This window comes from Prionailurus bengalensis, chromosome D4 (genome assembly GCF_016509475.1).
Source record: "Prionailurus bengalensis isolate Pbe53 chromosome D4, Fcat_Pben_1.1_paternal_pri, whole genome shotgun sequence".
NCBI classification, from domain to species: Eukaryota; Metazoa; Chordata; class Mammalia; order Carnivora; family Felidae; genus Prionailurus; species Prionailurus bengalensis.
Genome location: NC_057359.1, coordinates 79,752,984 through 79,968,658, shown reverse-complemented (window position 1 = coordinate 79,968,658; position 215,675 = coordinate 79,752,984). Strand labels below are relative to the sequence as shown.

Sequence of the window (215,675 nt, the reverse complement as noted above, 5' to 3'; positions counted from 1 at the left end):
ATGGGATGCCATCTAGAGATCCTAGGGGCACTTTGAAAAAAGAAAAAGTAGGTCAGGCCTTTCTTTGTGCTGAGAGCTTTATTATGTTTTCAATTTTTTTTTTAAGTTTATTTATTTTTGAGAGAGAGAGAGGGAAAAAGGGAGACGGAGGATCCCACAGAGAATCCCTGATGCAGGGCTTGAACTCACAAACCCAGAGATCATGACCTGAGCTGAAATCAAGAGTTGGAAGCTTAAAGGACTGAGCCATCCAGGCACCCCTGTGCTGAGAGGTTTATAAACTTCAGTTGGTTTATTCACCTTCAGGTGGTTGCTATTTAAACTTTAAAACCCTGTTTTTCCTTTCTTTGCTGGTCATCCAAGAAAATAAGTTGTATTGCTCTATAATCCTACCTTATATGTTTCTATATGTGATTCTATACATGTAGTTCTATAATGTATACAATTTGGGTATTATTTTAAGGGAACAGAATAAGCATGGCAGAAATCTAAGTAAAATTTCAAGAGAAATATGTGTGCAATGCCAAAAAGATTACTTTTATAGTACTGTATTCATACCTTGGATGAAAGTGCATCAAAGATATTTACTAGGTTATCAAAACTGGCTGTATTCGTTTTCCATGGGAGTATAAGTTGCGTATGTTTTACAAAAATTCCACATGCTCCATTATGGTTAAACCAGGAACTTCCAAGTAACAATTATGTTTAGTTACATTTATAAAGTTAAGCTAAATTCAAAAAAACAAAATGTTTTTCATGAGGTGATTATATTAGAAGTGTTAACTGACAGGCTTAAAAGTGATATTTTAAGCGAATGTTAAAAAGACATCCTTTTTACATATAAATTAGCTTTTCAAGGCAATTTTATGAAAAGATTATTGTAGTACTTCTTGTACAGGCTTTCTAACACTTCCACTTACAAAATGAAAGCCATCACACAACGTTAAATGTGTTATTTGTATTAAAACGTAGGTTTTAAACCTTGTATGTCAAGCACTGAACTTTCAGACAGTTGCACAAAACACCGGCAAAATGTTTTCCTTTGTATTTAGTAAGAGCAGGTTTGGGGTAATAAAGGAAGTGTTTGGGAGGAAATCTTTTGTGGTTTCCTTTCTGTTGTCAGACCAACTGCTACAGTCTTATATGTCAATACTGGTTTTTTTTTTAAAGTTTATTTATTTTTGAGAGACAGACAGGGCATGAGTGGGGGAGGGGCAGAGAGAGAGGGAGACAGAATCTGAAGCAGGATCCAGGCTCCGAGCCGTCAGCGCGGAGCCCGGCACAGGGCTTGAACCCACGAACCGTGAGATCATGACCTGAACCAAAGTCAGACTCTTAACCAAGCCACCCAGGCACCTCTGTTAATACTGTTTTCTTAATCTTGCTCTCAAATAACGAAGAGTCTTAACCCTTCCTTACATTCATTAACCATTCTAACCCAACTCTATTTGACTCATGTATAACTTCCTATAGATGCCAGATTATATGATGCCTTCCTCCCTTTGCTGGCACTATGTTTTCTAACATCCTTGAGACTGTTCATTCATTCTCTGCAACCCCTTGGTAAACGACAGTTGATCAATCCTTAATTTGTATCTCTGTTTTGCCTAATGAATATCTCTCTTATTGCACATATATATATATTTTTGGAATACTAGTTATTTTATGTCTTCCCCATTAGACTCTATAATCCTTGAAGTCAGGAGCATTTATTCTCCTATCTCTGGAATCTGGCATAAGCGCTGACACATTGTGGGTGCTCAGTAAGTTGTGGTTTAAAACAAAAGGTACTTGACAGATACCGAAATATGTGAACTTACTTGGTGAAGTATTATAAGAAATGTGTGTGAACTTATTTGGTGAAGTATTATTAGAAATATGCAGTAGGTAACACAGTATATCTTTTTTTTTAATGTTTTTATTTATTTTTGAAACAGAGACAGAGCATGAGCAGAGGAGGGGCAGAGAGAGGGGGAGACACAGAATCTGAAGCAGGCTCCAGGCTCTAAGCTGTCAGCACAGAGCCCGACGCGGGGCTCGAACTCACCGACCGCGAGATCATGACCTGAGCCGAAGTCGGATGTTTAACCGACTGAACCACCCATGTGCCCCAACAGTATATCTTATTTAATAGAGGTATCAGCATAGGGGCTTCAGAGAGCCCGAGAAACTCTTGAAATTGCATTCTGCTTTGTGAATATAAATAATTTGTGTGTATGTGTGTGCTTGTGGGGGTGTGTGTGTGTGCGTGTGTTTCTGGAGGAAAGGTCCATACCCTTAATCACAGTCTCCAAAGGATCTATGATCCCAAAAGGATTAGCGACTATATGGATGGCAATTATTTTGTGTATTTCAGCAGTAAAAACCTTTCCACTGAATGGAAATCAGTACAGCCTTGATTCAAGAAATCCACTTCTGGGAATTCCTCATAAGAAAATGACCTAAAAAGCAGAGAGTTCTGTGCAAAAATGTTTTTTTTTTTCTCCAGGGTTGTGTATAAAGTTAAAAAAATGAGGACAAACCCTAGATGTTCAACAGTAGAGATATGGCTTAGTGCATGCACTTGTGGAGATAAAATACAATCATTAAAATGAAGGGAAGAATGATTAAAGACAGAATTAAGGTTTAGTGAAGAAAAACAGGGTATTTTGCAGATGTGTGTGCAATTCCACCTCTGGTATACAGTTTAGAAAAACTGTTACGTATGTGCACCACAACCCACATATCAAATTCTTCACCGCAGCATCATTTGTTATCACAAAATAATTGGAAATACCCCAATTGTCTGGCAGTATAAGAATTGCTTGGATTTGGATTGTGAAGTGGGATTGTGGTATATCCAAATACTTTGAACAGAATTTTATGCAGTAGTCAAAAATGAATGAGTTATAGCTATATATATCAATATGGATGAATCTCCAAAACATAATGTCAAGCAAAAAAGCCAGCCATAGAGAAAATATACAATATAATTTTTTTATATAATGGCCAAAAAGGGAAATAGAATATATTGTTTAAAAATACATACATATATGAAAAAACTATAAAGAAAAACAGAATGATTAATGCAAAAATAAAGATAACTATGTAAGAGAGAGGGGGATGCAGAGATGACCTCAAAGGTACTAGTAATGTTTAAGAAGCATGTGTGTATATGAGCTTTTTATTGTATTATTTTAAATTTTTTTTAATTTTTTTTTTTTATTTTGGAGAGAGAGTGTGAGTGGAGGAGGGGCAAGAGAGAGGGAAACACAGAATCCGAAACAGGCTCCAGGCTTTGAACTGTCAGCACAGAACCTGATGCGGGACTTGAACTCACGAACCGTGAGATCATGACCTGAGCCAAAGTCAGATGCTTAACCTACTGAGCCACTCAGGGTCCCATATTGTATTTTTTTTACACTATTTGCATATACCCACACAAGCATACACACATATTCTGGTATCCATGTAACATTTCATAGTGAAATTTTTCAATAGGATATAAACTGGTGGATACAACATGATTTAACTATGTTGAAAAAAATAATACAGAAAATGTTTGGAAGGAAATACCATAATTTGTGATATCTGTTCTAAAAAAAAAACTGTTACAACTGATACCACAGAAATACAAAAGATTCTAAGAGATTACTATGAATAATTATATGCCAACAAATTGGACAACCCAGAAGAAACAGGTAAATTCCTAGAAACATATAATCTACCAAGACAGAATCATGATGAAATAGGAAATCTGAATATCCCAGTTACTAGCAAGGAGATTGAATCAGTAATTGAAAACTTCCCAGCAAACAGAAGTCCAGGTGAATTCTGGCCAAGCATTCAAAGAAGAATTAATACCAATCCTTCTCAGACTCTTCCAAAAAATAGTAGAGGGAGGAGGAGCTCTTCCAAACACATGTTATGAGGCCAGTATTACCTTGATATCAAAACCAGACAAGGATGCCACAAGAAAAGAAAATTACAGGCCAATATCCCTGATGAAGATAGATACAAATATCCTCAACAAAATATTAGCAAACTGAATTCAACAATAGATTGAAAGAATCATACACCATGACTGAGTGGAATTCATTTCAGGGATGCAAGGATGGTTCAACAATTGTATATCAATGGAATAGACTATATTAACAAAATGAAGTATAAAAATCATATGGTCAATGGGATGCCTGGCTTGCTCATTTAGTAGAGCATACGACTCTTGATCTTAGCGTCATGAGTTTGAATCCCACATTGGTTGTAGAGATTACTTAAAAAAGAAAATTGAAAATCATATGATCATCTCAATAGATGCAAAGAAAGCATTTGACAAAATTCAACATCCATTTATGATAAAAACTCAACAAAGTGGGTATAGAGGGAACCTACCTCAACATAATTAGGGCCATGTATGACAGATCCACATTTAATAGCAAGTGGAAAGTTTTTTCTCCAAGATCAGGAACAAGACTAGGATGTCCACTCTCCTCTTTTATTTAACAGAGTATTGGAAATCCTGGCCAGTGCAATTAGGCAAGAAAAATAAATAAAAGGCATCTAAATTGGAAAGAAAGAAATAAAACAGTCACTATTTGCAGATGGCACAATATTATATATAGAAAACCCTAAAGACTCCATTAAAAAAAAACTGTTAGAATGAATAAACATATTTGGTAAAGCTGCAGGATACAAAATCAATACACAGAAATCTGTTGCATTTCTTTACACTAATAATGAACTATCAGATAAATTAAAACAAACTCATTTACAATTGCATCAAAAAGAATAAAATACTCAGGAATAAATTTAGTCAATGAGGTGAAAGACCTGTATATTGAAAACTATAAGACATTAATGAAAAAAATTGAAGACACAAATAAGTGGAAAAATATTTCATCCTCATGGATTGGAAGAATTAATATTATTAAAAAGTCCATATTACTCAAAGCAATGTACAGATTCAATGTCATCCTTATGGAAATTTCAATGGAATTTTTCATGGATATAGAACAAATAATCCTAAAATGTGTAAGAAGTAACAAAGACCTCAAATAGCTAAAGCAATCTTGAGAAGAATAAAAAGCTGAAGCCATCATGCTCCTCAACCTAGAACTATGTTACAAAGCTACAATAATAAAACAGTATGGCATTTACATAAAAACAGACACATAGATCACTATAAAGTCCTGAATAAACCCACACATACATTTTACAGCAATAAAGGAGCCAAGGATATACAGTGGGAAAAAGAATGTCTCTTCAATAAATGGTGTTGAGAAAACTGGCTACCATATATGCAAAAGAATGAAACTAGACCACTCTTAACACCATATACATAAGTCAACTCGAAATGATTTAAAGACTTGAATGTAAGACCTGAAAACACAAAACTGGAAGAAGAAAACATAGGAAGAAAGGTCTTGATGATGACTTTTTGAATCTGACATTAAAAGCAAAGACAACAAGGGCAAAAATAAACAGGTGGGACTACATCAAACTAAAAAGTTTCTGCACAGCAAAGGAAACCATCAACAAAAATGAAAGGGCGACCTATTGAATGGGAGAAAATAATTGCAAATCAATATATCTGATAAGGTACTAAAATCCAAAATATACCAAGAACTCATACAACTCAATAACAACAAAAAAAAGTGTCATTAAAAAATGGGAAGAAGATCTGAATCGACATTTTCCCAAAGATGTACAGATGGCCATCAGATATATGAAAAGACGCACAGTATCATTAGTTAGCAGGGAAATGCAAATCAAAAGCACAATGAGGTATCACCTCACACCTGTCAGAATGGCTAGTGTCAAAAAGACAAGAAATAACAACTGTTGACATGGATGTGGAGAAAAGGGAACCCTTGTGTACTGTGGGTGGGAAGGTAAATTGGTGCAGTCACTATGGAAAATGGTACAGAGGTTCCTGAAAAAATGAAAATTAGAATTACCATATGATCCAACAACTCCACTTCTGGTTATTTATCTGAAGAAAATGTAAACACTCACTCAGAAAGATACCTGCACTCTCATGTTCATTGCAGCATTATCTACAGTAGCCAAGGTATGGAAACAACCTAAGTATCCATCGATGGATAAATGGACAAAGAAATTGTGGCAGATATATGCAAAAATGGAATATTATTAAGCTCGAAAAAACAAAATCTCGCCATTTGCCACAATATGGATGGACCTCAAGGGCATTGTGCTAAGTGAAATAAGTCAGACAAAGAAAGACAAGCATCGTATGATCTGTTTTATACACGGAATCTAAAAATAAAATACCCAAGCTCATAGAAACAGAGCACAGACCGGTGGTTGTTCCCACCGGGGTGGGAGAAACGGGCGAACTTTTTTTTTATTGAAAACGTTACACGAAACAAAACCAAGTGTTAGAGACCTGGAAGTGTATAAATAGCCCAATGATTAGGACAAACAAATCAAAGAGATAAAGGTTACAAAACAAATCCACTACATTTTATTTCTTAATGGTAAAAGACCAAATCGTCAGGTCCTCCTAAATGTTTATGCACTTAATACCAGAACTTCAGAACACATGAAGCAAAAGCTGATAGTGCTGAAAGGAGAAATAGTCAAAACCACAGTTACAGTTGGAGATTGCAACCACTTTATCAATGTGTAGAACAAGTAGACAGAAAACTAGTAAGGATATAGAATACTATCACCAGCCTGACCTGAACTGACACAGACTCATTCAACATAGCACAATATATATTCTTTTCCACTGCACATGGGACATTTACCGAGACACCCTATGCTGAGCCATAAAATAAGTCTTACAAATCTTTTAAAAGTTTTTTTTAGTTAAAAAAACAATTTTAAAGTAGGCTCCACACCCAATATGGTGCTTGAACCCATGACCCTGAGATCAAGTCACATACTCCACTGACTGAGCCAGCCAGGCATCCTCCCATAAGCCTTACAAATTAAAAAAAAAAAAAAAAAAAAAAAATCAAATCATACAAAATATGTTCTCTGACCTCAATGGAATTAAATTAGAAATTAGTAACCGAAATATAGCTGGAAAATTCTGGAGTCTTTTAAAACTAACATCTCTCTCTCTCTTGTTTTAAGTAAGCTTCGTGCTCAGTGCAGAGCCCAATGTGGGACTTGAACTCACAGCCCTGTGATGCTTGACCCACTGAGCCACCCAGGGACCCCAAAACTAACATACTTCTAAATAACCCATAAGTCAAAGAAAAAAATGAAAAAATAAAGTATTTTAAACTGAATTAAAATGAAAACACAACATTTCAAATTTGCCGGATGCAATTGAAGCAGGGCTTGGAGGGAAATTAGGAGCACTGAATGTTTACATTAGAAAAAAGAAAAGATCTCAAATCAATAATCCAAGCTTCTAGCCTTAAAAAAAAAAAAAAACACTAGAAAAGGAAGAGCAAAATAAACCCCAAAGAAGCAGAAGATATAATAAAGATACGGGCAAAAATAAATATGAAAGGAAACAATAGGAAATCAATGGAACTAAAATTTGTTCTTTAAGAAATTCAATCCGATTGATAAACTTTCAGTCAGAATGGTCAGGTTTTCAAAAAGAGAAAGAAGACACACACACAATGAGTATCAGGAATGAGAGAGGGAATATCACTACAGATCCTACAGACATTAAAAGGATAATAAGGGACGTTTACTGTTGTAAGCATGCTCTGAAGGTGCACACATAAATTGTGTCTTTCCTCGGCGTCTGCTTTATTCAGTCGTAAAGTGAACATAATTATAAAGCAGGTTGAGGATTCCAAACTCAGTGACATTTCACTCTGTGTTTAGCTCCACCTCTCTTACCTGTCACACAACAAACAAGATAGAACAGGGGGTAGGAAGTCGAGCGAACCAAAGGCAAAAGTCACTCTGCGCGTGTGCAGTTGAGATAAGGCCTCTGGTCCCATCAGGGTCCGCTCTCCGCACTTACTGCTTATTATGTTCAAGCAGTGAAGGATCTCAGTTCTTCTGGGGGATAAGTCAGGCAGAACCTTCGGTGGCAGCTGCTTTTTGAAGCGGTCAGACGTAGAAGGGTCAGTGTCTGAGGAGTCTTGACAGTGTGCTGCAAAGATCCCCTCTTTTTAAAGGGATTTAATGAGACTTGGGCTTTTGCAGACCTCCTCTGTTTCTGCTGCTTGTCACTTCTGAGCGTGTCATCAGCAGGTGCCGGTCTCCACGATACCTGGTCTTAGCGGCAACACCCTTAGCTGTTGGCGTCATTGCCTGACACAGGCTCCTGTTTGACAAGTGACTCCATCTTGCTCTTCACATACCCCAATACGTTTGATGATTTAGGTGAAACGTACAGATTCCTTGCAAGACACAGACTATCAAAGCTCTCTCAAAAAGTGATAGATAACAGCTCAATCTTTTAATAGCCCTCTATCTATTAAAGGAATAGAATTTGTACTTACCAACTTCCTACCAACAAAACAAAACAAAACAGAACAAAAACCTTCCAAGTTCAGAGAGCTTCACTGCTGAATTCTAGGAAACATTTAAAGAAGAAAGAATACTTAATCCCACACAAACTCTTCCAGAAAAATTAAAAAGGAGATAACCCAACTCATTCTATGAGACTAGCGTTACCCTGATACTAAAACCAAAGACATCACAAGAAAACTACAGACCAATATCCCTCATGAGCACAGGCATAAATACTTCCAAGAAGATGTAAGCAAATTAAATACAACAGTACACTAAAAAGATAGAACTTCATGACTACCTGGGATCTATCCCATGGATTAAAAGCTTGTTCGTAAATCAACCAATGTAATTCACACAGACTGAAAAAAAAAGCACATGATGATCATCCCAAGAGATACAGAAAAAGCATTTGACCAAGTCCGACACTGATTTGTGATAAAGATGATGAAGAAGAAGATGCTGATGATACTTCTCTGCTATCGAGTTACCGGTTCAGTTTGACGGCTGGACTGTCTTTATCTATTTAATCCCACTGCCAGGCACAGGCCCTGCCCACCCCTTCCCACCCCCCAAAAGCTCAATAAAAGCAGTAAATGAATGAGTGAATCAGCTGTATTGCAGTTTTTACACTGGTAAACACGGTGGAGACACAGGAGTATACTTCGGTTGGGAGGCTTCGAATTAATGTAAGCCTGAACCCAAACCCAAACTGTTATCTTGGGCAGCCCCAAGCCACTTTCAAGGAGAAATGTTTTTCTGGAGGGTGACCCTGGAAATAAACAGCACAAGGTATCCTTCTGTGGGATGGTGCTGATCAAGCTCATTCCTTCAGGGCAGAGATCTCGCCCACAGACTGGACTGCAGATTCTCAAGCATTTGGGCATGTGCTGACTGTGTGGGAAGCAAACTCAGTCTGATATATGGATGCTTTGGGGGCCCTCCCCTTCCTGCCTTTATTCTTAGTAGCTTGCAGAACCAACAGGCTATCGCTCAGCTTTTTAATTTCCTCCAAACATTTTCTAAACGAGCCATTGTTATCTTTAATCACCATGCTAGGGGATTATCCCGTTTCATTTGAAGAAGCTATTTTTGCCAAGAGATGAGATTCTGCCAGACAAGGATAAAGACATTAATGGTTGTCTATTGAGGGTCTGTTTTAGTTGAGATAATAATTTTGGGGTAATTAAGCAAATTGTATGGGCTCCAACGGTCCATTAATCTCCAAAGGAATTGTCTGAAACGGAGAGGGCCTTTGTCCTCTGGAGCAAGAATCAGAGTTTGGTGACAGTTATATTTCGAATTTCCTTAATTAAAATGAAAAGGTAGCGATGTTGACAGGTGTGGCACCGGGGTAAAGAATTCACTTTATTTCCTCATAATATGTACCTCACCTTTTTTGTCTGAAAAGACAGAGATCATTACGACGCCAGCAAACCCAGGGCAAAGGTTACATTAGCAGTTGACGCCCAAATTTCGCTGAGCTCCTCAGCAACTGGCAACATCTCTTACTTAGGTATTACTACCTAATTAAAGGATGCATGCTGGAACATCAACCGAAAAATCTCTTCCGCGGAATTCTAAAAAACAGTCAGTAGCAGTAAGCAGAGCGATATGGCCCCCGGGGCAGGTTTCACAACCGGAGGACCTCAGGGGGAAGTGAGTAATGGCACTTAGTCCTACTTACTGTAAAAGTCCTACTCTGTAAAAGGAATGATACTGACCTTAGGGTTGCATTGACCTTGAAGTAAACCTTAAATGGGAAGCACCCCGACACGTGCTATAGCTATGATGAATGATGGTTTCTCCCTCCGTCCCTTTTGTTTTAAGAGATCTTCAACACAAGCCTTATCCCCTCTCCCCCCACCCAAACCAGGGCTGTTCTTTCTCCAATGGTGGGGAACTGGATCTGGGACCAGGTGCCCCGTTTTCTGGGTAGAAAACCAACCCACGTCCCAGTATTGGAGTAAGGCCACTCCTAGGTTTTAGGTATATTTGGAACGAAACAAAATACTTCTCTAACTTGAGTTGCTGCTGTTTCTTAGTTTTCAGCGGGGGGATCTCCGGGCCAGGGTGGCATCCCCAGGAGGCTGAAGCGGGCGTTGGGGCCTGTTGTCTGCATCCCTGTGGTCCCCCAGGGATTCACAAGAGTTGCCACGTTGGCCCACGGGAATGGATGGGAAGTGAACACTGCCGAAGGAGGAGGGTACGGGCTTTGGAGGCTGCATGGTTAGTTTGGAATCCGGGCTCTGCTATAAATTTACAGGGTGAACTGAAGCAGGCCACTGACCCCATCTGGGGCTCAGTTTATCCATCGGTACATCCAAGGGATTTAGTTAAATGTTCTCTGTGAGCGCCCTTCTCACTTTTGTATTCTCTCGGGGGAGGAGAAAAGTTTTGGGGATAAGATCGTTAATTCCAATTAGGATTTATTCATTCTCTCACCTATTATCTGCCGGACACTATAATAGACCCTACAATACAGAATTAAAAGTCTCTGCTATCAAGAAAAGCCAGAGCCCATATTGTATGGTCCTAGGTATATCAAAGTCTAGAAAGGCAAATCTTTAATGACAGAAAAGTAGATCAGTGGTTTTTCCTGAGGTAGAAGGGAGATTGACTGCATCACAGGGGAATTTTGGGGGACGATGGAAGTGTTTTGTATCTATGTGAATATAGTAGCCACCAGCCTCAAGTGGCTGTTTAAATTTAAGTAAGGTAAAGTTTTTAAAAATTCAGTTCCTCAGGGCGCCTGGGTGGCTCAGTCAGTTGAGCGTCGGACTTCAGCTCAGGTCATGATCTCGCGGTTCGTGGGTTCGAGCCCTGCGTCGGGCTCTGTGCTGACAGCTCAGAGCCCGGAGCCTGCTTCGGATTCTCTGTCTCCCTCTCTCTCTGCCCCTCCCCTGCTCACTCTCCATCTCTCTTCCTCTCGCTCTCACACACAAAAATAAATAATAAACATTAAAAAAATTTTTTAAATAAATAAAAATTCAGTTCCCCATTCACATTCCAGGGTTCGATAGCCACATGGACAATGAGTTCCTCTGGGCAAGTCAGAAACGGATGCCCCTTCTTTGGAATGGGTTCCTCTTGGGGAACAGAACCCACAATTCGGCAAGCAGAGCAGGGGCTAGATTTCAGCGTCCACTTGTCCTTTAGGTATCCTCAAGCAGGGCACAATCTACGTGGCTTACCTGGTGGCCTGCTGGACAGGCGGGAAGGCGTTTGCAAAAGCCAAGGGCCTTACATCCATCCCTTCGAGGAAGTAAGTGCAGTGGCCACCTACTTGTGGCCCTCCGTCCCTGGTCCTGACCAGCTCTCTCAATAGAAAGTCACTTCATTTAAGGGAGAAGCTGCAGTTTACAACCACATCCTGCAAATTACAATTAAGACATTAAGTGCATCTTCTATTTATTTATTTTTGAAAAATGTTTGTTTGTTTGTTTATTTACTTATTTAGAAAACGAGCAGGGGAGGGGCAAAGAGAGAGAATCCCAAGCAGGCTCCACGCTGTCGGTGCAGAGCCGACACGGAGCTCGAACTCATGAACCGTGAGACAACGACCTGAGCAGAAATCCAGAGTCACAAGCTTAACCGACTGAGCCACCCAGGAGCCTCTTAAGTGCATCTTTTAACCTGCAGAATGTCCAGACAACTGATTAATTCAATTACCTGTTTTTTGCCTATGGCTATTGCTGTTTTGCATATTCAGATGTGCAGCTGGGAAGGGTGCTGGATAATTTTCCCATAGCCTTTGACTCTCTGATAGCCAGCCTCTGGGTTTAAATTTTTTTTTTCTTAACATTTATTTATTATTGAGAGACAGAGAGAGATAGAGCTTGAGCATGGGAGGGGCAGAGAGAGGAGGAGACACAGAATCTGAAGCAGGCTCCAGGCTCTGAGCTGTCAGCACAGAGCCCGACGCGGGGCTCAAACTCACGGACTGTGAGATCATGGCCTGAGCTGAAGTCGGACGCTTAACCGACTGAGCCACCCAGCCTCCCCCAAAATAAAATCTTTAAAAAAATAACAGAAGGAGAGGTAACTGGGTGGCTCTCTTGATTGAGCATCCGACTCTTGATTTCAGCTTGGATCATGATCCCAGGGTGGTGGGATGGAGCGCTTGCCTCAGGCTCTGTGCTGAGTGTGGAGCCTGCTTGGGATTCTCTCTCTGTCTCTCTCTCTGCCCCTCCCCCTCACTCATGCTCTCTCTCTCTCTCTCTCTTTCTCTAAAATAAAATTTAAAAAATTAAAAAAATATAGAAGGAACGATGGAAATAGCAGATCACCAATTGGCAAGTACCACTGTTATAATTGTTTTAGGAAGGAATTATTAATGGGTGCTAAAATTAGTGGCTGAAAGTTTGCTGAAACACAGGATATTTGCATAGTCTCAAATATCACCTCACGAGATTCTTATTAATTACAAAAAGAAAAGAAAAGAGAAAGAATAATTTTACCATGGAGAATCTTAGCAGATACCACCTTAGCAAGGATCTGAGTCAATATCACCAGTTAGCGAGACATATGTCAACATCATCTGCCTCCTGATACCCCGAGAAAGGTACAACATCACTTTTGGGGGCATTCTTCCCCAAAGCGCATCACCTCTCCATTTAATCCTGACGAAACACCACATGAACCCAAAGTGCGGGACGTTCTATTAAGTAACTGACAAGAACTTCGTGCGGGTGTCAATGTCATGAAATCCAAAGACAGAGGAACTATCACAGACTGGAGGAGAGTAAGTAATGAGTAAATGCAGTGTGGAATCCTGGATTGGATCCTGGGCCAGGAGAAGGGCATTCATGGTAAAACTGATTACGTTTAAATAAGGTCTGCGGTAAATAGTGTTGTATCGATGTAATTTCTTATTTTTGACGACTATGCCATGGTTATGGAAGATGTTAATGGATTAGAAAGCCGGGTGACGCCTACGCGGGGCATGTTTTGTACTGTTTTTGAAGGTTTTTTTCTGAGTCAAATTATTTCTAAATGAAGAGCTAAGAAAAACGGAAAGAGAGGAAGAAAGAAAGAAAGAGCAAGTAAGTCTTTGGCAAGTCTCTTTCCTTCCCTGAGCCTTAGTTTCCTCGTCTGTAGAGGGGGGCACTCGCTCCAACGTGGATGCATTCATGCTACAAAGTTGTTTTTGCTGTGAGTAATGGCAGCTCACGTGTCTTGATGAGATGGTTGAACTGCTACAGCTTCAGGAGGGTTCTACCCTAATGAGAAACATCTGGCTGGAAGCGACTTCCTCCCAGCCATTCGCTGTGACCTGGCCCAAAGAATAATAATGCCAGCTTTGTGGCCGGGTGGCTGTTGTCAAGGAGAGGGCGCCAGATAGCACAAACAGCTGGTGGGAGTGACATCATCTCCAGGCCTGGCAGAAAGAAAGGGCAGGATGAGACACAGACGGGGCAAAGGGCTTCGTCCGTGACCGTGAACATGGGAAAAACAACTTCCCACATAGGCTATCCGTTGTCAATTGATGCTGTTTTCAGTTTCCAGGTTCACTGAAGGGTTTAGCACACACCATCCAGGAGCACGGTCATTTGCTAGACAGGGCGATGTATTCATCGGAAGGAGAGCTCCTCACAGGCTCTTTCTTTATAGTTTCCAAAGCATCCAATTAGAAAACGCAGCCATGTGAGCCCAGCACTGTCTGCCCCATTTTATGCATGGGAAAACCAAGGAGGAGCAAGGGGAAGGGACCCCAGTCACGGGATAAGTTGGAGGACATTCCAGAGTCAGAATCCGGCTGCCCTGACTTCCAGCCCTGCAGTCACACTGCCCACACTAACATACACCTCCTGGCCACCTGAAAGCAGTGGCCCGAGGAGAAGAGTCCGGTGAACACGTCACTGAAATGCTGTTTTCTGGGTGTAGACCTCACCTCTCCCTCCTAGATTCTCAAGCGGAGAAAAATAAATAGGAAAGACGGGCGACCGGAAATAATCAGGGCATCGGAGTTTAGAGGGACCTGGGCGCCAGTCCCAGCTCTGCAACTGACCAGCAGTGAGACTGGGACTGGGTTATTTTTACCTCTTTTGGTCTCAGTCTTCTTATCTGTGGGTAAAACGGTGATGACGGTCGCACCTGTTCCAGAGGACTCTGCCGCGGGATGTCAGCGAGGTGACGCCTTGTGACAGACGCTCGAAATGTGTGAGTCCCCTCTCTCGTTTCTTTCCTCAAGCGCTTTTCATCTGCTGGATGGAAAGCTAGTTCTTTCACTTGGGAAGTGATGATTAGTAACTCAACCTCCCTCCCCAGGAACAGAATGGGTGGTGTCTCTGTGGCTTTGAAATAAACACAAAGAGCAGTGAGGTCCTGAGACATCCCTGCAGTCCAACCTTCTGATCTTAGAGATGTACGTGCTGTAAGGCCCGGAAGAGTGGTCTGCAGAGATCACAGAGAGTCAGTGGGCAGAACCAGGGCAGGCATCCTGCCCCCTCCAGCTGCCCTGCTTTTGGACACACTCAACTCTTTGGTTGAACTTAGCACCGTCCCAGGCGTCGAAGACTGCCCATTCCCTGGGCCGGGGCATCTGAGGTGCCGACTGGTTCCTGCCCACTCTCTCTTTCAGGCTGTTGTTTCGGGGGTTGTTGATTTAGGGGTGGGTGCAGAGCTGGTTAAGGAAGAGGAAAGGGGCAGGACCATGGGTTTTGTAGACTTGACTGAAGGTCATAAAGGATTGGGATGAGCGACTGACGGGATTACCATCGACGGGGCTACTAAAGCCGTCTCAGATCATCCTCACAGCCTCACTACAACCTTGCAGGACAGGTATTAACCCCCTTTTCCATACTGATGGGAGCATTCATTCAACATCTGTTTTAAAACACCTTCTGGGTGGCAGGCATAGTGTTGGGGACATAGCAGTGAATAATTCAGGACACAGTTTCTGCCTCCTGGAGTTTCCAGGCTACAGCAAGAGGAAGAATTTTTTTTAAAGCTTGTTATTGATTTATTTTTAAGAAAGAGATAGAGAGCAAACGGGGGAGGGGCAGAGAGAGAGAAACTTAGAGTCAAACACTTAACTGACTGAGTCACCCAGGTGCCCCAAAAGGAAGACTTTTTTTTTTTTTTTTTTTAAACACAGAAATACATTATTGCAAACTGTGATTGCCACAAAAGAAAAATCTGAGTTGCTAAGAATACAAGAAAGGCCTTGATTTACGTTAGGGGGTTAGAGAAGGCCTCCTTTGGAAAGTACACTTCCACTCAGGCATGAGGAAACTGAGGCAGAAGGAGGACTTATACATGATTACAGGGAAAGTCACCATCTACCTGCTCACCCATCTTTTCGGGTCATTTTCATCCAGGATCCTTCTGACCGCCTGCAGAGGAAGGTAGCAATGCTGAGATGGGGAGAGAAAGGTTGACTTCACTGACCCAGCTCTGTCAAAATTATCTGTGTTTAGTGATTGATCTGTGCGTTAAGAACGGCAGCCAGCGTTGTGGAGAGCCCCGGTCTAGTTGGCAGGAGCCGTGAGTGTGGCTGCTGTCGATACGCTTACCGTGCACGGCTTTGGGAGAGTCATTTCCTCTCTCTGGGCCTCAGTTTACTGATCTCAGGTGCGCTTGAGCCCTAAAAGGAATAAGGGATCCCTGGTGAGAGATTGGAGGAATGTTTCCGACCACTGGCTCAAAAGGATGAGCTTATTTGCTTCAACCTAAGTGTGCAAATGACTGCTTGAGGTGGGATTCCGCAGGTAGGCTTCTTCTCAAGTGACGCAGCCCGGGAAGCCTTTGGAGTTTCAGCTCGAGGCGGAAGCCTTTTGGAGGCACAGACTCTAAGGTTAGGGGTCATTATTCTAGAGAAGCACATACTGGGTTAGGAACTTCGAGGGTCGGGTTCCCGTCTCCCGCTTAAATTAACGGACCGAGGCCTGCCTTTGCCCTCAATAAAGATGGCGCGTGCCCTGGCCTCGGCCTGAGTGCCCTCACAAAAAATGGCAGCCTGCCTTTCTTTCCTTAGGCTTGCTGGGCAAGTGCGAACGCTCTTGCCCTTAGTCAAGATGGCACCCGCCCGCGCTTCCCTGCCCTGCCTCTGGCCCCTGCTATTCGGCTTCACCGCGCGCGCCTCGATGACCCCGCCTCGTTTCCGTAGGAAGAAGCGCCGGGAAAGATGGCGGCGGCTGCGGTTTGAATTCCAGCGGCGCCGCCAGAGTCCGAACAAGAGCAGGATCGGAGGGGGCGGGGACCTGGGGAGTCTGCGGGTCGCGACAGCCGGGGGAACCAGTTGGCGCCGCCGCCACGGACACCAACGCCACCACCTTCTCTGTGTCCATGATGGAGTCGGTGTTGGAAGAGGACGTCACCCTCCCCGGGACGCTCGGCGGCTGCAGGTGCGGCCCGGGCTTTGCAGGGGCGCGGTGACGCGGCCGGGATTCCCGCTGATGGGGGTACACCCTAACGGAGACTTGGGGGTTTGCTCTTGAGGGTGATTGAGGGCTTCCGGACGGGGGCAGTGTGTGGGTTGGGGTCTTGGGGTAGGTGTCTCGAGCACCTATAGCAGCTGGTACTGAGTGTGGGGTCGAGGGTGCGGGGTAGGGGTCCTGACCCGCCTCACACCTCCGTGGGGTTATTTCGAGACGTGCTTTGAAGAGGGTGTGAGGGTCAAGTAAGGGGTTTCCTAAAAGAGGGTGGCGAGGGGGACCTCTGGGGGTGTACCATTAGTAGGGGCTGGTTGAGGGGCGGCGCCCTTGGGGGCACGTGAGGTTCATTCTGATTTGGGGGTTTGTTTTCATCGTGGGGAGGTAGTTGGTTTGTCCAGACTTTGCTCACCGGCTCACTTAGTGGCCACCAAGACGGAGGCAGTGACGTGCAGCGGTTAAGAACCTTGGCCGGAGTTGGCCAGAACTGGATTCAGATCCCACTCTTTAAACCGACTAGTTGGGTGACTTTGGTAAAATGATTTAGCCTGTTTTCCCGTCTGTAAAATGGGACTAGTAGTAATATCTACCCAACGGAGATGGGATGAGGATTAAAAGAGAAGATGCCTTCCCAGTGCTTGGCACAGAACCGGTGCTTGAAAATTGATCCTGTGTTATCATTACATCCTCCTCCTCCTCCTCCTCATCAGTACTACAGTTTGGGGAATAAGGGCTGAGAGTGGCCTCCCAATGCACCTGTCCCAAGAGGCTGTTGGAGTCCACATTGCCGGTGGGGCCCGGTGGCTTTCTTTTTGGCAGGAAGGCCTGACAGAGCCCTAGCCTGCTCCAGGGCTGGGGCCCTTTGGTTTTCTGGGCCTCCTGCTGGAGAATGGGAAGAAGGATGTGGGCGAGAGCCCTGACTGAGAATCTGCAGTGTTTATCCAGCTCTGCCAGGGAGGGGCTGCTGGTTTTCGTCAACAGACCCTCAGTGAAAGGGTTCCCTCGTTATCTCCTGTGCAGTCCGGGGCAATTTTAAGAGTGACGTGGGCACAATTAATATTTATGCCTAGACAGCAGGCATAATCTGGTCCTATCTTGGGCAAACCTGGAGAGGCGGTTACTCTGTTTGAGAACCTGTTATATATCAGGCGCAGAGCAAGGCCCTTGGCAGCTTCTGCCTGATTGGATCCTGTGGTATAGTTCAGGTCCCTTTCTCTTCATCTTACTACCACCGCCCCAGTCTTATTTGGGGACGACCTCTCACCAGCACTGTCCTTGATACTAGACTTTGAAAGCCTTTTTAAAATGTGAATCTGATAGTCTGCTGCATTGTGTGTTTAATGCTTCTCTGTGCCAGTAAGATAAAGTCCATTGTTCTTCTGTCATCTCTTCCTGTCTCAGAGCCATCTGACCCACACCCAGGTGGGTTTCCATCCCAGTTCTCTGTTTAACAGCCCTGTGGTCTTGGGCAAGTCTCTCGTTCTTCGCTCGCGAGCCTCAGTTTTCATCATCTGTGAGATGGGTGAATCTGAAGGGGCTTTGGCCCGTGTCTGACACGGAGCAGCAGCTCCACGAGGAGCAGATCCTCCCCCTTGTCTCTTCTCCCTGCCTTCGTGGGACCCTGACTAATCTCTTCCCTGCTTCAGACCCTCCCTGGCTCCCCACGCCCCTCAGGGTGAAGTACTTTAATGTTGCTCCCAAGGTCCTTCATTAGCCTGGCCCCATTGACCTCACTACCTCCTTTGTCCTTTCTGTCCCTCCCTGTCTCCTCCCCAAACACTACCCTCTGCCTGGTTGCCAAACCCTTTGTCACAAATGGCCTTGCCTTGTTCTTTCTTACTGTTGGGCCCGTGTACTCGCTCTTCCTGCCGCCCGGGGTGCCTTCCCTGCTCCCCTTTGCCTTATTAAAGCCTCTTATTTTTCAGGTCTCAGTTAGATTTCAATGCCACGCCTCCCCCTCCCCCCCCCGCCCCGCCCCGGCCCTCTGCACACTTCCAGCCCCCGCGACCATCACTGACCCCAGTCCCTGTCCTTATTGACCTCACTGAGTTTTATTGACTGACGCTGCTCAGTAGAAATCTATCGTGAGCCACGTATGTAATTTAAACTTTTCCAGCAGCCCCGATGAGAAAAGGTAAAAGAGAAACGAGTGAAATTACTTCTAGTAATATATTTTATTTAACCCAATATTTCCGTGTGTTATCATTCTAACTCGCAAACGATAACAAAATTATTAATGGAATATCTTACATTCCCTTTTATGTTACAAAGCCTTTGAAATCCGATATGCAGTGCGCACTTAACGGCACTTCTTGATGTGGGTTAACCACATTTCACGTGCTCAGCAGATACCTGTGGCTGGTGGCTCCTGCCCTGGGCGGTGCAGGTATGACTGCGACGTGTCTGTCCCCCTGGTTAGACTCTGGCCTGTTTGAGAGCAGGGGCTGTGTTCTGTTCATCTTCGTGACTCCACTTCCCCAGCTGGTACCCGGCACATAAATGGGAGGTGACAGTTTTATCCTCTTTTTACAGGTGGGCACACTGAGGCTCAGAGAGGTGAGGTGGATGGCCTGGGGTCCCGCAGAAAAGCACACGATCGAGAGACCATTTAAATCGAGGCTTACTGACTCCAGAGCCTGGCTCTCGCTGTCCGTCCTGCCTTCGAATTAGTTCTCTGAACCAGTTCTGAGAAGACCGGGGAGATTTTAGGGAGCTACTGGCACTTGGACCGGCCCTGAAAGAGCGGCCGAAGTGTCCTGAGACAGATAGCTTCTCCATTGGATGGTCACGGAGCAAGAGAAAAACCCTGGGATAAAATCTCCTCTTTTTGTTCTACTATGAGCACCCTTCTGCTTGGTAATTTCCAAGCCCCAGTTTTAGAGACTAAACCGAAGTCCAGTTTGTCCTCAGGCTTTTGTTGAATCAGGTCAGTGTGTGTCATTCTCTCCAAACCTGGTCACCTGTGGGTGCCCCAGAGAGCTCCAGCCCCTTGAGAGTCAGGCTCCCATCTCAGGCCCGGGAACCTTGCCCAAGCTAAGGCCCTCGATTAAGTCCTGCCCGGGTCGAAAGAAACCGGGCTTTGTACTCAGGATGACTGGTTCTGAGTCCTGCTTCCCCCGGTAACTAGCCGAGTTGCTTTCGTAGTTCACTTAACCCTTCTGAGACCGAGTTTCTCTTCAGTGATAGTATCTATTTATTGGGTGACCATGTGGATGGAGCCAGGTCGTATGGATTATGTGCCTGAGACCCACTGGGGGTGCATGAAATGTTAGCTGTTTTTGTTTGACTGTTACGGCATCGCACTGTTTCCTGGACAGAATCCTCGGTGCCCACGACCCTGGATTTGTCCCTTTGTTTTTATGCCCAGGGTTCTTCCTCTCTCTAACTGTGAGCTTCCTAAGGCCCGGGCCCAGGCTTGTTCATCTGTAGGTTCCTTCAGTGCATGACCATTAAGTGCTTGCTGTCTGGTTAGGGGCAGACCGAAAGGAAATGTTTTCCTGTAAGTTTGTGCACAGTTGTACTTCGTCAGGCAGAGAATGCCTTCATGGACTTCTGTGGCAGGAGGTGGAAAAGGAAGATGGTGGAATGAAATTGAGGTGAAGGTTTGAAGGCTTGATCCGAGGCTGATCTTGGATCGCGTTCCCAGTGTGAGGAACCTGTTCCCGGTCCCCAGTATAAGCTGAGTAAGGGCCGGGAGCATGTCTGGCTTGATCCCGACTGTGTCTTCAGACCTAGAACCGCGTCTGGCTCGTAGGAGAGGATCAACAAATGTTTGTTGACTGAGTCGGTTTTGTTCACTCTCCAAAAAGATAAATACCATGTAAATACAGGCTCCATGTTTAGTAGTGAAATGCTCCTTTGTAATAGCTGTGAAAGAGGTGCACACCAGTGCACACACTGGTAGACTTTCTGGAACACAATTTGGTGTCAAAGATGTGCCCATGTGTGTTTTTCAAAAACCACTGTATTGAAATACAGTTTGTATGCCATAAAGTTCACCCATTTAAAATACACCGTTCAGTGATTTTCAGTATATTTACGGAATTGTCCCATCATCACCCTGATCCCATTTCCGAATGGATTCCTCGTCTGAAAAAGAAACCCCGTGCCCGCCCATCAGCCGTCACTGCCCGTCTTAGCTTGGGCTGCTGTAACAAAAATGCCGTAGACTGGGCCATGTACGGACAACAGAATATTTCTCCAGTTTCTGAGACTGGAAGTCCCAGGGTCAGAGTGCCAGCATGGTTGAGTTCTGGTGAGAGCCCTCTTGCGGGTTGTAGACTGCTGACTTCTCACCGTCTCTCCACACGTGGCGGAGAGCAGAGAGAGGAAGAGGAACCCTTGTGAGGGCACGAATCCCATTCCTGCGGGCGCCACCCTCCTGCCTTCATCTAACCCCACCTCCTCACTCATTCATTGGTTGATGACATTTGGGTGGTTTCTGCTTTTTTGGCTGTTGTGAATATTGTTGCCACAGACGTTTGTGCACCGGTTTTTGTGTGGGCCGGTGTTGTTTCTCGTGGGCACATATCTGGGGATAGAATGGCTGGGTCATGTGTTAACTCCGCGTATGTTCGACATTTGGAGGAACTGTCCAACACTTTTCCAAAGGGGCTGCACCTTTTTATGCTCCCACCAGCAGTGTATGAAGGCTCTTATATCTTCACAGCCTTGTGGACACTTCTGGTCTGTCCTTTGATCGTGGCCATCCTTGGCGTGACACGATATCTCACTGTGGTATCGTTTTGCATTTCCCTAACGACTAATGATGCTGGACAGTTTCTCTTATGCTTTCTTTAGCCGCTTGTATACGGTTCACCCTTGAACAACGTGGGGGTTGGGGGTGCGATGTCCCACGTAGTGGCAAATCCACTTGTAACTTTTGACTCCCCCCAAAACTTAACTACGAATGGCCTATTGTTAACTGGAAGTCTTAGTCATAACTTATACAGTCGATTAACACATATTTTGTGTGTTATATGTATTATATACTGTATTCTTACAGTAAAGTAAGCTAGAGAAAAGAAAATGTTATTAAAACCACAATGAAGAGAAAATACATTTACGGTACTGTTCGGTATTTATTGAAAACGACCCCGTATACGTGGACCTGCGCAGTGCTACTGATGTTGTTCAAGGGTCCACTGTCTTTTCAAATCCTTTGCCCCTTCAAAATATGTGAATATATTTTGACCTAGCAATTCCACTCCTTTTTACCTTAGAGAAATTCTCATGCATGTGCACAGGGAGACCTGTATGAGGATATTCATAAAGCATTATTTGTAAAAGGAACAAGTAGGAAACAAATTGAATTACCGTCAGGGGATCGGGTAAACACACATCCTTTCCAAAGTGTATTTCAGACTGTGACCCATTGACAGCTCATGAAATTCAGTTTAGTAAGTTGCAGCCAGAATTAAAAAAACAGAACAGTACAGAATGGAAAGCACTTCAAGAATCAAGGCTAATATATTTCCGTCTATGGGTCATGGTCAGTAAAGTTTGAAAAACACTGCTGTTCGATGCTTTGTGGGAGTTAAAGCATGAAGGTAGATCTGTTTGTACGGTCATGAAAACATCTTCAGGACACATAAAGAAAAGATGCTGCAGAATAAGACACACAGTTTGATTGTATTCGTTTTGTTTTTAAGCCACACACACAAAACTATGTCCCTATGTTTGCAAGTGCATAGAAAAAAGCCTGGAAGGAAGCTTGTCTTGCTGACAACAGTGGTTACCTGTTAGGACGGGGCTATGATGGGGAGTCGTTACCTCTGAGGAGGGGGCTACTAAGAGGAATAGTCCAGAGCTTTAGGCTGGTCGGTATTTTTTTTTCCTTCCACTCCCTTCATCCATATGCCCCTTCCTCCTACCCCTTCTCCTCTGACAGCTACCGGATTGTTCTCTGTGTTTATGGGTCCGTTTCTGCTTTTTTGTTTGTTTTGTTTTTTAGCTTCTATATATAAGTGAAACGGTATGGTATCCGTCTTACTTTGACTTATTTCACAGAGCATGATACCCTCTAGGTCCATCCCTGTTCTTACGGTGTTGAGATCTCATTCTTTTATACAGCTGAGAATAGTCCATTGTATGTATAGACCTTATCTTCCTTATCCATCTTTCAAGGGGCACTTGGGCTGCTGCCATATCTTTGGCTATTGTAAATAATTCTGCGATAAACATAGGGGTGCATCTTCTCAAATTAGTGTTTTCGTTTTCTTTGGGTAAATGTCCAGTAGTGGGATTACTGGGTCATGTGGTAATTCTAATTTTAATTTAAAAAGTTTTTTAAAATGTTTATTTATTAAGAAAAAAAAATTTTTTAATGCTTATTTATTTTTGACTGAGAGGGAGACAGAGCATGAGCAGGGGAGGGCCAGAGAGAGAGGGAGACACAGAATCCGAAGCAGGCTCCAGGCTCCGAGCTGTCAGCACAGAGACCGATGCCGGGCTCGAACCCATGGACCGTGAGATCATGACCTGAGCCGAAGTCGGATGCTTAACCGACTGAGCCACCCAGGCACCCCTCTAGTTGTAATTTTTTGAGGAACCTCCATACTGTTTCCCACAGTGGCTGTACCGGTTTGCACTCCCACCAGCAGCGCATGAGGGTTCCTGTTCCTCCACGTCCTTGCCAACACTTAACTTCTTTTCTCTTTGATTGTAGCCATTCTGACAGGTGGGAGGTGAGACCTCATTGTGGTTTTGATTTGCACCTCCCCTGATGATGAGTGATGACGAGCATCTTTTCATGTGCCCGTCGGCCACCTGTATGTCTTCTTTTGTCTGTATTTTCTGTATTTATATATTTCTTCTCTAAGAATACATAACACGTAACGAGAAGTGGGTTGTCAAGAGGCAGACAGAGGTGCACCTGCTGTAATTGTTTTCTGAATGTGATGCCCGGTTCTATTCCCAGCTCTCCCAACGCCTTATCAACGAGACGCTTAGTCCTCTAGACCTTGTTGGGTCTTGTGGTGTGAATGGACGGTGCCTGCTGCCACATACAGCACAGAAAGTGACTGTGCCTTTTGGGTGGCGGTAGGACCAAGACGGGAGGGCGAGGTGGTGAAGCACAGGTGAGCGTCTCTTCATTTGCTCGACAGAGAGTCCATAAAAAGCAGCCTCAGCGACCGTGCCCTGTGCCGATCACTGGAAGTCCTCTGCCTGGGTTCGTTTGGAACTCGCCGTGTCTTCCCTGAGGAAGGTGTAAGGGGCGCCAGGGCGGTGTAGAGATTAAGGGCATGGGGTTCGAAATCAAGCCAGCTTCGGTCTTTTCAGCTGACTTTTCTGAGTTTCTGTTTTCCTCATTAAAAAAAATGGCAGCCTTCAAAACCGCCACCTGCTGTAGAAGGGCCATGGTGAGGCTTCAGTAGGAGGCTGCCCATCCTAGTGGGGTGCTCGTTCACTGTGGGTGCCCCTGCAGGGAAGGTTGTTAGATTATGCTCGTAGAGAAATGTTAGATAAAGCTCGTATGGGAGCTTTGGGCGGCCTGGGCACAGGTTAGCGGTGACACGGACACAAAGAAACCTGGATTTTGGTCTCTGCTTTGCTGATAACCCCTTGTGATTTTGAGCAAAGAGGTTCCTTCCCCTTTCTGCGCCTTAGTCTCCCCCCATCAATACCATGATAAGATTGTACCTCAGCCCTCTGCTTTCGCTTGCATAGTTCTGATTTCAACCTAGGCCTAAGGCTAAGAGTGAATGATCCGAGTGGGGAGAGGGAGCTACTTGAAGCCGGAGGGTGGCTAGAACTGACTGGAGATTGCAGATGACAGAGATTCATAGCATTTTAAAAGTGGGTATGTAAAACCCAAGTGGAAATTTGGCAGGAACCAGGCAGGAACTTCTGCATTAAATAGCGGTTTCTTTTAATAATTGGGATGTCAAATGTCATTTTTCAGACTTCATTGTTTGCCTCTTGGAAACTTGTCTGAGACCAAATTCTTTGGCTTTGCCTGCCGTGTAGTTTTCAACCGTGGTTGATCTTGGCTTGAGTAACTGATGGGCCATTTCAGCCAGTGGTGGTAAGTTAGTGGCTGTGGTGGAGAGAACCCAGACTGGGAATGTAAGACCAGACGTAGGCTAAACTTGACCGGTAAGCTGGTGTATGACTTAGGGCCCCTGGGCCACCATCTGCAAAGAAGGTGGGGGTCGAACTTGATTTTAACTTTTATTATTCAATTTAGAGAATGGAGTGTCTCCTTCTACTGATTCTTATTAGAGGGAATGGAGAATTATAGAAAATTAAAATGGAGGAAATCTCTCCCATTTTCCTACAAATGAGGATTTTTAATATTTTTCTTTGTCTTTTAATGGATGTATAGCCCACCTAGTTTCCAAGAAGGATTTGAGGTGACCCTAGTGTACATGTATTTAGTTTTTCATAGTTGAAGGCACATTCTACTGAAGTTTTTTCTCAGTTATCTTTACAGCAGACACATATTATGTAATCATTCCTGTGATGTTGGAATTTTGTGATCTCCAGTTTTTTGCTCGGTTCTGACCACAAAGATCTGTTGCCAGCTCCACAATTTGGTGATCAGGCAGAATTGTCCTAGGAACAGGATGGATTTGGATTTAGAAACATGGAGAGAACACTGCTGGGAAGGCAAGCTGAGTGTCCCTCAGTCTCTAGTTGATAGCTTGGGACGGGGAAGCATTATTGGGGGTTAGACAGAAAAGGCTTGGGTTCTTGACTTGGTTGCTGTGTGACTCTGGCCGGGCCACTGAAATTATCTACGCCGTGGTGCCCCCCTCTGAAAACGTGTGGCCTCTCGGGCAGCTCTCACGACGGTAAATCTTTTGTAAATTACAAAGCACTGTATGTTTCATGGTGACAGCAGTATTTTGCTCCCATTTAAGGAGTGCCCACAATATGCCAGGTACCTTGCTGAGCACTTTGTGTCTTGTTTGATTGCCAATTACTTACGATGTAGCTGCTGTTCTCCTTTTAGGGAGGAAGGAAGTGAGGCTTGGAGAGGTATATGGCAGAGCTTCGAATAGAATCCGGGGTAGTGTCTTTTGTGTCAAACCACGCCTCCTATTATGGCTTAGTTTTCTGTCAGTGTCTTCAGATCCTCACTTAACCTATTTTTATAATTCAACCGGTAAAATTTCTTGGATCAGTGAATTTTGCATTTTTATGTGACATTCTTAAGGCATCTGAATTGGTGCCTACGTCTTGGGAGCTTATTTTTGGTTGTGAAAAGCGTATTAATAGCGATAATACTAAGAATGACACAACCAGTAGGTAACCATTTATTGAGTATTGTGTGCTGAGTGTTATAAACATTAACTCATTTAGTGTTTACAGGTAGAGGGTTGGTATCCCCATGTAAAATACGCAGTGGGACTCAGAAACACGTTTATAGTTGACAAAGTGCTTCTGCACCGAGCACATGAATGGCTCACAGAACACTTGATATACAAATGAATGAATGAATGGATGAATGACCATCCTTACTGAAGGTCACTCAGCTATTAAGTGTTAGAGCCCCAGAGCCTGAGTTCTTAACCTCTGCGCTTCACGTCTCCCGGGTCACTCAGCTGTGTGTCCCTCATTGGCTGCGGCCTGATGATTGTCACGTGCAGTCCAGGCAGTCCTGACGGTCTGTTCAAACACTAACTCATCTCCTCCTGCACATGCTCTCTCCTAGTGGCCTTGTTCCCAACTTACCAGACGACGTGGATGGCATCAGCCCCATTGCTGGTTTGGGAAATGGTGGTAAGTATACAAAGCCGGTCAGTCTCTTGAGTAAGAGCGAGGGAAGTAGACACTAGACCATGAAGGCCTTGTGGCCTTGAGCCTAGGACTGGGCTTCGATGTCTCTGGGGCCCAGGGCCTCCCCTGGCATGGCCAGGTGCTCCCCGTGGGCGCTCGGTATTTTATATACCTACTGAGTTGCTGTTCACCTCCTCTCTTAAACACTGGCCTGGAGGAACTGATGTCCTCCAGGCCCTGTTTCGGGAGTTTTATTTGTCGCCACCAGACGCGAAGAGATTCAGCCGGTGTTTGCCGAGCCGAGCGCCTGCGCGGAGGCTGCGTGTCGAAGTGGTGACCTGGTCAGGTGTGGAGGGCCTGCTTCCCCCTGCTGCCGCGTGGCTGCAGGCCCTGAGCACTGCCCTCTGAGCGCGGTGTGCCAAGGCCTTCCCGGCAGGCCGCTGGCTTCCATCTGCTGGCCGAGGCCCAGCATTCCGACAGCAGCCTGCCCTTTGGAGACAAATAGTTGGTCAGACCACGGGACACGGTGCCGAGGAAATAAGCAGTCTGTTGTGCGGAAGCTGGGTTGCGAGGAGCGTCTCTGCTGGGCAGCTCGGCTTTTGCTAAGCATTCTTCCCAAGTTTTGTTTCTGAAAGAAGCGAATGCTATTATAAGTATCTTTGGGAAGTGCTAATAATTTGCCTTTTTAAAAATATCTGAAGAGATATTTTGACTTGTGGGTTGTTTTTTTTTTCTCTTTTCCAAAGCGAGGCGACGTGCAGAAGGAAGTTTTTAGAACAGACAGTGTAAGTGTCCTGAGGTTTATTTCTGGAGAACACTTAAAGGCCACCCTCAGGTTTTCCTTCAGAACCTGTTAACTTCTACCTTACACACAAAATCCAGCAACCTCTATCCTTCCTGCGGAGAATTGACGGGCCTGCTCCTTGCTTCGGTCCACAGTGTTTGTACATCGCTCTGTGCCCAGCCCGGGGCTGAGCACTGGGATCCAACCTTGAACGTGGTCACAGTCAAGCCTAGAAGATAGTTCAACAGAGAAGTGTCATGACAAATCATATAAAAAAAGGTGCTGGGAGGGAGGATGAGGGGGAGGCGGTCAGGCAAGAGTTTGTTAAGACATTGATACTGGAGCTGAGACTTGACGAACGAGTAGGACCTAGATGGGGACGCAGTCCTTGGTGGCAGAGCACGGGGTGTCTGAGAGCCAGGAAGACAGATCTGTGTGCCCTTGTCTGCTACGCAGGGTTCTTTACAGTGTGCCCCTGCCCACCTCCACCTCCGAGCCTCTTGTGCCCACTGGTTTCTGAACGCCATGCCTGCCTCTAGGCCTTTGCCTGTGAAGTTTCTTCTTCCTTTTGCCTTCATCTGCCTGCTGCCTCTTTAAGACTCACCTCAAAGCTCACCACCTTCTTTGGCTCTCCCCAGGTTCGCTTTGGTGTTCTTTCCTCTCTGGAACTTACACATTTCACTTACTTCATTTATTCCTGTTGATTGGTGACTTTAAAAACCTCCAGAATCAGACCCCTTCTTCCCTGTGTATCATCTTACTACCTGTGCTAAGCCACCGTGATCTCTGGCCTGGATTGTTCTAGTACTCTGGCGGTACCCTTGTCTCCCTCTAAGCTCCTTTCAGTCTGGTCTCGGCGAGGCAGCCCGAGGGAACCTGTCGAAACTCAAGTCCAGCCATGTTCCTCCGTAGCTTGGAGCCCTCTGGTGGCTCCCCAGTCCCGAGAAGAGCCTACAAATCCAGGCACAGCCTGCCCCCCAGCACCTCCCTTACATCCTCTCCTGCGGTCCCATTGTTTAGTGTCCTCCAGGCCCCTGCGGCTGGTTCTTACATCCACTGGGCACCCTCCCACCTCAGTATCTCCCTTTGCCCTTTTCTTCAGGTCTGCCCAGAGGACACCTTCTCAGCGAGACCTTCCTGATTTAGCCACCTTACTTAAAATAGCAATCCTCACCCCACCCTGGATATTTCCAATCCTTTGCCACTGAATTTTTCTCCATAGCATTTATCTCTTTTTAACATACTATCTAATTGCCCTCTCATTTTGTTCATTGTCTGTCTTCTCTCTTGAGACTGTCAGCTCTATTCGTTTCGTTTCCTGACGTGGCCACATCTAGAGTGGTGCCTAGCAGAGAGGAGGCCCTCAATGCATATTTGTTGGAAGAATGGATTCATTCATTTACTCAGTGCACGTTTCACCCAACACTTAAAAAGCACCAGGCACTTTCTACAGCATGGTACCAGTTTGTCTGCATCTCTGTCTTGCCTACTAGATCGAGAGCCTTTAGGCGGGATCAGTGTCTCTCTCACCATTGTTTCCCCAGCACTAGGATGGTGATTGGCACAGAGTAGGTGTGCGATGAATGTTTGTTGGAGTAGAGGAGCTGTGAAAAGCTTTGGGCGGTGGCAAAGTCTGTAATCGCCCTAAAGCAAGGATGGGGCAGTTTTCAACCTGTTGCCTGCTTTTGAAAACACTTCTTGGAACACAGCTTCCTTACTTATGAATTGTCTGTGGCTGTTGTGCTCCAGCAGAAGAGTTGACCAGTTATGACAGATTTTAGGCTCTGCTTATGGCCTACAGAGCCTAAAATATTGATTGTCTGGCGTTTTAAGAAAAAAATTTGCCAACCCCAGGCAGTTAGACATGCTTTAATTGCTGACACGGGAAGGTGGTATCCCGTTCAGTGAAATAACTTCCTGACGATCACAGAGGAAGCACCTATCGGGACAGTTGGGGTTGGCCACGTGCCCAGTGCGTTTTGTGGGTTCGTTCTCCGACAGGTTACACTGGGGCTCCTTGAAGTAATTTGTAAATACCTGAAATATAATGGTTTAGAGCTTTCCCTGGACTCAAGTCAGTAAATCACAATAGACAGAAAGTGCCAGCCGAATGTACTGTGGAAGCTGTTCATGTTTTTGTGTTTTTCTTTTCTGGGCTCTGTTCCCTAACAGGGATGCTGGGTGGTTTGCGTACCATGCCATTTTCCTGTGTCTGTTTTACCTTTTTATAGTGCTCCCAAATGTGTCCGAAGAAACAGTGTCTCCCACCAGAGCACGGAACATGAAGGACTTTGAAAATGTAAGTGGAGATACCAGATCATCATCCCTAACAAATCACGTCTGCTGCCGCGGTCCAGGCAGGCCCAGGCGGGAGCTGTATTTCTTGCGAGGTGTCGAAGCTGGATCACGCCAGAGTTGCGGGCGGTGCTGCCTCTTGGGGGCGCTCTCCGTACGGCTGTTCCCTACCTGTGCAGCCGGCCCTTCTGTCCCGGGCCAGATGCGGGTTCTGACAGGACCAGCAATTTCCAGCTTTGGGGAGTTTGACGTATTTCTGGGGTCCTGAACGTCAGGATATTACCATACTGCCCAGCGGAGAGGCGCTAATGTTTGCCAAGGGCTTCCCTGTAACGTGAGGCATGTTATTGATGGTCCCCACTTAATCCTTGCTATAACTCTTTGAGGTATTTTACATTTTGCAGATAAGTCGTAAGCCTAGGAGAGACTCGCTTACAGTCACGTAATACTTGAGTGGTGGGGCTGGGATTTGAATCCAGGTTTTTAAGGATTCCAAAACCTTTATTCCTGCCGCTGCTCTGTGCCACCTCCTTGCTTTTCATAGGCTTCGTCTTTGTTGCTGTGGAACAAAACGCGAGCAGCCTGCGCCCAGGGCGGTTGTGTATAGCGTCTGAGGACGCCTTACGTGGTGATGGATTTGGCCTCCATGCTTAGTGTCTTCCCGCATTGTGTCTTCCATTTGTTAACAGAGGGGGTTTGTTGTCAAGGAACAGGAAAATAAGGTTATTTTCCCAATTCCAATTCTCCTTAACAAGTTACCTGTTCAGCGCTCTCATTTGTCATGGGAAGAATTAGACCCTTCTTCATTTGCAGCCAAATGAAATCCATACTATGCAAGACACAGGAGATATTTATCAGGGAGAAGACGGAGGGCAGAGAGAAGGACGTTCCACAGTTAACGTCTCTCCCTCCCCAGTTGTCTTTACAGAACAGAGCGGTACTGTCTCTGGATTTAATTTAGAATACTCATTACTGCTAATAGTTATCTGCAAACCACCAGTGACCAATTGAAGAAATGACTTGTCAGATCTCTAATGGAAACAAGTAATTTCTGAGCTTTGAGTTGTTCTCATTTCAACTGTACAACTCCATCTATGCTGTGGGGTCTGGGGCCTCAATCAAATGAGATTTGATTATTCCACATCGTGTATAATTAAAACGTGCTCTGCTATTAAATGGCTGTTTCTGTTTTATCCTCAGAGTAAGAATAGCCACTGTTTATTGAGCTCTTGCTCTGAGCTGGGCACTTGAAAGATTTAGCTCTTCATGTATGTTACTTTAATATGGAAGGCGATCCGCAAGACACAGAGTTATTTAATTTTTGAAGGGCACGGCTTTGAATTTTATTCCTAGGTGGAAAAACTTAACAGAATCTTAGAATTTTCGTTTTGCATGTTATTGTCTGCCTTTTGAGCCGGAAGGAATCTTAGACTTGAGTCCAACCCTAGGAGAAGCTGAGGTGCAGGGATGTGACCTGGCAGACCGTGGCCCCTGGACCCAGGCTGCCTGCAGGTTCACTGCTCACGAGTGACCTCAGGCCAGTCGCGTAATCTGTCTGCACTGTCTTTAGACTGGGCGTGTTGACAGTTTCTGCTTCTTCAGGCTGCTGGCAGGATTAAGTGAGCACCTCTCGGCCCGACGCAGAGCTCCTCCTCCTCTTCACTGTTGTTAAATTCGTTATTAGTTTTTCTACTCTGCCGTGTGATTCAAGTGTCCCTTCTCCAGATGGGTTCTGGATGACCTAAATGCTGTTGTTCTGGAAGGCGAGAGGGAGTCTTCTATGCCGATACGTTTCAGGATTTATGCTTTTTCTTTATGGCTGTGGTCCTCCGGCTGCTGTTAGGTTTTTATGGCATTAATATTTTTTATTGTAGCATTTTCAAGAGCAAATTCTGCTGTTGAAATTGAAATGACCACAGTGTTCCCAGTGTCTCCCTTTCAAGTCTTTATGAGTTGCTGAAATGTTTCATTTGGCCTGAGCTACTACGCGCATGAGCTCTACGCAGAGGTGGTCCGAACTTTCTGTGGGATGCTTGTAGGCAATGCTGTTGGCGTCGAATGCTAATTTTAAAGTCAGCATGCATATTAAGGAGGGGCTGGAATACTTTTGATTTACAAGGAAGTTCATGATTCCTCTTACGCTAGTCTCAGCTGCTGGGTAACCGAACATCAGGGTCTATGAGCTAAGGTCTAGCAAGACCTCGGCCTTCTTCTGGTTTGCTCAGAGTTCATCCATTCATCAACAGATATTTTCAGATATATGCTCTGTGCCAGTCTGTGGTCTGAGGCTCGGGAGTCTGCAGTAGATTAAGACCAGGGAGGTTTCCCTCTCATGAGACTCACAGGCCGGTTGGGGAGATAGATGGGAAAATGGTGCAGTGACAGAGGGAAGTACAGAGCACGGTGGGGCACAGAGGAGGGCTCTGAATCTGGCTGGGGGGATTCAGGGAAGCCTCCCTGGAGGAAGTGTTCCTCGATCTGGGTCATCAGGGACAAGTAGGGATTAGCCAAGGTGAGAGGACTGGGAGAGCATCCCAGGCACAGGGACTCGACCTGGGCAAGCCCAGCGAGAGGTGTGCTGGGCGCAAGGAGTTTAGGGGATTGTAAGTTCCCGTTGGCTGGAAGGAGGCTGTGTCAGGGGGTCCTGAGAGCAGTGAGGCCACTGAAGAAGGCAGGGGTCAGGGGTCTCGTATGTTACCCTGCTTTGGTTGACCTTTGTCCTGAAGACGAAGCACGGCCGGTGGGGGATGCTTATCTGGGAGGGAAAAGACCAGAGCTGTACTCTCAAAAGCCCCCTGGGCTGGAGGCCTGGCGACAGGCTGTCACTGAAAGGCTGCTCCGTGGGGTGGTGCTGGAGCTACGTGGCTGTGGTCGGGAGAGGTCAAGAAGTGAGGCTGAGACTTGGATCTGGGGGAGACCATCCTGTCCCTTCGTTTGACACACGGGCGCTCCGAAGCCCAGAGAGGGCGCTGACTCTTCCAGCCTGGGAACCAGGTCTTCCACACAGGCGGCCTTTCCTGCTGTCCTCTGCTGTCCCCTCTGTGTGGAAGCCACTTGCCTCCTTGTGGGTCTTTGCATTGCCGATCCTTTGTCTATACCTGCATCAGGTGAGGTGGTAATCACCTGTAGGGCAGGCCTTAGGGGGAGGAGCTGGCAAGTCTGCCTGTCTTACTGGTCCTTTCCAGGTGACAGCGCAGTGGGGGCTCCCGGACCTCCACCGGAGGAGGCCTGGCAGAGGCAGCGTTTTGTAAGGCACTGTGCTGTGCAGTGTGGCCTGTTCTGGGTACTCAGGCAGTCAATTTCTCTTTCTCTTTCTCTCTCTGTCTCAACATTTTTTCGGTGAGTGGAGGAGACCCAGAATCTGGATCAGTATATCCAGTCCAGGTAGCTATCTTTATCTGTATATAGAAGAATTTAATTCTGGCTTTTTCTGTGACCTTCCGGACAGAGCATGGCATGGGTAGCTTTCTGCCTCTCTTAATACTGGTGGACAGCATTATTTCATGACTACTAGTTCAGAAAGACTTGTATTAAAAGGAAGGGCTTGAACCGTAATTTACATAATCTCTTAGTGTGGGACATTCCAGGTTGTTTTGAATTTTTCACTCTTACAAAGCTTTGATGAGTCTCCTCGTGTAGGTCATTTTACAGTTACGTGATTATGTCCTTAGGGTAAATTCTGCTGCTCTGGTCTCATACCCGCCTGCCCGAGGTGCTGGTGTTCTCGTGCCCAGGCCCCTGTTCCTTTGTGTTCAAAGTTCCTGGTCTCAGCTGAGGCAGGCGGAGACCCATCCCTGTGTAAGGGGCTGCTTCCGTGTTGCTGAGGTCAGCACATGCCTCCTTCCCTCACAGCCTGTGCTCTGGCCACACAGCCTGCTCTCACTAACCCACACGGGCAGGGCCTTCTCCGTGCTTCTCCCTCTGCCTAGAATCCTTTCTCCCTCTCCTTGAGTGGCAGGACCTTCGTGTCTCAGCTTGAAGTGTGACCTCGTTAGAGAGGCCGCCCCTAACTCCTTCCCCAGCTCTCTGGAGACCCCCATTATCTTGTCTGACAGCAGGCACTCAGCACCGGCCTTTTCCACCATGGATCTTTCGACTATTTGTACTTGGGTGTTTTATTTGTGTGCTTGCTCAACGTGCGTCTCCTTTATCCCTAGTACTCAGCGCCCGACAGGATGGTGGGCGCTTGATAAGTATTTGTTGAGTAAGTAAATAGACAGACGAGCTTGTAGAAGAAACTAGATCTGTACATTTTGGTTACCTTGTCTGTAAAATGGGAAAATAATTTTTGTCTCATTGGGTTGTGATAAGGATTGAATCGGGAATGCCAGGACCGTGTAGTGGGAGGGGGACAGAGCTTGTAGTTGGCGTGGGGGCACGCAGGGCCCGCCTTACAGGAGAGCAGGCAGCAACCAGGCAAGCCGAGGCTAGGGACGCAGCGTGAGGGGTGCGTTTAGAACAAGGCAGGAGACCAGGAACCGTGTGGATGCGAGTCCGTGGAAGGGGCTGAGGACTGTCTGTAGCTGGCAGAGTGCATGCCGCAGCCACTCTCCGTGGTGCTGGCTGTGTTCAGGATGGGGCTGGCCAGCACCGAGGGCCTTTGGATTCAAGTTTGGCTTGTGGCCGGTGGAATGTCTGGTCGGTGTTAAGTGCCGGGGTTCACCCGTGCTTCTGGTTCATCCTTGGCCTCCCGCTTACCATTGGAGGCTGTGTGTTCTCATACCTTTGCCCTCCAACAACCTGGCCAGATGGCAGGCTGGGCAGTGTAAATTTTTACAATCTTTTTGAAGGCCATTTGGAAAGAGATTTTTATGGTCATAAAAATAGTATTACTCTTGAGCCTCGTAATCTGTTTTGGGGGAAATTTGTCCTAGGGAAACAACCCAGTGGGTGGAAAATGCCGTGTGCGTGAAGCTGTTTGTTGCCACATTGTGTACGGTTGGGAAAAATTGGGAACGAGGGAATTACGTTTTACATTTGTTATCTCTTTGTCTTGCAACAAGTTCCTGAGGAAGGTGTTTCACAGATGAGGAAGCTGAGGTTGGAGAGATCAAATGACTTGCCTGTGAGCTTGGTGTGTTGAGAAACTGGAAGAAGGCTTTGATGGTACAGCCTGTCTGCTTTCCACGGGACATCCTGAAACCATAAATGCTCAGCAGAGAGACGGCTAAATCACTGACTGTGAATCAGTTCAGCGGTACCTAGCGCTGTCATTGACTTGATACTTACGTGCGGTTCTGCAGCAACGTGAAAAATACTGAGGATGTAATGCTAGGCTGGAAGGAATATAAAAGGAGTTGGTTTCATAATGTAGGTATATTCCAAGTGTTGCTTGGGGCTCAGTTTCTAAATTCTGTTACTGCTGCAGTATTGTTTGTTAATAAGCAGATGTTTGCCTAGTAACCGTTTTTATGATTTGAGGGCGCGAGGGAGAGTATTGGACTCAGAAACTGATTCCAAAGTGTCCTCCTCATTCTGTGCACCTCGTTGAGCTGTCGCTGGCAGAATTACCTCACGTGCGGTGTTGTCGACCAGAGGTGAACTTGGAGCGGCAAGAGGTCATGGTTTTTATGACATCTAGGTCAGTGGTCTAACAGTTTTTGGACTTTCAAGGAGCATAAAAAGAATTGACGGTGGCCCAAAAGATGTGTCCGTTGAGGGTTTGAGTGAGAAATGGCTGTCCTCCATTTCCCGCTTGCCAGGTGCCTTAGCTCATGGTGTTGTCACGACACTCCTGTGAGGTGACGGATTTTTATCCTTATTCATAGATGAGCCAACAGTGGCTCAGAGATGTTAAATAGTTTTTCCAAGGTCACATGGCTCACAGGTTGGTGGCCTTGGGAGTTCAGTCTGTTTCTGTTGACCCCATGGCCCCCTTGCTCTTAGCTCCGGCTGCCTCGGGTCCAAAGATGCCTTGGGGTGAGCCTCAGTTTTGGGGGCCCCGGCTCCAGCAAGCTGCTGAAAGCGATCACCAGAGTCAGGTGAATTGCTGCGATTTCAGCGGGGCCTGGTTGGAGTTGCCCTGATTCTTTCCCGCGTTGTTGGATTTTGTCTGTCTTCCCTTCCTGATGGAGCTCTAGGCCAGGCAAGGCTTTTGGCCAAGGGAGGCAGGCAGGGTGACAGCAGCTCCTTCAGAATCTGTCCTGCTGCGCGCTGGGGCCTCCCTCCAGCTTCGGAAAGCACCACCCCATAATCACGTTGGGACGTTTCCCGTCTCAGATGACTGCAGTTCCACAGTCGCCCTGCGGCTCCGGGGGCTGGGACGTGGCAAAGTACAGCTCACGCGTCAGCTTGCTTGTCAGCGTTAGGTTTCTAAGTCGTGTGTGGTGGGTTTTATCTCGGGGGTATTTATTCCTGGTGTATGGTAAGCTGTTTTCACTTTTTCCAGCTCGAGGTTTTTGTTTCTTTTTCCTCTTCTTGAGGTCGATTCTCTTAAAGGGGGAGATACAAATGAGAAAAATATTAATATATTTTACGTTCTTGTACTGTGCTAGGCACAGTACCAAACGTTCTAATTTCTTTCAATCCTGTAGTAGGTCTCTGAGATAGGTATTCCTTTAATCTGTACAAAGGAATCCAGGCACACAGAAGGATGAACTTGACTAAGGTCCTACAGCTAGTAAGGTGGTCTGGATTGTATTCATTCATTTGTTTGTGTGTGCGTTAACAGAGGTCGACTGAGCATCCCCTGTGCTCCAGACACTGTGCGAAAGCCTTAAGGGAAACAGCCATAAACGGATAATATCCCTGTCCCCAAGTGGATTATATTCATGTAATTGGCATGATAATAAATAAAGGAGTACAGATTGTGAAAAGTTCCAGCAAGAAGACCAAGAGTTCTGTGTTCAGGAGTGACTCAGGTGGCAGTCACAGTGGTGGGGACCGCTTGAGATTGTGTAGTCAGGAAGGGCCTCCGAGATGGTGCCATTGGAGCTGAGGCTCCGGGCACGTCCTGCGGGAAGAGCCGTGTGGGCAGACAGGGGCTTGGCTTATTTGAGGGCCAGAAAGGAGGCCGGTGGGGCTGGAACGTTGCGTGACAGGGTGATAATAGGACGAGGCTGGCGAGGAGAGCGGGGACCAGATCGTACACCTCTCTGTGCCCATGGCAGGGAGTTTAATTCTAAGAGTGATGGACAAAAAAAACAATGGGGTGATCTGTACTAGATCTGAATCTGAAGACCGTGGGACTCTCTTTGCATCACATTGCCTTCAAGAAATTCTTAAATGTGTCCAGCCACCTGGGCAGCCGTTGGGCACTTGGTAACTGTCTGTTTAAGATTCAGGCTGGAACGTACAAGACACAAGTGTGTGGTGCCCGACCTCTTAGAGATGGATTGATTAGAAAAAGCAAGTTATCAGCTGGTATAATGCAGTGTGACAGTTGCAATGATAAAGAAAGTAGAGGGTATATGGAAACATTTCGAAGGGTCTCCAGTCCAGCCCGATGGGGGTAGCCAGAGAAAACTTTATGAGGGAAGTGGTATTAAGTGGAGAACTAGGCTGGCATTGTTGTGGAAAATAGGGTGCCTGTACCTCATTGTATTCACCTGGGCCGGTCTGGTGTTTGCATTCACCTTCTGAAGGCTTATTTGCCTTTTTCTTATTTTTTAAAAACTTCTTTACCTATACGCAGAATACATATTCTTTCGAGTGTTGCTGAGAATTTTAGCAGTGTGTACAATGTGGGTATTTTAAGCAACCTCCATAAATATTTCATTGGTAGTTGAGTAATAGAACAAGGTTCCTCTTTATAGGAAGCATCTGGTGGGGTAGACTTTTTGTTTGCATGAACGTTTTAATGTGCTGTTTCCTTAAAACATTTAAAGCAAGGCTTTAATGAACTTACCAGTGGTTTCTTGTGCTGTCCTTGTTAGCCACAGAGTTGAAAACTTAAGTGCTAACAAGAGGGCCAAGGACAGTTTGATGTAGAGTGTGCATATCATTTTCTTTTATCCAGTTACAAAAATATGTTGGTTAAAAAGCATTATGTATTCTTACCAATTACTTTTTTTAAATGCTGAAAAAAAACCCAGTGGGGATCATATTATCATTCATTAGTACTGTATTATCAGTACTATTTTACTGTATTTCATTTTAATTATTTAAAAAAAATGTTTATTTATTTATTTTGAGAGAGAGAGAGAGAGAGAGAGCGAGCGAGCGAGCAGGGGAGGGGAGAGAGAGAGAATTGTAAGTAGGCTCTGTGTTGTCAGAGCAGAGCCCCATGCTGGGCTGGATCCTAGGAATCCTGAGGTCATGACCTGAGCTGAGCTGAGGTCAAGAGTCAGGTGCTCGACTGACTGAGCCACCCAGGTGCCCCCTCATTTTAGCAATTTTTAAAACAGCTTTATTGAGATATGTTACATGAAAAAATTCACCAATTTTAATGTTGGATGAGCTTTGACAGATGTGTACTGCCTTATAGCCTGTCATAAAGTATATATATGTGTGTATATACACACATACATATTTTTTTTTTTTAAGTTTTTTTTTCAACGTTTTTTATTTTATTTTTGCGACAGAGAGAGACAGAGCATGAATGGGGGAGGGTCAGAGAGAGAGGGAGACACAGAATCGGAAACAGGCTCCAGGCTCTGAGCCATCAGCCCAGAGCCTGACGCGGGGCTCGAACTCACGGACCGCGAGATCGTGACCTGGCTGAAGTCGGACGCTTAACCGACTGCGCCACCCAGGAGCCCCCACACATACATATTAATACACATATATATATTAAATGATTTTTTTTTTTTTGGTATATGTGTGTATATCCAGTTCTAGGCTCATGTAACCATCACCACAATTAGAATACAGAACATTCCATAATGCCAAAAAATTCCTATGTGCTGTCTCTTTGTGGTCAGACCTTTCTTCATCCCAGACCTCTGGCAGCTAATGCTCTGGTCTTAGTCCCTATAATTTTGCTTTTTCCAGATGTCTTATAAATGGCATCATACAGTAATATAATCTTTTGAGGCTGATTTCTTTCCCTTACCGTAAGGTCTGAAATTCATTCATGCTGTTGTGTGTATCATAGTTATTGATTATTAGTCCATCATATGGATGTACATTTTATTTATTCACCCTTTGAAGAACACTTAGGTTCTTTCCAGGTTTTGGTGGTTATTATTAAAGCTGTAGTAAACATTTGTGCACAGGTTTTTGGGTGAACATAGGTTTTTATTTCCCTAGGGTAAATCCCTAGGATGGGAATTGCTGAGTCATATGGTAAAGGTAGTGTTAGTGCTAGTGTGTGTGTGTGTGTGTGTGTGTGTGTGTGTGTGTGTGAGAGAGAGAGAGAGAGAGAGAGACTGCCAAATGGTTTTGCAAAGTGGTTGTGGCATTTTGCCTTCCTATCAGCAGAGTATGAGGTTTCCATTTGCTTCACATCCTCATCAGCATTAGGTATTCTCAATTCAAAAAAAATTTTTAGTCATTCTAATCGGTACTAAAACTCATTGTAGCTTTAATTTCCGTTTTCCTAATGGCTGAAGGTGTGGAAAATCTTTTCTTGTGATTATTTGCCGTCTGTATGTCTTTTGTGAAGTTCCTTTGAAAATCTTTGGCCTGTTCTTTAGTTTGTTTGTTTGTTTGTTTAATTGGGTGGTTTTCTTACAGTTACATTTTGGGAGTTATTTGGGATACAGTTCCTACGTTGGATTTGTGATTTGCACAAATCCCAGTAGGTAGCTTTTCTAATCATTCTCTTAACACTGTTTTTCAAAGCAAATGTTTTAAAATTCTGATGAAGCCCAATTTATTGATTAAAAATTTTTTTAAAATGGATCATGCCTTTGGGATTATAGGTAAGAACTGTATAGCACTAGGTCTCAAGGATTTCCCTCTGTCTATTCTAAAAGTTAGATAATTTTATGTTATACATTTAGGTCTATGATCTAATTTGAGTTAACTCCTGTTTAAAGTATGATAGGTTGAGGTTCATTTTTTTGGTAAATAGATGTCTAATTGTTGGGTCGAGGTTGATTATTTTGTAGCTGGATGTCCAGTTGTTCCAAAGCCATTTGTTGAAAATGAAAAAACTGCCCTTTCTCCATTGAATTGTATTTGTACTGTGAGAACTGATAAAAGAACTTTGCTTAGAATGCAGTTGGGTGCCAGCAGGGGGAGCTTTCAATCCGGTCTCTTGTCAGTGGCACAGCCAGCGGGAAGAGAGGGCGCCTTGCCTTGCCCTTAGATACTACTTTACTATCCTAGCAGGAGGAAGAAAGGTTTCTTACACCCGCAGCCCTTCACCCCCCTCCCCCACCCCCCGCAGCAGCCCAGCCATCCAATGAGAATCAACCATACTTCCAGCTCCCAGTTTACTCTAGTGGACTTTTAGTTTACAACAGCCCATCCCGTCCCCCCCCCCCCCCCCCCCCCCCCCCCCCCCCCCCCCCCCCCCCCCCCCCCCCCCGCCCTTTTCTCTGTAAAAGAGCACTTCTCGCCTTTATTCTCTGGGTTTGCCTGTGGGTCTGCAGCAGCTTGCTTGTCCTGGATTGCCATCTCTGCTATTCCTGAATGAACTCATCTTTTGCTGGTAGAATAAATGGCAGTTTTATTTTTAAGGTTAGCGGTTGCTTTGTCAAACACTAATTAGCTGGGGGCACCTGGGTGGCTCAGCCAGTTGAGCGTCCGACCCCTGATTTTGGCTCAGGTCATGATCTCACGGTTCATGGGTTTGAGCCCCGCATAGGGCTCTGTGCCGACAGCGCAGAGTCTGCTTGAGATTCTGTCTCTCTCTTTTTCTCTGCCCCTTCCCCATTCTCTCGTTCTCTCTCTCTCCCCCACCCCCTCAAAAATAAATAAATAAATGTTAAAAAAAACTAATTGGCTGTAATTGTGTGGGTCTGTTTGTATAGTCTGTTTCTTTGGATTCTTTTTCAAAATTGTTTTCACCCATCTAGCTCTTTTACTGTTCCATGTAAATTTTATAATCAGCTTGTTTCTAACTATAACAAATCCTGTGGGGATTTTGATTGGGATTGTGTTAAATCTATAGGTCAGTTTGGAGAGAATTGACATCTTTATTATATTGTCTTCCAGCTCATGAATTTGGTAAGCTTCTTCACTTATTTAAGTTCTTGATTTCTTCAGCATTTTGTGGTGTTAAGCATACTTCATGGTTTATTAGACTTATTTTTATGAATTTAAGTGTTTTGGAGGTATTGGAAAATGGTATTTAAAAAAGTTTCAGTTTCCAGTTATTTGTTGTTAGTGTATTGAAATAACGCTTGATGTTTGCATTTTGACTTTGCTAAACTCACTTATGAATTCTGGGATCTTTTTTGTAGATTCCTTGGGATTTTCTACATAAATGATCATACTATCTTCCGATAAGGATGATTTTAGCTCTTCCTTTCCAAATTGAATGCCTTTTATTTTTTCCCTTAACCTTATTACACTGGCTAGGACTTCAGATGCAATGTTAAATAGAAATTGTGAGAGTGGATATCCTTTTCCTTTTTTTTCTTTAAAAAAAATTTTTTTTTTTTTAACGTTTATTTATTTTTGAGACAGAGAGAGACAGAGCATGAACAGGGGAGGGTTAGAGAGAGGGAGACACAGAATCTGAAACAGGCTCCAGGCTCTGAGCTGTCAGCACAGAGCCCGACGCGGGGCTCGAACTCACAGACCGCGAGATCATGACCTGAGCCAAAGTCGGATGCTCAACCGACTGAGCCACCCAGGCGCCCCACCTTTTCCTTTTTCTTAGTGTTAGGGGAATAGCATTGTTTTTCATCTTTAATTAAATATGTAAATATAAATACAAATATAAATATATATATTTATAAATTTATAAATATATATATATATTTATAAATGTATTAGTTTTTTGTAAATACCCTGTAGCATAAAGGAAGTTTCCTTTAATTCCTGGTTTGCCAAGTATTTATCTTGAGTGGCTGTTCGGTTTTGTCAGATGTTTTTCTGCAGCTACTGATATCATATATTTTTTTTGTTCTTAGTTTTTTGGTCTGGTGGATTGCATGGATTGATTTTTGAATGTTGAATTAGAATTAGCTTTACATTCCTGGGATAAGTCCCACTCATGAAGTATTAATCTGTTTTTTCAGTTTGCTAAAATTTAGTTGAGGATTTTCCATTTATGTTCATGGGTGACTTAATCTAGTTTTCTCAGTCATAGTTTTCTTGTAATGTTTTTGTCTGGTTTTGGTATCAGGGTAACATTGCCCTCTGTAAAATGAAGTGGCAAAGTTCCCTCACCTTCTGATTTCTGGAAGATATTGTATAGAAGTGGCATTATTCCTTCTTCCAATATTTGGTAGAAATTGCGACTGAAATAATTTTGTTTTGGAGTTTTCTTTTCTGGAGGGGTTTGAATTACAAATTCAGTTTTTAAAATAGATAGATACAAGACTATTCTGTATATCTGTTTTTCTTTGGTGGATTTTGATAATTTGTACTTTTCTTGGAAATGTATTATTTCATCTGAGTTGTTCAATTTATATGCGTAGAGTTATATGCATTGTTCTCTTACTATCCCTTTAATTGCTATGGGATCTGTTGTGATGACCTCTCTTTCATTTTTTGATATTGGTAATTTATGTCTTTTTCTTTTCTCTTTTTATCTTTGCCAGTCTTCATCAATCATTTGAAAGAACCATCTTTTTAAATGATTTTTTTTCTGTTTTCCGGCTTTCCATTTTATTGTTTTCTGTTCTTATGTTTATTATATCTGTCATGTTGCTTGTGCAGGTTTATTTTGTTCTTATTATGGTTTCTTAAGGTGGAAGCTTAGATTGTTGATTTGAGACATTTCTTGTTTTCTAACACATTTTAAATAGTATAAATTTTCCCCAATCACTACTTTAACTGTACCCTACAAATTTTGATATACTTGTATTTCAAAATATATTGCATTTCAAAAGATAATTCAAAATATCTTCTGATTTCCCTTGAGACTTCCTCTCTGCCCCATGGATTGTTTAGAAATGTGTTAATTTCTAAGTATTTGGGTATTTTCCAATTTCTTTCAGTTACTGATTTCTACCTTAAGTTTATTATGGTCAGAGAACATGGTTTGATTTTCAGTTCTGTAAATTTGTTAAGGTTTGTTTTATGACCCAGGATATCCATGAGCATATCCATGAACAAGCAAAGTGAACCTGTAGAAAGTTGCAAAATAGCACAACAACTGGGGCGCCTGGGTGGCTCAGTCAGTTAAGCATCTGACTTCAGCTCCGGTCATGATCTTCCAGTTCTTGGGTCCGAGTTTCGCATCGGACTCTGTGCTGCCAGCTCAGAGCCTGGGGCCTGCTTCGGATTCTGTGTCTCCCTCTCTCTCTGCCCCTCCCCTGCTTGTGCTCTCTCTCTCAGAAATAAATAAACATCAAAACAAAATTTTAAGGGGTGCCTGGGTGGCTCAGTTGGTTAAGCGGCCGACTGGCTCAGGTCGTGGTCTCGCTGTCTGTGGGTTCAAGCCCTGCGTCAGGTTCTGTGCTGACAGCTCAGAGCCTGGAGCCTGCTTCGGATTCTGTGTCTCCCTCCTCTCTGCCCCTCCCCTGCTAGCTCTCTGTCTCTTTCTCTCTTAAAAATAATAAACACTAAAAAAAAAAAAAATTTTTTTAAAAACACAACAACCAATCATATATACTGCATCTAGATTCATCAGTTAGTATTTTGCTACGTTTGCTTTATTCTTTCTTTCTGTCTCTCCCCACTCATTAGAGAGTCAGTTGCAGACATCATGACAGCATCCCTATGTACTTGAGGATGTATCTCTCTTAGGACATTTTACAAAATTATAACACTATTACCTAATACAAAGTTGTTATTCAGATTCCCCACTTATCCTCATGGAGCTTTTTTCTTTTCTTTCTTTTTTTTTTTAAATTCAAGATTTACTATATGATTTCATTGCACTTAGTAATCATGCCTCCATCACTTCCATTTATTTAGAAGAGTTCCCCAACTACTTTTACCTTAAGATTGTCATTAAGACTTTTGAAGGGTTCAGGCCTGCTGTTCTGCAAACGTCCTTATATTTGGATTCGTCAGATGGACTGCTTCATTAGGTGCAGGCTAAAGGTTGTGGGCAGGAACATTTAAAATGAAGTCACTTGCTTTCAGTGCTTTGTTTCAGGAGACACTGTCACTTTGCCCCATCACTGGTGACATTTAATATATTATCTTGATTTAGGTGGTGTCTACTGGATTCCTAAATTGTAATGGACCTTTTCCTTTAGTAACTAATAAGCCATCTGTGGGGTAATAACTGGGTGAATGTCATGTTCTCCAGTGATCTTTTATCAAATGCTTTTAACATTGATGATTCCTTTTTTCTTTAAGGTGTATTTTTGAGAGAGAGAGAGAGACGGAGAGACAGAGTGTGAGTGGGGGAGGGGCAGAGAGAGAGGGAGACCCAGAATCCGAAGCAGGCTCCAGGCTCTGAGCTGTCAGCACAGAGCCCAACGCGGGGCTCGAACTCCCAGACCTCAAGATCATGACCTGGGTCGAAGTTGGAGACCTAGCCGACTGAGCCACCCAGGCGCCCCTAGCATTGATGATTCTTACCTGAATCAGTTATTACTGTAATGGTTGGATAATGGTGATTTCCTTTTTTTAAACTTGTTTTTATTTTTATTATTTTTTTTATAGTTTATTTATTTATTCTGGGAGAAAGAGAAAGTGCAAGTGGGGAAGGGGCAGAGAGAAGGAGAGACAGAATCCCAAGCAGGCTCTGTGCCGGCAGCCCAATGCGGAGCTTGAACTCAGATTCTAAGATCATGACCTGAGCTGAGATCAGGAGTTGAACGCTTAACCGACTGAGCCACCCAGGCACCCCATTGTTATTTTTTATATTTTATTTTTTTTAATTTATTTTTTTTATAATGGTAATTTTCTCTTTTATTCCTCTGCATTTACTAACTGGATTTCATTTGTGAAGAAGACATTTGCCTTTCCTTTCCTTTTGTTTTCTTTCTTTTCCTTTCTTCCTTCCTTTCTTTACTTACTTATCAGCAGTGTGGAGTCACGAAGTCTTTTCTTCAGTCATTATTCATTCAAGTGCTCAGATTGTCTTAAATTCGACTAGCGAGAACCACTTAATTCTGGGTTGGTACAATTGCAGCAAAGGTAAGTTTTCTCTAGTATTTAACATTTCAGTCCATTCGTAGCCTTAGGAGCTACAGGGATTAATGCAGGTACCGTCCTTCAGACCTTACTTTTGATAACCCTTCTGTGCTTATTTTCCAGCAAATCACTGAATTGAAGAAAGAAAACTTTAATTTAAAGCTCCGCATCTATTTCCTGGAGGAAAGAATGCAACAGGAATTTGATGGCCCCACCGAACACGTCTATAAAACTGTGAGGTCCCACTTCCCACGGCCACACCTGGTTTTTTTCTCAGAGTCATTCCCAGCAGAAATTTGATTAATATTTGTTCTCCGAGTTAGCCTGAACAGACAGAGCTGCTTTCATTTAATCTGAATGGATTACGGGGAGCATAAAACAATAGGATGACCTTAATCGTAAGCAAAGAGTTGCAAGATTAATTTTAAGGGATTCTGTCTCTCTTTTTCAAATCCTAATTCTGATTTACTCTTTCTATATCCTAATTATTCACGATTGAGACAAAGGTGGTGAAATGGTGGAGTGTCTTTGGAATTGCGGCCTGCTGTTACCCACTAACTCGTGTAGCTGTAGGCAAGGCCCTTCAGCTCCCTGGGCTTGCTTTCGGAGTTAAGTGATAGTCCCTCTGCCACAGGGTTATTTGTGTGGATTAAAACGGAATGGCAGAGGAAAAGCCCTAGCACACAGTCAGTGCTTGGCGATGATCCTCGCTGTCTGACAGAGGCTTCCCTTGGCAGCCCGCAGTGAGGACCGTCAGCTGTCTGTGCCCTGGCTCCTCTGTATTCCTTGCGTGCTTGCTTGTGACGGTCAGAAAAGCGTCTGTTCCCATCTGAAGTCTTGACCTGGGGGCCTCTGCCTGAAAACAGACCTTGGTGCTGAAAGTTGAAAACAGAACTTGGCTTTCCTGAAAAGACATAAGTACAAACAATATTTCAGTGCCCATTTTTTGGCTTTCTCCAGCAGATTAGCCCCTGGCCCGGGGAATGTCTCCGTCTTTTCTCTTCTGAAGTTTGCGCCACTGGAAACTTTTGAAGGGGGAAAAAGGACTCTCCTTGAGTTTCAGCAGATGGGACTTAAATGGGCTTGTCTTGTCTTGAAGAAGGATTGTACTGAACTTCTGAGCCTTTTCAAGAATTGAAAAGCTCTCTTGTCCCTTAAGGCAGTTTTTTTTTTTTTTTTTTTTTTTTTTTTTTCCCCTTCAGTGTGGGGGTGGAAAGGCAATGAGGATGTCACCTTTTCTGGAAGGGAGTGATGATGCAATCGTAGTTTGAAGGAAAAACCAATAGCCTAAAACATTTTCTGTGTAAGTGTGGTTATACACTTCTAGGGTGATAGGGAGCCAAAGCGTGTTAATTGCTTGCTCTTTGTCAGCCACGGTCTTGGGCATTTGGACATTTATCATCTTATTTTAACTCTCAAGACAGCCTCGTGCAGTGGAGATTATCCTCATTTTACAGAAGAGGAAACTGAAGTTCAGGGAGGATCAGTCACTTGCTGGATGTCACAAAGCTACTATGAGAGGTGTATTCTGAATACAGGCCTGCCTCATTTTATTCTGCTGTTTAGCTTTTTTTTTTTTTTTTTTTACACTGTCTGATTAGATGACTTGATTTAATTATACTTTTATTTCAAGTTGTTGGATAGGTAGGTGTACATGGCTCAGAATTCAAAAAGCATCAAAGGAATACACTAGAGAGACTTTCATCCACCCTTGTCTCCTGGTTCCCCAGATCTAACCGATATTATTAATTATTTATGCAGAGGAATTTTATGTATGTACAAGCAGGTGTGTGTGTGGGTATCAATCTCCTTTTTACATAAATGCAGGCACGTTCTGCTCTGTACCTTGCATTTTTCTTTAATAATAAGGATAAGGATATCTTTTCCTTAACAGTAGTGTAAGGGCGTCTTCATTCTCTTTTATAACGAAATTCCATTTTAAGCTTCTAAGGTGTCTTGACTTATGGTTTGGAGACTGATTCCCATGTATTGTAAGTTTATAACTTCAGGTATTGGGGCTTGAAAAATTGGTCTCGTGGACATTAGCTCTCCATCGTTTTAGGTCGGGGGTGCCAGTTAGTTCATCAGAAAGCAGTTTAGATTATCTGGTGTCAGTTCTTAAATGGAAACTCTCTGCCCTTCTTAGAGCTGAAAAGGTGTCCTCTGTTTGAAGGCTGTTGCTGTAGGGTCCTCACAAAACCAGCTGAAGACTGGTGAACTGTCATGCAGTGATCTTTATGCCAAGATCAGCTTCTCCTAACAAAGTTTGGTCTCGTAGATGACTTCTTTAGTGCCTGTTGTTGACCGGGAAGGAGATAACGCACTGGGAGCCCCGTCTGCTAGGCTCTTCTCATTTGTGAGCTCATTTGCTCCTGAAATCCCCTATGTCAGGTAGGGCTTGTGTGTTTCACTGGCGCTCGAGTGGCCCGAGAGAAGAAACTTTGCTCTCTCACCTCCTGGACTTGTGCTTCTGAGGACGACTACAGGCTTGCACTTCCAGTTTCATAGTTGATGCTAGTGTGCAGGCAGGGCCCGTGTCTGCCTTGTTTACCACACTGTCCTCAGCACTTAGCCCCATGCCTGTCCAGTCGCAGGTGATCGGTATATGTCTGCGACCAGCCCAGGTTAGCGGGTTGATTTCCATTCTGGCTGACTTCTCAGTCTCGGGTCCTCATTCCCCCAGGGCTGCTTGGCAGGAAGGTAGGAGGCGTGTCCCCTGAGATTATAAATTTTACCGGAAATGTGACTTTTATTTAAAATAACCCACATGGATTATGGATGTGAAATTGGCATGAATTATTAAAACAAAACAGGAGCAAGATTTCGGAGAAATCTTGGATTTATAGCAATCCTCCACCAGCTACGCACTCAGACCTCAGGCTCTACTTGCGGGAGTTCATCTGCTGTTCCACCTGGGATACATTCGTGGACAGGTTTGAGAAGCCCGCCACTGCCCCAGTGTCTCACACTGCGGTGTCTTTACCAGAGCTTCTGTCTTTGGGTTGTCACGTGAGTTAGAAGCCCGAGGCCATGTGTGACTCCCTTCGCTGCAGTCAGTTAAGAGGAGGACGTGTGGTTGGAGAACGCCGTGGTGGCCCTCATAGACAGCTTGCCCCACGCGGTTGTGGCTTTTTTGTAAGTGCCCCGAAATCTTACGCTGAAACGAGACAGGCAGTGGTGTGGCCTCCCACTTATCCATCCACGTGTTTTATTTACTTACTTATTTATTTATTTTGAGGCTGTAACACGTTCCCACTGCTACAGCCACCACATGCATGATTGTAAACAAGCAGAAGTAATTGCCTTGGAATGGGAAAAGCAAACTGCAGAATTGCTTGTAAATTTGCCTGGCGGAGGGCAAACCATTTTTAAATCAGCCTCACTTGTATGACATTTATGCCTCAGTGTTTGAGTGCTCTGGCTGTTAGAAGCTTGGAAAATTTACATAATTGTTCCAAGTCTTGAGGAATCCAGGGTTTCCTTTTGAGACCACCAGTGTTTAATAATTCCCTTCTCCCTGTGCCCTGAGGCTAATGAGGTTTTGAATCTAGCATCTGCCTATTATAAGCGTCCTGTAAGTTAGTCTGTGCGGAAAGCTGTTTCCCCACCGCGCACGTTCTGGGGTCCCGTATTTCACGTTGTTTCTTTTCTTTCCTAATCTTGACTGGAAGAACATCGAACTGAAGGTGGAAGTGGAGAGTCTGAAGCGGGAGCTCCAGGAGAGGGAGCAGCTTCTCATCAAAGCCTCGTGAGTACCTGTCACCCTGTCACAAGCTTGCAGGGTGCCCGGGGTTCCGGGGGGTGGAGGCTGGCTGGGTCCATAGAACACAGCCTTGTGTTTTCTGAGCCAGTTGTTTTCCCACTGGGCCCTGAGGACCCCAAGGAGGTGTCCGTTTTTGTTGAATTACTTTTCAACAAACTTTTGAAGTGTAATATACTTAACAGGGAAAACGACGTGATCTTAAGTGTGCAGATGGCGAATCTGCACTAAAAACACACCTGTGGGGCCACCATCCGGATCGAAAACCGGAACCTCACCCACCCCCCAGAAGTCCCCTTCTCCACCAAGATAACCACTGTGTGGAACACTGATGGCATCGGTGTTTAGTTCTGCCCACTTTTGAACTTGATAGGAATGGAGTCCCGTACCGTACACGCCCCCCTTTGTGTCTGGCCTCTTTCCTCAGCAGCGCGTTTGTGGGATCCACCCATGTCCTTAATTCTATCAGCAGCTCATTCATTTTCATTGCGGTAAAGGCCCTAGGGGCTTGCAGGAATCCTGAGGGACTCTGGTGAGTGAGGCTGGGACGCAGAGGGTAGGGCTTTAACCAGAGGAACTTGTTTTTGTATCTGTTTAATGCACTAGGGTCTCTTACAATATTTTGTTTAAAAGAGGTGCTCTGCTTAAAACACGTTTGAGAAGTATTATTTTAATTAATCAAATAGTTAAATATTCAGGGAATACAGTCGATGACTCGATTGGTTATTCATTCATTCGTAAACATTTATTATGTAGTTGTGCCGCGTAGCGAGGATTTGAAAAGAGACGTCCCCCCACTTCAGCCTTGTAGCACGCTTGTAGACAGAGTATAATGGGGGCACGGCGACAAGAGGGCGTTTGTGGGTCTGTTGGGGCACCGAGGTACACAGTTTTGCTTGGTGAGAGTGGAATGAGGCTTGCCGGGGGCTGGCCCACCTTCCCCCAAGGGTCTGGCTGAAGGCTTGGGTGGAGGCACACCATTTGTCTTGGTAGCCGAGCTCCTGCTGGATCCAGTGGGCCAGGAGCACGGACTCTTTGGCTTAGGGCACAGCTGCACCGCTCTGGGCCGGGCCATATCATTCCTTTCATTGTCACGCGGCCAGCAGCTGGAAGTTGGGCTGCTGCTGGCTTCGAGGAGACTAGGGGCTCCCCGGCCCAGACCTCCCTCGCTTATTGCCGATCTTGTACGTTTGGTGTTTTCTGAACGAGTGAGTGAATGAATGAAGGAATGAACGAGAAAACTCGACTGATAAGTTTTTGTTTTTGTTGGCTGCTGTTGCACATTTTTTGTTTGTTTTTGTTTTTTGGTTTTTGGTTTTTTTGAAGCACATCATTCTCTGGCACGAAGTCAAGTCAACTTTACCAAGTCTGGAGGTCAGTAGTAGAATTTGAATTTGGTCTGTTTCGTGCTCAGCGCCCTGCCTGCTGCAGGTCTTGGCTAGGACTTGCCGTTAGCGGGCGAGTACACGCGGAAACCCGAACTCACAAAGGCGGTGTGCGCTCCTCCATACCACACACGGGGCTGAATGTTTTCAGGGCTCGTGCACGCATTTGTGGGCGTAGATTCCCCAAGCTGCCCACGCAGACCTTTTTGGTCTGACTAGTTTTTTTTTTTTTTTTAACGTTTATTTTTTGAGACAGAGAGAGACAGAGCATGAATGGGGGAGGGTCAGAGAAAGAGGGAGACACAGAATCCGAAACAGGCTCCAGGCTCTGAGCTGTCAGCGCAGAGCCCGACGCGGGGCTCGAACTCACGGACCGCGAGATCATGACCTAAGCCGAAGTCGGACGCTTAACTGACTGAGCCACCCAGGCTCCCCTGGTCTGGCTAGTTTTATTACTTTATCCAGAAAAGATTTATTAAGCAGCTGTTCTGTGCTGCACTGGGCTAGGCTCCCCGGGATGCAGTGGTGATCCAGACAGGCTTGCATTCTAGAAGGGGCGATGGTGATAAAATACTCGGGATGGTAAGCGGATAAATACCAAGTGGGAAAAGAGCCGTGAGGAAGACAGAGGCAGCGGGGAGTGTTGACAGGGTAGGAACAGGTCTGTCAATAGAGAGGTATTGCAGGGAAGGGGCCCTGAGGGGGGAACACTTAGGTGAGGTCTGAGGAGCAAGTAGGAATTAGCTGGTGCACGTGCAGTCCGAGGGAATATGGGAAGTCTGGGGAGGTCTGTGTCTTGTCCTGCAGGGTCTTGAAGCCACAGCAGAGATTATCCCAGATAAACGGGAAGAAGTCACAGGTTTGAGCAGCTGACACAATCAGATTTAGATTTGTGGAGGTCACTGGATTTGGAGAGGAAGGCGCTTCGTAGACGGAGCGTGGGGCGGGGAGGCAGGGAGACCAGTCAGGAGGCTCGTCCGGTAGTTCAGGTGAGAGGCTAGCGATGGCGAGGGGTGGGCGGCCTGCAGAGGTGTCTGGTGAGCAAAATCAACAAGGCTGGGTCACGGATGGGGAGGGGGATGTCAAGGCTGACTCCTAGGTCAGGGGCTAAGATCGCGAGCTCTGTGAAGAGTGTTCGCGACGACGTAGCTGCTCCGGCGTTCTCCCTGCCAGTGCCTCGTCTGACACACGTTCCTCATCTGGCTCACGGATACTGAACACGTTCTGTTCCCGCTGCTCTGGCTTGGCCCTGGCGGCCCCTTCTGCTTTTCCGGTCGCCTAGCTGACACCGCGGCTCGGGGTGAGCCCCGCCTGGCTGCCTGTAGCCCACGTTTCCAGCCCTTCACAAGCTTCCCTGGCAGGGAATCACACTCCCGCGTGTGTGCCGGCACTTTATAGTTTATAAGACCCATTTGCATCCGTTTGGATGCCATCGTTCTCCTGGGAGCCAGGCAAATCTCGAGGAAAGCCTCCTTGTGGACAGGGGGGAGTTTAGGCCTGGAGAAGGGAAGGACTGTGACCAGCACCACTCAGGCGGGATGATTGGAGCCAGGATGAGAACGCAGGTCCCTGACTTTGGGTCCAGCCCTGATTTCCTATGCTTTTTTCTCTTTTTTTCCGTGAACCTTTTTTTTTTAAAAGTGTATTTATTTATGTATTTTGAGAGAGAGAGAGCGAGCATGAGCGGGGGAGGAACAGAGAGAGCATCCCAACAGGTTCCGCGCTGTCAGCCTGGGGCCCAATGTGGGGCTCAAACCATGCACCGTGAGATCATGACCTGAACTGAAACCAAGAGTCAGACCCTTAACTGAGTGAGCCACCCAGGCGCCCCTCGTACGCTCTTTTTCATTTTCACGTGTGTGATTCTTGTTTCTCCAACACGACTGCACCTCTTCTAAGGCCAAGAGCCTCTTCTCCTTCAGCGCAGCGTGGGGCACCTCCGCCGTTCCTACTCGGTGGGCCCCTTGTGCGTGCTGTGTGCTGTAGGACCCGCACGGTGTCTGTCGCATCCCTGCTAAGTGTGCCTTTCCCTGCCCCCAACTGCCCAGCACCTACAGGCGTGTGTAGGTACATTCTTGGTGACGGAAAAAATACCTTTGTTAATGCCCTCAACTCCCTTTTTCACTTTTACGGTGGTTTTTTTTTTTTTTTTTTTTTTTTTTTTTTTTGGTGGGGGTTGGGCAGGAGATAGGGGACCTGTCACAGGAAAAGCACCTGCTTTTTCTCCAGAACTATAATCAGAATGGAAAGAATCAAGAGGAAAGGGTGATGGTTAAAAAGGGTAGCAGGGGCGATATTTATAGAAGGTTCTCTTTTGTATCGGGTGGAATGCTGGTGTAGATCACTTTGTCCCCACCTTTCTTCGCCTTAGGTCTTGCTCTCCGTCTCGTCTGTTGGCCCAGATTCTATAAGGAGAGACAGGGTAGGGGGAGCGGACTGCCATTTATTCTACTTTGCCCCAGACCCTGTGTCTGGCACTTGACCTGCTTTATGGCTTTATCAGTTTCACAACAGTGATGTGAGGCGGCCGGCATTCTCATCTGAGTGCGGGGGAAACTGGGGCCCGGAGGAGTTGGGGGGCCGGCCCAGGTGGGTGACAGATCCTGGGCCCGTCTGGCTCTGGAGCCTGCTCTGCCTTGCTGGAGGGGGGGGTGGGGGGTGGGGAACACGTATGTGTGCTGGGTCTCCATTGTTGTACTTATCAGTTACAGTAAGGGGACATTAAAAACAAAGGTAGACATATTGTCGGGAGTAAATTTTATCTCTGTAGCTTTAAAGCACAAACAAAAATAATAATTCCATTAGTAGAGGAAAATTGCACCATACTGCCGAGTATAAATTTTATTGCTACAGTAACTGTAAAATACAAAGATGATAAATGAAAAGTTGGAACATTTATTATTGGGGATATATTTTATTGGTGTAACTAAAATGCAAACAAACTGAATAATACCAGCACTTGTTAGAAACTGTAGTCTGCCTCTTGCCAGTGTATACGATTCTGACTATAAAACACCGAGGTTCGTTGTGGGCGGATGGGAGGGAGACAACGTGTTTGCCCTCTCTGGGTGGGGGGGCAGGGGGGGGGGGACACCATTCCCTAGAGGGGGCTCTGTGAAGCCCAGGGCTAAAACACTGCTGGTGGTTAGTGGGAATTCAGGACTGGAAAAATCCCGTATCTGCGGCTCAGGAGGAAGAGCCTCTAGCCTTGCGTGTGGTATCAGCCGTGTGCCGTGCCTTCTGAGGAACGACAGAAACGACCGAATCGCGGGGAACTCCAGACGTCACTGATGGAGAAATGGGCCGAGGAAGCCGGGGCCGCACACATCATGGCATTGGAGGGGAAGTGGCAGTGGCGGCCCCGGTTCTGGCCAGAGAATGACCTGTCTCAGCTCAGAGGGGTAGACGGAGGCCTCTCCTGGCATCTCAGCAGGGGCGGCGCTGTGGTGGCCACAGGGCCAGCAGGTGGCGCTCAGATGCGGGGGGGGGGGGGAGGGGAAGGGCGCCGTGCCGCGGCCACCACACGTGTTAGCACGTTCGTTCTAAGAGGCAAGCGTGTCACTTTTCAAGTGAGGAACCTGAGGCGTAAGGGGCGATTTGCCCAGAGTCACATTGAGGACATGAGAGAATGTAAATTTGGAAGCAGATCTGTTCAGGCTTCAGAGTCCATGTTCGTTCTTGCAGTTGAACGTTGAATTCCATTAAAATGATGTCATGACACTGGGGCCTTCTGAAGGCCTGTTGGCGAAAGGAAGCAAGATATGAATAAAGTCTTTATTCACAGGCAGCTCCTGTTTGATGCTTGGACGGCAAGTATGGCCCTCTTGACTTTCCATTGTTCTCAGTCAAAAATTCACATGGCCCGTGCATGTGAGCGTCTGATCACATGGCACTTGGTTGGGAACATTTCATATGCCCCCTAAAGTAGGGCACGGGAGGCTGGCGGTGAATAAATTTGTTCTGTTGCAGTTTTTCTGAGAAGCCAGCTTTAGGTGGAGCCGTTTCCTTTATGATTCTGCCTTCTGCCAACCTGCAGTCGTTTAGAAATCTGCGGAGATGCGCTCCAAGTAAATGTCCCACAAGGTCGTATCTGACGGTTTTTCTTTTGAGGAGAACCCCGATGAGAGGCGTGAGGCGTTGGGGTCCTGTGTCAGGCTTTGGTGCGCCATCCCCACCGGTCCTGGCCCACTGGACGGCTAACATTCCGTGCTGCCCAGCAGCGTGAACTCCGCACTTGACGGAGCGTGGGCTGCCTGCGCAGCCTCCTGGCCTCACGCCCGGAGTGGTGGCTGGGGCTCACAGGTGGGGCACGCTGTGTTTAAAATGCTCTTCCCTCCAGTTGGCAAAAGACGCTGTAGAAAAGCCCTCGATCCCTCAGATTTCTTTCCGTCGTGTGCTGTTCCTTTGCGCGTTGGTTCGTCGGACCAGCTCTCCCCCTCTCCTACCGCTGGTGGAGGTGTACTTTGCCGGAAGTTTCCTGGTGGGAGAGTCGGCAGTGGCTGTCAAGAGTCTTACAAGTGTGCTTACCCTTTGACCCGGTAATTCCCTCTGTGGAAACAGACCCTGGGAGATCACCGGGTCGTATATATGCAAGGATGCTCTTATTATAATGTTGCTTTTAAGATGATAACAACACTAACATGTATTGGAGTACTTTGTACTCAAGATATGAATAAAGTCTTTATTTGCACTGTCCTCAGAGCTTTAGAAGTGTTTTCAGACAAATGTGTAAAATCAGAAATCATCTAAATATTTTTACATGAGGGGATTGATGTGTGTCGGCTCTACTTCGATAAAAAAATAGGGGATTGATTTAATACACTCTAGTATATTTCATCCAGTGAATTAATATGTAGCCTTTAACAATGGTAGAGATTTATGTTTATTGACACAGAAGGATGTTTATGGTGTAGTAAGTAGTAAAGTCAGATCATGGATATATATTGTATGGTTGGTTCTGTTTTTGTAGAAAGTGTCTGAAAGGCTACATGCTAAAATGTTAACTTAGTTTTTCTGGCTGATAAGATTATAGATGATTCTTACTTCTTTCTTAATTTGTGTTTATATGTATGTATTTTACATAGAGGTATGATTGACATATACCATGTAAGTTCAAGGTGTACATGTTGACTGATTTTGATACATTCATGTACTTCACTGTGTATTTGAATTACAAATATTAATTTAAAAAAAGGGGCACCAGGTGACTCAGTTGGTTGAGCATCTGACTCTTGGTTTCGGCTCAGGTCATGATCCCAGGGTCGTGGGATCAAGCCCCACGTCAGGCTCCACGCTAAGTGTGGAGTCTGCTTAAGATTCCTTCTCTCTCCCTCTGCCCCCTCTCCACTTGATTTCTCTCTCTCTCTCTCAAAAAATAAATAAAAATAAAAATTGAAAACAACAACCACAAAACTCCAGCACAGGTCTGTGGGAGAAATGACTAACAAATATTCCTTGTCTCTTTGGGGCCACTGAAACCACCCTTTGACTGTCCCCACATGGATTTTACACTTTTGCCTCTTTTTGCAGTAAAGCAGTTGAGAGCCTGGCTGAAGGGGGTGGCTCCGAAGTGCAGCGGGTGACAGAAGATGCCCAGAAGAAGGTGCGGCAGGTCGAAGAGCTCCTGAACGAGAGAATATTCCATCTAGAAGAGGCAAGTCTGGAGGCCCCGAGGAGGATGTGTTCTTGCAGTGGGTTAATAGTGGAGGGAGCAGAATTTTGTTCCCTCTTTCACAAACTTGCAGACTTGCAGCAGAAATGAGAGCCACCCTTATTCAGCATCTCACGGGTTCCAGCCCTGTCCCAGGCGCCTGGTACACCCTGCGTCCTGGTTGTCGTCTTGATGCTTACAGACGAGGACGCCGGAGTACAGAAAGACTAACGAGTCTAAGTTTGATCCTGGATTCCATTTTACGACTGCTGACTTCAAAGCCTGCATTCTTGATGCAACACCGCCCTTCTTACCTCGTTTAGTCTCTTTATTTTTCCAGAGGAGGAAACTGAGGCCCAGAGAGGGCAAGGACTCCCCTAACATGCGCTGAGCCTGGAAGCAGATTCCGATTCGCAGGCCCTCGGGTGCCCGGGCAGCCCTGTGTCTGGTCCCGGCCTCCACCCCCTGTCACCCCAGTGCTCACTGAGTGCCCTTTCCCGGGAGGCACTGAGTGTAGCTCCTCCTCCTGCTTGTTCCCAGGCGCTTGCTGTGCCCTTGATGGGAAGCAGCATGTGTCTCGGCTAAAAAATCCTGGCTCCTAGACGTTGAAAGTTTCCCTCCGTATTAAGCTAGTACGAAGTGACACTCGTCACTCAATTCTTGGTCTTTGAGGTCTGTCGTGTCATCTCACTTTCTCCCCCTGAAACCCTGACTCTTCTTGGATATGAGGAGGAACGCAGCACAAAGCCTGCTGGACACAGAAAGACGCACGGGTCACTATGCTTGCAGCTCGTAGTGGGCTTTCCGTTCCCAGTGTTCACAGTAGCCCCTGTGGACCGAAGGGCAGGGAAGAAGCAGCCAGTGCTTTTGTTTCGTTTCGTTTCGTTTTGTTTTCTTGAGCCTCCTGTGATGCAGCAGGCATTTGACAGTCACACAGCAACCCTTTGATGGGGTGGTGGTGGTCCCTGTTTCACAGATAAGCTGGGGCTCAGAGAGGCTAAGTGGCTACCCAGTGTCCCACAGCAAAGAAGTAGGAGAGCTGGGTTTTGAACCCAGTTTGATTTGACTTTTATCTTTGTGATGTAACCAGAGACGGTTGGCACTGGGAGATCCAGATGTCTCCCCAGGACACTTTGCTGAGCACCAGGGCCCTTTTCCCCAACACGGGCCCTGCCTCTGTGATTTAGATCCTTCCCCTGTTGGCCTCTCGGAGCTCTCAGGAAGAACGTAGTCCTTCAGCACCCACATCACCTTGGAGATTCAGAAAATGCATTTGAGAATCGTGTAGTCATTATCTTAAAAGAAATAGTGAGGGGGCGGTGGGGTGTGGGATGAATTTGTATGGAGATTCTGGGGACTCTGGAATTTATGTGTGTTTAGGTATTGAGAGGCACATTTCTCCTTGTTCTCACTGAAGCTGTAAATATTGATCCGATTCTTCAAACCCAAAAATACAGTTTTTGTAGACTTGAGTCTTTTCCATTGGAAATGCCTATTACTCTTCAGGATACAAGAGGGAGAAAATGGCTGGCAAATGTATTTATTACTGATTCTCCCCATGTATAGTACAATGCAGGGAGGGGAAATGTGCCGGAGAAAAAGTCATAAATATTTATATTTTAATCCAATTTCCTTTCAAAATGTTCCCAATTGTATTGAAAAATTGCATCAAATGCATTTCATTTAACTCTAGGATGTGAAAGCCGCCCAGGCAGAACTGGAAAAGGCCTTTGCGGGGACAGAGACAGAGAAGGCTCTTCGGTTGAGCCTGGAAAACAAGCTCTCGGAGATGAAGAAGAGGCACGAGGGGGCCTTGGACATGACTGTGGTCCTGGAGCAGAAAGACAGGTCTGGCTCTTGTCTCTGCCACGCACTGACATTCGTCTGTCGGGCAGCATGGCCAGAGGGTTGTTCCCTGCCTACCCTTTTATCCCCCCTTTCTCTCCTTGTTCCCCCACAGTGAAAAAACCTAGGGTAACCTCAGGGTGACAGGAAAATGGCGAGGGTAGTGCTGTGAGGACAGGGATAGAATGAGAGATAGAAACTCCTGCTGAAAAGTTCCCAGATACTACCTTTAGCATTCAGTTTTGGCTGTAAGCTTCCCGGTAGCCGAAGGAAGAAGAGAACAGCTTTCTTGATGGACCTAAGATTCACATTGCTCACAAGAGAAAATGAGTCAGCAACTCTGGAGGAGCCCAGTTTTACTTGACATTGTCAGGGAGAAATTTCTCTTGTGGATCTGCCCAGAGGGAACGGTAAGTGATTGTATCCCCACAATAGATGCTAGTGAGTGTTGTGTGACCCTGTTTATCATCGTGTCTTTTAATGCAGGCCGCGGGCCCAGATTCATACAGTGCAGGGGGCCGAAGCAGTGTAGACCAAGCACAGGGCCCTGTGACGGTCCAGGAATAAAATGAGTGCTACGTAGGCCAGAGAAACGGACAGACTGGAGGATCTGTAGGCAGTCTTTGATGCTCATACCTTGCAACCAGACTTTTGATCAAAACTAGTCAGGAGAGAGTTGAGGTTTTCTTCTTTATCACGAACCTTACATTTTACTCTTGCCTTGCTTTGGCGGTCACTAGGTGGAAAGTTGAGTAAAGTAAATACAGGTGAAACTTCTGGCTAACCTGTGATCTATCCATTGAAGAGCCAAGCTTGCCTGGAATTTGACAGAAATTGTTCTGAGGCAAATGATCTATTCGCCTACTTCCTTAAATAGAGGAAACTGACTATGGTTCCTTTTTTGGGGGGTGTGTTGCCCGATTGACCGGCCCCCCACGTTGTTGAGGTTCTGGTGCCTGGTTGCCGTGGTTCCCCGACTGCTGTTTGCTTCCCTTTCTGTCTCCATACCACCTTTTGAGATTTGGGTCTGCAACGTGTTTGCATGATGGGTTGGGAAATGAGATGAGCAAATGTTTTAGGATTTTCTGTGAAAGAGGAGTGAGTAGACTCTCAGGGGGAGCCCATGGCTTCCATTTAGTCCGTGCTTGGGGGAGCTAGCATTTATGTAACCTCTTCTTAGCTTTGATCTGGAAAACGGAAGTTTGGGATGAATCTCAGGATGAGCCAGGAAACAGAGTTCTCTAGGAGATGTAGGCCGTCAGGGCTGAGTGAATGAGTGTTTCTCTCGATTGCACGGCTAGGAGGAGAAGCTTCCTTGGACGGGTGGTGTTTTGCTGGGCTTCCCCTTCCCCTTCTTCCAGGCACCACCTGAGAGAGGTGGAGACTGGGGCCACCGTACTGTGACAGAGTCTGGAATCCTTTTCCATACAAGTTATTTATACGTTCCCTTGCATCTCTCCCAGCTGATGAGCAGTGAAGCCCTTAGAAGGTTTATAGGTTTGCCTTTCCTGGGGGACCTGCAGGTCTCCAACAGTTAAATTGGAAATAGGGGGCTCAGGGAAGAGACTAGAATGTGTGGGAGGCAGCCACCAAAGAAGAAAAGGCAGAATTCCTGGTGCGGGTGCAGGGGAAGAGGGGCGAGCTCTGGGGGTGGGTTTGAGGAGAGGTAGAGGGGGAGAGCTGGTTGGAGGGGTCCTGCCAGGGCCCCAGCAGAGGCTCAGCAGCCAGTTCGTTGGTCTGTTGGATCATCACGCCCTTTGTTCAAATACTTCCTGAGCATCTTGTGTTCAGTAAGTGGTGGGTCGAGTGTAGGGGTGAGTGGTACAGGCTGGGTGCCTGTCCCAAGGAACCTCGTCACCTAGCTGGGTGGGAGGGCTGGAGGGCAGGAACAGAGTGACCAGGGCCAGATGGATAAATGCTGGGTTAACATTACATCTTTCTAATTCTATTTAGAGGGATTAGGAAAGGCTTCCCAGAGGAAGTACAAGGATAAAGGAGGAATTACTTGGAGGAAGAAAGGGTGTTGCAGGTCCTGAGAACCACATGAGTGGAAGTTCAGAGGCCAAAGGGCACAGAGCTCGACCCAGGAACTGTCAGAAGTATAGCATGGCTGGACAGTTGTGTTCTGGAAGGGAGGTGGGAAGAGATGAGGAGAGGGAGGCTGGCCAGATCATGTGGGCTTTGTTGAACAGTTTGGGTTTTGTCCTCAGGGCACGTGACGAGCTGCTGATGAATTAAGATTGGGAGTAGGGTAGTGTCAGGGTCAGCCTGTAATATAACACGATCCTTCTGGCTGAACCTGGCGGATGAGTTGGTGGTGGGGCTGGGTGGGCAGATTCCTTCTCAGGATGATGCAGAAGTCCAGACACAAGATCACGGTCACCAGGATTGAGGTGAAAGAACTGGGTGGAGAAGAACGGGCAGAGATATTTCTTTCTTTCTTTGATTTCATTTTGAGAGAGAGAGAGAGAGAACACGCATGTGGGGGAGAGGGGCAGAGGGGGAGAGAGAGAATCCAAGCAGGCTCCACTCGGTGTGGAGCCTGATGCGGGGCTTGATCCCATGAACCTGGGATCATGACCTGAGCCAAAGGACGCTCAACTGACCCAGCCACCCAGGTGCCCCCAGGCAGAGATATTTAGATGGTAGAATTGGCACGATGGCTTGAAGGGCTTGATCATTGATGGGTTTGGGGATGAGGGACAAGGCTGCCAAGATACCTCCTCACCCAGGTTTTGAGCACGAACAACTGTGGGATGGTGGTGCGGTTTGCCGAGTTTGGGGAAAGAAAGGGAGAAAGAACAGATGTTTTTGGGTGGAGGGAGTGGGAAGATAAGCTTTCAGTTGGGACATGTTGGGTTGAGGGATTGTGGGCATCCAAGCAAGAGTAGAGTCTAGAAGGTGCTTGGCCAGATGGATTAAGGCGAGATTAAAGGAGATCTAGGTAAATTCACTGAGCAGCTACTAAACAGGGCCTTGGGTTAGGTGCCAGGAATGGAGACGGGAGCCCTGCCCTCCTTCTATGGTGCTCCTGGTGTGGGGGAGGGGACAGATGTCCAAAAAAAAAAAAAAAAAAAAGCGTCGTGATTGGCGTTAGAAGTAAGTTCAGGGTTCTGTGCTGTGACAGAAACAAAGCAGTGGTCAGCTGCGTTTGGACTCGGGGCAGAGAAGGCTTATCAGAGGAGGAGCGCGAGGAGGTGGGTGAGGCGGGCGGCCACTGAAGTAGACTCATGCGAGGCGTGGAGCCCGGCATGTGTCGAGCGAATCACAGAAGAAAGTGGTCTCTGGTGACATATGCCCAGAAGTGTGGCTACTCATCTTCTCGGAGCAAAAAGTTTGGGGAGGGTTGAGGCTCACTGAGTACTTAAAGCGGTGCGGATGGCGGGGGGGTCTCCACGTGTGGGTGGTCAGGTCAGGGCTTTGCCGAAGGCTGCGCCTCCTTGGGGTTTCCCGTAGGCCTGGCGTGGCAGGCACAGAACCCTGCTTTGTTGGTACTGCCAGAGCGGCTCTCTCTCAGGAGTGGATGTGCCCCAGCCACACTCCCCAAGGCCAGAGCAGCGACCAGATGCTGCCTACTTGGGGTGTGGCCCTCTCTGCGGTGCGTCTGTCCTGGGACCGGCATCACTATGTTCCTCCCTGAAGGCAGGAGGTCAGGAGGTGAGTTGCTAAGCACAGACCTGGGACAGGTGTCCTTGGGCCTGCCCTGGTGAGATGGATCTAGATGTGCCATCCAGGTGGCCCTGTGACAGGGCAGGGCCCTTGCTTGGATGGGCACTGCTGAGGTCTTTCTGGCTTCCTCCACCCTTTTGAAAGGTGCGTGCTTTAGCTACTCTATTTCCTGTGATCTGTGTCCGTAAGGCAGCTGACAGGGAGGTACCCTGCAGGTCAGATGTGGCCAACAGATATGTTTTGTTTGGCCTATGCAGTGCTTTTAGAAGTTTGACTTAAGGGGCGCCTGGGTGGCGCAGTCGGTTAAGCGTCCGACTTCAGCCAGGTCACGATCTCGCGGTCCGGGAGTTCGAGCCCCGCGTCGGGCTCTGGGCTGATGGCTCGGAGCCTGGAGCCTGTTTCCGATTCTGTGTCTCCCTCTCTCTCTGCCCCTCCCCCGCTCATGCTCTGTGTCTCTCTGTCCCAAAAATAAATAAACGTTGGAAAAAAAAAAAATTAAAAAAAAAAAAAAAAAAGAAGTTTGACTTAATTGCTAGAATTTAAAAAAAAATCTAGTTTCATGTAAAAGTCTGGATTTCCAGCTTCTTTGAAAACCTGGAAGGTGTGGTGAGCCTGGGCCTGGGTCTTGCTGGATCTAGGCCGCTTTCGGAGGTGGGCCTGGTGCTCTAGTTTGGCCACAGTCCCCACAGGCCTGCCTCACTCAGCCCCATGCCTTCTGGAACTTGCTTCAAGGTAACTGAAACAAATCAAGGCGATCTAAGTAGAAGTTACATACAACACAACACATCCAATTTCAAGTATGTAGTCAGTGACTTTTTACCTCTTCAATTGATTATATGGTGATTTCAGAGTAGAACCCCTAGAGGGCAGTCTTACTCCTCCATCCAAGATTTGGAGGCATCGCCCTGGTGCTGCCCCGGGACCCCCCCTCCCCCCCCCCCCCATACCTGATTGTCTTAGCCTGTTTGGGGCCCTATAACAAAGTACCGCAGATTGGGTAGCTTACAAACAACAGAAACTTATTTCTTACAGCTCTGGAGGCTGGAAGACCAGGTGCCCACATGGTCAGGTGACAGCCCTCTTCCAGCCTGCAGACTTCTCACTGCATCCCCATGAGGTGGGGGTCTGAGGCATCTTTCTGGAGCCTCATTTGTAAGACACTGGTCCAGTTCCTGAGTTCCACCCGCGTGGCCTGATCTCCAGCCAAAGCCCCACCTCCTAATACCGGCACAGTATAGGAATTTGGGGAGGCCTCGAGCATTCGGACCTCGGCCCCCGTGCCTCGCCAGCTGCTTTTAACTACTTTTAGCCAACTGACCCTTTACCTTCACCCCGAGAGCCAGGGAAGCTCTCTGACTCTTGTTTCTTTGTTTTTTGTTTTTTTTAAATGTGTATTTATTTATTTTTTGAGAGAGAGTGTGTGAAAGGGGGAAGGACAGAGAGAGGGAGACAGAGGATCAAAAGCGGGCTCTGTGCTGATAGCAGAGAGCCCGATGTGGGGTCCGAACCCATGAACCGTGAGATCACGACCTGAGCTGAAGTCGATGCTTAACTGACCGAGCCACCCCCCAGGCATCCCGCTCTCGGACTCTGACTAAAAACCTTGCTGTCTTCCTACCATTCACGTTCCTTTCGAGGCTCAGATATGGAAAGGCCCTTCTGAGGGTTTTCTGAGAGAATGCTAATTGTTGGATGTTAAAAAAAAAAAAAAAGTAATATAGCAACTGCCCTATGTTGAGTTGTGTTATCTGCCTGGAGGTATGTAGGGCTGTTTCAAATATTTTATCGCTTATCCACATGAGCAGGTGAAAGCCGTTTTGTAGCGAGGAAATGTGGACTCAGAGAGGTCGGATAACTTGGCCACGGTCAGGGAAGCGTAATGTGGTGGCCCCAAGCAGGTGTTCAGCTGTACCCGAGGGGGACACGGGGTGTGGTCGGCACGGGTTCCTTGGGGACAGGCACCGCCTGGAGTAACTGGCCGGGTGCTGGGTGTGTATTAGATGTGGATGGCACCGAGAGGGGCATTCCAGGTGGAGGGGCAGGTGTGAGTGGAGGTCTGGAGGCACAAAACAGCCTGGCCTCTGGAAAGAGCTGGAAGGGAGGCTGCTGGGCGGTGAGGCAGCAGGCAGCGGCCTCCTGCGAGGGATGAGACCGCAGCCGCCAGCGGGGCCTCTCAGCTTCTAGGCCCGAAGAGCTGGGGGCCTTGAATGCCTTGCTCACGAGCTTGGCCTTTATCTTGAACATCAGTGTATTTTAAACTTTGCCCCGAGAGGCCGAGGAGAGAGATTGTCTGTTTTTGCCGGCTCAGTTCTGCTTTATCGGTCGTGTCTGTTCAGGCTTCAGTGCCTGATTTCTTTGGTAGAGAGGATTGTTGGCCAAAAAAAACAAAAACAAAACAAACAAACAAAAAAACCATGAGCAGTCCGCTGCCATCGGTGGTGGGGGCTGTCGAAAGTCTGAGCACGGGTGTGGCTTGATCAGACCCTAGTCTGGTGGCTCAGAGGTTGGATCTGCCGGGGCCAGGCTGGAGGTGAGGGCACAGTTAATGTCACACGCGTTCTGGCCCTTACTCTCCCACCAGCAAAATGCGATTCCATTTCTGTTCAGTCATTGGACATGTCTACTTTGAAGATGTTTGGCCCCATTTCCTGCCTCCTCCTGCTCCACTGAGCTAGGAGAACAGCTTAGAATTAATATTTAAATTTTGTTCGCTTTTAGACTGATTGAGGAGTTGAAGCTGTCTTTGAAGAGCAAAGAAGCTTTAATTCAGTGCCTTAAAGAGGAGAAATCTCAGATGGCATGTCCTGATGAGAGTGTGTCATCTGGAGAGCTCCGAGGACTTTCTGCCGCTCCAAGGGGAGAAAAGGAGAGAGACGCTGAGGTGAGGCGATGGGGTGTGAAGGGGGACTTTAATTAGCAGACCAGACTCCTCTGTGGCAGATGGGACGCACATTCGGTCCCCACGGGTCACACGCAGACTGCTTCCAAATATTAGCTCCCCGGCAGCTGAGGAATTAGCAGGCACCTCCTTTGTCAGGGGCCCTGGCTTGTTTTTTCCTTCCAGCCTCATGTTTATATAGGGTTGGCTAACAGAACAGTCCATACTTGCTTGCCTCTGTTTTACTGTGTGTTGATTTCTCGTTGCCCGGAGACTTTATTTCCGTCCTTTGGGTTTTCTTGGGATAAAACTTAGTCCCTGTTTCACCTGTGCGGTTAGAGGCAGTGGGGGGAAGGGGACTCACTGGTGTTGGGCCTGGCAGCTGGCGAAGGGCTTCTGCGTGGAACCTCCTTGAGTCCTTCTGGCCGCTCTGCGAGGTCGAGGTCACTGTCCCCTCATGGAATTTAGAAACGGGCTCAGAGGAGTTGTTGTATTTTCCTAGGTGCTAAGAGGTGGGTGGGTAGTGGCAGCCCCCCGAGCCCCCCAGAGGCCATCCCTCCCCTAGGCAGTCTCCAGGGCAAGCTGCGGGAGCGGGGCCAGGCCTGGAGGTGCAGTGGGCCTCGATGACACCCTCCTGTTTTTGTTGGGCCAGGGATGGCTGCTGCATGTGGTACATTCCCGATACGGGATGTTCACGAAAAGTCTTGATTTTTTATGGAGCAGAGTCTTCTTTGTTCCTATTACAGCAGTGATTTCTGCAGTCTCACTGGTTAGTTTTCTGCTGGAAAACTAATCAGCCCTCGTCTCCTGCTCCTCTTTTTTTTTTTTTTTTTTTTTTTTGAGAGAGCGAGAACGAGCAGGGGAGGGGCAGAGAGAGAGGGAGACACAGAATCCAAAGCAGGCTCCAGGCTCTGAGCCGTCAGCCCAGAGCCTGATGTGGGGCTCCAACTCACGGACCGCAAGATCGTGACCTGAGCCGAAGTCGGACGCTCAACCGACTGAGCCACCCAGGCGCCCCTGCTGCTCCTCTTTTTAACCCTGGGCCCTTTCTTTAGCTGCCCTTTTCGTTGTCGGCGGCCCCGTGGCTGACTGTCTGTGGGGCTGGCGATCCACCCGTGTGGGTGGCTTGCTTTTCCGTTTCTCTTCACTCGGGTGGGACTCCAGGTGAGACAGAGAGGAATGGGCACTTGTTTCCGTGCCTTCCACGGCAGCGCGGAAAAGTCCGGAAATGAGATGCTCGTTCCAGTTGTTCTGGGGAAGCTGTTGTATTGGGAGTCCCTTCCAGGTGCCAATTAATGCCTTTTCTTAGGCTGTACAAATGGAGCTCCAGAAGGAGAGACAGCGCTTTGAAGAGAGGATCCAGGTATGTTGATAAAATTTTTAAAAACGTATTGAAGATTTATCCTTGCCTCTTTGCTTTATTCTGAGTGCAGTAGACAGTTGGGCGTGACAGCAGCTGTCACTCACGGGATGCCGGCGTGTGCCAGTCAGGCTTTCGGTACTTCAGAGAAGGTTTCTCCGTCTTGGCAGTGATTCTGTGAAGTAGGCATTCCCATTGTGCAGATGGGGCACGTGAGGCTCAGCGAGGGGAGGGCCCTGTCCCGAGATCGTGTAGCTTGGAAGAGGTCTCGCGGGGATCCGGACCTGCCAGTGTGGTTCCAAAACCATCGCTCTGGGTCCCCCGCTCACAGCGGCCGGCATTTATAAGGCGCCTGCCAGCTTAGAAAGTGCTCTCCGTCCATTATCTCATTTGATCCTCGCAATAGCCCGGGAGGGAGGCAGCGTGATTATCTTTAGAGATGAACTCAGACCGGAAATGTATATGTTCAGTCTCCATCAAACCAAATTCTCTGCTGGCTTTTGTAGCATTAAGGAATGAAATTAATGATCTGTTATTTCCCCCAAATAACCTGGTACGGTTTCAAAGCCTCTGATGTGACTGCATTCAAATTCCAGAAGGCATTGGAGTCCTTCCCACAGGAGTAGCTGTCATCGTCTTAACTGATCTGATCCCCTTCTTGTCGCCCGGCCCTGTTGCCGTGAGCGCTAACAGCGTAACTGGGAGCTGCCGCCACTGCGTTCAGCTCTACTTGGGAACATTAATCACAGGGTGACAGGAATAAGATAGAATAACTGCGTTTGAGTGTGCTCTCACAGATATATTTACAGTGCATTTTGGTTGGAACGCATCAACTTAGTGAATCTTTTTCTAATCTAATTTAGGCACTTCAGGAGGACCTGCGAGAGAAGGAAAGAGAGATTGCTACAGAAAAGAAAAATAGTTTAAAGAGGGACAAAGCCATTCAGGGTCTAACCATGGCATTAAAGTCAAAGGAAAAAGAGGTATGTGGTATGTCTGATACACTCAAAGCGAGATTTTTCTTTATTAGCTTCTGTGGCTGGCCTGTCGTGTCCCTGCACGTTTAGCTTTGGGGGAAAAGTTTATAAGAGAGCTGGGATGAGCATAGGAAGTGCGGAAAGGGTCGTTTAGTCCACTTGAAACTTTTTTGGAGTGTCCGATTTAGTGCTATCCAATAAACATACTGTGTGAGTCACGTGGGGACATTTGAATTTTCTAGGAGCTACGTTAAAAGAAGTGAAAAGAAACAAGTGAAATTAACTTCGATAATACATCCATCATTTCAGCATGTAATCAATAAAACATGGAGTAGTAATGAGCTATTAACGTCTTTTTGGTCTTAATGCCATCTCTGAAGCCCGTGTGTGCTTGTAGCACGTCTCGTTCCAGACTGACCAGATTTCAAGTGTCCAGCCACACAGGTAGGTGGCCCATGGCCACCCTGTTGGACAATGCCCAGTCGTTTAGGAAGATGGCAAGGTTGAGATGAAGGACTTGGGAGGCGAGGCCATGACCGTGAACAGTTAGCTCCCTGGGTCGTTGCCTTTGGGATCCAAGGTTGCGGCCAGTGATGGTTCCGTGCCATAATATTATTATTCCCTAATTATTGTTCGTATAGCAGTCTGCTGTTTCTCAGTAACTGAGCCAGGCACAGATACAGAGAAGAAAACCCAGCTCTGCTCTCAGGTCTGGTGAGGGCGAAACACAGGGCAAAGGTGTGGTGATTGAGGGCCGTGCGGGGGAGAGGGGGGGCCGTGCAAGTGGAGGGCAGGGGGCCTGGCCCCGATTCGGGTGTGTATGTGGGGAATGGTGCTTGGAGGAGAAGGTGTCTGAGTCATATCTCACAGGATGAATAGCAGTTGGGCTGGAAGGGAAGGCAGAGGGGAGAACGTTGGTTAAGGCGGTAGGTTAGGAAAGAGCCTGATGGGGGTTTGTGGAACCAAAGGCATTTCGAGGTGGTCAGCGCACCAGGTGCAGGACTGAAGTGAGGCCAAGGAGGAGCTGTGAGGTCGCGTGGGGCCAGCCGGTGGGGGCGCAAGTAGTCGTTTGGGGCTGCAGGCTCCTAAAAGGAGGGGGGTGGCCACGTTTGCACTTTGGCGGGATCTCAGCCTGTATCTGGAGGGAGAATTGCGGGAGGGAGAGGATGGAGGCAGGGAGGCCGGTGGCAGAGGCGAGAGCCCAGAAAGACTGAGCTAGAGCAGTGGCCACCGCTAAGTAGGAGTGGGAGGGCAGGGCTTATTTGGGAAATGAGACCAGAAATAGCCAGGAATAATTAGAGAGTAGAGGTGGATCTGGGGAAGTTTGCTGCAGAGATGTAGGACTTGAGAGAAGGGGCAGTGGAGGATGACTTCCGGGTGTCCGGGTGGCCTGAATTGGGTATGGAGGTGCCACCAATTCAGTGGACAGCAGAGAAAACGGACTGTGATGGCAAGGCGCGTGTGGCGATGGAGGTGACGCGTCTGTTCAGAGAGCGTTGACTTTGAGGAGCTCGTGGACTGTCAGGGTGGCGCGTCCAGGCGGCAGGCAGGCGTGCAGGTCTCAAGCTTGGAGAGAGCTCAGGTGTGAGTTCAGACTCTAAGAGCGGGCCTCCCTGTCCAGGGAGCGTGTGGCAGGCAGAGAACGAGGCTGAGGACGGGGCCACGGGGGACATCAGAGTTTCAGGGATGGGGAGAGAAATGCACGAAGGAGCCAGGAGTGGCCGCAGGAGGGTGGAGCTACCCAGGAAAGTGTAGCCCTGAGGAAGGTAACGGGGCAGAGTTTGAGGGATTGCCGGTGTGAGGCGTGGCGGAGCTTTGGCTCCTGATACCAGTAGTTCTAGCTTATGTCATTGTGTAACATGGGAGTTCGGGCCCCGCCGGAGTTGGAGACCTTCAGCGTGGAGTGGGACCGGCGGAGGGGCAGTTCTGGGTGCCGGTGAAGTCCGGCGCGTGGCCACGGGAGTCACTGCTGACCGGGGTACGGGAGAAGGTCACTAGAGGATGCGAGATCGTGGGAATGGCCAGGCCAGGTCGTTGGCTGGGTCATCTCTGTGGACGCCGATGAGAGTAGCGCTTCGCCTCAGCCGGGCGTGGTTTTAGCGCCAGAACCCGTCACTTCATTTAGCCCAACGATGCCAGAGGTGGGTGAGTCGTGGTGTCCTCATTTTCGAGCTGTGGGAGTTGAGTCTCAGAGAGATTAAGTACCTTGCCTGAGGTTATCCAGCTCTTCAGCGGCCAAAGTGGAAGTCGCCCCCTTTCTGACTTCACGTCTTCCCTAACTACGAAGCCCTTGATGAGAAGTTCAGCAGGGAGAGCGCTTGAGTTGTGCACCGAGAGGAGAGTCCGGGTGCACCCTCGGCTGTTGTTGTTCTTACCCAGGTGGGAGACCTTAACGCTGAAATCCAAGAGCTCAGTGCTGCCTTTGCCGAAGCCACAGAGGTGCCCCCGAAAGCGGAGACACAGAAATTGCAGGTAAGTGTTCGCTTTGGTTGAAGCAGCCGTCTGCCCGGTCCTTACTCCCGGGGAGGTCAGCACTTTGCAGCTGAAAGGAACCAGGGAGAACACACAGTGGCCTTTAGAAATGGAGTTCTCAGTCTAATCGAAGGGTGTCCTTTGCCAGCTCTGGAGGCCTCTCCGGCCCCCTCCTCAGTATGACAGCAGCCACCCCTGCAGCGAGGACTGCCGAGGTTACTGGTGCCAGTGGTAGACTGTGCCAGATGTGTGGTTACCTCAACTGACCTTCACAATCTTGCGGGGACGGCCGTCATCATCCCGCTGTATCTGTGGGGCTTTTGAAGCTCAGGGAGGATGTGCAGCTTATTCACTGTCACGCAGTTCGCAAGTGGCAGGGCCGGGATTTAAATGTAGTGATTGCTAATAGTAACAGCAGGGATTTACTGAACACATACTATGTGCTATGCGCTGTGCTAAGTGCTCTCTCTGGATTAGCTCAAGGGATCTGGACAGCAGATCGTGCAGTAGGCACTGTTAATATCCATGTTCAGAGAGTGAAGTACCCTGCATCGGGTCACAGAAGAGGGGACTGAGAGAGCTAGGATTTGCCCCAGAGCCAGGCTCACCCCCAAGCCTGTGCTTTACCACCGCCCGCCCCCAACCCCAGTCCCCTCACCTGGCTTCTTTAGTCCAACCGCTCTCTGCCAGGTATCACTTCCGTATCTTGATGACTTAACCTGCCTTTTCTCCTTTTTTTCTCCCAACATTGCACTCTAAGGACTCCTGCTGACCACCTCCTTGATGTTCCCTCTTTCTGGCTGATTTTAGTTCTGTGTTTTCCATTATTTTAATATTTTCTTCCCATGTTTCTAATTTCCCTCTACAGTGTATCCCTGTTACTAATAACGAGTCATTAGAGACCACACTGCCTAGAGCTCTCCCTGCCACCTCTCCCCCCACGTTAGTTTTGGTTATAATGTAGAAGTTAGAAGTCAAATCTAATTTAAGACTGTCTGATCCCTCAGATTCATATCCCACATTCTTATCTTTTGCAGAGTTCTGGTTCACAGGTAAGAATAATTGAGGTAATTTGGTTTAAATCATGGTGCATGAGAAGCATAGGCATATCTCTGCCTTTGGAATCTCAGATTTGCCTTCCCCCAACATTTGCTTCATGAGATGGAGCCAAGACTATACTTTACACTGAGGTCCCCCCAACCCCCCCAACTTTGGAAAATGACGAGTTTTAAAAGCTGAATTCTTAGAGAAAACAGTGATATTTCCCACTGCTTGAGAAAAAAAAAAAAAAAAAAAAAAAACTGTGTCGGCAGTTGACAAGCAGAGGGACCAGACAGACATCCTTATAATCATTGTGATATTTTACTTGTTATGTTGGGCCTTGAAGGAAAGAAAGTCATCTTATACATTTAAATGGTCCCCAGGTTGGGGTGCCTGAGTGGCTCAGTTGCTTAAGCAGTGGACTCTTGATTTCAGCTCAGGTCATGATCTTGCGGTTCGTGAGATCGAGCTCCACGCCGGGCTCCATGTGACAGTGCGCGGAGCCTGCTTCTGATTCTCTCCCTCCCTTTCTCTCTGCTCCTCCCCTGCTCATGCTCGCTCTGCCTCAAAATAATAAACTTAGTGAAAAAAAAATTAAAAACAAATGTTACCCAGATTTATCACATACATTTACTAGTTTCATAACTCTCTGTCCTAATTGAAGGACTCTCAATGATTTTGGGGGTCTTGTCACTTACCGTGTTGGCCGGGTTTCTTGTCTTGCAAGATACAGACGTCACACACTGTTGAAAGCGCTCTGATTCTCGGTGCCTGCTTGCTGTTCCTTGCATCCTTACCCATGGAGGGAGTAGGTTTACTGGCTTGGCAGGTTGTCAGGACTTGAACTCAAGTCTGGCTCCAAAATCTGTGTCCTTGCCGCTATTCTGATTGTGTGTGTGTGTGTGTGTGAGTAAAGGCGCGCAGTATGCTTATGTGGGCTGTTTCATTATGAGGTCGACAGAGTTTGAATGTTGCACAGACACTTGAAAATGCATTTTCTTTCACATATTGGGACCTTTTGGGGATGCCGTGTAATTAGAACTACTCATGATTTGCAGCGTGAGTAGAATAGCCCGGGTTCACAGGGTTGGCATTAGGTCCCACGTTGAAACGACAGCAGTGATATTCGAATTCTTCGAGTGGTTGCCACGATGCACAGACGTGGATTCTAATCACGGGTGTGACTCTGGCCAGGTTACGGTGTGGGCTGCGTGGTGCTACCTCCAGACCCACCAGAAACACATATTTTCGCATTTGGAATACAGGTTTCCCTGCTGTCGAAAAGTAGAGCTTTCCCGTGAAATCTCCGGAAACCAGCGTGGCATAAAACAAAGAAGCAATTACCAGTAATTTACATGGAAAAATTTTTGAGCATTCTCAGACACGAAAAACAACCATTTTTTAGGCTTTCCTGACATCCAAGGGCACATCTTGCTAACAGATATAAAGGATAGATCGAGATAAAGCACAGGTGCTCACAAGACGCTCTTCAGAGCTATGGTGGCCCGACATGCGCGGTGTAGTTCCCAGGGAAGGGGCTTGACGGGGCCGCGCTCACTGCTCTGGGCGCATGCTGCCGCTAGGATGGCTCGCTGCAAAACCAACGCCGAATGCCATTTTTATTAAAAATTTTTTTTCTTACTGAAGCCTAGTTGACGCGCAATATTAGTTTCAGGTGTAAAACAGAGCGATTCAATGTTGATATGTATTACGAAGTGATCACGATAAATCTAGCTACCATCTGTCACCACACAGGGTTGTTACAGCATTATTAACTGTATTCCCTGTGCTGTACATTACATCCTTGTGACCCATTTTATAACTTCAAGTTTGTACCTTTGGTTAATCCCATTCTCCTATTTTGCCCATCCCTCCACCCCTCTCTCTTCTGGCGGCCACCAGATTGCTCTCTGGATCTCTGACTTTGACTTGGTGCCTTTGGTCATAGAAGTGCAAATCCTCTTTGGATTTCTTTTAGTTAGCGAGAACAGGTTCCGTTGTAGGTCTTTTGTAAAAGCAAAGTGGTGTAATGCGAACGTTTGAGAAGTGGGGCCTACCTGTAGCATTATTTTCCCTCCCTGGCCCACTTAGCTAGAAAAGCAAAATTGCATATTGTAAAATACTTAAAAGAGTGGAAAGAGGTTAATAGATGTCACCAGTAAACTCATGTCCAAAGATGTTCAGTACTAATACCTTGACTCTTTCAATGTGTATTTATACATATATACATACATACAACCTTTGAAAAAGTGGACAGGATGATAATACATCTTTTGTTCTAGATTCTTTTTTCATTTAATATTCCTATCATACATTTGTATGTATTTTTATATATTATCATATATTTGTGTGTATATGTATATAAATCATTGTAGACTTATGTACAGTACATCTCTCTATACTCTATCTGGTTCTCCCAAAGGGGACGTCTTCCATAACTTTAGTAACAGTATCGAAGCCAGGACACTGACATCAGTGCAACGTATGGACCTTGTTCAGATGTCAGCAGTTTGACGTGCACTCGTGTGTTTATTCCTATGCTTTTTAAACTACCTTTTTAAACAGTTGCGTGTCGTCTGCTGTACGTTTGCACCGTATTATTTTTACTGGGGCGAACACGGGGTAGGACGTGAGTTTGAACCTTGTCTCTGTTCTTCACGACGTCCGTAGCCTCGGGTGAGATATTTGAGCTCTACCTGCCTGCTTACCCATCGTAAAATCCGGATAATCACACTTAGGTCACATAATCCTTACAAGGATTACACAAGAAAGCGTATCTGGGTGCAAGTAGTAACTCAGTAAATGTTAATGCATCCTTAAGGTGGGTGGTAGAATCTTCGGCACAAAAATATGGTAGTGACTTTGGTCAGTTCTTCAAATTCCGCTAACGGTATTCTGCAAATAGCTTTTCATTTGGAGGAAATTCTCCATATTATCTCTTGATTGGGAATGAAATACAGTGAGTAGGTGCTGGCAGAGGGGAACTGGATTTATTTATCTTGCACTCACGGAAGCAACACTTTATCGTATTTAACCCTCACAACAACCCTGTGAAATCGAGATTTCACAGATGAGGAAACTGAACTTCAGGAAACTTCTTCCAAGTCATAGAGCTAGAACTGGTCTTTGAACTCTGGGCTCCGTGACTGTCTCTTTATTAAACTCATCATGTTTCTGCCGGGCGGGGAAGTGTGATTTGTCTAATATGATACTTGGCCTCTAGTTTCTGACTATGTCTGTCTCATTGTGCCAAATGTTTGCCACCTGCATTAAGCACTTGACTGATGGCATTGAATTCAGAAAGCAGGGTGTCATGCAGAAAAAGCTAAAAAAAAACTCTTCAAAAGTGTCTCGAAGGGCCATTTAAGCAAAATTGAACATGAAAAGTATCTTTATTATGGGAGTATGGATTTGAATTTTTTAAAGAGGCTCTGTTATCATTTGGACACAGAATGTCCATCACTCTATAATAACTATTAATCTTTTTTTTTTTTTGAGAGAGAGAGCAAGAGAGCATTACTGGTGGGGGGAGAGGGAGGGAGGGAGGGAGGGAGGGAGGGAGGAAGAGAGAGAGAGAGAGAGAGAGAGAGAGAGAGAGAGAGAGAGAGAGAAAGAATCTTAAGCAGGTTCCACACTCAACGAGGAGCCTGACGCAGGGCTCAATCCCATTACCCTGAGATCATGACCTGAGCCAAAATCAAGAGCTGGACACTCAACCAACTGAGCTAGCCAGGTGCCCCTATAATAACTGTTACTTTAATCATCAACATTGCTGGCCTGTGTTTAACAAGCTTCTAATTAGCATTCCTGTCTCTAACCTTCCCCTCCTTCAATTCAGTCTTCTTGTTTTAATTCTTGCTAGTTTATCGGTATTAATTGGAATCTGGACTGGAATGGGCAGGGCAGTATAGTGCTGTGGAAAGAACACAGACCTAGGAATAATTTGAATCCCAGATGTAATCATTCTATGGTCTGATGACAGGTCTGATAACAGTTCTGAGCCTGAGTTACTTAGATGGGGACATTACTTAATATGTACTTTATAGGGTTGATATGAGAAATAGAGTATGATGTGTTCAAAAGTGCCTGGATTAGCTCCTCATGTGTAATCAGTGCTTAATAAAAGGTAACTGAAGATTGTTCACTTTGAATGTTTTTCCCATCATTATTTATCTTCTTTTGTTTTTTGTATTTATTTAAATAAGCATTATCCCCAATACTTTTTTTTTCTTTAAAGTTTATTTATTTTTGACAGGGAGAGAGAGAGAGAGAGAGAGAGAGCATGAGTGGGGGAAGGGCAGAGAGAGGGAGACACAGAATCTGAAGCAGACTCCAGGCTCCAAGCTGTCAGCACAGAGCCCAACGTGGGGCTCAAACTTACGGACCGTGAGATCATAACCTGAGCTGAAGTCAGACGCTCAGCTGACTGAGCCACCCAGGTGCCCCCCCCCCAATACTTTCTTTTAAAATTTATTTGTTTTGAGAGAGACAGAGACAGCACAAGTTGGGGAGGGGCAGAGAGAGAAGGAGAGAGAGAGAATACCAAGCATTCTCCGCACTGCCAACGCAGAGCCCGACTCGGAGCTTGAACTCATGAAATGGTGAGATCGTGACCTGAGCTGAAATCAAGAGTTGGATGCTTAACTGACTGAGCCACCCAGGCATCCCCCACTAATACTTTTTTTTGGGGGAGGGGGGTGTCTTGTGACCTAGGTTTCCCACTCTTTTTAAAAATTTTAACTTTAAAGGAAAGTGAAATAGAACCTTCTATAAAACCCACTTTGAAATGTGAATGGGGCTCCCCCTCAGTCTCTGTTGCTGGGTCCTGAATAGCAGCGGGGAAGCATTGGAGCAGATGGTTAGGCTGTGGGGGCCCAGGACCAGCACAGCCCCGCCTCTCCCTGATGAACTGTGGTTGCAGCCCACCCACCTCTCCTAACAACCAGGGCTTAACTAGCAGTGTTTCCTGGGAAGGCCAAGAAGCTGGGGCCACTACTTTTACTCCACAGTCTGCGTTGTGGCCTTGACAGCCCTTGACAGGTCGTCATCGTGAGCCCTAGTCTAATCCAAAGAGCAGATTAAAAAAATTAAAAGTTTATGGGGCGCCTGGCTGGCTCAGTCGGTTAAGCGTCTGACTTTGGCTCAGGTCATGATCTCATGGTTTGTGAGTTCGAGCCCCACATCGGGCTCTGTGCTGACAGCTCACAGCCTGGAGCCTGCTTGGGATTCTGTCTCCCTCTCTCTCTGCCCCTCCCCCCCCGCCTCTCTCTCTCAAAAAGAAATAAACAGTAAAAAAAATAAAAACCCTGAAAGTTTATTTTCTCCTGATTGTAAGTATTACATATGCTTCAAATTTTCCTTCAGGAGACCAGAAAGAAGGGAAAAAAAAAAAAAAAAAGGAATCAGGAAATCACCCAGCCACTATTAACATTTTGATGTTTTTCTTTTTCTGCTTTCTCCTCTGCATAGATTTTATTTTTTAAAGGACTCACAATTTAATCTTCTATTTTTTTTTATATTACATTATGACTTGGAATATTCCTGTGCTATCAATTTAGGTTCTTATTTTTTTCCTGTTAAAGTAAATCTGTGATGGATGACTTTGGGCATAAGGCTTTTCCTTACACTATATTTTGGACTCTTCCTGTGAGATTGAGTCCTGGGAATGGAATCATCGGGATGAGTGTGAACATGTTTATCCTGTACACACACACTTGTTATCTATAGTATGTCCATAGGGAGTCACATCAGTTTACATTCCTGCCAGTGTATTTCTTGGCTGCTGGATGCTCGGTCAGTTCTTGAAAAGTTAATATTAATTGTGTTGCTTCATAGTAAGTTTGCCAGCACTGGATATTCTCATTAAAACAGTCTTGTTAAATGAAACCTTGTTTTCATTTGCTCTGTTTGATTATTGGTGAGTTACAGTATGTTTTCAAATGCTTGATAACCCCATATGTATTTTCTTTCTTTTTTAAAAAAAAAATTTCTTTTTTAACGTTTATTTATTTTTGAGACAGAGAGAGACAGAGCATGATCGGGGGAGGGGCAGAGAGAGAGAGAGATACAGAATTGGAAGCAGGCTCCAGGCTCTGAGCCGTCAGCCCAGAGCCCGACGCGGGGCTTGAACTCATGGACCGCGAGATCGTGACCTGAGCCGAAGTTGGACGCTTAACCGACTGAGCCACCCAGGCGCCCCCCCTTTTTTTTTTTTTAAATGTTCATTTAAATTTTGAAAGAGAGCGACCTCAAGCAGGGGAGGGGCAGAGAGAGAGGGAGGCAGAGGACCTGAAAGAGGCTCCGCACTGACGGCAGAGAGCCCGACGCGGGGCTCGAACTCACAAACCGTGAGATCATGACCTGAGCCCAGAGCTGGACGCTCAACCGACTGAGCCACCCAGGCCCCCTATTTTCTTTTCTACTAACCTGTGTATTAATGATGTAAGGATGTTCTGGACACAGGTAGCCCTTGCACTCTGCTGAACTTAACAGCTTCTCGAGGTGGCCACTGGACTGGCCATGCTGACCACTTCTGTTTCTCCAGATGACTTTGGGTTTGAGCTGGGCTCAACTCCATGAGCATTGCCGGCTTGAATCTGTCTCTGCTTGTCACGTGGCACTCTTCATTTTCTACCTTGTAAAAACAAGCCGATGAAGTTGTTTTTCTTTTTTTAAACCATTATAACAGGAACATTCTCAGTAACCTCAGAACATTTGAAAAAAGCGAAGGAAAGAAATCAGCTCTATATGCCCACCCAGATCCAGATTTTGTTAACATTCTGTGCTTTTCCTTGCAGTCTTTTAAAAAAACCACAGCACTTTTACCTGGTTGTAGCCTTTCCCCTCTTAACATCAGCATCGTAACATAATCATTACTCTGTGTTATTTCAAAATATTCATGTTAGTTGTGCTTTGGGTCCTGGAGGTTATGTCCATCTTTTTCTTTTCCTTCCTCAACTCCTCTCCCCCCACCCCAAGGCAGTCTGTTTAGTGTGCTCCAGAAACCCGCTCACCTCCCCTCTTTCCTTCCTCTTGTAGGGGTCTGAGGACTGTGAGGCTGCTCTGCTAGACAAGGCCACCCTTTTGGTGCAGCTGCGCTCAGAAAACCTCAACAAGAGCGCGGAGAACCACCGACTGCGTAGGAGCGTGAGGAAGGTGACCCAGGAGCTGAGCCGCCTGCAGCAGGAGAGAGAGAGACTGGAGAAGGACTTGGAGGAGGCCCATCGCGAGAGGGGCAGAGGGGACCGCACCATCCACGTGAGCGGCAGCGGCGTGGGCGGGCCGGGCTCTTTGGCACTCGCTGGTTTCAGGGAGATCTTCTTTGCGGAAGACGTAGAAAAGTCTGAAAAACATAAAGAAGAAAATGTTTCACTCCTCATCTCATCACCTAGAAACTCTGCCTGTCTCTCTGTCTCTCTGTCTCTCTCTCTCTCTCTCACACACACACACACACACACACACACACACACACACTCACCCACTCACTCACTCACTCACTCAGTCACAGTCACATGCACACATGATTGGCATCAGGCTGAAAATGCAGTTTTGTATTTTGCTTTTTTCGGTGTTCTCTTTTTGGTGTGTTGCCATGTTATGAGTGCTCTTCAGAAACATGTTTTTGTTTGTTTTTCGGTACGAGGATAATATTTCATCACTTGGATGTGCTGCAGTTTATTTACTCCCTTATGTAGGACATTTAGGTTGTTACACTATTTTTTTCTTTTTTTTGCCTTATAACATGCAATAGCAAACATCCTTGTATCTAAATACTTTTCCATTGATTAGTTCCTGATAGAGGCATAATTATTGGGTCAAAGAGTATGAATATTTTTACCATTATTTTATAGATATATGCAAATTGTTTCCCAGAATGATTATGTCCGATTTCTGTGTATTAGAGTGATCCTTTTTTAAAGACTATGTATTTATTCAGCACTGGATGCTAGCATTTAAAAAATTCTCTCGGGGGGCACTTGGGTGGCTCAGTCGGTTAAGTGTCTGACTTTGGCTCAGGCTGTGATCTCACGGTTCACGAGTTTGAGCCCCGCGTTGGGCTCTGTGCTGACAGCTCAGAGCCTGGAGTCTGCTTCAGATTCTGTGTTTCCCTCTCTCTGCCCCTTCCCTGCTCACACTCTCTTTTTCAAAAAAATAAACATTAAAAAACATTAAAAATAAATAAAAATTTAAAATAAAAAATTCTGAATTTGGCAGGCATAAAGTAGTTTATCTTTGAAAATTTCTATCATATGTTTTTTAAAGTTTATTTATTTTTGAGAGAGAGAGCAAGCGGGGGAGGGGCAGAGAGAGAGAGAGAGAGAGAATCCAAAGCAGGCTCTGAGCTGTCAGCACAGAGCCCGATGCAGGGCTTGAACCCACAAACTGTGAGATCATGACGTGAGTCGAGATCAAGAGTCAGACGCTTAACCGACTGAGCCACCCAGGTGCCCGAAAATTTGTTACATTTCAACTTAAGTATTCAGCGTGTTGAGAGTCACATCCAGATGCGTCGCCTGGGTGCAGTTGGGTGGGATAGGGTCTGAGTCTGAGTGATCATTGACACTCTGGTCAAATGAATAACCTGCACAGGAACCCCGGGCAGGCACAGGACCTCGGGTGGGCAGTCATTAGAGTGGCGGTCTCACAGGGGAGCCCACAGGTGCTACAGTTGAGTTCTCCAGTGGCTGCTGTGGGCACGGACGTCCGGATCCCCTGCTTTGAAATCCTAACGTGAACACCGACAAGAGAATTGAAATACGAACGTTTGTGTATTTTAACACAAATATTAATGAACATCAAGGGAACAGTAATGGAAATTTAGAAAAAGAAAACGTCACCTACAGTTCCACCAGCCTGACACAGTAACTTTTTGGTTTTCAGTGTCACCCTTCAGACCTTGGTGCAGCTGGGTGCCGCTCTGGGTCCTTTGATCCCTTACTTTATCACGGGCACCTTCCCATACTGTGTGGGGCCCAGAGTGACCGTGTGGAATGATGCATACTCCTCACTGAACAGATTTCACATGCTCTACATAATCATTTCCTGTTCTGTCGCCATGTTCGTTGTTTAAATAATGCCACGATAACCGTCTTTGGGCATAAAGGTATTTTCCCTTAAAATTCCTAGGATTTGAGTGAGTTTACTAGGTCAGATGCTACAAACATTTTATGCTAGTTAATCATGTTGCCAAATCATTTGTCCAAAGGGCTGGCCCAGTTTATGCTGCCACCGGCGACCTTGGAGAATACCAGTTTACTGCATGTTGTTAAAAGAAGCGTTTCCCACGTGTTCTTGAACACCAGATGTCCCTGCTTTAGATGTTGATGGAAATATAAGCCATGGTCTCTGAAAGTTTCATCTTTTCCAAAGGGAGATGGAAATGTTATCTGTGATAAAATGCAAAATAGCTTAAAATCCAGGGCTCATTAATGCAGCTCAGGGAGTCGGTGCAGAAGATCCCCGTGGGATGGAGTAGTCGGGAAACCTTCTAGGAGGAGGTGACATGAGTTGAACGAGAAGAAGTAGGGTTTGAGTTGTGTGCGGTAAGGCAAAGACTGGCCAGGTAGAGGTGCGGTTTTCATGGTTCTTACTCCTTCACTGGATAACTTCCACTTAGTTTAAAGTAGCTCAGCCCCTCCACCCCTCACTGTCATTATAAAAGGTTCATTCAGTAGAATTTGGATTGGGGACATGCATACACATACACACATCTCTCTATAAAATAAGTAATTTTTTGATCTCATAACCCACTCTTGGTAAACATTTGAAAGGGCTGTGTGATATTACATCAGGTGGAGATGCTGTAATTTATTCACCTGTCCCTCTGCCGTCAGACCTTGGTGGTTCCGTAAAGCACTTACTCAGGTACACCTTGGTGCTCCTGAAAGAATTTTGGGCTGCTGTTGGTAAGCAGATGTATTCCTGTGTAGCACCTGCACATCTGTGTGAGGAGGCGGGGAGTGTTTGGTGACGAAAGGAAGGGGAGGGGGGCAGTGAGAGGAGGGATTGGGGTTGAGCATCCTGGGGGTGGGAGGGGTTTTTCTGCCGTGACTGAAATCCAGCTTGAGCTGACTTAGGCAAAAAGAGGGAATTCTTGCCTTGTGTAATAACTAAAGTGCTGGAGGGACAGAGACCCTGGCACACTGCGGGGACCTGATCTTGGTCCCTGAGAGCCGGCTTCTTCCTCTCACATCTGCATCCTCCAGTTCCAGGTGGTTGGACCATCATTGCCCTCCTGCTGGGGTCACATAGTCCCGGTTTATTACATAAGAGGGAGGAGGACTCTCCCACTCCGTCGCCCCCGCTGTCTCCCTGTCAGGATGGCCGGAGGGGTGAGGTATGGAGAGGCCCAGACCAGCGTGGGTCACGTGCCCGCTCTTTGTCACCGGTGTGTACGTGTGCATGCGCGTGTGCGTGTGAGTCCTGCCACGGACGGCCTCCTCAGAGGCACGTGCTTGGGAGGGCTGGGCAGTTACCCAGAGAAGCGGGCTGCTTTGCTTCAGACCTGAACAACCACAATGCACGCTAAACGCTTACCTCAGGCGAACGTGGCCGTGACCCCGAGCTTTCTAGCGTCTCGCCTTGACTCCTTTTCTGCATCAGGTCATATGTGTGTTTCCGGCGAGGTGATGTGGCCATGGATTCTTTCCTTTTGTGTATGTATTGCGTCACAGTGGTATCTCTGCTTACCTTCTGTTTATGACCGAAGAATTCGGCCGTGTCTGTCTCCTGTGAACGTTTTACACTGGACATCAGGGCGCTGGCTTGTTGAGAGTTCGGGGAGCTTGAAGGGGTGTTCAATGCAGACGTAGAGCAGGACCTGCTGGCCCGGCGTGTCTTGTCTGCTTGTTCTCTAACAGGCTCTTTAATGAACTAGATTCACTCACCAGCTGCTACTGCTGTTGCTTCCGGATTGAAACAAACCAACAAATAAGCAGACCTTGTAGGGGCCTCTGTTTCTGCCCTGGCAAAGGAGAGGAATCCATCCATGCGTTCGGCCACATTGAACACTGTGCAGACCCTCGGCTGGGCGTGGGGACACTTCCACGACAGTGGTATGAACAAAGTCCCGCGGGAGCACAGGGCAGGGAAGCGGCTCGCAGGATCAGAGAACGCTCTTGGGGAAAGCGACTTGTGAACCGGTTCTGAAGTTGGAGTTACACAAAGGCTGATAGTAGATAGGCAAGGGAGGGTTTTGTAGAGAGGGCCGAGGCACAGGGGTATGAGAGCGGATGGTGTCTTTGGGGACACAAACAGGAATGCCCCGTTTGAAGTATTCTGAAGTATTATTTGGAGCTTTAAAAATTGTGATTTATTCCCTTTGGTGTTTCAGAAACATTTCCAGAGGTTCACGGAGAGTCATAAAAATGAGATCAAAGATACAGATAAAGGCGTTAAGGTCAAGGAACGAAAAGGGGGAGTAGTAAAATGGAAGCAGAGTGAGGAGAAATGCACGTCGCGAGACCTGTGACGGTACCAAAGGTGGGGCTTAAAATTCAGCCGGCAGCTCCTGGCAGCGAAAGTAAAAAGGGAACTTCGGAAAAAAAAAAAAAAAAAAAAGGGAAATTCGGGTACAAGGTCTTCAGTGTCTGAAGATGAACACATTGAGATAAGAGCACGGCTTCTGCTGGGACCCAGGCCTGGGAGTGGTATTGCCTCTGGTGGGTTTCTGGAGTTCTCGAGCAGGATAGGGTCTTTGACACTGTGCCGTTCAGTGGAAGCAGTTCTGTGCAGGGCCACGTCAGTGTCACCCAAGTCGGTAAGCTCAGATGTGGTTTCCAGTCCCTGGGACGATGGTCCAGCTGTTTCCCGTTATTCTCGTTTCTTTTTTTCTTTTTTTTGATTTTTTAAATGTCTTTATCTCAGAGAGAGAGAGAGAGAGAGAGAGAGAGAGAGAGAGAGAGAGAGGGAGAGGGAGTGAACACAAGTGGGGAGGGGCAGAGAGAGAGGGAGACAGAACCTGAAACAGGCTCCAGGCTCTGAGCTGTCAGCACAGAGCCCGACGCGGGGCTAGAACTCACGAACCACGAGATCATGAGCTGATCTGAAGTCGGGCGCTTTACCGACTGAGCCACCCAGGCACCCCCCCATTATACTCGTTTCTTAGACAGGAACTCCAAGCTCAGTGAGAAATGCTGCAGCCCTTTTTATAGGCGAGTCCTGACTCAGAGCCTTTGCCGTGGTCCACGGTCAAGCATACTGGGTTTTGTTGTTGTTGTTTTCAGCATCCCCTGAATTCTTTCTGATGGAAAGCCGACCGGTTATCTTTTGGATGTGGGCAAACCATCCTTTGCACGTGAATTGCTGTCTCAGTGTGCTTGCTCTTCAGCTCTTCAGAGGGAGCCAATACCTGTCTGAACAGGCGGCTTGGGTCTGGGGCGTAGGAGTTCCCTGTGTCAGAAGGTGCCTGGGCCCTGCGAGCTTCGACCATGAGAGTCACTTTGTCACGTTTGTTTCAGTTGCCTGGGATTGCGGTGACCCAGTGCCGGTTGACTCGGCACACGTTATAATTTGCGTTTGTTTGTTTGTTTGTTTATTCAAGGGACGTGTAATGAGTCCCCGCGGTGGCACAGGCACTGTTGGTAGGCCCTGGTGAATGCAAGCTTTGGCTTTTCCTTCGAAATCTTTCCACAACCAGAAGGGTCCAAAGGTGCGTCTCCCAGAGAGAGCCCCTTCTTTGTATTATACCTCCTTGCCACCAGAGGGAGCCACATCCCTACCAGGAAGTTCAGGAGGTCTTGGCAAAATACACACCAACAAACCTGGTGTTCCCAAGTTGGTGTCTTAACTGCCATGTTGTAAGTGTGCTGGCTTCTGTGGTTTATAACGGGAATGCTGCTCGGATTGTTGCATCCTTGCCCTCACACCTTGACTTTGGTGTATCATTTGGCTCCAGAGGCTTAAGCCTCTCCTTTTAGTGTGTACGTGTGTGTGCATATGCATGCGTGCTTGTGTGTGTGTGTGTGTGTGTGTGTGTGTGTGTGTGTTTGGTGAAAAGTGATAGAGAGAGGTAAACCTTTATTTTAGATTTGCTTTTTCTGGGTCAGGTGTTCTGTATGCTACTCGGGGTGGGTGGGGGAAAGGAGTAAGTGCTAGTCTTTTTCTTCTCCTTTATAAGCAACGTGTATGAGACATTGGTTTAGCTGTATTCCCCAGACTGTCTCATAATGCTCTCATCTGTTACAAGACCTGTCATCCGCTACTCTGACAAGTGTGTGCTTCAGTGCCTGGGCACTTAGCTCTGTGGGGATGCATTTGCTGGCTAAAGCCCAAAAATCTAATTAAAGTTGTACCCGTCACCCAGCTGGCTAATCCCATGTGCTTTGACAGGAGCAGGTTTAATTTCAGGGTAGTTCATCCTGAACCCCTCTGGTTTCACATGCGTTTGTTGATGGATAGCTCCAGATGAGATTATGACAGTGTTCAGAGCGTCTCTTGTGATCCGTAGTCAAAACATGGCATTTGGAGACAGTGTCTGTAGGCTGGTTGGGTAGGGCTAGGACCACAGACCTGAAGTAGTGTGACTCAGGAATCAGAGTTCCCCTTGCCTCGTTTTTGTTGCCATCGGGTGGGAAGATTCTCAGTTGGAGTCCCTGGAGACCAGTATGCAGTTTAAATGGCCTTTGCTTGAGGAAGTCCTGTCTTTGCAAATTCCAGCCACTCTTAAGAAAGGCTGAGTGCACGGGGCGCCTCCGTCAGTTGGGCGTCCGACTTCGGCTCAGGTCATGATCTCACGGTTTGTGAGTTCGAGCCCCACATTGGGCTCTATGTTCACAGCTCAGAGCCTGGAGCCTGCTTCGGATCTGTGTCCCCTCTCTCTCTCTGTCCCTCTCCCCCACCCCCCCCCTCTCAAAAATAAATATTAAAAAATTAAAAAAAAAAAAAAAAGAAAAAGGCTGAGTGCATAGACTCGGGTCAAAACCGGGGTTGAGTTCTGGCTCCACCACTGGCTCGCTGTTGGACCGTGAGCCAGTAACTTTGCCTTTCCAAACTGTGGGGTCCATTTCTTCTTAGAAAAAGAGCTTGGTTGTAAGGATTGTCTGAGATCGGGGACAGCACTTACGAGCATAACACCTGGCACGTCACAAACGATCAATGAGTAGTAGCTGTTCTGATGGTGGAGATGATGCCACTCCCCTGGGAACGAGAAACTTGGCAGTTCGAGTCGGTATCTTGGGAGCAGTGGGCAACAGTGCTGGGCTTGGGTTCGAATCTTGGCTTTGGCAGGTGCTTAGCTCTAAGCCTCTAGGTCAGTTGCTTAACTTCTCTCAGCTGAGGTTCTCTCCCCTGAAATGGGGTTGGTTTTACCTATTTTAGGATTCAATGAATGGATGGTAACATTTAATGCATGAGAAAGCAGAGGTTCCTGGCACGCAGAGGCAGATGTGTCGGACTCCTCCTCGTTCCTCTTTTCCTGCTTTTAATTGTGTGGCAGGTGCTGGCTCAGGACTTCACATGACAAACCACTGCCCGCTAGAATCTAATGGACACTGTTGACTAATAAATGTGGTCTGCCCGGTTACCAGCCAAGTCAACAAAGCTGTAAATTTCTTCCTTGATCAACACTCCCCTCTCCTCTGAAGAAAGTGCTTGTCTGTTCCTTTCCAGCTGATTGATCCCTCTAGGAAGGGGGGCAGAACCCTTTTCGAGTGACGGATTCTGTAGTACCTCAGTGGCTTGTGCGCGGGGCTGCTGTGGAGGCTGGTGTAGAAGGCTGTTCCCATCAGTTTTCACGTAAATTGCTGTAGTCTCTCTGGGGGCACGGACAGAAAGGCTTTCCCTTATCTCTGGTTCTTACTTTATAATTTCTGTGCCAGGCTCTGTCCTGGGCACTGGGAGCACAGGACTGAATCAAATCAGACACAGTCTCCGAAGGAATCTGGCAGAGAACTAGAAACACAGACAGAGAGCTAATTAAAATATAGCGAGATAAGTGCGGGTAGGGGGATGGGCCAGACGCTTTGGGAGCACAGAGCCTGGATCTACACTAAGAGCAGGGGTGGGAGTGGGGAGGGCTTCACCGAGGAGGAGGTTTGGAGGGGAGACTTGAAGGCTGAGTAGCTGTTTGCTGGTCAAGGGAGAGCCTGTGTGGACACCTGGGGAGCATGCACGAGCCTGGCACAAAGAAGAACAGTGAGTGGCTGGCAGAGAGGAGAGGGCGGAACGTTCCATCACACCCCGGCTGGGGTTGGAGAGAGGGGTGGTGCCTGATGGCTGTTAAGTGACTCAGCTGGGCCTTGACCCCTGCCCGGTTTGAACTCTGACTCCTTCGTCCCTCCCCCGCCCAGCCAGCTTCCTGGTGAAAGCCACACTGAGTTCCTTGCTCAGAACTTTTGTAGTCCCCGCAGCCAGGACCACACAGCGCCACACGCGTGTGTCAGATCTCTGTGGTGAGCCCGGCTCCTTCCAGCAGTTTCCGTTTGTCCATTTATTCATTCATTGAAGCATATGAATTCTTTGTTCAAATGTAGCTCTTCTGGAGAGAAAACGTGAAGGCAGGGCTGCTCCGGGAGAAGTGAGGTGGGAGGCCGGGCACCCCCTCCCCCACCATGTCACCCTCCGCCGCCCCCAGGGGCGACAAGGCTTCGGAACATGGGCTGGACACCGCTCTCTCATGCTAATTCTGGAAATTCTTACATCACTGGGTTCCTATACCTCATTAAGATTTTGGAGAAGTTTCCTTTGTGTATTGAAAAAGGTAACCACTGAGCACTCTGACAAGCTTTCTCACAGCGAAACCCGAGAAGGTGGAAATTTGATGGATGAGAACCTTCTCATTCTCCATCTGGCCGGAGATAAAACAAACCAGCTGACTGCAGAAGGAAGTAAGAGGGCCTGGCTTTTCATTTCTAATGTGATTCTAAGATTATAGGGATATTTTATTTTTAAAATAATCCGCTTCTTTTTTCTGTCATTCTCCCTGTGATACGCAAAGGCGACGCTCAGCTCAGTGTTGGTCCAGAGCGCACCTGCGAATCTTAAGCAAAATTGCCCATTAGGTGAAAAGTGAGGCCACTCGGTTGATGTCACTGCACGCAGATCCTCCTGTGGCAGCTCTCTTCTGGAAAGCAAGGTGGTGGTCTGGTACGGGAGAGGGGTTTTCAGACTGTCTTCCCTGTCTCTTGGTCCAGAAGCAAGTAAGACAGATGCACCTGAGGGGGTTTGCAGGTTCCTCAGGGTAGTGGCTTCTTGCGCTAAAATCAAGTACAGATTTCCATGTTTGTCCCCAAGCCAACCGGGTCCGTTGTTGGAGGAAGGCCCAGGAGTGTGCAGTTAGAGGATGCGAGGGCCAGCCTTGGGTTTTGCTAATCCCCGGGCTTCCTGGGCTCCCTTTGAAAAGCCACTGGTGTGGGGGCACCTGGATGGCTCTGTCGGTTGACTGTCTGACTCTTGATTTTGGCTCAGGTCATGATCCCAGGGATGAGGGATCAAGGTCCTCATTGGGCTCTGCGCTCAGTGTAGAGCCTGCTTGGGATTCTCTTTCTCTCTCTCTCTCTCTTTCCCTCTCCCTCCCTCCTTCCACCCCTCCCCTACTTGTGTGCGCATGTGTGCATGCATGTGTGTGCGTGTGCTCTCTCTCCCTCTGTCTAAAAAAGAAAAAAAAAAAGAGAAAAACCACTGGTTTAGTGGTTTAGTGAAAAGAACGTGAATAGACCTGCTTTAAATCCTGATTCCGCCACCTTTTCCTTTGGGTAAGTTGCTGGTGTATTTGAACCTCTGTTTCCTGATTGGTAAAATGGGTGGGGTCAGAGCATCTGCCCACAGGGGTGTTGGGAGAGCTGCGTGAGGGGATGGTTGTAAAGGGCCCATCACTGTCCTAAACGCTGTAGAGGTTTGCAGAGAAAGGTGGTGGGTGGTGTTTTGGGAGGACGATCGCTGAGGGCCAGGGCAGTCTGGGAGGGCATCGTGGAAGAGATGGCACTGGGAATGGACCTTGCAGGGTGAGCATGCTGTCTCCAGGCAGAACTGGAGGGAGCTGTAGTGTCTATTTCCAGATGGAGAGGGACAGGTGGTCAGGCGAGGTAAGGCTACAAGGTAGGCTGGAGCCCGTGGCGGGAAGTAGGGGGCCTGGGACGAAGGCTTGTTAAGCAAGGTGGCTTCATTCCGCAGTTAGCACGAGGTCACTGCGGGGTCCTGGGTAGAGATGTAATGATCGGGGTGTGTGTGTGTGTGATTTGGTGGGTGAACGCAGAGATAGACCAGTTAGGAAGCTGTTGCACTTGAGCAGCTGAGAGCTGATTTCTGAAGAAGGCAGAGGCAGGGGGGCGGAGGGAGAGGAGGGCTGAGCAGGGAGGACATTTTTCTCCCCAGTACTTCCGGTTCTACCTGTCCCCTTAATACTTCCTCAAGGGAGGACGGGGGGACTGTCTGGGTACTCAGAGTCCCGGTTCACCGGGCCAGCCTTGCTGATGTGTGGGTTACTCTCCCTTAAGGCAAGAACCCAGGTTCCGGATTCCCTAGCTTTCTTGCTGCAGGCCTAACCAGGCCTGGCACTTGTTGGGCAGATGGCTCCCCTGAGCTGCATGTACCCTCCTCCTTCAAAAAGCAAAACCCAGAACAGCCCTGTTTTATCAGGAAGCCCTGCTTCGGGTAGGCCATTTTCACAGACTTGTACTTTGATTCCCAGTCTGTGGTTGGTTCAGCTCCTGTGAGAACTCCAGGGGGTTGGGGGTAGGGGTAGTTGGCAGGGCGGGATTTGGGCACTCGTGTCCACGTAAAATCGCCACATACTCACCCTTCCTCTCTCGTGTGCTCTGCGCGGAGGCTGGGCTCTCCCTTCAGGCCTGAGTCACCTGTCAAGGTGTGTGTGAGAGCCAGGGGGAGGAGCGGGATCTGGGGCCCGGTGGGTGGTGGTGCTGTGGCCACAGGAGGAAACCTGGGAGTAGAGGTCTGCCTGGAGGATATGCGTGCAGAGGGCGGGAGATGACGTAGTGTCGTTTCCTGTGCACCTGCTGTGCCGGGTGCCCATCGCACATTGTCTCATTTAACCCTCCGGGGACCCTAGGAGCCTGTACTGTTATCCCCATTTACTGGAAAGGAAACACTCAAAGATTTTTGTTACCTATCTGTGGTCACACGGCTAGTCAGCGGTAGAGCCCGGATTCGAGTCTACTTCTGCCTATCTTCACAGCCTGGGGATATTGAAAGAGGTTTGGGGAAACCACCCAAGATTATCAATTTTCGGTTCTGATTGTTTTGCTCAGGCGAGACATGCCGTCTCCATGCCTCCCCTAAACATTTATTATAACTCCACTGGTGCCGAGCACAGGAGCCTGTCGGCGCCTCTGTGTTGCCATGGCAGCTGCTCCTCCTCAAGGCCACCTCAGCACACACGTGCCCCCCTCCCTGCAGTGGGCCTTTTACTTCAAGCCTTCTCTGACTGCTCTTCGCGTGAGGTCCAGGGTCCTTGGTCCTGCCCCATTCATTAGCAGGAGGGCGTAGCTTTCAGGCTGGATGTTTTGTCAATCCCGAGTCCTTGAGAAACTGTGACATTAGCTTGGGGCGTTGGAATTATTGACCAGTGGCAGCCGGTGCCCCAGAGCGTTTTTCTATTTCTTTGGTCTTAACAGAGGTGCGGTTGGGTGAGAGAGAGCACAGAATTTGGGGTCTGACCGACCTGGGTTTGAATTTCAGCACTAGAACTTACTCGTTGTAAAGCTCTGTAAACAACTTGCAGCCTCCGTGAGCCTTGGTTTCCTTTCTATAAACACAGGACTCAATACTTATCATGTATGCAGTCATCAGGGCTCAGGATGTTTTATGTCCAAGGGCCTTGGCACATGCTTGGCTCAAGGCGGGTGCGGGGTGAATAGTAGTTTCTATTACAAATGGTTATAATAAGAGAAATGCTTTATCCTGTTTGGTGTCCTGACTTTCCCTGAGACTCTGATTTACGCTGAGGGCCTTCTACCACCAAAAATACACACACACGCACACACACACACACACATACACATACATTTGCATAGGCAACCCATTCAGTGGGACCTCATTCAGTGGACCTCAGATTAAGCACCTGTAATCTTGAGGAATGACCCAGTTACATGTCCTTTGTGGGATTTTGGAACAGGTCATTTTCATGTGGTCAACTCTGTTAGTTTGGGGAACATGTGGAAGAAATGTGGCATATTGGTCACCTTTCTCACTTAAAACATGCAAGTTCTTTTTTTTTTTTTTCTTTTTTTTAAAAAATTTTTTTTTTTCAACATTTATTTATTTTTGGGACAGAGAGAGACAGAGCATGAACGGGGGAGGGGCAGAGAGAGAGGGAGACACAGAATCGGAAGCAGGCTCCAGGCTCCGAGCCATCAGGCCAGAGCCTGACGCGGGGCTCGAACTCACGGACCGCGAGATCGTGACCTGGCTGAAGTCGGACGCTTAACCGACTGCGCCACCCAGGCGCCCCAAAACATGCAAGTTCTTAATCTAGGTACCCGCATTAAAATTGTATAAGCAAATGAAATGGGAGAGCGGTGTAAATTGCTGTACATGCACATAGAGACTAGAACTTGAACCAGACATTAAAATAATGCGTCTGATGGGTGTTTATGCGACGGAGAGAACGGAATCAAGGAAATGATGTAAGTGGACCAGTAATTACTATGCATGCAAATGGTGTACACTTTTGACTTAGCATATGATGCAGAAGTATTTTAAGATTAAAAAGGAGGCATGATCTTTTCAGGATGACCTTTCCAAGATGGCGGGCAAACTTATTGTGAATTTAAAGATGTACCTTTTGGCTTAACACAAGATTTTATGGTCCCTATGATCCAGTTTTTAGGAGGAGGTTTCTTTTTTTCTTTTTTCTTTTCTTTTTTTTTTTTTTTTTTAGCGTTTATTGATTTTTGAGACAGAGAGAGACAGAGCATGAACGGGGGAGGGTCAGAGAGAGAGGGAGACACAGAATCTGAAACAGGCTGCAGGCTCTGAGCCCTCAGCACAGAGCCCGATGTGGGGCTCGAACCCACGAACTGCGAGATCATGACCTGAGCCGAAGTCGGCCGCTTAACCTACTGAGCCACCCAGGCGCCCCTAGGAGGAGGTTTCTATGAGCAAGTGTCAGATGACTGTAGGTGGATGGGGATCATTTCAAAAGAAATCCAGACCCTGGTCATAGTGTGGAAGTGAGCTTGAGAGGCTGGTAATCAGAGGTGGCATCAGGCGGGTGCTGTCCCTTAGTGACCATGATTGTGGGTAAATAACTTTACCTGAGCCTGTTTCCCCATTCATAAAATGGGGAGCAATCCCATCTACCTGATCCGTCCGTCCATCGATCCATCCATCCGTCCGTCCTCCCAGCAGATATTTATTGAGTGCTATTCTGGTTGTTTACTGCATTTGCCATTCCTAGGTGTTGCTGCTGATGTTGTTCTAGGGGCTGTGTTCTGAGCACCCTGGTTCTTTTTGGTGGGAAATGGTATTTAAAGACTACAGTCTGGATGCCGGGGAGGATGCTGATTTTAGGCTTTCGCAGTGAAAGGAAGGAAATCGCAGAAAGTAGAAGTTCATCTTGATAGTTGGAATTCATATTTACAAAGACATGTTTGTACTTATTTTTGTATTTGTATTGGTTTTCACTTAGGCTTGTAGTCTTGGTTCTCATCACATTAATAATTACTTATTTAATAAGTGTATGTATACATGCACAGTTTCAGAATAACAATACAAATATTGCTTCCAGCACGATTACTCAAACAGTGTAAGATTTTCTGCAGTGGTTCCTTGTGTCCTTGGAGAAGTACCCCACTTAGGGGCATATAAATTACTCCGCTTTTAAGTTGCTGAAATAACTCCTCCCTGTTTGGCTAACCGGTCAACTTGATATACAGTTCGGTTCATTTGTTTGTTTGTGTGCTGTGCTTGTGGTTTTAGGGGATTTTTATGTCGTTTTTCAAACAGTTACCTAAACATGTAAACGGCTTCGAGTGTCACGTCTGTAAAATGAGTTCTTCTCCCTCCTTCTACCATGTTCTCGTTTATTTCCCTAAAGGCAACCATCTAATTGATTTTATCGTTAAATACATGACAGTACGCTATACGTTCTTTTTCTTTTTTTTTCCTCCTGGGGTCCTCCTGAGCCCCACCTGAGCAGTACATTCTGAAGATTACTGTAGGGCAGCGTATCGATAGAGTCCTCATTCTTTTTTCTTTACCGGTTCTGAGTGCTCCATCGTGACCCATAGTTTATTCCTTTACTGGTGGATATTTGGGTGTTTCCAGCTTTTCGCCCTTATGAATAGTACTTCAGTATTACAAGTCGTGTATATCCTGAGGTAGTTATAATCACGCTGTTTACTGTTGGTTTTGTGGGTTTTCTCCCTGACATTATAACACGAGCATTTTCCATGTTACTTGTGAATGTCATTATTGAAGATAATTTTTTTTTTTTTTTCCTGATCAGGAAAGTAGTATAGACTTATTTAGAGATTTTAGAAACTCAGAAAAATAAGAGAATCAGTTGAAAGTCACCCACATTCCCACTGTTTAGGTATACTATTTTGACGTGTTTCCTCATGGGCTTAACAATATTTTGTGTAAGCATTTAGGAAACAATCAGGATCATATTATATAGTATCCTGGTTTGGTGTTCCTCAGAATTGTGTGCTTTTTTTTTTTTTTTTTTTATACCATACTGTTTATAATTAATTCCCTATTGTTGGATATTTAATTTCTTTCTGGTTTTCGGTATTATAAATAATGTTGTGATGAATGTGCATAAAGCTTTTTCCAAATTTCAGCGTATTCCTTTTTTTTTTTTTTTAAGTTTATTACTTTTGAGAGAGAGAGAGCACACGTCGGGGAGAGGCGCAGAGAGAGAGGGAGAGTGAGAGAATCCCAAGCAGGCCTGGTACGGGGCTTGAACCCATGAACTGTGCGATCATGACCTGAGCCGAAGTGGGACGCTTAACCGACTGAGCCCCCCCAGGCGCCCCCTCAGCTTATTTTTGAAGCTGGTTTTCACGAGACCTTCTGTGAGAAGGAAGCGCATGTTTGTTAAAACACATCTGTTCGCTTGCTCTTCTATCGCGGAAACAGGGGAGGGAGTGTCCCCTTGAAATCTGTGAAATAAATTCTGTTTTTTCTTTTCCTTTTGGTAGGACCTTAGGAATGAAGTTGAGAAATTACGCGATGAAGTGAATGAGAGAGAGAAGGCCGTGGAGAATCGTTACAAGAGTCTTTTGAGTGAAAGCAATAAAAAATTGCACAGTCAAGAGCAGATGATCAGAAGTCTAACAGGAAGTATGAATCCAAAGGACTTGTTGCTTCGGGTACCAAAGCTTCTTTTTCTTTTGTGTTTAAATCTGTTGACTTGCCATAGGTCATTTTGTTGAAAAACTCTCTTGCAGAAATGCGTATATAAAAATAAGGCTGGCAAAAATGATTATAGCCTTCGCTGCTGTGTGTCAGAGCACATCAGAGCTTTCTTTGTGTCCTTTGGACGCCAGCCACCAGCAAGAAGGGAAGGGACTGATTCTGGGTCGTACCACTGGTCAGCGGCAGAGCGCGATTGAGGCCCTGGGCTGTTTCGCTCCAGAGGCCGGCCCGCTTCACCGAGGTCCTTCCGCTGTGAGTGCCTGCTGCTCCTGACGTGCACCGTGGCCTCTGATTCTGTGCTTTTCCTCTAACTGTCCCTTTTTGTCGCGGAGTACCCCTCTTGCTTGATCGTATAGTGAAGTTTTGATTTAGTGCAGGCGTACAGGTAAGCCAAGCTGGACTCACCATGGGCATTTAACTCTGCCTCCTACTGGAGCCTTGTTAAGATGACAGTGAAGGGATGAAAGGTACAAGCCCACAGGACTGAGAGCCTTTGGGTGATTTTATTACTTTCACTCAAAAGTGAAGTAAGTGCCAATAAGAAGCAAGCTGGTTTACCCTCCAGAACCCAGAGAGGCGCAGCAGGCAGAGGAGGGTCCTGGTCCCTTTGTAACCAGGAGATTTGGCTGGAATGCTGGGCAGTTCGGTGACCGCGTCCTCTTCACCGTCTCTCTGCTGAACTTAAACCGGAGAAGCTGTGGCCTGGGGGTCACCAGATACGGCTGAAGGCAGGAGTGGGTCTCTTGGATGCAAATGAGGAGGGAGTGGAAGCCTACATGCAAATGAGGAGGGAGTGGAAGGCAGGAGTGGGTCTCTTGTATGCAAACGAGGAGGGAGTGGAAGAGTCCTTGAGGGGAGAAAAGATAGTCAGGCGTCTTCCAGCAGGACAAGCAAGTCCCCACTTGGTCCTCTCACAACGAACCTGTACTGCCCTGCCCTTTCCACACTCAGAGCCTCTGAGCACTTTTACCTTCCAAGGTAGCTGGACGGCCTGAGTTCCCCAAACAGGAGAAAAGTGTCCAAGAGGAAAGACAGACAGACAGCACAAAGCTATGTGGAGGCAGTAGAAACCGGAGGATGGGAAGCAGACCAGACAGCTCTCCAGAGGCTCTATAACTTCTTTAGATAGGAGCCAAGATCAGGATCTGAAAAATAAAAGATACTTGGAAAAGAAGAATGAGCTGTTGGAAATTGCAAGTGTGATTACAGATATAAAAAGTTTCACAGGAGAGTTAGAAACACTGGAAGATAAAGTTGAGTGAGTTTTCCAGAAAACAGAATCCAACAAAGAAACAAACAGGGGTGAGAAAATGAGAGGGAAGCAATAAGAGCTGTAGAAGCCTGACTCAGGAGCTCCCATCTCTAGGCAACAGGAGGTCCCGAAAGATGGGACAAGGCAGAGCAGAGGAGGGAAAACCTGAGTATTAGGAGAGCTTCCGGAGCGGAAGGACAGACACCTGTGCCTCAACAGGGTCTGCTGCGTTTCTCACACAATGAGTCGTGAGTGACCCACACTGCCAAGGCACGTCCTTGTGAAATAGTAGCACGTGGGGATAAAGAGAGGCTCTGAGAGGCTTCTAGAGCGAGATGCAAAGGACCCAGACTCGGAATAACATCAGAGATCACAGCAGCAACACCGGAGGCCAGAAGGCAGGAGAACAGCACTTTCAGATTGTGGGGGAAGAGTGACGTCCAGCCCAGCATTCTGTACTCCGCTGAGCTGGCAGCGAGAGGGGGGCAGACAAAGGCGTTTTCTGGCATTCGGTGCCTAAAATCCTATGCCTCCAGGGTACCCCCTTGCAGGGAACTCCTGAACAGTGATCCTATCCATACAAATGAGAAGCTAACTGAACAGGACAGAGACGTGGGATCCAGCAAGTAGGGGATTTTCCTAGGTTGTGGTGACCAGAAGTGCCAGGGTGCAGAGAGCTTGTATTTGAGTGCTTTCGAGAGAGGGCCTCCACGTTGGGCTTTCTCTAAGAAACAGAAACGGAGCCCTTCCCTTACCTGGTGTGTCTGGCTCCATCTAGAGACATTTGAAAGTTATTTTAGAGAGTTTAGAGATGAATTTACAGGGGCGCCTGGGTGGCTCAGTCAGTTAAGCGTCCGACTTCGGCTCAGGTCATGATCTCGCGGTCCGTGAGTTCGAGCCCCGCGTCGGGCTCTGTGCTGACAGCTCAGGGCCTGGAGCCTGTTTCAGATTCTGTGTCTCCCTCTCTCTCTGGCCCTCCCCCGTTCATGCTCTGTCTCTCTCTATCTCAAAAATAAAATAAACGTTAAAAATTAAAAAAAAAAAAAAAAGATGAATTTACATTAAGTACCTAATTTAGTTTCATGAACTAAGTGGACAAATAGAGCAAAGCACTTGTTACTGATTCCAAGGAAAGCAGAGAAGCAAGCACGAAAGGAGATGTGCTCACGGGAGGGCCACGTGGGTGAGTCGTGGACAGTATTTGTGTGGTCATGATGCTGTGAATGCGGACTGTCATTTGAATTGAAATGGTAACTATCAGGAAAAGTGCTGAGGTGGGGAGGCAGATGATGTAAGAGCCAAACCCCTGAACTTGTGCCGTAGGAGCCGAGACCCATGTTACTTTCACAAGTCAGGCCGCGGGAGACTAGGAATGTAATATAAATAGCGGAAGAAGCCGAGGGGCTGGAAGCTGTGTTTTCCTGGGAGTGGGGCCCGGAGGTGAGGAGGAAGAGGTGGGGGCTGACGTTCTCCCTGTAAGCCGTGCTGTGCTGTTTGATTGTTACACAGCGTATATGTATAATTGGACTTTTAAAAAAGGAAAATGAAAAGCGTTACGTCAAGCGCAGCTGTATTATAGCAAGTCTAGAAATTCAGTATTGGTTATTTGGTTTCTGATTTTTCCGGGGACAGTTAAAGAGGTTTTTATAAGAAAAAGTGCCTCTGTTTTTTTCATGTTTGTGCTGATCTCCTTTCTCATAAAAGCTTGACATGATGAAGTAAGTCTGATAGGTTCTTAGGAATGAGAGGTGGTTCTCGTCCTTAATTTCTGACCCAGAGTGGACAGACCCCTAGCTAAGGAGTTTCTAGGTTTTAAACACTTAGAGATAGATTCCATGCTTGAACTTGGCCACGAGATCAGAGAAACGGTCTCCAGTCCTGTTGTGTTGTTGAATGCCCGATCTTCTGAAGGGGTCGACGAGGGGGACTGTATTGTGCGTCATCACGAGGACCCTTTCATCTGTGACCACACCTCAGAACACTGTTTGCAGTTTTTCTTCCCGAAGTCCAGTTTCCTCGCGGATATCGATGGTTCAAGTTTTGTCAAATTTGTGATGTTTCGAGAGAGACGGGATTTTGTTGGGTTGCGATAAACACTTCCTCTATCATCGCAGTAACCCCGCAGGATAGGAAGCAGACCCGGAGGTCATGCCCTGGCCAAGGGGGACCCAGGATGGGAACCCCATCCCATGGGGCCAGGCCTGGGCTTGGTGCTCCACACCCGTTGGGCAGCCATCTCGGTGGTGGGGAGAAGGGCTTTGTAACGACTGCCACCACCTTGCCTGTGCCGTGCCCGCGGGCTGCTTTTCTCCTGGGGGTGCTGGCTGCGTTACAGTTTTGTGATTGCCTAGTATTTGGGGATGATGGAAATTTTTTCGAGGAAAATAATGTGAAGAAAAAATAAAATATCTTCCCTTCAAGAGTTCTGGACAATCTGTTACGAAGATTTTTTTTTTTTTTCTTGACGAAAACTTCCTCACGATTTGTTTCCATAGAAATTCAGTGAAAAAGATTCGGAAGCAGTCCAGCAGAACCGTCATTCACAGACCGGGGAGGATCTCACGGTCAGGAGTGAAGACTCCCCGGAAAAGTGCTCTTTGTGGCGGTCACCATGCAAACGGCTCTTCTCCGAGGTAAGCTTGACCGGAGTCGGACGTCACACGTGAATTCACGTTCTCTCCCGACACGTATGTGATACCTGCTCTCATCTAGAGCCCCTCCAGGGCCTTCTTGCCAGTAATTGAGCTTCTAACAGATACGGGGAGGGTTCTTAGTCTGTCTGCCTTACAGATTAGTATCCATTAGCTGAGCACTGGCATTTGCAACACTCAGGAAACTGGTAAATCACAGCTCGTTGAAGATGAGCTAGGGGTTGCCTGGGTGGCTCAGTCCGTTAAGCATCTGACTCTTGATTTTAGCTCAGGTCATGATTTCACAGTCCGTGGGTTTGAGCTCCGTTTCAGGCTCTGTGCTGACAGCGCGGAGCCTGCTTGGGTTTCTCTCTCTGTAAACCCGCTCACGTGCTCTCTCTCGAAACATGAACTGTAAAAAAAATTGAAAAAGAAAAAGAAAAAGATGAGCCTTGTATTTGCTGTCCCAGCGTTCACCTCTCAAGAACTATGTAATCTCTGTATGTAATTTCTGTGTTAAGAAAATTTTCCTGTTCAAATACACACGAAAACTGGCCCAGCAGGCCCTCCTTCCTGGTCTGGCCTCAGGTCGCTCGCCATCATCTCTAACTACAGCTGACTTCTTGCAGATTCCTGAAAGTGCCGTGTTTGCGCCTCTCTCTGTGCCTTCGCACGTGCTGTTCCATCTGCCTGGAGTGGCTTTTGTGTCCTTGTTTACTGGGTGACTCCTAAACATCCCTGAAGGAGCCCCTGTGTTGTTGCCTTCCCTGCCCCTGCTTAGCAGTGACGTCTCCTCTTCCTCCCTGGCGCTCAGCACTTTGCACGCCCATCCTTGTGTTGGTGTTATGGGATCCCCATAACACCCATAACCATCACCGTAACACCCGAGTGGTGCCCCTCACCCAGGCCCTTGCACACCACGGATGGCACCTCAGGGTAGGGGACTGGAATTCGTGTGTGAATCCCGATGCCTGGCCCAGTGCGTGGCCCAGTAAGCAAATGTCTGTTGAGGGAAGAAATGATTTGGTTCGTGTGACATACATACGGATTGCTCTGACCCCCAGCTTGCATGTGATGCAACTTGGCAGCCAGATGTGGGAAAGGAGAGGAGCTCACTGTAGGCCAAGGTTTTGGGTTTTTTTTTTCCCTTAAACCTGGCTTTAATTAAGTTCATACATTCAGAAGACAGAGAACTCTTACGCAAATTAGCTCCCTGATGAATGGCTCTGATCGTGACGTGCGGTTTTGTGGAGGGTGATTCTCACAATAATTAACAACCCGTACAGCACGGGCACACCCATCGGATCAGACTCGGGCAGTAGGGCTGGAGTACCTGCTCTGGTGTGGGTACCAACCCTGCGGTTACTGGATTCTGGAGAGGTCCCTAGGGGAGGGGCCAGGGCACCTGGGGTGGTTGGGGAGGACGAATCAGGGGTCGTTTTACGGCTGGTGTAGGAGTTGTTTGGCAGCCAGTGCTAGCTGTTGCACTGTGGATAGGCTCAGGGTCAGCCCTGGGCCGGGGGGCATCGCTGACTGGATAGTGGGGGCTTTTTCTTACCTCCGACCCTTGGTGGACTGGCATTCTGCCGTTTCTCTTGGATGAGAATACCGGCATAGCGTCGAGGACCCCTTGGGCTGGGCCAGAAGCCTGGAGGCCAGGATTTTTCTCTTGGCCCTGTCACCACGTAGGTGATGCTGGGCATTTAGACGGACAGATCTTCACTGACCTGAACGCATCTCATCGAACTTTGCTATGTCGAATCCCGTTTTTTTTTTTTTTTTTAACGTTTTTTTTAATTTATTTTTGAGACAGAGAGAGACAGAGCATGAACGGGGGAGGGGCAGAGAGAGAGGGACACACAGAATTGGAAGCAGGCTCCAGGCTCTGAGCCATCAGCGCAGAGCCCGACGCGGGGCTCGAACTCATGGACCGCGAGATCGTGACCTGAGCTGAAGTTGGACGCTTAACCGACTGAGCCACCCAGGTGCCCCTCGAATCCCGTTTTAGTCGTAAATTGTGTCTAAGTGTCGAACGAAACGTTTATGGGTGTGTGGAACAGGCTGAGTGTTTTCCAGTGTAATCTCACTAGTTTGATCAGCTGTCCCGCTTTTTTGGTTTCTTGGGCTGGGCTCTGTCTGTACTGCGTAGAATCACAAGTGAAGAATCATCATTTCATTTGCTGTTACGTGTAGATGCTGGTGATGTTTAAATTACCACAATGCCTTAGTATTTTATTTTATTAAAAAACTTTTTTTTAACGTTTATTCATTTTTGAGAGACAGCGAGACAGAGCGCGAGCAGGGGAGGGGCAGAGAGAGGGAGACACAGAATCCGCAGCAGGCTCCAGGCTCCGGGCTCCGAGCTGTCAGCACAGAGCTTGATGAGGGGCTCGAATCCATGAACCGTGAGATCATAACCTGAGCTGAAGTCAGACGCTCGAGCGACTGAGCCACCCAGGCGCCCTTAAAATGCCTTAGTGTTTTCGCAAAGGCTTTAATTCTGTTCTGCAAGACTAATTGCTAATTGTGGGTAAGGAATTATAAATGATCGTTTTGGAATTATAAATTTCTAAAGTGTCAGTTCAGGTAGTCCCGACTGGGCACAGCCTGCAGTTTCCTTCCCCTCGCGCCCCCCCCCCCCCCCATGAGAAAGGTATGCTTTTTAGACCGTAGTTCGTTTTTTGTAGAAAACGTGGATTTCTCCTGTTGTGCCCTCGGCCACTTTGTGTTGATTTAGGGTTTATCCTCTGCCCATTTCTACAAAGAACTTGAGGCTATGATGAGGTCTCCATGGAGTCTGGGCGGTCTCTGTTGCCTCTGATCACTGTGTGATCCTGAGAATTAATGCTGGACGATCAGGGAATTGAAGAACAGAGAGTAAACCACACTGACCGTATTTAACTTGCCTCAGCCAAAGATTTATAGCTTGGCTGTTGACATGGTTGGGACAGCGCTGCTGAATTTCCTGAGTATCCAAACAAATGTGTTTGTTGCCGAGCTGTGACATAGCTACCAAAGTAGACACCATCCATCTAGCAGGCCACTAAATTGCCCTGCTTACCAAGAAGTGAGCCGTTAAGCTTTCTCTTTACATATCTGCTACCTCTTCAGGTTGTGGTCTGTGCATGACCTGTGTTTCCTTCTAGTCATTAAGGAAACTGTGCAGAGTAGGAAATGCCCAGGATTTGTGTTGGAACGCCCGTTCTTCTTGCTAGTTCATGACCTTGGGCAAGTCCCTTCATCTCTCTGAAACCCACCCTCCCGATCTGTGAATGGGGGAATTGCATGCTTACCTCCTGATAGAATTGGAAATAATGTAAGTGCATTACTTAAGGGTCTTCTGGTTGCAAGCTGTGAATCCAGCATTGAGTAGTGTGGTCCAAACAGTCACAGCGAAAGGGAGTATTTGTTGGGAGAGCTGAGTAGCCGTGTCTCGGGGAGGGTGAAACTGTGGCAGCCCCGTGGGCAGCAGAGGTCTTGAACCCTCGAGCTCTGTCCTTGACGTGATGCACACCCAGCGTCCCAGACTTCTGGTTTCTCAGTTGAAGTCTCTGCATCCGGAGAGAAAGTCGAACTGGTTCAGTGTGGGTCCAGGGGGCTGGCTCACTGACAGAGGGGGCTTCCAGGGTCTTGCCCCTGTGTTTTAGGGACAGTTTTCAGATGAGAGAGGAGAGGAGGGGTGAGCTGGGTGGTCATTCCAAGGGCTGTGGAGGAACGACTGTGGAGTCAGACACAGGTAGGTGTGTGGCTGTCATACTCTCCTTCGGGGTGAGAGACCTCCCGTCTGGGCTGTGTCTTGTTCCTCGTCTGGGGGGCAGGAGGGAGGGTGGGGGTGGCTGCTTGTCGCTCCCTTCTGGGCAGCCTGGCCCTCTGCCTCTACGCTGAGGAGATCCACTGGTTTGTGAGCTCTGCTGAGGGAGCCAGATGACTTCATTCTAATGGGGCATGATTCAACACAGGGGAGTAGGTGAATGATGAAATGGGACCCAAATGGCTCTGAAGAGTTCATTTATTTAACATGGGTGAGCTATTTGCTTCTAGGAAGACGTTGACTCACTCTGACTTCCATTATGCAAAATACCCACAGGAATCTCTGCTCTTAAGATCCGTATCGGTCCCTGTGTTCTCCGCTTACCCATTTCGTGCAGATCACCCATTTTCTTGCAGATTCCTGAAAGTGCCGTGTTTGCGCCTCTCTCTGTGCCTTCGCACGTGCTGTTCCATCTGCCTGGAGTGGCTTTTGTGTCCTTGTTTACTGGGTGACTCCTAAACATCCCTGAAGGAGCCCCTGTGGTGTCGCCTTCCCTGCCCCTGCTTAGCAGTGACGTCTCCTCTTCCTCCCTGGCGCTCAGGACTTTGCACGCCCATCCTTGTGTTGGCGTTATGGGATCCCCATAACACCCATCACCATAACACCCGAGTGGTGCCCCTCACCCAGGCCCTTACACACCGTGGATGGCACCAGTCTGTGGCAGCATTTGGTCTGTGCCAGGTACTGTTCCTGGCTTGGGACATGGCTGCCCACAAGGGGCCGTCGGACCTGTCGGCAGGTGGTTGGTACGCTTGCCCCGGGGTGAAAGTGAACCAGTGCCGTGGGCGCTGGAAGAGGGCATTTTTCTCTGTCAAGCAAGGCTTCCTGGTGAGAATGTGGCCTAAGCAGACCCCGTAAGGTGCTTGGGAGTGTGTCAGTGGAGAGGGGTGAATGATGGTCTCTGCGGGGCGGGGGTGGGGGTCGTTCCTCTGGAGCTTGGACGGAGGGGTTCCTCTGTTCCACTGAGGAGGAAGAGCGGGGGGAAGGGAAGTGCAGGTGTGGGCAGCTGGCAGGTGGGGGTGGGGGGTTCGAAGAGCTGCCGGGCGAGAAGGCCGGAGGGGAGCTGAGCCAGGCATCCGGCCCTCGCCTTGCAGCGGGTGGTCCTCTGGGGCCCCGCCCACCACCCTCCGGTTAAGACACGGGGCCTGGGCGCACACACTCCACTTCTTGGCTGGCTTTGCAGTTACATACGTAAGCACAGACTCTGACCGCCGCTTGTCAGCTGGACGGCCTCAAACAAATGTTCCCTCTCAGACAGTCAGTTTCGTCATCTGAAAAATGGGAGGATTAACACGCTTCCCTGGTTTCCGTCAGACACGATCTGTGTCCCAAGTGCCTAGCATAGCGCCAAAACGTGGGAACAGAAGTTACGGCTGACGTTATCGAGTGTTTATCTTGTACCGGTCATCACCCTGAGAACTTTGTAGAGATGAGCTCATTCGGTCTCCTTCACTGCCCTGTGAGTGACGTAGAATCATTACCTTCCTTTAGAGGTGTGCATATTGAAGCACAGAGAGGTTGAGGAACTTGCTGAAGGTCACACAGTTAGTAAGGTCACACCCTCCTAACTATCCCTGCCCTTCATGGTAGGTGCTCAAGAAGCAGTAGGTTTGTTTTAACGTTTGTTTGTTTTGAAGAGAGCGCGAGTGAGGGAGGTACAGAGAGAGAGGGAGCAGAGGATCTGAAGCAGGCTCTGTGCTGACAGCAGAGAGCCCAGCGTGGGGCTCGAACTCACAAAACTGTGAGAGCGCGACCTGAGCCAGAGTCGGACGTTCAACCGACCGAGCCGTTCAGGCAAGAGGCAGTAGTTTTTTAAATTTTCTTCATCATTGTTGGCTGCCTTTCGTGTGGTTGACAGTGACAGTGATTCCCTGCCAAGCACCCCAGTGCGTCGCATCCATTCTGGGGCATGGGTGGCTGGACTGAAGAGCTCAGACCTCAGGGCCTGGCTGCCTGGGTCCGTGCCCTGCCTTTCCACCTGACCTTGGCTGCCGTCAGCCCTCTGTGCCGCAGCTCCCTCATCGCGGAAATGAGGAGGGTGGTGACACCTCAGCTCCCTGGGTCGTCGGGAGGCCTGAGAAAATGCCCAGGGAGCACTGAGCACAGTGGCTGACACCGTCTTGTTATCCTGTTCAATTCTTCCCCGGGCTCTTCTCGGGGACCCTCTGTTGACGCACATGGTGTGTACAGGTGGGAGCCGAGAGAATCCCACGTGACACTGTTGCTGTGCACAAAAGGCATATGGGAGCTCCCTGTGCCAGGGACATGTGGCATGATTTACAAAAGGGCCCGACATTTCTAGCAGTCTGGGTACCTAACTTCTCATGACCGAGCTGGTGGTTTAGCATTTGGAACCCTTAATTAGCAGGTGGTGCCTTTGCCTTGTCTTGTTCAGGGCGAGGGGCCTGGTGGTGTTCTCGCGGGTCAGGGGCCCCTAACCTTTCCTTGCCCTCTGCATCCCTGCGGCCGGCAGTCTGCGGAAGCCAGGGATCTCTTCCCTGGAAAGGTCTTCCAATGCATAAAATATATGCACAGGATTATAAAGGAAGCCAATTACTTTGAAATTCAGTCATCAGACTATTGAAAAAAAATCTGCTTTGGAAATGGTGCTTCTTTATTAACGCATTAAATGACGGGGTCTCACGATGAGTATAGTGACTGCTGTAGTTCTGAAGCGGTGGTAAAATGAATATTTTAAGATAACTTGAGATGCCTGTAACACATACAGGGTCCCTGCGTTTCTTTGGGATGACACTGTCACAGGAAAACACCAACACGGCTGTGGTGCAGTAACCGTGCTCCTTCGGGTCCAGTCAGGTGTCCACCCGTGTCCCAGGCGGTATCTTAACTTTAGGAGAAGGCATAGGTCAGTGGGAAGTACAAGGGCTGCTTGCTGTTCTAGTCTCCCCACGACCTGAGCACCTCCCTCGAGCATTTAGGGAGCATCTTGTCCACGCAGGACGCTGCCCCAGTCTGCGCATGTTAACTTTATTTAGCGTTCTTCCCTTGTCTTGGAATAATTTCAGATTTATAGGCAGGTTTCGAGGATAAAGGATTTTACCTTTCCTGAGGCCTCTGAGAGCAAGTGGCCCACGGGAAGCCCTGTCCCCTCTGAGTCCCCTAGCGTGTATTTCCCGTAAGCGGGGACACTGACCTGTGTGCCATGGTGCAGCCGTCAAGGGCAGGGACTAGGCCGACTCCTCCCCGCCTTCTAATCCTCAGACTCACGGGTGCTTCGCTGCTCGTCCCGTAAAGCCCTTTGTGGCCAGAGGATCTGATTCGGGATCGCACGTTGCTTTGTCGTGATTCTTTAGTCTTCAGTCTGGGGCAGTTTCTCGGTCTTACCCTTGACTTTCATGCCCTTCATAATTTTTTTTTTCAACGTTTTTATTTATTTTTGGGACAGAGAGAGACAGAGCATGAACGGGGGAGGGGCAGAGAGAGAGGGAGACACAGAATCGGAAACAGGCTCCAGGCTCCGAGCCATCAGCCCAGAGCCCGACGCGGGGCTCAAACTCACGGACCGCGAGATCGTGACCTGGCTGAAGTCGGACGCTTAACCGACTGCGCCACCCAGGCGCCCCAGCCCTTCATAATTTTGAAGTGTCCAGGCCAGTCATATGTAGAATGTCCTTCGGGTTGAGTTTGTCTGATGTTGCTGGGTTGATCGGGTTCAGGCAGGTGTATTTGGTGGGAATATCCTCTCATCACAGCCTGTTGGTCCCCAATTTAGATTTGTCTCATTACCGGCCACGCTGACTTTGACGGCTTTATGCAGGTGGCGCCTGCTAGGTGTCTTGTCCTTTGTAATTGGTCAGCATTTTGAGGTGTTTTGAGCCTATGTAAATACACTGATATTCTTCAAACTTTCACCCATTTGCGTTAGCTGGCTACCTCAGGTCACATAAGTAGGTTCCAGAGATACCCCCCTTAGATCCCTTTGTCATCACTCTGTTCCGGATGCCTTTAGAAGCGGCTCACTTGGCCTTTTCTGTTTTAATGTAAGTCCCTTGTCCCTTTTGGTTGATGAACTTCTATTCTCCGGAGCAAGAGCAACGTGGAGAGGCGTTCTCTGTGGTGTTGCGAAAACGATGACCAGCCGCTTGGAGGGGAGGCAGTTTCACGACTGGTGGATCGGGTGACAGCGATGATCCTTTTATAGCAGCCACTCGGTGTTGGAAGCACAGCACTGGGCTTTGTTCCGAGGGACGTGGCGGGCAGTCATTCCCCACTCCTCCTGCAGGTGGTGCTCTGCGACCGTGGCCTGCCCGACAGCCTGGCACCCGGGATCACCTCCGTTTGGATTTAGAAACTACCCACATATGTTTGCATAACGTCAGGATGGACTCTTTTACAGTTCTCCCCTTAATGTCAGATGCCCGTTGTCATTTCCAGGAAAAGCAACAATTAGACTATGAAGAGCTGATTCAAGTCTTAAAGAAGGAGCAGGACATCTATACTCACCTGGTAAAATCTCTGCAGAACCCAGACAGGTAAGGTTACTGTTTGCACCTCACACTCCTACGTAGACACACGCATTCCGAATAAATACGGTTGGCGTCTGAGGCAGCAAAGCCATCCTGGTTTGGTCAGGAAGCTTAGATGATGCTTGGATGATGGTTGCCTGACTTACATCGGGTAAACCTATTTTATATCGAGAAGCGTCTGACTTTGGGGTTGATTTCTTTCATTCTCATGAACTCAGGATAAAAATAACATGACAATAATTTCTCAGTAATCTATAGTGCCTTCTTAATAGATATAGAAATACTTCCATGTGTGTTATCTCGTAACGATTGTTACCCTGTTTCCCATAAGGCCACGAAGACCGAGGGAGGTTGAGTGTCTTTTCCAAAGTTACACAGGTGGTGAGTGACCAAACCCAGGGGGCTCATACAAGGTTCTGGAGCGACTTGTGTCTTTATAGAACTGCTGAAATGATTTGGTGCCTGTGAGGTGTGGTGACGAGAGCCCCCCGCGGGCGAGTGCTCTTGTTCTGTCCCGGCTCTGTGTCCGCGGGCAGGTGGCCCACTCTGTCCGGGGCCTCTGTTCGCCAGTGCAGGAATGGCCTGGGTAATTTTTCACCTCACAAAGAACTCTCTCTACACAGTAGGGGTAGTTACGGGTGAGAGGATACGGTTCATTTCAAAACTATACAGAAGTGAGGGAGGTGGGTTGGGGACACCGAGGGAGCGAGAGCGGCCATGGCTGCCCGGTGGTCAGGGCTGGGCTGTGAGTAGACGGGCAGGGGCTCATTGTATTAGCTTTCTTCGTTTGTGTCTGTTTAAAAGTCTCCATAATAAAAAGTTAAGGTATTTGTCCCCTTACTGCTCCTTCTAAGACTTTCACTCTGGCTGGAATGGTCTTCCATTCCTTCCTTCACCAGGGCCTGGGCCGTGTGCCCTCCTGCTTCTGGCTTCGCACCGTTTCCACAGCCTGCCTTTGTCTCCCAGAGGTCCTTGAGGATTCATCTGGAGGGCTACCCTCGTGAGGAGGCTGTCCCCAGGATGGTTGTCGTCGTGAGTTTTCTGCCCTCGCAGCTGCCTTTGCCACCCTCTGGGCACGTGTCTGTAACTGGCCTGCCTCCTCGTGGGGACCCTGCGCCCCCCTCCGGGTGGGATCCTGTGTCGCTCAGCTCCATTTCCCCCGTGCCTGTCACCGCGGCTGGGGCGGAGTAGCCACGCAGGAAGCGTGAGTGGACGGGCCCCCCACCCCCCGCCTGGTCTTCTGAGAGATGACATAATTTTCAGATTTGTTGATCTGAAATGAATTTAGAGAAAATGGAAACATGCCGATGAGATTCTGGGAGTAGGCGTCACTCTGTAAAAGTGGGCCTTTTCCAGAAGCCTCAGCAGCTCGGAGTTTTTACAGGGGGTGGGGCCGGTGAAGCTGGGAAACTCGGGGGCAGCAGACCAAGTCGGGTTACCTGGGCAGCTTCTCTGGGTCCTGGGCCGTGTGGGGTGCTTGGCACTATCTCAGCTTTTACTGCTCTCTTCCAGAAGCGCCTTCCCCTGCCCTGGTGTGACGGCCAACAGTGTCTCCAGATAGTGCCACATATCTCTTGGGAGGTTAATTGTCCCCAGATGGGAATCCCTGCTGTAACTCCCGAGAATCAGAAAGTTTGGCTTATAAATACCCTCTTTTCTTTCGGGAGTTGCTCAGATGTATGGAAAGAGGGAAACGCCTGTCGAGTTGTCCCGTGTGTGTTGGGCCCTGTGCTGAGCTCTTTCCCATGCAGCTCTCGTTTCATCCTCAGAACAGTCCCGAAGGAAAGGTATCAGCCCCATTTCACAGATGAGGAAGGCAGGGCTCCGGCAGTTTGACCGACCTGCCCGAGGTCCGGAGCGGTGGTGCCGTCGGGAGCTTGGCTCCGGCTCCTCGTTTCTGCCTCCCCCTGCCTCCACGTTGCAGAAGGAGGAATGCGCAGGGCTTTTGTTTCTTTCCAGGAGAAACACCTTTTGTTCCACCAACTCCTCACACCTGGAAAAGGCCCTGGAGTTAGGGGAACATAAATGACAGGCACAGGAGCAACAGCGGTGTACTTTTCACCCTGTCAGGAGACGGAGGGGGGAGTGCAGCCGGTCGCGTTCCTCCGCCCTCATCGCAAGAGCTGCGTGGAAACACGCTCCTTTTTTTTTTTTTCCTCCTGCTGAAATGTCTCTGCAGCACGGCTGCATCCGAGCGAGTGCTGTGACACCTCCGTGAGGTTTTCCATCAGCCTTACAAATTGATCATTATGATTGTCTTGAAATGGAACTAGGCACAGGTTGCTGGTAGAGCCCCTTCCCTTGCAAGGGGGCTGCTTCACAATGAACCATCGTCAAAGCAGCGAGCATAGACGATTAGACATAACGGTTTATTTTCCTTCCGATGTATGTTGATTTATGTGCGCGGTTCGAGGGGTGGAGCTGGAAGAAATCTCTGAAGGAGAGGGGGGCTTGAGTCTCAAGCCCAGATGTTTGGAGCAGTTGCTGCTAATTCTAACCCTTTGGGGGCTCTGGATCCCTTTTGAAAAATCTGATGAAAGCTCACGGGCCCTCTCTTTAGAAAAATCCACATGTTCTTAAGTATTCGCATGCGGTTTCAAGGTGTTGATGGACCCTCTTAAGGAACCAAAGGTCAGACGCTGGACAGAGAGTGATGTATTTCTCAGTATTTAAAAGAGGAGGCTTTCTGATGTGTTAAGGTGTTTTGCTAGTCTCGAAAAATGTTCATATATTTTGTTTTAAGTTTATCTGTTTATTTTGATAGAGAATGTGTGAGTGAACGGGGGAGAGACAGAGGGCGAGAATCCCAAGCAGGCTCCGCACTGGCAGTGTGGTTTGGAAATGTGGTGCCCCAAAATATGTTCATGTACTTTGACCCAGCGGTTGCACTGCTGGGAATTGGTCTTAAGAAACGAACCTGAATGTGAAAAGGCTTTAGGCACGGAGATGTTCAGTGAAACATCGCTTATGTTATTCAGACGTTGGCCGGGGTCTCTGTTCCTCTGAGAGCTGGGGGCACTCAGTTAGATCCCTGCCAGGTGCCACGTCAGTAGGAATCCAGAGCCCATCTGGTGGGTCTGTACTGCCCCAAGTCAGTGGCCACGAGCCATGGGACTATTTACATCTGAATTAAGAAAAATGCGGCATTCCGTTCCCCAGAATGTTAGCCACATTTCAACTGCTCAGTAGGCACATTTAGCCCGCGGCTACCATATTAGTGCATAGACAGAACACTTCTAACTTCCAGAAGTTCTGTTGGACAGCAGAGTCCTGCAGATTCTGGGAGGTGTGCATTTTCATGGCCTCTTGTGAATTCTGGGCTCTCTGTCATGCAGGCTCTCTGTGCAGGTCACACTGTGTCACACAGACCCAGATGTGAGACTTGACACGCATTCACTCCACTATGCTTCTGTGAATGGGGCTGACCTATCACAATGGAGTTCTGTTGGTCCCTAAATTGGTCCTTCTCTTCCTCCCATTATCAACTCCCTTCCTTCCTCCTTCTTTCTTTCTTTCTTTCTTTCTTTCTTTCTTTCTTTCTTTCTTTCTTTCTTTCTTTCTTCTTCCTTTCCTTTCCTTTCTTTACTTTCCTTCCTTCCTTCCTTCCTTCCTTCCTTCCTTCCTTCGTGCCCCTCGTTTTTACCCCCAGTACTACCTCTTTCAGGAATGACACATTTCGCTCTTCTCACTTGTCCCCTCTTCTGAAGTCTGGGTGCCAGGTGACACGCAGGCCCTGGAGAGCCTCCCCATCCACACCCAAGCCCTTGTGAGGTATTACTCCAAACAGAGAAGTGTTCTGGGCAATTACGTTATTTCTCTTTATTTACACCTGTAGTAAAAACTTGGAAATGACCCAAATGTCCACTAATAGAGGATGAGTTGGAATAAACGGTGGGAAGTTTACCTGATTAATGTTACATAGTCACTGAAAATGATGCTTGCAAATAATTTCCAAAAATGTAGGGAACTATTTAAGTGAGGAATGCACAATTCAGTATCTGGCAACAACTACTATTTTCACCTTGTAAGGGTGAACGCTCAAGGAAAAAGATTGGGAGGAAATGCAGTCTGGGGGCGCCTGGCTGCCTATCAGTAGAACATGCAACTCTTGATCTCGGGGTTGTGAGTTCGAGTCCCATGTTGGGATTAGAGATTACTTAAAAATAAATAAAATCTTAAACAAGGAAATGTAGTCTGCCATGTGTTAACTGGTCGTTAATTCATGTTAGTTAATGTAATTTTTGTTTTCTTATACTTTTGTATTTTAAATTTTCTGTAAACAAGTAAATCCAAATTTCATAACCAATAAAAAAAAACCCCACTGATGACATAACAATCAAAGGGAGGCTTGCTGGCTTTTGCATTTTTTTAATTAATTAATTAATTTACTTAAAGTTTATTTTTATTTGAGAGAGAGAGAGCAAGCAGGGGAGGGGCAGAGAGAGAGGGAGAGAGTCAGAATCCCAACTAGGCTCTGTGCTGACAGGGCTCGAACTCCTCAACTGCAAGCTGAAATCAAGAGTCGGACACTCAACCGACTGAGCCACCCAGGCGCCCCGGCTTTTGTCATTTGAAACGCAGATAGGTCTGTGTAAAAATTTCTGGTGTCTTCGGGTGATGTATGGAAGTGTTGAATCACTATATTTAGTCCATACCTAAAAGCAATGTTACCCAGCGTGTTAACTAACTGGAATTTAAATAAGAACTTAAAAAAAAAAAAAAATCCTGGTGTCTTGTTTTACGAAGCATCAACAGCCTGCAGGCCGAGCTGAGCAGCATTTTCGCTCTGCGGACGCAGCTGGAGCAGGATGTGCTCTCCTGTCGGAATTTGCAAAGGACCCTGGAGGAGCAGATCAGTGACATTCGGAGGCGGGAAGGTACGTGCCCTCTTGCATGTGTTTCCCTTTGGCTTTTCCACGTGGAGGGCCTTGGCTGAGCTTGAAGAAAGTCCTAAAACTTAAGTAGGGGATGGGGAAGGCACGGGATTTCCTCTGGGTTCTGTGTTAACGTTGGCTCTCCCAGTCTGCGTCCACCTGGCTTTGGCCTTGGTGCAAAGGCCCAGCGCGTCACGTCCGTGCCTCAGAGGGTGTGCGGGGGGGTGGTACCTCGCTGCCTCTGCCGCGCTCTCATCACTTGGTGCTTCTAGATCCGCGTCACCTCAGGGCCCACCACGTCTGGGCTCTGCCTACCGGGGTACCCACTGCAAAGCCTGCACCACACAGACCCACAGCCTGGAGGTTGCCGTTTTGCGTTGAAACTTTGCGTTTAGCGTTGTCATGACCACAGAGGGATTCATTAGGGAGGGACACAGGGTGAGGGGGTGAGGAGCCTGTGGTCTTTGCATTGCTCTGCTCATCACAGCAGCACTTGGCATGCTCCCCCCAACCCCCCCCATTGGGATGTGACGTTTGCTGCAGAGGAAGCAGACCCTTACGTAGGTGACCGGAGATTCTCTTCTCTTAGATCTAGCAGCCCATTTTCTGTACTTGGTGTGCTCACTACCACAGAGGGCTCCGGGGCCAGTGAAAGATACATCGGGCACGTGTATTTCCCTGGAGTGCTACCCTTGATGGTCACATCTCATTTTCCTGTTTTCTTACCTAAACAGAATCACTCCCCCATTTAAACCGAAACCACCATTTGCCTGTGCCGCTCAGAATGCTCCCTAGGTGCAGCACTTCGTGTGCAAATTATAATTCAGAAAAGGCCGCAGTGAACGCCTGCAGCCCATGATGAAACCATACATTGAGATATCAGCCTGTAGAGAAAGAGGGAAAATTACTTTTGCTCCAAAGGTGGTGCATTAAACTCCCTATTTGTACTTATTCCCCCTTGGAGCAACCCCCTGCCCCCCTTCTCCCAATTCAAATTGCCTTACGTGGATTGTACTGGGATTGGTCTTGGAAGGATCTATTTCTGATATTCTTTTGCTCTCCATCGCCTCCCCCCCCTTTTTTTTTTTTTTTGCAGAAGAACCATTTTCATTTTATAGCGATCAAACATCTTATCTGAGTATTTGCCTTGAAGAGCACAATCGGCTTCAAGTGGAACATTTTTCTCAAGAAGAACTTAAGAAAAAGGTATTGACCTGTTAACTTTCCGTGCTTTGTTGGTTATTTGTTGTGTCTTGGGCTCCTGATCCTGAGGTGTAAGATTGTGAAAGCCCCTTTCCTCTCCTTTCTTCCCTCTCTCTCGGCCGGTCTTTGTTCCTTTTTTTAAAAAATTTTTTTTTTCAACGTTTTTTATTTATTTTTGGGACAGAGAGAGACAGAGCATGAGCGGGGGAGGGGCAGAGAGAGAGGGAGACACAGAATCGGAAACAGGCTCCAGGCTCTGAGCCACCAGCCCAGAGCCCGACGCGGGGCTCGAACTCACGGACCGCGAGATCGTGACCTGGCTGAAGTCGGACGCTTAACCGACTGCGCCACCCAGGCGCCCCGTGTTCCTTTGGTGTATGTTACCTCCCGTGCCCTCCCTTGTGCCTGATACCCTCCTTCTCAGGCTTGAGGCCCGGCCCAGTCTTGATCTCCTCTAGGAAATGCTCTCTATCCCTCCCTTAGGTCATTCTCTTCTCTTCTCAGACCTGACTGCATTCGTGTCATGCTCATAATGACCTGGAATGATCTGGTTACTCATCTGTGACCCCATCAGGTTGTGAGCGGCTCGAAGTTAGTGATTGCATTTTATTTATTTTTGATTTTCCAGTATCTACCACACACAGTGGGAGTTAATACCTGCTTTTGGAAAGAATAAAGGTCCAGGTTTGCTGAGTAAATCTTTTTTAAAACTAGAAACCAAGTTTCTCAACCTGTTGGTTGTTGGTGTGGTTAGAGTGGTTTAGTGTTTCAAGAGCCTAAGAACCACTGTGAAGAGTAGGAAATGTGAGCTCAGAGGAGACTGATTTATTATAAAATTACCATATATGTATGACAGATTCGGTTTCTGCCTTTGGCTAGCTGACATTCTGGTAGAGTAGTAGACATGTGAACAAGTAATTGCATTGTGGAGGGTGAGGGTCGCTGAGGTAGGCGGGTGTGCAGGGTATAGGTCGCAAAGGCAGCAGAGGAGGAGGGGTTAATTGCTAGGGGGTCGGGGGATCCTCACTTGATCAGAGGAGGCTTTTCGACAAGTGAGGCCTGAAGTGGGTTTTGAAGGACGAATAGGAGCTTGTCTAGGTGGAGGACTTTTTCAGCAGCAAGAGACGGAGTAGGTGCAAGGCACTAAAAGTAAAAAGTCGAAAGGAGAATTTAAAATTTTTCAGGATTTTGGGAGGAGCGGAGCACGGAGCGCCAAGGCCTCTTAGTTTTGGAAGATAAAGAAAACGAGGATCGCTGACAGCACCTGCGGCAGCGTTAAGGCCAGGAACCAGGTCACTCGCGGTTGGCACTCGGCAGGTGTTTGCGGAGTCAGAGGGTTTTGTTCTTCTCACTCCCGCCTTGCGGGGTGGGTCCAGTTTGTGTTCATGTTTGGCTGTATTGGACATCTGTGTGTAGTCAGGGTGGGACGTCCCACTTTATCTGAGGGGCTAACGATTACTCCGTTAAGAAGCCTGTGAAATGACCGGCCGGCGGGACTTGAAGCTTGCAGGGAACGGAGGTGGCGTCTGCGAACTGCTTATGTACCTGGTCCCGCAAAGCCCTGTCTGGGGGCTCTGGGGCCTCAGCTCCAGGCCCGCTCTGCCTCTGGGGGGCAGCTGCCCTTCCCCACGCGGCGAGGCACCTTGGCCATCCTTGCATGTCATTTAGGCCCCTGGACACCCCCAGCGGGCGAACCGTGGGCAACGAACTTCTTTGTTCGGTGGCTCCTCATTGTAAAATAGGGATAGTCATTCTAGCCTGTCCACCTCCTCAGGACGTTTGTAAGGAATGAATGACTAAAGCTTGCGGGCGTATTTCGGTAGCTGTCGATTGCTTGGTGTTGGAAGACGATTATTATTACTGACATCGCTGGGTAGGTATACAAAGAAGGTCGATGCTGTGAAAGAAGACTGACGCAGTCTCAGAAATGTCCGTCTCGGGGCTTTTCCTCCAGAGGGCCCCAGGTACGAGGCAGAGATCGTATTAGCCGTCGCTAGTGGGGCACGTAGATGGTGCCAACCTCCTCAGTGCACCGTGAGCGTGATCACCTTCAATCCCCACAGTAGCCCATTCCACAGACGAGGAAATGGAGGCTTAGCGCAGGATCACTCTGCCTTGAAGTGGTGGCCGTGGGATTAGAACACAGGCATGCTAGTGGTTTTTCACCGTACCCCGCCTAGCCTGAAGTCTGGAACCAGCTGCCTGAGTCTCCATAATTGTGATGCTGGAGAGTCTGCTCAGGAGAAGGTCTGTGTGCAGGGCCGGGGCCCAGGGGCGCTGAGGTCGGCTCGTGGGTCCCCAGCTCTATCTCTGCTCTTGTCTCTCAGGTTAGTGACCTGATACAGCTGGTGAAGGAACTGTATACAGACAACCAGCACCTGAAGAAAACCATTTTTGATCTCTCCTGCGTGGGTTTCCAGGGGGGTGACGGACCTAAGGCAACAGAGCAAACAGAGGTAAGAAGAAACGTTCGTGTTACGTGCCGACTACAAAACGGTAACCACCCCCCGAATGTCCTCAGACGGCACCTGTCCTGAGGAGGCCCCTGTGGAAGCTGCCTTTGCTGGACGTGGTTTTGAGGGCCCTGCTAGGTCCTCCTCACGTCCGGGTTCTGTCTGCATGGACACGTTGGGCGTATTTTGATACCATTGACTCCCGAGTCGGGCCCTGGGGTCTGGGCCACAGATGGCGCATCTGGATGGGTGGGATGGCCTCAGAGGGATCCAGAGAGTCGCCGCATCACCCAGGTAATTTGGGTGGCGTAGATGCAGCTTTAATGAATGACTCTGTTAACGTGGAAAAGCACATGTGTAAACACATTTTTCATTTTCTTGGTGTATTAATCTTCTGAATTCTCTGCAACTTGTCACTCACGGCCTCTGGACCGGTGGCTCTGACTGGATGTGTGTCGTCCCTTCGTGCACGTAGCCGGGACTCCTGCACTCTGCCTCGTACGGGGGACGTGGTGGGGAGCACACAGCCTGTGCCAGCACAGCCCTCGAGCCCGGCTTCCCGGCTGTGGGAATTTTCTGCCGTTGGCATCGGAAAGCCCGGAAGGGCCACGAAAGGTTAAATCACGGTGTCTCTGCGAGGACCGCAGAGAGCGTGTGGTTCGCTGGGCTCGTGTACCCGCGGGGCGAGTGAGAGGCCCACTCTGTTAGCCGTCCAGCCCCGTGGAGAGAGCGGGGAAGCCTTATCCGGCCTGGTGACATCCGGGCGTCCGATTCTCCGTTCTCGGCCTGTGCGTACAAAAGGGGGCCTGAAGTCGTGTCGCTGAGAAAGAGCCTGTCCCTCCCTTTAGCCCCTAACTGGCCTCGCTCCCCCAAGGGAAGAGCCCTGCCCCGGGCGTCTGTGAAGCCTTTTTCAGGGGACCGGGGTTGTACTGGCCACGAGGTGCGGGAGGACCTTTTGTCTCTGGGTCCCGGGCCCCTCAGTCTTCCTGCTGACGGTTGTCTTGAATTCGGCCTCGCTGGCCAGGTAAAAGGAGGTCTCCTTGCCACATTCCGGGAAAGATCCGTCAGCCTTGAAGCTGTCTCCTCCCGCCTTCAAAGGGGGAGCCGCTCAAAGGTATCTACGTTTCGCTCAGGCCATCTGCTGTCTTTGAGGGAGGGAACGTTATTGATCGTAGCCTCCCGGGCTCCAGATGATTTTGGAAACTAAGAATATCTGCAATCCATTTAGGGAGAAACAAGTCTCTTGGTTTGTTTTCTCCAAGGCAGCATTTTTAATAAGCAGCTCATTCTTCACCCACTTCATTTGAGTCGTAAATGGCGAGTTTGTTTGTTCATTTGCCCTTTGAAAAAAATCTGTTAAATGTCCCATTATGTCCTTTGGAGAACAGAGGCTTTTTCCTCTTCCCACTCTGAGATCTTAATAACCAGCCGATTCGGATTTGAGTCATTTGTCAGATTGCACTTCAGCTTGATGTTCCCTGTGAATACATTTGTCCTGTGTAGCAGTGTTCCATCTTCCCCCGGAATGGGATGGGAGGATCCCAAGATCCGAGTGGGAAGGAGGCTGTTCCCACGCTGATCCTGAGCCGAAAGGTTGCGGGGGGTGAGGGTGGGCTGGCAGAGAGGGGCCGCTGCCTCTCCCCAGGCCAGTTCCCCAGGGGCGCGTGTGGTTCTGCTCAGAGGGGGACCGGAGACACCCAGGCTGTGCACAGCCTTGTCCCAGCAGCCGGGCTCGCGGAGCGGGGGCTGGGCACCATTCCCGCTAAATGAGAAAAAGTCGGGCGGGGCGGGGGAGGGAGGCGGTGGGAAGCAAATCGCTTTTGTGTTTTTAAAATTCAGTATTTTTCTCCAGTGTTTAATTAACCCACAGCATTGGGTTAAAATAGAGAAAAGAAATTACCCCGATCCTGTCACTTTAAAACACGCATAGTTAATTAACATTTTGGAATCCTTCCTTCTCTGTTTGTGTGTATGAACATGTACAGGCCCACAACGCATATACGGTTTCGTTTCCTGTTTCTTCCCAATTGCTGTATTCCAACATAGCATCTTATTTTACCTAACGAAGGCACTGAAATTTAACTGAGCCCCTGATTATTGTTGGACATGTGGATGGTTTCTAGAGAGTCACTCTTTTCAGTTACCTGACGAGGCTCTTTGGACCCAAATCTCTTTCTGGGTTTAGGATTTTTTTCCCCTGAGACTTTATTGGGTATTACGTATCCCAGATACGTAACTTCTAGGTCAAAAGTACAGATGTGGAAAGATACAGGTATAGAAAAGCATACAATTTATTTTCACAGAGGCTCCCCCTGCAACTTTTAATTCGACAAGGGGTCTGAACAGCGAGAGGCCCTTGATACGGTTTGTCGGGTTTGTCCTCAAAACGGATGCCCTGGAATGGGCCCCCTCCAGTTGGCGAAGACCACGCTTACTCCCCGCGTGTGGGCCGTTCGCTTCAAAACCAGCCAAACAAACAAAAGACTGAGGACAGGTGTCCCTCGGTTTTAAAAGTGCCTTAAAATAGTCCCAGATCGGTTTGTCGCTATCTCTTCATGTTTGTTTACTGGTTACTAATTTATGTGCTTGAGAATTGATGCACAGGAGTGACTGGAGCAGCCGGCAGTCAGGGTGCTGCTGAGCCTGCTTTGCGGGCAAACCCCGAGCTGTGTGACGTGTGCCACCGTCCCCTCTAAGGGGCAGGACGTCGGATACGTGCGTCAGTGCGCAGAAGGGCTTAGTCTCTATGAGGACTAACATCCCTATTTGCTTACATCACCATTTTTAGAAACGGCTAGAGAACTAAGATCTTTTTTTAAATTCTTTTCTTCCTGGAGGGCAAACACGGATTGAGGGGCATAATTTAATTGAACGCAGAAATTGGAAGGGCCGTCATTCTGAATCAGAAGTAGGCCTTGTGTGACTCTAGAGGATAGACATGGTACTCCGAAGCAGAAGGTGCTGGTTAAATTCTGCTATTAGTAACAGAATACAATTTCGTTTGTCCGAAGCAGATTTGATTTCATTAAAAGGAGGCGCTTTCTAACCATCTGACTTCCTAAGTTACTATGAATTTTACATGATAGATAAAGAGCCCTCGGCACAGTGCCTGGCGTGCAGTAGGCACTCAGTAAAACAGTTAATTTAATTAAAACATTTTTATTAAGTTTATTTCGAGAGACAGAGACAGCATGAGCGGGCGACGGGTAGAGAGAGGGGGAGAGAGAGAATCCATGCAGAGCCCGACACGGGGCTCAAACTCACGAAACCGCGAGATCGTGACCCGAGCCGAAACCGAGAGTCGGATGCTAACCACCTGAGCCCCGCAGGCGCCCCAGTTTCGTTTAATTTTTTTAGTAAGTTAGTGGCCGAGTTGGGCCTGCAGCCTTCTTCTGGCTCCTGTTCCGTGTTTTCGTGACACCACGGGCCAGTGCTGCCGAAGTTTACCGTGCATGTGACTTTCCCGGGGAATCTCGTTAAAGATTCTGGTTCCGTCAGTCTGGCATGGGGCCCGAGAGTCCACATGTGTCATGAGCTTCTGTTGCTCCGAAGGACACCCTTGGGGCAGCAAGACCAGAGGTAATCCCGAATGCTTTTTGGTCTCAGCTCTCATTTTGAAAGACTCTGTTCATTCCTTTGCTCTTTCAGCAGGTACTTTATTGTGCACCCCACGTTGTTAGAACTCAACGTAGACATGGGCCTGCCCCAGCCGCTACGTCGGGCACAGAAGCTGAGGGGCAGGTACCCCTGGGTGTGGGGAGGACTGCGAAGGAAGAACACGGTGTGCCGAGGGAGTGAGCGGACAGGGGTCCGGCCTTCTCTTGAGGTCGAGGGTAGTTCTTCCTGGAGGAGGAAGGAGAGCCCGAAAAGCAGGTCAAGAAAGAGTAACCCAGGAGGCTGGGGCAGAACCAGGATGGTGCAGACGTTACGGAGCGATGCTTTAAGGAGGGGTGTCCACTAGGGTCAAGTACTGTCAGAAGACTAGAAAAAAGTGGTGGGAAGTTGTCAACGAGTCATTCACGTGTGGAGCGAGGGACATTTCTCTCTGTCCACAACACTTAATTTCTTGGCCGTTGCTGGAAATTGAGTTTACTTTTAATTTTGACCAAGTCGGCAGAGGTAAAGAGAAATGAACGTTGATCCTGCTTTCGCTGTATGGGGTAGTGGTGTGGTTGTGGTTCTGGAAATGAAGAATGGCTTCGAGGCTTTTGAAATTTCAACTGGGAATGACGTGAGTTAACAGTACTGTGCTTAGCTTAACTTAAGGGGAGACCCTTCCTTTCTCCACAGGGTCAGGGATGAGCTTCTCTGTGCCTCTTCCCTGAGCCAGTGTGGGTTCCGTCTGCCGTGTTGGATGGTCTCTGGGGACCTTTCACGTGCAGTTTCTAGAGAGTGTCAGCGACAAAAGCCACAGTGCCGGAGGTGGGGATAGACACTTCTTTCAAGAAGCTCGGAGAGAGGCAGGGACGCTCAGTGACCAGAGCTGTTCGGGAGCAGAGGAGACTGTTGTTTTGGTTTTTAAAGATGGGAGAGACTTTCCCCCAGAATTTTATCCTGAAAACAATTTAAACACCTCCAAGTGAGAAGAACCTGACGGTGAACACCCACACACTCCCCACCTAGATCCTGCTGTTAACACGTCCCACCGCATTCACTCCATCTGATCTTTTTGATACATTTTAATGTAAGTTACAAATACCCGTGCCTTTCCCCTGAAATACTTAAACACGAGTATCTTAACTTCAGTATGTGTTTACAGTTATTTTTCCTTTTAAGGTTACATTTATGTACATTGAAATGTAGAAATCGTAAGTCTGTGTTTGCTCAGATATACAAACGTATGTACCTGTGTAACCCACACCTCCGCCAGACCCCTCAGCGTCCCTTCTCATCAGTTCTCACTGCTCCCCACCAGCCATTTTTCTACTTTTGACCCCCGTGTGTTAGTTTTGCCTGCGCCAGGCCCTCACCGGAACAGAATCATCCAGTAGACTCTTTTGTGTAAAGCGTCTTTCACTCGGCATTCTGTTTTTTGAGGCTCATCCGTGTTGTTACGTGAACCAACAACATGGTCCTTTTTATTGCTAAGTAGTATTCCATTGCACAGATACATTAAAATTTGTTTCTTTGTTCCGCTGCTGCTGATTTGCATTGTTTTGGTTTGGGGACATTATGATAAAAATTGATCTGAACACTCACGTACAGATCTTGAGGTTTTCACTCTTCCTGATGAATACCTACGAGTAGAATTCCTGGGTCATAGGTTGATTCGTTTTATAGGAAATTGCCAGTACTTTTTCCACAGTAGGCTAACATCTTCTACTCCCACCAACAAGTTTGAGAGCCCTGGTTGATCTTTATCACCTGAGAGTGTTTTAGTAACGAGGGAAGATGCCAGCAGAGGGAGAGAAGCCCCTGGCCCGCGTGGAGAAACTTGACGCCTTGGCGAATATATTCGTACGCGTCCGGCCTGTTTAATGTTTCGTAGTTTAGGGAGCTCTCGTTTGTGAGATCATCGGTTCCGTTTGATCGTGACTGCAGATTTGGCTATGATTAGGTTGAATGTGTTCTGGTCTTGAAAAGGTTCCTAGAAAATGACTTAATGAAGGCAAATTGCTTTGTTTTGTTTGCTTTCTCCCAAAATAAGGGTTTCCTATAAAAGGGAGACCAGAAAAACGTAAGTTGGTCTGGGAAAATTAGGGACTGGATGTAGGAATTGCTAAGTAAAACTATAGAGACAGAACCTCAGAAATCTCATGCACAACACGCCCGGCAAGTGACTCAGCAAGCGACACTTGAGTGCAGAACTTACAATTTCATCGGTGAGGAGAGGTTTAGTATAATTTTTGCAACAGCTCTGACTGATTAGCTTCCTGGGTGAGGCCACCTCTCCTCTCCCATTTTGATTTTGTTAATCCAGGTGTCCCAGGACTGGAATTTTCTCTCTCCTGGAGAGCTGAGATCTGGCCGTCTCAGGAACATCGTACTGCCCGTTCTGGAGAATGCACAGTGCAGAAGCTTTGGGCCTTCCGCCTCTTTAAAGCCTTAGGGATTTATGCAGTCTTTATAAAAGACTGCCCTTCGTCTCCAAAGCGTAAAGTTACCGTCAGGCAAGGTCGATACTCTACTCATTAGCGATGAGGACTTTCTGGTCAACAGAATGACAGCATTGTTGGGACTGTCCATCTCAGCTCTGTGACAGTCCAGAAGGAGGTTTATGTGCTGGGCTAAATAGGAGACGTGATGCAGAAATCGGGCAGAGCATAAATTTCATTTACTGCTTTCTTGCTATTTGATACTTTCAATTCCGTCAATAGCTTTTTCCTGAACTCTTGTTACTTTTATATAATCTGAAAATGAATTTAGCAACGGCAGGAGTGGCAACAGCACAGCAGACAGCATTCTCGATCTACAGCAGCTCGGGGAGGGCCTGCCAGGGCAGGGGAATGGCTTTCGTCATTTCTCGGGGCCTTTATCCTGACATTATGCCCGATCCTGGGCAGCTGCGTGTGATTGGCTAGAACCAGCATCTCTAACTTTGGTTAATTTTTATTTCATTGGCTTTGGCATTCGTTTCTGCCTCCTTTTTGGTTTGTTTTTTGTTTTGCATTAAAAAAAAAAAAAAAAAGACATCGCTGACTTATTCATACATATTCATGCTGCGCACTTTTTTGGGTTGCGTTTTCACACCATTCCATGCTCCATGTAGCTTCTGGCTAGCGAGGAGGATGAGGACACGACCAGACTTGGAGAGGATGACGAGAATAACTTCCTGAGCGACCAGCTCTTGGAGCAGAGCAACAAGGTAGGAACGTGGCGGTCCACCCCGATTCCGTCCTCCCCTCGCTGTGCCCAAGCCAGTCCTCCAGTTCGGGATGAATCCGTTGGCTTTTCTGTTCCTCGTACCTGTGTCGAGTGTTTGCCGTGTGCCAGTGGAGAGCAAAGACACTGAGTCTGTCTCTTCTCAGACCACACACGGGGCGGAGGGCCCGTCGGGACAGGAGGACATACGTAGGGCTGCCAGGAAAAACAGGGTTGTTGTAAGAGAATAACAGGCTTTGGATGTTGGACCTGGTCAGATCCTTAGAGATCTAACCCCGCCCATTTGTTTCATGCGTTGGAAATTGAGGCCTGTGAGGGGAGGGGGTTTCTCCAGGACACAGCGTCAAGTCAGTGGCAGAGCCGAGGTGAGGGCCCTGTCCCTGGACTGCTGCGAAGTCCCAGATCATGACCGGAGTGTGAGGACTCCCTTCTCGGGGGCCCCCTCCGGTCCCCTGATATGGAACCCAGCTTAATGTCGTCTGGGCACTGTTGAGAATTTGACTCCTTCCCTGTAGAACGTTCCTCCAGTCACATCCATACTGGGCATTTGGAACAAACATTCTCCCAACTTGAAAGAACCCGAGAGACTGGGGCACAGTGGGAGATAGGAGGCTGGAGGCTTGGCATTTGTGACCTTCAGAGTGTTCGAGTTCTCGTGGTCGTGAATGGGAGACCATTAAGAGGTGGATGGTTTGGGTGAGCAGAGCAGCTCCGAGTGGGCGCTGATTTTAAATCTTGCTGTGTATCTTCATGACCTCCGTTGACCCTTGCTTAACCCCCAAGCCCGGGTTTTTCTCAGGGGAGTTAATACATGCTTGCTGGAGTTTTTGTGATATTTAAATAGAAAGGTGTGTACCAAGTGCTGGGTAAATGCTATCACTCTTTTTATCAGCATCTCCGAGACCTTTCCTTCTTTGGAAGTTGCTTATTTAGATGGATGTAATAACTAGGTTGGTGGCAAACAAGACCCTATAAATAACGGCTCGTTTGTGTGGGTCTTGTCTTCCATTTAAAAATCTTAATCATTTCACAAGTGTGAGAGAGGGGTGTGATGGCTAGTGTGTATATCACCAGTAATGAAGTCAAGGGGAGTTATTTATAGACGGGTAGAAGAGATTTACAGCTTTGGAAAGGGGGAGAAAGAATGCTAATTGCAGCACCTCCAGACATGCCCAGCACAAGCTTTAACTAGATGCGTCCTCGGTGCCACTCCTTCGGGGCCCTCGGTGCCACTCCTTCGGGGCCCTCGGTGACCCAAGAAGGTGGATCCGTAAATAACATCTCCCTGGGAGTTTAGGAGCTCTCTTCTTTTCCTAATGAGACAAATCAAAGTCATGTTAATTAGGATGTATCTGTAAAGAGTGAGGCACCTTTCTGGTAGGTAACGGGGAGGATACACTGCAAGAAGTAGATGATGGATGTCCACAAGGTCGTTGATGGCACGGGCTCCCTACCCTCCCTAGGAAGAACTTGCTAGGAGCTGGCCAGGGGGCGGGGGGACACATGCCTGGGGGGCAGGACGCGGCCCTTCCTCTCATTTTTTTTCTCGTGGTCACCCGGGGAAGTGGCAGTGTTCTCCCCATTTTGTGGATGAGGAAACCGAGGGGAGGAGAAGTGACGTAGACCTGTCCGTGCTCTTGTGGGAGCCCCTCCGCCGCAAGGCACGTGTGTGGACCTTCGAGCCTGAGCCCGCTCTGTGCCCTCTCCTGCTTTCCTTCTCCCTCTGGCTGGCTTGCACTGCTGATGCGCTCTCTGCCTCCGTCCTCTCTCTCTCCTGCACGCACCCTCTCACTTTCTTCCCAGGTCCGTATTTTGACCGGATACTCTGATTTGCAGGTTGTGGAGGATTATTCCAAAGGAGGTTGCAAAAATGGATATTTGAGGCACACGGATTCCCATATTCTAGATTCCGACGGCGCCCACAAGCCTGGCTGCCCCGGAGACCGGAGTCTAGAAGAAGGCGAACTCATGAACTTGCTTGCCCCGTTTTTCAGTGAGAAGGCCACGTTGTTACTGGAATCCAGGTAGACATGGGGCCCCGGTAGTGGTTTCTTTCTCGGGTGTGAGGGGAGAACAAACTCATTTTGCTAAATGGATTTAGATGGCGGTGCTGTGTAATTTAGCCGAGAGAGCCACCGAAATGTCTTGGAAGGAATCGTGCCAGTCAAGCAATTAAGTAATTAGGCTGCACACTAGTGGCTGGGAGGGGACTTCAGCAAAGCCTCGTGCAAGCCCAGTATAGAGAGCGAAACAAGCTTTCCTCTGGAATCGGTCCTGGGAGCCCCAGGAAGGGCTGTGTCTGGCTGTCAGCGAGAGGAATCAGGCCTACGGAATCTCTTCCGGTTTCTGCAGCAGCTTAAAAACTGCCATTGTAGTCGTGACTCGCGGTTTTGTGTGGAGCTCGAACTGAAATTCTCATCTCATCATATCTGCCGGGGGTCATCCTGTGTGAGGAAATACCTCGGGGTGTTTGCCTTAAAACGAAAAAGGAGAAACGTTCCGCACGTTCGTGTTTTTAAAATTAACCTTTGGGAGCAGATTGTCCCCCTCCCCGCTTCCCATTCTTCCGAGTCCGAGTCCGTTGTGACAGCTGCTTGGGCTTTGGGGCCAGAAGGAGCCGCGCTTTCCTCTCTCAGGGCCCCCGGCCTCTCCGGCCACTTCCTCGGGAGCCGCGAGGAGGAAGAAAACACCGTTTAAGGAAAATCAGGAAAATCGCAGGCGGGTGGTGTGTGTTCAGTGAAAGTGTTGCGCTCTCCTCCAGTGTAGACAGAGAAACGGAGCCGCGAACTCCTGCCCGTGACTCTTGGCAAGAGCCAGGAACCCCACTGTCTCTCCCGTCGGTGGACTGAGCCTCATCGGCGTTTCTGTAGCTAAAATAGGACTGGAGCATTCTGTCATTGTAAGCTCAGGCAGGCTGCCCCTCCCCCAGTCCCTGGCATCCGCCCAGCATTTTCCTAGCGCGCATCCTCTTGGGGGCACATGTCTGGTGCCTCTCCTGGCTGATTGCCACAGGGAGTTAGGTGCCCGTGGTTGACGCTTGAGAGTTGGAGGATTTTCTCCACGTCAGGGTCCCACACGTTACATCAGAGCTCGAAGATGCAGCTCTCCTCTGGGGAGCGCCCAGGGATGTGCCTGGGTGATGTGAGCGGGGGGATGGAGGGGGAAGAACAACGGGCCGTGGTGGGCATGTGGGACGCGGGGGGGTGGGCTCCCTGCTGGTGGGCGGGAGCTTCTTAGGCCCAGCTGACGGTTGCGGTGTGAGCACAGGGGCTCGCAGCCTACCGGTCTTTCAGCGGAAGCCCCCAAATTATATTCTAAGTCTCTTGATTTTTGAAAACGCAAACCTAGTAACGTTTTTCCAGAAAGCATTTTCTGGGCCAACGCCTTGCCTGCCAGGGGGCAAGCTTGTGACAATCCGTGGTTCCGTTACCTGTGCCCTGCAGGTGACTGTTCTGTAGGCTTTCGGGCCGCGCTGGCCACTTGTAGTGTCAGAAAAGGCTTTCTTACACCAGCTTGAATCTTCCGTCTTGTTCTCCGGACAGCTGTCCTTCATGGTGCACTGCTGAGGCCCGTGACAGTGGACTCGTGGCTCCGAGGGCCCTCCTGCAGGCCCGACCGTGGTCGGCACCCCCGTCCGGCACACACACCGGGCATCACGTGCCCGGTCGCGTTGCACCCTCACGCCGGCCTTGCATGCCGCTGGTGTGGCGGTAAACACGGGAGCCAACCTCTGGGGACCTGACTTTCCCTTAGCAAGTAAGTGCTAGGAGCTGTTGGCGAATTTTCTGGGATAACCAGGATTTTGATCGGTCAGGGAAACACCAGCCTTCCGCTTAGGAGTTCCCTTTGGGTCCAGGCCGCCACCGTCTGTCGCCTGGACTCCGGCAGCATGACCTCCTCTACTGTCCGTTTGCCACAGAGAGGCTGCAATGATTTTTTTTTTTTTTTTTTTGGCCAAAGCGACCTTTTTACTTTTATCTAATTTAATTTAATTTAATTTAATTTAATTTAATTTAATTTAATTTAAGAAAGAGACAGCAAGCAAGCAGGGGAGGGGCAGAGAGGGAGGGAGAGAGAGAGAGAGAATCCTAAGCAGACTCCACGCTGTTAGTGCAGAGCCTGATATAGGGCTCGAACTCCCCAAGCGTCAGATCATGCATGACCTAAGCTGAAGTCAAGACGTGGACGCTTAACCGACTGAGCCATCCAGGCGCCCCGTGCCACAGTGATCATTCCCTTCCATGCTTGAGACCCTCCAGCGGATTTCCGTTGCCCTTACAGTAAGGTCAGAGCTTCCTGACCTGGCTCCCGCCTACTTCTCTGTCCTTATCACCTCCCCGTCTTGCTCGCCGAGCTCCGGCCACGTAGACCTCCTCTCTGCTCCTCAGGCATCCTGGCTGGTTCTCACCTCAAGGCCTTTGCAGTGGCCGTTCCCTCTAGCCGGAGGGCCTTTTTCCTAGGTGTATGTGTGACTGGTGGGGTCTCGGCCAGACATCAGCTCTGTTGCTGACCACGAACGGGAAACCTTGCTTCTACACACGGTCTCAGGACCTTCTGCCTCCTTCGCTTGCCTCCCTCAGTTCATAGTACTTATCATTGCTCTACCTGGTCTTATTTAGTTATCGACGTATGTCTGAATGTCTGTCTGTCTTCTTAATGAAATGTGAGCCCCTCGATTCCTTTTCACCATGCGCGCCTGCTGCCTTACATGGCAGGTGGGAGGTGCTCCATAAAATATTTCAGTGAGTGCAGGTGATCAAAAAATTAGAAAATTAGAAAAGAGGGTAGTGATTCTTTGGAGTCCGAAAGATCCGGGTTCCGGTCTTTTTTCTGCCCCTTTGCTAAGGGATGCTGAATCTTTATGAGCCCGTTTCTTCATGTGTAACATGGGGTTAGCATTGCCTCACCTCCTCGTCTCATGGTGACGACTAAATGTAGTCAGTGTGGGGCACCTGGGGGGGGGCTCAGTCGGTTAAGCGTTTCGATGCCGGCTCAGGTCGTGATCTCGCGGTTTTGGGGATCGAGCCCCACGTCGGGCTCCAAGCTGCTAGCTCAGAGCCTGCCGCCCACTTGGAATTCTCCCTCTCCCTCCTTCTCTCTGCCCTTTCCCTGCTCACGCTCTCTCTCAAGTCAATGAACTTAAAAAACGATGAATGTAGTCAGTGTATTTAAAGGATCTGACACACTTAAGCGCTTCACAAACGTCCGTTCGTCTCCCTTTACCCCTTTTCTCTGTGGCAGAGATTCTCAGGAAGGGTGTATCTACAATGTTTGGGCCTCTGGCGAGACCCTCGACTGAACCATTAAAAAGGTCCTGATCACAGCGATGGCTTAATGAATCCGTTTCTCAGATTCCTGGCAAAGTAACACTTGAAATGTTTTATTTAACAGCAACCCCACTTTAGTATATTGTAATGGCCTCTTTGGCCACCTCTTACTACCCATTTGTAAAGTCTTTTCCCTGGGCTTCACTGTGTGTTGTTTGTGGTGAGTAACAGGCCTCCTTTGGCTAGCTGAATAGCGATTGTCATTATTTTTAATCTATATTAAGGGAAGGAGAGGAAAGGAAAATTTAGTTTAACGTGCTTAAAGTACCAGAAATATTTTTAAAGTCTGGATTTACTAAATTTTAAGATGGGTTGTGTCGTCTAGATGATTCCATATTAGGAGTGAAAAACGCACCATACATTTTAATTTTGTTTTGTAAGCTGTTTGATTTTTTACCCTGCTTCGTCGTGCTGTGGCTGTGTGATTTGAATGGAATCGCCTCTGCCCCAGAGCTAGACGATGGGAATCCAGACAGCAGTAGGGCCTCCCCCTGCCGGTTGAGGGCCCAGCGGGGAAGGTGAGACCAGGGCTCATGCCCGAGTGGCGAGTGGCGGCAGGGACACCGGGAGGGGGACGGCCAGGGAGCCGTCTGTAGAGGCTGGAGGGATTGCAGAGAGAAGAGAGAGGGCGCAACACGGATGAGGGCCTCTTCCATCCCCTGTCACTACCACTACCGATTGCCCTGACCTCTCCTCCTGGTAACCCTTTCCTGGAAGTTAACAACAGCTCTCCCACTGGCCTCTCCTTTCCTTGCCCGCTCTGTTCCCTTTTTTCTTCTTTTTCTGCCTCAGTCTCCTGGTTTCTTCTTTCTTAAATGAGTCACTTTTTCACCTTAAATGAGTAGCTTTTTCTCCTTTATGTTTTAGATGACTTACACATACTTATTTAAGTTTTTTTTTAATGTTTATCCATTTTTTGAAAGAGAGGGAGTGCTTGAGCGGGGAGGGGCAGAGAGAGAGGGAGACACAGAATCCGAAGCAGGCTCCAGGCTCCGAGCTGTCAGCACAGAGCCCCACGCGGGGCTTGAACTCATTAGCTGTGAGATCGTGACCTGAGCCGACGTCAGATGGTTACCTGGCTGAGCCACCCAGGCGCCCCTATACATAGTTATTTTAAAATCTTCAGGTTGCTTTATTGATATTATTTTCTTGAGTGTGAACTGTGATCTTTTGGGTTGTGGCCTGTCTGTCTTGTCTGTGCTTGGTTTGCCCGTGTAAGACAGCCAGTTCCGTCCCCCGTGCTTTGTCTTCCCCCTGTGGGGCGCTGCAGTCACCTCTGCTTGGCCCTCTGGCTCCTGAAATCTCCATGGTTTTCTCCACCATGTGTGGTTCTCCTCCTCAGTTTCTGACCTTTGGATAAATTGTACCTTGTCTTTGAGGCCTATAGTGCACCTTATAATATGTTTTTGTTAGGTATTTTTTGCTGTCACTTAAGTGTGTTTTGAGCAGGGTGGGTGGGTTTCCTGAATGTACTCACTCCTCCCCCTTGACAGAAGTCTCTCCGTTCATTCTTTCCACGGCAGCTAGAATCACCCCTGCAAAGCACACGAGTGACCGGGCACTCTGCCACAGAGCCTTGCAGTGGCTCGCCTTTGCTGTCACGCCTCAGTTCCCCCCTCCTGGCTTTCAGCCTCACCCCCTTACCCTCCATCATGTCTCATCTGTGTTCCCCTTGTTTGCCTGATCTAGAATGTCCCATTTCCCTTTGCCCTGGACACCCTGGGATCGTGGCTCCGTAACCCATTAAAAGTTGTGCCGGGCCCATGTTTGCTTTTTTTACCCCGTGGAGCAATGATTTGTTGACATACCTTGTCTCCAACCCAGGCTAAGGCCTTGCAGGCAGTTTTGCACCCTCAGTGCCTGTCCCAGGGCCTAGCACAAGAAACACCCACAGGGATTCTTCTTGAACTGCTCTGCAGCCTTTTACATGCTGGCTTTGTTTGAGTTCCTGGGACAACAGAGCCTGAAGTAAGGATTCAGGTACAAGTGGCTTCTTGGGGATATGACTCCAGGGAGCAGAGTGAGTAAGGTAGGAATAGAGGCAAAGCCAGTAAGGGTTCCTGAGTGATCTGGCTGGTGCCGTGGGCGGCCGCAGCGTTGTCTCTCCAGACATTGGAAGATGGGGACGTTTCCCCAGTAGCTCTCTTCCCCCGCTGCTTGAGGGTTCCCCTCCACATGTAAACTGGTTCTCACTTCCCACTGCCCTGCCGGGGGATCAGGGAGCCCTGGAAAAGCTCCAGTGCAGCAGAGAAAGGCCAGGAGTGCTTGAGGCGGGACTGTCTGTGTCTCCAGGTGCCATCCACACAGCATCCACGCAGACTGAGCTGGGGTCCACGGGAGCCTGGGGCATGTGGCCAGGGGCACGAAAGGACCTGCTACCTATACACCCTCTCGTTTAATCCTCATCGCTGTCCTGTGGCGGGGGAGCCTGACCTTCCAAAGAGTCGCTGAGTTAGAACTTGAAGCCATTTTCGTGTGATTTCAAAGCCACTGCTCTTCCTATTATGAGTGGTTCACAGCATCCCTTCATTCAGCACCTATTTCCTGAGCACTGACTGTGTACCGTGATGGGCCTGCTCACTGATGGGTCCACGAGGTTGGCTGGATCCACCGCAGCCGTATTTGCCCCTGGATGTAGGAATGGAGCTGGGGGCGGGCGGACCTTTCACTTGTCAACAACACTTGATGACCCTGTTTGCTCCTTTCTAGGCCCAGCCTGCGTCCTTAGAGCCACGTGGCCCTCACCTGTATATACTTGTGTTAAATCAATTCTCCTCCTCTTGTCCATGAAATAGACAAGGTAGTACCCACCTTGTGTGGTCACATGAGGTGACCTGGGATAAAATCTTTGGTGTGGGTCCCGGCACTTGTTGGGCGGTCAGTGTGCTTAGTTTAATTAAGCAGGCTTTAGGCCAGTTGGGAAAACTTGGGACACTGGGTAGGGCACAAGAAAACCGAGTTCTTCTATTTCCTTCCCTTTTGGAAAAACAGGCCTGACCTTCTGAAAGTGCTGCGTGAACTACTTCTGGAACGAATATGCTTGGCAGAGCAGGGAGTTTCTGCAGAACACCTTGACGGTAAAACTGAGACGTCACTCAGGCAAATGGTTGTACAGCTGAGAGGTGAACTCGGACATTTCACCCGACCCAACTCGTTGTCCAAATCTCACGATGAACTGAAGTCGCCTCGGACGGCCCGGCTAGAAATGGCAGGTGAAGCATCCAAGCCGGAACTGAAAGATGCCTCCGTGCAGACCGTGACCGTGGAGGGTGACACGCTCGGATTCCAGCAGGAGGGCAAGAGAGAGGCTTGGGAAGAGAAGCCACCGGATGCCGTGCTCCACATGGAGGGTCAGCCGGAGAACTTGTGCACAATGTCAGGGAGGCACGTCACCCCCCTTGCCTTCCCCGGTGGGACCCACAAAGTAAGCTTGTTTGTATATTATTTATTAATTTCTTCTTTTATACAGAGGTAAGACTTCAAAACTCACCTCTGATCCCACTTGATTTATATAAAATCCAGTATCTCCCTCTACCTGTACTTAGTCTAGCCTCTACCTTGAGGTGTGTGTTTTGTCTTAACCTTCCCCCCAGCCCAGTCTTATTTATCTCTATAGCATGACATTTATGCGGTTTCCTTATAGAGTCATATTTATGTATCTGTTTGTGTAGCTTTTTCTTTCATGCCGTGTACCAGGAACATCTTTCCTGGTAATGGCTTTGTAGAATTCCATCGTGGGGAATGTGCCAGAAATTGTATGACTTCCACCTCCAGGTGGACTCTTACTTTTGTAGGTTGCAGCGAAATTGTGATGACTTGAGTCGGGCCGAGTCGGGCCGAGAACCTAGGTTTTCTCCTACGCAGACTTTCTGGTGGAGAGGTACTTTTCTGTGAGCTTTGTCTACATTCTCGTATCCTTACAACACCTGTCAGGGCTGAGGAAGCCAGATTTTGAATGCTCGCAGGTAGCCAGCAGTTAAAGGGTGGAGCTGGGACAGCCATGCCCTTTCCCAGGCTGGCCCCCAGCTCCTGCTGGCCCAAAGTGGTAGGGTCCGGTTTTGTTGGGTGAGTGCATTTTGCTTCGGTCAAGATGCCGTCTCTGTGCTTCTCCTCAAATACCATCACAGATGCCAGATTATTAAAAGCCAGGCTCTCTTGGCAGTGTTCGATTGGACCTTTTACTGAAATCCTCCTGGGCCGAGGGGTTGGGGTTGGTTGGTCCCCGCAGCAGGGGGATGTGAGTGTTCTGGTGGAGAAGTAGGTCATGTTTCTAATAGAGCTCCAGCGATGGCTGTTGGTGTTCTTGTTTCTGATGGGTGTTTTGTATCTGAGAAATCAGCTGTACACACTGCTTCATAGCATCAGAATGGAGAATTAAGTTTATTTTCTGACCACTAAATTACTGCTTTTGTGCATACCAAAGGGAGTTAGATATATCATTAGCAAAATTGCTTTTGATTGTTTTAAATTATGCACCAAAACTGTAATTTCTAGAAAAGGGTTTTCTAAAGATATCAGTAAAGACAAAAAAAAAAAAAAAAAAAAAAAAAGACACTGCCATCATATTAACGGTACTCCAGATGCAAATTTGTGCGATTTGGCTGGGATAGAAACGCTCTCATCTGCCCCCAGCCCTGTTAGTTTGTACCTGTGTATTAGGAAAGCTAGGTGTTGTTTTTTTTTTTTCTCCCAGTTTCTGCGGGGGAAAATTGCAAAATCGAATGAACTTATTAATTTCCCTGAATATGTTTAAAAACTATTTATTTACTTATTTATTTTTTAGTTTGGAGTTCTCCTTCTTGCTCGTGTCTTCAAAAGGAAGGCAACTGTGTTTATTTTTTAGTGTCTTCTGTTTGTGCCAGGATTGTTTGTGCTAGATCATCACATTTAATCTTCTCAGGAAGCAGATGAGGGAGGTAGGTATTCCCTACATTTTACACATGAAAAATACAAGCCCGGAAAGGCTCAGAAAATGGTCCAGAGCGCGTCGGCTGCTAGGAGGAAGAGTAGGGCCGGAGGCCGGAGGCCAGCTTCAGAGGCAGACAGGGATATTCTACACAAACCTTTCCCAGGAAGGGAGGAACCCTCTTGTCACCATTCCAGACGTACCTGGGATTGCTTCAGGCCTGACCGCTCACCTTTCTCAGTGGCTCGGATGGGACGGGTGTGACCGGAACCTGAGGCTGGCGCAGTGGCGACTTGAGGAAGTGCGTGGCGAGCACCGGCTAGTGCCTCGTACGTGGCCGTGTGTGTGCAGGTCGAGCCCGGTGTGTGAGCCTTCCTGGCCCGCTTCCACCGCCAAGTGAGGAGTCCCGTCATGACATCTTTAATAAGGTGGTAGGTGGGACTCCGCTCAGCGTCCATAAGGTAGCATTTTGTGCGGTGTTATTTTAGAACCCGCGTTAGGTTGACTGACGGCAGTCTTCCAGCCTGAAATTGGCTTTGGCATTTGTGTACTTGCAGATATCTTTTCTCCTGCCATATGACACACAGATTTGGATCTAAGAATAAAGATTGGTGGAGACTGAGGACCAAGCAATTGACTGTTATTTTCCAGTCCTCTCTGATGAGGCATGCACTTCCTCCCAGCTGGTCCCCTTCACCACCTCAGACTGTTCTTGTCCTTGAACCTGTTCTCTTCCCTCGAATTTCAGGACAGAGAGTGTCTCACTTTCCTTAACTGAGCAGCAGAGGCTGAAGAGCCGTTGCGAGGGCCACATCTCTAACCTTCTCGTCGTGTGGCCTCGGACGGGTTGTTTGACATCTCGGTTCTTGGTCTGGGAACTAGGCCTGGTAATTTCTGTTATCCTGCGAGCTCTGAGAATGCAGTTTGCCCGAGGACTGTGGGAGAACGTGCTCGAAAGCATCGTACATCCTAGAATGTGCAAGCAGGGCTCCTGCCTCCCTTTTCCTTCTTGGGAGACCTTGCTGATTTCATCATTCCCAGGGTCCCAAGTATTTCCCGTTTTCCTCTCAGGTTCCTTCTCTTCCGCTTAAAAAAATTAAAAAGAATAATAGCTTCATTGAGGTATAACCCACCTACAGTTTATCCGTTTAAAGTATGTAGTTGCACTGGTTTGTTTTGTTTTGTTTTTGTACGTACAGAGAGTTGTGGAACCGTTACCGTAATAGGTTTTAGAACATGTTCATTATCCAGAAAAGAAACCCTGACCCATTAGTGGTCACTTGCCATTTCCCCCCGTCTGCCCTAGCTGTCGGCAACCACTAATCTGCTTTCTGTCTTTCTATGTTTGCCTATTCTGGATATTCATATGAATGCACTCATACGGTGTGTGATGTTTGGCGACTGCTTCCACTCAGCGTAATGTTTTCAAGGTGCATCCGTGCTGTAGTCTCTGTTAGTACTTCATTTCTTTTTATTGCCAGACGACAGTCCATTGTATGGATGTAGCACATTTAATTTATGCATTCGTCAGTTGATGGTCATTTGACCTGTTTCCACTTTTCAGGCATTATGAATAATGTCGCTGCGAACGTTCACGTACTACAGGTTTTTGTGTGGACGTGTGTTTTCATTTCTCCTGGGCGAATACCTAGGAGTGGAATTGCTGGGTCAGGTAGTAACTCTGTGTTTAACCTTTTTTTTTTTTTTTTTTTAATTTTTTAAAAAATACCTATTTATTTTTGAGAGAGAGACAGAGTGAGCCTAGGGGAGGGGCAGAGAGAGAGGGAGACACGGAATCCGAAGCAGGCTCCAGGCTCCGAGCTGTCAGCACAGGGCCCGACGTGGGGCTCGAACCCACAAACCGTGAGATCATGACCTGAGCTGAAGTTGGACGCTTAACCAGGTGGGCCCTCCGGCGGCCCTCTGTTTAACCTTTTGAGAAGCCACCAAACTGTTTTCTAAAGCAGCTGCTCCTAGTTTACATTTTCACCAGAAACATGATAAGTTCCAGTGTTTCCACGTCCTTGCCAACACTTGTTATTATTTTGATTATAAGCTGTCCTGATGGGTTGGGAGTGGCAATATTTCACGGTGATTTGATTTACATTTCCCCGGTGATTAATGATATTGAACATCTTTTCATGTGTTTTTGGCCATAACTCCATCTCCTTTTGAGAAATGTCTGCCAGATCCTTTGCCCATCTTTTAATTGAGTTATTTGTGTTTTTTGTCACTGAATTGTAAGAGTAGTCCGTATATTCTAGATTTGGTCCCTTTCCCCAGCTTTTGAATATATTTAAAATTCTCCACACTCAAAAGGCCCCCCATTTGGCCTCTTAAATTATTTTTTTGTATGTTAGTTCCACAAATAGTTGAGTACCTACCATGTTCTTGTGGTGAAGGCTGTGGGTAGAGCATGACCAAGAAATGCGGAGTTCCTGAGCGCTGGAGCTTGTAGGCCAGGGCAGAAGACAGACGAGTAATTGCACAGGCATTTAGTTATAATGGTACCAGTGTAGGGGGTGGTGAGCGTCCTTAACAGAGAGACCTGACCTGGTCTTGGAAGTCAAGGCCCATTCTCCCGAGGAAGGCACCTGCGCGCTGAGTCCTAATGTTGTATTGGGATTACGCGAGGGGTGGGGGTCGGCAAGAAAGAGTGTTGTAGACACAGGAGGCGGTGTTGGCCAAGGCCCTGGGCTGGAAAGAACACAGACACTGAGGAACTGATAGAAGGTGAGTGTGGGGGCATAGGGAAGCAGGAGAGGGGCAGTGACTCTGCGTGGAGGCTGTGGTGAGGATTTTGACCTTTGTCATAAGGGAGCAGGGAAGCATTACAACAGTTTTAAGCAGAGGCCAGGAATGGTAGGTTTGCCTTGCCCGCCGCAGTGGGGAGAGTGGACTTGAAAGGCCAGGGCTGGATGGGGGAGGGCGCTCAGGAGGTGGTTGCCGTGGCTAGGTGAGCACCAGCCGCGTCTTGGGGCTGGTGGGGGGCGAGGAGAGCCGAAAGACCTCAGAGACGACTCGGGGGCAGGGATCCACGGAGCCCGGCAAGTGGGGCGCGTGGGTGATGAGCGTAACGGGCAGTCTGATAAGGACTCGCGGGTTTGGGACGCACGGTGAGGGGGTGGTAGCGTGATTCACAGGGAGTGTTGAGGCGGCGTGGCTTTGGGGCGGGGCCTGGGGTGGCGCGAGCGAGGGGCTGAGGGCTGGGCTGGCCAGTGGAAACGAAGGTGCCCACACCAGGCGGGTGGGGAGATCTGAGCCCGCCCGGGCGGTAGCCGCGGGGTCAGTGACTCGGTAGCCAGGGAGAACTTCGGTGGGAGGTGGTTCTGGTGGCCTCGCAGGGGCGGGAAGCAGGTTGGCTTAGACCGAGGGGCGGGGCGGGGGGAGGAAATAGAGAAGGAGCAAGAAGGTGCTCCTCAGAAGATCGTGTTGAGGACAGGACTGCCGTGTATTGAGCATCTGCCGTGTCCGGAGACGGTGGGCCAGGGCCAAGCGGGTGTCGACGAGGAAAAGCTTGGTGGCGGCCAGTCAGACGAAGAACCTGCCAAGACACGAATTCTGCAGACCGGGAGATAAACTTAGATGCCACTGTAGGAACCAGAAGTGTGGACGGCCGGCTTGAATCCTGTTGTACGAGGTCGGCCTGAGGACGTGTTGCCTGCGTGACCAGAGGACGTATACTCATTGTCCTTTTCGTGTGTCTCTTCAGGATGCCAAGAAGTCCCGCTTGCCCATCCTGATAAAAGCGTCCCGGTCATTAGGAAATGTGTACCGCCTCCCCGCCACCCAGGAGCTGGTGACCCAGCTGCAGGGCCAGGTCCTGCAGCTGCAGGGGGAGCTGAAGGAGCTTAAAGTCCGCAACAGGCAACTTCGCCAAAAGTTAATTCTGGCTGAAGCGATGACGGAGGGGAGGCCAGCGCCAGACAAAACGCTCCTGAAAGGTAAGCACCGGGAGAAATGTGTTCTCCGTGCGCGAGACAAATGACCCGATAGAGCTGCTGGAAATGTCAGCCTTGTTGTGTAGAACTGCGGTAAGCTTGAGTATAAATTTTATGAATTACAGTGATTAATCTTGACTCTTGACAAACACACAATCAAAGGAACACAATAAGGGAAATGAATCTATTGTTTTCATTTATTCTGGAGTCCGCGTGAGGGGGACTTGTACGCGCTCGCGGGTCTTGTGAGGTCACCGCTGCCTTCACTTGGGGTGGTCTGCGGGTACCCCGGCTGTGGGATGATTTCAGTCTGGGTTTTTGTGTTTTTTTTTTTTTTTTCTGGCTTTGTCTGTGGAAGCCTCAGGCATATGGGTAAGTCACGTGCGTAAGAGAGAATCCTCGTGGTGGGGTTTTCTAGAATGTCCAGGCTACATCACTTTGGGTTCCTGAGGGCTAATTCCCAGCCCTGTTGACCTTACGTCTTCCTCTGGAAGTGACCTGCCTCCCCACCCACTTTGAATCTGCTGTTTCTGCACTCGTGGGAGCCCCCAAAATGGAGGGCCCCTGGGTTAAAATGTGTCCAGGTTAGACTGCATAGACTCGGAGGGAGCGTGTGAGATAGCGTCCCCTCGGCTGGAACAGTGACAGTGATTTGGGGCCACCACCCCTTCGAGAGTCTGAAGAAAGCTGCCAGCCGTTACCAGAGAGCAGTGTAGGTGAGCACACGGGTAAGTGTCGTACCTCGTTTTCAGAGGCTTCGTGAGTCCACAAAAGCACACGTGCACTCCTGATTTTGAACTTCTGCTGCAAGCAAATGATAGCAACACCCAATACCAAGCAGTCTTTGATTTATCTATTCAGAAAGCAGTGGTTACATCCTCCTGTGTGCCCGGCACCGTTGTGGGCCCTGGGGAGATCATGAACAAGACCGGTGACCTAAGTGTGTGGACAGCTTCCCTTCCTGTTGTGGGGAGGAAGACAATAAGCCGATAAGCGGACAAGCTGTATGTGAGATGGCAGGTGCTGTGGGGAGAGAGAGAGAAAGCAGGGTCAAGGGCATGGGTAACGTGGAATGGGGTAGAGTTTGCTACCACACATGGAATGAGCCTCCCTGCTGAGGGGACATTGGAGTGGAAAACGGGAGGAAATGAGTGGAATCGTCAGTCAGCTTGGAAAGCGCGTCTTTGGCAGAAGGAGCAAGGGCGCAGGCCCTGACGTTGCTTTGAATTTGGGCAGTTGGTTGAGTAAGAAGGCCAATTATGTGGCTGGAGTGGAGTGAGAAAGAGGAAGAGGGAGAGAGGTCAGGGAGGCCCTAGGAGGTCGTTCTAGGGCTTTGTCTTTCGCCCAGTTAAGACGGGAAACTGCTGGAGGGTTTGGAGGGGCAGAGTCACATGACCCGACTGCAGCTTTATAGCCGGACTGGCAAACTGCGGCCTCTGGGCCATCCATGCTCGCTGCCTGCCTTTAAGTTTTACCGGAACACAGGAACATTCCTCCGCATCCTGTCTGTGACTGCTTTTGCGCTCGATAGCAGAGTTGCGTGGTTGTGATGGAGGCCGTGTGGCTCGCAGAGGCTAAAATATTCTGTATTTGGCCCTTTGAGAGAAGCGGGCCGACCTGTGCTTTAAAGGATCACTTGTAACGTGAGCCATCAAATGATGGTGGGGAAGGCCGCAGGAGAAGCAGGCGGAGGCGGGCACTGGGCGTCTGGTCTTGGTCTGACTTGAGATGCCTGTTGACCATCCCCGTGGAGATGCCAGGTTGGCACTCGGAGATGCGGGAGTCTGGAGTCGAGGGGCTGGATCTGGGCTGGGGCTTTGAACTTAGCAAATGCCAACCTGTTGCTGGTCTTTGGAGCTCTGAGGCTTGGCGGCCTGGTGAGCAGACCCTGGAACTGAGACTGGACCGTAGCGGGTGGAGCCCGGACGGAGAAGGAGCAGCCAGAGAGGCAGGGAGGGAGCCACGAAAGGGTGCCATCCAGAAGCAGAGGGAAGAGCAGGCTCACTGTGTCGAATATTGTCAATACGTAAGGCAAGAATGGCGGATTGGCCTCGGGATTAAGGAACAGGAAGCCATCACTGGCGACCTTGAAGGGAGCTGCGTCCCTGGCGTGGCCGGGCCGGCCTGCCACAGGTTCCAGAGGCAGGCCCGGCCAGGCCAGGGACACAGCTCCCTGAGAGCCAGTGGAAGAGAGGAACCGAGACGGCAAGAAGAGACGGCTGTGAGGGATTTTTACCGTAAGGCGGTGTGGACAGGCAGGGCAGTTAGGAGCCGCGTTGTCAGGGAGTCTCAAGGGATTCGGTGGATCGGGACGGCGGGGACTGCGGCAAGGTGGGTAGTCACGACTACGGCCTGGGAGCGTGAGCCACAGAGCTGGAGTGTTTAGGGGAGAGGTCATGATCCGGAAGGGTCCGCGAAGAGTGAAGGCACCTAGGCTCTTCCAGGTCTGTGATGACAGGGGTATGTGGGAAGGAAACGTCCAGTCCTGGGGGCGCTGCGGGAGAGGCAGTGTCGGGGCGCCGTCCAGGTCCTTGGAGCGAGGGGCAAGGTGCATGTTCAGGGAGGAGATTGAGGTTATTCGGGATTTTGCCATCGAGGAGTTTGCTTTCTGGGGGGGGAGACTGCATCCGGTTAGGGGATTGCCAGGGTGGTTCAGGGCTGGGCCATGACTGGGAGTCTTGGGCTTCCCGTGTCAGTGATGAGAGAAGCACCTGTTGTTTGTTCGGCCTCACTGCCCACTTTAAATGCAAGATTAGGGGCGCCTGGGTTGCTCAGTTGGTTGAGCACCGGCTTCAGCTCAGGTCACGATCTCATGGTCCGTGAGTTCGAGCCCCGCGTCGGGCTCTGTGCTGACAGCTCAGAGCCTGGAGCCGGTTTCGGATTCTGTGTCTCCCTCTCTCTCTGCCCCTCCCCCATTCATGCTCTGTCTCTCTCTGTCTCAAAAATAAATAAACGTTAAAAAAAATTTTTTTTAAATGCAAGATTAATTGATTCTTCTTCACAGTCCTCGAGGCAGGAATAGTCATTATCCCCATTTGTCTGTTGTTGAGGCCACAGTTTCAGAGATAAAGTGACTTGGCTGCGGTCATACTGCCACTAACTTCCGGCGGTAGATTTGCACCAGCCTGCCTGATTTCGAAGCCTGTGCCCTTTACTGCTTCATAAAGCCTCGTGTCTGATACCTCGCGTATGGATTTTCTGATGATCTGTAGCGTATGGTGTTTTCCATTAATGTTTAGGTTCTCGGGTTCACCTTAGTGGAGGTTTCAAGATAGTTGGGGCTTTGGCATACTGCTCTTTCCTTCCCCCCTCCTTTCCCTCCTTTCCCACTTTGTTTCCATCCATCCATCCATCCATCCATCCAGACATCATTCATGCATTCAGTGGATATTCCCTGAGCACCTGCTGTGTGCCAGCCTCGTGCACTGGGTGTAGGAGAGAGACAGAGACAGAGAGACAGAGGAATGAGATAGTCTCAGTGCCTTCTGAGAACTCCCTGTCCAGTGGGAAGGGGGCAGAGAATTAAACACATCAGTGTGGGGCAGAAGCGGGGGGCACTTCAGGGAGGAAAGATTTTCACGGCAAAGGTGACTCAGCCCAACAGAGGCCCTGGCACTTTGCCCGGAGCTTGCCGTATGCACTTACCAATGTTTTTGTTTCTTGCTGAGACACCAGGGTGCCTCAACCAGGTGCTGCTCCCGCGGTTTCCCAGGAGACCCCCGAGGCCTCTCTCTTCCAGGGGAAAAGTGGGCATGAGTCTATAGAATTCATTTTCTCACTCATAGTTTTTTGAGAGCCTAGACTTAAACCATTTCAGACAAGCTGCAGTATATTTATGCTTTTTATGTCCTGTTATGGCAGCTCGATAGATTAATTTTATCTTATAAATTGCATTTTGCCTCCCCAGTGTTTTTATTTTCCCCGTTGTATCTTTGTGTTCTTCTCAGTTGCTTGGCTAAGTTTCAAGTCTACGGTTTTATTTATTTTTCCTTCTCTTCACGAACGCCTGTAGCCCAGCCCCTTGTGGGAGCAGCCTACCAGGACAGCCCAGGAGAGCAGAAAGGAATTAGAACCATGGCCTGTGTCTGGAGAGACAAGGAAGGGGACAGTTATCAGCACACCAGCCACGAGACCGTCAGAATTCAGCCTCTGTGTGTGTCGAACAGCTTCCGTGTGCCAGGCACTCCTTGGGGTCTTGTATAGAAAAAATTGTCACTAAGCCCTGCAACAGGCTTCTTAGGACATCATCATTATTCCCACTTAACACATGAGGAAATTGAGGTTTTTAGAAAGAATTGATCCAGGTCACCCAGCTGGTAAGCGGATAGACGAGCGGAGGTCTGGTAGACTGTGTGTCCGAGCTTACCGGTCTGTCTGGCACGCTTTCCTCCCAGGCCGTGGACTGGGTCCTGGCGGGCATGGTACGTGCTCTCAGGGACCTCACAGCCCAGCAGACAGGCAGTTCTCTGTGTGGTGCTGGCTGGGTTAGGTTAGGTGTGCCCCACCGGCCTCCGGCTGCCCAGGAGGGGGGTAAGAGGTGAGCCCGAGCTGACTCCTGGTTTGTGGGGTTTGTCAGGCAGGCCGGTGGGAAAGGTACAGAGACATGAGTGAGGTCCCAGGCAAGTCACATCTATTTCTTCTTGGCAGTATAAAGTATTCTAAGCATACAGAGAATCACAAAGGGTGATAAAAGAATATTCACGTTCCCATTCATCCAGAATGAATAAATGCTTACATTTTTTCTTTTTACCTTACATCCATCCCCCTCTGCCTTTGTTAAAAAAAAGGAGTCACCTTTCATCTGGACCTAATTCACTCCGTAAGAAATAATTATCTTCAGGAATCCTAAATTTGTCATGGGGCGGCTGTGAGAACACCGTCTCTGGGGAAGCACTGAGTTACGATGTCCGCTTCCCCGAGGCCTCCAGTCAGTGCACTGAATACCTGGTCACATGCTTCTGAAGGTTGTGGGCTTTGAGGAGAAAGCCACTCTACCAGGCAGTAAAGTACTCTTAGCTGAATTGTAGAAAGTTCCAGAGCTGTAGTATTTCCTCCAACACAAATAAGTGGTCCTGGAGACATCTTTTGAGTTCTTGTTCACAGCCAGTTGGTTACTAAAGGCTTCGTGTCGAACTGGCAGTTTCCTTTTCCCTCCCAAATCCCCATCATTGGTGACCTTCTTTCCTTTTTCTGAATGTGCTTCTAGAACTTTGCACGTGCTGTTGCCCCTGCCTGAATTTCCCCCCTTCAGTTGAGGCCTAGCCGAGGCCCCTGCCTTTTAGGTCTCGGCTTAGATGTCATTGTCCAGGGAAGGCCTTCCTGAATCCCTCAGTTATTTAGACACTCCTGTTGGCCTCCCAGGTTTTGGTCTGATTCCACAGATGTTATTGGCCTTCACACTGAGGGTTGAGGATTGCCCCTCCCCGCTCGTGCACCCCTGCTACGGGAGACTCCAGGCGTGGGAGGGGTAGACACATCAGGAGGTGGTGGCGTTCAGAGTTGGAGGCAGGTGGCCAGGCTTTGAAGGAGGGGCTGTGCTGCTTACTCGCCCTGACCCTGGGGCAGGTTCTTACCTCTCTAACTAAACCTCGAGTTCCTCTTCTGTAAAATGGGGACACTGGTGACGCCTCGCTGGACTGTCGCGAAGACTAAATGGCTATCACAGGCGAGGTGCGTGGCGCTCGGCGGTAGGCCAGGTCCTGCCATAGTTACGTGTCCCGAGGCCTTTCTGAATGTGCTTCTAGAATTTTCTAGAGCCTTCAGGCTCACACCACATACTACAGCTTGTGATCCTCCCTGTCCCACACCCGCAGTGCAGTGATTTCTGATGAAATATCTGCCTTTGGCCCTTCATCGAGGGCTGCTGGGCCGCGAGTGGCAAAGCCACACTGCAGAGCCCCTGCTGGGCCGCGAGACGTGCCAGATACCGGCCCTGGCACTGGGCCACCGCCTCCTCGCTGCTGCTGAACACCAGGTGCTGTGGATTGGGGGCGCTTCCAGAGTCGAAGTTACGAATGCCGAGTGTGTGAGTGTGAGACTGGTCATGCCGTAGGGTCAAAGCCTCCGGTGGAGGGTAAGTGTTGTGCGAGCGGGCACGCCGTCCCCGCCATCCTGAGATGCACGTGCCCCTAAACGTCAGAGCTGGCCGCGGTCTGCACCACGGCAGGACGTTTGTGTGGGTCTTACGTTTGTCTCTGCCTCATGATTACTTAATGAAAATCATCAAAACTGATCATTATTCCCCTGAGTGAACATTGCGTCTTGCCATGAGATTCCACTGTCATGAGGTTGTTATGGCAGAGATACTTCCTTGACTTGGAAGGTGATCTACGGGGGAAAAGGCCTGCTGAGATGTCTCGCTCTGTCTCTGTCTCTTACACTCATTCAGCCGGCGGTTACTTACTGAGTCCCTTGTCTGCCCCAGGCCCCGGGCCAGGCCCTGGATTGCAGAAGGACATGCCTGCACGTGAGAGAGCGCGGGGACTGGCGACTGTCACACATTTTGTGCAGTAGAAATGCTGTGCGGGGAATGCTTCCTTTAGGTCATGGAGCAGCTGCTTTCTAAAATAAAAAGAGTTATTTTATGGTATTTGCGTCGTGAACAGAGAGATAAGAAGGGGCTTACAGCCACGAGGAACAGTTGCGGAACCCAGAAATTGGAATATACAGTCTGCCGAGGATTCTGGTGCGCTTTTCCTTCTGAGAGCTCCCCCAGGCCCTGCTGTCCAACCCGCACGGCTGCTTAGGCAGCGCTTCCCTTGGTCCTCAGCCCCGGCTCGCAGGCCTCCTGCCTCCTGCCATCGGCATCCTCTTCCATCTTCAGACAGTTTCAGGGAGGCAAAGAGTATCAGCATTAGCTGGGTTCCTTCACCACTGCGAGCCAGATGCTTTTTGCAGAGCTGTTGTGCCACGTGATCCTAAGAACACAGCAAACACAACCCTTCACAGTAAGCGATGTTCTTTCCATGCAGCGCGTGAAGCGACTGAGGCTCAGAGAGGTTAAGGAACTTGCCTAAGGTCCCGCAGCTAGTAAGTGGCACAGCCAGAGTGGGAAACCAGATCTGTTGGATTTTGAAGATGGGTTTTTCTCCTGTATTCTGCTGCCTCCTAAGTATTCAGCAACCCTTCTATCGAGCTGAGGCTTCCCCGCACATGGGGTAGTGTGGTATGTGATTAAGGACAGGAGCTCTGGACTCGGGCCTGAGCTTGAAGCCTCATAACAGGCACCCTGGGCATCTTTTTGGGGAAACTGAGGTTCTGGGACGTTAGATTACTTGCCTAAGGCGACGGAGTCAGCAGGTGGCAAAGCTGGGTGTGAGCCCCCCGCTCTTTGGTTTCAGAGCTCCGCATTCTTTCTCAGCACCGCCCCAGCGCTTAGACAAGTTTGGCCGCACTTCTGGGGATTTAAACTAGCTGTCAGGAAGTATTTCCCGGCAGGGTCGTGCATCAGTGAAACGGCTCACCGCGGGGGACATCGTGGCACCTCCTGGAAACTGTTAGACGTGGAAATGAAAAGAAGACTCCCATCAGGGATGGGTTTTAGAATTACTGCTCTTAATGGTACTTCACGCACTCCCCGGTATCTCTCAGGCCTGCACTGACTTCTGGTCTGGGCTAAGGACTGTACCAGGCACTGGGAACGTGAAGGTGAAAGGCCAGCCCCTCCTGGGAAGGAGGGAGAGAGGAATCCAAATAAACAATTGCTAGGTAGATAAATAAGCAAGCCGATGTAGTTCCTCTGGCAGCACCCTGCACGTGGAATGTTTGTCCCGGGCAAGACGCGTAAGGGGCTGTGGAAGCACAGAAAGGAGGGACTGTTGTGCACAGTTTGAAGGTGGGCTTGCAGAAGGAGCATTAGATCTGGATGTTGGAGGATGAGTAGGAGTTTGTTGAGTAGGTGTAGAGGACCAGGCATATTCCAGGCAGAGGGAACAGCACGTGCAAAAGCATGGGGGCACAACATAGCCTGGTGTGTGCAGGGAATTCTGGCTAATTTAGTAGGGCATCTCCGTAGGTGGCGTGAGGGGATATTCCTGGGAAGTCTGCCCAGAACTAGATCGTGGAGGGTCTCAGATGCTGTAAGAGGGCGTTTGGGTTTGATCCTCAGGATAGTGGGGTTATCGATGGATTTTAGGTGGGTGTTAGTGGTTATCATGGCCAAGCTCACTTTTCAGAGTAGTTACTCTGAGGAAGAGGGTAAGAGGAAGGACTAGGGTCAGAGAGGCTTGTTAGGCTGTGGCTGCACAGGGCCGGGGGGGGGTGGGTGGTGGGTGGCTTTCAGCAAAGGAGGTACTGATATACACTTGTCTGATTTACAGACTCTGAAATTTACCAGCCCGATGGCCTTGCCGTCTTGCCAACGTGCAATGAGAATCCTTCTGAAGATTTTCCGGGCCCGACCTCAGTAGCTACTTACTTGAGTCAGCTTCCCACTAAAGTCCGCGTGATTGGGACCCACCAGTCGGAGAACGTTGGCACCTCAGGTGATGCAGAAAACTTAAAACAGAAAATCTGTGACTTGGAAACTGAGCTCGAGGGCTACCGGAATTTCTTATTTCAGCTTCAAAAGCACTCCCAGTGCAGTGAGGCCATTATCACAGTTTTGTGTGGGACAGAAGAAGCGGCCCAGGATGCCTTGAACAAGCCCAAGGGTAGTACCGACGAAGAAGAAATGACCTTTTCAAGTTTGCAGCAGGTTCGGTATGTGAAACACATGAAGATCCTTCATCAGCTGGCTCCAGAGGTGACCGACGGTGGGCTGCTGGAGGGCCTCAGACGGCAGCTGGTGGATCAGGAGTGTCAGCTGCAGAAGGAGCAGAACTTGAACGTGGAGCTTTTCAGTGAAATCCGTAACCTGCAGAATAGGTTCAGAGATCTCTCCCCCTCCAGGTACATCCCACCTCTGCTTCTTCCACCGTGGCAACCTGCAGTTCCCCCACGTTGCCTCTAGGTCGGAGCCCGTGAGCGAGGGGGGCGGGAGGATGCTGCTCGGTGGGTTGTGGTTGTGGCTTGTGTGCCGGGCAAGGCTCGATGGTGGGTTTAGGGCAGGTGGGCCCGATGGAGAGGTGAACGCGAGGCCACAGGGAGCGGTGGCCGTACAATTCTTGTGTTGTGTCTTCCGGAATTGGCAGAACAGATTTTGCCCTCCTCAGGCTGGGAACGGGGTGAAGGTATTATGCCAGCCACTCAGGGAGTCCTGGTACGTTTGCTGAACGGCAGTGTTTCCTCCTGGACCCCATTATTGGCTTTTACTGCAGGGTTGAAACTGATGTCCTAGCCGGGGTAGGAAGGATATAAATATTTCCCATATCTTTACCCTTTAAGGTCATCTTAGAGAAATAAGCCTGTGTTGAAAGAGAAGAATTCTTACGTCATGTTTTACGGGCATAGATAGGTACAGTTTTGCTTTATGAGATGTGACAAAAAAGTGATCAGTTGCAAAGTTGACCTTCATTCGTCACTAATTTGAGACAGACACATTATTCTAAATTGTCAGGAGCCAGAGCGAAGTTTTTCGAGCCTTCGCAAGCAGCAAGCTGGGAGGAAGCTTGCCTTTTATTGAAAGACAGTAGTGTCAGACGCCTGGATAGGCACTTTTCTTATTTAATCCTCAACATCGCCCAGAAAGGTGGTGTTCCCAAATATGGATGAGGAAGTGGAGCCTCAAAGAGGCCTCCCTGACCGAGCAGATGGCCCGAGGAGACGGGTGGTGTTGCTCAGAGCTGTCGCCAGTGCGCGAGCCCGCGGTGTCCTGCCCGACACCCCGCCACCCCCCACCCCCCGTGTTCTTCCTCACCCGCAAGTCCTGCCCCACCTTCAAGGCTGATGTCACACGGTCTGTACGTGCACGCTCACCACCAGAGGCAGGGGCAGCAGCCCCCACGTACTGCCCTCATTTCAGGAAAAGGGGGACACGTTGAACTGAAGGGTCAGCATCTTTACTGAGCCACGCTGGGGCCGAGTTACTGTGGCCACGCCGTATATGAGCCACGCTTTGCTTAACTTGGGTTTTTCTCCGTGCCTCGGAGTACTGGTCGGCTCACACGGGGGAAGACAGATCCGGCGTCAGGAGAGGTCGTATCGTGCGATGCAGCATGGGCTTTGAAGGCGGACTGTTTGAGTCCGAAACCTTCCCCATTTAACTTTGCGATCTCAGAGTCCGTTTCCTCGCTGTAGACAAGGAGGTTCATACGTTTGTTGAAAGATTGGGAGGAACAGTTAACTTATAAAAAACACCTAACGCAGTGACCGGCAGATCATAGGCCCTCCGTAAATGGTAGTTAGGATTATGATTACCCCCTGACCTTTGGAGGGGAGAGAGTCCCGATTTTGTTTTCCTGTGTCAACAGTTTCTTTTTTCTTCTCCATGGGAATCTGTGGCGGGTCCTCTGACCCTTGGAGCACTTGTTTCTATAATTCAGAATAATATTTTTGAGGAGTTTATGGAAACTAAATGTTCTCCTGAGTTCTTGCCAGTCTGTACTGTAATTGGGGGCTTTATAAGGTTGAAAATAGCGCAGACGAACCTTTGTTCCAGCGTTTGTGGGTTGTTTTGAAATCGAAGGAGTGACCTTACACACTTCCAATTTTTCTAGAAGTATATATACTTGTACAGCTGCAGGCTTTAAAAAATTGTGCTCTGTCATTTTTCCAATTAGTGTTAAGGTCACAAAAATGCAATTCTGAAATGGTACAAGCGTTTTCTCCCCCCCGCCCCTTTTATCAGATACGATTCATTAGTTCAGTCCCAAGCCAGGGAGCTCTCCCTTCAAAGACAGCAGATTAAGGACAGCCATGGCATCTGTGTCATTTACCGTCGACATATGAACACCGTGATTAAGGCATTTGAGGAGTTGCTACAGGCCAGCGACGTGGATCGCTACGTGGCCGAGGGCTTCCAGGAGCAGCTGAATCAGTGTGCGGAGCTACTCGAGAAACTGGAAAAGCTGTTCCTCGACGGTAAGTAGGGCAGGGGCTTGCGAGTCTTAAGACACAGCATTTATCGGTCCAAGACTTCTTGGCAGTACTTAGCTCTGCTCTGATGAGGGGACAGCGGACCCACACTGGCTGCTGTCCCTTCCGGTGACTGCTTCCAGCGGCTGGTGGTCCTCACTGCTCCAGACCCGGGGTCCGGCTGGGGAGGGACACCCCTCCAGTGCCCGCCACATGGCTGCTCCAGATTTTCAAGGGAAGATGGGAATCGGGTTTTTTTTTTTTTTTTTTTTTTTTCCGAGGGGGAGGAGGGTAAGAACCCGTGAGTTTTAAATGTTGGCAACAACAGACAAAACAAGCAAACAAAAAAAACCCCCAAACATTTATCGGTTAAAAAAAATCTATTCAAGGGTCAGAGGTGGTTTAGAGCAAGGATGAAAGAAAGCCTCTGCTAAACAGTCACTATGTGCTAGGCACTTAAATAGGGGCTGTTGCATTTAAGTACAAAAATAATCATTTGCAATTCTTTTGAGACTAGAACGAGAATTCTCTTACACTCTTTACCCAGCCTCATCAGTTTTGCCGTGTTCGCTCTGTCGTTTTCTCTCTCTGCCTATATTCAGATCTTCCTCGATTTGTGATGGGGTCGCATCCCGGCAGACTCATCACGAGTTAAAAGTATCATAAGCCAAGAACGCATATAACACCCCAACCTCCCAACACCATCGCTTAGCCCAGCCCAGCTGAAGCGTGCTCAGAACACCTACAGTAGCCCACTGTTGGGCCCTGTCCCCTCGCGCAGAGCCCATTTTATAGTGAGGTGTTGAGTACCTCTTGTTATATGCCCAACGCCCTGCTGAAAGCGAGAATCAGAATGTCTGTGTGGGTCCAGAATGGTTGTATCAGTTATTTCCCCTCGTGATGATGGGGCTGACTGGGAACCGCAGCTCACCGTCTCTGCCCGGAGCCAGGAGGGAGGATCGTACCGCATGTCCCCGGCTCGGGAAAAGATCAAAATTCAGCATCTGCAGCCCAGTCCTTACTGGGTGCCTGTTGCTTTCACACCGTCCTGAAGTCAAAACCTGTAAGCTGAACCCTCGTAAGTCAGGGACCACCTGTGTATGCACGTATATACACGCATACGTATGCATATATGTGCGCACATACATTATTATTATTATTGTTATTTTCTAAGACTTTATGTTATTTTAAAGTGGGCTTCACACCCAGCACGGAGCCCGATATGGGGCTTGAGCCCAAGGTTCTGAGATCAAGACCTGAGCTGAGATCAAGAGTCGGACGCTTAACCAACCGAGCCACCCAGGTGTCCCCCCCCCCGCCCCCTGCTGTTTTTTAAGATTTTATTTTTAAGTAATCTCTGCACCCAACGTGGGGCTCGAACTCACAACCCCGAGATCAAGAGTTGCACGCTCCACCGACTGAGCCAGCCAGACACCCCACATTATTATGATTATGATTGTTATCTTCTCCTAACCCTCTGAGGATGGATTGATGGTTTCCTGTCCTTTCCCCCTAGATGTGTCAGTGTGTGGCCCCACACACTGGAGACCCTCTCTTAGCCAAAACACCGCTGCTAAATTCATGACACAGTATCATCGTCTCATATACAGTCTATACTAAAATTTCGCTAATTGATTCAATAATGTCTTTTATGAATTTTATTCCTGATTCTGTTCCAGGACCCACTCCCTACGTTACATCAATTTGTCTGTCTCTCTGGTTTCCTTTAATCGGGGGTAGTCGTTCACCCTTTGTCTTTCATGACACGGACCTATTTGAAGAGTTCAGGCCAGTGCCCCAGTTTGGGATTATCTGTTTCTTTAGGATTAAGTTAGGAAAATTAGATGAGATTATGTGATTTGGGGAAGAATACGATGGTAAGTATTGTGTTCTCATGGTATCGTGTTCATGAGGCGCGTGCCATTAGTTTGTCCCGTTTTTTGCGAAAATAACTTTTGACCATTTGGTTGAGCTGATATGCGTCAGGTTTCTCCACTCTAAATGACAACATTTCCCTGTGTCATATAGAAGCAATTAGTGGGAGGTACTTTGTAACCTTGTAAATACTTGGTTCCTCCTCAAATTTGTACTCGAGGTTTGCACAACGTTCCTTGCCTCTGTTATTAATTAATGACTACGATGGTGACCACCTGGTGGTTTTTTTTTTTTCCTGATGTTGTTATTTTGTCTTCATTTCTTATTAGATGGCGTCTGTAGAAGGATAAACTCTTCCTTTACCTGCCCTTTTTTATGCCTGTATTTGTTGTTTGTTTATTAGCAGTGTGGACTTAGTTTAGGTTCTTATTTTATTCAGGGGACTATTACTCATTCTGTCATTCATCCCGATGCTCAAATTGTTCCTCATTTGGCAAGTGGCAATTCCTTTTGACGGGTCTCCATCTTTTGGAGGAGCTTCCTTCTGTACATCTGTGCATCCTGGCACAAAAAAGATGTTCCAGCTCCATTGATACTGTCCCTGCCCCCGAATCAACCATTTCTCCAAGTAGCCCTGGTTCATCTTAAAGGGGAATGCTATGTAAAAACTATGATTTGGAGGGAGCGCCTGGGTGGCTCAGTCGGTCGAGCGTCTGACTTCGGCTCAGGTCATGATCTCGTGGCCTGTGAGTTTGAGCCCCACGTCGGGCTCTGTGCTGACAGCTCGGAGCCTGGCACCTGCTTCGGATTCTGTGTCTCCCTCTCTCTCTGCCTCTCCCCCACTCATGCTGTCTCTCTCTCTCTCTGTCAAAAATAAATAAACATTAAAAAACAACAACGGCAACTATGCTTTGGGGCTGTGTAGGTTCATTGCTACTAGGGGATCATTGTTTCTAGACCCTTTAGCAGGCGGGACTAGAATATAGCTCACATGCATACACATGATATGTATAACAATATGTAATTTATTTTAAAAATCGTTATTTCACAGTGGGGCCTCCAATTCCATCCAGCCCACCGTGCCCTTTATTGCTGTTTCCACTTCTGTATTTGTGTTTCCTGTCTCCAACAGCGAGAATCCTGGCTCTCACATCAGTATGTCCGCTCCTTTGCTTAGTTCTCTGAGACACACAGATAGTTCCAGAATTGTCCCATCCTTAGCACTGTGAAAAGCAAACCTACTAAGAGATCAGTTCTTTTAGTTTTTAGGCTAAGGGTATGTAGTCAGGTGTTAAATTGAAAAGTTACTGGATTTCATTCTTTCTGCAGTGTTGTTAGGATATTCGTGTGCAATATAATTAGATTTATTTGTTTCCATTTGTGCTCAATTTTAGGGTTAGGGTTCCCCTCCCGTTTTTACTGATTTCATTTTATGTTTTGAATATGAAAAATATTAAGGTGGTTCTCAAGCTAAAACTTTCTCCATTGAAATTGCCTCTATGAAGTCATTATTTTTGTCCCTCTCCTTTATATCCATGAGTATCCATGAGTATGACTTTCTAGTGCCCCTTTCTCAAACCTTCGGGAACTGGGCTTTTAGGCATCCCAGCCCCTCCACGGGATGGGCATGTGCCCGAGACACTAACACCTTCCACTTTGCTCAATCCGGTGATCGCTTTTGGATGGCACCTCACCCAGACTCACAGCAGTATTTTTTGGATGTGGCCCGTCCCTCCCTCCTGGGGGAGATCCTTTCCTCCCTGGGCTTCTAGGAGGACACCACCCAGAGCCAGTTCTCCTCCCACCCCACTGGCCGCACCTCGGAGGTTCTGCCTTCCACACGTACTGCAAATCTGACCGATCTCCCCTTCCTCGTGGCTGCTGCGGCTCCAGTGGATTATTCCAGGCCTGGCCTCCCCGGCCTTCCGGCCTCCACCTGTGTCCTGCCACGGTCCATTTCCGTACAAGAGACAGAGTGAGCTTTTCAAAATGTAATCAGGTCCTGTTCCTTCTGCTCAAAATCAAAGGCTTTCCTATGTGAGTTGTAAGAGTTAAATAATGAGCATGAAGCCTTGACTCAGCGCTGGGTCCGTGGCTCCTATGCGCTCCGTGCTTGCTCATAGCCATACCTGTTGTGAGCGGGGGGCTTACTCCTCAGAACAACCTGTTTTACTTGAGGAACTTAGCCTTACAGAGGAAAGTCAGTTGCTCAAAGTTATAACTGACTTGGTGAAACCAAGATTTGACCTTAGTTCTTCTGTCTTCATACATACAAAACAGATGACTCACGAGGGTCCACCTATATTCTACTTAATTTCAAGATAGAACGTGGGATAGTTTGGGTTTCTGGGTCTAGCGAGCTTTTCCTGATTTTTTTTTTACAGAACCTAACAGCTCAGGCCTGTTGCACATTGATTGTCCTAGGACCAGCTCCCCAGGACCCTGGGGGCCAGGACGCGGTAGCAGTTGACTTTTCCCAGCTTTGCGAAACCCACTTTCTTCTGACTAAGGGTTTCCAAATAAGCTAGTTTCCATTGTATTATTGGAGAAATAACTGGGTCCTCAAGATAGAGCTGTATCTTCCAGGCCCGAGGCGTTTTTCTGTTTGTCTCTCTTCTTCCTGCAAGCCCTCAACCGGCCTGAGGAGGTGGGAAGCCTGGGAAGCCGAGAAAGACTGCCTCTGGCACCAGCTGCCCTCCCTCACTCATCCAGCCGCCCCCCCTTGATTTATTTTTTCATTATTTATTTACCTTGACAAGCCCAAGGAGATCTCACTTCTTGTTTCTTGCTGGTTCTGGAAGTAGAAAGCACTTCAGGCTTAGCAGACAACACAAACACAGAACTTTATTTTCTTGTATACAAAAGGCGTAAAAGTCTCAGGTACTTCTCTCTAACTTCCTTTCTTAGAGAGTAAAATGTAACCAAGGTGGGTCTTTCTTGGATGCTATCCGAGGGGTCTGGCTCCTGCATTATGAAAGGAGCTTATTGTAAAATAGTTTTATATTTGAGGTAATTGCATGGCATGAGTTCCTAAAAGTTTTAAATATAACCTTTTTTTTTTATGAATACAAAGCAGTACTTGTTTATGGTAGAATACCAGATAAGCAAATACTCCTATAATTGCATTATTTATACAGCAAAAATGAACACCCTGGAATTTATACTTTCAGTTCTGTTTTATACGTATATGTATTTTTTGTGGAACTAGAACTCTTTGCAGCCTTTCCCTCTGTCCAGTTGTAGATAATAAATATTAACCTACATTGTAAGTTTTAGTGACTGCAGAGCATTCTTGTGTATGAATGTCCCGTAATTCACTTAATCATTCCCCATTAGGTGGACATTTAGATTGTTTCCAGTTTGGGGCTATTGAAAGAACACCATGCTGGAATCTTTGTACATATCCCTGCTTTCCTTTAATAATATTTAGTTGGTAGGGTGATGGTGTGGTTTCTCACTCCTTGTAAGGATGAGAGCCGGGTGTGTTTTCTAGCTTCACAAGCTAGGGATTTCACTAGGGGTCCAGAACCCTGCAAGATTTTTCTGCCTCTGTGCATTTTTCTGAGATGAGGATCTGCAAATTTCAGATTCTAAAAGTGGGTTGGGAGCCAAAGTAGATGGAGAACCGGGGTTGCAGTCCCAGGTTTTCCACTGTGTCCTCGTCCGGAGTGCCCCCCAAGGCCAGTAGCGTAAATGAGGAAGACGGCGTTGTCGCCAGGAATGTCTGAGTAAGCACTGGGGAAGATGGTAGGAGATGGTGAGGTAGCCTCTTTCCTCCACCAGCTCACCAGGTTTGTCAGGGTTTAGCCACATGAATAGAAGGCAGCCGCTGGGGTCCTATCTCTTGACTCTCCTCTGCCTGCAGGAAGAACCTAAACTGTTCATTACTTTCAAGGCCTCCCACAGTCTGCCTTGCCTAGCCCACTACCGTCTCGATGGTGGTGGTGTTGGTGGTGATGATGATGGGGAAACCATGAGGAAGGCTGGTCTTTAGCAGCTGCATGTTGTATGCTAGGCATTGTTCTCAGCCTAGGAGAAGGTACGGTTCATCACCTTCATTTAAAATTGTTTTAACGTTTATTTTTGAGAGAGAGACAGAGAGCAAGCAGGGGAGGGGCAGAGAGAGAGGGAGACACAGAATCCGAAGCAGGCTCCAGGCTCTGAGCCGTCAGCACAGAGCCCGACGCGGGGCTCGAACTCACAGACCCGAGATCATGACCCGAGCCAAAGTCGGACGCTTAACTGACTGAACCACCCAGCGCCCCCATCATCTTCATTTAAGAAACAAGGAACAGAGAAGTTAACATACTGGCTCAGGGTTGCACTAGGTGTAGCAGGGTCTGGATTTGAGCCCGGGCAGTTTGCTTCCACAGCCTGAACTCCTGACCGCCATGATGTGGTACTTCTCACACTCTTGTCACTTCGGGTGTCTGGTCTGTACTTCTGTGCTGTGGGCCTTGCTTGCAACTCCCCACTTCTGGGACTTCGTTCAAACCACTCCCTTTGCTAGCAGGCTTTCACTGTCTCTTCCCTTCTAGAAAGCTTCTAGGAAGCTTTCTTTGTTCACCCCAGGTGGAAGCAAGACTGTTTGGTTTTTTATTCTGGGTTGTTCGTAGCTTGCACATGACAATTACGTCCAGCCTTGTAAAGGACACTCTGCCAGGGTGGACAGAACAGACCCCTTTGGAGCCAGACAGACTTGAGTTCAAATCTCAGCTTTATGGTTCTCTTATCCCTTTCATGGTCAGATTTCCTCTGTGAGGGAATACTACCTGTCTCGCGGAGTTATTTCTGAGGATTAAATGAGATTATTTCAAGTGTCTGTATCCTGCCTGACCAATCTTGGGAGCTCAGGAGGTGACAGCAGTGATTTCTCGTGAGCATATTTTCTTTCTTTTTTTTTTTTTTTAATTATTTTTTTCAACGTTTATTTATTTTGGGGACAGAGAGAGACAGAGCATGAACAGGGGAGGGGCAGAGAGAGAGGGAGACACAGAATCGGAAACAGGCTCCAGGCTCTAAGCCATCAGCCCAGAGCCCGACGCGGGGCTCGAACTCACGGACCGCGAGATCGTGACCTGGCTGAAGTCGGACGCTTAACCGACTGCGCCACCCAGGCGCCCCATAGCATATTTTATTTCTTGAGAGCATAAACTCCTGGAAGATGGGGGCCTCGTCTCGTCCCGGCCTTCCAAACTAGGCCGGGGCCATACATGTAGTGCCCAGTCAGGATTTGAGGGCAATACTGCTAGTTTTGTGTGGTTTGGATCTTACGCTGGGGCTCCCTTCCATTCTGTGTCTGACTCTGTCTGACCCGCCTAGTAGGGACCTGGAGGGAGAGGTATCTCTGAGCTCGGAAGGGAAGTCTTCCAGGAGGAAGGGGTATTGGAGGGGTATTCCGTATTGGAAGGATTCATAGTTGATGGGGAGAGGTATTTTGGGAGCCGTAATGGGCATGTGGGGTCGAGTTAGCATGGTGAACCAGGCTGTCCGGTAAAATGGAACATTTTTCCTCCTAAGTAGCCCTGGGATCTGCCCTCCACGTAGCGCCTTAGCTGCTTCCTATCTGCATACAGCAGCCCTTTCCTGCCTCAAATATCTGTCTGTCGTTACCTCCTCTAAATTTGCCCCGATGGTCCAGGCTGGGTCATGTTCATTTCTTCTGTGCGCCCTCCCGTGGTATCCCGTGCTGTCCCTTGTCACAGCTCAGTAGTGTAATTGTCTTTTGGGTCTCTTGTCCCCACTCAGCTGTGAACTCAACGAGGGTCGGATGGCCCCTCAGTCATCTCTGTATCCTCAGTGTCCAGCACGGGCACCGGGAGGAGAGTGTAAGCACGTTACACAAATTACTGGTGGACGGAAAGGAAGAAACATTTGGGCCGTGGAGGAGATGCCAGGCTATGATATTTGAACCGGGTTCTCTACGACCGGTGGACTTTGAGCAAAGGAGTCCTGTTTCAAAAGAGGCCTCTCAAATGGAGGCAGCATACGCGATGGACCGGTGCAGGGAGGAGGGCGGGTCGGCCAGTCCTGCAGGTCCCGCGTGATAATTCTCGTGTTCACATGTGGAGCGGGTGACTAGACGCGTTTTTATTTGACAAGGTGAGGCCCCCGCCACGACCCAGCTTTTAGGCGTAGCGGTAAGATTTGCCTGAAAGATGGAAGCGGTGCCTTCATGCCACGCTCCCTAAGCTGTTGGAACAGCCGGACGGATGGTACCTGTCACCTGTGTGGAGCGGTTTCCACCGCGAAGTTCACCGCACCACTCGTAATGACGTCCCTGTGACTGCACGCTAACCATTTGTCGTTTGGTTTTAAAGAACTCTGTTGTGGCTGGGGAATGGGCAGGATACAGTTGTTGAGTCCTTACAGACTCCTCGAAGGACGTCCTGTTTGAAGACAGAGACACCCGTGCTTTGGTTGGTCTCAGGACACTTCTTCTGTGGTCGTGGATTTTATTAAGGAATTGAGGAGAGGTGGTTTTTTTTGTTGTTGTTTTTTGTTTTTTGTTGTTTTTTTTTTTTTTTGGTAGTTACAAGATGAATTTTTGGTCGGAAGTCCCAGAGTGCTTAAAGCCTGCCCCCGACCAGTGGCACCCTGCCCTGTGCGGTTTCCGAGGCGTGTGTCTGTGCTCCTGGAGGGCGATTGCACGGTGAGGCAGGCTGTGATGCTATTGTGTGCTAGGCTGGTACGTGTAGACTGCTGGGTCCCTTGGAGGGCCGGGCTGGGCAGATGGGCCATCCTCAGGGTTTTAGGGCCAGAATCTTACCAGCTGAATGTTGGTAAGCAGCCCTGTGCAGGTGCGAGACCATGCCGAGTTGTTCTTCTAACAGCACTTGTCGCTGCCCGTTTACGGGGGTCTTGCCGCCCGGGACTGCAAGTCAGCGTCTTGGACATAGACCCGGTCAAATGGATATTTCCCCTCTTGACCAGGAATGTAGAAGACGGAAAGGTGGGACCACTGTGGTAGGGGCCTACTGTCCCTGTGGTAGTGCCCTACCGTCCACTGTGGTAGGGGCCTGTCAACCTCTCTCTGCCTTTTGGGGAGCCACAGTGTCACTGCATTTTTGATCAGGATGTAACCAAGAGGATCAAGACCTAGTTTTGTGGTTGAGCTAGCCCTGGAGTATCTCTGAATCCTTTGCTTCACTGGAGCATGTATTCAAGTAGGTGATCGAGTGTGAGTTGAGCAGAGTAAGAGGGGCCCCATCACACCTTCTGGATTTGCACCTCTTTTCTGTACAATGGAAATCCTGCCACTGTTCCGGACGGGGTCAGTGTCAAGGAGCCATCTTTGGGGCCGGGCACCTGATCTCGGGGGCCTGGCTGGCCCTCTCCCGGTGCCCGCCGATGCCATGCCATGGCAGGTGACTCTCAAGCCCTCGGGACATCGTGCTGGCTCTCGGTGCCCGTGGCTGTGCTGCTGGGGTGTTGAGGGGGCCCCGAGAGCAACACCAGCCGGCCCCGGGAGCACGCGGTGGGGACCACGAGGCACGAGGCAAACACGCGAGGCTCCGGGTGCTCCTTTCCTCTGCGCTGTGGTGTTCGAGAACTTTCCCTTTTAGGAGTAGTTTTGAAAATGGTATGTGTGGGTGCACTTTAATTATAGTCTCGTGTTTCAAGTACGGCCACAGAAGGGTTTGTTTTTTCCTTTAGCCACACGTTAGCTTCTTCAAAGAGCTCATCCCAGGCTGCAATTTCCAGAGTTCTGAAGTATTTTTAACATGAAGTTGTTAGTCTCTTTGAAATCTGGGCTCCCGTGTTTCCTTTCAGACAGCAAACGGGGCCGTGCAGGGGGAGCCGAGCGTCTTCTTCCCAGCTACGTTTCGAGCTTTATTTTGTTGTCTTTCCCCATTTCTTGTAGTCATTCCCCTGCTGCAGGCGCTGGCTTACTCAGCTGCACTCACATACTCCTCTGCCTGCTAATCCCACTTCTGAGAGTCTTTCCTGAGGAAATCATTTAAATGCAGATAAAGCTGTATGTACAAAGATGTGTATTTCCTTTACTTATAAAAGTGCAAAATCGGAGATGACCTAAATGTCAAATAAAGGGACCGGCAGAAACTGGTACATGCATGCCTACAGTGGAATATTAATGCAGCCATTAAAACTTACGTTTCTAAAGCAGATTCAGTAAGAAAAATGCTTCTAATAATAAAATTCGAAGGGAAAACAATTAAGCCCCAGTGCAGCGTCACCCAGGCCAAAATGCGTGGAAAAAAGGATGGAAGGAAGTCCACGGCATGTCTGTTGTAGGTACCTGGAGGACGGTCATGTTCTTTTTCTTGTCTCTGTTAACCCGTTTCCTGTAATGGGGATATATTGTGTTGAGAGTTTTAGAGAAGGAAAAAGAGCATGCACCCAGCAGCGCCTTTGTGATCGCTTTTTAGATTCAGGGCTGTCCCGTACCTCCAGAACTGGTGCCAGAGCAGTGATGAAGGAGGAGCCTGTGGTCTGAATGGGTTCTCGGTCATCCTACTTTAAATACCCGGGATTGTTAGAAAAAGTGTTTAAACAAATGGAACAGGGCCTCTGCGGATGTATGAGTCAGAGATTATTAGGGATCACTTGGGGTTTGTTTGTTTGTTTGTTTGTTAATGTTTTCCTTCTTCTTGATGTTCTTTCTGCTCCCAGGGAAATCGGTTGAAGTGGAAATGAGCACCCAGGATGAACCGACGGAGAGGTGAGTGAGTATATGGCGTTCGGGAAGAAGACGGCGGTTGGTCGGTCTGCTGGGTACACTGTGGCTCCCTCCCATTCAGTGAGTCCCCTGCCTCTTGTACATGAAGCGTAAACAGCGGTGAAACTGACGGTGCCCTCGCAAAGCGAGCAGTTTACGCTGTGTTTCCCGCAGCCTTCAGTCAGTCGTTTTAGGTCACTCGTGGCATTTCTCTGTTAGGTTCTGTGACTGGGACGACACGTTCCTTCTGACGGCCCCTGGGTACCTGCAGGCTAAACGTCACATGCCTTAGCCTGACACTTGAGGCCCTCCTCGGTCTGACCCGTCTTTCTGTCATGTTCCCCGTGCTGCGGTCTTATCTGACCTGTTGCTGTCCTCCAGCCCGTGCCTGGACACGAGCCGTATGCTCGACTTCTTCCTGTTGTAGTTTGGAAGTCCTTCAGTAGAGTCGGCGTTCGTGGCGATGAACCTGGCTCTCCCCGGTGCCCCCGTCTCTCTACGACTTCCCGGGATCAGCGATTCTTCCTGTAGCACTTGGCACATCGTCACATTGCAGCACTTACCACCTGGCGATGTGACGCTTCCTGCATTTACCTTCCCGCTCCCAGAATTCCCCGGAACGGGAAAGCGGCTAGCCTATAACCGGGTGTTGGCGTGTGTCCACTGCTGCTCTAGGCATTCGCGTTCATTATTTCTGACCCTAGGAGGCAAGCATTATTGTTCCCGTTTTAGGGCGAGGAACCTGAGGGTCAGAGTTGCATGCTTGCCTTGAAAAGACAGAGCTGGTGTTTGAACCTGAGTCTGTCGTACTCCTGAGGTCTTATTACCGCAAATTGCCTTTTTGGGGACAGAGACTGTGTCTCGAATTCCAGCCCCAAGTGTGTAGCATATAGTTGGAGTTCACAGAACGCTCATGGAATAAATGTATACTTTCTTAGTTTGCCTCGATGGCCCACAGGGAGGGTCAAGGTGTTGTCCTCCTCTGTTTACTGGTTAGAGGTTCTGACTGTTGTTAGTGCTATGGGTATTTCCCTCGTCTTTGGAGCAGCGACCCTTTGGGCTTCTGGGGCTAAGATAAAGAAGTAGAGACCAGTCTGGGGTGCAGAACTGTAGATTTTATGGGCATGTTGAAGGCCACATCATCAGAGTGAGCAGGTGGGGAGGCATCACTGCTCACCGGAGGATGTTTTAATCAGAGCTTCTGTGAGTTCGGAAGAAAACTCCTTTCCCACTGTAGTATTTTTGCAGATCCCTCCCGGTTCGACCCTCTGCTCCCATCCTTCTAATAACGGATCACATTGCAGTGGCGGGCTGTGGAGAGGGCAAGCAAGGCCTCCAGGGTGGAGGCGGTCGTAACTGAGAGCTAAAGGATGAGGCCAGGGGCAGGGATTGCCGGAGAGTGTCCATGTGCGAGGCGAGGGAGATGTGGCCCTGCGAGCTGGTGCCGGGAACGTAAGGGTCAAGGCCAGAGGACAGGCAGGGCCTTGCTGGACTGGTCCGCAGATTCTCTGTTAAGAGTGCAGATTCTGTGCTGCAGGAAGAGGGGAGTCTTTGAAGGAGGGTAAGCTGGGGCCAGGCAAGAGATTTGCTATTGTGAAAGATGCCCGTGGTTGCTTGGAGAATGGGCTGCGGGGCGGGGCAGGGGAGGGGTGGGGTGGGGAGGGGGGGGTGCGTGGAGCCTCTTTCAGCCCCCTTAACCATGTGTCACCCTTCCCGTTTCCGACAGGTTTGTTTCTTTTCCTTCTGTTCTGCCTTTTTCAGCTGTAGGCTTAGCGCTCACAGGGGTCACTCCTAAGCTAATTAAATGGGTGCCCTTGGCCCATTCGGCACTTTGGCAAGGCAGCGACAAGCCCGTGCGTCCATCACACTGTCTGGGCGAAGTTGCATCTGGTGTTTACCTGTTAATGAATGCGTGGCAGCTCCAGAGTCCTTTGCTCTTGTCTGCGCTCATGAATAATGAGACAAGAAGTAATAGGAAAAAGTGGGAGAAAGAAAAGAGCTTAAATTAAGGAGCTTATCTATAATGGAGACTCAGGTGGGCTTTTCGCAGAGTTCAGGGTGTTCTTCCTTATGGCTTAGGTGGCTCTTGGCAAATACAGGTTAATAACCAGATGATTGCCAGAGTGGTGGTTTTGGGACCTGCTTGGAGGCCGTGAGGGTTTTGAGAGTTTTAAACCCATAAGGCCTCTTCATGGGTTTGAGGTGGCCTCCCACTTTCTCCTGGGGTCCCAGAGCCAGACAGACCTGGGTTCAAGTGTGAGCTCTGCCACTAAGAAGCTGTGAGACAGTGAGCAAGCTTGTGATGCGGCTCAGTCTCCCCAGCTCTGAATGAGGATGGTCGTCCCTGCCTCAGAGGGTTTCTGTGGGGACCAGGTAAGGTAGTACATCTAACATGCCTGGTACAGAGGGAGCCCTCGATAAGCAGCTGCCTTTGACCCGTGCTCTTTCTTAGGCTCCCTCCCCATAAGCCACGTCGTGGCTCCCCCTTCACTGGCTCCAGACTCAAGCCCACGGAGTGCTTTTTGTTTTTAGAGCGTCCTCACTAAAAACTGCTCTGGGGAAGCAAAAGGGCTCCAAAACAAAGTTGTAAATACGGGGAAATTACAAGGGGCCAAGTGATCTTAAGTGTTTGTTCCCAAGTCATGGTCCTGGCTTGGAATCTTAGTGTGGGAAACGATTTCTCTTTCAATCCCTATGGTCAAGGATTGAGGAAGACAATTTAACCTACCAACACATCCTGCCTGAGTCTCCTGAGCCTTCTGCCTCTCACGCGTTGTCCGACTGTGAAATGTCCGAGAAGTCCTCCGGCCTCTCACGAGACCAGAAGCGAGACAGTGAGACCGGGAGGACCTCGGTAATGGCGAACCATTTTTCTCAAGGTAAGCTGAGCTTTGCTAAGCACTTCAGATGCGGCCAAGGTTTCCTGGTTTAAACAGTAATCTGCCGTCTTGCCTGAGTAAGCAGAGCGTAGTGACATTCGAATATTTGTCTGATGAAAGGAGATCCTGGCAGGGCCAAAGCTGGTCATTCAGACTATCATTTATCACCAGGGAAAGCTGCGGTTGTTGAAAGTGTTGGTGATTGGGGAAGAGTCATTTTTATTTCTTAATGATGACTTATTACGTGATTTGCCATTTCCTCGTGCTTCTGACGGTGGCAGAAAACAGGCTGGAAAGCAGAGGTTATGTGTCTGTTCCAAGTGTGGTTAATTTCCTGGTGTTCCTTTCAGACGCTTTCCGAGGCACTGTTGCTTTGAAGACTCTTGCTTTGAATCGTACAGATTCCCCAGAGCACCTAACCACCCCCCGCCCCCCACCGCCCACCATTTGAACATTTTGTACTTCCGTCAATCTGCAGTATTTCCCTTTAGTGTGTGACCCTTCATCCTTCGGCTCAGTCCCTTGTCCTGCCTCTGACTGTGGCCCATGGGCTCAGTCGGTAGAATCAGTCTCCCAAGCGTCCATCTACCCGAGCTCCCTTTTACCTCTTCTGCATTTACAGTCTTCATTACCTCCTGTTGGGTGTTAGGGAGGGATTCATGTTTATAAGTCAATGTATTTCAGAAGTTCAAGGGATAATATAGGCCAGGGATTGGCAAATTTTTCCTGGCAAAGGCCAGATAGTAAATATTTTGGGCTTTGGGGAGCATATGGTCTTTGTTGTAGTTACTCAATCCTGTTGTAGCAGAAAGCAGCCATAGACAAAACGTAAATGAGCGAGTGTGGCTCTGTTCCAATAAAACTTTATTTACCAAAACAGGTGGTAGGTGGGTTCGACCTAGGAGCTGTGGTTTTCTGACCCTTGGTATACGTTCTGGACCTCAGCTGACATCCTCTGGTCTCTCCTTTCTTCCAGTGGTTGTTTGCAAGACACCCAGAGTGGACCCAGAGCACGAATCAGACACTGGCACCTCCATTCTAAAAGCCTTTTGTTGACACCTGATCACATAGAACGTGGTTTTCGAAAATCAAAATCTTTTTTAGCAACAGAGCTCCACCCCCCTTTTTTTCAGATGAAACTTTACACGGAGGCCAAACGTGAAAGGGCTACAGGTAGAGCCTTTATCCTCCCTGGTGGCTTCTGAGGCTTCTCTAGGATACCCCGAGCCCAGAGGAGCACAGTCTGAAAACATACCTGGAGCGTGGAATAGACACATGTCATATAACTGAGGTGTTACCTGGGTTCTTCTAGTAGGCAGTTACCTAGATGTGCCTTCTTTGGATCTCTGGCTGTATCCCTGTGTGACTTCTGTGAGTCTTGTGTACTAGGTCTCTCTCGGTTATTTCTGGCTCTTTGATCTGCCTTCTGCTGAATTGGGTCAGACCTATGAGTTGTTTCCTTGTCCTTATTTGCACTTCCTTCTGTACTGTATCAACCTGGCATGGAACTCATTGCCTTTCCAAGAACCCCCGAATCGACTCCTACAAGGCCTTTGTGGGAGAAACATCCTTGATTGAGGGCTTGAGGAATTATAAGGCAGTGGGGGGTTACAGCGCAGCAGGCCAGATCATTTAATGGGAATATTTGAGATCTCTGTTCTTTCAAACCCATCTGATATGGTGCTGGGTACCTCTCTCTGCTTTCTCTCGCCTGCCCCTCTTTTTTCCTACCCTCCCACATGTCTGCCCCCCTCTCCCCCCACCCCCCCAGCCAACCTTGGTTTATTTCCAATATAGAACCGTTTAGGCATCTCCTTTACGTCTCATTATTCTGGGCACCCCTGACCTTGGGCTTATCATGCCCTCCCGGTGAAATTTACCAAGCACTTTCCTGAATGGGGACAGTGTTCTCTGGAGCCCTCCTAATACACTTCACTTTTAGCTTTTTTGGTTTGCTTCTCTTCAGACTTTTGGTCTCTGCATCTGTTTTTCCTTTTGTCGTGTTTTTATTCTAAGTAGAGAGATAATTTAAGGATTTTTCCTTTTTTCACTTGACATTATATCATAAGCTTTCTGACATGTTGTTACATAACATCATTTTTAGTGGCTTTAGAATATAGTCCGTTGAATGGCTGAACTGCAGTTTTCCTTATGTTCCCCCGTTGCTGAACATTTCAGTCCTTTCTAAAATTCCACAATTACGAACACTGCTGCAAGGGAGTATCTTTGAACACGAAGCTTTTCTTTCTCCTTATTTTGGGGCATTTTCTTCTCCTCGATTCTGTGAAGTGGAACTACGAGGCCAAAGATGCACACGCGGGTTTTAGCGGTTGCTTCTTGCAGGATTTTTGGCTTTAGAGAGTTCGCATTCGTCAGAAGGATATTAGTTGTAAGAGGGACAGCTGTTTTTCTCCCGTTTTGTAAAGATGAGTGTCGTGTTTCCCTCTCTCGGTTAGGGCTGCATAATTAATAAGTGGTGTCCAGTTCGACTGGGAATGTTTCCTTAAGCCCCAGTGATGCTTCCAGCCCCTGGCCAGACTCAGCAGGAGGTGACGCGGGCCGATGGCTGCCAAGCGCTGTTACCCCAGAAGCCGGCAGCGGGTGATGCAGATCTAAACCCGCGCGGAGGACTGCGGTCAAAATAGAGAAGTTCCCGCCTCACTCCGTCCTGACTGGCCGCCGGCAGATTTGCGACGCAGCCAGGCAGGGACGGGAGGTGCCGCCAGGACCTGGCTGCAGACGGGTTCACCCCGGCTGCGGGCTGCGGCGAGGGCCTCGCACGTTCCACCAGATGACTGGCCACACTTCGGGCATTAATCGAGATAGCTGAAGGCCCGGGAATTAAGTCACCTCATAAACATTCAGATTCATGGCAGAATTACTATTTAATTAGGAAAAGATCTGTAACATGGTGCTACTTTTAAATGAAAGTCATTTTGGAGGAATTAAAACTGGGTCATAACATTAGTCTAATGTTTTAAAACAAACATTACTAAGACACACCAAGTGTACCCTAATTGATGAATTAAAGACATTAGTTTTGCCTTTGGATACCTAATGTGGTTATGCTTTTTAGATCCTGATTCTAGAGTGTACCTCGAGATTGCAACTGTGTCTCCTCCTTTCTTTGTTCAAGTGAGATGTGGCAGAGGCTAGAAAAATAGGACATGCTCAGTTTAGAACATTTGGGAAATTTAAATTTTTACATCTTATGAAATGTTATATTGAGATACAGTGTAGAAGTTTTGAGAAACCTGAAATCTAACACCCAAAGGCAACTGCTGTCAATATTTAGGTATCTTTTCTTTTTTGTGTGTTTATGTGTCTTTTCTGTCTGTAAACTTTTAAATAGAGTTATAATTGTGCTGGATAATCCATTTTGTATCTGTGTTTTTCTGCGATATTACATGGTCCTCATGATATAGTTTCAGTAGCTGTGTCATATTGCATCACGGTGGATGTAACACAGCTTACTTAATAATCTGAGTTATTTTCAGTTTTAAGTGCTCCGTATAGTGCTGAAGATTAACATTTTCATGCATCTGGCACATGGTTGTCAGCATGTCTGGTGATCTCTTTGAATAGATTCCTAGAAGCAGACTTATTTGGGGAAAGACATTGGAAAAGAACCCTTCTACGGCTAATGATAAAAATAGTTCCCCGAAGTCATGCACATTTATATTCATACGAACAGGATGTGCCCTTGAGAGTACCCTTCTTACAACTTTCACTAGCACTGGGATTATCATTTTGCTTTGTGTTTAAGTCTTAAATTAGTAAGTGGCAAATGGATAAATATATTCCTTCCAGAGAATTAGTCTCAAAAATATCTGGATTCATTATGAAGGTAGTTTAATCAACTCTCAGGCAATTCAGGCAGACTTGAAAGTGATCTGTTAGTTTCACCATAAGGAAGATTTTAAATTAATATTTGATATTTAGAAGAATAAAGGGCTGCATTACAGCTAGCATTAAAATTGTATGGAATATAATTTTTCCATGTGCTGTAAAGCCCCCTCCTTGTGGAGGGCTGCAGAGAATCATTACAGAGCTGTGTCTGTGGGCTGTGGTCACCATGCCTGGGAAAAAATCGCCAGTTACTGACTGACTCAACACATCCCGCACGATTTAGAATTTCAAGATCGTGGCGTAATCTGTAAATTATTCCATTTGTTGGGGGCTTCAGACTTTAAATTAAAAATACTCTCCTTCCCGTAGACTTAGTAATGGAACATATACAAGAAATTCGAAGCTTGAGGAGACGTTTAGAAGAATCAATCAAAACAAACGAGAAACTTCGGGGACAACTGGAAAGGCAAGGGTGTGAATTTGATCAAGGTAAGGGAGGACCTTGTCGCCAGCCTGCCTGTGCTTCATCCGGGAAGGGACTCCGGTTACGTTTGCCTGGATAAGCTTTCCCCGTGTTGGGGAGAACTCACCCCGGTGGCCCGAGAGATTTCCGCTCAAATCCTGACCTCGCCGCTCACCTCCACGGTGACCTCACTTAACGTTGCGGATATACTGTAACGTGTTACTTACAGTAGTGTGTTCATGACGTGGGGACGATAATCCCCGTTTTATCCTGGTGCGATGAGGATTGAGTGAGCTAACTTCAGCAGGGTGCCCGCACGGTCCCTGGCATGGAGTGACTTCCCAGGCACTGGACGAGTCCGCCGGCCCCTGCACCCTGGATTGTGCTTGGCTCCTCATGTGACGTTGGTGGCTGTAGAGAAACAGATAGGGGGTTTTAAAATAAAACAGAGCGGCGTTTCGTCTTTTTGTCAGTAATGGATTTTAAAAAGTATTAGCGTGTAGGCAGTTTGGTGAGAGTCTCACACGCCCGTTCCCAGGTCGCCATTATTCCTGCGTAAACACAGTTAGATCTGAATGGAATATTCTTCCATGCGGAACTTAAAAATGGGTTTTTCCGTAGGGAAGACATTCACATGGTACAGAACTTAGTACCTCCGTTCTGTGCCCATCCGTCCTCTCCTGGCTCCTCTCCTCCCACCTCTGGTAGGTGTCTTCCACAACCTTACAGCGGTTTTTCAGTGCAAATGCAAATACATCTTCTTACTCTTTCCCTCGCCCAAAAGGTAGAATACTTTACACCTGTCCCTGTTTTCCTTGAACAGAATATTTTTGGACATCTTTCCTTGTTGCTCCAAAGAGATTGTTTTCGTACCTGAAGAATGTGCCTTGGGAGCAGCTTTGTGCCCTGGGAAAGAGCCCGAGTTTGCTTGGGAGATGGACTGAGCTGAGTGTGGACCCCGGCTCTTCCGTGTATCAGCTGGGGGGCTTTTGGGCAAGCCACCCCACCTCTCCCGGCTTTCATTATTGTACATAACAGAGTCATCGTGAGATTTCGATAAGGCAGTGCTCTGAATAGGGCGTTGCTCTGTGCCTCACTCAAGACGTGGTTGTTTTCTTTGCCATTATCATGTTATTTCACTATTTTATTTTGTACAACGTTATTAGTTGGACATCGCAAAGCTCGGCAACAAGGGGGGACGCAAACGTTTTTAGAGATTAAATCACGGAGTTCTAGAAAGATGAACTCCGTAGAAGCACTTGAGTCCTTGGACCCCTGGTCTGTCGTAGCCATCAGCCTGGAAGGATCTTTCCAGAGTACTGTATGTGCTTCCGTGTGCGAGATAAACAGAGTGGACCCACCCACGCCTCCCTCTCCCTCCCTCCCCCACTCTCCACACCACCCCCCATCCCGCTCCCTCTCTGTCTCTCACCCCCAGAGAAATTGATTAACCTGAGTTATTAGTCCTATCAAACCCTGGGAAGAAATACATGCCTGGACCCTTCACATTCACTCTTGGTAATGCCTGAATTAGATTCATTCTGTTTTACATTTTTCCTGGCGAATCCAATTATAGAATTATTTGGGGGCTCACATGGCCACCAGCGACAACGGAGCTGGCAGTTGCTCTGGAGAGTAATTCACTCTGATGGGAAGGTTTACAAAAAAGGCATTCATAAAGTATTTACGCTGGTGGCTGGTGGAAAGACATGCTGTTCTCACCTTGTCTTCACAATCTCTGAAAAGACAAAGAAAGAAAAGTGGCTCCGCCTCCCCCCTGCTGTGAGTCGTTCATCTTGGGAGCGGCTTTGAGAAAGGCCTGGCTCCTTGTGATTGGAGGTGGAATATTGTTAAAACTGTCATCTCACGTGGTAGCTTGTCACCAGTTACGGGGAGCTGGTAGGGACGCCTTCAGAGGAAAGACTGGCCTCTTACCTCAGCACTGGACCCCGCTGGCTCGGGCTCTGTCAGGAGCCCTTCTCTGGCCTGGGTCTCCCTTTGAGAAGCGACCACGCTAGCTGTGGTCAGAGCAGACTTCTTCTGCAGAATGTTTCCTGTTCATCCAGATGGCTGTTTGGTCCCGTTTTGGGCTCTAGCCTATCATCAGTTATGATATTAATACAAACGGTAATAGCAGTAATAATAACAACATTGATCATTTTTATTGGGCTCGTGGAGACTTGGGGAAGTTGTGTGACGTACCTGAGGTCATACAGCCATTAAGAAGCCAGAGCCATGATTCAACCCCAGGTGTCTCTGCAAAGACGGCAGAGTTCATAGGGGAGAGACACATGTGAATGAAAAAATGACGTGACGTTATGATTTGTGAGTCATTAAGCCGAGGAAAGGGAGTGCTGTCGTGCAGAAAGACTGTGGAACATTGGCTTCTGGGAAGCCTGATGTCGTAGCTTCCTTTTACGGGGAGTTTGAACGTTACAGGGAATCCTTTGTGGACCAGGATGCTTTCAGCTGCGGAGAGCAGAATATGAGGAAAAACCGGTGTAAACAATGGGGGTTTCTGTTGTCTTCCATAACAAGAAATGCGGATGCAGCCAGTTCCAAGGCAGGTTTAATGACTCCGTGAAATGATAGCTGGGCTTGGAGTTAGTATCTGTGATGGCCGCAGTCACTGTAATACCACATCCTCTCAGGACAGTGTCCAAAGCACGGGGACGAAGATGGTGGGGCTTCCCCCTGCTCTGCTCTTTTCATCCGGGTGAGAAACCTTTCCCAGAAGCCTCCAGCAGGCTTCCCGTCGGTCGGGTCTCGTTGACCGGAAGTGGCGCCTGGCCGTGTTCTGGCTGCGCCGGGGTCTGGGAAAGCAGGCTCCGGCGTGTTGGCCGTGTGGTGTAGTAAGGAAGGTGGCGGGAGGGAGGCCCCTGCCTGCCTCACGCGGAAAGCCCTGTGCTCTGCAGAGGGTAGGTAGCACGTCTCCACGCTCTGGACATTACCCAGGGTGCAGTGCAGAAAGCTGAGGTGGAGGGAGTGTCAGAGCAGCTGTCCGGCCAGAGGAAGGAGTGGGATTTTCGGAGAGAGACCACAGCCTGGGCAGGTATTTACAGACGAGGAAACTGGTCAGAGTTTGTAAGTGACCTCAACCCCGGTCTGTCTGGCTGTGGACCCTGATCTTTGTTGTATTAAATACTCAGAGGCTGTGAGCTTGAGCTGAGAGTTGAAAGACAACTGTGATTTTGACAGGTGAAGAAGGAGCTGGGCATTCGAGGCCCAGAGAATAAAGACCTCACGACCTCACCGTACAGGGTCTGGGAGATGTGTGACCTCACGGTATGTGGGGGCACAGAAGTAGCTCAGTTTGGCGGCATCCGAGGCCACTAGAGTCCAGGGTAGAGAGGGAGCGGGCTGTGCGTGAGATTGGAGTGAAATAATGGAGGTCTGAAGTTTGGGCCTCGTGTTTGGTTTGTCTGTCTTCGCAGCGGAGGGCCGTCAGGTGTTTCTGAGCAGGGGATAACCTGAGTGGACTGCATGCCCCCCACTGGCAGAGTAGCAGGGGGGCAAGGTCAGGGCGCAGTGATGAAGCTTGAACTACAGGGACGGAAAAGAGTGGGCCGGCATCCGAGGCGCTGGTGAGGAAGAGCCATCAGTCGTGATTGCCTGCTTGGGCAATGCCAGAGAGTGGTGGTTAGGATGACTCCAGGTTTGCAGCTCAGATTAGGGGTGGTGGTGACAACATCGATAGGAGCAGAAACAAGCAGAAGAGGGCAGGTTTGGGAGGTGAGGGAGGAAAGGGGAAGGCTTCAGCTTTGGCTCTGGGGCCCGGGAGCTTGCCTCAGCGGAGAGGTCTACTGAAGGTGTGGACCCCAGGAGAGACATCCGTGGAGGTTAAGACTGTCACCCACTCACCTTCGTTCACCCTGAGCGCAGGTGAGAACGGGAGGGGGTGCCTTTTGCCTCCTCTTTAATAAGCTCACTCTTATTTCCCTTTGGACTCTTGTGATACCTCATCTGCTTCACTGAAGTGATTTCCATTGCGTATTGTGTTTCCTCCTCGTTTAAAACTGTTTTCTAGAAAGTTCCGTGCATACGGACCTGGCAACTATCCATAAATCACTTTTCATGTGTGTTTTTATAGGTTCTACGAACGGTTTGGCTTATGGATCAGAGCTGCATAATTCTCTGACATCAGAGATCTGTTTCCTGAGGAAGCAGAACCAGGCTCTCAATACAATGCTCGCCAAGGGATCCAGAGGTAGGAACTAACGGAGCCATCTGCCGGCTGGAACCCCACAGCCCTCTGTGGCCTGGGAAGAATGCATTGGAGTCTGACCAACCTAGGTTCAAATTCTGTGGCTCTGTGACTTTGCGCAGGTCCCTTAACCTCTCTGAACCTCAGTATCCTTAGCTGTAAAATAAGAGTACCTCAGGGGGCAGTTGTGATGGTTATCTCTGTGAAGCCCTTAGCACAGTGTCTCTAATAAGTATACAGCCACCTCTCGTTTGCCTCAGTTTACGGTGGAAGAGAGAAAAGCTAGAAATGCATTACCCTGCCAGAATCTCATCCAGAGACTCCCTACTATCAGGGAGGTTTTCTAGTATTTCTTTTTTTTTTTTTTTTTTTTTTTTAATTTTTCTTTAACGTTTATTTATTTTTGAGACAGAGAGAGACAGAGCATGAACGGGGGAGGGGCAGAGAGAGAGGGAGACACAGAACCGGAAGCAGGCTCCAGGCTCTGAGCCATCAGCCCAGAGCCCGACGCGGGGCTCGAACTCACGGACCGCGAGATCGTGACCTGAGCTGAAGTCGGACGCTTAACCGACTGAGCCACCCAGGCGCCCCTAGTATTTCTTAGGAAGATCCTTGCTCTTAATTCTTTCTTTTTGGAGCTTAGTCCCCAAAGAGCTTTCACCTACAGTATCTCTCAATACTTAAGATGTTTCTGGAAGGAGGAATTATCAGTCCTGTTTTATAGGTAAGAAACTGAGGCCTGGGGAGTTGGCCGGCCTGTGATCCCTTATCTAGAAATGGGCAGAGCTGGGACGTGGGTCAGCGTCTCTACTTTCCCTAGAGGATACTGATGCGGCTGTTGTCTTAAGAGACAGAGTCCAGGGGCGCCTGGGTGGCGCAGTCGGTTAAGCGTCCGACTTCAACCAGGTCACGATCTCACGATCGGCGAGTTCGAGCCCCACGTCAGGCTCTGGGCTGATGGCTCAGAGCCTGGAGCCTGTTTCCGATTCTGTGTCTCCCTCTCTCTCTGCCCCTCCCCCGTTCATGCTCTGTCTCTCTCTGTCCCAAAAAAATAAATAAACGTTGAAAAAAAAAAAAAAAAAAAAAAAAAAAAAGAGACAGAGTCCAGGCTTCTGCAGATCATTCATTCACTCAGCAAACATGTTAGGGCCTGTGTAGACCGATACAGAGATGAATGAGACCTGGTCCCCTCCCTCGAGGGACCCGTGGTCTGATGGCAGAGGCAGCCAGGCAGCCCGTGGCAGGCCAGCATGAGGATCAGGCTTGACAAAGGCAGGCTCAGGGAGCACAACACCCAGGAGAGGCGCGGCTTCAAGAGCTCAGTCCAGAAGGCTCAGCAGGGATTAGCCAAGGTGCCTAAGATTTAGAAGAGCCAGGGCCTTTTAAGTAGAAGAAAGAGAGCAGACAGAGGCCTGGGGATTAGTGGCAGGGAGAGTATCCACCGCTCGGGACTTGTAGGAAGCTCACTGTGGCTGGAGTGTGAAGGAGGAGGGGAGCACTTGCTCAGAAATCAGCATGCCGGGGCGAAGAGTGGGACCTGAAAAGCTCGGCCCCTCTTTGGCTTTGTGACCTTGGGGAAGGAGGTCTTAATCTCTCTGTCCCTAGATTCCGGGTAGGCAGAAGAGTGCACTTGAACATGCCACTGTGCCCCCGGGGCGTGCTCTTAACTGCCCCGTCTCTGGGTCCTGGGCGTGTTTTCTCCATCAGGAGAGGTGCTCTCCTGGGCTGAGGAGCAGATGGGGCCCCAGGTTGCCTTTTGCACAGCCCTGCTGGCTTTACCGGAGGGCTTACGGACTTTTCTCACATCCGTTGCCAGAGTTTGGGACTGTTTCTTGCCTGTGTCTATAATTTATACCCACGGTTTGCTCCGCGACGGCAAAGTAACTAGGTTTGCACGGCCCATTATTGTATAGAAAATTAAACAGGCCCATTTCATCCCAGTGACGTTTAATCTGCAGCCTTGATGTTGACAGATTTATCTGCCCAAAATGCATAAGATAATTGGAATGCCAAAATCATAAATGCCAGATTAAATCTCATTCTGTTTTGTATTCCTGGAGTGCTTGAGCTGAAGGGCCGTATTTGCGTAATAGGGTTGGAAAAAACAAATGGTGTCTCTTCTCAGTGGTGCTTTTTTTGTGTTTGCAGATAAACAGAAGGAGAATGAGAAATTACGCGAGTCCCTCTCCAGGAAGGCTGCGAACCTCGAGCTCCTTCGGCGAGAGTACGCCTGCTTGAAGGAGGAGAATGAGAGGCTGCAGAGGGAGGTCTGCGAGCGGGACAGGCACTCCCAGCAGCTGCTCCGGGAAGTGTGCAGCACCCGCAGCGAACTGAGCAGGTAGCGGTCAGGGTCACCCCGGGGCGCGCTGACCCCTGCCCAAGTGCCGGGGAAGGCCAGCAAACACTCAGGCACACGACGTCAGGTGGGAACAAAGCACAAGGAGCAGAATCGTCTGAGGGAGGAGGGTAGGGCCTGGGGGGGGCAGATGGCTGTTTTTCTCCGGGGGACGTCAGGGTAGGCCTCTCTGAATTAAACGGCGACCTGAAGGCAGCGGAGGGGTGGGGCCCCTGGGGCAGGGTGTCCTTGGCCTGTGCGGGGCGGAGCAGGGAGGCCAGTGCGCCTGGAGTGAAGGGGGACCGGAGAGGCTGGGTGCCGAGTCCCGTAGGCCCTCGCAGCCGTGGGGAGGACTGGGGTTTCACTCTGAGTGACTGGGAAGCCACGGAGGGGAGTCTGCGCAGAGGAGGGACGTTTGTCCGACTTAGATATGAAAGGGCTCGTACTGGCCGCCCCCTTTGCAGTTTCCCCTCGTCTCTGGCTTGTCCCATGTTTCCAGTTGTCCCCCAGCAAGATCACTCTCTTGCCATCGTGCAGTCCCGGGCCCTCCCGAGCTCTGCAGCCCTGGGTGAGACGTAACCTTTAAGCTTCACTTCCTCATATGCTATCTGTGCACTGGGGACTGAGAGCACGTACACTTTGGGTGTCGATCACGCACGTCCGGGCCGGGCCCAGGGGGCCGCTCAGGAAGGAGTGGCCGTGACTGGAATTGTCACCCACGCTTGTCAGTCTCGTCCACACTCTGCCGGCTGTGGAGTCAGAGCAAGTCCCCGTGCGTCAGAATTAACGTCCCCTCCCTGTGGCCGGGGGGCCTCTCCAGGGTGCAGGAGGAGGCGAAGTCGAGGCAGCAGCTGCTCTCCCAGAACGACAGGCTCCTGCAGTCCCTGCGGGTGGAGCTGAAGGTGTACGCGAAGCTGGACGAGGAGCACAGGAGGCCGAGAGGTACTGGGCGCGCTGCCCGAGGCGCTTCCCGTCCTGGGGCTGCTGCGTGGGGGCTGGGGGCTGGCCGCTCGTTCCGGAATGCCGCCGTCACACCCAGGCTTGCCTCCTGGGCGGAGGGGCACGCTTCGCAGCGAGCCCCTCGGGCCCACTCTTCTTCTGCAGCAGCAAGAAACGCGGAAGGACACGGGCTGGGGAGGTCAGGCCAGCCGAGGCCTGGGTTCTCTCTGCCTCGCTCCCGGGCCGTGGGACCTTCGGCAGGTCGCCTCGCCCCTCTGGGCCTGGTTCTGCCTCCATCAAATATGTGTCCTAATGTCTGTTCTGTGGAGTCTTGAGAATTAAACGAGCTCATTTCTGAACAGCACACTATCACAGTGCCTGGGACACAGTAGACACTCGAGGAATAATCTGATTACACGTTTCCTGCTAGTGCGTGTTTCTTTCGTCCATTCATTCAGCACATGATTATGGAGCACCTACCACATTGCAGGGCATTGCTGCGGGATGGTGCTTCGCCCCGGTCCTCTAGACACCAGATCAGAGCGACTTGACTGTCAGGTCTAATGTTTCAGAATCTTTCTTGAGGTGTGCTAGGGTTTTTGTTTTGTTTTGTTTTGTTTTGTTTTTTAACTAATTTTCCAGATGGTTTCTCCCTATTGAAAGTTTAGCTAGAAAAGGGTCACCTCACAGCTTTCATTTTCTCCTCAAGTCACTTTTCTTATTCTTGCTGTTGTGCCTTTTTAATATACTGTGGCTCTTAAAATCAGCCCCTTTCATTCTATAATTCCAGCCCAAATAGATTTTATTACTACTAGACATAATTTCGGGGTTTGGTGTGCAATTTGCGAGGCTTTTATGGCCAGAAGCGAAAATTAATTTCCAGCTCTTATTTAGGCTGTGGAATAGCGGCAATTAAGTCTGCCAATATTTTTGTTTTTAAGTCAAGTTGTTATTTTAAATTGTACCTAGTTCTTAGGAAGGGGAGGGCGGTGGCGATGGCGGGTTTAAGACCCTGTTGCGCTCCTTTGATGGCTGACCTTTTGGAGGCAGAAGACGTTCAAGGTTTTCCCTTTGCGCTTGTTTCCAGAGCCATCAGGAGAAGGCTGGAGGGGACAGGACCCTTTCAGTGACCTGCACGGTCTCCTAACAGAGATCCAGGCTCTGCGGGGACAGCTGGAAAGGAGCATCGAGACCAACAGCACGCTGCAGAGCAAGCTGGAGGGGCAGCTGGCGAAGGAGGGGAAGAAGGCTCAGGAAGGAGCCCTCACCGGGGCTCTCCAGACCCCGTGTGTCCCCGAGTGGCCCCTGCAGCTGGACAAACACGGTACTGCCCCCGCACCTCCTAACCTCTTGAGATTGCGGCCCTGTGCATGTCACTGGGACACGTGAGCTTCTGAATGGTGCCCTTGCCCCGTGGAGGTGTCCCTCCGCTGACTGCAGGCATGCTGGACCCCAGGAGCCAGGGGCCTGGCCACTGAGCAGTCGTCGCCTTTGGCAGGGTGGTCCGATCTCTGTCCGGGGCCCTCGGTTCTCAGGGCAGTGGAGTTTGGGCTGCCAGCGCTCTCTTCGCCTCCTGTCTTGTCCCCACTCCCCCATCCATTTAGCCCTGCCCATATCGCTCCACTGAAAATCCTTTTGGGTCCCTCTTACTGCCTTTTAAAAAGAATCTAAACTTCTTATACTGGCTCTCAGTGTCTTTCAGGATCTGAAAGCATCCCGGTAGGTTTGAAAACTGATTCTGTTTTGCCATTTGCTTGTGGGTTTATTGTCTAGCCCTGCAGAAGCTGTGTAGGGTAGCAGAAAAAGGACAGGAGCGGGTCCCCATCATTCCTTTGTCCCTTGCCCAGCACAGAGCCAGGAACAAGCCAGAAAGTGGTCAGACTTAAGGCAGTTGGCCAGGCCATCCTCTTTGCTCTATGGATGGAGAGCCTGAGACCCAGAGAGGGTACTGGGCTCACCCAAAGTGACATGGCAAATAGGGGCAGAGCTGCAGCTGGAAATCATCTTTTAGCTCCCGAGTCCAGTGCTGTCCCTGGAGCACCGCCTGACCCGACGGAGCCTCAGGTGTCCGGGGGTCATCGCCCGAATACCCGCAGCGTGGGTGTGCACATCCAGTGGGACAAGGAATGTCAATATACTTTATACAAAAATATTGTATAAAAGTTTGGACTTAGTCTTTGCTGGGATTGGGAATTCTGTTTATTGCCCTTAATTAAAAAAAAGAAATTAAAATCTCTTAAAGAGCACCCAGTGTGCTTTAGAACTTACCGTGATTGATTTATTGATTTCTCCTTGATAAAGAATTTAAAATTTTAACCAGAAGATGATGTGACGATATGAAAAAAAAAAAAAGTGAAGAAAAATCCTTCATGATTCTACAGAATGATAATATTTTGCTTTGCGTTATTTCTCTTCATTTGATAGTCACATGCCAGTGTGAATTTATATTGTTCACGTTGGGTTTTGTGCCATTCTACGGCCTTTCTTTGTTTTTGCCCAGTGTTGCATCATGAATGGTTCCCAGTCTTTCACACGGGCTTCCTAATTACTGTTTTCAGATTATCGCCAGTCACGAAACCGTTACCGCGGTGATTATTAAAGTGGTCTCTGATTTGGAGCTTTAATAAACGTCGATGTTAATATGCTTTTTGCTGTTAAACAGCATTCTTAGGATAAAATCCTACTAGTGGAATCTCAAAAGACTTGGAAAGGAGCCACGTTGCCTCCTTTTGCGTGGGATGTATATCAGTAGTGGGTGTCTGTGTTTTAAACGTAGGCTTCTCCTGGCCCTTCTTCGGGCTTAGCGGAGATGGGACTGAGGAGATAGGGGGGTGCTCTGGGGACTTTGGGGCAGGGAGAACGATCCAGGACCAGGGCTGCCCAGGAGGGACAGTTGGGGCAGCTGAAGGGAGGTGGCCATTGAACAGCATTTGCTGCTTCTGAAACCGGTCCGGGGTCAGCCTAGGTGTGCCTCGCGAGAGGACCGGGAGAATGTGTTGAGAATCCACCGTGCTGTCCCAGTGCCACAAGTGCTCCTGTGTCCTGGACTGGGCGTTGGAATTCTTCCTTCGGCCGGGCCTTTCTTCCTTTGCAAAAGACTTTCCAGGATTGTATTTAAGCGTGCTTGTTCCAAAGTTCTGCTCTGAAGATGGCTGTTTTGGGCAGAAAGCAATCCCTCTGAGGGGCCAGCTCCTTGGCCCTGGAAACGAAGTGCGCCCTTGGAGGCGGCTGGGTGGGAGGGGCTGGTGGGGCGTCCGAAGGCCTGGACACTAGGCACGGTCCTCACTGTGCCTCCACACTCTGGGTAGTGCTGACTGGATCACCTGCTGTCCCTGCCCCTCGGTCGTCCCTTCTCCACCAGGTCTGAATGACGGTGCCATCCTGCCCACGGTGCCACTGGGGGTTCAGGTGTACAAGTGCTCTCGAGATTTCACAGAGTGGCAGGCCACCTCGCCATCTAAATGACTTTGCCCCCTTATGCTGTTTCCAGTGCATCGCTTCCCAATCTCTACTCTGGGGCCTCTTCTCTCTTGCTTGGGTGGCTCCTGCAACCTCCAGACTCACTGCTCCAGTCCAGAACACGGCCCTCAGCTTGACCTTGCCCTGCCTGATGCCCTCGAGGGGGCCCCACCGTCCTCTTTGTTCTGACCGTGCTGCGTGCTGCCACCAGGGCCCTCCCTTGCGCCCTGGGCTCCGCCTACCCCTTGCTTGATCCTCCCCGAAGGCGTCCTGTGGCTCAGTCCCCTGTGCCTTTGCATCTGTTCATCCCTCTGCCTGCCTGCCTCCCTCTCCCTCCCCAGGGCCCACAGCCCCTGTGCTTCCCTCCCTTACCCTGACCACCTGGAAGGGAAGCTGCCTGTTCACTTGTTGGGCAGGAGGGTCCTTCCAGAGGGGAGACTGGGTGTGCTCACTCTGTGTCCCTGGGTCCTGCAGAGGGGATGCCAGGAAGATTGGAGTGAATGCTCTTGTGTGGCTGGTACTTTACTGTTTTCTCATTCAGTTCTTTCTCAAACGCCCATGACAGTGTATTTTCCTTCTCTTCTTTTGCATTTTGTAGATGCTGACAAGTGCCCCATGCCTGGAGATAATTCCTGCGACCTGTTTGACTCCCGCCTGGTGGCGCCACCACGGTCAGGTGCGGAGCTGAAGGCTGGGTAACTGTGGCACGATTGGGTTTGGCAGGAGGACTTTTTAAGTTGAACCAAAGGGGGTCCCTGGTCTAATCAAGAGGGTGCTTGCCAGGATTTGGGGTTTCACGTTCTCAGCATGTCTAGCTGGTGATCTCCTCCTCTAAGCCAGTTCATCTGTTCCTAGCTGTTACCGACCTTAGCAACGTCATTGGGTCCTTGTTGCCTTAGATGAAAAAGTGTCACCGCCTTGGTGTAGCTTGTAAGGCCCTCCAGGGTCCAGCCTCACTGGGCCCGTCCAGCCCTGTCCTTGTGCATCCGTGCTGCCGACAGAGGGGTCACCGTCCTGCAGACGGGCCTGCCCTTTCCTCTCCCTGGGATGGTGCGGTGTGGCTCCTCCTTTTCCAGACCACCTTTGTCCCATTCTCTGCCAGTGCAAGCCCCGTTCCCTCCCTGAGACTCGTCCTGAGTGCAGACTGGTCTGTGACATGCCTTTGTGGAGGCCCCCAGTCAGAGCTATTCGTCTAGACTTTTATTGATCCAAAGGTAAAGACCAACAGGCTTTACCTCTGTTTAGTGTAATCTTGCTTCGTGTGGAAGCCCGCTCACTTGTTGCTTCTCCTAGGAAGCCTTTCCTGATCTCCCTTCCCGCACAGAGAATTGATTATTTTCTCCTCTGCGCTCTGGCTCTCTGTCATCGTGCTGTTACACCTCCCGCATGGTGTCTGATTAGACCACGGGCTCCCGGAGTGCAGACACTGGCCTGATTCATCTGTGCAGATCAGGGGTCTCTGCAGATTGGGTGCCTGAGAAGTGTTGGCTGAATTGAATCGAGCTTGTCCCGTGAGACGAATAAGCCCAGCGTGGGGTAATCCGCAGACAGAGGCCCCAGAGCCAGGCCTCCCCTTGCACGGTGCCTCGTGGCCTTGGGGTCTGAAGGCCTCTCTTCGGCCTCCCGCCTGGCTTCAGCGTTGGTGAACCACAGGATACCGCCTCAAATAGATCTCACATCTTCCCTCTCATGTTGTAGCTTCGGAGACTCCGCCGCTCTCCGGAAATGACACGGACTCCCTCTCCTGCAGCAGTGGCACTTCGGTCACCGGCACGCCGTGCGCGTCCCACCTGGTCCCTGGCCACCGCCTGTGGGCCGACGACAGCGGCTGCCACGTCCTGGGCCTGACTGGGGACTTCGAGGCCCTGTGCCAGCAGATTGGCCAGGGCCAGAAGCTCCTTGCCGAGATGGCCCTTCAGATCCAAGAGGCTCCCCACCCTGCAGGTCTGGAGCTGGAGACAAAGGTGAGCTGACGGACGGCTGGAGGCCAGGAGGTACTCACTGAGAGCAACACGCCCAGGGCCGCCTGAGGGCCCTAAGACGGCGAGGGTGCACAGCTTCTCGGGAAGGCCCTGGGAAGAGAGTCCGGGAAACGTAGCCTGCCAAAGCTCAGAGCTCAGGTCCAGACCGGGTGGCTGTCCTGTGGGGGGCACTTGTTGTGGCTTGTCACCTGTGTTAGTGAGGTCTCTTCGCTGGGGTCACTCCTTCCTGCCTCGTCCTCCCGGAACCCTCCTCACTGTAAAGTTACCTCTTGTTGAAGAACCTCGTGCCAGGTGCTTGGCATAAAGTTATTCATTCACTTCCTCCAAGGCTCGGGGGTCAGATTCTCTTTTCCTCCCCGGCCAGACCCCCAACTGCCAAGCTTCCACGGGTCACATCTCTGGTCCCTGTTCTCAGGTCCTTACTGAGGCCCCGTGCTTCCCGATACCTGATTTGCCATTTTGTTTTATTATATTGTAGGAGTCAATTCCGTATTTTATATTTCACTAGGTAATAAGCTTCAGGAGAGCAGGGATAGTATTTCTTTTGCTCATTATCGTGTATTTACTACCTAGCACAGGGCCTGGTGTGCAGTGTGCATGCACATGGTGAATGGGTGTTGAACGTAGTAAATACTAGTAAGATGATTGTTCTTTTCTGATCATCTTTGGTGTACAAAAGGTTAGAAACTGTAGAAAAGTGTAAAAACATCACAAAGCACTCCGCTAAAAATTTTGGTACACACATACACACACACGCTTTTAGCTCATTCATGAAGTTCAGTAAAACTGACTCCTACTGGGGCGCCTGGGTGGCTTGGTCGGTTAAGCGTCCGACTTCCGCTCAGGTCATGATCTCACGGTCTGTGAGTTCAAGCCCCGCGTCGGGCTCTGTGCTGACCGCTCAGAACCTGCAGCCTGTTTCAGATTCTGTGTCTCCCTCTCTCTCTGACCCTCCCCCGTTCATGCTCTGTCTCTGTCTCAAACATAAACGTTAAAAAAAAAACAACAACTGACTCCTACTTCTATGAATTTCATGGTTTGCCTTTCAGCTAACATACTAACAATTTTCCTGTCCCATTCAATATTTTTCTAGAACTTGACTTTTCTTGGCTGACAAAGAAGCCAACACGTGGATGTACCACCGTTTATGTACTCTTTCGCCTGGTTAAGGTGTGGCGCACATCCTTTTAAACCCTTTAGGGGTTGTGAACCCTTTAGAGACCTTGCTGATCACCCTTGATACATTACTTTCTGGAAGTATCACTCGTATCCCCGTTTACAAGTGAGAGTATCCTACCCACTACACTTGCGTCTTCGTTGCGTGAGTTGATTTGTAAGTGGGTTGTTGTTGTTTTGTTTTGTTTTGTTTTGTTTTTGCCAACTCAGTAGCTAAAAAGAGTAGGCCGTTTTATCTTGTACTGATTTTATTACTTGTGAACACAGTGCTCTTTTAACTTCTTTTCTTCTTTTTTTTTAAATTTTTTTTTTTTCAACGTTTATTTATTTTTGGGACAGAGAGAGACAGAGCATGAACGGGGGAGGGGCAGAGAGAGAGGGAGACACAGAATCGGAAACAGGCTCCAGGCTCTGAGCCATCAGCCCAGAGCCCGACGCGGGGCTCGAACTCACGGACCGCGAGATCGTGACCTGGCTGAAGTCGGACGCTTAACCGACTGCGCCACCCAGGCGCCCCTAACTTCTTTTCTTCTTAAACTTTATTGTCTTTTCCCTTCTCTGACTCGTGTTCTTTGCTTTCTCGTGCCCTTGACACCTGCCACGTAGGCTTTGCCCCCACCAGCAGAGGGTGAGGGAGACTTTGCCGGCCCCGACTGGGTGTTGGCAGTGTGCACACGGCCGTGTCTCAGGGGCTGCTGGAGACGGGAACGTTCGTGTCCCGTCACTTGCCCTCGGCACCCTGTGCCTTCTGGAGAGGCTCCATGGTGCCGAGCCACGCGAACCGCCCTCCCGCGGACCCTCTTCGTGGCCTAGTAAATACGGTTGACGCAGGTGGTTATTAGTCGTGGTTATTGATTGGGCTGAAATCACCACCGAAATTCTCTCATAATCTATAATTCACCAGTCTTGAAGAACAATAAATTGGTGTCATCTGGCCCCAGGCCCTCGCTCAGCGTGTGGATGCAAACCCCGTGGCCTGGAGATTTACACTGCCCGTTAAAGCCGGCTTGTCCATAATCCTTTTCAAGACTGCCTGTAACACCCTTCTCATCCCCCGCCCCTCCCCCTCACGCAGGGTCCACACTCGGCGCCCCCGGGCGGGTTTGTCACCGGCGTGGGCACGGCCAAGCTGATCCTCGAAGAGGCCGCGAGGTTACTGGCGCTCTTCTGGAGGGTCTCGCTCCCCACAAATGACCGGTGCTCGCTTCAGGGTGAACAGGTAGGAGGGGACACAGCCTTGCTCGCGGCAGATGTGCTCTCAGTTTGGGGGACAGTCAGAGGGAGGGGAAGGCGCCTTGTTTGTCAAGAGTGACACGCCAGGTGCCGTGCCGGCTGCCTCAGGCGTGTTCTTACCTGCTCCCCCAGCGCCTCTGCTGGGCCGGCCTGTGCTCCTGACTGACCGCAGGCCCACTCCTGGTACGTCTTGGTTGAGGGAAATCCTGTCTGCATCTTGTACAGGAAGCTGAGACTGCGGGAGAGAGGCCCGACCAAGGGTACAGAGCTGGTTTTGAGGGCACAAGTATCAGAATCCAAAAGATGTGCTTTTATTGTACAGGTTTTAAGTCCTAGTTTGTCCTCCTAGACTAGCTCATTCCCTTCCACTCTAAATCTCTTTTCATTTTAGGTGCCTTTCTCCGGACCGTCTGATGCTTCTGGCATCATATTTTAGTGGGTCTTGCTCCAGTCTCTTCTATTACTAAGAAAGGTTTTTGGTGTTGTTTTTTTTTTAACCAATGAAAATCATTTATCGTGCAACCACTGAAACTTCCCTTGAAAGCTTGACTTTGCAGTAACTTGAACGTGACTGAGTTCAGAACTGTTGCTCCCACCACTGCCCTCACCCCCATCTTTCACGGCACAGACCGGGCGTCCGGCAGAGCAGACGCTCCCTGGGGTTTAGTCTGCGGGAAGCAGGTCGAACAGCCACTCTGGTCATGAGAGAAGCGTCCCTGGGAGGAAGGGCCCGCAGATGACGCAGAGTCAGAACGGTGCTTGGCGGTCTGACAGACTCGCTCCCCTTCAGTTACCTGACCTGTGACTTTGTGCCAGAGGCCAGCAGGCAGGCAGAGGGGAGTTTGAGTTCCACGCCGGTACTTGCCTCCTTACACCCGTTCTGACGGTGCTCGGGTCCCCCACCCCCGTCATGGCAGGGGAGCAGCGGGGAAGCAGCTCTCTGCTCTGAAGGGTCTCGTGAGCCCCTCCCGAGGCTTCCCTCTCAGGATCCTGGGGAGGAAGTGTGGGTGCACGAAGCTTGGCGGAGCAGGTAACTGGCCATTTCGCGGGGAAATCGTGTTTTGCCCAGTTCTAGCGGGGGCGGAGGCCATGGAGAGGGAGAGGGCCCGCTGGGCTCCAGACCCATGTTGGCCTTTGCTTTCTGCTCACCCACCAAGCTCTTCCCGCCGTAGGCCTGATAGCACAGATTCTCTGACTGCCCCCCCCACCCAACCCTGGCCCACCGGCTCCCACTCGCTGGCTGGCTTCTTCTCACCTCTCAGGTCTCAGCTTAAAATGTTACCTCAAGGTCAGAGAGGGCTCCCCGATTGCTCAGTTGTAGCATCCTCTTCTGTTTCATCACAGCCCTGATTAAACTATATATTTGTTGTTAGAGTTAATGTCTGTTTCCTCTGTTTTCCAGGAGGGGCCATGGCTGTTTTCATATGTTTGAATGAATAGTTTTTCTCTCATATTAGCAGCCTAGCACTTGCCCGTATGATTTATAAAGCACAGTGTGTCCGAACGGAACCCAGCGCAGTGTTTTTGTCCTCAGTACACAGTAATGTCTGTTAAGTAGACGGAACGCACTTCTTATTTCATGTGTGTGTATAAATATAAATTATAGACACGTTGATCTCTCCCACCGGCCAGCTAGTCCGGCGACTGGCCAGTGCTTGTGATGACTCACCCTTCTTTCCAGACGTTTGTCGTCTAATTGATTATGCTCACTTTAGCATCATAGAATTGGAGAGCCAGAAAAAGGACCTTAGAGACACTCCAATACGATGGCTCGTGGACACAGACCCCCTGTGTGGTGTTAAATTGCCTCGAGCCACTTTTCTGCCCCTGCCTGTGTTTCATACGGTGCCTTTTTCTTAGTGTGAAATGTGTGTAAAGCAGATTTCCAGGTTGTCGCCAGCAACCCCAATGGTTTTTTTTTTTTATGACCTAAGGTTTTCTCTGTCATTAATTTGCCTTTTGCATGTGCTATACCACCCCCCTGCCATCCCGAGGGCTAGTCTGGAAAGTGTGTATCCTACTCATCTGTTTATCTAAGAAAGTTGTGAGGAGAGATACGGACATATACACGTACTTGTTTAGAAAATTTTTGATTAGCTGGAACAATAAACGATCACAAGAAAACAGGCTACCTGGGGAGGTGGGAAGGAAGAGGTTGGAAGGACGGGCACAGAACATAGATTTCTCTCCCGAATGGACCTTGTTTTGCCAGGTTTGGCATTGAAACTATGTAAATGTTTTAATTAAAAATAAATCAAAATGGGAATAGAAGCAATCTCTTAAAATTCATAGCAAAATGAAACAGACCTTCCCGTAGACATCGTTGAAGGCATTACCCACGCAAAGAGGAAACATTTCAAGCCTAGAACACGGTAATTTGACTGCATCCCTAATGGAACTACTCTGAGGTTAAAAAGGACCTGCAAAAACCATTTTTGATTGTTTCTAGTGAGATTGTTAATAATGATCTGGTGCTGATAGTTAAAACTGTCATATTTCTATTAGAGGACCAAACAAATAGCTAATTTATTAAGATTTTTACTGTCAGGGAAGAGAGATAAATTTTTAAAAATCGAAGAAATAAAAATCCTGCCATCCTTGATTTGAAAATATCAGCATGAACTCATGGATTTCCGATTAAAAACATTTACGCTTAGGTTTTAAAAATGTCCAATCCAGTACCAGTGAGTACCTCAAGCGCCGAATTATGGTTTCTAAGTACCTTTCCCCACTCACGGGAACGAGGACTCCCTGGAGAAATGGCTTGATTCTAGGTCTGGGGCCAGAAGCATACACTATGAGCCTCGGACATCTTTTCATCGTAGGGAAGAAGAGGGGAAAGAGGGAGTAAAACAGATTTACGGCGGTTCTCAAAATATGGCCCCCTGGACAGCAGCATCAGTGTCGTCTGAAAACTTGTTGGAAAGGGAAATTTGGGGCCTCACCCCAAACCTGCTGACTCAGAAGGTCTGCTTTTACAGGTCGTCTTGGTAGCCCTGGGAACCACTGGATTAAAAGGAACTTAAGAGACGTATAGTCACGTGCTGAACATGGAGTTTATTTGGATGCTGGGGAATCAGACCAGTTGTTCAAAAAAAATTACGATGCACTCAGGGGAATGTGTCTCCTGACACGTGGTGATATTAAGCAATTTCTGTCATTATTTGAGATGTAGTGATGATGTTGTGTTTTTCTTTTTATAGATTTTGGTTTTTTTCTGGACCTATATACCAAACAACTGTATGGCTGTGAAATGTAATTAGCTCCTGGGATTGAATTTAAAAATAGTTGTAGGGTGCAGATGGGCAGGGACGGAGACGTAAGGGGTTTGGCCGTGAGTTGATAATGGCCGAAGCTGGGTGGGTGCCTGGCGGTCCATTATCCCGTTTCAGGACGTTTGTAAATGTTTAAGATTTTTCATTACAAAAAAGAAAAAACCAACCACTACCAAAGCCAGCTCCGGGAGTCAGGCCGCCTACTCGTGCTGGGAGGGGCGTGGGGCCCAGCCCTGAGCTGGGCTCTGTGGCCCTGAGGAGGAGTTGGTCTTTTGAACTCTCCCAGGTGTCGGGCACCCTGCTATGCACTCAGCACCTCCTTCCATCCCTTCCGGGAGCCTCCAGAGCTAGGTATTATTATTGCCACCTTCCAGAAGGAGGAACTGAAACTTCTTGCTTTGTCATCATCACAGCTGGAAGTGACCAAGCCGGGTCGAGCCCTGTTGTGTGTTTACCGTGGTGAATTCATCCTGTAAAAATGAAGATTTTAGTTCAGTGGAGCAGCAGACAGACACAATTAAAATTGCTCGTTTTAAAGGCTGGATAGAATATGTATAAGGTGCAGGGCGCCAGGGTGGCTCAGTCGGTTGAGCATCCGACCCCTGATTTCGGCTCAGGGTCACGACCCCAGGGTCATGGGATTGAGCCCTGTCGGCTCTGCACTGAGCGTGGTGGAGCCTGCTTAGGATTCTCTCTCTCCCCCTCTGCCCCTCTCCCCTGCTTGCTCTCTCTCTCTCAAATAAATAAGGCGTTTGGGGAGAGCAGGTGAAAATTAACCCACCAGTTGGCAAAGGGTCTCGCAGCACCTACTGTGTGCCAGGCGCTGGTGGTCAGAGGGAAGAATGGGGTCTTGGGTGAAGCAGCAAACAAGTGGATGACCAGTTACGGTTCACATGAAATGGGCAGTGATAGAGGGAGCGCTGGGCATAGTGGGTGCCCGAAGGAGCGCTAACCAACCTAGACTCCGGGTGGGGAGGAGTCTCAAGGAAAGCTTCCTGGAGGAGGTGTTGCCCAAGGTGACTTTCGGAAGAGGACTAGAGGTTAGCCAGGCAGGGGTGAGGAAATAAATCATTGTCTGCAGGTGTATCTCCTTTGCGTCTCACTCCAGATGGATGGGTCAGGGGTTATCCAGGTTGTGTGGTCTAGGAAGCCATGACCTGAACACAAATCTTTGTGGGCTCTTAGCATGAGGAAGAGAATCAGAGAAAACCGAAGGTTTAAGTTCGGGTCTGTTGTGGAAGAACCGTTGACAGTCTTGTAGCTGACACAATTGGTGAATCTTGAAAGTAGGTTAAAGCAGGGAATCAAGAGATGATACATACCTTAAACACTGTAATTTAACTGAAAACAGTTCAACGTACATTCATTTGGCATTCTTTTGATGTAGGGCCGGGGCCTTTCCTTTGAATACGGGTCTGCTGATTAGGGTTTCACATCTTCCTTCTTTCATAAACTACATCCATAATGTATGTCTGTCACTTCCAGTTTCTGTTTTTTAAGATGAAGAAAAAAACGCAGACACTTGTAAGGCAACTCGAATATAGAATTCTTCTAGACTCCGATCCTCCCACGTCTTCCAGAGTTGATCCCCCCCCACCCCACACACACCTAATTTGCCAGAAACGTGGTTTTTAGTGACTTGCCTTTATCACGTCTTTTCTGAGGCATATGTTTTCATAGTTCTCTGTTCTCATGCGTGTATTTCATGGGTTTACTAATACTTAATTAAATCCTGTAACCGATTGCAAGTACAATTGCCTTATAGACAAGTTTGGGAACAAAGTAAAGTGGTTCCTTGTAAGCTGACCGCCCAACATCTGCCCTTTCGGGAGCAGAGGTGTTTCACGGAAGCAGAGGGTAGCCTGTGGTGGGGGGGGGGGCTTATGAGAGAGGAGGGTCCTCACCTCTGTGAGCTAGTTCCCTGGAGACGGTGGAGAGAGCCCCCGGGGTGTCCACATTCCACGGGAGAGCTGGGGACTCTGGCTACCCATGCACTCTCCCCACCCCTCTAAAAGATGGAAGCTGTCCGAAGGATTAAACTCTCCTCGTAATGCTTTTATGTTCTCTTTTTTGTACCATCAAAAAATTTGCTTTATAGTTTTTGTAAAAAACCATAACAGAACCTCACACAATTCTGATGCATTTTAAAAAATGAAAAATAAAACTTCTAAATCACATCCCTCAGAGCTAAATCACCGTTAATCATTTTGACGTTGTCTCTCCGTCATCAGTTTTTTAGACATCTCCGTATACGCATGTACGGATATAGATAGATGTATGCGGTTTTCTGAAACAGGAATGCCTGACATACAATAGCTGTTCTGGGCTCTTTTTGTCACTAATTGTGATCATCTTTCGACGTCAATAAGTAGAGTTCCACAACATCGTTTTTAGCAGCCGCCCGGTTATGCCATTGTCTGTAAGACCCGCGATTTACTCATCCAGACCCCCGTTGGAACAAAGCAGGTTGTTCACTGGCTCCTGCTGTGAAGAGCGTGGAGATGAACCTCCTGGGACGTAGGCGTCTTCCTGTGCTTGTGTGGTTACTTATTGGAGCAGATGCCCAAGTATAGAATTGCTGGGTCAGCAGGTCGAGTGCGTCTTACGGTTTGGTAAATCTTGCCAGGGCATTCCCCCCCGGGCCGCGCCTTCGGCCATGAGAGTGCCTGCCCCACACCCCGGCTGTCCCTGGACTTGGCCCATCTGACCAGCAGAACATGAATTCTAGTTTTCCCTCAACTAGCATCATCAGGAAGGTCGCGCCTCTTTTTGTGTGTCTTTTAATTCTCTCCTGTGTGATACACTGTTTTGTGCTCTTCGTTCATTTTTCTAATTCCTTTTCTCCTGAGGCTGGAGAAATGAAGGCAGAGATCACCAGACTACACAAAAAGCTGTTTGAACAAGAAAAAAAGTTGCAGAACTCTGTGAAGCTTTTGCAGCTGAGCAAGCGCCAGGAAAAAGTCATCTTTGACCAGTGTAAGTGAGCGGTGGGGGGCGGGCCGCCACGTCCAGCCACTTTGTGCCTCCGAGGACAAAAAGCCCCAGTCCCGGACACCTGCTTTGGAGCCCAGATCATGTGTCCTCATGCCTCCTATTTATGGGTTTCCTTTCATACTTCGTCCTTTTTGACCCGCACAGACAAATAAATGCACTTAACAGACCTCAGTGGCGAGGCCACGTGGTGCCAGGGACAGTCATCTCGGTGGGGACACAGGTGTGTGGGGTAGGGTGTTAGGGAACCCTGAGAGGCGAGTGGGGGAGGACGTCCTTCTGTCCTGGAGGCTGGGCTTCTTGGACAAAGTGACACCTGAGCTGAGTCTGCCAGAAGGAGCGGGTGTTGGTCAGATGGAGCGGTGCAGAGGGGCAAGAAGCATATGTGAGAAACCTACAGCAGCTCACGTGGCTGGAGCAGGACTGCGAGGGGCAGGTCAAGGCTGGAGGGGCCGCTGGGACCAGGACTGCGGCGTGAAGGCCTTAGAGGGCAGGCCCAGGGCGGCTGGCACGCAGGGTAGGGCAGGGACCTGTCACCGCGGCTCCCCTGGTCCGGGCAGGCGAGGAGGAGGGCCTCGGCCGCACCGCGTGGATCCAGGGGAGGGGATGGTTGTGAGGCCTGCTTCCCAAGGCAGATCCACACACTCAGGCTCAGAGAGGCTAAATGACATTTGTAACGTCAGTCCTCGTCCGATCCAGGAGCTTCAGAGATCGTGGGAACCCGCAGCCCTGGGGCGCCCCTCGTGTCTGTCACAGCGCTGGCCGGCCTCGCGGTCTGCCCGTCACCCTCCCTGTTGTGGGAGGGCCGCCCACTGCGGACCTTCCCTCCGGAGGTGTCAGTCTGCCCCGTGCTGCTCGCTCACCAAAGGCCAACGTTTCTGTGGCATTTCTGAGAAGCACAGAACCTAGATTGTGGTCGGGTGGGGGTTCTCCTTAGCCACCCCCGGGACGTTCTGAACACGGACTCCGTGAGACTGGCAGAGTTCGAACTGCGGAAGAAAGAGACGCGGTCGAGGAGCAAGCGCTAACGTCCCGCTCGTGCCCCCGTGCCGGGCTCTGGGGACGGAGGTGAACGGCACCGTTCCTGCCAGCACAGGGCTCTGGCCTGATGAGGGGGACACGGAAGTTAGCTGCCGGGCAAGGCGCTGCGTGCCTCCCCCGCAGCCTCGGAGCTTCGAGGCTCTGGACTCACTGGGTCTTGAGTAGGAGTTACAGAAGGGTTAGGGACAGGGTTGTGGCAGGTGGCCTCGAGGGTGGGAACTAAGTATTTGGGAACACAGGAGGTGCGAGGGACCTGTGAGATTTGCCCTGAGAGACCGCTTGAAAGAGATAAATAGGGACCAGGTCCCAAGGGGCCTGCGGATGGACTCCAGGGGCTGTTGGTGTTCATCATGTCTTAGAAGGTCCTTGTGGCCGAGCGCGGAAGGGCCAGGAGGCAGAGACCTCTGTGGGGGCTGTGGCAGTCCCCCCGCCCCCCCCCCCACGACAGCAGGGCTGGGGCGGGGCTGTGGAGGGGAGGGGATGGTGGGCAGATAGTGAAGACGTTCGTGTCACTCAGAGAAAAGGAGCCCTGGCGGGGCCTGTGGGGGACAGTGCCAGTCGTGGCCACGTGTGAGGCGGCTGTGGAGCATTTGGGTCCGACCCCAGGGCAGCAGGAGAACGGGACAAGTCCGGGACAGTTAGGACTCTGCGTTAGAACCTCCTGGGCAGCCCCGAAGGGTCACGGGGCACCTGCTGCTGAGGAAGTTTTGGAAGCGGGCAGTAGGTTCAAAGGTGTAAGTGCCTGTGGTAGATCCAGAGGACAGAACCCAGCCTCGGGGTCCTGCCTCAGCGACATGCAGCCATTAATGAGGGCTGTCCTGTGTCGCCTGGACTGAATGACTCCCCGAGCGTCTGATTCCTCATTTCTAATGGGAGACGGTAATTCCAAAGGACTCAGATTGACCAGACAGGCTTGGGTTCTAATCACAACTTTGTAAAAAGCACCTCAGTTTTCCTATCTGTAAAGTGGGATGGTAATAATACCTGAACTTTATCGTACTCTGGGAACAAAGCAGATGCTCAGCAGACCCTAGTTCTCTGCCTCTTCTTTTCCTGTTGGCTCGGACTGAATTCCGGGTGTGCAGGTGGCAGACCATTCATACAAAAAAATCACAAATGTCGCACACCGCCTCCCCTGCTGAAATGGCATCACCCACCTCCGTGTCTCCAGGGCCTGGCCCCGAGCGGGGATCGGCTCAGAGCTGGGTGAGGGGTTGCCCAAGGTCGCGCAGCGGGCGGCTGACTCCGGCCGGGCTGTGTGCCTCATCCCAGTGAGTCGGGTCCTTGGACGTTTCCCCAACCCTGCCAGCCTCACGGGGGCTGCTTCTGGCTCTGAGGGGCCAAGCGGAAGTCGGCGTAGTGTCCCCTCCCCTGCCTGCCCTCACCTGGTGACTGGGGAGAACCAGGGCCCGGGGCTGGTCAGTGCCGGAGCGAAGCCGGACACGTGTCCCGGAGCGTGCAGGGGAGAGGAGGGACAAGTGTCACTTCCCTCACGGCCTCTGACGCAGGAGAGCCTGCTGCGCAGGGTCGGGGGTATTCGCTGAGGTCACAGTTCGCGAGCTAGACCCCCGGGTCGGTGTCTTCCCTGCCAGCAGTGAGGCGGGAAGAGCCCCGTACTGAGTGGGAGAGTCGTGGGTTCGAGTCGCACCTCAGCCCCGGGCCAGCCTGGGCTTGGACGAGCTCGTCACTGCGCTGTCTTCCCAGGCTGCTCCTTGCAGCAGGGATTTTGGGCTCTGCAAGGTGAGCGGTACGGTTCAGACGTGAGGCCCCTGCAGCTGGGGGCGGGTGAGCCCTGGCTCCTCGCCGGGAGCGTGGCGCTTTGGGACTCCGGTACCCTTCCGGTGTGATGTTTAACCTCCACACCTGGGAGGCTGAATCTTTTCTGGGTCACAGGCCCCTTGGCCGGTCTCAGGAGAGCTGTGAGTTCTCGCTGCAGAAAAACGCACACATCCAGATGCACACAGATTTGCGCTTGCTTTCCAGGGATTTGGGACCCTCCTAAAGCAGAGCCCGGACCCAGGTCGAGGGGTCTGCAGCCTGGGGGTGGGGGAGGGCACAGAGAGACAGTGGGCACCTCTGAAATCGACGTCGGCCGGTTAAAAACGAAGCCCACGCCGGTTATCTCCCTCCGCCACCCCCCCCCCCCCCCCCAGCGACACAGATTGCAAACAGACTTTGTTACCCCCAGATGGAAATTTTTTTGTAAGGCAAGAAATAAATATTTTCCCCAGGCCACCACGTGGCTCCTGTTCTGAAGGAGACGCTGGGGAGTTGGGCTGTATGTGTGTTGATGCGGAGTCTGTTTCATCCTTGGGCACCATTGGCCAAAGCCCTAATTCCAGAAGCCTTGGTTCTGTCTCCTCCGGGGAGTAAATGGAATCTGTGACCCTCGCCAAGGCCTGTTTAGAAAGGACCCCAATCAAGGCAGAAGTCTCTTCCGTGGCGGCATTCCCCTTGCTGCCGGTGTTTGTGCTGGACAAGAAAAGGATTGAGGGAGGAAGCGGCCTTCCTGTACATTTGGCTGCACCCCCCTTCCTCCCTGGGGTTCTGACACACTGACGATCTGCCTGCACGCAGCTGAGAGCGTCCGGTCGGCGGGACCTCTGAAATCGTCCTACCCGGGGAACCTCGTCGGGTTCCTGTACCTGCTGAAGGGAGTCCAAGGAGGAAAAATGCCCAGAGTTCATGCTTTCCCTCGGCTGATGGGAAGCCCGCCCTAAGGGTAAAAATTGACTTTGCAGAACTGCCCGTGACCCTTGCCTTGGGCTTTGGCACACGGGTTTGCTTGGAGTCGGGCACACCCCCTTCCCAGAGAAACCACAGCGTGTGGGGGCTAGCCAGTCACAGGCCTCTCCCCTGCCCTGCACCATTGGCCCCCAGACCCATAGAGGTGAGGCTTCGGGGTGCCTGGGCGCCCGCCAGCCTTGTGGAGCCTTGGTTTTGTTACCTAAAACATGGGCCAGTATCGCTGTGAGGTTGTGGCCTAGCATGAACGTGAAGGGGTGTCTCCGGTACCCCACGGATTCTTTGGTCTTGGGCCGTGTGATGGGGCAGATGGAGCCTCCCACACCCCTCTCTGGGTCTGGATGCCTCGGGCCTGTCCACGTGTCTGTCTGACCCATTTGGGGTTCAGGAGCCTCCTCCCTGCAGCTGGCTTTTACGCTGTCTTCCTGGGCATCTGTGTCTAACGATCCCTATTCTTTCTTTCTCCTCAGTGGTCGTAACCCACAAAATCCTCCGGAAGGCCCGCGGAAACCTGGAGGTAATGCCCCTTTGAGTTCTGTTACTGAAAGCCCATTTGGGGCATGGGGAGTGGGTGCAGGGTAGGAAATTACTTTGGAAAAATGAAGTTGAAGGTGGAACTGGGACACACGTCCTCCACGATTCTATTTTTCTGCCAGTAGCACATAAAAAGTTTCATTTTAGCGTGGCATGGTTTCAGTGGTTGTTCTAATCGTTAAGTTTGTGTGCTGTTTTTACGAGGGACGAATACCACAAACAGTGCCTGGCACATAGTAGGTGTTTGATAGACGTTTCTTGAGTGAATGAATGAATGAATGAATGAATACAGTATGATCTCACTGCCATTTGGTTCTATAAATATTTACTGATCAAACAGCATGTCTTTGAAAGTAGTTTCACAATAACAATTTTGCCTTTAACTCTGTCAGGGATCTTAACTTCAGAAACCCTCCACTGGACCTAAAATTCTCCTTTTCTCCCTCCCTTTTCCTAGCTTAGGCCCGGGGGTGCCCACCCAGGAACATCCAGTCCCGGCCGACCGGGCTCGTGAGGAGAACTTGCAGCCAATAAAGCCTGTGGTTCCCACCGAGCTCACGCTGTGTCTTTGTTACAAGTGGGGTTTCTATTTATTGAGGGGGAAACCAAAGGACTGTCTGGCTGAAGGAAATCTACTTTTCCCTTTATGTTTTCTATCCTAAAGCTGGTTGAAGGGCTGCTATCAAACAGCGTTCAGATGCTCAGTAATGAGGCTTTTCACGGGCCTCGAGCTTCTGGGCGCTGGGTGTGCCCCCCCACCCCCCCACCCCGAGCTGCGGCCTCGTGTCTGTGCACGGCGGTGGGCTTCGTGTCCACCATGGATTTGCCGAGTGCTCAGCCCAGCCTGCGGTTTGAAGATCCTCAGTGAGTGATTCGTTTCAACTTGGTGATACGGTTATTGCGTGTAGAGCCCCAGAGCCCAGGCCCTCAACTCCACAGAGGGACAGGCCAGGGTCTCGGCAGTGGCCCGGCCCTCAGATACCTCACAGGCTCTCTGTCCAGGTCACTTAGGTGTCCAGGGATGAACGATGCCATGCGGCGTGGCCAGGGCACTGGTGCCTGTATCTGGCCTACGCTGGGCAGTACATGGTCACATCCTAGAGCTGTCCCCGGAGCTGGTGCATTCCCAGGGTAGGAAAGATCCAAAGGTGAGGCCCGGAACGGGGACTTGTCACTGCAGCGTCCCCCAGATGACGGTGATCTTTCCATTCCCCTGTCCACAACACTGCCTGGTGCTTTGCTACAATCTTGTCACTGACCCTTATGTTCAGCCTTCGCCTTTGCCCTGAGCGTCATGGTTTCCCTGAGCAATGCACAAGGTAGGGCTCAGCCCCCTTTTCAGAAGAAGCCCCCGCAGCCCTGAGGGGCCCTGCTCTGCCAGGACGCTTGCTGCTCAGCTGTGGCCTCGCTGCCCCCCACCCACCTCTGTGCCACCGCCTGGGCATCCGCTGGGCCTGGGTGGGGAGCGTTCTGAATCCTGACTCCGTCTCCCTCTGTGCCCGTTCTGGCCATCACTCTTGGGGCTTCAGTGTCTGGGCGACACTTGTTTACTTGTTTACTTGTCTTCTGCAGTTACTCTGACACTTTGTCCTTGACCTATCGCTTCCTGTCCGTCAGCTTGCTCGCTCCCTCGTCCCCTCCTCTGACTTCTTGGAGGTCCTAACCTCCGGTCCCTCTGCCTCTTTCCCTGTCCATGGGATCCTCGTTTTTAGTTCCTCTCCTGTCAGGCGTCTTGAGTCCTGCCACCCACACCTGAATCCCTTTTCTACCCTGAGGTGTTCAGAGAAGACACCATCAGACCCTGGATGCCGCTCCCCCTGAAACAGTTGTACCCTCAGCTCCGAGCCCAAGTCCCTAAGGAGGTTTACCAGGCCCCACTCTGGCCCCGTGTGACTTGTCTGAGGCCCTTAGCTTGTGAGTGGTGCAGCTGGGCCCTGATCCTTCCTGTCCTGCCAAACCCCACACCGTCCTCACTGCTGCTCCCGCAACCCCTGGGACACGGGGATGATCTGAGGTGACTGATGCTGTGAGTTACAGGTATAGGGAGTGGAGGTGCAGGGGCGGGGGGTCAGGGAGCCGGCCTCTCCTGGGCTCCCCACCGCTGGACCTTTGTTTCCCATGAAGTAAGGGGGATAAGGGGTCAATGGGTGGGGGCGAGACCCACTCTGCTTGGGTTCCTGTCATCTGAGCTTCCTTCATAAGGACCACTTGCACAGATGTGCCTTATTTTAATACTTGCCAGAGTGTGGAAATGCAGATTCCGGCAGAAAATGATGGAGCAGCTCCTGCCTCCAGAAGCCACACGAACAGATTCCTCAGTGGAAGCCCCTATCTGCACACGAGGCCTCTTGGCGTGCTTCGGTGGAGGCCGCAGGGGGCTTGGCTTCCCCCGCTGGTCTCCGTGCCCATGAGATAGCCACACCCCTTCTGCCCAGACCTGGTTAAGGTTGTGAGCCCCAAAATCTGAAACTCGCAGAACAATGAGACCTTTTCCAAAAATCAGCGACTCTTAGCGATTCTCAGTGGCTGATCTCAAAACAGATTTTTGAAGCAGTACTTAAAGTTCACATGGTGGTTGTGCCCAAATGCGAGTGTGTGTGTGTGGGAGGGGGGGGAGAGATGTGGGGAGTAAGCTGTATAGTGAGTGGTTAGAGCCTAGGCTAGGTGTGGAAGCGGGAGCTGGATTCAGCTGTACCTGCAGGGAAAGTTGTAGGTATATTTGCACATGGTTACTGCATAGCCCTTGGGCACTGAACTTGGTCGTTGGCAAGGGTGGGGAGCTGGAAGGGTTGAGAGGATTCCACTTGGATGCTGCTACAGCCCAGGTCCATCTGGCTGGGAGACCCAGGCATGCCTGGGAGCACCGCCTACGGAGGAGGGGGCCCTGGGAATCCAGCTGGCCATTGGCTTAGTCACCCACAACTTTCCAGGAAGGCAGTAGCCGGAAGCAAACTGTATTTTTGCACCCCTCCCCCGCACAACCAGTTTAGATTCGTGTAAAATATTCCCAACCTTGGGCTAGTGAAGGCCCCTCTGGGGGGTGCAGGAGCAGCCTGGTTTGTTTGGACTGGACTCAGGCCAAGAACAAACTGCAATAAGGACAATTTGGATCTTGGAGAAAGCTCCCGTGTCCCTGGAGAGTTCATGTTTGCAGCAGCTGAATTCAGGAGGATGTGTCAATTTCCCGTTGGTGAAATTAATCACCATGTGAGATGAGGCGCTCCCAGAGAAGCAGCTGCAGGGGCTAAATATACAGAGAGAGAAGGAGGGGGAGAGGGGCACAGGGCTTCCAGCTCCCCCGGGAGTCTCCTCGCCCCCACCTCGGCTCACCTGTCCACCTCCCTGTCATGAGCCAGGATGGTAATCCCGGTCTTTCCAGGCCAGTGCCCACCTGGATAGCGGTAACTGTGCTATGCATGGTCTCATTAACCTGTACTACCCTGTGCCCTTGGGTAGATCGTCCCCTCAGTAAGTGTTGGAGTCAGGATCTGAACCCGAGCCTGTTACAACCTGTTCTCTATCCTGTCCTCTGGACTATCCTGTCTTCCCAGAATGCTATTAAAAAAAAAAAAAAAAGATTGCAGCCTTTCTCCTACCTTACAAACCAAAGTATTCCCACTCTTTCCTGCAACAACACGTCTCTGGGTGACCAGAGAGGAGCTTGGAGGCCCACAATTGGATTCCTCGACACAGCACTTATAAAAGGGCTGTGGATGGGAGGAAGAGTGATCTTGCTAATAAGCTCTCAGCACCGTGGAGGCAGGGAGACCTGCCTGGGGGCTGTCGACCCTGCCAAATTGCCTCCTCAATCTTGGCTGTATTTTAAGTCTAACTCAAAAATTCAATTATCAGAATTACTCATCCCGTCTTCTGAGAAGCCCAGGACTGTGTGCCTTAGGGGCCAGACGTGTTTACCTCTTGCCACGGATGAGGCCTTCCCAGCTCTGTTGGCATGAGGTGGGCTGGGTGCGGGCAGGTCCAGAGAGCCCGGGTCCTGCCCTGGCCTCAGTTTCCTCACCTGCAAGATTATGATACAGACAGATAAGGATGTGTGACAGCTCACTGCAAGACCCAGACATGGGCCAGATCCCGGGTTCACTTGTTCATTTGTCTCAGTGAAGGTTCTGCCTCGGGGCTCCAGCACAGGCGGGGGTCCTCCCTGAGCCGCCTCCTTCCTCACCCTCCATATTCCATCCACGATCATGGCCACTCTATCCACTTCCTCTCCCGAGGCCGTTCTTCATTTATCTCCGTCACCATCTTGGCCTAGATGACCATTGTCCCTCACCTGGATCACTTGATGGCTTGCAGGCTGGACTCCTCATATCCAGCCTTATCTCCTCCAGCGTCCCCATATCATAGCTAGAGGGATTCTTCAGAATGCAAAGCCAAGCATACCCTCTCCGTTTAAAATGTTGAATGCTTCCCATTGTGCATGATCTGCAGGCCCTAGGTGTGCTGAGTCCTGCCCATTCCTTATTCCCCTCTGGCTGCCCACCCTCTCAGCTCCCCATGCTGCAGCCTCATGGGGGCTTTCCTCTCTCCAGCCGCAGGGCCTTTGCATGTGTTGCCACTTGCCTGGCAGACTTCCATCCACTTCCCCGGCCTCTCTTGTTTCCCTGGCTAGTTGGGTCCTACTCATGCCTCAGAGCCTAGTCAGGGAATTCTTTCCAATGAGGAGCCTGTGTTATATACACTGTCACAGCATGATTCCCCTTCACAGGCACGTGGCCACTGTTGTGACTGTGATGGAATTCTTGAGCAGACGGCTGCGAAAGGATTCTTGAGATGTCTTTGGTGCCAAAAGGTGATTTTATTTATTTATTCGTTTGTTTGCTTTTCTTTAACCCATTTGGCTTTTTTTTTTTGATACGAAATTTATTGTCAAATTGGTTCCCATACGACACCCAGGGCTCATCCCAGCAGGTGCCCTCCTCGATGCCCATCACCCACTTTCCCCTCCCTCCCCCCCCCCCATCAACCCTCAGTTTATTCTCGGTTTTCAAAGGCGATTTTATTAACGCACGGGGACAGGACCCGTGGGCAGAAAGAGCTGCACTGGGGTTGTGAGGACTGACTGATCATATGCTTTTAAGTTAGTAGGGGTGAGGGGTAGCATTAAGTCTCTAAAGAATTTGAAAGCAAGGCTTTCAGGACTTCGAGGGGCCAGCTGCTGTTAAGATACGGTTACCTTTAGTCTTCAATAAAACAAAAACATTAAGGAAGTCAGGCAGCCCTGAGTTGCTTGAGGAAGGCCACGCAAGCTGTAAGAGTTCACTTATGTTCCATTTCTCTTGCCTTTGTTCCCCTCATCAACTGGACTGTGTGAGTGCGATTTTTGGGGGGTTAGGCCTTGCCCCGTCAGTAGCTAGAAGTTCCGTGAGGGCACAGACCTGTGTGATTTGCTCCCCACTCTGACCCCCATGCCAGCCACAGGGCAGCAAATACATTCACTCACCAAACATTCCCAGGGCTCCTCCAGGGTCCCTTTGGAAGAAATCAGACTGGTGGGGAAGACTTGTTCAGGGGGGTCCTGCGGACCAGGCTGTCTTCCCAATGTCACCACAGGCAGTCATTTGGTGGGAGGCTGCTTTTTCCAGCCGAAGGACGGGGTCCCAGAGTGGCCTGCCCTGCATCACGTGGCCATTATTCACTGGAGCCGGACTCAGAGGCAGGCCAGCGGGCTGCGGAGCTCAGCCCCCACCACGGCGCCGCGTGTAAAGGCCAAGATGGTGCGGGGTGGCCCCGGGGTGATCCACCCGGTCAGCGCCCAGAAGGTTCCCGCCATCAGATGCGAAGTCCAGCCCTGCCCCTGGCGTGGCCTTAGTCTCCCCATCCTCAACGGGAGACAGGGAGTGGGAGCCACCTCGACTCCCCCCTCTTGGGCTCCTGTCCTGCCCTTCCGCCCCTGTCCGTTGGCCCCCGATCTTGGGGACGCCGCTGTCCCCAGCTGACCCCAGAGGGCAGCACTGGGCACGGCGGGCTCCTCTCCTCCCCGACCGCCACCTTGGTGAAAGGCACAGCGTCAACCAACCACCTTCCCACGCTTTCCTCTCGTGCCGTAATCACATCCTCGTCAACAGGCATTTACAGGAGAGCTTAATTACAGGTTTTCAGGTGTAAAAGGATCCTCTGTTTGTATTAACGCCACACGGAACAACGCGTGGCACCGGCTTGTTTGTGGCGCCACGTGGCCAGGGACGGCACACAACAGGGAAGAAGGGGAACAGCGCTGCCCTGGATCTCCAGACTGACCGTGGGCTCAGGGGTCACAGACAGGGGGTGACCAGCCCACAAGGCTCCTTGGTGGTGGATGCCCGTGCCGCCAGCCCAGCTAGAACGCGTGTGTGACTCACGAGGGGTGGGAGACCCTCGGCACCGGAAGGGATGGGGAGACCTTCACCTTCAAGCACCCACCAGACCCAGAGGGGGAGGGGCAGGCACACGGTTAACCACGTGAGGTGGGAAATGACAAGAGCGGGGGCGCCTGGGAAAGAGGCTCCCCATGGGCCTTGGAGGTGCCCTGCAGTGCGGGTAAAGGCTGGCCAGGAGTTCGCGAGGTGGGACGGTGCGGAGGAAGGGGTTCTAGGCCAAACAGCCTAGGACAGGCGTGCGCGTGGAGCCTGGGATCCGGTCAGCGACAGGGAGAGGCCAGGCTGGAGGTTGGGGGCCCGGGATTGCCCACGTAAGGCAGCCAGGCTTCTTTGGAAGAGGGTGTCGGGCAGCGAAGAGACACGGAGGGATCTGTGTTGGGAAGGGTGGAACAGCCATGGAGAGGGACAGCACGGGGGCCGGGGAGGCCCAGGGAGTCCTCACTCGGGCAAGGCCAGGTGTGGGGAGGTGGGGTGAATGTGAGCCACTTAGGGGGGGCTGGGGACCGGTGCACTGGCTGAGTGGGGCCCTGTGTACACACGCGAGGGGGAGGGGGAGGGATGGAAGAGTGTCAGGGCAGCTGGGTCCGGCGGTGGCCATGGTGCGGCCTCATTCATGGAGAATGGGCGGCACGGAGGGGTGCTGATGCCGGGTTTGTCCTTCAGAGCAGGCAAAATGTCATAGGTTGGGGAGTGGGGACAGGGCACCGGGTGGAAGGAACAGCCTGTACAGAGGCATGGAGGCCGCCAGGGCCCCGGGGTAGTGACGTGCAGCCAGGGCGGCCAGCGTGAGGTTGGAGACGAGGTATTCAGGATTCGGGCCCTGAATTTTTTGGCACTGGGGCACCAATGGGGACCCAAGGGAGGTGGGGGAGGAAGCCCAGAGCAGAGGGGAGGCGGGAAGACAAAGGCTGGAAGTGAGGCCAGTACGGGGCTGAGGGAGGACCCAGCCCAGCGCCACGGCAGGTGGGCCTGGCCCGAGCACGCGTGACCCTGCTCTCTTCTTGCCGCTGCTTTAGGGAGGTTGATAGCCCGGGCAGCGGTGGGGGATACCAGCCTGAGGTGTCCTCCTGGGGCCCTGCCGGGACTCCTGTTTCATCTGCTGACTCTGGGTCCCGCCCTGGAGTGAGCCGGTGACCTGGCTACGGGCAGCTCTTCTGTTGGAAATGGGACCGTGATGCTGGTCCAGGCAGCTGTGCATGGCTTCCTGCCTGCCTGGCCTCGGGAAGGGATCTGAACGCTCCCAGCCTCAGTTTCTCATCTTTGAGAATGGGGTAATAATACATCCTTTTTCCTCCTCCCTTGAGAGGTTCCTGTCCCCCCCCCCCCCCCCCCGGCCCCTGCCCAGCCCCCAGCTGCTTCCAGCCTCCCCGAGGCTGTCCTCGGTCTCTCGCTGCCTCTCAATTGCTGAGTCTGCCCTGCTCCCTCCTCTCCATCCCTCCTCCTCCTTACTGCAGCCTCCCGGCCTCCTGCCTATGTCCAGTCTCTGTGCACAAGACAGAGTGAGCTTATCAATCAGGAGCCCAGAGGCCATTTCACTTCCCGGCCGAGCCCCCGTTCCTCCCTGGCGTGCACACCTCCCCTGTGTGGCCCCGGCCTTCGGCTCCCGGCTCCCTGGGCTCCTCACTGCTGGTATCTCCTCCCCCTCCCGAGGGGCCTGTGCTGCCACACCCCTCACAGCCCCAGGGGCACCTCCTGTTCGCCCACAGTGCCAGCCTTCTGTGTCTCCTGGTCTGAGGGGCCCAGGCTGACTCCACTCATCCTTAAAGACTCTTAGGCATCACCTCGGCCCCCAACCTCTAAGCCTCAGTCTATCCCCCTGTTAAATGGGCACAATCCTATTTGTCCCCTTGTAACTGGAGACAGACTTAACGGTTTTAATGGACTGCAAGCAGCTAAGTTAACGGACTCCAGAGAAAGGGTCTCACATGCTAATGTTACCGTGGCTGCATTAATAAAGGTAAAAGCCAGGGGCGCCTGGGTGGCTCAGTGGGTTTGAGCGTCCGACTCCGGGTTTCGGCTCAGGTCGTGATCTCGCGGTCCGTGAGATCGAGCCCCACATCGGGCTGTGCGCTGACAGTGCGGAGCCTGCTTGGGATTCTCTCCCTCCCTCTCTCTCTGCCCCTCCCCCGCTCTCTCTCTCTCAAAATAAATAAGGTAACTTAGAAAAATAATAAAGACAGAGTCCAAAACAAGAGAGGCGAATAGTCTTGTCCTGCCTGTGACCTGTCATACTGCGCTGTGAGCCCTGTGATCGTTTCCTGCACCTGGCTTTAGGGGGCATATCGACAAAGGGGATTCTCTCACTGATCCTTTCACACTGGTTCAGTGAATTTGTTTTTCATTCATCAAACCTGTCGATACCAGGCACCTCGCAACATACTGTCACATTTAACCCTACAATCCCGTCCTTTCTATAGGTGAAGAGGAACTCACAGTCTGAACCCACAGTCTGCTTGGTATTAGGAAAATAATGCCTGTGGTGGGCAGAACACGGTCCCCCAGAGACATTCTCTAATCCCTGGAACTTGGGAATATTTACATTTCGTGGCAAAAGGACATTCACGGATGGGCTTAATGTTAAAGACCTCGAGGTGGGGAGCTCATCCTGGATTATCCAGGTGGGACGCTAATGGCCTGAGTCCTTCAAAGAGAATTTTTTCCAGCAGTGGCCAGAGAGAGAGAGAGAGAGAGAGAACGATGGAAAAAGGGTCAGAGAGTGGCTGGCTTTGAGGGTGGGGGAAGGGGCCATGAGTCAAGGGTGCTGATGGCCTGGGGAGCTGGAAAAGGCAAGGAACAGATTCTTCCCTAGAAACTCCAGGAAGGAACACAGTCCTGCTAACTGCTTGATCGTAGCCCAGTGAGGCCATGTCAGACCTCTGACCTCCAGAGCTGCAGGATGCGTTTGTGTTGTTCGAAGCCACCAAGTGTATGGTGATTTGTTATGGCTGCAGTAGGAACCTAACACAATGCCTTAGTCAATATAAATACGACAGTTTGGGGCGCCTCGAGGCTTAGGCAGTTAAGTCTTGATTTCAGCCCAGGTCATGATCTCACCGTTGCGTTGGTTCGTGACTTCGAGCCCCGCATCGGGCTCTGTGCTGGCAACGCCGAGCCTGCTGGGGATTCTTCCTCTCCCTCTCTCTCTGCCCCTCCTCTGCACTCTCTCTCTCTCTCTCAACATAAATAAATGGACTTACAAAAATATGATCATCTGAATTTAGAGATTGTAAGCCATGTGCCCCATAGCAACGTAGAGTAACTTCCTAAGGGCCCATCAAACAGGTGTCCTTGGAGGTAGTGAGCTCCCCATCCCCAGAGGTATGGTTGCAGAAGTGCCGTACGAGATGTCCAGGGGATTCTCGTCCAGATGGGCAGGTGCTTGGATGAAGCACCCCCCTCTGAAGAGCGGCCAGAGATCGGAGTCAGAAGCCGGGTGGCTCCAAGCGGGAGGAGATTAGGGTTCTCTCCCCCGGTTCTCTGTCACCCGTCACCACCCACAGCGTCCTCCCCTCCGGCGAGCGATTATATATGGTTACAGGACTCCATTACCGCGGAATGCTTCTGTGTAACGCGTCGAAGGAATTATTGAAATGTGTAATTACAGTGTGCATTGTATTATAAAACAAGTCTATTATATTCATGTGATGGAACCGTGCTCCATAATGTCTATTCTAATAGAAAAGATTCTGCCATTAGAGTGTTATATTGCGTGATGCTAATTGTCCGTCGGCAGACGCCGTCTCGTGATCCTCACCCGGTTCCCACGGTTTCTCCCGACGCGTCTGTTGCCGGGCAACCCGCACACCTGAGCTTGGGAGCTGGGAGGGCCCAGGGTGGGGGTGGGGGGCCACCCGGCCCAGGCCTACGTCCCACAGTTGGGTGTGTGAAGCCTTGAGGGGCGGGGCCATCTGCCCGCGGCCCAGAACCCGTAAACTGGTGGCTCCTGTGTCCCTGCCGTCCTTGGAAACTGGAATCGAACCGTTTTCCACGGAGCATCTCCTGGGCGGGCCCGGCAGACAGAGGGGGTCCGCTGTGTGGGAAGCCGACGTGCGAGGCCAGGGTCCCGACCGCCGGGGAGCCCGCCACACCTCCACCCCCACGCTGGCGCCCTGCGCAGAGCACGGGGACTCCAAGGGGCCCCCTCTGCAAACCAGTGGCCCGGCGCCGTATCCGCCCAGGTGGGGAGTGCTTGCCCGAGGTCGCACCCCAAGCTGGGGTCACAGCTGGGACTCACAGCTCTCTCAACCCTCGCCGCGGGGGGTGGGGGGGTGGGGGGTGGTTCCTGGGGACTTGCCGGTCACCCCGATGGGGAGGCCCAGCCCCAGAGTGAGGCGTGGTGGCTCGGTGGCGGGGGGGGGGGGGGGGGGGGGGGCACAGGAGTCCCCAGTCTTAACAGGCGCCCCAGGGACCCTGCTGCACGGGGAGTTAGGATGGCTTCCTCCCTGTACCCTGCCGGCCTGCCCCGATCCGGGCCCCGTCCCCGCCGCCACGGCCACCCTGGCACAGATTGACACGGTTCCTGTTCTGGGCCCTGGGGACGCATCTGTGGCTTAGATTCTAGCAGCGTGGGTGCAGGACGGAGGAGCGACCTCCTCTGTTAGGGGTGAAGGTGCTTCGGCCCCCCCGGGACAGGAGAGCGAAGCGGGAGGAGACGAGGGTACGGGTGTCCCAGGCCCAGGGAGGGGACAGGGGAGCACCACTGGGAGGCAGGAGGGAGCCCAGGAGCAGGGAGGAGGCTGGTGCGGGGTGGACACGGGCTCAGAGGACACCAGGGCCCTCGGACGGTCAGCGTGACTCTGAAGGAAGATGGGCGGACGCTGGGGGTCTGGAGAAGAAGGAGGGGTGGCCGGATGGCTTCCGGGAGCGTCGCCCTGGTTCCTGAGCCAGGGGGCATGGGCGCAGCCGGGTAAGGACCCGCTGCCTCCCTCTCCCACTCCAGCCCGCCCTCTGGTATTCCCCGTGGCCAGGGCGTGGCCACCCAGGAAGAACGCTGGAGAAAAGAGTCCCCCTGGCGTCCTGCCTGCGGTGCAGTGGCAGCCCTTCCCTCCTTACCGCTGTCGACACCTTTGTTGCCTGGGCCTCCACGTTTACGGTATTTTCAGCATATTTTCTCACCGTTAAGTCTCTCAGCAAACGGTCCTGTAAACGAAGCTTCACGTCCTTTTCTTCTATAGTTGAAGGAACATTTCAGAGAGGTGGAGACAGCCGCCTGAGGTCACAGAGAGGGTCTGGGGGAGCCAGAGCTCAAGCCAGCTTCTTGTCCTGTCTGCCACCAAAAGGGGAAGCCCTGGGAGGGTCCCGGTCCCCCTCAGGCCTCTTGGATTCCAGCAGTGAGAAGACAGAAGTCCCAGGCAAGGCACCGTGTTGCAATGTGATCTGGACAGAATCGCACTCAGTCACATCGTCCCCTGGGGGCTCCTGTCTTCCCATTGGAACTGCCAAGAGAGTCTCCCCCACTCCCAGGGGACCTAGGGCAGAGAAGGGCGTCCTTCAGAGGCGTGTGGTGGTAACAGGCATTTGCTCAGCTCACAATGAAGCGGTCTTCCTGATTCCTCCATTGCCTGGATCTGTGCAGTGGCACATCGGGAACAGAGAAAGATGTTGCCCTCCCACTTGCTTGCTTGTTTGCCTTAACATTGGGCTCTGAAGCCCCCCTCCCCCTGCTTAGGCTGGGGTCTCCTGGTCCCTCTACCTGCTGCCCGCAGCCTTGTGCACAGTGGCCAGTCTTGTCCCGGGCTGGGCTGAGGACAGGCCCCTGCCTTTGCCCCGGGGACTCCCCATCCTCAATCTCCCGTCCCCAGAGCCCTCCTGGCCACAGGATTAACGTCTGCAAGTCAATACTTCCAGTTTGCTGGAAGAGTCGGGCGCTGAAGCCTGGTTTGCCGCCCTCCACGCACCCCGTCTCAGCCCTCGAGACGGTCTCTGCGGCTGGTTTTCATTCTCCCATTTTGCAGACGAGGGAATAAACCTCAGCGTGATTAATTCCCTCGCTCAGGGGCGGGGCCCGGTAAGTCAAGGGGCCGGTACCGGGTCCGTGTGTGGCCACCGCGTTGTGTCACCTCGTTAAGGGTGTGCTCACCTGCCGACCGGAGGCGTGTCGGATCAGGCTAGCCGAGTTAGACCCCCGCGACTGGCGGTTTCGAGCGTGTTATTCAAATCCAGCCCGCTCCTGTTTCACACTAACTGCCATCAAAGGCCACTTTTAACGGGAGGCACATCTTCCTTTGTGCATTTGGAAACGTTGCGTCTCAAAGCCATCACGTCAGTGCAGTGACCGTGGAGGAGTCAGCTGGAATTAAATCAGGAGCCAGGAACAGGAAGAAGGGAGAGGAAGGTCATCTTTTGAAACGACGAGGAGGTGCTGCTGTCGCAGTCGGGCAGGCGGGGCTTCGGTACCATCAACCGGGCCGCAAATTTTAATCCCAGTCTCTGCAGCTGCTAATGTGCTTGTCGCTCGGAGAATAGACACTAATTGACAGGCAACTAAATAAATAACGTGTAACACGAAAGCAAACATCAGCTTTAAAGGAGGGGAAGAAAATTGCAAAAAGGATGGAATTGAAAACGTGGGGGGGGGGGCAGGGAGCGTCTTCTGGGAGGACGGACTGAGGCCCAGGGAGGGAATGTGGCACCTCCAAGGTCACACGTTGGGTCTCTGGGAGGCTAGAAATCTGCTGGGGCTTGAACTGTATGTGCCCCTCAAAGATACGCTGATGTCCCAACCCGTCCTGTCTCAGAGTGGGACCTTGTTGGAAATAGGGTTGTTGCAGATGTATGTGGGGAAGACGAGGTCCTCCTGGAGGAGGGTGAGCCCTTAACCCCACGTGACGGGTGTCCTTGTAAGAAGAGGAGACACGCGGGGGAAGCACCAGATGAGGACAGGGTGACGAGAGAGGCGGAGAATGGACTGACGTCACTGCCAAGGAGCCCACCCCCAGAAAGAAGGGAGGAGGCGAGAAAGTGCTCCCTGTGCCTGGAGTGCCCTCCCCATGGGACGTCCACGTGGTTCACTCCCTCGCCTCCTCGGAGACTTTCTCAGCCGTCACCTTCTCAGCAAGGCCTCCGCTGACCCCCGTTTAGAAGACACCACCTGCCCCCTGTGCTTCTGGTCCCACTTAGTAGGGTCGCTGCCGTGTGATTTTTATACGTGTTACGTCCATCATTCATTGTCTCGTTTCCCATCGTAGACGGTGAACTCCGCGAGTTTTGCCGTCTTGTCTGTTTTTGCCTAGCACCTCGTAGACCCTTGATCGATATTTGTTGGCTAAATGATGCTCCCCCCGAGGTAGGCCCGGGTCTGGGCACCGGGATGGCCGATCCAAGGACTTCGGACAGCTCCCAAGTGACCTAACCCTGTAGCTCTACCCGGGTGCCGCGGGCCGGAACTGGACGGGCGTGACCAGAGGAGGGGCGCGTCACTCTTTCTGGGGTGGCCTGAGGACCTCCCGGAGGAGGTGTTAGAAATGCGTAGGCAGGCCGTGGTAAGAGGGCCTGGTCGAGGGAACCGATGTGCAAAAGCATGGCGGCAAGGGAAAGGGCAGCGAGCTCCTGTCCCCTGAGGCTGCGGGACGCGGTGTGGAGGTTGTCCGTGACGGACGCAGGGCTGGGAGATGGGCCGGGGACCTGTGTGTCAGCCTCCCGCGTGTGGGCTCTTCCCAGGGAGGCGAGAGGGAACGAGCACGCCGGGACAGGCCCTCCCTGGGTTTCAGAATGCCCTCTTCTCTCCCCTCAGGCCTCAGTGCTTCGTGTCCCAGGACAGTGACCGGGAGCAGTTCCAGGGCCCCTGGGGCTCAGCTCCTACGTTCCTCCAGCTCCGCAAGCCCCCCTGTGCCAGTGAGAACCCGTAGGGCAGCAAGGGGCGGAAACCCCGTTCAGACCCGTCTGGACCCTGGAGGGGCCTCCTGGGCTTGTGTCACCAGCCGCGAGCAGCCAGGGAGGAGCAGGCCGTGGAAGGAGCTGGAACCAGGGACTCACCACCCCTTTGCCTCTCCGTCTGTCTTGGGGCCACCGTCCTCCCTCCTCTGCGGGCTGGGGGTGGGGGACACCCAGCCCGGCAGCTTCCGGGCTCACACCTGCTGGGCTTCATAACCAGGGAGGAGACCGCTGTCTCCTGCAGCCGCAGGGAGGAAAACCCCAGGGAGGGGGCTACGGGTGCGAACGGAGCCATCGCTGAGGCACAATGAAGTTACTGTCGCGCAGGACCCGTCCTGTCAGCGTCTGGGGCTAAGTCAAAGGGCGTGAAGTCCAAATAAGGCCCGTCTGAGTACCAGGGGCAAGTGGAAGCGTTATCAGGTTTGGAGGCCGAGCCTGGACCGGGCCCCTTTCTTCCAACGTGTGCTGGTCACGTCTCCTCTGCGAGCCTCAGTTTCCTCACCTATAAAATGGGGCTGACGGGCTCTGTTTCAGAAGGGCTTTTGTGGGGGGTCGTGAGACAGTAACACGGGAGCCCGTCACCGACCCCCGCAGGGCCGTGCGCTCTCAAGGCCCTTTACTGGCTCTACCCCCCGGCCCTCCAGGTCTGGTGCAGTCCCCCCGAAGCCGGAGCCCCCGTGATAAATTGGTGCCGAGGCGGGAGCCTGGCCTGAAGTGAAATGGCTGATCAGAGAAATAATGCTAGAAGTAAAATGAATTAGACTTCGCCCTGACGCCGTAATTTTAAAAATTAATTAAGAATAAAAAGAAGATGCATCTCGAAGGAAAGGAAAAGTCTAATTTTGACAGACGGTAATTAATTCCTCCGTTTAGGGATTCATTAACGGGCCTGAAGTACAAATTGCTCCTTTGCAGGGCCGGAAATTCCCCCCGGGGGCCTTCCCCAGGCGCCGTGGGGGCCCCGAGGGCCTGTCGCAGGGAGGTCACTTCTAGGCACCAGAATCCGGGCCCCCCATCTGAGACTGACCCCCCGAACATGCTGCTCGGGCTGTTAGCGTGACCGTCCCTGTGGGGGCAGGGGCGTCTGGCGGGCCCCCTCCCTGGTCTTGCCTTGGGCGGGCAGAGGGGACCTTGGAACTGAACGCCCACTGTGCATGGAGGGGCTGGGGGCTGGGTCCCACAGGGAACCGGATAAAACCCCCGTCCTCACTGACCTCACAGTCAGTAACGTGTCCTACAGTATATGCTGGGCTGTGACTGGGGAAGGAGAAGGGGCTGGGGGGGGGACACGGAGAAGGAGGGGTGACTCTGAGTCTTAGGGGATTATGAGGGACCGTCCAGGGAAGCAGGGGAGGGGGCCCTCCAGGCAGAGAAAGCACGGCAGGGGGGTTGGGGAGAAGGGGGGGCTACGGAGAAACAGCAGGGCTCTGGGAGCTGCTAGAAAGTGCACTACCTGGGGCATCTGCGTGGCTCAGTCGGTTAAGTGTCGGATTCTTGATTTCGGCTCAGGTCATGATCTCACAGTTCATGAGATCGAGCCCCGTGTGGGCTCTGTGCTGCCAGTGCGGAGGCTGCTTGGGATTCTCTCTCTCCCTGCCCCTCCCCCCTGAAAATAAATCAACATTAAAAAAAAAAAAGAAAGTGCGCTGTCTGGATTAAGGTACAAAAGGTGTGCAAGATGCAGGTGAGGTAGGACCGGTTGGGGGGGCGGCCTTGAATGCCAGACCCAGGAGCATGGATTTTTTTTTTTTTTTTTAAATTCTCAAGTTAGTTAACATACAGTGTAGTCTTGGCTCCAGGAGTAGAACCCAGTGATTCATCACTTACATAAAACACCCCGTGCTCATCCCAACAGGTGCCCTCCTTAATGCCCATCACCCATTTAGCCCATCCCCCCCCACCCAGCACCCCTCCAGCAACCCTCCTTTGGTTCTCTGTATTTAAGAGTCTCTTATGGTTTGCCTCCCTCTCTGTTTTTATCCTATTTTTCCTTCCCTTCCCCCACGATCACCTCTTAAGTTCCTCAAGTTCCACATATGAGTGAAGTCATGCGATCTATGTCTTTCTCTGACTTATTTCACTTAGCACAATACCCTCCAGTTCCATCCACGTAGCTGCTAATGGCAAGATTTCATTCTTTTTGATTGCCGAGTGATACTCCATTGTATATATACATCTTCTTTATCCATTCATCCAGCGATGGACATGCGGGCTCTTTCCATACTTTGGCCATTGTCGATAGTGCTGCTAGAAACCTGGGGGTGGGTGTGTCCCCTGAAATCCACACTTCTGTATCCTTTGGATAAATTCCTAGTAGTGCAATTGCTGGGTTGTAGGGTTGTTCCATTTTTTTATTTTTTTGAGGAACCTCCACACCGTTTCGCAGAGTGGCTGCACCAGTTTGCATTCTCACCAGCAGTAGGAGGGTGGATTTTATCTTGGGGCAACAAAAAAGTCATCGAAGGGCATGAGGCAGAGGTGGTTTGATCCCATTTTCGATGGGATTCTTTTCAAAATAAATGTCTTAAGTTGAAAACCATCTTAAACGTACAGAAAAGGTGCCAGTGCAAAGAACTTTTTATTCCTGCGCCATTTGAAAAGAATGCCTCGTTTGGGGCGCCTGGGTGGCTCAGTGGGTTAAGCGTCCGGCTTCGGCTCAGGTCAGGATCTCATGGTTTGTGGGTTCGAGCCCCGCGTCGGGCTCTGTGCTCACAGCTCGGAGCCTGGAGCCTGCTTCGGATTCTGTGTCTCCCTCTCTCTCTGCCCCTCCCCCGCTCATGTTCTGTCTCTCTGTCTCAAAAATAAACGAACATTAAAAAATTTTTTTTAAAAAGAAAAAATAATGTAATGCCTTGTCCGATGTCCCCGCAGGCCTGACTCCTTTAGTGGGTATTTCTTGCAAACACGGACATTCTCCTGCGTAACCACAATATAGCGGAGTTATCTGCTGCCTCATAACCTATCACCCCCAAAGTTAGTGGCTTAAGACAACAAACATTTATTGCCTCACAGGAACAGCTTAGCCGGATGGTTCCGACGCAAGCATTCGGGATGCTTTTGACTCATAAGGTGTAGTCAGGCTGCTGGCCAGGGCCACGTTCATATTCGCACTTGACTGGGTCTAAGGACCCACTTGTGGCCTCGTTCAGGCGGTTGTCGGAGGCTTTAGGTCCTCACAGGCTGTTGGACGGGGGGCCCCGGGTTGTCACTGGGACAGGAGAGCCTCTCCATGGGGCTGCGCACAGTAGGACAGCTTGCTCGTAGCAGAGTGGGTTACGAGACAGGGGAGAGGGGAAGAGGCCACAGTCTTTTCGAAACCTGACTTCGGAAATGACGTCCCATCTCTTCTGCCATATTCTCCACTCAAGGGGAGGGGATGACACAGGAAGGAGTATGGAGGTGAGGCCCCCTGGGGACCATCTTAAAGGCTGTCACCATCGCCATTAGGAAATTCGCGTGGACGCACTCTCCCATCTGACCTCAGACCCCAGAGGGTCACCAAACGTCCCAGTACCGTCCTTCCCGGCAAAAAGCCCCAGGATCAGTATCCCGTGTGCTGCGCTCTATCGTCCTGACTCTTTTTCTCCTTCAACTTGGAACAATTTCTCTTTGTCTTTCTCCCCGCCTCGACTTTAGTGACTTTGACATTGTAGAAGTTGTTTCTCGAACATCCCTCCGTTGGGGTTTGTCTGATGTCTCCTAACGATTAGACCCATGTGCTGACAGTCTCCTCGGCACCTCCCATCAGGGTGCGCGAAATTCACGATGTCCCGTTCTTGGTGACTTGATCAAGGTTGTGTCTATAAGCTCCTGTCACTGTAAGTCACTTCTTTTACTTTGAAATTGGTAATTACTTGTGGAAAGGTTTTTCTTTTTTAAGTTTATTTATTTGTTTTGGGGGGGGGTGGGGAGGGACAGAGAGAGAGAGAGAGAGAGAGAGCAAGCACGAGCAGGGGAGGGGCAGAGAGAGAAGGAGACACAGAATCTGAGGCAGGCTCCAGGCTCTGAACTTTCAGCACAGAGCCCGACGCGGGGCTCGAACCCACAAACAGACCCAAGAGGGCTTTGGAGATCCTCCGGTCATCTCCCATTTCCGCCTTCCCTGCAGCCCAGGGAGGGGAAGGCACTTGCCCAACGACACACAGCATGGGAGCGGCAGGGCTGTAGCTAGACCCGGGCGTCCTCTGTGTGAGCCCAGATCCTGGGTATGTCCGGCTGGGTGGGGCCACCAGATGGTGACAAAAGTCGAGGATGTGGAGCAGCGCTGTCCCTTCTCCAGGGTGAGCTCCGTTTCCTGGACCGTACGATGGGGCACTGGCTCGGGATCTTTCTGGCTGGTCCTCTCTGGCTCTGCCTCCCCTGGAGCACCCTCCCCTGGCAAGAAGGGCAGATACGGGGCCTCGGTGACACAGACTCAGTCTGTAGGCACCTGGTGCACGGGGGCTACAGCCGTTTATTTGGGAGAATTTAGAAAAATTCACAGTTACCTTCTGGGCCTGGGGGCCGAGCGGGGAGGGACTTGCTTGCTTATGGAGCCCAGAACCTTCTTGAAGGACACGGCTGAGGCCACAGTCTCTGCTTCCAGAGATGCAGACCGGGGGGAGAGAAGTCAGGGGGAACTGGCTTGGGCCCCCTCCTGGAGGATTAGGAGGCAGGGGGCCTTTGCGGCAGGGTCATTGCCCCCTGTGTGGGCGGCGATGGGCCTCAGGTTGGACCGTGAGCCCAGAGGGCTGTAAGGCTGACCCCGTCAGTTCACATGGTTAAAGTCTCTTATTGAACAGGTTAAAAAAAAAATTAGGGCGAGTGATCAATAGTGAAAAACCAGCAGTTTCTAAAATATTTAATAATGGGAGCTTGATGAAATAGATTTGGATGCCCTGGCGTATTATGCTGATAAGAAGAATGTTTCTGACGAATTTTTAACGAAATGGAAACACGCTCACAATGTAACATTGAGTGGAAACAGCAGGGCCCAATATAGGGTATGATTTCAGGAGTGTTGGTGGAACAGAGTGGAAGGAGGTCTACCAGGATGTTAAACAGGGTTAAACAGGGTTTCCGTCTGGTGTGGGATTGCAGGTGACTTTTATTTCTTTCTCTGTGCCCCGTAATAAATAATATTACATTACTTGCAATAGAAGATTACAAGACACAGTATTACTTTTAGAAGAGGAAAAAACACGGACGTTTACGAGAGGACGCCACACTACGTAATTTGTAAGTGACCCTGTCTCAGCGCCGAGCCATTCCAAGCCTCCCATGGAGGTTTCTCTTACTCTCTCCAGACACACAGATCGTCTGAATCATACCCACTGCTCTACGAAATCCCCTCTGTCCCTCCGTGAGGATGGCATTTACAAAAGCACAATCGAATCAGAAGAAGAACTGGCCAGAAAGGTGAGGTACCCTGTGGGAAGAGGGGCCAGAGATGAGTGATCTCGGTTGAGTAACTTGTGACCCCCGCAGGGGGTCCCCCACCAAATCGTCGGAAGGGGCTGCGGTGAACTGTTCATACTCTCACACCCTCTGGGAGCCAGAGCCCACGTTTGTGGGTGGTTGGGACAGAATTAAGGGTATCATCCGCAGTCAGACAACAGAATCTGTTTAACTGACCAACCCAGGGATGAAATGAATGCTCATAAAAAAGAAAACCCAGTGTCATTGCTAAAGTACCTTTTCATTCATTGTTTTCCCATCTCAATGACCCCATGAGATAGACTTTATAGTATTATCTCTATTTCAGTTACGAGGACACTAAGATCAGAGTGGTTAAGAATCGTGTCCAAGTTGCACAGCTCCTAGATGGGGATCTGGACTCCTCCAGTCTGGCTGTCGGACCGTCAAGTTCCTGCCATGATCATTACCACACAGGGTGATGTTCTAGCCATTGAACTCCGTCTGCGGTCTGGTTCTGAATGCTTCAGGGTTTTCCCATGGGCTATTGTTCTGACTCCTTTTCTTTTTTAATGTTTTTATTTATTTCTGAGACAGAGAGAGACAGAGCATGAGCAGGGGAGGGGCAGAGAGAGAGGGGGAGGCACAGAACCCGAAGCAGGCTCTAGGCTTCGAGCTGTCAGCACAGAGCCCGACGCGGGGCTCGAACCCACGGACTGTGATATGATGACCTGAGCCGAAGTCAGACGCTTAACCGACTGAGCCACCCAGGCGCCCCTGTTCTGACTCCTTTTCGGTGCTGGTGAACTCCATATCCTTCTGGAGGATTCCCTGGGTCACCAGCACCTATCAGCACAGCACAGAGACCAAATGGCTGTCCCAGAGCACTTTACTTATTTTTAAAGCAAACGGGGAATTTACTGGGTAACATAGCAGGCATCTGAAGGGTGATAGGAGCTCCAGGCAGGTCTAGGGACTCATTAATGTCCTTGGCTCAGATATGCTTCAGCTGTACACAGATGCATGCTGGGAGCAAGAGGATGGACACAGAAAGGCTCAGATTCACACTCCTCCAATGTGACAACACTGACAGTGAATACCTCCCCCAGGAGTGCTGGCCAGAAAGTCCCAGGGGAGGTCCCGATTGGCCAGGCTGGATCAGGTGACCGTTCCCATGGCCAAAGAGGTCGGTCAGCCCCACCCTAACCACACAAGTGGGTAATCCCCTGGGAAAGGAGGCATCCAAAGTCAGATAAAAACTCGTGTTTACCAACAATTGAAGTTTTGACTACAGCCCTGTTTCGTGACGTACCTCCTTTGGACAGTATCTGTTTCCTCCCTAAGAAAGATGAGGAATTGAGCATATTTTACTGTCTTCTACCTCTCCTTTCCCTGACTGAATTTAGTTATGGTATTAATCTGAGTTCTCCTATAGATTGGCTTTGCAACTTTACCGTCGTCAGTCTCTATTTCTTGATTTATTCCTTTTGGGTGGTAAGTATCGATCTCTGCTCTGAAAAATCAAGAAGCCAGTACACTTACGCTTTCTTCTGTGTCTCCTGCCCGCCCCCCAATTCTTGTTAAATGATTGTTCTAACACTGTCAAGGTTCATAACATTTACATTCTCTCTGTTGCCGTAATGATCGTTCATGACTTCTCTATAGGGTTGCTCCTAAAATTTCCCACCCAATAAGATACCATTCATACACTAGATGGTGGAAATAGTCACCGCAGAACCAACGTGATGTGATTTTAGCTGCAGAGAGGAGAATGTGATCCTGCGTCTGGAAGCCCTTTGCGCTCAAAAGGGAATGTTCTAAACACCGGGGCGTGTGGATTGCTTTGCACTTGCCTAGGTCCTGACTTCTCCGTAGTGGCTATTGCTTCCTGTGTCTACTCTTTTTCTCTTCCCTAAGTTTCTTGAGCATAAAATATACTATTTCAGTGATTTTAAAGGTACTAGCCAGTCAGTGCATTTAAGTACATCCACAATGTTAGGCGTCCATCACCTCGATCCAGTTCCAGAACACTCCATCGTCCCCAAAGGAAACCCTATCCTCCCGGCACGGTCAGCCCTCATTCTTCCTTCCCACCAGCCCCTGGCAACTGCTAATCTTTCTGTCTCCGTGGATGTCTCTACTGCAGACTCTTGAAGAATAAATGGAATCATACGTGGCCATTTGTGTCTGGCTACTTTCCCTTAGCATAATGTTTCCAAGCATGTAACAGCGAGTTCTGCGTTCCCTGGACAAAATGCTATTCCATCGTGCGGATACACCATATTTTACCCACTCATACGTTGACAGACATCTGGGTTGTTTCCGCCTTTGGCTATTATAGAGCGAGCTGCTCCCGACATTTGTGAACAAGTATCCGTTTGAGTCCCTGCTTTCCCTTCTTGGGGAGGGGGGGTGGTGCATACCTCCGCGTAGAATTGCTGGGTCATATGGTAATTCTATATCTAACTCATCAAGGAGCTGCCACACTGTTTCCCAGAATGGCTACACCAGTTGATATTCCCACCAGTGAAGCATGAGGGTTTCCAATTTCTCCATACCCTCTATCCCTGCCAATACTTATTATTCTCTGACTTTTGATGACAGCCAACCCGGGGTGCGAAGTTCTGGTTTTGATTTGCATTTCCCTAATGACTAATGATGCTGGAGCATCTTTCCACGCGCGTGTTGGCCAGCGTGCGTATTCTTTGGAGTGGTATCTAGTCGAGTCCTTGGCACATCTTTGATTCGGGTTGTATGTCTTTCTGTCGTTTGAAAAAACATTTTTAACGTTATTGTTATTTGGTTACAGAAGTATCTCCATAGACGTGTCCTGAAATCCGGGTGCCGAGTGGTAAATATTCTGCATTCTCGGGAACTTGTTCAATAGCTTGGCTTTGTATAGGACCCTGGGATAAAAACCACTTTTCCTCGGAGCTTGAGACCTGCGGTAGGCAGAATAGTGGCCCCTCCAAATATCCAGGTCCTAATCCCTGGAACTCGTGCACGTTACCCTGTGTGACGAGGGGGACTTTGCCGATGTGCGTAAGGATCTTGAGATGGGGAGAGGAATGGGTCCGGGTGGGTCCTAAAAGCAATCGCAAGGGTCCTTACAAGAGGGAGGCAGGGAGGGGGAATCTGTCTACAGGGGAAGAAAGCCATGTGGCTGCTGAGGCCAGATGCTACACTGCTGGCTTGGAAGACGGAGGAAGGCGTCAGGAGCCCAGGGCTGTGTGGGAGGCAGCTCTAGAAGCTGGAAAAGGCCAGGCAAGGGGCCCGGTTCTCCCCTAGGACTTCTGGAGGGAGGTAGTCAGACACCTTGAATGGCACCCGGTGAAACTGTTTTCAGGTCCCTGACCTCCAGCCCTGCAAGAAAATACATTTGTGTTGATGGGAGTCCCCGAGTTGGTGGCGATTTGTTACAGCAGCCACAGGAAGCTGACGCAGACGTCCGCCTCCGTGCCTGCGGCTCCCGGGGGTGGCTAACCGTCGGAGCTTCTGTGGTTTTGCTCCCTGGAAGCCTTTGGCGTTTTCTCTTCTGCCGCAATCTCACCAACTGTCTTGGGGGGGGTTTTCTTCACTCGTCCTGTGTGGTCTTGGTCCTGCCTGTTCTTTGAGGTCACAGCTCCCTGCCCCCGGCATCCTATGTGCAGCCCCTCGACGAACCACCTGGCGACGTTCCCGTCCCCGGGGCCAGCACGGGGCTTGTGACGTGGCGCCTGGAGCTGCCCGCCTCGCAGGATGGGGGATCACTGTTCCATTGGCGTGAAGCGACAGTCATGCTAGATGAGTGCAAAGCAGGTCCTCCTGGAAGTGATGACCTCTGGCGTCCCGGACCACGGTATCTTCTGTCAGTTCATTGGTGCATCTCTCTCTCTCTATCTCTTTTTTTACTTCTGATGTTTTCAAATACACGCAACAGTTGAGACTGGTTCACTGATCTCCCAGATGCCCATGTCCTGGGCTCAACGGCTACGCGTCTGATTCTCTCTTTGCTTTGCTCTCCCCTTCTCCACCCCCCTCGATGTTTAACGTGCCGGCAGGTCACCTGGGGATCTTGCTAAATTCCAGGTTTTGATTTAGTACGCGCCTGATGGGGCCTGAGAATTTGCATTGTGCCCACGCTCCCAGGCGCAGCCGCTGCTGCTGGTCCCAGGGGCGACGCCCGAGTGGCAGGTCACAGACGTCGTGGATTTCATCCCTGCATCCCTTAGTGCATGGCTCCAAAATGTGGAGAGTTGGTGCAGCTCTAAAATAATCCAGGATGCACGCACGTATGTTGTTGGTTTACATGTCGTTCGAACTTTTTTCTGCCACCGAATTGTATCCACTCCTTAAAGGCAGGGATGGCTCCAGCCCTTGTGCGGACCTCTTGTGTGGAGCGTCCTCCCCTGTCTTTGTTACTACGGGACCTTCCCACTGCCCTGAGATGACCCCTACATTCACTGCAGCGTGACTGGCGATAGCCCAGATGTGGAAATGACCCGGATGGCCATCAACAGGTGGATGCATGAAGAAAATGTGCTATAGACACAAAACGGAATATTATTCGGCCTTAAAGAATAAGCAATTCTGCTATTTGGGACACAGAGGAGCCTGGGGGGCATCGCGCTAAGTGAAATAAGCCAGTCAGGGGACAGGCACTGCACGATCCCACTTGCAGGAGATTGTCTCAAATGCCACGGAAGCAGCGAGTAGAAAGGTGGTCGCCAAGGGCCAGAGCGGGGGAGAGCGGGGTGGGGGGACCATCATTCCACTGGTGTAAAGTTACAGTCACGCAAGATGACTAAGTTCCAGAGATCCGCTGTACAACATAGCCCCTGTAATCACCAATACTGTATCGTGTGCTGAAAAATTCGTCAAGAAGGTAGAGCTCACGTTAAGCGTTCTTCCCCAAACCAAACCAAAGCAATAACAACAACAACGAGAAAACAAAACAAAAAACCGAAGAGACACAAGGAAATGTTTGGAGGCGATGAATCTGTTTCTTACCTCGATTGTGATCATGGTTTCATGGGTCTCTAGGTACGTCCAAGCTCATCAGATCATATACACTAAAAATGTGCAGGCTTTGTATATCTGTGATGCCTCAATACCGCTGTTAAAAAAAAAAAAAAAAAAGAACTCCTGGGTCACCTGGGTGGCTCAGTCAGTTAAGCGTCCAACTCTTTTTTTTTTCTTAATTTTTTTTTAACGTTTATTTGTTTTTGAGAGACAGAGCACAAGTGGGAGAGGGGCAGAGAGAGAGGGAGACGCAGAATCCGAGGCAGGCTCCGGGCTCCGAGCTGTCAGCACACAGCCCGACGCGGGGCTCGAGCTCACGAACCGTGAGATCGTGATCTGAGCCGAAGTCGGACGCTTAACCGATGGAGCCACCCAGGCGCCCCAAGCATCTAACTCTTGATTCGGCTCAAGTCATGATCTCACGGTTCCTGTGATCGAGCCCTGAGTCCGGCTCTGCACTGACAGCATGGAGCCTGCTTGGGATTCTCTCTCTCCCTCTCTCTCTAACCCTCCCTTGCTTGTGCTCTCTCTCTCTCTCTCTCTCTCAAAATAAATAAATAAACATTAAAAAAAAAGAACTGCTTGTCTTGCTGACAACAAAACTTCTCTCTCCAACTGACTGCCTTGCTCAAGCCACGGCTCCCTCTGGTCCGGCTTCTCCAGGGCTGTGTCCAGGTACAGTGGCGGGAGCAGAGGGTGTGGGCGCGGCGGTCAGGAGCCGTGATCGCTTTGGTTTCTCCTGTGCTCCACTTTGGAGGTGGCTGCACCCAGTTTCGCCTCCACACCGCAAGATCCAGGCTGCCCGCTGCGTGGTTCGTGTCCTTTCAGCACATAGGGCAAGGGCTCGGGAAGAGAGGTGTCTCTTTCCCAAAGGGGAAGAAACCGTCTCCTGGGAACTGGCTGTGCCAATCCAGCCCCGAGGGCCAGCAAGTGTCCCTTGTCTTCCCTCGAATGATTAGCCCCTTCAGGTCCTACTCAGGGTCCAGCGGCCCATCCACAGAACTCTGCCAGGCCCCTGGCAGGTGCAGAAGACAGACCTGTTCTGTTCCCTGCCCTTGCAGGGCCTCCGCCTGGCCTGAGGGCAAACAAATTCCAAGCTGCCCTGTGCCAGTGGTTTGCCAGGAGCTCCTGACGGCCTCTGCGGCATTTTCCGCAATGCCCGAGACATGATGATGCTTGGTAAATATTTGGCGAATCAACCAGTGTGGTTTCATGTTCTTCACGACATGGTTTGGGGCTTCTGAAAAAACATCACCGAATAATTAAATGAGAACATCGCTCAAGACCCAGAGGGCGACGAAGACCTCCGAGAAGTGTTTTCTCTGGATCCGGAAAGCAATTTTCCAATCTCGTTTGGACCTTCGAGTGAATGCGAGGCTTTGCTCAAGTCAGAGCAGAAAGCTCTAAGGAGAGCAAGCGGAGAAGAACAGTAGCACCAATGAAATATAAAGAGAGATGCACGAGATGAGGAAGATTGACCGAGGACCTAAAAGGCAATAGAAGCATTACAATGTCTCTGCAAGACTTGATGGTGGAGTTGACTTCATGGAAATCAAATCAGCAATATGGAAGACTATCTTAAAAAGCTTCCTTAGAAGGTGGGAGCAAAGGATAAATAAAGACAGAGGGTATGGGGCGATAGAAGATATGATGGAGGGTCTTGTGGAAAGAGCTGGGACAGTTGGCACCAAGGCAGAATTTTTAAAATTTTGTTTAATGCTTATTTATTTTTGAGACAGAGAGAGAGAGAGAGAGAGAGTGAGCGTGCGCACGCGGGAGTAAGTGGGAGAGGGGCAGAGAGAGAGGGAGACACAGAATCCAAAGCAGGTTCCAGGCTCTGAGCTGGGAGCTGTCAGCACAGAGCCCGATGTGGGGCTCGAACCCACGAACCGTGAGATCATGACCCGAGCCAAAGTCCGACGCTTAATCGACTGAACCACCCAGGCACCCCACCAAGGCAGAAATGAAAGCCACACCCTGTAGGTCCCAAGGCCCCTTCCTTCCAAGCCAATGGAAGACGGCCACTTTGATACATTCCGGATAATATACTGAATTACCAGGAAAAAGCAATCTAAAGAACCCGCAAGGATCCAGGCAGGAAGAAGCAAAAATATCTAACAGGTGACCCAGCAAGGAACAGGTCAGGCTGGCTTCAGACCTCCCTCCCTTGAAGCAACAGACCAGCATCTGCCGAGTTTTGGCCCTGTTTATTTTCGTTCTTCCAAAGAGGCTCACGTATAGAAAGGCAGACTGTTTTTGTGTACCTGTAAGATAGGGCTAATATGAGTACTTCCTGATAAGCTCATGAGAGAGCTGCATGAAATATGCATGTATTTTGACATTTAGAAGAGTGCCCGGCCTTGGGGCTTTCGATACACGAAGATGCCGACCTCATTTGGGCCACGTTGAGCGGGAGGCATCTTGGACATCTGAGTGGAGGGGCTCAGAGGGCTACTGGATCCCTGGGTTTGGAGCTCAAGGGAGAGGTCTGGGGTGGAAATGGTAACCCAAGCCGAGGGGGCAGATTAAACCACCAGGAAAGTGTATTCAGTGCAAAAAGACGCAGCAAGAGAAACACCATTGGGAAGTGGACAGGGGGCGGACCTGGGGAGGGTCCAGGCCCAACGTGAGGCTTAACGTGAGTTCTGTTCCTGCCTGTGGAGC

The 215,675-nt window shown here is 49.6% G+C and overlaps 1 protein-coding gene across 6 annotated transcripts; it reads left to right on the top strand.

Moving 5' to 3' along the window:
- The first annotated feature begins 16,533 nt into the window (after nt 1-16,533).
- CDK5RAP2 (CDK5 regulatory subunit associated protein 2) lies at nt 16,534-188,923 on the top strand. Of its 6 annotated transcripts, XM_043566256.1 has the most exons (39): nt 16,534-16,775; nt 26,461-26,528; nt 29,541-29,608; nt 44,821-44,931; nt 48,369-48,445; nt 55,372-55,495; nt 57,186-57,340; nt 63,725-63,887; nt 65,194-65,247; nt 66,108-66,227; nt 68,601-68,693; nt 76,773-76,991; nt 91,835-92,005; nt 95,799-95,936; nt 104,140-104,237; nt 108,978-109,108; nt 110,202-110,311; nt 112,636-112,764; nt 119,471-119,566; nt 121,420-121,607; nt 127,902-128,334; nt 133,529-133,760; nt 137,770-137,891; nt 138,440; nt 142,076-142,646; nt 144,484-144,716; nt 155,220-155,268; nt 157,969-158,144; nt 162,363-162,482; nt 166,547-166,663; nt 168,809-168,998; nt 169,816-169,937; nt 171,022-171,258; nt 173,992-174,069; nt 175,092-175,357; nt 177,627-177,770; nt 183,909-184,035; nt 188,307-188,353; nt 188,828-188,923. In XM_043566256.1, exons 1-39 carry the CDS (start codon nt 16,717-16,719, stop codon nt 188,882-188,884), a joined length of 5,694 nt encoding a protein of 1,897 aa, XP_043422191.1. In that variant the 5' UTR covers nt 16,534-16,716; the 3' UTR covers nt 188,885-188,923. The 6 variants fall into 6 exon arrangements, with proteins under 6 accessions (XP_043422191.1, XP_043422186.1, XP_043422190.1 ...); XM_043566251.1 differs by lacking the exons at nt 137,770-137,891; nt 138,440; XM_043566255.1 differs by lacking the exons at nt 137,770-137,891; nt 138,440; nt 188,307-188,353; nt 188,828-188,923 and adding an exon at nt 187,669-188,280.
- The last annotated feature ends 26,752 nt before the right edge of the window (nt 188,924-215,675 follow it).

Bases quoted from the DNA above. Each gene is read 5' to 3' on its own strand.
- CDK5RAP2 (XM_043566256.1), top strand. From the start codon at position 16,717: ATGATGGAGTCGGTGTTGGAAGAGGACGTCACCCTCCCCGGGACGCTC. The intron at 26,529-29,540 runs GTAAGTATACAA...ACCTTTTTATAG, and splicing joins TGCTGGTTTGGGAAATGGTG to TGCTCCCAAATGTGTCCGAA. The intron at 177,771-183,908 runs GTAGGAGGGGAC...TTTTCTCCTGAG, and splicing joins GCTCGCTTCAGGGTGAACAG to GCTGGAGAAATGAAGGCAGA.